Here is a 288,358-nt window from a genome sequence, read left to right as displayed (position 1 = left end):
GTAGGCTACCGTCCATGGGGTCACAAAGAGTCAGACATGACTGAGCAACTTCACTTCGCTTCACTTTGCTGTCTACTCCTGAGTGAGGCTTGGAGACAGATGCAGGTGAGGAGGATAAGTCTCTTGCCTTGAGGGCTAAGCGGGTGACGAGGATGAGCCTTGGAAACTGGCTGTGAAGGACAACACCACTCTCTCCCCCGCACACAGCTCTGCTTGGGAGGAAGTTGAAAGGGGAGAGGGACTAGCTACACAACTCCAGGGGGCGCCCTCCACCTCGGCAAAGCTCAGCTATTTGTCTCGACTCCTGTGGAGAAGGAAATGGCAACCCACTCCAGATTTCTTACCTAGAGAATCCCATGGACTGAGGAGTCTGGTGGGCTACATACAGTCCAAAAGTTGCAAAGAGTCTGACACGACTGAGCGACCACGTATGCTGTGTGAGAGGAACCCCTCTGGGGGAGTTAAACTGAGGAGGTGGGAAACAGGGCTGAGGAGCCAAGGAACGCCTCAAGGAGTTAGGACCGGAAAGAAAGGGGTGGGAGGGGTCTGGGTAGTCCCTGTCTAGGGGCTTCCCTAGGGACACAGGAGAAGCCCCAGCACGTGTCCTACCAAATCCTCATTATGGCACCAAAATGCTCCCCCAGGCATGCTGAGAGCCGGCAGCTTATGTCCTGTCCTGAAGGCCCAGCAGACACCCTGGCGGCCTTCCTGGAGGCTGCGGCAGGTTGCTCCATGGAGGGGGTGCCACATCTCTCAGGCTCTAAGAAGCAGGCTACCCGTGGGATCACTGCTGCTGCTGCTGCTAAGTCGCTTCAGTTGTGTCCAACTGTGTGACCCCATAGACGGCAGCCCACCAGGCTCTGCCGTCCCTGGGATTCTCCAGGCAAGAACACTGGAATGGGTTGCCGTTTCCTCTTCCAATGCATGAAAGTGAAAAGTGAAACTAAAGTTGTTCAATCTTGCCCACAGCTCTCAGGCTCTAAGAAGCAGGCTACCCGTGGGATCACTGCTGCTGCTGCTGCTAAGTCGCTTCAGTCGTGTCCAACTGTGCGACCCCATGGACTGCAGCCTACCAGGCTCCTCCATCCATGGGATTTTCCAGGCAAGAGTACTGGAGTGGGGTGCCATTGCCTTTCTTCATAAACATACCCAGCTCCTTCTCAGGGGCTCCCGAGAACCTCCGGCAGAACTGCCACCCAGGGCTGGCCACGAGGGAAGCCACATCAGAGTCCCCTACATGGTACCTACCTCTCTTCACCCTCGGGGAGGAACTTGAGGCCCAACAAAGGAAGCTGACACAGAAGGCATCCGGGAAGAGAAGCTGGAGAGGCCACTGTGATGCTTGCCTTCTCCTGCTCTGGCTCATTCTTCAGTTTCCTCAATGAGAGCTGTAACCTTTGGATGTTGTTTAGTCACTCAGTTGTGTCCTACTCTTTGAGACCCCATGGACTGTAGCCCACCAGGCTCCTCTGTCAATGGGATTTCCCAGGCAAGAATACTGGAGTGGGTTGCCATTTCCTTCTCCAGGGGATCTTCCTCACCCAGAGATCGAACCCAGGTCTTCTGAGTTGGCAGGAGGATTCTTTGCCACTGAGCCACCTGGGAGCCCCTGCAACCCTTTGTCTGATGGCATTTACTCTCATTGTAATGTCAATACACTGATAGTTGACCTGTGATCAGGATAAGGACAGTTCCATCAGATCCTTTCCTAGGAGCAGATTGGGGTGGGGAAGGAGGGGAGACCCTAAGCCATTCTTGGTGGTGGTGGTGGTGGTGATGGTGATGGAGAGGGGGTTGTGGACCAGCAGGAAGGTGGGCAAGAAGCAGGAAGAAGGCAGAGAGGAGCCCGAAACAAGTCTGCCCACTACACAATATTGCCTCCATCTGGCCTGGCTTGGACAGACTGAATGATTGTGATATTATCCAGAATACTAGGCCGCTGACCAAAGACGTCTCCAGATGCTCAGAAGTTGTACTTCCAAGCATAATTCTTGGCTGTCCCAGAACCACAAGTAATTGATGATGCGCCCTCCCCACCCGCCCCCTTTCCACATCTTATTCTTTCCAGCTCCTGGACAGATACATTTTCTTGTTTGCAGACTCATTCATTCCAGGTTTTGCAGCAATCTCAGACTTGAAAAATGCAAGTGCAGTGTGGTCGCGTTCATCTGTGGTCACCTGGTCCTCATTAAGGCCATTGGAGGCAGCCAGGACCTGGTTTTGTGATTAGTGGTTCTCCTCCATGTAGGCTTGAGAGCTCTCAGTGGGCTCTCGTTGTTTGCATGAAGTCCTCGGAGGACAATGCCAGGCTCAACTCCACGTTTTCCACATGACCGATGGCATTCGAAGCTTTGCAATCCCAATAGGCACATTTCTTGACTGGCTTTGTTTCTCATGGGTTCAGGTGGAATAAAAAGGTTTTCTGCTGCCAAGAATGTCAGTGTGTGGTTGGGAAGTTGGCATTTTTCTCTAGAAGGAAGGGAAGTCAGTTGGTAAGTGACGGATGTCTCATGCCAACAGTGAGAAAGGTTGTTTCAGTATTTCTCAGTTTTAGTGAAACTAGAGTCTGCCATCACGGGTAAGGAGGGGCCAGGAGTCTTCCTGGGGGGCTTGTGAACGTCTCCCGCTAGGAGCAGACTGTTGTTAAGCCCTGCTGTGTACATTCTCCTGAGGCCGCCTGGAGGCTGGGGCTGGGATTGGGGTGGGGTGGGGGGTGCTCTGGGATTCGTCTTTCATTTCTGCAGCTGGGAAGATGGCTCGGCCTCTGCCAAGGCCTTTTGTCCCATTTTTCTCTTGCTTCATTGGGACATTTCCGGAACCAAATATATTCAACTAATCCTCAGCTTCAGGAGGTGATTGAATATCCAAATGCTGGCCCTTCCATTGTCCGATGACTAGGACCAGCTGAAACACTCAATTTTGCAAAACAGTCATGCTCCAGCCATTGGCCCAATTATCTCTTCCAATTACAATGTCTTCCCATCCTCTTCTCATGGAAGTGTTTGAGGCCCCTATGGATTCTGGGAATTCTCAGGCTGAATTCCACCCTTCATGCACCAGAGACACGAGGCAAAGTCGCCTGCTCCATGGGTGTTTGGTTCTACTGTACTTTGACATGGATTCCAAAGTCTGTGTCTTACTGAAGACAGGCTATTGTTGTCTTTATTATTTTGAAATGGACACACTGCTGAGAGCCTGGATCTGAGCCTGAAGATAAATACGGGTACTCAGAGGCCTTGAAATCCATCCTTGCAGCTTGCTAATCCTTGCAGGCCTTTTAGAACAGAGCCAGACTAAACAGAGAGCTGCCACTCCCTCCCCAGGGCCAACACTTTGGGGCTTTTGTCAACTGGGCAGGAGTGCAAATCCTTGAAGATATCCTCCATAGAAAGCCTGTTTCTTTATGTTCTTTGGGTCGGACCTTAGCCAATGTTGGCAACGTGGCCTTGCGTGGCCCTGGGGAACCTCGACATTTCTTCATTTGAGTGTCCGGGGTCTAGACTCCAACTCGACTGCGTGTCTCAGGGAGCAGGAATGAGGTGTTGTCAGCCTCTGAGATTGAAAGGAAGCTTTGGAATTAGGAAGAGTCCAGTTTCTGACAAGACAGTGGAATGGGAGTCAGGGAGGAAGGCTTTGGAGCGACAAGATGGGGAGGGAAGGTGGTGAACAGGCAGGCAGTCCGTGTTGATCATCCTGTGCTAACGGTGCATCTGGTGTCTCTCAGAGTCACTGAGAGCTTGGGGAACTGTATCCTTTCACTCAGCCAGGTGCCTCCCAGACATGCAAGTGCCAGGTACCACCTGCCCCTCAGACATACAAGGGCCAGGTAACCCCCCCAAGATTTTATGCAAGGGCCAGGAAGCCCCCCAAGCATGAAAGTACCAGGTACCCTCCCCCTGACATGCAAGGGCCAGGTACCTCCACCCAGACATGCAACTGCATTAGCTCTACAGCTATATATGATGCTTCACCCAACGTGGCGACCTCCAGCCCCACCTAGAACCACTCACAGGCTGTCCCCTGGCAGAACCTGGCACTGCAGGGTGGTCCACAGTTCCTCCTGTAGGGGTTGTCTCTCCATCTTCCCCACCACTTCTCCTGCGGTGTGTGTATTAGACGCCCAGACCTGTCCGACTGTTTGTGACCCCACGGACTGCAGCCCTCCAGGCTCCTCTGTCTATGGGATTCCCCAGGCAAGGATACTGGAGTGGGTTGCCGTTTCCTCCTCCAGGGAATCTTCTCAACCCAGGGATCGATTCCTGCTGCACTGCAGGCAGATTCTTTACCGTCTGAGCCACGTCAAAGCTTTCTGTATCCCCATCGCTCTCCCCTTATCCAAAAGACACCAGTGAAGAAGGGGAAAAATCCTCCTGTTTGGGAGAGCACCCTCTTTTAGTTCTTTCTTTGGGTCCTAACCTCCAGCAGTCCCTTGCCCCAGCTGGGTGACACTGTTTCAAGACAGCCCACTTTGGGGACCTGATTTCACTGTCTTTGGAAAGCCACCCTGAAAGGAGAGTCCAAGTTCAAATTCAGTTCCTAAGAATAAGGGAATCCACACATCCACTGTGACTGGGATGATAGGGGGGACTTAGGTGGAGGTTGGGGGCAAGGATCAGGGAAGGGAACCAGGTGGGGTGGGGGCGGGGTGGCAAGTCAGCCATCTTGTCTCAGGAGAACCTCAGCTGAGTCACAGAAGTGCCTCTGTGGCTGTCGTGGAAACCTCTGGACTACACAGTAAGCCCCCTACATATGAATGAGTTCCATTCTGAGAGCACATCTGTAAGTCCAATTTGTTTTTAAATCCAACAACGTCGGTCTAGGTACCCAACTAAAATATTTGACTATATAGTGCTGTACTGTAATAGGTTTATAATACTTTTCACACAAATAACACATACAAAGCAAACACAAGAATTCTTTTTTTTACTTAAAAATTTTTTTCTTTTTAATCAGAGGATAATTACAATATTGTGATGGTTTCTGCCATCCATTAAGAAGAATCAGCATTAGGTATACATATGTCTCCTCCCTCTTAAACATCCCTCCCACCTCCCTCCCCATCCTACCCCTCTAGGCTGTCACAGAGCACCGGCTTTGGGTTCCTTGTGAAAGTTGCTCAGTCATGTCTGACTCTTTGTGACCCCGTGGACTGTACAGTCCATGGAATTCTCCAGGCCAGAATACTGGAATGGGTAGCCTTTCCCTTCTCCAGGGGATCTTCCCCACCCAGGGATCGAACCCAGGTCTCCCACATTGCAGGCGGATTCTTTACCAGCTGAGCCACAAGGTTCCCTGTGTCATACAGCAAATTCCCATTGGATATCAGTGGTAAAGAACCCACCTGCTAATGCAGGAGACATAAGAGACGCAGGTTCGATCCCTGGGTTTGGAGGATCCCCTGGAGGAGGGCACGGCTCCCCACTCCAGTATTCCTGCCTGGAGAATCCCATGGACGGAGGAGACTGATAAGCTACAGTCCAAAGGGTCGCAGAGTCGGACTTGACTAAACAGGTTAGCATGCACACATGCACACATACATTCCAAAGGTGGAATTCAGATCCTCTCAGAGGTGAGAGTTATACAGTCCATGAGTTCACAAAGAGTCCGACACCGCAACTGATCAGTGTCCTCCGTCTGAGTGCCTGAGCACACAGCACACACATCTACATGACATATGATAACATACATGTTTCCATGTGACTCTCAAATCATCCCACCTTCTCTCTCCTCCACACTGTGTCCAAAAGTCTGTTCTCTATGTCTGCATCTCCACTGCTGCCTTGAAAGAGAAAGACACATACTGTATATTAACGCATTTATATAGAATCTAGAAAGATGGTAGTAAAGAAAACATGATTAATCTTACAGTACAGTACCTTGAAAAGTACAGTAGTACCATACAACAGCTGGCACACAGGGGCTGGCATGGAGTGAACAGGCAAGAAGAGTTACTGACTAGAGAGAGAGGAGGCGGGAGATGGTAGAGCTGAAGGATCATCACCAATAGGAGATGGAAGGCAAGCTGTAATTTCACTCATGCCTGATGTTGATGGCACAGGTTCGGGTTCCTTGCTCAATTCAATCTATCTATCCTCTTGAGTGGGTTGACTTGCAAGAATAGCACTGAAACACATGCATTCCCACATGTAAAGTAGATAGCCAGTGGGAGTCTGATGTATGATGCAGGGAACCCAAAGCTGGTGCTCTGTGACAACCTGCAGGGATGGGAGGGGGAGGGAGGTGCGAGAAGTGTTCAGGAGGGAGGGGACACAAGTGAAAAAAGAACACAATCCAGTGATGTCTGGGTAGCAGCTCATCATAGATGGCATGGCAGCACTGGATTGCATTTTGAACGGCTGCTGAACCATTCATGAACCATTCTACATTTGGGTCCTGGGTCCCAAAATCTAATGGTGCCCCCTCAAATAAAGAAAGCACCCTTGCCGTCTCCCGTGTCATGAATCTCTTTGGTTATTCAGTTACTTCTTCCTTTCTCTCTCTCCATCCTTTCTCTGAATCTCCAACTCCATCAGGTCTTCATTAGTAAGCAGCTCGTGTTGCATAGCAAGTTCAGTGAAGTTGTCCTCTTGCAGATCTGGCTTGAAATAAAGACTCTGTACTACTATATGCCACGCAGTGCTCTAAAGTACACAAAAGCACAACCACTTGTAGGACACGTGTGCACATGACAACGTATGCCAATAAGTTACGTGATTGGACATATGAACACACATTCACATCTTTGAAATTTCGCAACTTGAAGAGTTTGTATGTAGGGAATTTACTGTAGTGTCAGGTCACCTTTTTTTCACTTTTCACTTTCTTGCATTGGAGAAGGAAATGGCAACCCACTCCAGTGTTCTTGCTTGGAGAATCCCAAGGACAGTGGAGCCTGGTGGGCTGCCGTCTATGGGGTTGCACAGAGTTGGACACGACTAAAGCGATTTAGCAGTTAGCAGTAGGTAGGCAGATGGAAGAAATGTACATGATCTTCTGCAAGAAGATTTTCCCCTGAAAATCAGCAAAGAACAAAGGCCCAGAGACTCAACCCAGTGGAACAAATTCAGCTGTTGCCTGACTTACGATCCTTGAGAACAGGAACCATACCTACTCATTATGTCAGTTCAATGTCAAATACAGTTCCAGGCTCAAAATCAAGGCACAAGGAGTGCCTGCTGAGCTGAAGGAGTCCAGGCTGGTCAGGGCCCAAGTGTAAGAGGAAAGACCAGTGATATTAAGACAGTTGGGAATTGGGTCCAGAACCATGCATGCTGTTAGATGCTGGGCTAAGAGTGTCCATTGACAAATGAGCATCATGAAAGGGCATTAAAACATTTTTCTTTGTCAATTTTAAAATAATGAGTACTCATTTTTATTTGCAAAACAATGCAAAGATATAGAAAGAAAAAGTAGTCTCTCCCTTCATTCCTCTCATCTTCATAAACTAATTTTCTCATCCTTAGAATTCCAAGGTTTCACCAAGTTATGTCTAGGTGTTTGTCTTTTTAAAACAAATGATCCCATCTGGAACTTGGGCTTTTCAATCTACAGGCTTAAATCTTGTGTCACAACATGGAAAATTTCTTCTGTTATTTAACTATTGTTTCTCCTTCATCATCTGTCCTCTCTTCCCACCCCACTTCTGAAACTGGTAATACTGTTTGAAAGTCATCTCTTGTTTGGTCCTCTAAGTCTCTTACTGGTCCCGACTGGTTTCCATCCCTTTGTATTTCCATATCATGAGCTATTTCTTTCCCTTGGTCTTCTAGGCCTATAATTCACAGCTCAGCAGTGATTATCCTATTTTCTGTTTATTTCTGAAGTTTATAAAATAAAGAATAATTTTCTTTTAGTAGTTCCAAGAAGTCCATTTCTCAGACCCTAGTTGTATCCTCTGAGCATCCTCATTGCTTTGTTCAAGCTCTTTCATCAGTCCTCCTCCAACGGGGTTAGTGGCTTGGTCTTTCCAGCCCTCATCACAGAGACCCTTAAATGTTCCTGATTTTGTAGTCCACTGGCAGATGGATCAGGATGAAAGCATTTGCAGTGGCAAAGCCCATAGGCAAGGGAAGGTTCAGCAGTTTCTGCTTGTAGGAGCTAGCCATAAGTCAACTGATCAACCACTTCTCTATTGCTCTGAGCTGATCAACCTCTCTTTGAGCTCCTGGAATCAGGGTCTAGATCTTAAAGAAGATGAAGGGGTGGGAATTTAAGAGCACAGGTGGGAGAATTGGCTCCAAAGAGGAGGAGAATATACCTTCTTCTGACCCACAAGACTGGCAGGAGGGGTTATAAATACAGACACTGCACTTGTCATTTTGTGAGCAGTAAGTTGGGGGAATTCATGGTCCATGGCAGAGATGTGTTTGGGGTAGCCATTTGACTGTTCCTCTGATTCAAAGAGAAATAGCCACGCAGCTATGTTCTTCAACCTCCCAGGGTGTTCATCTCTCACCATCAGCTAAAACAATCAATGGCTTGAACATCCATCTTTGCCTTGTCCAACATGATGTCAGGTGCTGTGAGGAACAAAGTATGATCAGAACGCAGAGTTCGCACTTGGAAATGCTACCCCCGACCCTCAAGGATCGGCTCAGTTGCCATATCCTGAATTCTCCCTCTTCCAAGGGACCAGGATCCTGTCCCTCCACCTGCTCCACGTGCTCCTTCTCTGGGGACCTGGAAGGATGCTGCAGCTGCCCTGGGGGCAGTTCTCTGTACAAACACACTGGTGTGGGGTGGTTTGGTAGGAAGTCACTGAGGCTTTAGCTTTCCTGAGCTGTCTTTGGTTTACCTGTGGTGAGGTGAGATTAAGGAGGAGCCAGGGGTCTGGCTAGAGTAGAACATGGGAAGTCACAGCCAGACCTCAACGGGGAGGCCAAGTCATAGGAAGCAGGTGGCTTTGCATGGAGCCAAGAGTTGAAGAAGGACCACATGGCCTTGGCTTTTGGCCACCATTTCCGGCATGATGAGGTTCAACTTGCAGACAAGGGCCATTGCCCTGGAGCCAAGCAGAAGCAAAAGTCACCACCCTAAAGATGCTGAGATGTCCCCTCTGCCTGGAGGTTACTGAACCATCACCACCCCATACTCTCAGAGGCCATGACTATCTTGGGACCAGAGAAGAGAAATCTGAGAATTTGAGTATGTTTTGTTTTTTTCTAGAAAGACTGAACATAACTGACAGGACTGTTTAAATTTGGGGGTCTAAATTATAGAGCAGAGTGGATTAAAAATTAATCTATTCCCATTAGCCAACAGTAAAGACTGAAAAGGAAGACAAATTACAGACAAAATAAAGGAGCTTGTTTTATTCCCTGCATATTCAAACTGTACAAGGAATTTGAATATGCATAAACACACACACACACACATTTTCATGTCTTTGGATTTTTTTCCTGACACCATTGGTTAGAAAATGACCCAAAATTCATAGGAGAAACCACAAAAAAGACAAACAACCCAATTAAAAAATGAGCAAAGAACTTGAAATGAACAAAGGACTCAAAAAAAAAAAAAAAAAAGAGGTATAAATGACCAAGGAGCACATGAAAAGTTGCTCAATGTCATTAGTCATCAGGGAAATGCAAATCAAAACCACAACGAGATATCACTTCAAACCCACTAGGCTGGCCAAGGCTTTTTTAAAAGGGTGAAATAGAACGTGCTGGTGAGGATGTGGAAAAATGAGAATACTCATACATTGTTGATTGAAATATGAAATGGTGCACTCTGGAAAATAGGTAATTCCCCAATAAGTTAAATATAGAATTACATGCCACCCAATAATTCAACTCCTACATATGTTATGTATATGTATATATATAACCCCCAAATTGAAAACAGGTGTTCAAATGTAAACTTGTTCACAAATGTTCATAGCACAACATCCCAGAAGTCGAAAGAACCCGAATGCCAATCAACAAATGAAGAGAATAACAAAAATAGCGTACCCATACAATGGAGTTGAACACGACGTAGTGGCTGAACAACAACAGCAATACAATAGAACATTGCTGCTGCTGCTGCTAAGTCGCTTCAGTCGTGTCCGACTCTGTGCGACCCCATAGACGGCAGGCCGCCAGGCTCCTCCATCCACAGGATTCTCTAGGCAAGAATACTGGAGTGGGTTGCCATTTCCTTCCCCAACATTATTTAGCCATAAGGAGAATGAAATACCAATATATATTACAGCAGGAAGGAACCTTGGAAACATCATGCTAAGTGTAGAAGCCATACACAAAAGACTGTATACTGTGTGATTTCATGTATTTAAATAACCAGAATAGGCAAATCTATAGACACAGAATGCAGATTGGTGGTTTCTAGAGAGGAGGAATAGAAAGGGACAACTTCATGGGTTCAGGGTTCCCATTTAGGATGATGAAAAATTCTGGGATTACAACATGGTAATGGTCTCACAACACTGTGAAGATACTTAATGCCACTGAATCACACACTTCAAAATATGTTATGGGCTGTTTGTTGTTTCAGTTGCTAAGTCATATCCAACTCTTTTGCGACCCCATGGACTGTAGCCTGCCAGGCTCCTCTGTTCATGGGATTTCCCAGGCAAGAATACTAGGGTGGGTTGCCGTTTCCTTCTCCAGGGGACTGTCCTAACCCAGGGATCGAATCAATGTCTCCTGCATTGGTAGGCAGATGCTTTACACCTAAACCACCAGGGAAGCCCTTATGTTATGTATATTTTACCATAATTTAAAAGAATTCGTAGGATTAAATGGATTAAAGATCTAAACATAAGACCAGAAACTATAAAAATCTTAGAGGAGAACATAGGCAAAACACTCTCTGACATACATCACAGCAGGATCCTCTATGACTCACCTCCCAGAATATTGGAAATAAAAGCAAAAATAAATAAATGGGATCTAATTAAAATTAAAAGCTTCTGTACAACAAAAGAAACTGTAAGCAAGGTGAAAAGACAGCCTTCAGAATGGGAGAAAATAATAGCAAATGAAGCAACTGACCAACAACTAATCTCAAAAATATACAAGCAACTCCTGCAGCTCAATTCCAGAAAAATAAACGACCCAATCAAAAAATGGGCCAAAGAACTAAACAGACATTTCTCCAAAGAAGACACACAGATGGCTAACAAACACATGAAAAGATGCTCAACCTCACTCATTACCAGAGAAATGCAAATCAAAACCACTATGAGGTACCATTTCACGCTAGTCAGAATGGCTGCGACCCAAAAGTCTACAAGCAATAAATGCTGGAGAGGGTGTGGAGAAAAGGGAACCCTCTTACACTGTTGGTGGGAATACAAACTAGTACAGCCACTATGGAGAACAGTGTGGCGATTCCTTAAAAATTGGAAATAGAACTGCCTTATGACCCAGCAATCCCATTGCTGGGCATAAACACCGAGGAAACCAGAATTGAAAGAGACACGTGTACCCCAATGTTCATCGCAGCACTGTTTATAATAGCCAGGACATGGAAGCAACCTAGATGTCCATCAGCAGATGAATGGATAAGAAAGCTGTGGTACATATACACAATGGAGTATTACTCAGCCATTAAAAAGAATACATTTGAATCAGTTCTAATGAGGTGGATGAAACTGGAGCCTATTATACAGAGTGAAGTAAGCCAGAAAGAAAAACACCAATACAGTATACTAATGCATATATATGGAATTTAGAAAGATGGTAACGATAACCCTGTATGCGAGATAGCAAAAAAGACACAGATGTATAGAACAATCTTTTGGACTCTGTGGGAGAGGGCAAGGGTGGGATGATTTGGGAGAATGGCATTAAAACATGTATAATATCATATAAGAAACGAATTGTCAGTCCAGGTTCAATGCAGGATACAGGAAGCTTGGGGCTGGTGCACTGGGATGACCCAGAGGGATGGTATGGGGAGGGAGAAGGGAGGGGGGTTCAGGATGGGGAACACGTGTACACCCGTGGCAGATGCATGTTGATGTATGGCAAAACCAGTACAATCAGAGATCAGATCAGTCGCTCAGTCGTGTCCGACTCTTTGCGACCCCATGAATCGCAGCACGCCAGGCCTCCCTGTCCATCACCAACTCCCGGAGTTCACTCAGACTCACGTCCATCGAGTCAGTGATGCCATCCAGCCATCTCATCCTCTGTCGTCCCCTTCTCCTCCTGCCCCCAATCCCTCCCAGCATCAGAGTCTTTTCCAATGAGTCAACTCTTCGCATAAGGTGGCCAAAGTACTGGAGTTTCAGCTTTAGCATCATTCCTTCCAAAAAAATCCCAGGGCTGATCTCCTTCAGAATGCGCTGGTTGGATCTCCTTGCAGTCCAAGGGACTCTCAAGAGTCCTCTCCAACGCCACAGTTCAAAAGCATCAATTCTTCGACGCTCAGCCTTCTTCACAGTCCAACTCTCACATCCATACATGACCACAGGAAAAACCATAGCCTTGACTAGACGAACCTTTGTTGGCAAAGTAATGTCTCTGCTTTTGAATATGCTATCTAGGTTGGTCATAACTTTCCTTCCAAGGAGTAAGCGTCTTTTCATTTCATGGCTGCAGTCACCATCTGCAGTGATGGTAGTGATTTTGGAGCCCAGAAAAATAAAGTCTGACACTGTTTCCACTGTTTCCCCATCTATTTCCCATGAAGTGGTGGGACCTGATGCCCTGATCTTCGTTTTCTGAATGTTGAGCTTTACGCCAACTTTTTCACTCTCCACTTTCACTTTCATCAAGAGACTTTTTAGTTCCTCTTCACTTTCTGCCATAAGGGTGGTGTCATCTGCATATCTGAGGTTATTGATATTTCTCCCGGCAATCTTGATTCCAGCTTGTGTTTCTTCCAGTCCAGCGTTCCTCATGATGTACTCTGCATATAAGTTAAATAAACAGGGTGACAATATACAGCCTTGACGAACTCCTTTTCCTGTTTGGAACCAGTCTGTTGTTCCATGTCCAGTTCTAACTGTTGCTTCCTGACCTGCATACAAATTTCTCAAAAAAAAAAAAAAAAGATGTTACACATAAGTCATCCAGGACCAGAATATGAAAATGTAAAACTTTCAATAAATGTATCATTATCTTAATCAATAAAATTTAAAAAAATTAAAAATAAATAGGAAAAAAAAAGACTTCGTAAGAGTGATGCTATGGCTGAAATATCTACTCCCTGCTGATAACAGCCTGTATCCATTGGGTGCTTACTGCCTGCTGGGCATTTTACAGAGATTATCTCATTTTGTCCTCAGAGCAATCCTAGGAGGTGGTGTCATTATTCCCATTTTGCAGGTGAGAAAGCAGATTTAGAGAGCTGAAGTAGTCACCCAAGACCCCAAGCAGTTAGCCCTCTCACCATGCAGCGAGATGGGAGAGCAAGGAGCTGCCAGGATCTCCCCCAACCCCTGTCCTTAGAGTAGTAGGTAAGCTTTCAGGACATAGCATCCAACCTGTGAGGGCAGAAGAGGGTCCTCCTCAGACTGGGGCTGAGAAGGGGAAGGCATCATTGCAACTGCAATTGCATCATTGCAATTTGCTCTCTCATGTAGTGAACCCCAGAGAGGGAAAGGGATCTAGGAGGCGCATCCCAAAGGCCACTGGAAGGAAAACCAAGGACCGTCATCCAGGAAGGAATAGCTGGTGTTACCTGGATCCTGAACTAAGGCCCTTCTCCTCTGGGAAGACTGTGGACCTGACCCCAAGGGAAGCCAACTTGTAAAGCATTTCCCAGCCCGGATGGCCAGAGTGACCCCACACCAGTGCTGCATACTAGTTTCTTATGAAAAAATGGGCAAGCGGGGCTGCTGAGAAAGAGTGAGGGAGAAACTCACAGCCAGAATCGCTGGGGGCGGGGCAGCGTGAGAGCCTTGCAGGGTGGTAGCCGCTCTGTCCCTGCTGCAGCAGACTGGACGCAAAATCTGCAGCTGAGGAAGTTTCTGGTGGTTCAGTGGTGGAGAATCCACCTGCCGATGCAAGGGGCGCGGGTTTGAGTCCTGGTCGGGGAAGATTCACGTGCTGCGGGGCAACTAAGTCTGTGGGCCACAGCTACCTGCACCCTACAGCTGGTGCTCCGCAAGAAAGGAGCCGCCACAGTGGGAAGCCTGTGCCCCACAGCTAAAGAGCAACTCCCGACTCGTAGCAGTTAGAGAAAGCCCGCGTGCAGCAAGGAGCACCCTGCACAGGCAAAAATAAATAAGTAATTAAAAACTTAAAAGCTAAATTGAAATAATATTTTTTTATTATACAGAGTGAAGTAAGCCAGAAAGAAAAACACCAATACAGTATACTAACACATATATATGGAATTTAGAAAGATGGTAACAATAACCCTGTATACGAGACAGCAAAAGAGACACTGATGTATAGAACAGTCTTTTGGACTCTGTGGGAGATGGAGAGGGTGGGATGATTTGGGAGAATGACATTGAAACATGTATAATATCATATATGAAACAAGTTGCCAGTCCAGGTTCGATGCACGATACTGGATGCTTGGGGCTGGTGCACTGGGACGACCCAGAGGGATGATATGGGGAGGGAGGAGGGAGGAGGGTTCAAGATGGGGAACGCAGGTATACCAGTGGCAGATTCATGTTGATATATGGCAAAACCAATACAATATTGTAAAGTTAAAATATAAAATTTTAAAAAAGAGAGGAAAAAAATAAACCAAAAAAAAAAAAAAAAAAAGAAATAATATTTTTTTTAATCCCCAGTTGAAGGACAAGCTTCAGGTACAAGCTCAGTGAACAGAAGAGACATGCCCTTGGCATTGGCTGACCCAGCCCTGGGCCACTGTGCCCGGGTCCCTGGTGAAATTCTGCCCTGTGTCATCTTCTCCGAGGAAGATCATCACCAGAGCCCACTCTCTGGAGAGCAGTGATAAGCATTCTCTGTTTGGTCGGTAATTGGCATGAAAGGCCACAGTCCTGAAGTAGGACATCACTGGATTCCTGTCGACGCAGAAACTTTGGTGAGATTGTAACTCTGGCCTCTTCTGAGTTACCAAAATAGAAGTGGCAAATATTTGTCAGCTCTCCTGCCAATTCCTGTTCATTTCTAGTGGCTTCCTGGGGTACAACGTCGAGAACGATCCTGAGCCCATGTCTGAGGCTCAGTGGAAAAGATAACCACTGTTGATTAGCGAGGTCTGCAGTAGATGAATAGCAGAAGCACAGTAGTGGAGGCTGGTTCCTGTCCCATGGGCATTAGACACTGTCAAAGGGTGGCTCAGGGGTCTTCCCTGGTGGTCCAGTGGCTAAGACTCTGAACTCCCAATGCAAGAGGCCTGGGTTCAATTGCTGGTCAGGGAACTAGATCCCACATGCTGCAAACTAAGTTCTCATGCCACAGCTAGGACTTGGTGTAGCCAAATAAATGAATATGTGATAAATGGTGGCTCAGTTGTGGGCTGGGATGACAACCCCTATTATTACAGATATTCTTATAAAGAGCCACCAGGGCATCCACTCCAGTATTCTTGCCTGGGAAATCCCATGGGCTGAGGAGCCTGGTGGGCTATGGTCCATGGGGCCACAAAGAGTTGAACACGACTGAGCACACAGCATACACACACAGGACATTCATGCTGTGGAAAAATCTTTGGAGGTGATGATCTCTCCCTTCCATTTGAGGAAAAAAGCTTCCAGAAAGACGCCTTTCTTCTCCATTATCTGAGCTCCTGAGAAGGGCAGCAGGTCAAGGGCCATTTCCTCCTCTTTCCCCCGAGGAGTGAACTGATGGTTGCCAGCAAGGGCCTCTTTCTCCAAGGCTGTTCTGGAGCTCTTGTTTGCCCAGGGCAGCTGCAGTCACACAGTTTGTTTCTTGTCATGGAAAGCTGAAACTTCTCAGAGCCCAAGCTAAATACTGGCTACGGCAGAACATCCAGTTTTTTTTTTTTTTTTTTTTTCCATGAGCCCCTGCTGAATTGAAACCCAGAAGCCAGTGGCCCACCTGCCAATTATTACAGTTAATTCTGTGCAGGCTTGACTCAGGAACCGAGACAGAGAGTTCTGTTTGCTGCTGGGGGCACACAGGGCGGGCGGGAGGGGCCGTGAATGCCCGTGTGTGTGTGTGCCTGGGCTGGTCCTGGCAGCCATGGCGCCCTCCCCTGCGCCGGGAGTCTGGCATCCAAGTGTGACTTCAGTGGGGCCTCCTTCTCCTTGAGTCGGCCTCTGAGATCAGAGATATTGACGGGCAAGAGCTTCTCTTCCTCCTGCTCCACACCACGGCCACCCGCTTATTCTTCAGAACTCAGTGAAGAACACTTGTGTTTATTATTTTTTTTTCCCCAAAGGAAAAGAGAGAAAGACATTCAGGTTAAAACTCTGGGAGTTTTCTGTTGCCTTTTCTCCTCTGACCCCACTGCCTTGTAAGATCCCATTAACTCGGGGAGAGAACAGTCGCTCTTTGTTCCCCGGAAGCGAAGAGTGAGTTTTGTGGTGGACCACGGGGTGAGTTCCAGTTTGGTCTCGCCTGAAGGTGACCTCAATCCTGGTTGCTCAGGGCTCTCTGTCCTAAGTTTCTTCAGGTCTCCTTCAGTGATTCATGAGTTTATCCATTCATCCGTTCATGTGTTCATTTGCTCCTAGTAAGCCAGACAACTAGGTGGGACATCTGGTTGACCGTGAAGGGGAGGAGGATTTCCTGCCCTCTGGGAGTGAAGTGGGAAAGTAGAGAGTAAGCAAATAATTACAGGAAAAACCAAGGACCGCGTGGCCAGCGCTAGGTAGGGGATGCTCGGGGGAAGACCTAGCTCTGTCCCACAACAGGGGAGTGAGTGCACAGAAGATGCTAGAGCAACCACTCGGGATGTGGTGCAAACCTGTTAGCAGGAGACAATATCTAGAAAGTTCAGTTCATAATCTAGAACGTTCAGAAAGGAAGTGGTCCCTAACTTCCTTGTTATTTTAAGTAGAGAGCTGAAAGGGGAGTTGGATGAAGCAGAGAATGGATCTGGGTAGTGGGACAGCAGGTCTCAGGAAAGGAAATAGTGCACAAAGGCCCCCCAAGATCCACAGATCTTTCCAACCACTGAAGTCTATGGAGACCAGAGCATCGAGGGTGGCAGTTGGGGGAAGTCCTGAATGAGGTGAGCTGCAGCAGGCAGTAGGGCAACCACGCCCGGCCTCATGAGTCTGGAGAACCAGGGCCTCCTTCTTCAGGATGCAGGGAGCCATGGGGTGAGCTGAAGCTCAGTTCATAGCATCACTGTTCCTGCTCCCGTCCTGTGGTCCCTGGATATTTGCGGTTGTGGTTTCATTGCTAAGTCGTGTCCAACTTTTGCGACCCCATGGACTGTAGCCTGCTAGGCTCCTCTGTCCATGGGATTCTTCAGGCAAGAATACTGGATATTGTCTCCCCCTAACTCAGCAAGACAAGCCATTGGCCAAAAGTGACTGCCCATGGTGGACACTGTGCCAGGGCCAAGGCTGGCATAAAGATGACAAGACCCAGGCCTGACTCCAAGGTGCTCACCCATGAGTGGGTGGATGGACCTGGAGGTGGGTGCCCTTGTCACCCCAAGGAGGGAGCCATGACTTGTTCCAGGCAGGGAGGGGTGGGAGGATGTCTGGGGGAGGAAAGGAGACTTGAATGAGTCTCGTGGAGAAAGCCATTCACACATGCAGGCTGGAGATCCAGAAGTAGGATGGCCACGGTGAGTTTGAGACCAGGGGTCGCAAGGTATATTTAACTGGGCTGTCCGGCCCCTTAGCCTAGAGCATTCGAGCCTCCTGACTGACCCAGAAAGTGGGTGGCTGATTGGAACCACATGTTGGCACCAGCCTTCTCCTGTTGATGCAGGAGGGGGGCTTCATGCCAAACACGGTGCTGAGAGAGGAGCGGCTGGTGGAGGGGGGCAGTGCTGGGCTGGTCTCTCTTCTATGAAGAGTGCTCCATCCTCCGCGATGGACGGGAGGCCAAGGATGTCAGCTTATGACTCCTGCCCTGCATTTTAGACGTGACCACCCTGGGAGATTTCTAGACCCGAAAACTCATCTTAAAAAAAAAAAAAAACAAACCCCACACCTGCCCAGGGTCCCAGGGGACACTGTGCCCTGTGCTCCCCTCTGGTCTCAGCTGCAGCAAATGTCTCCAGACCGTGGCCACCTAATCACACGGTATAAGCGTCTATTTTAGTTACATAAACAGAGTTGTCTACATTTGGACTCCGGGGCTGGCTGCAGGAATTTGTAAACAGCGTGGCGTACGCGTCTCACAGAAAGTTGCCAGGACATGCTCCTTTCCCACTGCCTGTTGTCCAGTTTTCCCTTTTATAGAGAGTCTGGCTGGGAAAGGGAGACGGAGCTTATTTGGGAACAGGAGACAATCTCTCAGGCAAATTCCTCTCTCCCGTTTCTGCAACCACTACCTCCTCTTCTGAAATGTTGAGGTCTGGTATGGAATGAAGGCTGCTCCTGAGTTATGAGTCCCTCGTAAATACTAGCTTCTCACAAATATAAATATCAACCTCACGCAAAACAAATTGGGGAGTTGTTATTCTCGGAAGGATAACAAGGGATTATGAAGCTTGAGGCAGGTTCTAAAAGCTGTTGGACAGCACTGTTTCTATCAGGGCCAAGACCCCATGTGACATCACAACGTCCCCTTTGCTACCCCTGCCTAGGAATGTTCTTCAGCTTCAAGCAGGGGCTGAGAAGATTCTAGAATGAAGATAGGCTTGGAGCCACGGAGAAGTGGTAGCCTCAAGGGGGAGAGGGGCGTTCTTCCTTTTCCTTCATTGAACAACCATTTAGGAAGCATCTATTCAGATTAGATGCTGCATTCAGCACTGTGAGCCTTAGAAGACGTCTAACACACACCGTCGGCATCAGACAACATCAGCGAAAGGTGGGAACATGAAGAGTCACGTAGATGGATTTGGACTGGCAAAGGGAGTCGAGTTTTACTTAACACATACGTGTCTGCTGAATGAATAAGTGAATAGATGAGTGAACAACAGGTCTGTGACTGAGAATGAAGCCTGCTACAGTGGCTGGAATTGAATGCTAATCTTAATTTCATTGCAAGTTTACTTTTACTCAGACTTAAAGCTAGAGTCACAAGCTGTCCCTTTCAGCCTGGAACTTAGGGGGCAGGATGGAAAGCAATTCCCAGGCAAACCAGCACAAATTGCTCCCCCTGCTCAAAACTTTGAAGGAAAGAGAAATAGGAAGAAGAAAAGCTCCCATCGATGAAATACCTAAACTGGGGGGAAATGCGAGGAAAAATCAGAGGTCATTGAGACACACAGTATATATACAGCAGCTGTGTCTCTCCTTTCATGTTTAGGAGAACAAAGAAGCAGAAAACAATTCACCCACATAGAAAGACACAGGGAAATTAGTAGGTTATGGGGAAATGGGCACGGACAAGCAAAACAAGAGAGCTTCAGTTCTTAAAATATTCTCAAACAAGCTCCACAGTAAACAAAGCTGCTGCTGCTGCTGCTAAGTCGCTTCAGTCGTGTCCGACCCTGTGTGACCCCATAGACGGCAGCCCACCAGGCTCCCCTGTCCCAGGGATTCTCCAGGCAGGAACACTGGAGTGGGTTGCCATTTCCTTCTCCAATGCATGAAAGTGAAAAGGGAAAGTGAAGTCGCTCAGTCGTGTCCACTTCTTCGCGACCCCATGGACTGCAGCCTAACAGGCTCCCCTGTCCATGGGATTTTCCAGGCAAGAGTACTGGAGTGGGTTGCCATTGCCTTCTCCGAAACAAAGCTACAGGTAGCCTTTTGTTTCATCTCTGCAGAGAAGGGCAGAGAAATCAGGACTTTGAGTCACTGAAAATGTTGTGTATGTCTGGAACAGTTGCCTATGTTTCAGGAGCATTTATACAAGGAAAACCTGAAGCTACAATAAGCAGGAATTTAAAGCAATTAATGTTTAGTGTAAAGGTTCTATTTTCTGCCTAGGCATTTTATTTCTTTAGTTTTTTTCTGTAAAGTGTAACCCTTTTAGAAAGGTGGGTGGGTGTTAATATTTAGTGATTTGATTTTTAAGGAAGCAAAGGTGTCTGCTCGTTTAATAAAAGAGTTTAATGTGTTAGAGATGCTGTCGCTGAGTGGGAAGCAGCAGAATGTCAGAATCAGCGACCATCCAGGGAGACAAGTCCCGCTGGTCCACGGGATGAAAAAGCTCAGCTTTGGCGCCACCTGGTGGCACTCACCTAAATAGGAGGGAGGCATATTGCTCATTTAAGCTCAGAAAGTGACAGAAAAGGTCCCTAAGGTCATCGAAAACATTATTTCATGAGTTTTTGCACCGTGAGCAGTTGTGCAGAAGAATGATATGGACCTGGTTCTTTCATTATAAAACTTGAGTCTGATGGAAAATGATCTCTGAAGCCTTTTTATCTTTTATATTGTTGTTTTTTTTTTTTTTTAAGTTTAAAAAATTGAAGTGCAGTTGATCTACAACATGGTGTTGGTTTCTGGTGTACAACAAGGTGATTCAGTTATACATACATGTGAGTCCTGTTTCATATTCTTTTTCATTATGATTTATCACTGGGCTTCCTAGGTGGCTCAGTGCTAAAGAACCCACCTGCCGATGCAGGAGACACAAGAGATGTGGGTGTGATATCTGGGCTGGGAAGATTCCTGGGGAAGGCAATGGCAACCCACTCCAGTGATCTTGCCTGGAGAACCTCATGGACAGAGGAGCCTGGAGGGCTACAGTCCATGGGGTCACAGTCAGACATGACTGAACACACACACATATGATTCATCACAGGATACTGAATATAGTTCCCTGTGCTCTACAGGAAGACCTCATCCTTCCTTTACGATGCAAGCGACTTGAGCATGTGAATTCAATGCCTTGTGCCTGGGGTTTCTTATCTGTATAGTTGGGGCAACGATGAAACCCATTTCATGGGATTATTGTGAACCTCAAACGAGCTAATATATGTGAAGAATTAAACTTTTGGAGTCCAAGATTATGACTTCCGGTCGTCATCTCTTCCTCATCTGTCAAGTCTCAGATGGGGCTTGCAGGTTGGGCATACAGCAGGTGCTCAATAACTAGGGGCAGCCGAGCTAGTGGCAATGGCTTTGACATTATTGTTGGGCAGGGGTAGGGTGAACCTGGGAAAGCTGGCCGGTGGGCTACAATTTTCGACAGTATTTGAACTTTGGTATTGTTAGTGATTTCTTGAGAGAAAGGGATGCAATGGTCCATTAGATCTGTGCAGGAAACCACAAGAGCAGCCAGAGCCTGGTTTCTTCAATGACAGCTAAGTGCGAGGTTGAACTTCCTGAGCAAGACTTTGCCCCGAGGCTTGAACACCACTCTTAGGTCCTGCCCAAATTTTGACAAATTCACAGAGCCATCAGAGAGGAGACAGCTCTGCCTGAGACTGTCGTTGGGGCAAACAGGGAAGACGGTGGTAAGGGGAGAATTGGAGAAAGTGGAAATGATGGTCGGGACCCTTCTCTGTGTCTTGATTGCTCTCTGTGCTGGACTGGAAGATCTTTAAGACCCCATATGGTCTTAACGTTCTACCCAGGGTTCATTACCATGGATACAAACACAAAGCTGTCCTGGTGAGGATATGGAGAAACTGGAATTTTTCACTCCTTCCTGGCTGGAATGTAAACTGGTATAGCAACTCTGGAAACTAATTTAGCAGTGTCTTAGAAAACTAAATAAGCATCTGCCCCATGACCCAGCTTGAAAAGAAAGCTATGACAAACCCAGACAGTGTTTAAAAAGCAAAGACATCACTTTGCCAACAAAAGTCTGTAGAGTCAAAGCTACGGATTTTCCAGTAGTCAAGTACAGATGTGAGAGTTGGACCATTAAGAAAGCTGAGCGCTGAAGAATTGATGCTTTTGAACTGTGGTGTTGTAGAAGACTCTTGAGAGTCCCTTGGAGAGCAAGGGGATCCAACCAGTCCATCCTAAAGGAGACCAGTCCTGAATATTCATTGGAAGGACTGATGCTGAAGCTGAAACTCCAATACTTTGACCACCTGATGCAAAGAGCTGAGTCATGGAAAAGACTCTGATGCTGGAAAAGCCTCTGATGCTGGGAAAGACTCTGATGCTGGGAAAGACTGAAGTTAAAAGGAGAAGGGGGCAGCAGAGAATGAGATGGTGAGATAGCATCACCAACTCAATGGACATAAATGTGAGCAAACTCTGGGAGATAGTGAAGGACAGGGAAACCTGGCGTGCTGCAGTCCCTGGGGGCCCATGGCTTATGGACTGAACAGCAACAGTATGACCCAGAAATTGAGCTCTTGAACATTAATCTTGGATAAATGAAAACTTAGGTTCGCATCCAAACCTGTACATGAATGTTCATAGTAACTCTGTTTGCCATAGCAGAAAACTGAAAACAATTCAAATGTCCTTCAGCAAGTGAAAGGTGAAACATCGCTAGAATGGAATACTACTCAGAAACACAAAGAAACTAGCTATAGACATACACAGCAACGTGGATGGATCACAGGGACATTATACCAAGTGGGAAAAATCCATTCTCAGAAGGTTGTTTACGTATGATCCTATTTACAAAACATTCTCAAAATGACACGTTTGTAGAGAGTGAAAACAGAAGATAGAGTGTGGGAGAGAGGGGTGCAAGTGTAAAGGGGATTGTAAATGGGGTTTCTTGATCTTTCCAGATGGCGCTAGTAGTAAAGACTCTGCCCACCAATGTGGGAACCACAGGAAACACAGGTTCGATTCCTGGGTCAGAAAGATCCCCTGGAGGTTGAAATGGCAACCCGCTCCAATGTTCTTGCTTGGGAAATCCCATGGACAGAGGAGCTTGGCGGGCTGCAGTCCAAGGGGTCGCAAAGAGTGGACTCGACTGAGCACACAGAGGCTTTCTTAGAGGTGAGATGGGGGTGGGGCAGTTCTGTACCTTGGTGGTGGTAGTTTCATGAATCTACACATTAGAGGAAAATTGCACCAAACTATACACACACATCAATTCAATGGACATGAACCTGGGCGAATTCCAGGAGACGGTGAGGGACAGGGAGGCCTGGCATGCTGCAGTCCATGGGATTGCAAAGAGTCAGACAGGACTTGATAACTGAACAACAGCAACAAGCACACAGAGATGAATGTCGGTAAAAACAGTGAAATCTGAATAAGGCTTGTGGTCTAGTTAACAGCGTTGTATTGGTATAGATTCCCTGGTTTTGATATTTCATCATAGTTTTATAAGATGTCATTTACTGAGGAAAGCTGAGTGAAGGGTACATGGGACTCAACATGTTTGCCACGTCTTCTGACTCTACAGTGATTTCAAAATAAAAATGATAAAAAAGGAAATGTATAGAACAGTTGTATCCATCACTGTCTAATATAAAAATGAATAAATAAATATGCCCAGACCTTGTTCAGGGCTACTGGCTGTGAGATCCAGCAGGAGGGAAGCCCACCACCTAAAGCACAGTGCATCTCTGATGCCCAGCGCTGACCACGGCTGGGCATGTGGCTCTGTGAGCCAGGCACGCCTGACAGTGCTGTGGGGACACAGTGTGGTCGTTTTGAGCACCACAACCTCTGGTTTAGATTTGCTTTCCCTAGCCTGAGCCGAGGAGAACCTATAATAAACACCATGCCTAGTCAGGTCTGAAAGACCATCGGCAAGAAAGAGGTGGTCAGTTATTCTCCAGACAGCAGGAGTCATCCCTCTGGGCCATCTCTCTTCTGGATACCCATAAAGCTGTTCTGTCTCCTTGAGGTTGCTGCTGCTGCTGCTGCTGCTGCTGCTGCTGCTGCGTCGCTTCAGTTGTGTCTGACTCTGTGCGACCCCATAGACGGCAGCCCACCAGGCTTCCCGTCCCTGGGATTCTCCAGGCAAGAACACTGGAGTGGGTTGCCATTTCCTTCTCCAATGCATGAAAGTGAAAAGTGAAAGTGAAGTCGCTCAGTCGTGTCCGACTCTAGCGACCCCATGGACTGCAGCCTACCAGGCCCCTCCGTCCATGGGATTTTCTAGGCAAAAGTACTGGAGTGGGGAGCCATTGAGGTTGCTAATCTGAAGCAAATTCTTTTTCTTTTAATTTAATTGTATTGTTGTAAGAACATTTAACAGGAGATTTGCCCTTTAAAAAAATTTTTTAAGTGTACATTATTGTTGACTCTAGGTGCAATGTCGTACAGCAGATCTCTAGAGCTTGTTCATCTTACTTGACTGAAAGTTTATGCCTAGTGATTAGTAATTTCCCATTTACAATCCCCCCAGCCCCTGCAACCACCATTCCACTTTTTGATTCTATGAATTAGACTATTTCAGGTGTCTCACATAAGTGGAAGCATGCGGTGTTTGTCTTTCTGTGACTGGTGAATTTCCGTCAGCATGATGCCCTCAGGTTCCTTTGTGTTTTGACATATCACAGAATTTCCTTCTTTGTAAAGGCTGTATAGTATTCCATTATAGGTTCTACCACATGGTCTTCATCCATTTATCCACTGAAGGGCATTTAGTTTGTTTCCATGTCCTGGCTCTTGTGAACAGTGCTGAGATGAACATTGGGGGTGCAGATATCTCTTCAAGATCTTGATTTGGACTCGTCTGGATGCATACCCAGGGCTGGGGTCACTAGATCACGTGGTAGTTCTAGATTTAATTTTTTGGGGGCCTCTGTACTGTTGTCTATAGGGACATGGCCATTCTGCATTTCCACCAACAGTGTTCAGGGATTCCAGTCTCTCCACATCCTCTCCAACACTTGTTGTCTTTAAAAAAAATAATAATAATAACATGTGTGAAGTGAAGCAGATTCTTCAAGCTACACACTTTGGAATCTAGGAGAGTCCTAAAGACAGTTTTCTCCCAGACAAGGCAAGGACTTGTTCTAAATGTTCAAGGAGATGGAATCCTTACAAATCACTTCTTAAGAGAGTGGGTACTTGAGTTTGGTGGATGTCCCTCCTTGAGATCCAATCTGAGTGCATCAGAAGGGCAGAAGGGCTGGGTGTCCACAGTGATGGGGCCTAGGTGGGGTTGCTGGGGCATCTGGGGGTCTCTTCCAGCCCCGGACACTCCCCATCCCAAGCTTCTGTCTTTGAATCAGACACAAAAGTTCCAAAGAAAACCCACACAACAATCTGCCTAAATGAAGCGGTCAGGACTAAGGAGAGACGTTGTCAGGGACATATCTGGGAAGCATTTCACCGGATACATTCACGGGAAGCTGGGTGCTAAGTAGAGACCAAAAGGCAGGTCTGATTCCTGGCAAAACTGGAAAGCAAGACAAAGTTTGCTCATGAGAATCTTCTTCTCTGTTCCCCTTTGGGGTTGATTTGCTTTTCCCTACAAGGGTCCAAGGCCTCCCAGTACTTCTAGGGGAGACAAAGCCCCCATGGTTCTCCTTTCTCCACTTTCCATCCAGTTTCAGTCGCCTGCACACCTGTGGCCCACATGTTGAGGATTCTTTTTTCTTTGTTTTGATTCTCCTCCGCTTTGAAAATTGTCTTTGTAAAATAACCCTGGTATCACAGTAAGGCAATCGTTCATTCCAGATTAGCACAGGGGAGGAAATGATACCGAAAGCTCAGTTTCTAGCTACAGGGGTGCTGAATGGAATCTCAGAGACAGAGATTTGGGTGAAGTGGGAAAGGACAGCTTTATTACCTTGCAGGAACTGCAGGAGACCTAGTTTTGATCCCTGGGTCAGGAAGATCCCCTGGAGGAGGAAGTGGCAATGCACTCCAGTATTCTTGCCTGGAGAATTCCCATGGACAGAGGAGCCTGGTGGACTACAGTGCATGGGGTCACGAGTCAGGCACAACTGAGGGGCTTAGCACACCCATGAATCTGGAAAGCACGGAGAGCTTTTGTTCAACCAGACTCAGAATGAGAAATTACAGACAAGATTCCTGTCATGGAACTCAAGTTCTAGTTAGAGACTGGGCATGGGGATCAATAAAACAGGGTCACTTCAGAATTCAGAGATGCCATCATGCAAGGTGGTACAGTCTGTGCACAAATTCCTCTAACACTCTGAGTGAAGGGTGTCCCCTGGTTGTGCACTGACAGTGTATGGAACAGGATGGGGCAGCCCTACACAATTCAGATAATTTAAAATTGTTCTGAGTGACTGATGACTGGGCTGGGCGTCCATGTTACAGACCTGGTGAGCAGGGGAATAAACTTGTCTGAGAATATGTCATTTGAAGTGAGCAAGAAGCAAGCCATACTAAGATCTGCAGGAATATTGTTCCAGGCAGAGGGAACAGCTGATGCAGAGATGTTGTAGCAGGCCAAATGATGGCCCCTCAAAGATGCCCAGCTCCTGATCCTTGGAACCTATGAAAAAGGTAACTTACATGGCAGAAGGGATGTTGCAGCTGTGAGTAAGTGAAAAGCCTTGAGGTGAGATTATTCTGGATTATTTGCACAGGCTAGGTGCAATCACAAAGGTCCTTATAAGAGACAGGCAAGAAGGTCAGGGTGAGTGGTAAGAAATGTGAGGATGAAGCAGAGGTTGGAGTCACATGAAGAAGAGGCCATGAGCCAAGGAATGTAGGCAGTCTCTAGAAGCTGGAAAAGACAAGGAAACAGGTCCAAACCCACAGAATCTCCAGAAGGAATCAGCCCTACTGACACCTTGACTTTAACCCAGTGAGACCCATTTTGGACTTCTGACCTCCAGAACTTAGAGATAATAAATATGTGTTGCTTTAAGCCACTAAGTTTGTGACCGTTTTTTTGCAGCAACAGTGAGAAACTAATACAGACGCTAAGGCGGAAACCAGAGCAGGGAAGCACAATCAGGTTACAAGGGGCAGGTGAGATCAGAGAGGGGACCAGAGGTCCTGCACTGGCTTGCAGGCTGCACTAAGGAGTCTGACTTTTACTTCAAAGGTGATGGGAAACCAGTGGAGAGTTTTACACAGGGCAATAGCATGTTCTGATCTATGTTTCTAAAAGGTCATGCTGGTTGCTCTTAGACCTGGATGAAAGAGGACAAAGAGCAGAAGAAGGCTGAAGGCAGAGAGCAAGCCATGACAAAACCACAAGGCGGGTGGTTCAAAGTAGACTGAGTTGGGATGTGTTTTGAAGTGTCAGATTAAAACATGAAACCACAAAAGCAGTAAGAAATAAAGCTGGATCTATAGCTTTGCCAGACAAAAGGACATGATCAAAAGGTCTGCCTGTGCAGAAATAGGAAGAACAAAGCTTAGGGTAACAATAGAAAAAAAATTACAATAGAAGAGGACAAGTTTCTGAGAACAGGTGTCCAGTTGGTGCCTGAGATGGACTGCAACTCTTCTTTGCAGTTGGCCATCACACCAGTTACAACACAAAAGCCCAGACGCAGTTTCCAATGAAGTGAAGTTGGGTTGCCACAGTTCTGGTGGGGTCAGTGCTCCCCAGAGGTCACACGTACACATCCAAGCTCAAGACTTGGAGAGATTTTTCTTGACAGGAGTGAATCTACAGTATCTGCTGATGGATTGGATATGGGAGGTGAGGAAAAGAAAGGAATCAAAGCTTATTCTTGGGTTTTTTGCTTAAGGAACTGAGAGGATGGTGAGTGTACCTTTACTGTGATGGTGGAGGAGCAGATCTGGTGGAGAAGTAAGCGTTCTGTTTGGACCTTTAAGGCCAGATGTCATCAGACAAGCAGGCAGAAATGTCAAGAAAGCATCTGGACATTTGAGACTGAAGTTCAGAGGAGAAAATTGGGCTGGAGACATAAATTTATAAATATGGATTTTTAAGATATCAACTTAAATGTGGTATAGTTTACATCACATTACACATACCCATTTCAAGTGTACAGTTGTATGACAAATGTGTACACTTGAGTAACCACCACCACAATCAAGATACAGAACAATTCAGTCACCCGCAAAAGTTCTCTCTTCATCTTTGCTTTCATGCCTCTCCTCACTTGGCCCCAGGAAACAACTGATCTGCTTTCTATCACTATGGATTACTTTTGCCCTTTCTGGAATTTCTAGAAATGGACTTACACAGTAAAACTCCTTTTTTGTCTGACATGTTTTGCTCAGATAATGTTTTTGAGATTCATCCATGTGGTTGCATGTATCATTGGTTTGTTCCTTTTTATTTTTGAGCAATATTCTATTGTATAGATAGACCACAATTTGTTTACTTGTTTGTCTGTTGAAGGATATGTGGGTTATTCCCAGTGTTTATATTATGAATGTAATTGCTATAAACATTCATCTGTAAGTCTTTGTGTGGACATACTTTTTCATTTATCTTGGGTAAATGCATAGAAGTGGAAATTGTTGAGGCCTTTTAAAAAAATTAATTGATTTGGCTGTGCCAGTCTTAGTTGTGGCATGTGGGATCGTTTTTAATTGCAGTATATGGCATCTAGTTCCTTGACCAGGGATTGAACCTGGGCCCCTGCACTGTGTGGAATCTTAGCCACTGGACCACCGGGGACGTTCCTACTGGGGCCCTTTAGCTAAGTTATTCAGAAACTACCAAACTGTTTCCAAGTGGTTGTATCATTTTCCATTCCCACCAGCAATGAGGAAAGTTCCAGTCACTCCTCAGCCTCACCAACAATCGGTGTTGTCAGTCTTATTTAAAGCTTAGCCATTCTAGTATATGAGTGGTGGCATCTCACTGTGCTCGTAAGTTCATTTCCAGGCTGACTAATGATGTTGAGCCACTGAAGGGTATAGGAAGAAGTTCAAGGGTAGATAAAAAAAAAAAAAAAGAAAAGAAATAATGATTAACTCCAAGGGGAGGGGGGAAAACTTGTACAGCAAAGATGTAATTACAGCTCACAGTGTGAGTCATCAAGGAACAAGGTTTCTATTACCATAGAAATGCAAACTCTGAGATTGGATTTAACCCTAAATTGTGATGTAACTAACTTCCCAGGTGGTGCTAGTGGTAAAGAACCCACCTGCCAATGCAGGAGATGTAAGACACATGGGTTAGATCCCTAGGTTGGGAAGATTCCCTGGAGGAGGAAATGGCAACCCACTCCAGTATTCTTACCTGGAGAATCCCATGGACAGAGAAGCCTGGTGGGCTACAGTCCATAGGGTCGCAGAGAGTTGGACTCTACTGAAGTGACTTGGCACGCACATGACGTAACTGCATTTGGAGGGTGTGGAGGAAGGCAGGTGTGGAGGTACAGCCACCGGCCGTCACAGGAAGACAACAGAGGCAGGCTGTGCAGGGTATCTCTCCTCACAGGACTGAGGCAGAGACTGACTGATCTGCGATTCTCCAAAGACAATTAGCAACCCTCTACCTTCCCCATCATCTGTCATCAGAGTTATGTTCTTCTTAAGAAGTGGTGGTAGCCTCTGAGTTTGTATCCATAGTGGTGCCTGAAGAACACTGCAGGGATCTTGAAAGGCAGACAATTCTTTTTTAATTTTTTTAAATTTTATCAATATATTTGGGGCTTCCCTGGTGGCTCAGTGGAAAAGAATATGCCTGCCAATGCAGGAGACAAATCAGAGTTTGATCAAATCAGGGTTTGATCCCTGGTCTGAGAAGATACCACGTACCATGGAGCAACAAAGCCCCACATGCCACGAAAAAGAGGGCTTCCCTGGTGGCTCAGTTGGTAAAGAACCTGCCTGCAATGCAAGAGATCCAGGTTCAGTTCCTGGGTTGGAAAGATTCCCCTGGAGGAGGAAATGGCAACCCACTCCAGTATTCTTGCCTGGAAATCCCATGGACAGAGGAGCCTAGAGGGCTACAGTTCATGGGGTTACGAGAGTCAGACACGACTTAGCGACTAAACCACCACCACATGCCCTAGAGCCTGTGTTCCACCACAAGAGAAGCCACCGCAATGAGAAGCCACTGCAACTCTTTTTCCGCAACCGGGAAAAAGCCTGAGCAGCAATAAAGACCCAGCACAGCCAAAAAATGAAATAAAAAAAATAATAAAATTATTAAAAATTTTAGCAATACATTTAATGCAAACTAATACATCTAAAATATTATCATTTTTATAACACATTAATATAAAAATTATTAATAAGATGTCCTGCATTATTTGTCAGAAGTCTTCAAAATCTGGTTTGTATTATACACTTATAGCACATTTCGATTCAGATCAGCCATATTCTGAGTTCAGTAACTGTATGGGACAACTTATATATAAATGCTGAAAAGGAAAACTGAAGCAGCTATTCAGTTCAAGCTAAACAAACAAGCCAACGTACTTTTATTTGCATAAGTTATTTAGATATTTCAGGACAAAATGGTTTTAAGCCTATGCATTTATTCCAGGTATTAAATTTGTTTCATCTCATTGATATTTGGGATAAAAATAAAATCCAATAGACTTGAAAGAAGGGTCAGCGTTAAGTTCTTATAAGTATTTAAGCTAGCATACTGCTATTTTATCGGAGAAGGCAGTGGCACCCCACTCCAGTACTTTTGCCCGGAAAATCCCGTGGACAAAGGAGCCTGGTAGGCTGAAGTCCATGGGGTCGCTAAGAATTGGACACAACTGAGCGACTTCACTTTCATGCATCGGAGAAGGAAATGGCAACCCACTCCGGTGTTCTTGCCTTGAAAATCCCAGGGACAGGGGAGCCTGGTGGGCTGCTGTCTATGGGGTCACACAGAGTCGGACACGACTGAAGCGACTTAGCAGCAGCAGCAGCAGCTCTGCTATTTTATAGGGTTTCTCTGGTGGCTCAGTGGTAAAGAATTCACCTGCAATGCGGGAGACATGACAAGAGCTGTGGGTTCGATCCCTGGGTTTGGAAGATCCTCTGGAGAAGGAAATGGCAACTCATTTCAGTATTCTTGCCTGGGAAATCCTATGGACAGGGGAGCCTGGCAGACTACAGTCCATGGGTCATAAAGAGTCGGATACAACTTAGGAACTAAACACGCACACGCAGTGCTATTTTGCATGTATGAGATTCACTAGATTTGATGTTCAAGTTTTCCAAATATTCCATAACTCTATTGTAACCAACTTATTATCTGAGTTTCTATAGTTGGAAGGCAGACTCAGTTCTAAACAAAGTCTTCTATGCTCTTCTCTTTCAAAGGAATGTTGGGTTTTGTTAGTGCTGGATGTCAGACTGAATTTTAAGTCCAAAAGCGGATTCAGCTCTCTAGATTTTAAAAACATGCCCTGTGTAGGCAGGGGTAAGTAAAGCTGTATGTGAAGATGTGGACTGCAATGTAGTTTTCAAAGAGAATATTTACTTTCATGTCCCTTGCTTTCTGGGCAGGTAGCATTTTATTGTTGGGGACAAGGCAGAGCAAGTCTATCGAGAGCCTTCTGCAGAGGTCAAGAAGGCTGATGTCCATCAAGGGAAACAGGAGACAGCTCTGTCCCCCTTCCACTTTCTTCTCCAGCTTGTAACAGATACTTCAAAGAAAATGAAAGTGTGAGTTGCTCAGTCATGTCTGACTCTTTATGACCCCACGGACTGTAGCCTGCCGGGCTCTTCTGTCCATGGAATTCTCCAGGCAAGAATACTGGAGTGGGTTGTCATTTCCTTCTCCAGGGGATCTTCCCAAGTCAGGGATCGAACCTGGGTCTCCTGCACTGCAGGCAGATTCTTTACCATCTGAGCCACTGGGGAAGTCCCTTACTTACAAAACAGAATCACAGACATAGAGAATGAATTTGTGGTTGCCTGGGGGATGGATGGGAGGAAGGGATAGTTAGGGAGTTTGGGATAAGCATATACACACTGCTATGAGTATATTTAAAATGGATAACCAACAAGGATGTACTGTACAGCACAGGGAAGTCTGCTCATGTTGTGTGGCAGCCTGGAGGGAGGGGAGTCTGGGGGAGAATGGATACATGCGTATGGATGGTGAGTCCCTTTGCTGTCCACCTGAAACGATTGCAACATTGTTAATTGGCTATTCCTCAATTAAAAACAAAAAAAGAGCTACCCTTCTCATAATAAGGCTGGCAAGTTGTGCTTCTCACTGCCACATCTTCTTTTTATTTCTCTGAAAAATAACAGCAAAAGTTAACGTGTGTAAGGCACTTACTGTCTTCTTATGTGCCAGGGCTGTACTAAGTGCTTTATGTTCTTTATCTCGTCTCATTTTTATGACAACCCAATGAGATAGAAACTCCTTTCCATCTTGCAGCTGAAGAATCCACAGATCAGGAACACTATGTAATTTGCTCTCCAGGTTTGTCAGCCTCCAAAGCCAAGCTCTTAGCCTCCAGGATATATCACCTTCCAGTCTTGCTCCAATTACCAAAGTGTAGACTCACTCACTCTTTTGATTCTTCTTAGCTCTGCACCAGGAAAATTCAAGTTATAAGGTTAAACTGATGCTGAAGCTGAAGCTCCAATACTTTGGCCACCTGATGCGAAGAGCCGACTCATTGGAAAAGACCCTGATGCTGGGAAAGATTGAAGGCGGGAGGAGAAGGGGATGACAGAGGTTGAGATGGTTGGATGACATCACTGACTCAATGGACATGAGTTTGAGTAAGCTCTGAGAGTTGGTGATGGACAAGAAGGCCTGGTGTGCTGCAGTCCATGGGGGTCGCAAAGAGTCGAACACTGAACTGAACTAAACTGAGGCTGAACTGAGCCGAACTGAACTGAAAGTTAAACCACCAGGGCTGCCTGAGGAGGGAGATCAGCATCTGTTCCTTGTTTCACCAGCAGGGGGCACAGTCCTCTCAGTGGAATTTCCCAGGGAGACATTTAAATGTCCTGCTTCTGTTTCTATGAAGGCACTCTCAGTCCAATGGGGCCATCAGATCCATCCTTTCCGGTGGAGTTGGCCTTGTCTTGTTCAGAGAAGGCAACTTTAGAGATCTAATGGTGTCATAAGAAGCTGGTGCAGAGTTTTAGAAATCCTTGTATTTCTTCAGCTCAGTTCAGTTCAGTCACTCAGTTGTGTCCGACTCTTTGGACCCCGTGGACTGCAGCACGCCAGGCCTCCCTGTCCATCACCAACTCCCGGAGTTTACCCAAACGCATCTCCATTGTGTCGGTGATGCCATCCAGCCATCTCATCCTCTGTTGTCCCCTTCTCCTCCTGCCCCCAATCCCTCCCAGCATCAGTCTTTTCCAATGAGTCAGCATTTCGCATCAGGTGGCCAAAGTATTGGAGTTTCAGCTTCAGCATCAGTCCTTCCAATGAACACCCAGGACTTATTTCCTTTAGGATGGACTGGTTGGATCTCTTTGCAGTCCAAGGGACTCTCAAGAGTCTTCTCCAACACCACAGTTCAAAAGCATCAATTCTTCTGCACTCAGCTTTTTTTATGGTCCAACTCTCACATCCACACATGACTACGGGAAAAAAAAAAAATAGCCTTCATAGATGGACCTTTGTTGGCAAAGTAATGTCTCTGCTTTTTAAAATGCTGTCTAAGTTAGTCATAACTTTCCTTCCAAGCAGTAAGCATCTTTAATTTCATGGCTGTGAGCACCATCTGCAGTGATTTTGGAGCCCAGAAAAATAAACTCAGCCACTGTTTCTACTATTTCCCCATTTATTTGCCATGAAGTGATGGGACCGGATGGGCCATGATCTTAGTTTTCTGAATGTTGAGCTTTAAGCCAACTTTTTCACTCTCCTCTTCACTTTCATCAAGAGGCTCTTTAGTTCTTCTTCACTTTCTGCCATAAGGGTGGTGTCATATGTGTATCTGAGGTTATTGATATTTCTCCCAGCAATCTTGATTCCAGCTTGTGCTCCCTCCAGCCCAGTGTTTCTCATGAGGTACTATGCATATAAGTTAAATAAATAGGGTGACAGTATACGGCCTTAACGTACTCCTTTTCCTATTTGGAACCAGTCTGTTGTTCCATGTCCAGTTCTAACTTTTGCTTCCTGACCTGTATACAGATTTCTAAAGAGGCAGGTCAGGTGGTCTGATATTCCCATCTCTTTCAGAATTTTCCACAGTTTATTGTGATCCACACAGTCAAAGGCTTTGGTGTAGTCAATAAAGCAGAAATAGATGTTTTTCTGGAACTCTCTTGCTTTTTCCATGTTCCAACAGAAGTTGGCAATTTGATCTCTGGTTCCTCTGACTTTTCTAAAACCAGCTTGAACATCTGGAAGTTCAAGGTTCATGTATTGCTGAAGCCTGGCTTGGAGAATTTTAAGCATTATTTTAATAGCGTGTGAGATGAGTGCAATTGTGCAGTAGTTTGAGCATTCTTTGACATTACCTTTCTTTGGGATTGTAATGAAACTGACCTTTTCCAGTCCTGTGGCCACTGCTGAGTTTTCCAAATTTGCTGACATATTGAGTGCAGCACTTTCACAGCATCATCTTTTAGGATTTGAAATAGCTCGACTGGATTTCCGTCACCTCCACTAGCTTTGGTCGTAGTGATGCTTCCTAAGGCCCACTTGACTTCACATTCCAGGATGTATGGTTCTAGGTGAGTGATCACACCATCGTGATTATCTGGGTCATGAAGATCTTTTTTGTACAGTTCTTCTGTGTATTCTTGCCACCTCTTCTTAATATCTTCTGCTTCTGTTAGGTCCCTACCATTTCTGTCCTTTATCAAGCCCATCTTTGCATGAAATATTCCCTTGGTATCTCTAATTTTCTTGAAGAGATCTCTAGTCTTTCCCATTCTATTGTTTTCCTCTATTTCTTTGCATTGATGGCTGAGGAAGGCTTTCTTATCTCTCCTTGCTATTCTTTGGAACTCTTCATTCAAATGGGTATATCTTTCCTTTTCCCCTTTGCTTTTCGTTTCCCTTCTTTTCACAGCTATTTGTAAGGCCTCCTCGGACAGCCATTTTGCTTTTTTGCATTTCTTTTCCATGGGGATGGTCTTGATTCCTGTCTCCTGTAAAATGTCACTAACCTCTGTCCATAGTTCATCAGGCACTCTGTCTATCAGATCTAGTCCCTTAAATCTACTTCTCACTTCCACTGTATAATCATAAGGGATTTGATTTAGGTCATACCTGAATGGTCTAGTGGTTTTCTCCACTTTCTTCAATTTCAGTCTGAATTTGAATTTCTTCAGATCACATCTAACACATTAGCTGTGGTACTTGGTTGTTGCTGTTGTTCAGTGTCCAACTGTCTGTGACCGCATGGACTGCAGCACGCCAGGTTCTTCTGTCCTCCACCATCTCCTGGAGTTTGCTCAAACTCATGTCCATCGAGTCAGTGATGCCATCCAACCATCTCATCCTCTGTGGTCCCCTTCTCCTCCTGCCTTCTATCTTTCCCAGCATCAGGGTCTTTTCTAATGAGCCGGCTCTTCACATCAAGTGGCCACGGTACTTTGTAGGTCATTTTAAACCCCAGCCCTCTTCCACTTGCCAGCCAGAGTACTGCAATACTTATTGTTCAGAGTACCACGTAATGAGAAAATCCAAGATGAAACAAAGTTAACGTTCCTTTACACTGGAACATTACTGAATAATGACCAGTCCTGTGACTCAAGTGACTTTGGTGGAGTGTAACTTCTGCAGCCACCATTCAACAACCAGACTCAAACCCTGACTCTACTTCTTTAAAAACAAACAGGCAAAAACTTACTTTTAAAATTTACTCATTTGGTTGTGTCGGGCCTCAGCTGTGGGACAAAGAATCTTCCTGCGTCTTGGGAGACATTTTTTTGTGTGCCCCACAGAGTTTCCCAGGTGACTCAGTGCTAAAGAATCTGCCTGCCGATGCAGGAGACTCAGGAGACGTGAGTTTGATTCCTGAGTTGGAAAGATCCCCTGGAGAAGGAAATGGTAACTCAGTCCAGTATTCTTGCCTGGAAAATCCCATGGACAGAGGAGCCTGGTGGGCTACAGTCCTTGGGGTCACCAAAGAGTTGGACACGACTTAGCAACTAAACAACAACAACACAGACTCTAGTCGTGGCTTGAGGGCTTAGTTGCTCTGTGGCACGTGGAATCAGTTTACACCATCGGGAATCGAGCTTGCATCCCCTCCATTACGAGGTGGACTCTTAACCCCTGGACCGCCAGGGCGACTTCCCTGGCCCTACTTCTATTTCCTCCTGACCTGTTGACCTTACTGTGCCTGGATTCCCTAGTTGTCAAGTTCACGGCACTTCTCACACTGGGTTGTGGAAACAATCACATGATACTGATACAATACAAGCATTGGAGAAGAGCTTGGCACGTGGTAAGCACTTGAGTGTGTCAGCTTCTGTGAAGTCCCACTCTGCTCAGTTCCAGTGTCTCCAACTACCATAGAAAGGATCATTTAATAAGAAGAGTTTATTTAATTTTTCTTATTCTTTGCAGACTTGCTTCCATTTCCTCCATATAACACCTTTTGTGACCAGTTTCTGTTTTACCAGACAACAGTGTTGCTATAATTCATTTGGAAATTGTTCCCAGAGAGAGGTGAAATGAAGTGAAGTGAGAGTCGCTCAGTTGGGTCTGACTGTTTGCAACCCTGTGGACTATACAGTCTATGGAATTCTGCAGGCCAGAATACTGGAGTAAGTAGCCCTTCCCTTTTCCAGGGGATCTTCCCAACCCAGGGATCGAACCCAGGTCTCCCCATTGCAGGCAGGTTCTTTACCAGCTGAGCCACCAGGGAAACCCAAAGTATTTAACAAAATTTGGCTTATGAGGAGGTGGTCAGAATAGGTGGTCCTGCCTTGAAATATACTGACCATCTTCTCACTTCAGTTCAGTTCAGTCGCTCAGTTGTGTCCAACTCTTTGCAACCCCATGGACTGCAGCATGCCAGGCCTCCCTGTCCATCACCAACTCTTGGAGCTTGTTCAAACTCATGTCCATTGAGTTGGTGATGCCATCCAGCTATCTCATCCTCTGTCACCCCCTTCTCCTCCCGCCTTCAATCTTTCCCAGCATCAGGGTCTTTTCCAAGGAGTCAGGTCTTCACATTAGGTGGCCAGTGTAGTGGAGTTTTGGCTTCAGCATCAGTCCTTCCGATGAATATTCAGGACTCAACCCACACCAACCACCCATGGCCATATTCACGTCAGCTCTCTGGGACACATTCCCTCCTCATGAGGTCTGCAGGGAAGGGTGCTGTCCACTGAGATTTGCCCCGGGAAGGGAGGCTCCCGGTACCCCGACTGGAGCTGGCATCATGGGGCTGGAGGAGGAGAACTTGTGCCCAAGGCCAGACTCCACCCAGGCACACCCCTTCCAGACACCAAGGTGAATTCCCAACTGCTGGTCGGTATTTGACTTTCCACATAAGATTAGATTAAATATTTGGGTTCATAAACATCTAGGACTGCAGACAGCAGTCAGCGAGGGCTCGGCTGACTACAGGCGAAGCTGCACACAGGCCAGATTTATGCAGCACTCTGGAAGTTCCCCAAGCCAGCAGGAAGGTGCAGCGAAGATTTCCCTACCACTCACACACCACACAGGCAAGTTTCCATCACAAATTCTTTATTGTTTGAGGAATTAAGTAACAAAGCTATTTTTTTTACCAGAAAATGATGAAAGGAATGATTTTCCCAGTACAAGGCCTGGCCTTTCCTTCCTTTCTGCTTTCCTTCCTTACTTTCTTCCTTCCTTCCTTTTCTGCACCCTTTTGCTCTCTCTCTCTCTCTTCTCTCTCTCTTCCTCCCCTTCCTCCTGTATTTTCTTCTTCTCCTTTCCCTCTTTTTCCTCCTTCTTCTTTCTGTAGGGCTTTCTGTACTTGTTTCTTCAGTAGTTGCCTTTGCCCGGGCACTTTGAATGTGTGTTTCTTTATTTTTTTTTAATATTTTATTTAATTAATTGCACCAGGCCCTAGTTGCCATATGTGGGATCTAGTTCCCTGACCAGGAAACGAATGTGGGCCCTCTGCACTGAGAGGGTGAAGTCTTAGCCACTGGACCACCAGGGAAGTCCCTGAATATTTAATTTTCTAAATGGAAGTTTCATGGTAAATGCAGATACTCTTCTTTTTCTATTCCTGTTATAAAAGGGAAAGACTACTGCCTTTAGGTCCGGATGATACTGGTGAGCCACAGTCTTTGTGGGAAAGAGAGTTTTGGGGTTTGAGAATCAAGGGCATGTGGCTTTCCTCATAGTGTCCCTTTGTCCTTGTCATGAATTATGCACATTTATGACAGGGGCTCCCCTGGCAACTCAGACAGTACAGAATCTGCCTGAGTTGTAGGAGACCTGGGTTCAATCCCTGGGTCAGGAAGATCCCCTGGAGAAGGGAATGGCAACCCACTCCAGTATTCTTGCCTGGAAAATCCAATGGACAGAGGAGCCTAGTGGGCTACAGCCTATGGGGTCACAAAGAGTCAGACACGACTGAGCCATTGACACTTTCATTGTGTGACAGTTTAGGGGTTATTATGTGTCCTGAAGATAGGGCTCAACCCACTGATGTGTGTGGAGTCAAGCTTGGATCTTGGTCTCATTTCTTTTTGCCCAGTGAGCTGACTGGTTGCAGGCGATGGACACAGGGAGTTTCTGGACTTCGTGACCTCTTCTAGGACAAAGTAGGGGCTGGGTGCCAGCCTGGGTGAGTTGGGTTTCGAGACTCAGCACTGTGACCTTGGACAGGGGATTCCAAGGGCTTGTCTCGGGCTATAGTTACTCTCTCCCCAAAGCAGCAGACAAGCTCCAAGAATCTCTAGGGACCCATCGTTTTTTTTGACTGAGCAAGAACCATCTATTAAGAATGCCTGAAAATGTAGACCAATTTGTATTAAACTGTATGACCTTGCCAATATCCGACAATTTTTAACCTCTATAAATGGCAACTTCAAATGGTTCAACAGGATGTAAATAATAGTGGCCTCTCCATTCCTTCCTAAGGTGAATGCCTATTATGATATTCAACTTAGAGGAGGAAAAACTGTTTATACTAAATGTGGTCAACGTCTATCAGTTAAATAGTTATTCTGGATATCAGAAATGTTAATCTGTTTGTTTCAGCAGAATGTCCATCAATGAAACAGCTTTCACACACCATGATTTGGTTTTTGCCTGTGGGTATGGGATGAGTTGCCCAGCCATGTCTCATGAAACAGCGTCTAAATAGTGAATCCTCCTTGGCCTTGACTTTTTCAGTCTGGCCAGGGGTCAGCACTGAGGCATTTTATCCCCAGAGGCCCTTTTCAGCTCTGTGCTTAAAAAGCACCTCCTGATCTGCTTATCAATGGCCTCTGTCCGTATAAAAGAGCTGAACAAATAATCAGCAGTATTAGCTCTAAGAGGCCGGTCAGTGCAGCTTTGTCCACACCCAGAAACAAAGCCAACTCCAGGGGAACTCTGAACTCCGAACTCCTTCATCTCAAAGCTACTTTGTAGCAAAGATTCTTGGTTGGGTTTCAGGGGCCCAGGAGTCCCCCAAAAGTGAATGTAGAGCTTTGTGTCTGCATACATATACTTTCCTGGGGAAAAATAGTCATATTTTTCAATTTTGTTTTTCAAGGAATCTGGGGACCCTCCCTACCCCCCCTCCCCTCCCACAAATAATTTAAGAATCACTATTGTAGTTTCATGTTGAAATCTGCAGAACACAGGTGAATGAATGAGTAATAAAAGTCTGCTCCTCACCAACCCCGGGCTTTCCCAGGGGCTCACATGATAAAGAATCTGCCTCCAATGCAGGAGACCTGGATTCAATCCCTGGTTGGGAAGATTCCCTGGAGAAGGGCATAGCAACCCCCTGCAGTATTCTTGTCTGGAGAATTCCACAGGCAGTGGAGCCTGGCGGGCTACAGTCCATGGAGTCACAAAGAGTTGGACATGATTGACTTTCACTTCACCCAACAACCCCTGTGCAGGCCCAGGGATTCAAAGATGCATAAAATGATCCCTGCCCTCCAGCAGCTCCATTCTCTTGTCTTTTGAAACCAAAGGATTTATTCTCTAAACATCAGTTTCCTCATTTGTAAAACAGATTCAATTCAGTTCAGTTGCTTAGCCATGTCTGACACTTTGCAACCCCATGGACTGCAGCATGCCAGGCTTCCCTGTCCATCACCAACTCCCGGAGTTTACCCAAACTCATCTCCATCAAGTCGGTGATGCCATCCAACCATCTCATCCTCTGTTGACCCCTTCTCCTTCTGCCCTCAATCTTTCCCAGCATCAGGGTCTTTTCCAATGAGTCAGCCCTTCGCATCAGGTGGCTAAAGTATTGGAGTTTCAGCTTCAACATCAGTCCTTCCGATGAACACCCAGGACTGATTTCCTTTAGGATGGACTGGTTGGATCTCTTTGCAGTCCAAGGGACTCTCAAGAGTCTTCTCCAACACCACAGTTCAAAAGCATCAGTTCTTCAGCACTCAACTTTCTTTATAGTCCAACTCTTACATCCATACATGACTACTGGAAAAACCATAGCCTTGACTAGATGGACCTTTGTTGGCAAAGTAATTTCTCTGCTTTATAATATGCTGTCTAGGTTGGTTATAACTTTTCTTCTGAGGAACAAGCATCTTTTAATTTCATGGCTGCAGTCACCATCTGCAGTGATTTTGGAGCCCCCAAAAATAAAGTCTGTCACTGTTTCCCCATCTGTTTGCCATGAAGTGATGGGACTGGATGCCATAATCTTAGTTTTCTGAATGTTGAGCTTTAAGCCAACTTTTTCACTCTCTTCTTTCACTTTCATCAAGATGCTCTTTAGTTCTTCTTCACTTTCTGCCATAAGGGTGGTGTCATATGTGTATCTGAGGTTATTGATATTTCTCCCAGAAATCTTGATTCCAGCTGTGCTTCATCCAGTCCAGCATTTCTCATGATGTACTCTGCATATAAGTTAAATAAGCAGGGTGACAATATACAGCCTTGATGTACTCCTTTCCTGATTTGGAACCAGTCTGTTGTTCCATGTCCAGTTCTAACTGTTGCTTCTTGACCTGCATACAGATTTTTCAGGAGGCAGTTCAGGTGGTCTAGTATTCCCACCTCTTGAAGAATTTTCCACAGTTTGTTGTGATCCACACAGTCAAAGGCTTTGGCATAGTCAATAAAGCAGAAGTAGACATTTTTCTGGAACTCTCTTGCTTTTTCTGTGTTCCAACAGATGTTGGCAATTAGATCTCTGGTTCTTCTGCCTTTTCTAAATACAGCTTGAACATCTGGAAGTTTTTGGTTCATGTACTGTGAAAGCCTGGCTTGGAGAATTCTGAGCATTACTTTGCTAGTGTGTGAGATGAGTGCAATTGTGTGGTAGTTTGAGCATTCTTTGTCATTGCCTTTCTTTGGGATTGGAATGAAAACTGACTTTTCCAGTCCTGTGGCCATTGCTGAGTTTTCCAAATTTGCTGACATATTGAGTGCAGCACTTTCACAGCATCATCTTTTAGGATTTGAAATAGCTCAACTGGAATTTCATCACCTCCACTAGCTTTGTTTGTAGTGATGCTTCCTAAGGCCCACTTGATTTCGAATTTCAGGATGTCTGGCTCTAAGTGAGTGATCACACCATCATGATTATCTGGGTCGTGAGGATATTTTTTTTTTTTTTTTTCTAGTTCTGTGTATTCTTGCCACCTCTTCTTAATGTCTTATGCTTCTGTTAGGTCCATACCATTTTTGTCCTTTATTGAGCCCATCTTTGCATGAAATGTTCCCTTGATATCTCTAATTGTCTTGATGAGATCTCTAGTCTCTCCCATTCTATTGTTTTCCTCTGTTTCTTTGCATTGATCACTGAGGAAGGCTTTCTTATCTCTCCTTGCTATTCTTTGGATCTCTGCATTTAAATGGGTATATCTTTCCTTTTCTCCTTTGCCTTTCAATTCTCTTCTTTTTATAGCTATTTGTAAGGCCTCCTCAGACAACCATTTTGCTTTTTTGCATTTCTTTTCTTGGGGATGGTCTTGATCACTGCCTCCTGGAGAAGGAGGTAATTGTCTACATTTAAGAGAGGTTTTGATCATCCTGTGAATAGCACACAATGAACAGGAAATTGAAACTAAGCAAGCAAGCAAACATGACCAGGAGCTTAGGGAAATGCTTGTGTTGGGATGACCACTGACCTAGGTTCCTGAAACTACAAGAGCAAACCACCTTTTCACCATGTGTGAATCTTGGGCTTTCCTGGTGGTCCAGTGGTTAAGAATCCATCTTGCAATGCAAGGGACACCGGTTCAATCCCTGGTCTGGGAAGATCCCACATGCTGTGGAGCAACTAAACCTCAACTTACTGAGCCAGCACTCTAGAGCCCACAAGGTGAAACCACCGAGCCCATATGCTGCAACGATTGAAGCCCATTCACCTCAAGCCCATGCTCTGCAACAAGAGAAGCCACCGCAGTAGAAGCTTGAGCATTGCACCGAAGAGTAGCCCCCACTCACCACAACTAGAGACAGTCTGCATGTAGCCAAAAGACCCACCACAGCCCCAAACTAAATACATCTTAGAAAAATAAAATAAAATAAAATGTGTGAATAAAATGTGTCCCAGCTCCCTCCTGTAGTGGAGCTGTATTTCTTCCTTCCTCTGCAGTGATCCTCCCCTCAAGATTCAAAGTGCCCCATCCTCATTCCCTTGAGGCACCCCATCCTGGATGGCCTTGCTAAACATCAAAGCACGCCTCTCCTGTGACCACTGTGTTCCCTCGGAGCCCTGAAGGAACAGGGGGCTAATGACTGAACTCTTCTTATGAGTCAGGCTCTGGCCTGGAGTGTTCATAGGTGGTGAAGAACTTAGGAGTTGCTTTGATGAAAACATTCACAGAACAGTGTTGGCAGTGAGCGTGACTGACATTACCGTCCCTTCCATGTGACACTGGGACTCTACTGCCTCCGCCTGGAGGAGACAGGAATTACAGGCACAGAGACACAGCCCACAAAGGAGACTCATGGAAGGCGGGTAGGCCAAGGAGCTCAGTGCTTGGAGGAGCTTGTCATGTGACTACCTCTCTGGGGGAACCCCGATCCTACGTGGGCCTCCAAGGTGGGCCTCAGGTGGCCCAGGGCATGCTGGAGCCACTTCACAGAACAGCACTTCAATGAACAGAGACAACTTGAATAGTTCTCATCTCAACAACAACAACAACAACAAAACCACAAAAAACACAACAAAACATGAAGGGGATCCAGTTCTCTGCCCAGAAGAGGTCCCTTCTTCCCCTTCTCAGTTGCCTCCTACTCCACAGTCGCTCAGGGTCTTCTCCCAGACTAAACTTCCCGCATCACCCACCAACCAGCCTTTTTATTTCGTAAACTTAGCTCTTCTGGGATTTTTGTTTGTTTTGCTGGTTTTTTCCCCCCGTTGTCTCTATGTTCCAACCATTTTTCTACTTGACTTAACCAGAGGAAACCGAATTCTCTCTAGCGGGTGTGGCAGGGGGATGTATACACTGGGAAATCAGTTTTCTTTATTGGCTGAAGCTGTGGGAAAGGGCTGGAAGGACCAGAGGGTGAGAACTCTGGTGGGTGAAGCAGTCGGGCTCCATCACATTTGTGAGGTGAGCCCCAGAGAATACGGGAAGGGCTGGTTGTCTGATGATGCATGAGACACATGTGAGTTCCCCCCGATGAGTAGACCTGAACTCTTAAAGGTGGAAGAAGCCAGTGGTGATGATGTCTTGAGTCTGGTTAAAGTCAGTTCAGCTACACTCTTAAACAGTGAACTGCTATTTTAAGGAGGACAAGCATACCTCTGTCACATTGCTTGGAAAATGTGCTTGGCAAGTTGTTGTTCAGTCACTCAGTTGTGTCCAACTCTTTGGGACCCCACAGACTGTGCATGACGAGTACTTCAGGGCAATCTTACATCTTTGTTAAATTTCTTTTTGACCCTCTCTGTTCACACCTGTTACAATGCTTTGCACCTCGCACGCTCCTTTGTTTCCATCTCTCCCACAACACTGAGGTTCCACAGGTAGAATTCTCATATTCGCTGTTGCTGCATTTCCAATGCCGGCACATACCTGGCACATTCATTTACTCATCAAACATCCATTGTGTGCCCAGTGTGTGCCAGACTCTGTGCCAATGTTTGCTAAACGAGGGTAGACAGAGGCGTGGTGACTGATGGGAAACATGAGACCACAAGCCAATAATTACACACATACAAAATGACATATACACATAATTACCACATATTGGAGAGAGTGCTTTGAAGAAAAGTAAAAAGACACTGGGCTTACCTGGTGGCTCAGTGGTAAAGAACTCATCTGCTAATGCAGGAGATGGGGGTTCGATACCTGGGTTGGGAAGATCCCCTGGAGAAGGAAGTGGTAACCCACTCCAGTATTCTTCCCTGGAGAATCCCAAGGACAGAGGAGCCAGGCAGTTTCCATAGAGTCGCAAAAGAGTTGGACATGACTTAGCAACTAAAACAACAACCAAACAACACAAAAAAAGACACTATTGGAGAGAACTGGGAGAGGGGAGAATGGCTGAGAGCAGGACCAGGGATATTTTCTCAGAAGCAGCAGCTAAGCTGGGGCCCAGAGGTCGAGGGGGTAGCAGAGGGAAGACAAGGGGGAAAGTATTCCAGGCTGAGGGAATAGAATGTGCAAATGTCCTGATGCAGAAGAATGTTTACTGACATGGAGGAAGGCAGGCCAGGCCAGTAAGACCAGTTGCCATAAGGGAAGAATAATTGGGGATGTGGTTAGGGGCTGGGCTGGCCTGGCCAGGCCAGGAAGGAGGATTTTACTTTGAGAACAACAGGAAGGTATTGCATGTTTTCAAAACAAGGAAACGATATGCTCCCATTTCCCTCTTAAAAAGAGCACATTGACTGGGCAGAGATAGGCAGATGTGACCCCGGGGAGGCGGTTTTAGGGAGGGTTGTATTGTACTGCACTGTGTCCGCCAGGTGAGAGACGCTGGTGGCCAGGCAGTGGGAACAAGAATGGAGTTGCGAAATATGAGTAATCTCTCACGTTCCTTTGTATCACTTACTGAAAGTGCTTCGTTCAAATACAGAAGGACATACTCATACCTTAGGGATACCTGGAATAAATCACAGCCTACACATAGGAAACGGAGAGCATCACAATGTCTGTCCACGGCCCTTGCAGACTTCTGCCCCATAATTCCCTAAGAACACAGAACATACATCATCATTGCTCCCTTCAGCTGATGTCTGTGGAATATCTATTATGAATAAGGCATTGTGCTAGCTATTGTGAGGTGACCCGTCTATTTAGAAACAAAGTAATGGATGAAAGGTAATCAATGAAAATTTTGAAGGTAAGAAAAATATAAGGAAGAAAAAATCTGAGTATACCAGCCATGTTAATACTTTAAGCTTATTTATTTCCAGGCTTTTTTCATTTTCTTCTACATATATTATTTATTTATATATGCAAATTGGGATCATAATACATATAGTTTTATATGCTCTGTAACTATTATGTGCTTATGTTACTTTTATTATAAAATACTGTGCATGAAAAACTGTTGCATAAAACATGCAAAATTTAAAGAATAATAAAATATGCACTTAATCACCAGCCAGGTAAAGAAGAAATAATATTACTCCCCCCACCTAACCTTGTCTGGCCCTCCCTCCATTCCTTAAGGCAGCCAAATAGAGAAAGAATTCATTTTCTTAAACTTGTTCACCTATTTTATTTAAATTGCAGCAGGACGGAAATATGCCAACTCTATCCAATCTGACACAGACACTGGAATATGTCTTCAAAAAGATTTTTATCACTTACATGGAAAACTGGCGCAGGAACACAACGGTTGAGCAAGAGGCCCTGCAAGCCAAGGTTGATGCTGAGAACTTCTACTATGTCATCTTGTACCTTATGGTGATGATCGGAATGTTCTCTTTCATCATTGTAGCCATCCTGGTGAGCACGGTGAAATCCAAGAGACGAGAGCACTCCAATGACCCATACCACCAGTACATCGTGGAGGACTGGCAAGGGAAGTACAGAAGTCAAATTGTGAACCTAGAAGAACCAAGGGCCACCATCCATGAGAACACAGGTGCAGCAGCGCTCACGATGTCTCCTTAATCAGAGGTGGAGGCATGGAGTCAACATCTGATATGCAAATAGGAAGAGATGCTTGTTCCATGGAGTCAATCCAAGTTGTCATGCTTTGAAGACACTAAGTTCCTCACTCTGTGTTGAGAATTTTCATTGAGATCCCGTAGCTGATCAGCTAAGAGGACATTTCAATCTCATGCTTCACGTTTCCTCTGTGGAGCAATAATTTATGTTGAAGACCTCTTTTCCTTTCTGTGCAATGTCAGTGTCATTTTAATCAATGTCAATAGTGAAAATAAAACCAAATTTGAAGTAATGTGCCTGGGCAGTGGCAGTGGGGATAGAAAGGAGAAATTAACAAATCATTGAATAGTCTCCCTTGTGAAACATTATTCTGTATGTTTGACTGACTCAATTTATAAGTAACCAAGGTGTATTATTCTGAAATGGAGGTTCAAAAATCTATCACTTGCTCACTAGATTGAAGTAGGAGCATTTATTTATTAATTCATGAATATAGAGTCTGAAGTGACAAATGAACAGAACCACAGGTTTCCTTTATGTGTATTGTTTCCTTGGCATTGAGCTTATTTGGAAGTCGGAAGACAGAACCAACATTTCATAAGGGCAGAGTCCACACCAAATAGATAGAATCTTTAGGAACTACCTGGTATAACAGAAACATATTTTTAATTAACATTTTAAATTTTACAGAAGACTAACTTAAAAGTTCTTGTTATTATAGAAAATAATAATAATATGTGAAAATGCTGCCTAATAAACCACTCATTCTTTTCACTCAATTTATTTTCTTGGTTTACAATTACTTATTTGTGTTTCAAGAAATTTATTTTCATGAATGTATGGAAAGTGGCTGAATTGCTGAGGTCTATTGAAGAACTAGATGGTAACTGCTTAATATTTTGACCCTGGGGGTCATGATATTATAGAATGTCAGGGCCAAAGGGCACCTTGAAGATCACAGAATCCTTGTCAGACCATTTCACTTATGGATAGGCAACCCCAGTTCACAGATTAGGTGACTTCATTCCTTAATTCAATCAAGTACCATTTATTATCTGTCTACTTGGGTCAATGGCTTCCCTTGTGGCTCAGCTGGCAAAGAATCTGCCTGCCATGCGGGAGAACTGAGTTCAGTCCCTGGGTTGGGAAGATCCCCTGGAGAAGGGAAAGGCTGCACACTCCAGTATTCTTGCCTGGAGAATTCCATGGGTTGTATAGTACATGGGGTCACAAAGAGTTGGACATGACTGAGTGACTTTCACTTTCACTTTCTGGGTCAATGGCCTAGACCAGGAGTATACAGATGAACGTGATTCTCTGAGCTGGAGGAACTCACTCAGCAGAGAGGGAGGCAGGCACAGAGAAGGAGTCAGAACATCCTGATGATATAAAGTGACAGGGTTATAACGGAGACCAACACAAAGTGGGAGGAGCCAGAACAGAGGGCCTGCCCACCTCGGGTTAAGGTCCAGAGAGCCGCTGAGAGGGGAAAGTCAACAGCAAGACAGATATATGGGGTGTAACCTCATGAAGCTTCATGCCCCCTTGCTTATACTCTGTTCCTTCCCCAGCTCCCCGTCTACTCAGCCGAGACAGGGCGTTGTGAACAAAGCCTCAAGTCTCAGAGCACTGAGACAAAATTGAAAAGAGGAGTCCTTCTTCAGCATCTTATATGGATTACAAGATTTGTCTCTTTAGAGTGAAAGACATTAGGTCTGTTTCCTAATAACAAGCATGTGACTGTGCTAACAGAAGCATTCAATGCACTGTTGAGGAAAGCCACCCATATTCCAAGAGCATATATGGCAAGGGTAGTTTCTCTCCTTAGATGAGAAACCCAGAAATGCTGAACCACACAATTTTTTTTTAATTAATTTATTTATTTTGGTTGCATTCAGTCTTAGTTGTGGCATGCAAGCTTAGTTGCCCTGTGGCATGTGGGATCATAGTTCCCCGAACAGGTATCAAATCAGTGTCCCCTCATTGGAAGGTAGATTCTTTTTCTTTTTTAATTTTATTATGAAAAACTGTGTTAAACATTTACAAAAGAAGAGAGTAGTTTGGAAGGCATATTCTTAACTACTGGACTACCAGGAAGTCTCCAGAACATTTTAATCAACGTGCCCAGAGCAGCAGATGGATAGCATCACTGATTGAATGGACATGAGTTTGCGCAAACTCTAGGAAACAGTGCAGGACAGAGAAGACTGGTGTGCTGCAGTCCATGGCGTCACAGAGAGCTGGACATGACTGAGTGACTGAACAACAACCAGAGCAGCAACTCGGGCAACAAAATCTCGGCTTTGGGTCTGGATCCAGACAGGAATCCAAGGTTTCTACTAACTGGTAGAAACTTCTGGTTTCTACTAAATTTGGTAGAAACCAAATTTATCTCCTTGACCAAACCCTGGTCAGGCTCCTTTGAACCCTCTTCTTGAATTGACCTCAACCTTGGCCTAAAAACCCTGAAGACTCTTGGCACAAAAGATACCATCCACCTCCCCACACTGAGAGACTTGAACAAACACTACCTACATCCCTAAGGAGATCCTGGCATGCTTTAAGGTGCCTGCCTAGGAAAACTTAAGGGGCCAGGAGAACGTACTATTTGTTCAGGCCAAAACCTGGTGGTAGGCAAATCAGCCCCTGAATCCCTGCTACAGCATTTACTTTAGAAACCTTTCAATTATAAATCCTTTTTCTCCTCCTTTGAGGTATAAATCATTTACCACCCAGAACCGCCTTGTCTCTTTGATATGCTAGCATTCAAGGAGGTAACGGCTTTAACTTGCACCACTGCCTCCAGTCATAAAGGCTGAACTTTGTTTCTCCTCCAGGTAAGCATCTATTGACAGACTCAGATGCAGTTGACCCAGTCCCCTTCACTTTTTATAAATTTCCACTGACTCTGCTCAAGTACCTGCTGTCCAACCCCTTCTTATCATTTTTTTTTTTTTTTTAATTTTGGCTGTGCTGGGTCTTTGTTGAGGCACATAGACTCCTCGTACTGCAGCACATGGGCTCAGTTCCCCCAAGGCAGGTGGGATCCTAGTTTCTGGTCCAGGGATCAAATCAGGGAAGTCCCCCTCCTTCTCCTTTTAAAATGCTCAGTTACCTCTGTACAAAGCGAGCTTGGTTCATGCTGGGTTCTCTTCCCTATTGTGATAGTTACTGAATAAAGTCCATCCTTTACACTTCAATGGTGTCAAGCTTTTTTTTATCTTTGACACAGAAAAACAAAGGGGAAAATATCCAGGTTCCCCTAATTAAGTACGTTTTATTATCATCACTTAAAGTATATTGGGGCCAACCCAGATGGTTAGCAGCCAACTTTACTTTGGGGGAATAGGAGAAAAGCCCAATATTTACCAGCATTTCAGGTCTACAGCTGCTGGTACCTGCTCCACTTTGTCACTCCAGCATCAATTCCCACCGAACCCAGCCTTGCCACATTCAACCTGGCAACTAAAAAAACGCCAGTTCCAACAAATTGCTGGTTTTCTTTCCCACCCGTCTGCTTTTAGAGTTCTTTCCAGTTGATCCATATAAACTGAGTCCCACTCACTTTTTGCAGCAGAGCTCAGAAGTCATTTGAAAAGGAACCCATGGCAGTGGCTGCCCTGATAGTCGAGGTTCAGATTACCCAGATTCAGGTCTCAGCTCTGGCACTTGCTGGCTTTAAAACCTTGGACAGTTTAATCAGTTCATGTCTCCGTTTCTTCATCTGTGAAATTGTTATGGTCACATCATGTCTTTTATAGGCTTGTAAGACTTTTATTAGACAATAGGCAAAGTGCTTCGAGCAAAGCTATTTTTGTTACTCTCTCCAGGAAAACTTGGCAGAACTTGTTGACAGAATTAACCCCCTACTCCCCAGTCCCTCAGTTTGTCCTTTCCTCTGCACTCCCAACGGGATTCCACGAGACTGCCTGGGTTCAGATATCAATTTTGCCACTCCAATCCACACGTTTCCTTGAATCAACCGCTTAATCTCCCCCTGCCTCAGTTTCCTCAACCAAAAAAGGGTGAACTTCCCTCTTGTTACCCTGGAATTTTGGGTGTCCACTTTGCACCCTTGCTTGGGAGTGGGCTCAAATTCCACTCGGGTTTACTAAGCGCTTGTTGAATGAAGGAATCTGGGAACCTAGTAACTGTCACCCTACAACCATCCCAAAGGGAAAGGAATGCATTTTTGGCAGAGAAGATAAAGGCTAAATTTGGAAACTTCTGAGGACCTACATCAGACTGGTTCCAACAACAAACTGGTTCCAAATCAGGAAAGTATGTCAAGGCTGTATATTGTCACCCTGCTTATTTAACTTACATGCAGAGTACATCATGAGAAATGCTGGACTGGATGAAGCAAAAGCTGGAATCAAGATTGCCAGGAGAAATATCAATAACCTCAGATATGCAGATGACACCACACTTAAGGCAGAAAGTGAAGAAGAACTAAAGAGCCTTTTATAAAAGTGAAAGAGGAGAGTGAAAAAGTTGGCTTAAAGCTCAACATTCCCTGGTGGCTCAGATAGTAAAGTGTCTGCCTACAGTGAGGGAGACCTGGGTTCAATCCCGGGTTGGAAAGATCTCCTGGAGAAGGAAATGGCAACCCACTCCAGTATTCTTACCTGGAAAATCCCATGGACAGAGGATCCTGGCAGGCTACAGTCCATGGGGTTGCAAAGAGTTAGACACAACTGAGAGACTTCACTTTCACAAAACTAAGATCATGGCATCCAGTCCCATCACTTCATGGCAAATAGATGGGGAAGCAGTGGAAACAGTAACAGACTTTATTGGGGAGGGGGGGGGTGGGGCTCCAAAATCACTGCAGATGGTGACTGCAGCCATGAAATTAAAAGATGTTTGCTCCTTGGAAGAAAAGCTATGACAAACCTAGACAGCATATTTACTTGGCGAACAAAGGTCTAGTCAAGGCTATGGTTTTTCCAGTAGTCATGTATGGATGTGAGAGTTGGACTATAAAGAAAACTGAGCACCAAAGAATTGATGCTTTTGAACTGGTGTTGAAGACATCTTGAACTGGTGTTGAAGACATCTTGAGAATCACTTGGACTGCAAGGAGATCCAACCAGTCCATCCTAGAGGAAATCAGTGCTGAATATTCATTGGAAGGACTGATGCTGAAGCTGAATGAAACTCCCAATACTTTGGCCACCTGATGCAAACAGGACTCACTGGAAAAGACCCTGATGCTGGGCAAGATTGAGGGCAAGAGAAGGGGACGACAGAGGATGAGCTGGTTGGATGGCATCACCGACTCAATGGACATGAGTTTGAGTGTACTCCGGGAGTTGGTGATGGACAGGGAAGCCTGGCATGCTGCAGTCCATGGGGTCACAAAGAGTCGGACACGACTGAGCGACTGAACTGGGAACCCTCTTGCCCTCGGCGGCACACAGCGAGGACCACCCAGGGATGAGAGACAGCTGAGGGGGAGGGGCCCCGCGACGCCCCGCTCTCCCGCCGCCGTCCTCCTCCTCCAGCTGCAGTCAGTGGAGAACAAGAACGTGCCCCGCCTCCCGCCCCCCGGCGTGGACGAAAATGCCTGGCCCACGCCCCGGAAGTTCGCCCCTGGCCCAGCCAAGTCTGTCTGGTGACCCATGTTGCGGCCGCACTAAGGCCGCCCCGGCCCATAGCGCGGTTTCGAGAACCTGGAAACCGTCTCCGCGGCCCGGGCCCACTGCGCCGGAGGAGCCGCCTACCCGCCATAGCGGCGCAGGTGCGCCGGCGCGCGGAGCGGTGCATTTCGGGACGTGTAGTTTCCCCGCGGCATGGTGGGAGTCGTGGTTTGTGTGCGGCCCCGCCTACCCACCATGACGTAGAGTCGCCTACCCACTATGGTGGCTCAGGCTCCCTGCGCAGGCTTATTGCGCCGGTGCGCGGAGCGGTGCATTTCGGGACGTGTAGTTTCCCCGCGGCATTGTGGGAGTGGTGGTTTGCGCGCGGCTCCGGAGCTGGATCCTCCGCGGCCTTGAGCTGTAAGTGGGCGGCGTCGGTGTCCGCGGGATCCGGACACAAAAGCAGCCGGCTGCTCTTTGGGGGACGCCCAGGCGTCGCGTTCGCGCTTTCTCTCTTTGACGCTCTCCAGCGGGACCGCGGGGGTGCCAGCCACCACGGCCCACCCCCGCGGAGCGTCCGGCCTGGCTGGCTTGTCCAGGCACCCCAAAATGCACGGATCCAGTGGCTGGGGGTGGGAGGGGGGCGGCGTGTGGAGGCTGGCACGCAGGCCGAAGAGGGGGACCCAGATGTGGTTCCAAGAGAGAGAGGTTTGGGGGCGAGCGAATGTCCCAGAAGCCCTGTTGTGTAGGTGGGGTAAGCGGCCGTCGCCCTTGGCCTTCATCCTCAGGTCTGAGCGGGGCAGGTTTTGCCCCCAACCCCAGTGTGGAGGCTGGAGAGGACCTTTACCTGGCCCTCCAAGTCACGGAGGGGCAGAGGCCCAGCCCCTTATCCTGGGAACCCCAGCCGACCCCGGTGTGGGGCTCAGAAGTCAGCCCAACTGATAAAACCCGCTTCATCTGGAACTCCCCACCACCCCACCTCCTCCACGCACCCATTGCTACTTCAAATGATGGGGTGAAGGGTTGGGGTGGAAAGAGGCTGGGAATGAGAGCAATTTAGGGAAGTTCAGACTAAGGACACAGCCTAATGAATGGCTGGAGTGAGCTACCAAGAGACGGACCGACCCTTGGGTCTGTTAGGTGGAGCAAGAATAAAATTGTGGACTATACCTTGTTCATATTGCTATAATTAGCCTAATCAAGATAAGCCAGTAGCTTTTCTGTTTTCTTTAGGAGGAAAAATCAGGATATTTTTGCAGGAAAGGAAATAGAGCCATCTCTTTCTAAGTCATTGTTATCTTTGAATTTAAAGCTAAGACTGGATAGTTCCAGAGGAAGTTTAAAACTTCTTGCACTTCGTAGATTTTATGTCTCTCAAAACTGTCCCCATCTGGTTGGCTTTTGTAGTTCTGCCCTCAGACACCAGCTGCCTCCTGGTTCTAAGATTGCATCAGGTGTACATATGGCAGCAGAGCACTAGCCTGCTGATATTTTTAGCTTTCTCAGTTCTCACTTGCTGAAGTCCTGCTGCTGCTGCTGCTGCTGCTGCTAAGTCGCTTCAGTCATGTCCGACCGACTCTGTGTGATCCCACAGACCGCATCACACCAGTCTCCCCTGTCCCTGGTATTCTCCAGGCAAGAACACTGGAGTGGGTTGCCATTTCCTCCTCTAATGCATGAAAGTGAAAAGTGAAAGTGAAGTCGCTCAGTCGTGTCCGACTCTTAGTGACCCCATGGACTGCAGCCCACCAGGCTCCTCCGTCCATGGGATTTTCCAGGCAAGGGTACTGGAGTGGGGTGCCATTGCAACTCAAAAATGGCTGAGTTGCAACCTGTAATTTAGCTAGTGGAGGTGATGGAATTCCAGTTGAGCTATTTCAGATCCTGAAATATGATGCTGTGAAAGCGCTGAACTCAATATGCTAGCAAATTTGAAAAACTCAGCAGTGGCCACAGGACTGTAAAAGGTCAGTTTTCATTCCAATCCCAAAGAAAGGCAATGCCAAAGAATGCTCAAACTACTGCACAATTGCACCCATCTCACACACTACTAAAGTAATGCTCAAAATTCTCCAAGCCAGGCTTCAGCAATATGTGAACCATGAACTTCCAGATGTTCAAGCTGGTTTTAGAAAAGGCAGAGGAACCAGAGATCAAATTGCCAACTTCTGTTGGAACATGGAAAAAGCAAGAGAGTTCCAGAAAAACATCTATTTCTGCTTTATTGACTATGCTAAAGCCTTTGACTGTGTGGATTACAATAAACTGTGGAAACTTCTGAAAGAGATGGGAATACCAGACCACCTGACCTGCCTCTTGAGAAACCTATATGCAGGTCAGGAAGCAACAGTTAGAACTGGGCATGGAACAACAGACTGGTTCCAAATAGGAAAAGGAGTACGTCAAGGCCGTATATTGTCACCCTGCTTATTTAACTTATATGCAGAGTACATCATGGGAAACGCTGGGCTGGAAGAAGCACAAGCTGGAATCAAGATTGCCGGGAAAAATATCAATAACCTCAGATATGCAGATGACACCACCCTTATGGCAGAAAGTGAAGAGGAACTCAAAAGTCTCTTGATGAAAGTGAAAGAGAAGAGTGAAAAAGTTGACTTAAAGTTCAACATTCAGAAAACGAAGATCATGGCATCCGGTCCCATCACTTCATGGGAAATAGATGGGGAAACAGTGGAGACAGTGTCAGACTTTATTTTTTGGGGCTCCAAAATCACTGCAGCCATGAAATTTAAAGACGCTTACTTCTTGGAAGGAAAGTTATGACCAACCTAGATAGCATATTCAAAAACAGAGAGATTACTTTGTCAACAAAGGTCCGTCTAGTCAAGGCTATGGTTTTTCCAGTAGTCATGTATGGATGTGAGAGTTGGACTGTGAAGAAAGCTGAGTGCTGAAGAGTTGATGCTTTTGAACTGTGGTGTTGGAGAAGACTCTTGAGAGTCCCTTGGACTGCAAGGAGATCCAACCAGTCCATTCTGAAGGAGATCAGCCCTGGGATTTCTTTGGCAGGAATGATGCTAAAGCTGAAACTCCAGTACTTTGGACACCTCATGCGAAGAGTTGACATATTGGAAAAGACTCTGATGCTGGGAGGGATTGGGGGCAGGAGGAGAAGGGGACAACAGAGGATGAGATGGCTGGATGGCATCACTGGCTCAGTGGACGTGAGTTTGAGTGAACTCCGGGAGTTGGTGATGGACAGGGAGGCCTGGCATGCTGCAATTCATGGGGTCACAAAGAGTCGGACACGACTGAGCGACTGAACTGAACTGACTGGGGAAGAGTTGTCATTTGGAGGCAGTGGGTGGGAATGAGTTTGATTAATTTGCCCTTTCCCCCGCCCTCAACATACTCCTTCCACTGCTTTGCATATGGACTTTTAAACGTTTTTCTTTCCTGAAGAGATGGAATTTTGTCACTCTAGATATGACGATGAGGCAGCTGCCAGTAATGTTTTTACAGTTAGATGCTCTGTATCAGAGAGAATGTGACTTAGGAATTTCAGAGTTGCAGCGTTGTTCTTTGAATTTTTAAAATGGTAACACTTTGGCTTGGAGAGGCTAATGGATTGCCCCCAGGTCAGATTCCTTGTCATTGGCTCCCGCAAGTATAGAGTACAGATCTCCAGTTCTTCTGGTCATCTGGTGGTGGTTCTTTATCCCATGCCCTGCTGTCTCATTTGCCCTGACCTCCACTTGCTTATGTTCATCAGCTTACCATGTCTGTTACTGGAAAGACATTTATCATAACAATTATGGTTGGTATTTGTTAAGTGCTTTTCATGTGCTGAGCCTGGTGCTTAATGTTTTTATAATCTAGTCTTTGAAGGAGAATTTACAGAGTAGGGAGCTGAGGTTTAGAGAGGCCCAGCGACTCATCCAAGGTCATACTCCTGGTAAACTTAGCGCATGATTCCCAGAGGGCCAGACCTCCAGGCATTCTTTTTACTTCCTCCTATAAGTTTTTTTTGAACCTTTTTGTGGTCCTTGACCTTGGGAATTAATATCTAACCGACTTCACTAAGGGAGTCATTTGGTCTCAGAAAATGTGTGGGAAACAGCCAAACCTGTCTACTTATATATGTAGACAACTCAATAAAAATAGAGGTGAGAAAAATAAAATTGATACAACCTTCAGTTCAGTCACTCAGTCATGTCCGACTCCTTGCAACCCCATGGACTGCAGCACGCCAGGCCTCCCTGTCTATCACCAACTCCCGGAGTTTACTCAAATTCATGTCCATCGAGTCGGTGATGCCATCCAACCATCTCATCCTCAGTCCTCCCCTTCTCCTCCCGCCTTCAATCTTTTCCAGCATAGACATTTTAATTTACAACATGGATCATTCCTGAGATTATCAGAGATTATTCAAAGTGAAAATTCCAGCAACAGGTTGTAACCTCTTGGGAACATATTTTCCCAGGGCAGGTCAAAATCTACTGTTCCTTCTAGACAAATAAGTCTTTGATACACGAAGGTAATGAGCACCTTCAGGCTCCCCTGGTGGCTTAGATGGTAAAGAATCCACCTGCAATGTGGGAGACCTGGGTTTGAACCTTGGGTTAGGAAAATCTCCTGGAGGAGGGCATGACAACCCACTCTACTGTTCTTGCCTGGAGAATCCCATGGACAGAGGAGACTGGTGGGCTACAGTCCATGGGGTCGCAAAGAGTCAGACACGACTGAGCGACTTAGCACATGAGTGCTTTCAATCATGGTCATCTCATTTAAACAGATTTATGGTGTAAATTCCTGTCATGAGCTTATCTGACTTTGAAAAGTCCTGGGGAAAGCTTGGCTATCTTGTGCCAGCTGCTCGCTTGTGTTCAAGATACTATGACCTTGGATATGAAGTTTAGATGCTTTTGTAAGTGAAAGGTTTCAAAAACACATGTCGGAAGTTTATCTCATTTTCCCCATTCTAAAGGCCTGTGAATTTTTCTTAATCCTAGTTGTTAGTCCATGTAAAGAAAGGCGTCCCCATGATTTTTTAGTGCAGAGCTCTCTGCGTTAGGATCAGAGCCTGGGGCCGGACTGGATGAGTTACAATCCCAGTCCTTACTGTGACTGTGGACGTGTCATTGTCACGTGAAGTGGCTCTAGTGTGAAGAACCCGCCTTCCAGTTCAGGAGACCTAAGAGATGCAGCTTCAGTCCCTGGGTCGGGAAGGTCCCCTGGAGGAGGACATGGCGACCCACTCGTGTTCTTGCCTGGAGAATCGCATGGACAGAGGAGTCCGTGGGGCTGCAAAGAGCTGGACAGGACTTTGTGCACATGCGCATGCGCACACACAGATCCTCCAGAGTATAGACGATAAACTACACCTCTTGGGACAGGTGTGAAGACTAGCTGAGTTACTGGCACTCAGTGCACTTTAGCATGGCCGGGTACAGTAAAGTGAAGCTGTGATTCCTAACGCTGAAAGTCTCCGAATTGTAGAAGTAGAGGCCCCCAGAGCCCGTGTAGTTGACATTCCCTGTCTTCATTTACAGATGGGATGGAGGCCCCCAGAGGGGAGTCACTTACCAGAGTGTGTAGGCCCTTCATCCAGAGCTCAGGTCTTCTGACTTGTGGGGTATGTGTCCTGGTCTAAAATAGTGACGTGGGAGGCCTCAGAGCAAATCCTGTGTCCCGGCCGGGTCCCTGCCTTGTCTCTTCCGCTTCACCTTCCCCTCCGTCTCCCTGACATTTTAGAGGGAATTTTAAGATCGGAATGACTTTCTTAATACCATTTCCCCCCATCCTTGAGTCCCTTCCCGCCAGATATTTTTGAAAACCAATATTACCTTGAGGCTTCCCTGGTGTTCCAGCAGTTAAGAATTCATCTTCCAATGCAGGGTTCAGTCCCCGTCAGAGAACTAAGATTGCACGCGCTATGTGGCAGCCAAGCCCACATACCTCTAACTGCTGAGCCTGAGAGCCACAATAAAAGATCCCATATGCCGCATCTAAAACCTGATGCAGCCAAATTTATAAATAAATCAATAAATTAAATGAATACTAAAGCAAAACAGTATTCCTCTAATTAATACTCACAGGACCCGAGACATAAAATGATACCCCCATCCATGGACCAGCTCCTGTTCAGGGCAGGAGGTGGGGAGAGGGTCAGATTAGCGCCTGGGCACCTTTGTCCACAGATGAATGGAGTGGGAGCACGCTTTCCCTTAGGAGCGGGGCCAACACCTCTGCTTGGCTGTGCTCCCTTCCCGGGTCAAGAGCAGCCAAGGAGATCGTTCTGCTCAGCAAGAGCCGAGGCTGTCTCGCTCGTTGGGGTGGCCTAACCCTTCTCTCTGCAGAGCTTGCTGTCTTGGCTCAAGGGCCCTCTCTCCCCATCAGAGAAAAGTCTTCCTAAGGCAGTCTGTCTAGAAAACTCAAATTGACCTGTTTCTTCTCTTCCCCATCAGAACAGTGGGACCTGTCCCAAGCAGGTTCCCGCCCCTCCTTGTCTGCGTGGCCCACACAACCAGGAGTGGAGCCCCAGTTGCTCCAGCATGAACTGGAAGGTAAGAATATCACCAAACATTTATGGCTTGCGGGTTTTCTTTCTCCTAATTGTAAAAGTTCAGAATAGTTCTGTAGAGATAAGTGGACTAAGAAAAAAACAAAAGAAGAAAATGCAGGAATTATATAATACTTTAAGTGAACACATAAATATACATTTTTTTCACCAGACTTTTGGAGGAAGGCCTTTTCTTTGGGAGGACAATGACTTCCCTCAGATGTGCCTCACCTTGCTTGCAAAAACCACCCCTTTGAAGTTTCACCTATAATCTCACATTTTGGTTTCTTCAAAATGGATGAAAAAGATCTTAAGAAGCAATCGACATACAAAATCCTTCCTGATTTTTACACTCTTCTTCCTTAATCTTTCCCATTTGTGTTGCCGACAGCATTTTTTTTTCTAATTCAAATTGAGTCTTTCAAAACAGACACCTTAGTTTTCATGGAAATAGCCTTTCTTTTCTGTGGTCATATTTCATGAGTGCCATGTTTAAATAGATTATCCATTATGACATCAAGTGCTACTTAAATATACTGACTGGCATAAACACAGCTGACCCCTGTAAAACCTTCAATACAGCTGGTGGAAGTAGAAGTTCAAGGGCAACCAAAGAATGTCCTGTGAGCTGCAAGCCTGCAGAAGGCTGTGGGCCACAGTCAGTGGGTCTTATAGGAGCGGGGGGGGCGGGGTGTCACATTATGTCCTTTAAGGAAGTGGTGTGGGGTAGGTGCAGGGTGGCTACTAGGGTAGTCATGAAAATAGATGCTTTGAAAAGGATCAGATCAAGTCAAAATCGTATGTCTTTTCACTGTCCAGAGATGGCTGCTATTAATATTAACAATTTTGGTGCATTTTCTACCCATGTTTTTCATATATATATATGTGTAATGTGTATATCTCCAAACTTAGGATCTCATTATATGTATTTTTTCAGTTATCATAAGCATTTTCTGATTCAGAACAGCCACTGGCTTTCATCACAGGAAATGGAAAGATCTGGAAGTAGGATCAGGGAGTCAGAAGACTACAGTTCAGTTCAGTTGCTCAGTCGTGTCCAACTCTTTGTGACCCCATGAACTGCAGCACGCCAGGCCTCCCTGTCCATCACCAACTCCTGGAGTTACTCAAACTCATGTCCACTGAGTTGGTGATGCCATCCAACCTCTCACCCTCTGTCATCCCCTTCTCCTGCCTTCAATCTTTCCCAGCATCAGGGTCTTTTCCAATGAGTCACTTCTTCACATCAGGTGGCCAAAATATTGGAGCTTCAGCATCAGTCCTTCCAATGAATATTCAGGACTGATTTCCTTTAGGATGGACTGGTTGGATCTGCTTGCAGTCCAAGGGACTCTCAAGAGCCTTCTCCAATACCACAGTTCAAAAGCATCAATTCTTCGGCACTCAGCTTCGGACCCCCTCCTTCCCCAGCCCCGTGGGGCCTGGGGGCCACACAGTGGGGCTCTGGGGACTCTTCTCCAGGAGGAGCCTGGCCAAGGTTCAGGAGGTGGAGTGAAGACTCTCTGAGGGCTTAGAGATGTAGGAACGCGCATGTCGCACGTGTGGGGTGTTCCAGAGCTGCCCATAGAAAGGCCAGGAAGGAAAGACGGGGATTAAAGCATGTGGGGCGATGGGGGCCGGGCTCAGCGTGTGCTGAGACGTAGTGAAGGGTTTGTAGCATGGGCAGAGGCTGAAGCGAGTAGTTGGTGACGGGGCGGCAGCTGGTACCAGAGGCCGCGTCAGCAAGGGCCAGCGTGTGTGCTTGGTGCTCCGAGGCCAGAGCACGTCTCAAAACCACCTCGGCAAGTTAAAATATGAATTGTGGTCCCACCTACTGGAGTTTGAGCGCGTTGGCCTGTGGGTGAACGAGTTCCTGGGTGGCGCTGATGTATTCCGGTGAGCCACTGCACAGAGAAAGCTTTCTTTTTAGTTGTGGAGCGACAGCAACGCACTTGACCGCCCAGGCCAACCCGACTTGTCACAGAAGAAGTCCTTTCCTGTGTCAGGAACACAGTTTTGTATAGAAAACTGTACAAAAACCGCCTGTACCTTCGTGACATTCGGGCAGACACACAGCTCCAGGGCTACCAGGGAGCCCTGCCAGGTAGTGTCTGAAAGGAATGGCCTTCTGCCCAAACTGCAGTGACACCCCCTGCCCCCTGCAGGAGATAAAGGACTGTGGGACGCCCAAGACATCCTGTGCTTCCCTGTCTACCTCCATCAGCCTGTGGCCATGAGCAGCAGTCAGCGACAGCAAGCACCCAGTGCCTTAGTACCTCAGCAACTGGGGGTTTTGAAAATGTCAGTCATTTGCGGGACTTCCCTGGTGGTCCGGTAGTTAAGACTCTGAGCTCCCACCACGGGCAGGAGTTTGATCGCTGGTCAGGGAACTAAGATTCCATATGCTGCAGGGCGTGGCCAAGAATAAATTTTAAAAGGCAGTCATTCTCATTACACGCGTATTGGCGTTTATTTAAAAAACTGATATAGAGCTAGACCACCCAACTGTGTTTTCTTGATTCACTTCCCTGAAGGTTTGGGAGTTAATCTGAGGGTTTTGTTAGAAGGGAGATCAAAAGAAGAGATTTCACACAACTAAAAACTAAGATCATGGCATCTGGTCCCATCACTTTATGGCAAATAGATGGGGAAACAGTGGCTGACTTTATTTTTCTGGGCTCCAAAATCACTGCAGATGGTACTTGCAGCCATGAAATTAAAAGACGCTTACTCCTTGGAAGGAAAGTTATGACCAACCTAGACAGCATATTCAAAAGCAGAGACATTACTTTGTCAACAAAGTTCCGTCTAGTCAAGGCTATGGTTTTTCCAGTGGTCATGTATGGATGTGAGAGTTGGACTATAAAGAAAGCTGAGAGCCAAAGAATTGATGCTTTTGAACTGTAGTGTTGGAGAAGACTCTTGAGAGTCCCTTGGACTGCAAGCAGATCCAACCAGTCCATCCTAAAGGGAGTCAGTCCTGAATATTCATTGGAAGGACGGATGCTGAAGCTGAAACCCCAATACTTTGGCCACCTGATGTGAAGAGTTGACTCATTGGAAAAGACCCTGATGCTGGGAAAGATTGAGGGCAGGGGGAGAAGGGGACAACAGAGGATGAGATGGCTGGATGGCATCACCAATGATGGACAGGAGTTTGGGTGAACTCCGGGAGTTGATGATGGACAGGGAGGCCTGGCGTGCTGCGGTTCATGGGGTCGTAAAGAGTCAGACACGGCTGAGCAACTGAACTGAACTGAACTGAACTGAAAGGTCTAGCACACCTGCCTGAGAGTTGCAGGAACAGTGGCCCTGAAAGTTTCGCTTCAGCCCGTGTAGTGTCCTTGACTCCCACTGCACTGCCCGCTCTCAGTCCCAAACTTCCGCCTCTTGCCACCTCCTCCCCACAGCCTTTAAAAAGAAAGTAAATACCAAAACCACTTCCCTGGGTTTGTTTGTTGACATGCTTCCATTTCAGTGGGTTTCTAGCTTCTGATTTCCATGTACATCCTGTCACTGCTAGAGCTTAGTTTTGGGTGTAGATCTTGGAGAACAGTGGGCTGGGCTTTCCCGGGTGGTGCTAGTGGTCAAGAACCTGCCTGCCTGTGCAGGAGACCCAAGAGATGCAGGTTCGATCCCTGGGTCTGGAAAATTCTCCTGGAGGAGGGCATGGCAGCCCACTCCAGAATTCTTGCCTGGAGAATCCCATGACCAGAGGAGCCTGGCGGGCTACAGTCCATGGGGTCAAAAAGAGTTGGACACGACTGAAGCGACTCAGCACTCAGGCATGAACTGTGGGCTGCAATAGGGGTCTGATTATGACAGGACTCCAGGGGCTCATCCATAGGGATGGAGAGAATTGGGAGGGAGTGACTTGCCAGCGTCAGCGACTTCCCTTTCACTTTTCACTTTTATGCATTGGAGAAGGAAATGGCAACCCACTCCAGTGTTCTTGCCTGGAGAATCCCAGAGATGGCGGAGCCTGGTGGGCTGCCGTCTATGGGGTCGCACAGAGTCGGACATGACTGAAGCGACTCAGCAGCAGCAGCAGCAGCAGGGCTAACTAGGGCTCAGCCAGGGAAAGTCCCAGTGAACGTAAAATGAAGTTTATATCTCCACACTGGTGACTTTTGTCTCCAAGGAGGTAAAAGTTAGCATCTTTTCTTTCTTATCTGGCTTATGAATGTAGAGCCAAGCCTCTCCTCTAAGCTGTGACCCTTCAAGAAAGTAGATGAATTAGATGGTTGGAGGGTTGTTGGGGGAAGTCAGGGAGATTAGCCATAGGTCTGAGGCAAGAAGGGCCTGGACACCAAGTCAGTGTTCTAAACAGCTTGTATTCGTCAGGGTAGAAGGTTTTTGCTTTTGTAACCTTTTTAGTCTTTTATACTTGTTTGCCAAAGTGAGCTTTCTGAAGTGTATCAGTTCAGTTCAGTCGCTCAGTTGTGTCTGACTCTTTGCGACCCCATGAATCGCAGCACGCCAGGCCTCCCTGTCCATCACCAACTCCCGGAGTTCACTCAGACTCAACATCCATCGAGTCAGTGATGCCATCCAGCCAACTCATCCTCTGTTGTCCCCTTCTCCTCCTGCCCCCAATCCCTCCCAGCATCAGAGTCTTTTCCAATGAGTCAACTCTTCGCATGAGGTGGCCAAAGTACTGGAGTTTCAGCGTTAACATTATTCCTTCCAAAGAAATCCCAGGGCTGATCTCCTTCAGAATGGACTGGTTGGATCTCCTTGCAGTCCAAGGGACTCTCGAGAGTTTTCTCCAACACCACAGTTCAAAAGCATCAATTCTTCGGCGCTCAGCTTTCTTCACAGTCCAACTCTCACATCCATACATGACCACTGGAAAAACCATAGCCTTGACTAGATGGACCTTTGTTGGCAAAGTAATGTCTCTGCTTTTGAATATGCTATCTAGGTTGGTCATAACTTTCCTTCCAAGGAGTAAGCGTCCTTTACTTTCATGGCTGCAGTCACCATCTGCAGTGATTTTGGAGCCCAGAAAAATAAAGTCTGACACTGTTTCCACTGTTTCCCCATCTATTTCCCATGAAGTATATAGGTTATGCTTATTCTTTACTGTTTAACCCGATTCTGTGGTTGAAAACTATTATCTAGTTACTCAGAGTGTTCTTGGGACATAATTTGTTGATGTCAGTTAATTCCACTTCATTGAAATCAAAAGTCAGTGGGAAGATGGCTGACGTAGGAGTCAGAGTGTTCGGTTCCAACTCTCGCTCCTCCTGAATTGGCTCTGTGACGTGGGGGGCTCGCCACCGCCCTGAGCTTTACTGTCCTCCTTTGTAGAACAAGGTGTAGACCAAGTCCTTGTTCAGATCCTTTCACAGCCCTCCACATCTGGGAGCAGACTGTTCTCAGCTGAAGTTTTCATTTACCCATTTCAGATCAGCTTTAGTTAAACCATCAGAGGGAGGGACAAATGCAGTCTCCATGGAAGAGTCTCCTTGTCCCAGTGCTGCATATAGTTAAGTGATGCTTGGCATTTCACCTAAGGAGTTCACTGGACTAAATCCTACTTGGTCCTCCGGAATAATGATCTCTCAATGAAGGCATAGCTTTTCACTTTATCTGGGAAGGAATTTTTAATCACACACAAAAAGGTCATACTTATTATTCAGGTTCTACTAATCGTGTTTCCCAGACTAGTATACTGTTTGCCTTGAGATACTTGTGATATATAGAATTTCATAATAAAGCCTGCTCATGCACAAACAGAGTGATTCCAATCCCCTGGTTATCCCCCAGATCTCATCTTAGCCAGTGGGTTAGAACTTCCCTCCAACAAAAGAATTACAGCAACAGTGAATTAAGTAGCTAAGCTTTAACATTTTAAGTTTTACTGTATTTTACTTGTATATTTATTTTACCTTCAAATACCAGTGCTAACGCGTAGCTGGAACCAAGAGCCAATCATGGTATCCCATAAGGGTGGGGATTCAGAAGGAAGATTTGGTCCAGCCTCCCTTTGCAGGTGAACAGGCAGAAGCTGGGGAAAGTCAAGTGACCGATGCGGGCCGCACGTGCTGTGCATGGGTCAGTGAGTGGCCCGAGCGGGGCTGTGCCCAGTCCCCCGGCTCCAGCTGCTCACTGCAGACCATGCCGCTGCCTCAGGCTCAGGGGGTGAGGGGCAAAGTGCATGGTCAGGTTGTGAGAGAGCACAGCCATGGCATCTGTGAAGCCGACAGCCAGGGGGTGGTGAAGGGCACCTGAAACCAGGCTGCCCGAAACCTGGAACCGGGCCCTCATCTCTGCACCCAGGAGCCCCCACCCAGCCTGGTGCCCAGTGCTTAACACGGTGCACAGGAGACGTGTGCCGAGTGAAGGGACGTGAAAGAACATTCCTTATCCATGATCGAACGGCTCCACGAGTTTTCTTTCTTCTTTAAGGTGCTTGAACACTTCCCCCTGCTGCTGTATATCTTGGCGGCGAAAACACTAATCCTCTGCCTGGCGTTTGCCGGAGTCAAAGTCTACCAGAGGAAACGACTGGAAGCAAAGCAGCAAAAGGTGGAAGCTGAGAAGAGGAAGCAGGCGGAGAAGAAGGAGAGCTAAAGGGGAGTGAAAGGTATGGGCTTTGCAGACTGAACTACACGGCAGGTTAGGGCGGGCCTGCCCCTGGATGTGATGAGAACTCTGCCTCCCTCCGGCCTGAGGCTCTGGGACGGCGCAGGGCCCCACCTGCCCCCGGAGGTCGGGCAGCTCTGTGTCAGGTCCAAGTGCAGGTCCTGACCTTTGAGCCCCGTTTGCTCTGGGGCCACAGGGGATGGACAAGTCCTCACCTCTGCTCCAAGCCTGCAATGGTTCTCCTTTCACAGGAGCAGGGGTGTTTGACAGAATTTGGGTCACAGGACTCTTGATACTTTCAGGAAAGTTGTGGACCTTCTCCCTGGAGAAGCTCACATACTAGAAACACCTAAATTGGACCTAACATTGCAGACAGGGATGGGGAGGATGTGGGATCACAGGTCACATAAGACCCCTACCTGTACCTAAGATTAAGAAATCCTGCTGACCTCAAAATGAAGTCTGACTCCTAGATTCGGCATGTAAGTCCTTCTCCACTCGTCCTCACCCAGGTCACGTGTCCCCCGCTGCTGCCTCTCTCCATGCTCCTGCAGACCACCTTGACCACAGTAGACGCTCTTGGCCTTTGCTTGTTAGTCCCCTGGCCCAGAACGCCTTCCTTATGACCACTCCACCAGCACAAAATCTTCCTCATTGCTATAGCCTGGTGCCTGTCTCAGAGCTCATCTGTGTGTGTATGCGCGTGCACACTCAGTCGTGTCCAACTCTTTGTGACCCCCACCAGGCTTCTCTGACTCTGGGATTCTCTAGGCAAGAATTCTGGAGGGGGTTGCTATTTCCTACTCCAGGGGATCTTCCCAACCCAAGGATGAAACCCAGGTCTCCTGCGTTGGCAGGCAGATTCTTTACCACTGAGCCATCTGGGAGCTGCCCCATAGCACAGGGGCTGCCCAGAACGTGTTTGTTTTTAAGGCACCAGGAGGAAGTTATTCAACCCCCAGCTTACAGGCTGGACTAATGACGGTCAGCAGCTTCCTTCATTCTCCTGTGCTCCCCCAGTTTCATCACTTTTCAGGTTGAGGTCTGTGCTTTTCTCTAAAAAATGAGAGGACTCACATATGGTAGCAGGGAATCCTAGATCAGTGGTTTCCAAAGTTGATTAATGATCAGGTTGCCTGGGTTCTTTGTTACAATGCAGATTCCCAGGGTCCAGCCTCAGAGTGACTCCGTTACATCTGTGGCTGGATCTGGGCACCTGTTCTTTCGAAAACCTCTCAGCTGATTCTTCCACTGTCTGCTCAGCAGCTGGGTTTGGTGACCTCCAAAAGCCCTGTTAACCCTGAGATAGGCTTCTGTAGAGATGATTTCCTTTACAGGACTCATAGATTTTTCATTAATAATAATTGCAATATGTCTTGAGTGATCTGTGCTAGCATTTTCCTAAGCATTTCACAGACAGCCATGTTACTGACCACTCCTGGCAGCCCTGTGTGGTCCATTCAGACTGAGAACATGGCCCACCCTGTACACGGTCAAGGACAGACAAGCAGAATTGAACCCAGGTCGGACATCCAACCGCAGGGCCTCACCCCTGGCTGCACTGTGTCCATCCTCAGGATGGAGCCGTGGGAAACACTGGGCTCCTGGTCCTCCCTCTAGGATAGGGGCAGTCCTCTCATCGCCCACTGCTCCCTGGGCCTTGGCGAAGTGTACACGTTACAGGCAAAGGAAGTTACTGTTATTAAACCTTGCCTTCTGGAAAAAAACAACATTTTTATTGACTGAAATTTAGGAGCAGGCACTAGAGGCGGGGGGGGGGGGGTGCTTCCCAGGTGGTGCAAGTGATAAAGAACCCACCTGCCAGCGCAGGAGACAGCAGAGTCATGGGTTCGATCCCTGGGTCAGGAAGATCCCCTGGAGGAGAGCATGGCAACTCACTCCAGTATTCTTGCCTAGAGAATCCCCCTGAACAGAGGAGCCTGGCGGGCTACAGTCCATGGGGTCACAAAGAGCCAGGCACCACTGAAGCAACCTAGCACACACTAGAGCAGGGAAACGGGGAGTACTTGGAAATTAGAAAAGGTGAGGGAAGGCAGTTTCCATTGAAGTGTTGCCTGGACTTCTAATCCAGACAGAGTTATCATTTTGTGCGTTAACTGCAGAGAGGAAGCAGAGATTAGATGTGAGATCACAGATACTTCTTCCCTTCCCCAAATGTCCATGGCAGCCCAATGTGAAGGAGAGATGCCTGGCTTGCCCACCCAGCCCAGAACTGACCAGGGGGCTCCGGTTACCCTCCCAGGTAGGGGGCTTATCAGCGTTTAGCCTGGAGCCTTGTTTTACACCGAAGGGATTTTTAGATGAAAGGAAATTGTGATGCTAAAAATACATGATCGATAGACAAGCCTCCGCGGTTTCTGTTTCAGTTTAAATAGCTGAGCATAAACGTAGATGCTGAGCAAGTAAAACATTCACAGTTATTCTGCCAGACAGTTCATCGTCATCCCTCTGGTCTTCCTTTCTAGATTTTGTGGTGTAACTGTCAGCTCAAGTGGACTCCAGCTGAGAAGAAAGTCTTAATTATTGAACAATATGTCAGAAGACAAACTCGCAGCCTCTAGTCTAACTGAAAATGATGTGAATTTTTATATGCTTCTAGAAGAACCAGTATTTTGTTTGCTAAAATAAAATAACCTTTGTAGAATAAGCCAGAGTACATGTGTGCCTGTCTTCTCCCTCCCCTCGCTCTCCTCTGTGTAGTCAGAGGAGGAGGGAGTTTTGCGTTTCCAGCATTCCCTTGTCGTTGGCGCCAGATCAGAGGTGCCCCTCTGTAGAGGACTGGGCTGTAGATGGTCCCCATCACCCAGCCCTCCATCCTTCTTATCTGCTCCCTGGCACATCCACTCCTTGTCTCCTCTTTAGCTCCTCCTGCAAGCACTGTGGCCCTTTCTCGTGTTTGCATCCTTGGGGTGGAGGGAGGCTGTTCACCCCTCCAGCAGCGTTGGCACCTCTGCTGAGCCTGTGAGGTCCTTGCAGGGAGGAGCTGGGGTGAGACCTGCCTGCAAGGGTGGGTACCAAGTCTAGGTCAGGCTATCGGATCCCTTTGCGAAGAAGAAAGAGGGGCCCACGTGTGCTTTGTCCTTTTCCCACCAGTTTGCTTGTTGGGATTTGCTGGCATGAGATGAAGGACAGGATGCCAAGAAGACTTTCAGATTTGAGATAGCGGGGCCCGTAAGTATTTTTCTCTGCATCTAACAGACTGAGGTCTCTACTAAAAAGTTCCTGTTTTTTCACTTCTCTCAAGATACCGGAGAGGATGGGGAATGAGGACACAGTAACCAAAGCCATAGATATGGTGAAATATTTGGTCTCATTGCTTGCAGCCACATGGGCAATTTGCAATTTGCAATATTAGTAGATCTCCACCCCGACCCCCACGCCACCCTGGCCCAGATTGGTAGAACTTGGATTTTTAAGCATGAGGGATAAAAGGAATTACATTTTTCTTCCCTTTTGCTATGAGTGCTGGATGCTCCTTGTCACAACTTAGAAAACAGAATTTATAGAGAATCAAAGTTTTAAATGGCTTCCCATGTGGCTCAGTGGTAAAGAATCCACCTATCTATGCAGGAGACATGAGTTCAATCCCTGGGTCGGGAGAAGGAAATGGGAACCCACTCCAGTATTCTTGCCATGGACAGCGGAGCCCAGCGGGCAACAGTCCGTGGGGTTGCAAAGAGTCAGACATGACTGAGCAACTGAATACACAACACACACACAGAGTTTTAAATATGGGAGATTTTGACTCTATAAGCTACAAATCCCAAAATAATCAGAGGGGGACTTTCCCCTGACATTTCATGGAGAATCTATGCCTACCTAGTTCAGGTTTATTTTAGGAAAATATCCTTCAGCTATTTTTTTTTTAATTTTTAAACTTTACAATATTGTATTAGTTTTGCCAAATATCGAAATGAATCTAGTTCAGGTTTATTTTAAACACAGGTGATTGCCTAGACTTTGGGGTTTAAATCTCAGTTTTGGAAATTGTGGAACATCTTGCCATCTTCTTGAAAAATTGGGTAGCAGATGACCTGAGCATGGGAATAAACCACTGACCATGCCCATGGGCTTTCTGTAAACTGCTGGGGGTTTAACTCCTTCTTTCTGATACTCTCTTCTGCCACTACAGCTGCTAAGTCACTTCAGTCGTGTCCGACTCTGTGCGACCCCATAGACAGCAGCCCACTAGGAGAAGATAATTAATCACTGTAATGTCGCTGAGTCGTGTCTGACTCTGCAACCCCATGGATTGCAGCCCTCCAAGCCTCCCTGTCCTTCACTATTTCCTGGAGATTGCTCAGATTCATGTCCATTGAGTCGGTGATGCCATCTAACCATCTCATCCTCTATCGTCTCCTCCTCCTGTCCTCAATATTTCACAGCATCAGGGTCTTTTCCAATGAGTTGGCTCTTTGTATCAGGGGGCCAGAGTATTAGAGTTTCAGCTTCAGCGTCAGTCCTTCCAATGAATATTCAGGGTTGATTTCCTTTAGGATTGACTGGTTGATCTCCTTGCAATCCAAGGGACTCTCAAGAGTCTTCTCCAACACCACAGTTCAAAAGCATCAATGCTTCGGCACTCAGCTTTCTTTTTGGTTCAACTCTCACATCCATGTGTGACTACTGGAAAAACCATAGCTTTGACTATAAGGACCTTTGTGGGCAAAGCAATGTCTCTGCTATTTACATGGACAGAAACCATATGCATGTTCAGGCCTCACTAGATGTGTCATGACTGTGCCACTGGTGCTCAGAATGGATGAACGAATAAATATAAATATGACCCTCATGACCCACGTGGAAATGAGTCAGGAACTTGGCTCATCACTGTTAACAGGTTGCTGTCAGGGACTGAACTGTGTCTCCCCCAAATCTCATGCTGAAGCCCTGACTCCCAGCACTTCAGAATGTGACGATATTTGGAGATAGGGTCTTTAAAGAGCTGATTAAGGTAAAATGAGGTTCAAGGGATGGACCCTAATCCCAAAGAACTGGTGACCTTATAAGGAGAGGAGATTAGAACACAGACAGGTGGAAAGTCCAAATAAGAACACAACAAGAGGGTGACCATGTGCAAGCCAAGTAGAAAGGTCTCAGGTGAAACCAGACCTGTGATACCTTGATCTTGAACTTCCAGCCTTCAGAACTGCAAAAAAATTAATTTCAGCTATTTTGTTATGCAACCTTAGCAAACTAACACAACTGTGAGTCTCTCTCCAGACCTACTGCAGATGTGATGTACCATCATGGATAGCCAGCAGTTCCCATTCCCATATCATAGAAGCCAGACAGGAATTGTTCTCAGTGTGTTCCATGATGCTTTAAAATCCAAAGTGTATCCATGGGACCAGCTCAGCTGTAAGAAAGCCCTTTATGAGGTCATCATCCTACTCTGGCCAGAGGGAGGCAGGCAAGTTTTGAAAAACTCTTGAAGACCTCCCATGCCTCACTTTGCAAAACCTCTTTTGAGAAACATCATTACCAGAAATCTATTCAATAGCATCAAGAAGAAGCAATGTCTCCAGTATTTGCAAACACTGAGAACATTGCAATACGATGGGTTTACAACAGTATATTTTGGGGAAACTGATATCCCTGAGAGTCTTGTAACTGGGCAAGATTTTAGTGATGGTTATTACATGCCGACTCCAACCTGGTGTGTTGTGCATGCTGGTGGTAGTCAAGGATGGGTGCCGTGGAAATATCGAATGTTCCTAAGGGATGAGTTATGCATCAAACAGGAAGACAACCTCTTCTTCGAGTTCTGTGATGTGGTGAAGAAGGCCTATGGCAAGTGCGCCATTGTGGTCAAAGAGAGAAGGCGGCAGGACGAGACGAGGCCGAAGGAGGGCAAAGAGACTGAGGCCCAGGCCCATGTCCCCTCGGTGGTTAACTTAACAAGCGTCACATGTTGTCCTGAGGTAGCCAAGTCCTATGGCCATAAACTGCTCACTCTGCCTTCTCCTTACAATTACCTGAACCCTTTAGACTCAGCCTGGTCTTCTCTGAAATGGTTCATCATCAATAATAGGAAGGAGTTTTGTCTGCAGTCTGTGGATGGTGTCTATTCTTACCAGTATATACTCTTCAGTGATTTAATCAGCAAAGGAATTGAAAGGATAAACCTCAGTAAGTGGAGGACAATAACTACCAAAGTACGAAGATGGGAAAATTACTATCTTGGTAAACTTTCTTAAGGGTGGTGATCCCTCCAACCAGTGGTAGGACGGTGCTGTGGGCATGATCTTTACTGATTCTGTTGGTCTTGATTCTGGACCACTGTGGCCAAAGACACTCTAAGAATGACCTCACAGGGATCCTGTGAGAACTGAGGTTCCTAAGGGCTTTGGTAAAGTGCTGATGGGTTGCTGAGGGGTTTCATTAAATCTTGTTGGTAAATTAGTAATCTTGACTCTCATTCTCGTCAAGGCCACTTTGAGGGCTATTATGTCCGTGGGAGGATTCAGGTTAACCCAGTCCAAAGGAGCCTGGTGGTGAGTTGAGGTGAACAGAGCTAAAGGTTGTATGGTCAAAATTTAGGTCTGGGAGAAAAAGAGAACCAAGTGTGTGGTCACAAAAAGTTGAAATTAACTAGCGTGCCTACCGGTTTCAGTCCACCAGAGTAATCCATGGGGAGGCAGTTTGCCATTGACAGTTGTGGTCTAAGTGGTGGCTGAACTGGCTTTTTCCTCCCATTGCTTGAAAGCAAGGAGGCAGAGGGGTGAGCAAGAGACACCCAAGGAAATTAAATCCCATGCAGATCCCCCAAGGCAACTTGGTGGTCCCCATGAGGAACCTGGGAAGCTATGACAGTAGTTGGTTCAAGTAGGACTTAGTGGGCAACTGGGTGACATAAACAAGAGTGTCTACAGCACCTACTTATCCAATTCATCTCCTATTCCAACTGCAAGAGTCCAAACAGTTCAGTTCAGTTCAGTCACCCAGTCATGTCCAACTCTTTGCCACCCCATGGACTTCATGAATTTACTCAAACTCATGTCCATTGAGTTGGTGATCATCTCATCCTCTGTCATCCCCTTCTCCTCCTGCCTTCAATCTTTCCCAGCATCAGGGTGTTTTCCAATGAATCAGTTCTTTGCATCAGGTGGCCAAAGGATTGGAATTTCAGCTTCAGATCAGTCCTTCCAATGAATATTCAGCACTGATTTCCTCTAGGATGGACTGGTTGGATCTCCTTGCATTCCAAGGGTCTCTCAAGAGTCTTCTCCAACACCACAGTTCAAAAGCATCAATTCTTTGGCACTCAGCTTTCTTTATAGTCCAACTCTCACATCTGTACATGACTACTAGAAAAACCATAGCCTTGACTAGACAGACCTTTGTTGGCAAAGTAATGTCTCTGCTTTTTAATATGCTGTCTAAGTTGGTCATAACTTTCCTTCCAAGGAGTAAGCGTCTTTTAATTTCATGGCTGCACTCACCATCTGCAGAATCCCAACAGGAGGTCATTAGAGCATCATGCATTTGCATCTTCGGACCCTGGTTGCTGAGCCACCTGTGGTTGATACAACAGCATCCTATTCAAGTTTGGAGCTGCTGTTGATGGTAGTTGTAAGGATTAGTAGTGGCATTTTTCACTTTTATAGAAAAACACCTGCCTCCTATTAAACATATCAAAAAACTCACTCTTGTTTATGTATGTTCAAGCATTAATTTTACAATTGAAGTGATTATGCTAGGGTATGTTGAAAACAACATCTGAAAATTGCTACCCAACTCCCAACAGACTTGCCTATACGTCAGATGGTGAGACTAGGTTTCTGCTAGCCAATATAAAAGTGAAAAATGCCACCACTAATCCTTACAACTACCATCAACAGCAGCTCCAAATCTGAATATTTGCTTGTTGCCCTGCCCTACTCACTTCCTAAAAGTCTTTGGATTATGCAGAAACATTCTGTCAGAAAAGAGATGTTCAGTGATTTTCAGCAACTAAGTGGTGGACTCCCACAGCATTTTGTTTTCATGCATTTTATCTGGGATGAATTTCACCCAGCACTGCCAGTCACTTGGAACCAGGCAGTCTCAGCTGCACCCCCAACTTTACAGCCTACTGTGCTGTATGAGTTTCTTGTGACAGCTGTAACAAATGACTACACACTTGTTAGATTAAACAAACAAAAACTTATTCTCTCCCCGTTCTGGAGGCCTGACGTCTGAAATCAGTTCCACTGAGTCAACATCGAGTTGTCAGCAAGGCCACCATCCCTCCATGGGTTCTAGGAGAGAATACATTTCTTGCCTCTTTCAGCTGCTGATGGCTGCCAGCATTCCTTGACTTGTGGCCACATCACTCCAAACTCAGCTTCAGTGGTCACATGACTTTCTTCTCTTCTGTGTCAAATCTTCCTTTGTTTCCCTTTTTTTTTTTTTTTTTCCTTGAGGACAAGTAATAGGACTCAGACCTGCTTGGTGACTTCAGTGTCAGGGGCCTGAGTGTGGGGATGTTGAATGCCCCCACCTCACATTTCTCTCACCCTGTCCAGAGTTCTGTATTGACAAGCAATAAGAGCTACACAAACTTATCTCATTTCATCCTCACAACAGCTGGCGATGTAGGAATTGCCACTGTCTCCCTTTCTCAGAAGGGTAAACTGAAGCACAGAAATATACATAACTCGCTCCAATGTGGAGGAGCTGAGTTTCAAATCCAGAGTTCCTAGTTAAGAGTCATTATTCACACAGAGCATTCATTCATTCTCATAACAGTCCCTCTATTTTACAGATGGGGAAACTGAGACCTTAAGCAGACACTTGGATCAGTCAGATTCTAAAGCCTACGTGTCCAGCTGCATGCTTGGCTTGGTTAATGAAGCCCACCTTTTCTTTCTCACCGCACAATTCACAAGGCGTAAGGCTCTCTGACATCAGACAGGCATCAACCAACAAAAGAACTGCCTCCAACTGGACACCCAGTAAAATGTATTTCAGCACACAATCGAGCCAGAGGAGATGCCTTTTCAAGACACATGATTTTGCAGTGAGAAAAAAAAACAGAAAAAAGGAGGTTTTAGGTTATCAAATGAACAAGATAGACCAACGGGAGTTATTTTTCTTTGAAAGCCAAAATGATCAAATAAAGTGAGATTAGGATTGTATTCCTTCGAGGATTTGTTCAATCATTAGGAAAACAAGAAGGGGAAAGAGAACATTGGTGTAACTGGAGATCAAAGGGCCACTGTCAATGCGCTGTTGGGGTATGTAACATCAGACTCGTCATTAAGAAATGCTGCTTTATGCCCAGCGTGGGAACTCCCAGCAGAAGAGAATGGGAAACACACTGGGCTTCAGGAATCAGATGGACCTCAGTAGAAGCTCAAGTTTCCAGCTTGTTAACTAGGAGACTTTGGACAAGTTACTTTACTTCCCTGAGGCTCAGTTAACTCATTTGTAAACTAGAGTTATGGGCTTTAAATGCTTAGCACAAGCCATGCCACAACCTCAAGAATTCCCGTTATTACAGTACAGGCTGGGGTTCCAGAAACACATCCACAGTTAGCCCTACTGTCACTGACCTCATTTCCTTTCCACTCTTTTAGGAAAACTCTCACTGCTTTTTATCATTTGGTTGTAATAAGGGTAGACACAGCCATCTTAAGATACTTTAATCAAAGGAAATGATGTTCACTGGCATTTCTTTTCAGACCATCTGTGAAAGGTTAGGGAAATAAGGATAATAAAGTTTCTCCTGGTGGGGTGGACCAGAAGGGATGGTGAGGATAGCCTGGAGTCTTTTGGGGGGGGCAGCGCTTGTATGAAGTAAACAGTGGGTGTCAAGACACAGCAGCCCTGGGCGCATGGACACGTCCCCTGGAGGGGACTCTGTGATGTTGGTGGCACTGATTCCTTCCGAGAGCTTGGCTGATGGACCCTCTTGTCCTGTTTGGTCCTCACCAGCACTAACAACCATGTGGCCACTCCCTTTCCACAGGCCAGAGTGTTTCCCCCCACACGGCCCCAACTCTAGGAGGTGGGATGTTGGAAAATGGCTCTGCCCTGGGATGAGCCCAGAAGTAAATAGGAACACGGAGCCAGATGCCTCCTGGCTCTGGCTTTGACCACTCAAGGAAGGTCCAGGCTCAGCTGGGTTGATGGAGCCCACACCTGGCCAATCAACGGACCAAGCTGCACCCCCACCCCAGGCAGTACAAACTCCTTCCATCTGTGACTGTTTTACAGAACATTTTTACATACTTGACCTCATTCAGTTTAGACAACCACCCTGTATATAGGCAGGACAGTGATCTTGAAGCTTATTTTACAAATGAAGACGAGGCCAGGTGGTAACTGACTCACCTAGGGGCATGCACACACCCCTGTAGGGACAGGAGGGTCAAAGCTAGAATCCACGTCTTCCTGTTAGGAAGTCCTCACATCCCTCTCTAGCTGGCTGTATGGGTCAGCCAGGATCAGGCCAGGCTACGAGTAGTGGAGCCCTAACCACAGAGGTTTAAACAAAGTAGGAGATAACCCCCTAACCCCGCAACCAACACAAGAAGTCCTAAGGTGCTAAGGTGGCAGTTCACGGTTAATAGGATGGATCCATCGTCATAAAGAGCTCAGCGTCCTATCTTTTTCTTCCACTGTCCTAGACTTGGTTTCGTCCTTGAACTCCTAGTCCAAAATGGCTGCTGACCAAGTCATTGCATTAGCATTTCCAGAAGAAGAGAAGGAGAAAAAGTGGAAAGAAGGACCTATCCTTTTTCTTTTAAGGGACTTTCCAGGAAGTCTCACCAACCAGACTTAGGCTCAAGGGAAGCTGGGAAAGGTAGTCTTTACTTTGGGTGGTGAGGCGGCTAGCTGAGCATCCCTGCTTTCCTTCCTTTGGATGTGACCAGTCGTCCACTCAGCAAAAATGAGAGCAACTTCTATGTGCCTCCAGTCTGTGCCCTGGATAAGGGTCCAAAGAGAGCAAGCTCGGGTCCTGGGGGCAGTCAGGCTGGTGGTGAGGAGCACCTCTTGGTCAGTGAGACACTGGAGGTGAGGGAAGTGAGGCGTCAGAGTCCAGGGCTGGTGTGGGCAGAGTGGCAGGAAGAAATGAAGCTGGAGCCGAGCGCAGAGGAAGAGGTGTGGCTTATCACGGAGAGAGGGAAGGGACTGCCTGCCCAGGCAGAAAGTCAAGTGTGCCCAGGCTACCAGCTTCCTTAGTCGTGGGTTCTGTGAGCATGAAGCTGTGTGTGTGTGTGTGTGTGTGTGTGTGTGTGTGTAAGGGGGCATATTTAGAGTGGGGAGCAGTGTGAATGGAATGAATTAAGAATGCAAGTGTGGAAAGGACAGGGTGGAAACAGGAAACAACGCGTTGCATGAGAAGAAGTCTGGGCTCTTCTAGAAGGAAAGGAAGACACCGCAGGGTACGGAGCAGGGCGGTGGGCTATGGTTTCCAGGTTATGGTGGGGAAGCATAACTTTGCCCAGTGAGGAGTCCAGCTCCTGGTTAAACACCCTTGTGTGGTTTTCCAGGCCCAACGGCGGCAGTTACAGAGGCGTCACCCGGCAGGGCTCATGGGGACAAAGGCTGCCGTCCCCCAGCAGACTTGGAGACCAGCCGCACCCTGCAGTCTCTGCAGGGAGCTGTAGTCGAGGACTCAGCGTCCCCCTGGCCTGCAGGGAGAGGGGACTGCAGACCTCAGGCCCCCAGCCTCTGCCCACTGGGGCCATGGGCACCCCTCCTATGCTTGGAGCCGAAGATGTTGCCTCAAGCAAAGTGGAAACTGAGGCCGCCAGCACAGCTCCCCTGGGCACCCCCTTGGCCCACATTTAGCAAGGCCTTTAGTGCCCAGGCACCTGGATGCCACCCACCCCCACCCAGCCAGCTTCCCTCCCCCACCATTCCTTTTGCGTCTCCCTCACCCTGTGACCCAATGCAAGCTTACTCCTTCTGGAAAATCCTTTCCCTGCCCCCTGCCTTCCCCGCCGGCTCCCATTGGCTCTGTCCCCTCCTGTGAGGTGTGCAGCAGGCAGCAAAGCTGGGAGAACTTCTTTACAATTTTCAAATAACCAGCTTGCTGTGTTTTCAGGTGAAGTCCCTCCAAACTTAATTCAGTGGGGCTAATTGCGAATTTGGAAAAAAAAAAAGAAGTACAGTACAAAAAAAAATCAATATATTAGTGTTCAACACATCTAGAAAGGATTGGGCCAAGAAAAGTGAAAAGTGAAAGAGAAAGTCACTCAGTCGTGTCTGACTCTTTGGGATTCTCCAGGCCAGAATACTGGAGTGGGGTAGCCTTTCCTTTCTCCAGGGGATCTTCCCAGCCCAGGGATCGAACCCAGGTCTCCTGCACTGCAAGCAGATTCTTAACCAACTGAGCTAGCAGGGCCAAGGAAAATATTGGGCCAATATTTGAAAACTAACTAGTTATTTGTAACTAACATGGCTCAGTGGATAGAGGAGCCTGGCTAACTACAATCCATGGAGTCACTAAAGAGTTGGACACGACTTAGCCACTGAACAACAATGAACCTATTGCTCAGGCATAATTGGTTTCCTGACTTTGCAGACCACACACACACACACCTTCACACACACACACACCCCTTCACATACACACACACACACACCTTCACACACACACACACACACACACACACTGCCCTTCACACACACACACACACACACACACACACACACACACACACACTTGAAATAAGAATGCAAATAGCACTGTTTCTTTTTTTTTTTTAATTGTTCATTTTATTTTTGTCTGTGTCAGGATCTTGTCTTCTGCCCTGGGCTTAGTTGTCCCACAACATGTGGGATCTAGGCTCCCTGCTTGGAGATGGGACCCACGTCCCCTGCCTTGAAAGGTGGGTTCTTAACTGATGGACTACCAGAGAAGTTCCCCAAATGGGCAATTTCTGTTTCCTCACGCCCTCCCCACTCTTCACAGCCTGGCCTCTGTTCTCAGCGTGTCCTCTTGAAGACCTGATGACCCACGATTTCAAAGACCAAGAACTGCCTGCCCGGTCCTTGCTCGGGGGTGATAAGTGCAGCCCCAGAGCTGATCTAGAGGACCGTATCCTCTCTGCCTTTTACAGAGAGGTCAGCCTTTCTGTGCTTTTGCTTCCTTATTTGTGAGATGGGAAGATGACAACTGTTGGGGGTCATCGATGTCAAGCGGGTGTTCGAGTGAAGGGCTGAATGAGGATTCGCGGCTCCCTTCTGTCACTCACTCCTCATTCTACCTCTCCAGATGCTCTTTCCCAGCCTGGCTTCTGCTTCACCTCCCACTCCCCATATTTAAAGCCCCAAAGGAAGTTCAAGGACCATCTCCTTGGAATCCCCTGAGGGGGTGTTCAAATTTGTACACGGATTACCAGTCTCCCCCACAAGGGTTCTGACACGTTGGATATGGAGCCCAACCCAGGAACCTGCATTTTAAACAGCCTCTTGTGTGTGAGAACCCAGCCTCAATCCTCTTTTCCCTGCAGATGCTCCATCACCCCTGACTTCCCTCCGGGGTGGAGGAGACCTGCAGGATCTCAGCACATCCTGGGCCCCAGCAGGTGGTTGGGAAGATGTCCTCAGGCAGGTGCGCTTCCCTGAGATGAGAATTTCAGAGATAGACTGGCGAGAGGTGACCTTTTAATAAGCACCCCAGACTTTTTGTTTGAAATATTTAGCTGCCGAAATACATTATGGATGTCTCTGCCTCGTTAAGCAAACTTTCACCTTTTCTTAACCACTAGATTCATCCCGAGCAGGTTAACAATAAGTGGTGTTCACGATGTGGGCTCGGTGATTGTACAGACGAGGTCTCAAGCCTGGTCTGCTGCTCACAGACTGTCTCTCTTGCTCTAAGGTATGTCTGCTGCTAACAGCCTTTCTTCATTTCTTAGGTCTAGTACAACCTAAGCTTGAAACCCAACCCCCCCTTCCAAATGTGTTAGGAGCTCGTCTAATAAGATTACATAGGATCCTACACTCTCCTGTATGTGGAGGACACAGATTTCAGTTGATGCTCTTTGAAACACCTTCCAGCTGCCCAGGGATGGTGTTCTTCTTACAGATTCATTCTCCATTATGGTCCAGAGAAGGGCTGGATAAATGCAATCAGATGGGATCCTGAGTGTGGGCTTCACCAGTCACTCCATCCACTGACATCTCTGTGCATTCATGTCTAACCAATTATTTAAAGTCAAACTAAAAATCTACTGACTTCATGTATACAGATTGGAATAGTATCAGTAACTCCAACAAGTGATTAATTGTACAAACTACCATACAATTGCACTCATTTCGCATGCTTATAAGGTTATGCTCAAAATCCTTCAAGCTGGACTTCAGCAGTACGTGAACTGAAAGCTTCCAGATGAACATGTTGGCAGAGGAACCAAAGATCAAATTGCCAACATTTGTTGGATCATAGAGAAAGCGAGGGAATTTCAGAAAAACATCTACTTCTGCTTCATTGACTACACTAAAGCCTTTGACTGTGTGGATCACAACAAACTGGAAAATTCTTCAAGAGATGGGAATACCAGACCACCTTACCTGTCTCCTGAGAAACCTGTATGTGGGTCAATAAGCAACAGTTAGAACCTTGCATGGAACAACTGACTGGTTCAAAATTGGGAAAGGAGTACAAAAAGGCTGTATATTGTCATCCAGCTTATTTAATTTCTATGCAGAGTACATCATGCAAAATGCTGGGCTGGATGAACCACAAGCTGGAATCAAGATTGCCGGGAGAAATATGAACCACCGCAGATATGCAGATGATACTACTCTAATGGCAGAAAGTGAAGAGGAACTAAAGAGCTTCTTGATAAGGGTGAAAGAGGAGAGTGAAAAGGCTGGCTTATAACTCAACATTCAAAAAATGAAGGTCATGGCATCTGATCCCATCATTTCATGGCAAATAGGGAAAAAAATGGAAGCAGTGACAGATTTTATTTTCTTCGGCTCCAAAATCACTATGGACAGTGACTGCAGCCATGAAATTAAAAGACACTTGCTCCTTGGAAGGAAAGCTATGACAAACCTAGACAGCATATTCAAAAGCAAAGACATCACTTTGCTGACAAAGGTCTGTATAATAGTCAAATCTATGGTTTTTCCAGTAGTCATATATGGGTATGAAAGTTGGATTGTGAAGAAGGCTGAGCACTGAAGAATTTGTGCTTTTGAATTGTGGCATTGGAGAAGACTCTTTAAAGTCCTTGGACTGCAAGGAGATCAAATCAGTCAATCCTAAAGGAAATCAGTCCTGAATATTCATTGGAAGAACCCTGGAGAAGAACTGACTCATTGGAAAAGACCCTGATGGTGGGAAAGATTGAAGGTGGGAGGAGAAGGGGACGACAGAGGATGAGATGGTTGGATGGCATCACTGATTCAATGGACATGAGTTTGAGCAAGCTCTGGGAGCTGGTGATGGACAGGGAGGCCTGGCGTGCTGCAGTCCATGGGGTCGCAAAGAGTCGGACATGACTGAATGACTGAACTGAACTGAACATATGGACTTTGTGCCCACTGCCTGCCCACTTTAACAATCAAGAGTGTTTTTTCCAGGTGGCATAATGAGGGTATGGTGAATAGCAAAAGAAAGTCAGCCTGTGTGCCTGTCTTTCACTGGGGCGGCAGTTCTTGAGCTAATTCAATACCCTGCCTGCAAAGACTTAAATTTTGTACACTCGAGGCAAAATGACAGTTCACTTCAAACTCCAGCAGCCTCTTGCTTTTCCTTTGTATTTTCTTATCTCCTTAGAGCTAAAGATGTTTCATAAATGTGCATAATGGATTCTGTCAAATGAAGATATGGACAAAATGATTTAGCAGGTCCTTTACTTGACGGTTGAATGGATGGGGATTTTCTTCCCAAGAAGGTTTTCTTGGGACTCAAGTTTAGGCAACACCAGACAATAGGATTGAATCCTGTGCTCTCCAAGCACCTTTCTCAGAGGATAGAATCAGCAGATTTGGGTTGACAATTGTGGCCATTTTCTCTTAGAATTTTAGTAACAGGAACCATTTTCAGATCAAAATTGATATGGTTGCTTAACATGGAGAAGAGAAGTCTGTTTGCTTGGGTGAAGCGGTCATGGTAATCCTAGAGCCTCCCCTCTGTTCAACCACCCCTTTCTCCCCTCTACCCAACAGGGCCCTGTGGCCTGGAGTGATGTGAAAACATTGTTTAATACAATGAAGTCAATTCTAAGACAATAATTATTTTCTTCTCTCTCATCCAATCTTCAGTTATGTATGGATATGAGAAACATGCTCAGAAATATAGAAGAGACTGTATAATGTGACCTTTGTGTAAATACATGTGTGTAAATGATAAATGATATGCATATTTGCTTGCATATTCAAATATAAACAACAGAAGAATAAACCTAACACTAAATAAAAATGCTTACCTATAGGGGAAGGGACATAACAGGAGGGAGGAAAAAAGTAAGAAGTCTTTTCTGAATGTACCTTGTTTTATAGCTTTGACTAGAAAATGTAAACATTTTACATTAAAAAAAAAAACAACTAAAACACAGTGATCTCTACAATATGCTAGAAAAATGAAGCTAATGAACCTAATTGCTTATCATGTCAGTAAACGAAAGAAACAAATCCAGTAGCAAAGTATACTCCTACCCTCCAGATTACAGTCTATTTATAGTATTTCCTGGGCTTCCCCGGTGGCTCAGCTGGTAAAGAATCTGCTTGCAATGCGGGAGACCTGGGTTCGATCCCTGGGTTGGGAAGATCCCCCAGAGAAGGGAACGGCTACCCACTCCAGTGTTCTGGCCTGCAGAATCCCATGGACTGTACAGTCCATGGGGTCGCAAAGAGTCAGACTTGCCTGAGTGGCTTTCACATTGTATTTCCTACTGGAAGAATCAGGGACCCTTTGATTCTAGGTCTGGGGAAGGAAATGTACAAGATGAGCTTGGGACATCTTGTTCAGCCTGACAACAAGGAAGCCAACAAAGACCACCAGGATCCACCCTCACTGGCCCAGGGAGGGGTCAAGCCTGCATCCAGGCAGGACCAAGAAGTAGCCTGCCAGGCAGCAATGTGGGGCTTCAGTTCAGTTCAGTTCAGTCGCTCAGTCGTGTCTGACTCTTTGCGACCCCTTGTTTTATAGCTTTGACTAGAAAATGTAAACATTTTACATTAAAAAAAAAAACAACTAAAACACAGTGATCTCTACAATATGCTAGAAAACAATATGCTAAAAACACTGCAGCACGCCAGGCCTCCCTGTCTATCACCAGCTCCTGGAGTTTACTCAAACTCATGTCCATTGAGTCAGTGATGCCATCCAACCATCTCATCCCCTGTCGTCCCCTTCTCCTCCCGCCGTCAATAATTCCCAGCATCAAGGTCTTTTCAAGTGAGTCAGTTCTTTACATCAGGTGGCCAAAGTATTGGAGTTTCAGGTTCAGCATCAGTCCTTCGGATGAATATTCAGGGCTGATTTCCTTTAGGATGGACTGGTTGGATCTCCTTGCAGTCCAAGCTTGGACTGAAGCAAAGTATTGCATCATGGATGGCTAGAGAAACTCATAGAACTCTTCCCTTCGTTCCTTCTCCTGATGGGAGCCTTGTGGATATCCTCTTCTTTACTTCAAGTTCCACTGGGGGATACTAAGGGCTTGGGAGAAAGAACAAGGCTTTGCTAGAGTTAGTGACCCTTTGAAGATTTTTGCAGGGTGGCAGAAGGACCACCAGGGGGCAGTATGTGTATGTCTCCATGATGACTTACTAGGGCACACCCTGTCAATATCTCCCAGAACTGGAGATAGAACCTTGGTTTCTCAGGAGCCTCACAGTCCTACCCAATCTCAGCCTGCTCCCTGGGCCTTAAGAGTTACCACTATGTGCTTTTCTAGAAAATACTTCTGTACTTTTATTTTTGGCTGTCACATTTAACTCACTGAAATGAATTTTGTATAATTGGGAGATCAAGCTTGTCAGTTTAAAGATTGATAGTAGCAGATATCTGAATTCAGTTTGTAAGTATTAGTGTGGTTAAGACCTGGCACAAATCGTGCTTGTCATCAACAAAAGGAGGAAACTTTGGTAACTGGTTTTACCAACCACAACACCCCGCCTCCAGAAAGATCCCCTAAACTAAAACAGTCACCATATATCTATATATGTATATATATATAAATAGATGTGTGCTTATGTGCGCTATCTTGAGTCTTATTCCACAAAGTTGGTTGTGCAGGAAACATTAGGCTTACTGCTTTAAATCAATCACACTGGACTCCGGCATTGTTTGGGGCTCCTTACCCCACCTCCAAGGCCAGAGTGTTGGTGAGACGCTGAGGCCACCACTCTCCTATGCTAACTGTGCAGAACTATGGGTGTGCCCACATCTGACCCTGTGGCCCCAGCTCCTGGGCACTGGAGTCCTGCTGGGAGTCCTGCTGGGGCTAGCAACCTCAAGGCCAGGATCTGGCCCACAGAGGTGTGTGCCCCAAGGCCACTGGCCCAGGAGGCCCCAGCCACCTTGAGGGGTCCAAGAGTGAATTGGCCGAGGACCCTCTGTTCCCCCAACGAAAGAAGGTCTTTCTGGGCCCGGGCATGGGAACACCTCTGCCCGCATGCTCTCCTCTAGTCGGCCCTGTCCTCTGCCTCCCTCTGCAGGAAAGTAGCTCAGCCTGGGCTTCACAGGAACAGGGCCTGCCCTCAGGTTTATGGCCTGGCATCTTTATTCTCCTCCAGGGCAATGAGTCCAGCACCCCCTACAAATGGCAGGAAGGAAGCGCTGTTAGGAAGAAACCTAATTTCACTGCCCAGCAGATGATCCACCACTCTGTGTGTGTGTGTGTGTGTGTGTGTGTGCGCGTGCATGCACACACATGAACGTGTCTCACTTTTCACCCTCCTCCAGCCTGCTGTTGGGGGTTACCCCCAACCCACTGTTGAGGTGTTACCCCCAGTGAGACACATCTCTCATATGAGGTCACGAAACCCCTGGTCTTTTGGCCACTGGGGATGATGGTAATGTTTCTGAACACTCAGCACTGGGAATTGTTATTCAGTTGCTAAGTCATGTTTGACCCTTTGTGACCCTGTGGACTGCAGCACGCCAGGCTTCCCTGTCCATCACCATCTCCCAGAGTTTACTCAAACTCATGTCCATTGAGTTGGTGATGCTATCCAACCATCTCATCCTCTGTCGTCCCTCCTCCTGCCTTTAATCTTTTCATGCCCTCTGACCATTTTACCATGGACCAGCTGTATGGGCTTAAGATTAATGATCAGTTCAGTTCAGTTCAGTTGCTCGGTCATGTCCGACTCTTTGCGACCCCACGGACTGCAGCATGCCAGCCTTCCCTGTCCATCACAAACTCCCAGAGGGCACTTGCCCTCCCCCTTGCGGTTGGGAGGACCAAGAGCTTCTTTAGCTTGTGAGTGGTGGGCTCATGTGATGTGTGTCTCTCCTGGGCTGGAGCATTTAGTCATCAAGAGAGACAGTGATTGCTTCAGAAACCCACGTCTCAGAGCGAGGCCAGCAGGATGCAGAGCAGAGCCCCAGCCAGCCCACTGTGTGCACAGGACCTGAGAGAGAAATGATCCTAGCCTGAAGCAGTAGTCTTCCCATTCCTCACCTTGGATGAAAATTAAGGCATGTTTTGGACAAATAATTTGGGAAAACATTGCATGAACTTAGCTTTGAGTCTCTTGCCTGCTGTTTGACAAGATACAAGGTTTCTTACCCGTTTTGCGCCTCAGCTCCCTAATAGCACCCACCTCATGATGTTTGTGAAAGGACCACCTGGGCTAGTGTGCATCAAAGTGCCCAGTGTTTGGTAGTGATCATTACATGTTTGTTTTCTTCTCTTCCTCTGGCACCTTTAAAGGACACGTGGTCGCCGCCCACTTCCCATCTTTCCAAACCCCCTCTACTGAGTGCCCTGAGTTCAGTTGAAGTGTTCACCTGTCTCCCATGAAGTGCAGGCTCTTTCCGAAGAGGCTGTGTCAACTCCCGCTCCAGACAGAAGCCAGTCAGCACACCACATGCCTCCAGCCACCGTATGGTTCAGGGAGTGCTTGTGATGTTAGTGGTGGGGGTGGTGGTGGTGGTTTAGTCGCTAAGTCATGTCCAACTCTTGCGACCCCATGGACTGTAGCCCGCCAGGCTCCTCTATCCGTGGGATTCTCCAGGCAAGAATACTGGAGTGGGTTGCCATTTTATTCTCCAGGTGTGATGTTAGTAACCCCCAGTAAATCTCAGGGTTCTTGCTAGGGCTTCTGGGCCCTCAGGACCCAAGAGAGTCCTACACTTACTTCCCTGCATCTCTCTTTCCCCAGGAGGAGATCTGTTCTCTGTCCTTTGCGCAAAGATCCTCACCAACACTTGCTCAGACACATCCAACCCAGCAGGGGACACAGCCTGGGATCTAGCTGGGACCCGCCCACCCCCCCCCCCCCCCACACACACACACTTACTTGTTTTCTGCTAATTAAAATTTCTAATACAACTCGTGCTAAGTGGGTTTACACAGCAGGGGGTGTGTGATAAAGGACCCTGCCTGGCCTAGAGGGGCTCTCCTCTGCACTTCCTGCTAATGAAGACACGCATGCATGAAAGTGCTTGCCTGGGCTCTGGGTTAGCTGAGTGCAGAAGGCACAAGGCAGTCAGGGTTTCAAACAACCCAGGAGGAACACGACTCGGGGGCAGATAGCTCAGCATCTCCCTGGCAAATAATAATTACAATACTCTCTGAAGAACTTCAGGATTTGTGCACACATGAGAGCGGAAAATCCATGTCATGGAAATGATGTGGCTTAATTTGACATTTGCGACTTTTATTGGAGGCTCATCAACATCAGCCTGCTGGTTGGTTTCATTTCATTAAATTTGCCAGTGTGTCGAATTATACTGCTAATGCTGATGGTGAATGACATAAATTCCCTTTTCTGCTCTGACCTGAGGTTCATTTAGCCGCTTTTCAGTTCTGTTGCAGCACATTGTCCCAAATCACTGACACTTTCTACATGCTTCTCTTACAAAGAGTGCATAGCCTGTGTCTTTCTTCCTATGAAGACACAATCCCATGGTAGCGGGTCCCACCCTCATGACCTCGTCTAAACCTTGTGTGTGTTCGTGCTCAGTCGAGTCCAAATCTTTGCTATCTCAAGGACTGTAGCCTTCCAGGATCCTTTGTCCTTGGGATTATCCAGGCAAGAACATTAGACTGGGTTGCCACTTCCTTGCTCAGGGGATCTTCCCAACTCAGGGATTGAACCAGTATCTCCTGCATTGACAGGTGGGTCCTTCACCACTGTGTCAGCTGGGAAGGCTTATCACCCCAAAGCCCTACATCCAAAAGCCCTTATCCCCAGAGCCCTGCATTCTAATATCATCACATTGGGCATTAGGACTTCAACACAGGAATTTGGTGGGAGGTGGCACAAATTTTCAGTCCATGCACAGTACCAATGACCCACTTCCCTACCAGCCATCCACTAGCCTCTGCTGGCCTCTGTCCTAGACAGCTGTTTTCTGTAGTCTTCCCGTCATGGGTGCAGTGCACACCCGACTGTGTGCGAACCTGCCTGTGAGTGGGCTCCCTACACTCTGATTCTCCATACCCACCCATCCTTCAGCCTTGACTCTCCCGGGCCAGAGAAACTGTTAACTGCTACTTAGAGACTGTGGACCAGTCAACCCTGTGAGCCTGTCCACCGCCCAGTGGCTGCAGCTACATCTGCTATAACAAGATCTGCACCCCAGCCTTGGGGAAGTGACCCCCCCCCTTCCAAGTTGGCTCTTCCCTGGGCACTCTCCCTCACCTCTAAGGTATACTTTAGTATTCTCTCTGCATTTTTATAGTTTCTTCCTTATCATCATTTAATCATTCTTTATAGAAACTGCCTCTGATCAAATGACTGTGTGGTTTATCTCCAGCTTCATTTGTGGGTGTTAACATAGAGGCGGTATAGGACCCGGGATGCAGAGGATGGATAACAAGGCAAATGAAATAATACACGTAGAACACGAATGCCTGGTATACACCAGGTCCTTTCATTTTAGCTGCTATTTTTAAATAAGTATTGCTATTTTTTTTTTTTTTTTTAGCAGATCAGTATGATACTGGGTAAAGGGAAAAGGCTTTCTGAAGGAGAGGATGTCTGAGCTGGTTTGAAGAGTTTGGACGTATGAGTTTGGAGTATGGGTGGAAAGGGCGCCATCAGGGCCAAGACCAGGAGGATAACCCACCTCCCATTTTTGTTCTAAGGACTAAAATGAGATTGGAAAGATAAGTGTACTTTGTCAACATAGAAATTATAAACAATAATAACCCAACTCCTTTTGCTTATTGAAAGCAGGCCTTAAACAACAACCAGCCTCCTTGTAGAAATTCCAGGCTCATTATATTTTGAGGACTGGACATTTCCACCAGAAGAAAGTACCTAGAAAAAATTGTACCTACTGTCCCAAAGGGAATAGCACTCATTGTAAATAACTAAGCTGACACACTCATGTATGAATCATTCACTCATTCAGCAAATATTTCTTGTGTGTTCTGGAAGGAGTGGGTGATGTCAAAATTCATAAGATGTTGTCCTTGTTCTTAAAGTCATGTTTTCATGGGCCACTAAGGGACACAGACTGGGGACCGATATTTGCAGTCTTACACGATTCGTGTTCTAAAAATGGACTGAGTTTTCGGGTCCCCCCTGAAGACACTCACTCCACCCTCTTGCTTCCCTGCACCCACTCTACAGGGATTTGGTTAAATTTGACACCAGCTTCCCCATGACTTTTGTTTCTTCTTTTTTTTTTATTAAAAAAAAAACTTATTATTTTTAATTGGAGGATAATTGCTTTATGATGTTATGTTGATTTCTGCTGTATAAGAATGTGAATCAGCTATATATACATGCACATATCCTCTCCCTCATAAGCCTCCCTCCCGCATCGCCTATTCCACCCCTCTACTTCATCACAGAGCACCGAGCTGGGCTCCGTGTGCTATAGAGCTGCTTCAGGCTGACGATCTACTTCGCGCATGGTAGCATATATACAATATACGGCAATGCTACTCTCTCAATTTGTGCCACCCTCCCCTTACCCCTGTGTGTCCACAAGTCCATTTGCTACTTCTTGATGTTTCAGCTAAAGCTAAACTGGAATTAAAGTGCTTCTGTCCCCAGCATCCATGTCCGCCTGCTGCCTCAACTTTGCTTGCCCCAGACTCAACCCATCACCAAGTCCCTTCACGGTCTCCCGGACCACTCACTTCAAGCATTCGTCTCAGGAGTTTCCTATCATTGTAGATCAGGACTGGTGGGCATGATGGTGGGCCAGTCGCTGGAGACATTTTCTCAGCTGTCCTGCCATCCAGCGAGATCCCTAAATCTCTCCGCCGTCTTTTCCTCCTCCCATCTCTCTTGAGAAGCAAATTCCACTCCTTGTCTCCTGTAGAATAGTCCCACCCATACTCGGGAGGCTCTGAGGCCTCACTTCCTGTACCAAATACTCGGTAAACAAACGCAGTTCCCTCCTTGGAGAAATTCTGTTGCGTAAACTTTTCTCTTTGACCCATCCAAGTGTTTACCAAGTGCTATGGAAGCCCTGGAGGAGCAAACAAATCTGCCTTTGGGGTCAAGAAAGTTTCAGAGGGTGATACTTGAGCAATGGCTCTGTTTGTTGGCATTTTCTTCATAGACATAGTGCCCCTGCAGGTCCTGTGAGTGAGCACGTGACCCAACCTCAGCCAATCAGAGCTCTGCACTCCCTGGGTCCTCCTTGGTCTAAGGGGCAGACACCTGGTATACCTGACCCCATGCAATGCTCTCCTCTAACATTTGAAACATGAGCAGAGGCACAAAGAGACGGCATGGGAGCTCGCCATCTTCTGGGAGGGCCTTGGAGAGAAGGCCCTTCAGCTGGGGCCACTCAGTGAGGACCTTGGGTGGACTGACCTCTCTTCTTCCCTAGGCCTGGGAAAGCTGCTGCCCTCGATTCTGTGAGCTCGCTCAGCTGCCTTCTCACAGATCCGCCACCCCCACCCCCCCACCACCTTTTTTTTTTTCATGAGTGAGCTAAAATTGGTTTCAATTTCGCCAGGAGAAGATCTCTAACTTTAATTGAAGGGCGAGTTGACATTTCTGCTCTGATTGAGGTCTAGACAATCAGAATCATTTCTGAGAATCAGAGCCACCTGCCATTATATGAAGAGTCAGGTAACTATTAACAAACGTTTCCCCTCTACATTATTTTTTTTTAATACTTGTCTTGTGATAATTATGTCACACCAGGTAAGTCATAATGCAGCAGAGCTTATTAGACTTTTATTTAGAATAGATGTGTTCTGGACTTCCCTGGTGGTCCAGTGGTTAAGATTCTGCACTTCCAATGCAGGGGGCAGAGGTTCAACCCCTGATTGGGGAACTAGATCCCACATCCCACAAGACACAGTGGGGGGAAAAAATGAATCAATGTGTTCCAATCAACCAGGGAAGCTCTGGTAACCTCGATTTTTGATTTGGTACAAATCAGGGCTTCCCTGGCTCAGACTATAAAGAATCTGTGTGCAATGCTGGAGGCCCGGGTTCAGTCTCTGGGTTGGGAAGATCCCCTGGAGAAGGGCATGGCTACTCATCCCAGTATTCTTGGCTGGAGAATTCCATGGACAGAGGAGCCTAGAGGGCTACAGTCCATGGGGTCACAAAGAGTCAGACAGGAGTCTTTCACTTCACTAGGACCATAAGCCACAAATCCAAGAGGAAGCCATTCCTGGAGACAGTGAACCGGATTCACTCTACATCAGTTTTAAATAATTTCCATTTCAGAGGAAGACATTCATCTGACCTGATTTGCTGATCTTGGGGGAAATTTACCATAGCACAATGAAAGCAAAAGTGTCTAGAATATTGGGACTCAGTTTGCTGTTCTTTCATCTCCACCAGGGTTGATGAAACATGCATATCTCTTCCCCACTCGCTGACTTGAACACAGGCTATGGTGCGGGTCCCTTCCCTACTGGTTCAACTACATAGGCTTTGCACAGAAAGTGATTAATTGCTATAAGCCTGAACAGTTTAGATTTAAGGGACTGGGCACAAAATATCCTTAATACCTGAGGTTCTTTCCCACCAGACTAGCTTAAAATGGAGCATACACAATTCCCATCCAAGAACACGTCTCCCTGGCAAACACTCAGACCAGCTCCCCAGAGAGTGATGAAGTTGGATCAGGCAGGAGTTAAGTGGCCAGGGAAGATGTGCTTGGATCCCATGTACCTGTGTCTGGGTGTCAACGGGAAGACAGTGGTTTTGGTTCTTAGGAAATACCCTTAGAGCCAGTCCTGACCTCACGTCTAACATGACAGGCCCTCTTAGGAGCTTCCATGACAAGAGTCAGGGATGGGGATTAAATGGAATGAAATCTCACTGAATGCCCTTTGAGAGGTCAAATTATAAGAACTTGCAAGTAACTAGTGAGCTGACATAAGCATAGTGTGTTTTCCCCGTAAACACAAAATCATATAAATATAAAAAATCTTGGTGAAAGACGTGATCCCACTTTACCACATCACATTGCTTTTATCTAATTCCACTCCAAGGTCCACTTCCCTCAGGAGATGATTTCCCCAGTGGTATCATTAAGGATATTTTTGGTTGAGGGGGACAGGAAGCTTATCTCTAAAGGACTTAATAAAGGAAATTTATTGGCTCATTAACTAAAACAGTCCAGGGGGAAATGAAGCCTTTGGGCACAGTCTGATTAGAAGTCTAGCCTCTGTAATTTCCTCATGTCTCCACTTTATGTTGGCTTTTGCCCTCACATTGGCTTTGCCCATGGTGACAGAATGGCTCCAGCAATTTCAAACTCAGCTCTGGATTTAACACCATCCAGCACAAGAGAGGGCTTCTGTATTCCATAATTCCCCATGGAAGTCCTTCCCATCATTCTAATGGGGTGGGCTTATGGGTCATGGGTCCAGCTTGGTCCACATTCGTGAGGCTGGAGACAAGATGCACTAATGGGATCAGGTCGTGAGCTGGGAGTAGTTTCATCTTTCTTAGATCCATCAGATCAGATCAGTCGCTCAGTCGTGTCTGACTCTTTGTGACCCCATGAATTGCAGCATGCCAGGCCTCCCTGTCCATCACCAACTCCCGGAGTTCACTCAGACTCACGTCCATTGAGTTAGTGATGCGATCCAGCCATCTCATCCACTGTCGTCCCCTTCTCCTCCTGCCCCCAATCCCTCCCAGCATCAGAGTCTTTTCCAATGAGTCAACTCTTCGCATGAGGTGGCCAAAGTACTGGAGTTTCAGCTTTAGCATCATTCCTTCAAAGAAATCCCAGGGCTGATCTCCTTCAGAATGGACTGGTTGGATCTCCTTGCAGTCCAAGGGACTCTCAAGAGTCTTCTCCAACACCACAGTTCAAAAGCATCAATTCTTCGGCCCTCAGCCTTCTTCACAGTCCAACTCTCACATCCATACATGACCACAGGAAAAACCATAGCCTTGACTAGACGAACCTTTGTTGGCAAGGTAATGTCTCTGCTTTTGAATATGCTATCTAGGTTGGTCATAACTTTCCTTCCAAGGAGTAAGCGTCTTTTAATTTCATGGCTTCAGTCACCATCTGTAGTGATTTTGGAGCCCAGAAAAATAGTCTGACACTGTTTCCACTGTTTCCCTATCTATTTCCCATGAAGTGGTGGGACCGGATGCCATGATCTTCGTTTTCTGAATGTTGAGCTTTAAGCCAACTTTTTCACTCTCCACTTTCATTTTCATCAAGAGGCTTCTGAGTTTCTCTTCACTTTCTGCCATAAGGGTGGTGTCATCTGCATATCTGAGGTTATTGATATTTAGATTAGATTAGAGCCATATGCATTCCCAAATGCAAATTAAGGAGATGTTGGATTGAGGAAGAGGAAGATCCATTAGAAGGAAGCAACCAACAAGACAGAGTATGTATTTTATCTTCAAATTCACTTCAGTTCTGACCTTGTGCTCCCATTTTAGTGCATTCTGCATTCCTATTCGAGCTTCCCGGGTAGCTCAGTGGTAAAGAATCTACCTGTGATGTAGAAGACACAGGAGATGCCATGGATCTGACCCCTGGGTTGGGAAGATCCCCTGGAGGAGGACAGGGCAACCCACTCCAGTATTCTTGATTTGGAGAATCCCATGGACAGAGGAGCCTGGCAGGCTACAGTCCATGGGGCCACACAGAGTCAGACATGATGGAAACGACTGTACACACACACATTCCTATTCACTGTGGATTACATTTTTGTCTGTCTTTGTGTCTACTGTTTTATCCTGCCCCGTAAGAGTCTCAAACGTGGGTGATGCCCAGCCCTAACTATATAAACAAACCAACAAACACTTTTGCTGGAGAGCCTGTAAGATGATCATGTGGAAAATATGAAAAAAAGAAAAATAGTTGGAAGTCTATCTCATCCTTTAAAAAAAAAAAAGCATGGCATTTAATTTAACCTTTATGAAATCATGCAGTTGATTATAGACCACTGCGCATAGACAGGGGAAAATTTTTTTATTTGTTGTTCAGGGGACCCCTCCAAAAGCCCAGCCAGATAAACTTCACAGAGGTTGGTACAAAACATACTTTTTCTCTCTGCCTACTGAAAGCCACTTGTAGAAATTCAGCTAATCACAATCTCTCTAAATGAATCAGTCATGTAGGCAAGATCTTATTTCTTTTTGAAGCAGAGACAAGAATATAAGTTACAGATGTTTGTGAAACATTTGAATGAATTATATGATATCTACAGTAATGAAAACTAAAAGTGACTATTTTGTCTATGTGTACAACTTGAATCTCATGGACTTGATTTAGAGCACACATCATCAACTTTGATGCAGATGGGTTCTCCTTTAGAATCAAGTAATGCAGCCATTACTTACAGCTATTACCAGTAGGCTAGTCATTTCCTGGACCACAGTAGCATCACCACTACCACCACCACCATCAACAACAGCACCAACCCCTACCAACAACACCATCAACAACCACCACCACCACCACCATCATCAACATCAACCACCAAGACCACCATCAACACTATCAACCACCACCAACACCATCAACACCAACTACCAACACCAGCACCATCAACAACCCCCACGACCACCATCATCAACATAAACAACCAAGACCACCGTCAACACTGACCATCAACCACCACCGATGCCATCAATAACAACACCAGTCACCACCACCATCACCATCATCAACTCAACTGTCAACCCCCAAGACCACCATCAACCCTGACCATCAACCACCACCAACCCCACAATCATTAACACCGCCAATACTACCATCACCATAATTTAACATCAGCCACCATCATCACCACCACCACAATGAGGTTTATATTTGCATATTTATTTTACTTTTCAAAATACGTTCATATACGTGATTTCATGAGCTCTCATCTGCTTTGCAAGGTTGGCAGAAAACTGGCATCGTTATCCTCATTATCTGTAAGGAAACTAAGGTTGGGAGAGGTGAGTGGTGTGTGCAAGAACATCAAAGTGGTCAAGAGTCTAACTCAGAGTAGGGTCTGATTCTTCTGACTCCAAAACTAATACATTTTTTAAAAATGGATCCTGCACTCTCAATGAAAATGAAGAACTTCTGAAAATTAGGATGTTGATATTGACTGTTTTGGTTCGATATTTTAGACAGAGTTTTAGAATGAATGGCCCTTTGAGACCATATATCCCAACCCTCACATGTTCCACGTGAGCCACCAGCCAGTCAGGCTCATATGACCCTCTAGAAGTTGAATTTCATCCAAGGCATTTGACTCCAAATTCAGCCTTCTTTGTATGACAAGAGGCTACCTTCACACATGCCCCAGGAGCCTACCAGATTCCTTTGAGAACAGTGGATGTCCCATGTCCTTGTCTGGAGCATAAAGTTTTCCAGTGAAGGGTGAGTAGGGCTGAAAGCTGCTACTCCTGCTCATCTCAGAGCATCAGGAAGCCTGAGAAGGAAACAGGATGCTGGCTTTTGGGCCCACCCCCATGCACCTGCGGCCCCGCTCAAGGGCTCGACTCACCTCCCAAGGTTCCAGGTAAGCCCAAAGCTGCTCCCTCAAGCAAGAAGTTTGAACCTCAGCTGTAGAGGCCTCCTTGCCTCGACTTTCAAGGGATCTCTTGGATTTCAGCGTGGGGGCTGCTGTTCCCACCCTTTGTCTCTGGGCTGGCCTGGTTGGGCCGCAGGACAGCTCTGTGGCTAATGGTCAGTGAAGAGCATCTGGCTGCCTTGCTCTGGAGCCCTTTCTTTTCAAGTTCAAATGTCAGATTGGAGTAATAAATGTCTTCCAAGGACTTTTCATTCTTTCTGAGGATGTTGCTGGCCAATCGGAAGAGGAAAATCAGCCCATAGATGCCAAAGATGGTGAGGATATACCAAGCGGCTCTGGTCCCATCTGAAAGCTTCAGGGCCCTGGTGGAATTGCTGCTGTTTCTTCCCTCCATGTGGTCCCCCAGCAGGTGCCCCAGGATGCGGCTGGCTTGGGTCTGGTTGGCCCAATGCCCTGAGAAACAGAGATGTTTGTGTGAGACCCACATTCTGGGCTGAAGGCTGCCTGGCCAAGCCAGTGGCAGTGTGTTCGTGTCAGTGGGGAAATGGGACTGCTGAAAGAGGCTTTTTCTGCTCAATAGGTAGAAGCCTCACAACACACATGTCAATATATTTTAAATTTTTTTTTAATTGGAGCATCATTGCTTTACAACACTGTGTTCATTTCTGCTGTACAATGAAGCGAATCAGCTGTATGCATACCTACATCCCCTTCCTCTTGAACCTGCCTCCCACCCCTGCCATCCATGTCTCTAGGTCATCACAGAGACTGAGCTGAGCTCCCTGTGCTATACAGCGTCTTCTCACTCAGTTCAGTTCAGTTGCTCAGTCGTGTCTGACTCTGCGACGCCACGGACCGCAGCACTATTTTACTGTATTCACTATTTTACACATAGTAGTGTGTATGTACGGAGAAGAAAATGGCACCCCACTCCAGTACGTGTATGTATGGAGAAGGCAGTGGCACCCCACTCCAGTACTCTTGCCTGGAAAATTCCAGGGATGGAGGAGCCTGGTGGGCTGTAGTCCATGGGGTTGCTACGAGTCGGGCACAACTGAGCGACTTCACTTTCACTTTTCACTTTCATGCATTGGAGAAGAAAATGGCAATCCACTCCAGTGTTCTTGCCTGGAGAATCCCAGGGACGGAGGAGCCTGGTGGGCTTCTGTCTATGGGGTTGCACAGAGTCGGACACGACTGAAGTGACTTAGCAGCAGCAGCAGCAGCAGTGTGTATGTATGTCAATCCGAATCTCCCAGTTCTCCCCACCCTCTCCTTTGCCCACTGTGTCTGCATGTCTGTTCTCTGTGTCTGCATCTCTATTCCTGCCCTGCAAATAGGCTGATCTGTATCATTGTTTAGAGTTCAGAACATCAAGTTCTTGAAGAGGAGACACAACATCGTAACGATATCCATTTTCCCTAAGATAATCTATACAAATTAACATAATTGCAATAAAAACATCAATAGGATTTCTTTGTGAAATAAACAAGCTATGCATACTGAAAAAGCAACTGTCAAGACTAATTAGGAGACCTCTGAAAGGAAGAGTTGAAATGAGTGGAAATTAGTCTAGCAAGAAATCTAAAACTAGCTAGCCAGAAAAATAAGTTTACTGTTTTTTTGAACGAACGAGTGCTTTATTTGCCCACAGTCCAGCTGGGGCTTACTGGGCTTTGCAAAGGGCATGAGGGGCTCTTCCAAACCAGGTGCAACTTTTCCTTGAAAAGTCTTCCCTGTAAAACTACAATAACTCAAACAGTGCGACAAGATACATAGACTGGCAGACCAAACAGAGTAAAACATCAGTAGAGTAGGAATCGGAATTTGGTAGATAAAGGGGCATTTGTGATCAGGAGAGAAAAGATGGAGTTTTCAAATAAATAGCATTAAAACAAGATAATAATGAATCTACATCTCTCACCTCATCTCTCTCACCCAAAACAGTCCAGATAAATGAAAGATTTTAATATTTAAAAAATTTAATATTAAAAATAGTTTAAAAGTTTTAATAATAAAAACAATTTTAATACTAGAAAATAACATGGTAGATTTTTCCCCCTTATCATCTCTTGAGGGCTTCCTATGTAGCTCAGTTGGTAAAGCATATGCCCAGAGCGTGGGAGACCTGGGTTCAATTCCTAGTTAGGGAAGTCCCCCTGGAGAAGGAGATGGCAGCCCACTCCAGTACTCTTGCGTGGAGAATCCCATGGACAGAGGAGCCTGTTCACATGACAGCTCATGGGGTCGCAAGAGTCGGACACGACTGAGCACTAAGCTTATCATCTCAGAGTGGGACATCCCTTTCTAAGCATAACACAAAAATTCAGAGGTGGAAAAAAAGGAGAAAGAAAATGTTAACTCCAATTACACAAAAAAATTTAAATGATGGCATACAAAAGACAAATGACAAACTAGAAAAAATAGATACTTACGCCAGTGAACTTCTTCATAAGCTTCAGTTCTATAAGAAAAAGTACAAAACCTCAGTACAAAACTATGCAAAGGATATGGACAATTAGTTCAGGAAAAGAAATGGACCTTGAACATAAGAAAAGCTTCTCAGTAACACTCATAATAGGAGAAATGCAAATTAAAACTACAGCAAGGTAATATTTTGTTATTTATCAGGTTTGCAAATTCATGATGTCTCAGAAGACAGTCTAGATATGTCCATGGGGCTGTCAGGCTTTTGCTTAATGACTGGCGAGAGTGTAAATTTACACAACCAATATGGAGGGCACATTGACAAGATCTGTTGACATTAGTCGGAGAAGGCGATGGCACCCCACTCCAGCACTCTTGCCTGGAACATCCCATAGATGGAGGACCCTGGTGGGCTGCAGTCCATGGGGTCGCTAAGAGTCGGACACGACTGAGCGACTTCACTTTCATTTTTCACTTTTATGCACTGGGGAAGGAAATGGCAACCCACTCCAGTGTTCTTGCCTGGAGAATCCCAGGGATGGGGGAGCCTGGTGGGCTGCCGTCTATGGGGTCGCAGAGTCGGACACGACTGAAGCAACTTAGCATTGACATTAGTAACACGTTTACCTTTGACCCGGTGATTCTACCTGTAGAAATTTATCCTAAAAATATGCCAGAACAAGTCCAAAACGATGTATATTTACGATTAGTCCTTGTAGCACTCTTGTGATGACTAACGTTTAAGAACAGCCTGAATAGAGTCAACTTGGAGATGGTTTAATCCATTTTGGAAATTCCATGCAGTGGGATACAATGCAGCCAAAAAAAAAAGTAACAAAGAGCTTTCTTGTGCTAAATCATAACAAATGAAAAAAAATCCTATATATAAAGTGGGCTGTGCTATTTGCTTGAAACTTGAGCATATTTAAAATACCACTGGGAGAATACAGAAGGAATTGGTGTCTAGGGTTGCCCATGGGGAGGAGAACTGGGGGGAAGGAGGTGTACATTTCACCAAAGCCCTTTCGTACATTTTGTACCATGGGTATTTATTTTCAAAAAGAAATTAATTAAAAAATGGAAGCGTGCAAGTGGGCACTTTTCTGGTCTCCTTGGTGAAGTGCCCCTGGGTGAGGACACTGTGTGCCCTTCTAAGGCCAGAAGATTAAGATCTTAATTGCTGTTTACCTCAAAACTGTTTTCTCTACTAGGAGAGCTGGTGAAAATGCAATGATAAAGTCAGAGAAGTAGTACCTAATCCTGTGAGACATTTTCCAGCTGAGCTTTATAGGTTCACATTCTCATTTCTTGCTCTATGTGCATATAGATGTGTCCAGACATGTCATAGGATAAATCCCATCATCTGCTGAGGACCCCAAAGGCGCTGCATTAAGTGTTTTCTATTTCATATCTGCTTGTTAATTCATTTTGCTAATGCAAAGCTCAGGGAGACCAGTATTTTTTTTTTTATTATAATTAACTGTTGAATGAATGAATGATCTTATTACTTTGAGATTAGGGAGAACATTTAAAAATAACTGTGCAAACCACATGTGACAAAGTCCCAATTAACAAATTTCATTATATAAAATTGGTCACTCATAAGAAACAGTACAGTGATCAGGAATTTTCCTACTGCTGTTGATAACATGGTTTGAGAACTTATATAAGGAAGAGAAAAATGTTCCCATAATTATTAAAAACAAATCAACTCAACAAGAACATCATAAACTTTAATTAGAGTAAGAGAACTTGCTTAAACTTGGAATACATGGATAAACTCATAGACCTTTCTGTGAATTGTTGCAGAATGACGTGCTATGTTCAAATATATATAAAACAAAGCCAAGAACAACAGAGCATAAAATTATTTGAAAACCAGTCCATTTGTCACATGAAAGATTTTCACTATATTAATTAAGGCAGTACATTGTTCTTTACCTTTTAAAAAAATAGGGAAGAATAAATTAGATGGTATCTTCTATATCCTATAGAAGAGACCAAGCTTTTCATCAATAATGTGAAACATGTAAGAAATCCTAGAACTGCTCATCCTTGTGTTGGAGCAGAATACTCACATTCCATGAGGTGGTGTTTTTCTTGACCCTTAGGGAGGCAAGTTTAAACATCTGCCATGGAAAGAGGGCAACTTCTTTTTGCAAATGATCACAGTCTTTCTGAAGTCAACACTGAGGTTTCAAGAGCAGAGAGTAACTTGATATCCGAAGACTCTTAGGGCAGCATCTAATAGAAGTTTAGCAGAGAGAAACTGGACTCATTTTGTCTCATTCGATGAATCAGAGAATCAAAAGTTGATCTGTCTTCTACCGGCACAGAATAAAAAGCACCTCCTGCTGTTGGCCTGTTGAGAAGATCTGTTTAGACACACGCTAGTACCAAGGACACGGCGGCTCCTGCAGGTCCCATCTGGGGCTGCGGGGGCAGGAAGCTCTCCGAGGCTGGCTTAGAGCCTGGATGGTTCCTGAAATTCCCTGTTCTGCACCTGTAGCCAGTATGCTCATGGCCAGGTGTGGCGGAGACCCACTGTCAAGGGCCAGAGGAAGTCACCAGCTTCCTCTTGGACTGTCCTGGATGCAGAAACCCAGACAGGAATGAGTCTGTGCAGGAGGACACAGCTGAGAGCCGGGGTTCCCTCAGGATCAGTGGGTGATGGACTCATGAGCCAGGCCATGAGGAATGGGGCTGCTCTTTCCCACACCCCTGAGTCATGGACCACTTTGAAATTAAAGTTAACTGGAAAAGAGGAGAAGTGTCTAGGAGAAATAGGAACACCAGGAGGAAAGGTTAAAAGACTTGGGCAGGTTCTCTGATGCTGCCACTGTTCCTGAATCCTCACTAACGTGGCCCTGACCTGCCTAATTCATGAGGCTCGCTGGCTTTAAAGATGTAATTTTATCATATTTTCATCAATAGGGGACTAGATAAGTCAGTTTAGAAATAAGCCATGAAATGAAGTCGCTCAGTCGTGTCCGACTCTTTGCGACCCTGCGGACTGTAGCCCACCAGGCTCCTCCGTCCACGGGTCCTCCAGGCAAGAATGCTGGAGTGGGTTGCCATTTCCTTCCCCAGAAATAAGCCATAGAACCCAGCAATTCCACTTCTAGGTGTATATTCAGGATAAACATAAATGTACATCCAGACAAAAAAAAAACTTGCATATGGATGCACAAAGCAACATGACTCAAAATAGCTAAAAAGTGGAAACTGTCCAAATGTCCAACTGGTGAACAGAAAAATAAAATGTGATCTATCTGTGCCATGAAATATTATTTGGCAATAAAAAGGAACGAAGTACTGACACATGCTGCAACAGCAACGAACCGTGAAAGCACCATGCCAAATGAAGGAAAACAGCTACAAAGGACGGGTCACACAACTCTGTGCATCTGAAATGTCAAGAACAGGCAAATCTACAAAGGAAGAAAGTAGATTAGTGGTTGCCTTGGGTTGATGTAGGGGACTGCTGCTGCTGCTGCTAAGTCGCTTCAGTCGTGTCCGACTCTGTGAGACCCCATAGACAGCAGCCCACCAGGCTCCCCCGTCCCTGGGATTCTCCAGGCAAGAACAATGGAGTGGGTTGCCATTTCCTTCTCCAATGCATGAAAGTGAAAAGTGAAAGGGAAGTCGCTCAGTCGTGTCCGACTCTTTGCGACCCCATGGACTGCAGCCCACCAGGCTCTGCCGTCCATGGGATTTTCCAGGCAAGAGTACTGGAGTGGGGTGCCATCGCCTTCTCCGATGTAGGGGACTGGGGCATGATAATTAAGGGATAGCTTATTTGGGGGTGATAAAAGTGTTTTATAGTTGATTGTGGTGATATTTGTGAAAATATGTAAACATACTAAAATCCACTGAACCCTGGACTTTAAGTGAGTGAATTTTGTGGGATATGAATTGCATTTTAATACTATAATATAGGTAAACAATGGAATACTATGCATCTGTGAAACAGAATGAGGAAGCTATTTGTGTTGTTGTTGTTGAGTCACTAAGTCATATCTGACTCTTTGAGATGCCCACGGACTGTAGCCCGCCAGGCTCCTCTGTCCAAGGGATTCTCCAGGCAAGAATACTGGAGTGGGTTGCCATTTCCTCCTCCAGGGGATCTTCCTGGCCCAGGAATCAAACCTGCATCTCCTGCATCTCCTGCATTTGCAGGCAGATTTTTTTTTTTTTTTTTAAACCACTGAGTCCCTGGGAAGCTGAAGCACTCCAAGATGCTTTGCTGAATGAGAACAGCCAAGAAGGGAGTATGTTACCACCTATGTAACAAAGTAGGAGGAAAAATCATGCAGTTTTTTTGTTGTTGTTCATATGGGCATTGAAGAGCCCCTTTAAGGATGCCTGAGAAAGTAAGAGCAGGAGGAAATTGCGGAGCTGAGAACTGGCTAGAGGGAGGGCAGGTTGGGAAGAAGAATTCTTACTATATATTCCTTATGAATATAAAGAAGTTCAGGGGGCACAAGTGGTAAAGAATCCTGCCAATGAAGGAGACTCGGGTTTGATCCCTGGGCCAGGAAGAGCCCCTGGCAACCTACTTCAGTGTTTCTTGCCTGGAGAATTCCATGAACAAAGGAGCCTGGCAGGCTGCAGTCCATGGGGTCACAAAGAGTTGGACACAACTGAATGACTAAGCACACACACGCACTTTCCAACTGTGTTAAACACACCCATTCATGTAAATCTGAGGCTTCCCTCATAGCTCAGTTGGTAAGAGAATCCACCTGCAATGAGGGAGACTCCAGTTCAATTCCTGGGCCAGGAAGATCCGCTGGAGAACGGATGGGCTACCCAGTCCAGTATTCTTGGGCTTCCCTGGTGGCTCAGCTGGTAAAGAATCCACCTGCGATGCGGGAGACCCTGGGTTCGATCCCTGGGTTGGGAAGATCGCCTGGAGAAGGGAACGGCTACCCACTCCAGTCATTCTGGCCTGGAGAATCCCATGGACTAAACAGTCCATGGGGTCACAAAGAGTCGGACACGACTGAGCGACTTTCATTTCAGTTCATGTAAATCTTGGTCAAAGTTCTGCTCTTGCTGTCCTGGCTGTGGGATGCCTGGACCCTGGCACCTCCAACTTTGCCCCAGAGTTCGGGGTTTTTAACACCGACCATGAGAGGTGAGAAGGGGCTGGAGATCCTTCATGATCAAGGGCTAATGGCAGTGACGAGGGATGTAAGTCAGTGCTCTGGTCCCCGATGCACCCTTGTGTAACCCTGGGCAAGTCCCCACCCACCCTGTAGATTACTCACCTGCAAGGTGCAGAATCAGCAGGATCAATAACCTCTGATCCCAGGGAGACAGCGAGGAAGCCCAGGGCATAGGGAAGAGCTACTCCTCCTGGAGGTGTCTGAACAGGAAGGCTGCCAGCACCGGCTGCCCCAGGACAGGGAGGACACATCCAGGCCCCTGGAGCCCAAGAGGTGGAGGCTTGGGAGCGTGCATCAGCTGGGAAGTCAGAAGTTTTGGCAGGATGTTGGCATGGGATGTGGGAAGAAATGAACTCCGGAAAAATAGGGGAGGTGCAAGGAAAGGGGGGGCTTTGGTCTCATCCATGCCATCAAGGGGCACTTACATTAGGAAACAGCTCTGTGCCAGGCAACTCATTGGAAAAGACCCTGATGCTAGGAAAGATTGAAGGCAAGAGGAGAAGGGGACAGCAGAGGATGAGATGGTTGGATGGCATCAACAACTCGACGGACATGAGTTTGAACAAACTCTGGGAGATAGTGAAGGACAGGGAGGCCTGGCGTGCTGCGGTCCATGGGGTTGCAAAGAACTGGACAGGATTGAGCAACTGAACAACATGCACTTTCCTCCTGAGTCCCCCTCTTAGAACCCATGAGAGGCAGGAGTACCATCCTCATTTAAAGGGGCTCAGAGAAGAGACCTGCCTGATGTTACACAGCTCCTGAGTGCCAGAGGTGGGTAGTCTGGCACCAAAGGAATCTCCTTCCACACCCTGAATCCCACCTTCAAGCTGGACCCAGAGTCCCAAGAATTCTCCTGATTGCTTGCCGTATAGGTTGAATTGTAGATGGTCCCTGCTGAGATATAACCATGACCTTGAAGCCCTCCCATGGTTAGCTGAAATTAAACTATGATGTTAAAAGTCAAGGTAATGTATATCCTTCAGTAAAGGTGACTAGAAGGGGCAGAAAGGGAGCTCTAAAGTGCTGGCCATGTCCTGGTTTCAGGGGTTTATTCGATTTGGGACACTTCCTAGAACTGAGTTCACTTTTCAGTATGTATGTTATATTGTTGTTGTTCAGTCACTCAGTCGTGTCCACCTCTTTGCAACCCCATGGACTGCAGCACGCCAGGCTTCCCTGTCCGTCATCATCTCCCGGAGTTTGCTCAAATTCATGTCCATGTTTGTTATACTTCATTGCAAACCTCACCTTGCTGTTTAACATGGAAAGCCTTTATAGGCGATGGGAAAATAAAGTTGAAAGTTTCGAAGGTTTACCTAGAAAAATGCAAATGCTGTTTTTTAAAAAGGGTTCTATATTCCATTATGGCTATGGGCACATGATACCATCTAAGGAAAAAGTGCCCTGTGCCTGGGGGCAGGGGGTGGTCAAGATCACGGTCACAGGGTCTGGGCAGTGTTTTTCATTCCCAAATGCTTACATAACAGCAAAACATACCCCAACGTGGGCCAAGAATTTCCTTCCCTCTTGGGTCTGTCTCCTCCGGCCTTCTGGTTCAGTCTAGCTGAATACTGACCTCAAGGCAATCAAGTGAAACCACTCACCCAGTAAATGTTTATCTGAGCTACAGATCTGGGGAGAAGGACCCCGGTACCCTCTAGCTCTTTTGACATTAGAATCTGAACCCTCTCAGTGGGCCATGACTTTTTATTTTTGTCCCTCACAGAACCCGTCAGATCAGAGGATGGCTAAATTGGGAGCCAAGGTGGCGGTGACATGTATTTGACTCTCCAAAATAAAAAGAAAACAAACCAATGCTTTTGCATTTCAGGAGACCAGAAGGAGAATTTAAAAGTGTCATTAAATAAACACCCATATCCACACTTGACCTTCTTTCTGAGCAGTATTTTCTGAGGGTGTAAAGAAGAGCCCACCAACCAGTTCTGACATCCAGCACCACCAGAGAACATTAAAACTGATGCCTGAGTTCAATGGCCAAGAACACAGATTCCAGACGTGTCTGCCTTTTCAGGGGGTACAGCCTCCCAGAGAATTTTAAAAAGATGTTTTGCGTGTTTCTAAAAAATCTTGAATGTATAGGTCACTCCTGCATTTCCTTTCACCTTCACTGGTGTCTTCTAGCATGGAGGTCACTGCTGTGTCCAGGGAGATGCAGAGACGAGCTCAAAGCCTTCGGAATTGGAGGACCCAGGTTCTAGCTGGGGCTTTGTCACTTACTAACTGAGGGACTCCGGGCAAGTTACTTCATTGCCCTGAACCTCGGTTGTAAACAAAGGATGATAAATTGTGATGCCATGAGGGACTCCAAGGGGCAAATACAGTCCCATCTCATCTTCTCCCAGTTAATTCCTTCAGTCCTCAGCTGCTTGGTTCACAGCAACTCCCATATTTCTTTCCCGCTTAAGACCTCCCAGGTTGACCAGGAGTCCCAGGAACTTTGTCCAGAGTAGGGAGAGGGCAGCCTGACTTCCTCCACCAAGCCCAGAGGACCCGGAAACAACCTCTGCTGCTGTTGCCTCCAGCTGCCACATGGCGCCACTGTTGAACACAGTCCTGGCATAGTTATAGAAGACCATGAGCAAATCTTCAAAGACAAAAAAAAAATGAACCCAAGGGATTTCCTGGTGCTCCAATGGCTAAGACCTTGGGCTCAGAATGCAAGGGGGCCTGGGTTTGATCCCTGGTCAGGGAAACTGTGATAGAATCTACATGCCCCAACTAAGAGTTCACATGTACTAAGTCACTTCAGTCGTGTCCGACTCTTTATGACCCCAGGAGCCCACCAGGCTCCTCTGTCCATGGGATTCTCCAGGCAAGAATACTGGAGTGGGTTTCCATTTTCTTCTCCAGGGAAGAGTTCACATGCTGCAGCAAAAAAATGATCTGTCATGCTCCAAATCCCACACTGGAAAACTGACACTTAAGACTGCTCTCCTCTGTTCCCACTCTTGTTCCTTAGCTTCAGGCCTGCTGAGGTCAGACGCCACCGTCACAAGCCGAGAAGAGAAGCGGAAGAGCAGTGATGGGGGGAAGAAGGCCGCCCCACTTTCCCACCGCAGTTCTCCTGTCCCTGCAGCCTGAGCTGGAGCCGGGGGAGCCCCAACCTGAGAGCGAGCTCAGAATTTTGATTATGACATGAGACTGCACATCGTAATTACTGAATCAAGACTGTTTCCCCAACCTGAATACAGGGCGGGGAAATCAAGCCCCACCCTGCATTAGAGCTCACAGAGAAGAATTAAAGAAGAAAATAGGACAAATTTTTAAAAAAATGAAAAAACGACCCAGAGGGATGGTATGGGGAGGGAGGAGGGAGGAGGGTTCAGGATGGGGAACACATGTATACCTATGGCGGATTCATTTTGATATTTGGCAAAACTAATACAATTATGTAAAGTTTAAAAATAAAATAAAAAAAAAGAAAAAACATTAACAACAAAAAAGCATGATCTAAAACCAGATAATAAACCAAGACTAAATATACTTGTCCTATCTATATATTGCACATAGAAAAAAAAGAATCAACACAAACAATAGCCAGTTATATTCCTATTCAGAGATACAAAAGGGCTTTGTTTTTATTTTTTATTTTTGGCAAACAATTGGCACTTGCTACATGCTAGGCATGTTCGCAGCCAGCTTCCAGTTATTAACTAATCTAAATCACTTAATTATATCAAAAGACAAAGAATGGGCATAGACACACAAAGAAAATGCAAATGTAAAGGCAGAAATATCCCTGTTCATATCATTTGTATTGAATGCAATGCACAGAATTGTATAAATTTACCAATAAGTGTTGGTGAGGATGTGGAGAAAAGGAAACCGTTGTGAACTGTTGATGGGAATTAATTTGGTGCAGCCGCTGTGGAAAACAGTATGGAGGTTCCTCAAAAAATTACCATACAATCCAGCAATTCCACTGGATTTGGCCACAGGATACTTGGCCACCTGATGCGAAGAGCTGACTCCTTGGAAAAGACCCTGATGCTGGGAAAGACTGAAGGCAGGAGGAGAAGGGGACGACAGAGGATGAGATGGCTGGATGGCATCACCGACTCAATGGACATGAATTTGAGTAAGCTCCGGGAGTTGGTGATGGACAGGGAGGCCTGGCGTGCTGCAGTCCATGGGGTCTCTAAGAGTTGGACACGACTGAGTGACTGAACTGAACAATCCAGCAATTCCACTGGAGATTTATCCAAAGAAAATGAAAACACTAATTTGAAAGATATATGCACTTCTGTGTTCACTGTAGCACTGTTTACAACTGCCAAGATATGGAGGCAACCTAAGTGCACACTAACTGATGAGTGGATAAAGAAGATGTGATCACATACACACACAGAGGAGTATATTTGTGCCATAAAAGGGATGAAATCGTTCTATTTTTGTGACAAAATAGACAGACTTGGAGGGTATTATTCTAAGTAAAAGAAGTCAGAGAAAGAAAAAACTGTATGATTTGATTAGATGCAGAATCTAGGAAACAAAACAAATGAACAAACATAATAAAACAGAACCAGAGTCATAGATACAGAGGACAGACAAGTGTTTTCCAGAGGGGAGGGGGATACGGAGATGAGGGAATTGTGGACAGAAGATTACGAGGTACAAACTTCCAATTACAAAATAAGCAAGTCATGGGTATGAAAACCACAGTGTGGGGAATAGAGTCAATAATACATAGCAGCTTTGTATGGTGATAGATTGCAGCTAAACTTATCATGGTGATCATTTTGAAATATAGAGAAATTAAATCACTATTTTCTGGATCAGGAACTAAACTAGTCACAGGCCAATTATGCTTCAAGAACAAATTCAGAAAAAGAGATCAGATTTGTGATTACCAGAGGTGGGGGGGGAGAAGGCAAAATGGATGAAGACAGTCAAAAGGTACAAAATTACAGTTCTAAGGTAAGTAAGTACTATGAATGCAATGTACAATGTGATAAATACAATAAACACCGATACTTTAATATGTTGTATATGAAAGTTTAGAGTAAATCCTAAGAGTTTTCATCACAAGGAAAAATTTTTTTCTTTTATTTTGAATTTATATAACATGATGGATGTTCCCTAAACTTACTGTGGTAATCATGTCATGATGTGAGTGAAATTTGCTCATTCGTGTCCAACTCTTTGCAACCCCATGGACTATGCAGTCCATGGAATTCTCCAGGCAGAATACTGGAGTGGGTAGCCTTTCCCTTCTCCAGGGGATCTTCCCAACCCAGGGATCAAACCCAGGTCTCCTGCATTGTAGGTGGATTCTTTACCAGCTGAGCCGCAAGGGAAGCCCAAGAATACTGGAGTGGGTAGCCTATCCCTTCTCCAGGGGATTTTCCCAACACAGGAATTGAACCAGGGTCTCCTGCATTGCAGGCGGATTCTTTACCAACTGAGCTATCAGGGAAGCCCATGATGATTTTATGATGTCAGTCTAATTATTACACTGTACACCTGAAACTTACATAATACGTCAATTATACCTGAATAAAACTGAAAGGAGAAAAAGAGAAAAAGACATCAGTTCAGTCACTCAGTCATGTCCAAGTCTTTGTGACTCTGTGGGCTGCAGGATGCCAGGCCTCCCTGTCCATCACAAACTCCAGGAGCTTGCTCAAATGCATGTCCATTGAGTCAGTGATGCCATCCAAACATCTCAACCTCTGTTGTCCCCTCCTCCTGCCTTCAGTCTTTCCTAGCAGTAGGGTCTTTTCCAATGAGTCAGTTCTTCACATCAGATGGCCAAAGTATTGTAGCATCAGCTTCAGCATCATTCCTTCCAATGAATATTCAGGACTGATTTCCTTTAGGATGGACTAGTTGTATCTCCTTGCAGACCAAGGGACTCTCAAGAATCTTCTCCACCACCACAGTTCAAAAGCATCAATTCTTCAGTGCTCAGCTTTCTTTATGGTCCAATTCTTACATCTATTCATGACTACTGGAAAAAACATAGCTTTGACTATAGAGACCTTTGTCAGTAAAGTAATCTCTGCTTTTTTTTTTTTTTAGATTTTGACATTTTAACTTCTTTTGAATACAAGTCACTTTTTGCAAGCTAGAAGGCAGATCAAGCTAAGGCAGTCCAGTCCTCCAGAGATCCAGGTCAATTCTTAAAATCTTCAGCAGAATTACATCATAAAACAAGGTGCTAAAATAGGGTTATAAACTCTAAATAATAACCATTCATCTACATTTTTTCCTTCAGATCAGATCAGTCGCTCAGTCATGTCCGACTCGTCGCAACCCCATGAATTGCAGCACGCCAGGCCTTCCTGTCCATCACCAACTCCCGGAGTTCACTCAGACTCAAGTCCATCGAGTCAGTGATGCCATCCAGCCATCTCATCCTCTGGCGTCCCCTTCTTCTCTTGCCCCCAGTCTCTCCCAGCATCAGAGTCTTTTCCAATGAGTCAACTCCTCGCATGAGGTGGCCAAAGTACTGGAGTTTCAGCTTTAGCATCATTCCTTCCAAAGAAATCCCAGGGCTGATCTCCTTCAGAATGGACTGGTTGGATCAGTCCAAGGGACTCTCAAGAGTCTTCTCCAACACCACAGTTCAAAAGCATCAATTCTTCGGCACTCAGCCTTCTTCACAGTCCAACTCTCACATCCATACATGACCACAGGAAAAACCTAGCCTTGACTAGACGAAACTTTGTTGGCAAAGTAATGTCTCTGCTTATTTTTTCCTTAGGAAACAGCTAAAAGTCTAGTCCGTAAAGGTATGATATATAGAACTTCTTGATCTACACAGGACAAAATGATCCAAATTATATGCTGGCCAACCTATCAGTGAGCCACATCAGAGCTGGCCAAGGATTGGTGAACAGAGAAAAGTGTTTACATTTTGAAAATTTGCTCTGAGGTTTAAAAAATTCCTGGTTGTTGTTATAAGAAAGCAAGTAGGAAATATTATAGATGCACCACACTATATTTGATTGTGCCAAGGTCTTCCACTAGAACACAAAGTTAGAATATGGAGATAAGACACTTAGATATTTTCAAAATAAATTACTTAGTAATAAGAAATCTGGCATATTCATATGGAAAAACTTGTCAGGAGATTTTTCCAGGGCCAAGAAATTAAAAATAGAGAATGCCCTAATGACAGTTACTTGTGAGCTTAGTTAACATCTTTTAGGATGAACCCATAAAATCTGGCCACTGTTTCATTAAACATCTGCAAACTGGAGAACTCTTTAGCCCTTAGTCATAGTTTCTGCTCAATGTCTTAAAGCTGGGCTCAGTTCCATCTGTGACTCTTTTCTTCAGGCCTGGGGTGAATGCTAGTCATCAAAGTCTGGAACATCATTGTAGGAGTATCCCCAGTAGCAGGGGTAAAATCCTGGCAGGAACACCAGGATGCCAATGATCAGGACAGGAAAGGCCCGGTCTGCTCCCTCTTTGCCGATACACCCTGCCAGCAGGAGGGAGCCTATAATAATGAGAAAGGCACCAATGAAAAACAGCACTGTTGTAAGCGCAATGGCCTTATATGGGATCTTTGGCGGGCTTTTCTTAAACTGAAGGTCAATGTAGCCATCATCTGTACAAGAGAGTCTTGAGTATTTCACTTTGCTACTGGGAATTCCAGTAGCCAGGTTGGTGTGAGACGGCATCATAACACACTGACTCAGCTGGAGAATCCCCATGGACAGAGGAGCCTGGCAGGCTACAGTCCGTAGGGCTGCAAAGAGTGCAACACGACTGAAGTTACGGAGCGTGAATACACTGCTTCACCCCAAGCACTGAAAGGAGCAATTTCACTTTCCAGGTTACTTCTTCACCAGAGTCCGGGTGAAGCAGGCTGCTTGCCGACAGCTCGCTCATGGTTTTTTAATATGCTGTTGAGGTTGGTCATAGCTTTTCTTCCAAGGAGCAAGTGTCTTTTGATTTCATGGCTGCAGTCACCATCGGCAGTGATTTTGGAGCCCAAAAGATAACGTCCGTCACTGTTTCCATTGTTTCCCCATCTATTTGCCGTGAAGTGATGGGACCAGACGCCATGGTCTTTGTTTTTTGAATGTTGAGTTTTAAGCCAGCTTTCTCACTCTCATCTTTCATTTTCATCAAGAGGCTCTTTAGTTCCTCTTCGCTTTCTGCCATAAGGGTGGTGTCATCTGCATATCTGGGGTTATTGATATTTCTCCTGACAATTTTGATTCCAGCTTGTGCTTCATCCAGCTTGGCATTTCAAATGATGTACTCTGCATATATAGTCTGCCTGCAATGCGGGAGACCTGGGTTCAATCCCTGGGTCTGGAAGATCCCTTGGAGAAGGGAATGGCAACCCACTCCAATATTCTTGCCTGGAGAATCCCATGGACAGAAGAGCACTGTGGGCTACAGTCTATGGCCCACAAACAGTTGTGGACAAACAGTCGGACACGACTGAGATACTAACACACACACACTCTGCATGTAAGTTAAATAAGCAAGGTGACAATATACAGCCTTGATGTACTCCTTTCCAATCACCCATTATCACCACTGTCATTTAATATTATGCTGGAAGAATTATTCAATTCAATTAGATAAGAGGTACTAAAAGTGGAAAAGACAAAAAATTATCATTGATTGTATGATTGGAAAAATAAAAAGAATCAATTGCAAAGCTGTTAGAAACAGGAGGATAATTCAATAAGTTGAGTGGGCATGAGATAAATTCTAAAATAGTCAATATCTGAGAGTTTATGTTAACAGCAGTAACTTTGTAAATATAACAGAAGAAAAGATTCTACTTACAATTGGAATCAAACAAGATAAAACACCCATGAATAGAATGAATGTGGAAGATTCATACGGACAAAATCTTTGAAAAGAAAGACAAAAAGGAAGATTTGACTAAATGCAAATACTGCTTATCCTTAGAAAGACTGACGTGCAAAGATGACAATTCTTTTCTAATTCGTCTGTTGTTTTTGTTGTTCAGTCACTAAGTGGTGTCTGACTCTTGGCGACTCCATGAACTGCAGCATGTCAGACTTCCCTGTCCTTCACTACCTCCTGGAGTTTGCTCAAACTCATGTCCATCGAGTCGGTGATGCCAGTCAACCATCTCATCCTCTGTCATCCCCTTCTCTTCATGCCTTCAATCTTTCCCAGCATCAGGGTCTTTTCTAATGAGTCGACTCTTCTGTAGATTTAGTATAATCCCAGCAAAATATCAATGGACATTTCTGGGTTTTTGTTGTTCTTGTTTTGTTTTCCAGAACTAAACTGAATGCCAAGTTTTCAGAGCCCTACTTCCTTTGTTAATGATCTTTTTCTTCTCTTTTCTTTTCCAATGATATATTTCATGTTTTCAGGCCCATCATTTTTTTTCAGCGTCAATGAATGGAATTTCAGCTTTTTGGCCTGAAAAAAATCACAGCAAAATCTCAGCAAAATCTAAAGGAGCAAACGGTCCTTCATCCCCTGCAGCTGGAGAGAACAGCAGAGAGCATCCTTCATCCTCAACACACATCCTTGCAGGGATCATTGCAACAAAGGAACAGACGAATCACCTGTATTCCCAAAGCTGCCTCTGTGCCCTGAGAAAAGTAAACTCGATTTCCCAAAGGCTATAATTCAAGCTGGTCACTTTACTTAACTTATGTCGACACTGGCAAAGATAAAAATGGATAACTGTTTCCTCAAAAGCGTCACTATAAGCATTGTTATCTTTCTTTGTTTGGATTTCCTCTTCTTCCACCTGAAGCATAAGATAAACAAATCCACTAAATTTCTTATGTAAACAAAGACTTTGAGAGGCTTGCTACATTCACATTCACGCAGATAAGTTAAGGCTAAATTTTATACAGAAAATTGAGCATGCTAGCATAGCCAAGAATTTTCTAGTGGAAAAAAAGTAATGAAACATCCCTGCAATATGTTAAAGCATATTGTGGGCTTGCAAGCTAAGTCCCTTCAGTCGTGTCCAACTCTTTGTGACGCCATGGACTATAGCCCGCCAGGCTCCTCCGTCCATGGGATTCTCCAGGCAAGAACACTGGAGTGGGTTGCCAGGCCCTTCTCCAGGGAATCTTCCTGACCCAGGGATCAAACCCACACGTCATATGTCTCCTGCATTGCAGGCGTGTTCTTTACCACATCTGCTACCTGGGAAAACAAAACAAATTGTAAAACCACAGAAATTAAAAGTGCTTGATTCTAAGAGGAATAGAAGAAATTCCAGAAACAGACTCAAAAACTTTCAGGAAAAGAGTATAAAATAGAGAGGAAGTTTCAGACCAGTGGAGAAGAGATCAGTTATCTCATAAATGCTTGGGATAACTGGGTAAACATCTGGGAAAGAGTAAAATTGGATCTCTACTTTAGTATATCAAAATAAATTCCAGATGGAGTTAAATTATGATTTTTAAAAATAAAGCTATAAAAGAGCTGGAACAAACATGGGAGATTTATTTTTGTAATCCCAGATTGTGACAATCTTTCCAAACATGACACAAAAGTCAAAATTCACAAAAGAAAAGACCGATAAATCCAACTACATAAGAACTGAAAATTTCTTTGTGGCTAAAAAAAAAATACTATCAACCAAGTCAAGACAAAAAAGTAAATGATAAACTTGGGGGAAGCATTAGCAACATACAAGGTAATATATCAAGCTTCTTAACATTTAAAAGGTTTCTAACATTAAAAACAGAGGTCAACAGTTCAACAGAAAGATGGTCAAAGGACACAGACAGCTATTCACAGAAAAAGAAATACAAAAAAAAAAAAAAAAGATTTAAAAATATACAAAGAAAAACAAATGCAAATGACTTAGTAGAAAAAATATACTCGTTCTTACTTATAATAATATCGATGCAAATTCAAATTATAAAGTGATCTCATTTACCTCTAGTAGAAGAGGAAAGGGCTTCCCAGGGGTTGCTGGTGGTAAAGAACCTGGCTGCCAATGCCAGGAGATGTAAGAGATGCAGGTTCAACCTCTGGATCAGGAAGATCCCTTGGAGGAGGGCATGGTAACCCACTCCAGTATTCTTGCCTTGAGAATCCCATGGACAAGGGAGCCTGGCAGCTCATAGTGTTGCAAAGAGTTGGACATAACTGAAGCAACTTAGCACACAGGAGAGTAAAAACCACTTGTAAAGTGGGTCTATCCACAGTGTGTTCACTACAGTATACAAAACCGTCTGAATGGTGTCTGACTCCCAGTGACAGATCATAGAAGTCAGTTATTATTACTATCATTATTGAGGATAAAGGGTGCTATTCACATTTTATGACATAAATTTTATAAAATATAAATACAAAATTTTATAAACTTCTGACCACTCAGTTATCTTCCAGAAAGTTCGGGGGACTTAGGTGTGATTTGAGAGTATTTCTAGGACATATGTGCAGGTCTGGTCATTGCAAGCAAGAGACTGGGACCCATCTAAATGTCCATCAAGAGAGGAGGGGTAAAAATGGTATGGGCTGCGTTGTCGTACAGCAAAAACCAATGCAATACTGTAAAGCAATTTCCCCCCAATTAAAAATAAACTTAAAAAAAAGATGGTATGGAAATCCACACAATGGGGGATCCTAGTCAAGGAATGAGGCAGATGTTTGTATATGAAACATCTTGATATGTAGGAAGAAAATAAGCAAGAGGCTGATTGGCATGCTGTTCACCATTTGTATATAAAAGCTGGATATTCTTGTATATGCAAAGAATATTTCTGAAAAGACCTAAGAATCCTGGTATTGTCCTCTAGGCAGTTTCTTTTTAAAATACTTTTTTTTTTTTTCACTATGTTTCTATTACCGATTAAAAAGGCAAATCCATTTTTTAAGAGTGGAGAATTTTCAGTGAACATATTAACTCGTTACAGGGAAGCAGCCATTTCTGTGCTAAAGATGTTTGAAATACTAGCCTTCAAACATTTTAAAATCGAATGCCCTAGACGTCCATCTATGCCCTTGATTTCCATCTTCTTGTAGAAACATCCCACTGTGTAAGAGAAACAGCCTGCCTCACGGGAGGGAGACTCAGAAGAGGGATGAAAAGTCAGGTTGCCCTGACTTTATTGCAAAGGCCCTTTGAAATGCAGTAATTCATTCTCCCTCTGACTCGGCACCGTCAGTAACTGCTGATTCAGTAGTTCAGTGTCAGCTCTCCTGACCTGACCACCGCCAGCTCTCTCCAAGGGCACTCCAGGAGGCCCCTGAGGACTCTGGACTCAGGGGTTCTTGCGGGCCAGGGCTCCAGGGTACCCATGGATGCTCTGCCACCTTGTGCTGAGAGGCTGCTATAGCAACCAGACCATCCCCGCAAAGTGAAAGTGAAGTCACTCAGTCATGTCCGACTCTTTGTGACCCCGTGGATTGTAACCCACCAGGCCCCTCCATCCACAGGATTCTCCAGGCAAGAATACTGGAGTGGGTTACCATTTCCTTCTCCAGGGGATCTTCTCAACCCAGGGATTGAACCTAGGTCTCCTGCATTGCTGGCAGACGCTTTAACCTCTGAGCCACCAGGGAAGCCCACCGTCCAAAAAGGATTCTCTGGGTGGCAGGCCCGAGGGTTTTCAACAGAGGCCACTGATGAGACAGCCCTGCTCACTGTGGGGCCTGCTCCATGCTTTCTAGAACAATGGTTAGATATGTGAATTTTACACATGACGTGTACAAAAGCACTCAAAAAAATTGTGAAGTGCATAATTCAACAGTCACTGTGTGTGTGTCCTTAGCTGCTCCTTGAATTCACACATCCCTAACAGGGAGGGGGTCAGTCCTGCCAGCTCTGAAGGGGTTGTTTAACAGCTGAAACTTTGGAGTTTTCTTTTCTTTTTTTTTTTCCTTTTGTCCACAAATATCAGAAGGGCCACCATTTACTTTAGTAAAGCAGGCAAGAAGTTTCACCTAGTATATATCCAGCATGGAGCCTCTGACATCCAAGGAATAGTCCCCATGTGGAGAAGGCAATGGCACCGCACTCCAGTACTCTTGCCTGGAAAATCCCATGGATGGAGGAGCCTGCTAGGCTGCAGTCCATGGGGTCGCGAAGAGTCAGACACAACTGAGCGACTTCACTTCCACTTTTCACTTTCATGCATTGGAGAAGGAAATGGCAACCCACTCCAGTGTTCTTGCCTGGAGAATCCTGGAGACGGGGGAGCCTGGTGGGCTGCCGTCTGTGGGGTCACACAGAGTTGGACGTGATTGAAGCCACTTAGCAGCAGCAGCAGCAGCAGTCCCCATGGGTCAGTTTACATTTTAGCACCAAATAATCAATCTTCCCTCCAATTCCCTGTGTCAGGCAGCCTGTGTGAGGATTGACAGGGCAATCGCCTTCCAAGAAGAGACAGGGTACTCTTTCTGGTTGCTGGCTGCTGCGTGCTGTTAATACCTCCTTGTTTTCTCAGTCTCTTTTCCCATTTTCACCTTTTTCAGTTCTTCCACACCTGCTTAACCACTTCTTCCCATTAATTTCTCTGCCAAAACAAACAGTAGGGTTTCTCTTTTCCTGATTGGACCCTGACTGATCAGACACAAATAAGTGATAAGGCCCATGGTGGAGGAAGGAAAATATGCAGTGATAACATCACTGGACAAAAATCACACCTGGGTTTATAGTAGCACCTTTCAGCTGGTGAAAACAGGTGATACTGACACATGCTGAGAGTTTTTTATGTCCTAGGGCTGCCGTCTATGGGGTCGCACAGAGTCGGACACAACTGAAGCGACTTAGCTGCAGCAGCAGCAGCAGGCACTGTCTACACCCATGGCCTCGAATCACTGTGAAAGTGCAAAGTGAAAGTGTTAGTCGCTCAGTCGTGTCTGACTGTTTTCGACCCCACGGACTGTAGCTCACCAGGCTCTTCTGTCCATGGGATTCTCCAGGCAAGAATGGGTAGCCATTCCCTTCTCCAGGGGATCTACCCGACCTAGGGGTCAAACCTGAATCTCCTGCATTGCAGGCAGATTCTTTACCATCTGAGCCACCAGGGAAGCCCAGAATCACTACAGTGGATTGAGTAAAATGCATGTCTACCCAGAATCTCAAAATATGCCCTTATTTTGCAATCGGGTCATTACAGGTGTAATTAAGGTAAGGAACTAAATGAGATCATCTTGGAAGAAGGTGGTGTCCTTATAGGAAGAGGGGTGGGTACACACAGAGCAGAAGGCCAAGTGAGAGAGAGACAGAGGCTGGAGTGGTGTGACCACAAGCCAAGGACGCACCAGAACTGCAGGAGGCAGGAACGGTCCTCCCCAAGAGCCTCAGAGGGAGCAGGGCCCTGCCAACACCAGATTTTGGATTCTGGACTCTAGAACCATGAGGGGATACATTTATGTTGTTTCAAGATGCAATTCTGTGGCCATTGTTCACGGCAGCCACAGGAAGTTACATGATGGTTCCCTGAATTCTCCCAGAAAAGCTATCTTTAAAAAGCAGTGAGGGGGACTCCCCTGGCTGTCCAGTGGCTAAGACTCTGTGCTTCTACTGCAGGGGCTGTGGGTTCAGTCCCTGGTCAGGGGACTAAGGTCCTGCATGCTTTGCAGTGCAGACAAAAACATAAAAAATTAATTAATTTGCAAACAACTGTCTAATTGGAAAAGGCCCTGATGTGGGGAAAGATTGAGGGCAGGAGGAGAAGGGGACGACAGAGGATGAGAAGGTTGGATGGCATCATTGACACAAGTTTGACCGTTTGGACATGAGTTTGAGTGAACTCCGGGAGCTAGTGAAGGACAGGGAAGCCTGGCATGCTGCCGTCCATGGGGTCGCAAAGAGTTGGACACGACGGAGTGACTGAACAACAACAAAGTTTTAAAAATCAGTCAGGAGACCTGGGTTCCTTCCTATGGATCTCCTGGCTTGTCCCCAAAGAAGCCACATTCTCCATTCTTCATGCTTCCTTAAGGTCTTTCATCGCCAGGTTACCCCAGAGCTCTTCTCATCCTGGGGGAAGCCCCCTGCCCCGCCCCGGGGTGAGCCCAGCCCCCAGACCCGGCCTCCTCGCACTCCCTCTCAGTTTGTACTCTGAGAGGAGCTGCTTCTGGGGACTGTCGGGAGTGAGAGGATAATGCCCAGTGAGGGTAGCGGGGTGGGCGAGCAGTGCGGGGTCCTAGACAAGCAGCCACTTTCCCCGTCCCCCTCCCCCACCGTGAGAGTGTCTGAACCAGTCACCTGGGTGACTGGCACCCACATTTGCTCTGCATCTTTATCGAAGACCAGCGGCCACAGGCCTGGACCATTAAAAGGCCTTAGGTCTGGATGAGAGGTGGTTCCAAAGGGCTGGAAAAGACGTGATGTGATTGTGGGAGAGGAGGAGTGGGTGAAGTTCTAGCACCAAGGAAGGGAGAAGTGGGTCTTAGCGGCTTCTCAGGATTCTGGGTCCCCAGGCCCCTGCTCGGAAAGCCCTTCCAGAGGCTGGCTTCTGTCTCTCTCCCTCTTGTTTCATAATAATGACCACGGTGGGCCCGTCCCGCTGGACTTGACAAATGAGTGGACATCTAGCTTCCTGCAGATGTCTAAAAGCCCACCTGGAGGACCTCAGCGGGCCCCAAGCTGGCCCCCAACCTGGCTCCCGGCGCTCAGGGATCCCGGTGCGTTGAGAAATTCTCAAGGCGTCCACCAGGGGGCAGCCACACCCAGAGCGCCCTCCTCCACGGCCCGCAGACAAAACCCAGCATTTCTGGAAATAACTGGGATACCTGTGGCCTTACGTAGACACAACCAAGGAAACAGAGGGCCCAGTGACTCTAACTCCCTGACTCCTTTTGGTATTTGCATTTAGATTTGTATATCCAAGGAATCAGTTAAAGAATTTACCAGTTTACCCATTATTAATCCATCCTTCACTTTCGGTACGTTTCTTCTCTTCTCAAATCCTCATAGCCTTTGGTTACCTCCCTTAATCTGACTTAGTATTTACGTCTCATTTTTTTTTTTTTTTTTTCCAGCATTTGTGCGCCCAGAGCGAACCCATCTACTGATGTGGATTTAAGACCTGGCGTCCCCCGGGAGAGAGTCACAGCCATTAACCTGTTCTCCACACAGCCTTGCCTGGAGATTCAAAGACTGTGGAATCCATAACAATTTTCTCTGCCTGTCAGCTTCTAATTCTTGTGATGGCTGCTATTGAATTACTATAGTATCCTCAGGGGAGGCTGAAGTTCAAAGCCAGTGCAAAGATAATATTTCTAGTCATATTATCAGAATTTGCAATTGCCTTCTTTGGGGCTCAGTCTGCTTTTTTTTTTTTTTTTTTTTTTAATGTCCCAACCCACATGCTGGACTATATTCTGTCTTGTCTAAGCAGACCTTTAGGTATACTGTACAGATGGTATTGGGGTTATTTTTGAGAGTAAATTGTCTCATATTACCAAATGATATCTCATAAAGAAATGATAGAGTAGAGTTAGTGTATATAAAAGAATAAAGTCAGAGGCCCCTTGTTCCTTCCCCACCTCACAGGCTCCTAGGAGCCCTTGACTGGTCAGCGAGGGCAGAAGTTAAGAAAGCACACACCTCCTGCTGGCCTTGGTGTGTCCTTGAACCTCGCTGAGGCTCGGTTTCCCCAGCATGGAAGTGAGAACTGTGGTCCAGTTAAGCCCCAGGGAGCTTGTTCTCCGAAGCCGACTGTCCAGTGAACCACACGTCATACCTAATGTGGGGCCATTTGCCCAGCCAGACCGGGTGCCCCCTGCAGAGGTGAGATGCCCTGCCATTCTTTGAATTGGTTAGTGCAGCCCAGCTCACGGTCAGTCCTCAGTCCTGTAGGAGGCTCACAAGCCTGAATTGTCTGCTCATAGAGTGGGTCCACTTCTTCAGGGCGAATTCCACAATTGGTTCCCAGTCTACAGAGCAAAGCTGGAGATCATGCCCTCTTCTATACAGAAGAGTGGAGAAGGAAATGGCCACCCACTCCAGTATGCTTTCCTGGAGAATCCCACGGACAGAGGAACCTGGCAGGTTACAGTCCATGGGGTCACAAGAGTCGGACATGACTTAGTGACTAAACCACCACCATATACCAAAGAGAGTGAGGGTCCTGGCATCCGAATGGGAGGTGTCAGTGAAGACAGCTCGATGCAGTGTCCCTCATTATGGGGACCGGGCTCTGAGGGTCCATGGCCAGGACCACGCCTCGTCAGCTGCCGCCAGTGATCCTGCCTGCCTCTGCCACCCAGGCGGGCAGCCCTGCAGAGGCAGGATAGTCTCCTTGACTCAGCTTTCTATCAAGTGTGCTGTGGGGCTGGCCTGGGGCTATTCTTGCTCCTCAAAGCAGAGGTTGTACGTCAGCGGGTCTTTGAGCAGAATCAGTTCAAGGGCACATTTTGTTTGGCCTACACATTTTTTTTAAAAAATTGAATTAGTTGCCAACTTTTAAAAATCAGGAGATTTCAAATAGTATCCAGATTTCCAACTTCTCTTAAAAACCAGCTAGTCCACCAAGACTCTGCCCAAAACTCATACACAAAGCTATAATTCAAAAAGACCCATTCACCCCTGTGTTCATAACAGCTCTATTCACAAGAGCCAAGACATGGAAACAAGCTAAATGTCTACCAACAAATGAACAGATAAAGATTTGGTACATATATACAATGGAACACTACTCAATCACTAAAAAGAAATTAAGCGGCATTCTTTCATTCCATGTAGCAACATGGAGGTACCCAAAGATTATCATACTAAATGAAGTCAGGAAGAGAAAGACAAATACTCTGTGATATCACTTATTATATGAAATCTAAAAATGAAACTAATGAAGTTTTTTACAAAACAGAAGCAGACTCACAGATGTAGACATCAGACTTGTGGTTTTCAAGGGGCAAGGAGGGTGGGAGAGGGATGGACTGGGAGTTTGGGGTTAGCAGAGGCAAACTCTTATATATAGAATGGATAAGCAACAAGGCCCTACTATAGATGCAGGGAGCTATATTCAACATCCTGGGATAAACCATAATGGAAAACAACATGTGAACGAATGTCTGTGCTGTGCTGTGTTTAGTCGCTCAGTCGTGTCCAATTCTTTGCAACCACATGGACTACAGCCCACCAGGCTTCCCTGTCCATGGTATTCTCCAGGCCAGAAACTGGAGTGGGTTGCCATGCCCTTCTCCAGGGGATCTTCCCAACCCAGGGATTGAACCCAGGTCTCTTGCATTGCAGGCGGATTCTTTACCAGCTGAGCTACCAGGGAAGTCCAAAAGAATGTCTATATGTATGTATGTATGTATGTATATATATATATATATATATATATATATATATATATATATAAACACTGAATCACTTTGCTGTACAACAAAATTAACACAACATTATAAATCAACTACAATAAGAAAAGAAAGAGAGAGAGACTCTGCCTGAATTTCTGGCTGGCTGAGAATACCTGGGACCCAGTGACAGCCTCAACCCTCCCTTCAAAGGAGTCTTCCACCTGGGACTTTACTCCTTTGCTTTCTCGCTGTAGGATCAGGGGTGTCGATGGGAATTTATCCATAGGCAATCACACTTCCTTATTCCAGAGCCCCTGAGCTGCCTGGGCAGAGACCCCCAAGAACCCACATTGACTTTTTAAAAAGTATCAGAATGCTATTAACAGAACACACACCACAGATCATGCTAAAAGACTCTAATTTTTTTAAAAGATGTTGTTATCACAAAACACCTGTTGTCCTATCCAATGGACACATCAACTATTGCATATGAAACACTGAGATTCTGGTTTTAAAGAGCTCAGAACAGTGCCTGGCTCATAGTTAGCACTCCATGCGTGTTAAAGCAAAATTTTAAATTTGGTAACAAGCATTTGAACACGGTGTGGCTTATAAGAGGTTTGATGGACATGGGGAAGTGAGTGAAACGCCTGGTCCTTCAAGGACGGGGAGGACTATAGCTCATGGGGTAGGAATCCTGCCTTAAATGGGGCAGGAATCTCAGTTGGGGAACGTGAACCGGTGATAAACAACTATTCTGTGTGCCTGGAATCCCCGAGTCTGCCTGCCGCTGAGGGTCACATTGTGGACCACGTGCGCTCTGGGTCCCTCTCCAAACCTGCACACTCAGCCTGCTTTCCTGCACTAGGGGTCATCTGTGTCTGTCACAGCAGGGCGGTCACATGGGGCTGGAGATACCAGCCATCACAGGTGGGCTTCCAGCAGCCCAAGAACCCCAAGATGGTGGGTAAAAATGTGTCTGTGTGCAACTTGGCGGGGGGGTGGGGACGGGGGTGATCATGGTTTTCATTAGATTTTCAAAGTACTCTGATGCAAATAACCACTCCTCTTGGAGACTAGTAACCTTGCCAGGCTTCCGCCTCAGAGATGCTCCGTCAGGAACCCCACCTTCAAGCTCACGAAGAAATCACTGTCTATTACATGAAGCAAGGACTGGGTACCAATGGTCTATCTGAGGATGACCTGCAATCCTTGGGTATTGCTTCGAATTTATACTATGTGCATTTATTTATTTTTATTATAACATAAATATTTATATTATTTTTATTATTTTATATGCAGGTTTCTAACAAGTATGTTTTCTGTAAGGATTCCATCCTCTTTATGCCCAGGCAGGCAAGTATTCAGGACGGGGCAGGTGACCCAGGACCTCTGGGGAAGAAGGCTGAGACCAAGGGTGTATGTCCTGTGAATTTCTCAGCTAGGCTCATGAGTATCTTTCTGCTGCCATGAGCAAGTCCCTGGAACCATCTGCCCCTACCCCTGAATTCCTTCCCTATCCTCCAGTTGGGAGGGAAGTGTCCAAGGGAATCTCTGTCTTGTGAAGAGCCAAGAGGAACACGCTATCCCGAGCTGGGGTGGCTGCTGGAACAAACTAACCCCACCTAAGGGGCTTCAATCAGTACAAAACCCTTGTTTTTGCAGTTCTGGAAGCCTGAAGTGTGAAAGCACAGTGTCTAGGGGCCACGTTTACCCTAAAAGCTGTCTGGGAGAGTCCTTCCTTGCCTCTCCCAGGTTCTGGGCATGACCCTCAGTCCTTGGCTGGCCTTGGTGTGCTGCTGCATCACCCAGTCTCTGCTTGAATTTCCCTCTTCTTATAAGGACATCGAAAACTTCCCTGGTGGCTCAGAGGGGAAAGCATCTGCCTACGATGCAGGAGACCCAGGTTCAATCTCTGGGTTGGGAAGATCTCCTGGAGAAGGAAATGGCAACCCACTCCAGTTCTCTTGCCTGGAAAATCCCATGGACGGAGGAGCCTGGTAGGCTACAGTCCATGGCGTTGCAAAGAGTCAGACATGACTGAGTGACTTCATTTCATTTCACTTTATAAGGCATCAGCCATATTGGATTAGGGTCCACCTGGTGGCTCTGCAGTAAAGAATCCGCCTCCCAATGCAGAGAGAAGGGTGCAATCCCTGGGTTGAGGAAGATTCTATAGAGAAAATGGGAACCCACTCGAGTATTCTTGCCTGGAAAAGCTCATGGACAGAGGAGCCTGGAAGGCTATAGTCTGTGGGGGTTGCAAAGCCATACACGACTTAGTGATGAAACAACAATGACCGTACCTTCCTTGATCACATCTGCAAAGGCCTTATTTCTAGGTACAGTCTCATTCACAGGTGCAGGGGTTATGACTTGAAGGTGTCTTTGGAGGGGGGAGGGGGACACAATTCAACTGTGGTGGGCACATCATCTCAAAAGGCCCTGCCACCCCAGTCCCCTGGGTTGCCCCCTGCCCACACCCACACCTTCCCCCGGGTCTTTTTTTTTTTTTTTTTCATTTCTTTATTTGGCTTCTCTGGGTCTTAGCTGTGGCATGTGGGATCTAGTTGCCTGACCAGGGAGTGAACTCCAGCCCCCTACCTTGGGAATGCAGAGTCTTAGCCACTGGATGACCAGGGAAGTCCCTCCCAGGGATCTTGAGGTCGTGGGTGCCACCATCCCTCCTACCATGATACCTGAGAACCTTCCCCCTTGGTACACATTCTGAAGTGGGATTATTTTTTTTTCCTGCATCTCAATCCTGCAGCACTGAGATTGAGTTACGTGAGTAGGAAATGTGTGTGTGTGTGTGTCCTTATGTATCTGTGTGTGTTTCTGTGTGCATGTGTGTGCCTGTGGGTGTGAGCCTGTGTCTGTGTGTTTTGGAAGGGGGTTGTGTGTGTGTAGGATGGTCATAAGGGAGGAGTGGGAAGCAGGAAAGCATAGAGAGGATGGAGCCTCTGTAGTGAGGGTACAAGTAAAAAGGGAAAAGGATGTCCTGTAACAAGGGGGAAAGCATGCTTGTGACAAATATGGAAGTGTTATGCCTTTGGTCTCAGTTCCATAAGAAAGGTGTGTTCATCAGGATGTTGATTCTGTTACTTGTGTGTGCATGCTAAGTTGCTTCAGTCATATCCCACTCTTTGCCATGGACTGTAGCCCACCAGGTTGCTCTGTCCATGGAATTTTCCAGGTAAGAATACTGTAGTGGATTTCCATGCCCTTCTCCAGGGGATCTTCCCAACCCAGGGACTAAACCTGCATCTCCTGAGGCTCCTGCACTGCAGGCAGATTCTTTACCACTGAACCACTAGGGAAGCTCATTCTGTTACTTTAACAGAAACCAAAATGACAGTGGCTAAGGAAGATCAGAGTTGGTTTCCCATTCTTGTGAAGTTTGAGCTGGTGATTGACCAGACCCTGGCCCATGCCATTGCCCAGGGACCCAGATTCCTGTTGCTCTGCCATCTGTGAAAACACAGTCCTTTTCCAGACTCAAAGCTGGCTCACCACCTCATCCATGTCCCAGCCAGTGGTAAAGGAGAAAGGGGGCTGGGGGACATATCCTTTCCTTTTCAAGGCTCACCGGGAAACTGCACTCATCACTCCCCCTTCTGCTGGCCAGAATTTCATACACATGACCTTGCTAGCTGCAAGGGAGTCAGGGAAATATGGCTTTTATTCTCAGAGGCCATGATTGCAGGGATTTTGCTGCAATTAACAAGGCAGTCATGGATACTGGGGAATGACTGACAATCTATTATAGAAGGAATGTGATTTTAGAAATATAGTGACATTAAATCACCCTTTCACCCCTTATGATAGACAAAAACCCCAATTATACTCATACAATAAAGAAAAAAGGAACATGTGATTAGAAAAATCAGCTCATCAGGGAGGCTCTGTCCAGTTTTGACTGGTCCTGGGGTCAGGACGACCGCTTCATCTCGGGAAGGTATGCACTGGGTCGCTCCACAGCCAGCTGGTTCTCAATGACGTAACATGCCCTGCAGCTCTCCAGAATCCGGGCCTGAAAGTACGCCTTGTCCTGCTCCTGCCAAGTGTCGGACTCAATGTACACGTTGTATGGGTCATGGGAGTGCTCCAGTTTCTTGGAGCGGATGTAACTCAGCATGATGCCCAGGGTGAAGAAGCCGAAAAAGCCGAGGACCATGAGGATGTAGAGGGCTGCCAGCTTGCCGTCCTCATGGCCTGGGAACCTGCGGGCCAGCCCAGTCGTGTTGCTGCCCTGTTGAACCGTCCCCTGCCATAACTTGGTCAGCACAGGTGTCACGGCTGTGGCGTTAGACAGGATCATCCTGAGAGTCAGGTTTCACTCCGGGAGGGTGAACTTCCCAGGAAAACTGTCTTAAAGAAAAGTGCAACCTGAAATCACAAAATATGGACTGGCCCCAAACCCACCCCCCCAGCCACCACCACCACACACACACACCACACAGATTTTTTAAAAATCCCAGTGACGGCGTACCCTAACCACACTCATCTGTTATGGGATGTGCCACCTGGGATCTGCACAGTGCCCTCTCTTGATGGGTCAAATGATTAATTGATTCACGTTTATTTCTATTCACCATTTCCAGCCCCTGTCACTGCAGGTGATCAGCAGGAAGAGCTCCTTGAATGCACATATTTTGTGATAGGTGTATCTTTTAGTTTATGTGCTATGGACCAAACTGTGTCCCCCTCAATTTATATGTTCAAGCTGCAACCCCTAATGTGGCTGGAGGTAGGGTCTTTAGGAGCTAATTAAGGTTGTGCATGTATGCTCAGTCGCTCAGTTGTGTCTGACTCTTTGCAACCCCATGGACTACAGCTGGCCAGGCACCTCTGTCCATGAAATTTTCCAAGCAAGAATACTGGAGCGGGTTGCCATTTCCCACTCCAGGGGATTGTCCCAACCCAGGGGTCAAACTTGCGTCTCCTGGGTTTCTTGCATTGGCAGGTGGAATCTTTACCACTGAAGCACCTAGGTATGGTCCTGAAGGTAAGGCCCTAATCTGACAAGGCAGTGGCCTTGTAAAGAAGAGAAAGAGAGACCCTTGGCCTGGGTTCCTGTCTGGCACTGTGACTTTCCCAAACTTCCCAGGTGATCCTACTTGGTAGCCGTGATTGAGAACCCTAACCCTTAGGAAACTGACCAATCAGTGTATTGTGCTCCCTGAATACCTGGAAGAACTTTCTAAGAAGAGAAATAGAAATTTCATAGCATAATTTTCTAATCTTGTTTGCTTTTCAGATTTTCTTTTTCAGTCTTGTGCATCCATCATACAACCTGAACAGGAGTTTTGGAGAAAAATTCCTAAGTCATCACCGTGACCTCAGCTGCCCCCATCTGAACTCACGCTGGCATCTCTGCTGAGCCTGTCAGAACTTGGTGGCAAACCAGAAAAGCCAAGTGAATTAACTGCCTTTCAAATAACAATGCTGTTATTTTTAACGAAAAGTCTCTTCTGACTTTACACTTATTGTATCACTTTTGCTAAATGCATTCTGTGCCCCCAAGGCTTGCCTGCTGAGTCTCATGGTGTGTTTGCATAATGAGTCACACGATGAGCTTGGCAACATCCTCTAATAATCAGCACGGTACAAATGACACGGAACCTAATCTGCACGACAGCTGGGGGCTGTGGCCCATTCCCTAAGTTCACATCCATTATAATGCCAAAGCACTGCCTGGTGGCCACAGTTAAGACTGCTGGACTCCAGTGGATTTGGAGACCAGCTGATTCAACGACCTTAACTTTATAGAAAACTGGGCTGGATAGAGGTGAGCTGACTTGCTTGAAGTCATGTCTCCTATTAAAAATGCACCCATAAACTTTAATCTTTTAGCCATGGACTCACATTTTATTAGCACAGAAAAGGAGTTCTCCGGATCTTGCAGAGAGACGGTGGATCTGTATTTAGGCTCAAAGAAACTGAGAAGCCAGCCACTTGTATCAGATAAAACTGGGTCTACCCAAGTGGGGACTGGCTTCTGATCTAAATAGGCAACAGATGAACCCTCTCCTGGACCAGGGAGAACCACAGGTTTTTGTATCTCGCTCAGGGAATATGGGGCTGGAGGAGGCAGAAGCAGCAGGAAGCAGGAAGCAGGAAGCAGGAACCAACTCCAAACACAACCAGCTTGATGCTCAGCTTGTGCTGAACATTTTCAAACTGGCCTTATTGGGCCCAGAAAGAGGGGAGGGTTGGTTCCAGAAGTTTCTGCTTCTGCTTGGGTTTGAGACCTTTCATAGGGTCTCACTGCCCCTAATCAAGGTTTGTTGTTCAGTTGCTAAGTCATGTCTAACTCTTTGAGACCCCATGGACTACAGCATGTCAGCCTTCCCTGCCCATCACCATCTCCTGAAGTTTGCCCAAAGTCATGTCCATCGTGTCGATGATGCCATCCAACATCCGATCCTGTCACCCCCTTCTCCTCCTGCCTTCAATCTTTCCCAGCATCAGGGTCTTTTCCAATGAGTCAGCTCTTCTCATTAGGTGGCCAAAGTATTGGAGCTTCAGTTTCAGCATCAGTCCTTCCAATGAATATTTAGGGTTGATTTCCTTTAGGATGGACTGGCTGGATCTCCTTGCTGTCCAGTTAAGGTTAGTGCAATTTTTTTTTCAAAGCTTAGTCCCAGGGCTTCTGGTCCACTGACTCACTCAGGATTCATGACTGTGGGCTGCTGGGATGAGCTGAACAGTTGCAAATGGAGACCAAGCAGGCCTCCGGCACTGCCCCCCTGTAGCAGGGGGAAGCGGGGGCAGCAAGTGATGTCACTGTATTCCCAGCACAGGCCTCACCTTCTGCATTTTTCCCTGGAGTTCCGGCTCTGTCACATATCAGCACTGATAACAGGCTTTTAGAGCAGTTTTCCCAGCACTGCACCTCTCACCCTTTCCTACGCGTTTACTGAAAGGGCTTTTGTGGCTGACTCCAAGCTCTCTGCTGAAAGGGCCAGATTCTGGGGTGGAGTCCAGGAAGGAGGAAGGTCAGGGATACAAATTCCAGCCCTGGCTCAGTTCTAGTGAAACCAGGAGGCTCCCGGGGACCATAGCGGTGGGATGGGGGTGACATTCCCGTCACGCTTGACAGCATTCCCTAAGCCTTTCCTAGAAAGAGCAACCAGTTTTGAAATCAATATTATTTGCTTCAGGAAGCAGAACTAGGGACAAACAATTATGGATAAGCTTCATTTGGGTGAACAGGATCTTACTGAGTCAAGAATTCGGTGAGAAATTTCCAATTTTCCTTGGAAGTAACTGTCAACTGTTTTCATCTTTATCACAACACTATGTTCAAGGAGATCAAACCAGTCCATCCTAAAGGAAATCAACCCTGCATATTCATTGGAAGGACTGATGCTGAAACTGAGGCTCCAATACTCTCGCCACTTGATGCGAAGAGCTGACTCATTGGAAAAGACCCTGATGCTGGGAAAGATTGAGGCCAGGAGGAGAAGAGGGTGGCAAAGGATGAGATGGTTAGATGGCATCACCAACTCAATGAACATGAATTTGAGCAAATTCCAGGAGATAGTGAAGGACAGAGAAGCCTGGCATTCTGGAGTCTATAGGGGTCACAAAGAGTCAGACATGACTGGGTGGCTGAACACGGAATGTCCAAATTGCCTCTCGGCAGCAAAGAAGCCAACAGGGGCTCAGACCCTTCCAGGCAGTCAGCTGGCTTTGTTTTGGGCTTTTTACCTCCTTCCCTCGCATAGTCTCAAAAAATCAGGATGAAACCTGTACAGAGGCATGACATCCGACTGCCCTCAAAGATCGGAAAAGGACTCCCTGCTGGCTCTTGAGTCTGGTCGTAGGACCAAGAGCTTCTCAGACCTCTCTGTGGGTTACAGAGAGGAACTCTGAGGTGTGAAGGGTGGAGATGGGAACCAGGGAGCTGATGAGAGGGACTGGGTCAAACTGTGTGTGTGAAAAAGACGAGCCTTTTGGCATGGAGAATGGAAGGGCATTCTCTGGGAGGACACATGAAGTCACAGAGAAGGAAGAATCTCACCTGCAGCAAATTAAATGAACTCGGGGAGCCCCGGTTTCCTCATCTGAAAACTGAGGTTAATGGGATTCTCCCTGACTGTACTACAGGGTTTAAAGGAGGCATGGAATGAGCCCACAGCTTTCCTGTCTTTTACTTTCGCTGGTTTCTCTGCAAAAAAGGTGAGACCCCCGTGTTTGATTGTCAAAATTCCATGAGTCCACCATAAGCGCATGTCTGAGCCAACTGGTGAAGCCCCTTTAAGAAGTCCCCTCCTCTACTCTGGGCCCTTACAGTGCTCTGTCTCTACTGCCCGGATTCTAAGTTGTGTTGCAATCCTTTGTAGACATTTCTGTGCATTTCCAGGGGGCTCAGTAAGGTCAGAGACTGTCTTGTTCACCTTGACCTCACTCACATCTCCAGAATGACTCAGTAAGGGTTTGCTGAATTAAATAGGAAAGTGCAATCAACTACGACATGAATGTGAAGAGCAAATAATCAATAAAGTAGAATTCACACTGGAAAGAGCTTAGTGGGTAACCCAAGGAAAACCTCTTTCAATGTAGTCTGTTTTTATGTAATAAAATTTAAATTATTTTTATGTATAGTTAGTTAGCATTATTTATTTTATATATTAAACTTGATGTTAATATAGTTGTATCTTATATTATATATAGCATGCATTATATATAATATTAATATAGCTTTATATATATATATATATATGCAACTCTTCTTTTCCTAAAAAGGTTTAAGACCATCAGTAATTGTCAATACAGCAAAATTTTTACTCCTCCCTTCCATTTCCCGTAACTTACTCTGCCTTTTTCCATAGCACTTATCAACTGCACTCAGTATAGTTTTCTGGTTTCTTGTGTTCATTGTTTATCATTTGTCTTCCCTATCTTTGGAGGGCTTTGGAGGGCCAGGATCTTTGCCTGTCTTGTTCCCATGTACCCCAAAGACTAGAACGATGTCTGGCATACGGCAGGAACAGAGTAAATATTCACAGATGCAGGCATGCATGTGTGAATACCTGTGTAAGTAAATGTCACATTCAACTCCCAGAAAGCCCCAAACACACAGAAACTGTCTCACCAGCTCTGCCTTCAGAGACTTGAGATGACAAAAGCGAGTCCCTTAGAGGTCTTCACGGTGTACTTTATTTTCAAAACAATCCACTTCCTAAGAACCTATCAAAAGCCAGAGATAACCTGAATATTCTGGAAACCAAGGTTGACTTCCTCAGACCCAACCTCAGCTCATCTCTGATGGGCAGCATGAAACAGACCAGAGCAAGCCGAAGGGTTTTGCACCCCGGTTAGAAGCCCATAGATCAGAGTCCACTGCACCTGCTGGCAATTTATTGATCACATGATTTAAAGCAGTGGCCGACCACAGCAAAGTTCCCCATCATCCTGACCATAAGTAACAGCTGTGGTTATTGACAAGCCCTTCCTTTATGGAGCTGGAAGCTCTTTATTAACCTGAAAGGGGACTCAAACGGTCAGTTCAGGTACAGCAGTCTAAAAAAATCGAGGGTGGAGCTTGGGAGTGATGGGGATTGGGTGGGTGGGTTAGCACCTGATAGCCTGGGCACATAACAGGTGATTGGTACCAGGTCAACTTTCTTCTAAAAGTTCCAGGCTTCCCCCACTTAAAATCAAGATCAGATATCAGTAATGTTCTCCGTGTCCCATGCCTTTTCCCTGGGGACATGCCAAGGCCCAAGAACTTTTCTGGTCCCCCAAAAGGAAAAAGTCCCCTTTGAGGCCGGTGTGTATGCGTCTTGCCTGATCTGGAGGTCTCTGAACCCAAGCGGGGGCTAAGATCGTGGGCAGTTTTAGTTTTCTTTGGATGTCTTTAAGTATTTCCCCAACTTTCTACAGGAACGACTGTCATTTAATAACAACGGGGGAAAGTTGTTATTTGGCCCTGAGATGATTTTTCTCTGCATGCGTTCTAGAAGTGAAGAGGACAGAGGGGAAGAAGGCATGAGCCAGGGTCATCTACTCTGCCTTCCAAGGGGGTCGCTGTGCCCCCTGCCTGGGGCACCCGCAGCAGCCCAGAGGGGCTGAGACCTGTGCCTGGACTCTCCCCTCAGGGTCGCCCGATTTAGGGCATCGCGCGCCGCCAGGCGAGAAACCGGGAGGCACGAGCCCTTGACTTACCGGGTCTGGGGCGCGGAGAGAGCCGGGTGCGCAGCGGGGTCCGCGCAGGACGAGCGCAGGGCACAGAAAACCGCGCGGCAGGCAGCGCGCTCGGCCAGGGAGCGCGTGGCGGGGCGGGCGGGGCCTTCGGAGTCACAGGGCGCCCCGCCCCATCCCCCGAGCGTCCCGGCCAAGCCCGCGGCCCCCAGGACACCTCGGTCCAGCCCCGGGGTCACCCCGATTCTCCTCACCCTGCGTTTAGCCCCAGCAAATGCTCTGGCACTCGGAGTAGGCGCAGAGTCCGCCGAGAGTTTGTATTAGAACTGCCAGCCAGCAGGACAGCCAGACGGCTAGACCTTCCTGGGGGTGGGAGGTTGGGGGTGGAGTTGGCAAACAAGAAACCGCAGTGGCCAAGAGAAGTCAGTCCCAGAGACCCCCCCCTACTCTCGGCCAGGCACTCACTAAACTCCTTTGCAAACAGCTCCAAACAATCACTTCAAGGACGCTTTTCAAAACTCCAGCTGACCCTTGTTAACTGTACCCAGTCAGTTCACTCAGTCGTGTCTGACTCTTTGCGACCCCATGGACTACAGCACGCTAAGCCTCCCTGTCCATCACAAACTCCCCAGAGCCTACTCAAACTCATGTCCATCGAGTCGGTGATGCCATCCAACCATCTCATCCACTGTCATCCCCTTCTCCTCCTGCCTTCAATCTTTCCCAGCATCAGGGTCTTCTCCAAGGAGTCAGCTCTTCACATGAGGTGGCCAAAGTACTGGAGTTTCAGCTTTAGCATCATTCCTTCCAAAGAAATCCCAGGGCTGATCTCCTTCAGAATGGACTGGTTGGATCTCCTTGCAGTCCAAGGGACTCTCAAGAGTCTTCTCCAACACCACAGTTCAAAAGCATCAGTTGAAACCCACTAGTGGCCATGCACCTATTCAGCAAGCTTTTATTGAGCACCCACTGACCAGGTGTCCTGTCCTGAGTTCGGGGTGCAGCTGTGGATCAGACAGATGGGAGGAGGGCAGTGTAGGAGGGTGCACAGGTGTGACTGGAGCCATCCATGCCTTGGCAGCCCAGACCCAAAGTTCCTGAGGTGGTGGGCAACAGACTTTAGGGCCATCAGGGGCAAAAACTAAGCCACGGCCCCAGTAACCTCCAGGCAAATCTTCCAGCAGCTGCCCACTAGCCTGGAGGTGGTGGGGGAGACCAGCTTGAGAGGGGCAGTTCCTAAATAACAGTCCCTTGAAAGTGCTAGGGAACAAGGTCCAGGCTTGCAGTCCGCAGGCAGGAAGCAGAGAAATTTGATTCTTGACCTAGAGATACAAGACATTTTCTCCTGCGCCTAAAGCCTTCAGGGATGCCAGTCACTTCTTGTGCCTCCACCTGGGAATTCTCTTGGGGAGGACCCCATTGAAGGCTCTGGTAAGCGGTCCAATGGGTGTGGCACCTTAGGATGCAGCCCAGTGGGTACAAGTGAAGCTGGCACTACCCTGCACCATGGTTGCTAGTCTAAACCCATACAGCCACTCTGGAAAGCCCTCAAGGGTCCATGGCCTTGATGTGCACTTATATTGTGTGAAATCTATTCTATGGTGGGAATCTGAATTGTAGAATAGCTTTATGCTTAGAAAAGTTCTTTGCAGTTTTACTTTAAATAACTAGAATCTAAGTGTCTCAAAATAGAAAAGTGGTTGCATTATGGTAGGTATTTTAGAATGTTATCCTACACACTGGAATATTGTATGTGGTCATTAGCATAATACTTACAAATAGCTGGTAACAACGTGGGGGACAATGTTTACAAATAGTTTGTACTGTTAAGTGAAAAATGCAAACCCTAAATGGTACATTGAGCCCATCTTTGCATGAAATGTTCCTTTGGTATCTCCAGTTTTCTTAAAGAAATCTCTAGTCTTTCCCATTCTATTGTTTTCCTTTGTTTCTTTGCATTGTTCATTCAAGAAGGTTTTCTTATTTCTCCTTGATATTTCAGCTGGCCATATCTCTCTATTTTTTCTTTGCCTTTCACTTGTCTTCGTAGCTGTTTGTGAGGTCTCATCACAAATCCATTTTGCCTTCTTGAATTTCTTTTTCTATGAATGCTTTGGTCACCACCTCCTGTACAGTGTTACAAACCTCTGTCCATAGTCCTTCAGGCGCTCAGTCTACCAGATATAGTCCCTTGAATCTATTCATCACCTCCATGGTATAACCATAAAGGATTTGATTTAGGTCATACCTGAATGGTCTAGTGGTTTTCCCTACTTTCTTTGCATTATTTCAAAAGACTGTAAGATAGCATACCACAATCTTATTATCTGCTACTGATGGCTTCCATTGGATTCATTTTCATATTTATACCATTCTGTATTTTCCTTTCCTTTTTTTTTTGTAGCAACTATATTCTTTAATATTTAGGAAAAAACATAAACTATATCTGAAAATTCCCTAGATTCTACTCCCTCAAGGTCATGCTGTATGTACGTAGTATTTTTTTTTTTTTTTTTTTTTTGCTTACCTTTTCACAAAGAACTCCATACCAAGAAGGAAAAAAATGGATCATGGAAGCAAAACTCTTTGTCCTCTTGAACTTACATGCTCCCCTTTTCAGTAATAACCTGTGGACCAGGTAAGCATGCATGGATGGAGCACCCCAGAACATCTACAGAGACCCCTCCTTGTCAGGGATTGGGGTGATGTCTCAACCTTTGACAGTATTATCAGCAATAAAGTAATTCCTCACACGTGGGATGGAATCAGAGAGAGAAATAAGAACATCCCCACTCATTAGGACCCTGTGCTTGCTTCCACTGCAGGGAGCCCAAGTTCAATTCCTGGTGGAGGATCTAAGATCCTGCATGCTGAGAGTCGTGGGAAAAAAAATATTGCCATTCACAGAATACCTTTTTGAAGACATTTCCAAACATACAAATATAGAGTCTGCACAGTAGCTGGGTGATGGGTGAGTTCTCTCTGCTGCACAGTAGGCTCCGCTGTGTGTGGAGGCAAGCGCAGAGTTCTAATGAATGCTGACGTCCTTATTTCTCACTCCGATTCTCTCCATCCCACCTGTGATGAGTCATTTTATTGCTGGTGATGCTGTTGCTGTCATTTCCTGCTTGTAATGATAAAACATGATTATGGATGAGAAAGAGTGTCTTTTGTCGCCTTTGGCGAACTTGAAGTGGCTTCTTTTCTTTCCTTCTTCTTTTACGCTCTCATTTTTGCCTCTTCCCATTTAACAGGTGTGACTGGCCTTAAACAATCTTAACAACAGAGCTGCAGAGTCCTTGAGTCATTTCGTTATTTTTTTTCCTCTGGCTCTTCACCTCCTCCCTTCTTCTTGGTCTCAGGAAGAAGGTCTACAGACTTGAGCCTTCTCCTTTCAGTGGGTTTATTCCTCTTCTTCCTGCATTCCACCTCAATGCAGAGGACATCCGAGGCCAGAGCTCCGGCCACTTCTCATTCTTTCTGAGCAAGATCACAGCTTGGAGAGCCTGGTCACATTCCCAACACTTTCCACACACTGCCACCCTCACCAGAGAGGACCGTCTTCGTTGGAACTCACCCTGGATACACATATGGAGCCTGGCATCATGCAGACAGCTCTGTTCCCCCTGGCTGCAGTCCCATGGGCATCCAGATGCCCCGGCATTAACCTGGGGACATTCCCTCCCCTGAGGCCCCCTTCCTTCTTGCTTTTTGACCCTTCCCCCAGGGCTGCTACTATCCCCAGGTGCAGCTCTCACCTCTCAATAAGAACGCCTGGAAAGCCAGCAACTTTTCTTGAGCAGCTGCAGGGCATAACCTGGGTGCTGCATTGTGCTGAAATTGTAATACTTCCTCCCCCCAAGAAGGACAAGGAGGAGGAGGAGGACATTGAAGTCCCTCTCCTGCCTCTGGTGACAGGTGGGGAGATGCAGAATGGTGGAAGAGAGCCTGGTGATGCCATCTGGGACCTGACACCACTCCCCCCCACCCACCCAGAGCTGCTCCAGCCATGTCAGCATCCCTCACAGATGAGTGAACCTGTTTGTGTCTCCTCTGCGGGCCACTAGACGCTCACATCTTATCTGTCCCTCTTCCTGTAGCCGACATCTCCCATCTGATTCATCTGGTCACAGGAGGCCAGCTTCAGTTTTCCCCTGGGGTTCCTCTTTGGGAGTCCTGCGCATAAGATGCATCTTTCCCAATGGCAGCATTTTCCTAACACCCTCTCAAGGGATGCTCCTGGTCCAAAAAGAAACCATCCCCAGCCTGCTTGGGGCCTACAGGCCATTGCAGCTCCCTAACCTCATTTCCCACATCTCTGCTCCTCTGAGCTCCTGGAGCAGCAGACGTGGCCCCTCTGTGCATGGCCCATCTTTTCCCCTGCCTCACACCCTTCCTCGGGTTCAGCCCTCTGCTTCCAGCTTCCCAAACCACAGGTCGATGATCATCCTCCAACTGGGGTTCAGGACTTGGTCAAATCCCAGATCTTCTGCAAAGGCCTTAGAGGAGGGAATGCGGGCCAGTTCAAGCCTCCAGGCAGAGGGTCTGTTTGTTTGCTTTAATTTTGAATTGGTTTTTCAAATTAAAAAAATGGAGAGCTCTTATACTAAAGATCTAGACATTTGGCTTCTCTCATCAAACCCAATGGATCTAGAAACTTCATGCCCGTATTTATCAGAACCGCAAGTGACAGGAGTTAATGGCACAGCCCCTTTCCAGAAAAATGCAAACTCTGTGTTCTCCCTGAGGCTTCCTTGGTGGCTCAGACAGTAAAGAATCTGCCTGTAATGCAGGAGACCCGGGTTCGATCCCTGAGTCAGGAAGATCCACTGGAGAAGAGAATGGCTACCCACTCCAGTATTCTTGCCTGGAGAATTCCATGGACAGAGGTGCCTGGAGGGCTACAGTCCATGGGGTCTCAAGGAGTCAGACATGAACTGACTAACACTTTTACTAACAAGGACACTTAGCCGGCCTGCCTGCTTCCAGGACATTATGGAATGTCCTGCCTAGTTCTGTGGGTATTCAGTTTGTCTCTTCTGTTCTAGGTCCTTCCAGAACAAAGTTTCTGCAAAAGCCTTTTCTCTGGCTGTTCCTTGGAAAAGACCCTGATACTGGGAAAGACTGAAGGCCGGAGGAGAAGGGGACGACAGAGGATGAGCTGGTTGGATGGCCTCATCGATGTGATGAACATGAGTTTGAGTAAACTCCAGGAGTTGGTGATGGACATGAGGCCTGGTGTGCTGCAGTCCATGGGGTTGCAGAGTTGGACACAACTGAGTGACTGAACTGAACTGAACTGATGTGTATGTTCTGTTTATCCTTTCAGAGCAATGGTTCTTGAATTTTCATGATTCTTTTGGGAATCTGAGAAAAGCTATGACTCTCCCCAACCCTCACCCCAAAGGCACACATGGGCAATATTTTCCCTATACCTCTGCAGACCTATGGACCCCTGATATGCTGGGTGATTCGTGGCTGTTACATTAGGATTTAGAGCAGGGACTGCCTCTTCCATAAAACAAATTCAATTCTATAGCATTAATTCTGTGGGGTGGTACTGTGACTGGTTCCACTGAATGTTGCCTGATGGGTGGATGGCAAGATCGTCCACTAAAACACTCACTAAGCTGCAGCTGTCCAGGTCTTGGGGCACCTGCACTAATTTTTGTCACCCTTGAGTCATCCAAACAGGACGACACGTCTGGCTACAGACCCACGAATCCAGGCAGCACAGCTGCCCTTGCATTTGACAAATAATGACCTTCACCTCATTATGACAAGAACACAAGTCCAATTAAGAAAGCTTTTCCAAAAGAAATAACAGTATTGGTTTACCCCCCACCCCCACCCCGCCTTTCTCCACCCCTTTATGCCCTGGAATAATGCTGGGCCGATAGGAACATGGATAAATTAATTACAGCCTGGAATGTTATTTATGGCTAAGAAAGAGCACTAAATCGACACATAAAGTGTTTGACATTTGAATACAAACATTTCCCTCGTGTTTATTTTTTTTTAAGACTCCGTCCATCCAGTTTACACTGACATATGTCTAATCCTTTTAAATGTTGTGGATTTAAGATCACAAAGGTAGAAATGTGCTGGCTGCTTTACTCAGCCAAAGAACAAGGAGATGCAGGAGAGAGATTAGCATCTCTTCAGTTCTTTGCCTGTCAGAGATTATTTTGGTGTACCTCCAATTCCTGATAACACAGAAGCACTCTTGTGGCCAAAGTGCCTGAAATGGAAGGGCATTGGCAAGCCTGAATTTAAAATCAGCATAGGCAGCCTTTCTGGGGATGTGTGTGAAGGTCACTGTTTTAGAAGTGATCTGTCCTTTCTAACACAGCCATTGTCATGGTTTCTGTGTTATTTCAACCGGGACCTCAGCCTGGAAGTCTAGATTCATGTGGGTTTCTGTGGGTCCTCCATGGGAATTGAAGGAATAAGTGAAGAAGTCAAGAGTGGTATCTGGCATGACTCAAAGGGGAATGAGAGGGAAAATATTCAAAGGAAATCTTTAGAAAGGCAAATTCCAAAATACCTTTAAGTGCAAGCTTTGTAAACAGTGAAAAGATTTGGATAGCAATCTTTCATTTATTAACTTTTAAACTTTTTGTTCATTTTATTTAAAATATTTTTTATTGAAGTAAAGTCAATTTATATTATGCTAGTTTCAAGTATACAGCACAGTGATTCAGTTGTATTTATATATTATTTTTCAGATTCTTTTCTCTTTATAGGTTATTACAAAATATTGAGTATGGCTCCCTGTGGTGTATAGTAGGTCCTTGTTGGTTGATAACAATCTTGATCTTGAAACTGAATCATTATTCTAAGTTATGTCCTAGTCTGAACTCAGACTCCTTTCCTTACAATTTTTATCAATAACCAAATCTTCTCCTTGGATGACTAGTCAGTTCAATTCAGTATTTACTGAGTTCCTCTATGGGTAGGTTGAAGGGCATTCAGTCAACGGTATGTTCAGATCCACTCACCTTGCAGATTAGAGTGAAAATATCCTTTCTCTTGCTAACCTTCCCCACATCCCCCCCAAACACACAGAAAGACTTCCCAGCAGAAACAGTCTTCTCTCCTTGCTGAGGATGGCTTTGAAGGTTCCAGCAGCAACAGAGCATCACCTCTGACCATGGTCCTCCACCCTCTTAATGATCTCGGGACTGTTTTTTTCTCCTTTCATTTCTGAAGCCTCTACCAAAGGCCAGCCTGTATCAACTTTTACCGGGAATCTCGCAAGAGTTTCTGGGCTGATCTCCTGGTCGAATCTGACCCCTCTTCCTTTGTCCTTGCAAGGTCCACTTTGCCACTTGTCATTTTCTGCCTCCCTCATCAGTAATCAATGACCTTACCAGTTCTCTTCCAGCAACAAGCTCCAGAAGGATGGGCTCTCCCGATGGACTTGCCTTTCTGTTCTCTACTGCAACCAGCAAGGAGCTTGGCATGTGGAAGAGGGATGCCTAGATAATTCTTGAATGGATAACTGGTTGCTCATCTATTTGTGGACTCGATATTCATCTATTCACGGGCTCAGTGGACATGAATTTGAGCAAATTCTGGGAGATGGTGAAGGACAGGGAAGCCCGGCGTGCTGCAGTCCATGGGGCCACAAAGAGTCGGACACCACTTAGTGACTGAACATCAACATCTATCCATGATTTGGGGGATGTCTCTTTCTGGGCCAGTCACAGACCAGACCATATCACCTGGTAGTATTTGAGCATGACAGAGCTTCAGTGAACATTTGCTGAATTGAATGGAATAGAAGAGAATTTTGGAGCGTGGAAATTCAGACAAGACAGATAAATGGGTGGAGTAAGTGGAAATGACAGTATCTAAATTAAAATCCAGTGCTGTGACAGCAGCTGGGATGTTTTCCCCTCTGATACTACTCTTGAAATCACAAAATGCTCAAGGTATCAAAGCTTTGAGAAATCAGTCAGGGGAGTTGTCTTTAATGAATGCCGTGATTGTTCAGTGTTCTCCTTCTCTTGATAGCAAGAGTGATAGAAAGTATTGATAAAATGTGATGCACAGGCTCACAGGTAACCATCCGTTCACTCAACCTGAAGTGAAGCACTTGAACTCTGTTTCTTGCTTTGCTCATTTGTCATTCAAGGTGATAAGAATACCTGACTCATTGTATTGGTGTCATGAAATCAAATAGCTTCTTTAAATTCCTAGGCCACAAGACAGTAAATTGAAAATAAGAAAGATAGGGAAGAGTGTTTTGAACAGGACAGCTCAATGAGCTCTTGCTTTGATCCATCCTTTTGCTCTGAACACAGAGCCATGACAGATAAGGTGTAAAAATAGAAAGCTAAAAAGAGATGTCTGGCTCAACAGAGGCAGAAGAAAACTGCCAGAAGCCTCTGACTCACTGGGCTCTTTGTCTAAAATCAACGAGACAAACTCATGGGGCAAACCCTGGGGGACAAACACAAGACAAACACACCCAAGAGGGCAGACAGGAACCAGGCACATGGCTTAAGTCAGGAACTCCGGGGAGCCCTGAAAAAAGAAATCATGGATTACACTCTCTGGAGCCCAAGATTTTAGAAGAATGAGGGTCTGGGGCAATGAGGCTGAAGACTCGAACCCTAGCTAAAAACTAAGCATAGTCATATACTGGTCTCACGATGGTGCAAATGTCTACAATCTCTTGGGTCAGAAACCCCAAACTACCTTGATAAAATCCAGGATGAAGTCCCAGAGTCCAGGGAAAAGCTATCACAGAATGATCATCAGGGAGAGCCTCATTGGATGGGGTGGAGGCAGGTGGGCAGAAAAATGAAAAGAATAAAAACAAACCTAAAAATCAAAACTCTGAAACATGTAAAGAAATCTCAAATGAAGAACAGTCAAAAATCCTCAACTCAACTCATTTTATGAACCTCGAATATTCTAATGCCAAACCACATGGAAAAAGGGAGTAAAGGAAAAAAGAAAATCACAACCAATATTACTTCTGAAAATAGATGTAGAAATGCTAGGTGAAATATTAGCAAATGGAATCCAGCAATTCTAAAATAAGCACTGTATCATAGTAGAGGTAGGTTTATTCCAGGAATGCCAGGTTGGTTTAACACAGTATAATATGAGAAAATCAGTGGGGATAATTAACATATTAGTATATATTAACATTATGATGTGGTGGTTAATTTTTTGCCTCTTAAATGCATATTGCTAAGTAAAGGAAGTCTGTATAAAAAGAGTGCACAGAGTATGCTTCCAGTTATATGGCATTCTGGAAAATGTAAAACTGTAGACACAGTAAGTGATCAGTGGGTACCAGGGTTCAGGAGGAAGAGGGTAAGGGTGAATACCATGGGGGGCGGTTTAGGGCAATAAAATTGTTGTAATGTAAGCTTTTAGGGCAATGGCACCCCACTCCAGTACTCTTGCCTGGAAAATTCCATGGACGGAGGAGCCTGGTGGCTGCAGTCCATGGGGTCGCTAAGAGTTGGACACGACTGTGCGCCTTCACTTTCACTTTTCACTTTCTTGCATTGGAGGAGGAAATGGCAACCCACTCCAGTGTTCTTGCCTGGAGAATCCCAGGGACGGCGGGGCCTGGTGGGCTGCCGTCTCTGGGGTCGCACAGAGTCGGACACGACTGAAGTGACTTAGCAGCAGCAGCAGCAAGCTTTTAGGGCAATAAAATGACTGTAATGGTGGATACAAGATAGTATGCATTTGTCAAAAGCTATGGAACAAAGAGAGAAATTTAATGACTGCAAGTTTTTAAAAAATCATTTTAGAAGTTGGGGGAAATCTAAAAGGAATGCAGACTGTGACAAGAGAAATTAACTGTATTCAAAACATATAAAACAACCTCACTGAAAGGGTTGGATGGATAGGGGAGGCAGGAGGAGGTGTAACCCTAAGTGTCTGTGGAAATGGGTGAGATCTCTAAGACGACAGGTGAAAGGAACTCTGTACCCTAGTTGATAAAGTTGTTTCCTTTGGGGTATTGGTTAACAATTCTGATACTGTTACATATATACCCTGGATTGGAACATTCACGCTAATGGATGGCCGGTATCTCACTATTGGAGTGGGAGTTTATAACAAGGGTAGGATCTATGTAGTAATGGATTTGAGATATTCATATGAACTCATGTTTGGCTTAAAATAGATACAGATGGTTTACATATACACATGTTTATAGCTAAGTATATGTACACTGCTTAGTACAAACACATATATTTTTTGCTCTGTCATCTGAGAAGTCTTATAAAAAATGACACCCCAGTATCAACAAGCTTAGTCTAGTAGCCAGGTTTTTGTTTGTAACACCATTTTCTATTAAGACGAATGAATCAAGGCTCCTTGGAAAAATGGATGATTCTAAGACTGGGGCAGGAAATATACAAGATGAGCCTGGATAACCTCGTAGTCCCTGAAAGTAAGGAAGAGCTCAGAACAAAGCATTGATGGGTATGTCAAAGGCCAAAGGACCACCAGAGACGATCGAAAGAGTTCCCAGGGGTCAAAGCTGGAACTTCTGGGCAACAAAATAAAATAGTATTGGATTGTAACCCAGAATATATAAAGTAAATGTCTACCAGTCCATATTGATGTGGATAAGTGATTGAATAAATTAATTAATGAGGAAGGAGACAGCTCTTCCATACAGAAGAATTCCAAGGAATTTATGTAGATATTCTGTTTCCAAGGAGAGGGAATGAACTCCTCACTCTGTAGGTGAGGGCTGTGCAGAATGACCTTCTTCCAAACCGTACAACACACAGGGAGAGAAAAGGAGTCACTTTACAAGCGAGAAACCTGACAAACGCTACTTCAGGCAGGAGACTAAAGCCACCATCCGCAGTCATCAGTCGTATTGGCAGTACGTGTGCTGGGTATGGTGTCATGAGAAGAGCACTTCACCTCCTAGTCTGCCTCCCAGCAACCTAGACCCCAGTCTTATCAGGAGAAAAACACAAGACAAATCCCAATAGTGAGGCACTCCACAAAATACCTGAGCAGTTCTCACAGAAACGCTCAAGAGCATCAAAAAAGGAAATGTCTGAGAAACTGCCACGCCAACCAGGAGCCTAAAGAGACCTGACAACTGAACGTCACGCAGGACCCTGGAACAGGGAAAAAAAGGACATTAGGCAGAGACTAACAATATCTAAATAAATCACAAACTTTTAAAATAAGGTATCGATATGGGTTCGTTTAATGTACATACTAATCTCAGAGGTTAGTAACAAGGGAAACTGAACCAGGTATATAGGGACTCTCTATACTATCTCTCCAATTTTTCTGACAGTCTAACATGGTTCTAAAAACAAACTCTACTAAAGGGAAAATTTTAAATGGACAAACTACTGCTATGCAAAAACATAGATGAATTTTTTAAATACAAAGTTGAGCCAAAGAAGTCACACACAAGGCTATATAGACTCTGATTCCTTCCATATAAAGTTCTTTTCAAAAAATATTTTATTTGGTTGCACTGGGTCTTAGTTGCATCACTTGGGATCTTTTAGTTGCAGCAATGCAGGATCTTGTTCCATAACCAGGGATCGGACCTAGGTCCTCTATACTGGGAGCAAGGAGTCATAGCCACTGGACCACCAGGGAAGTCCCCAGATAGAGTTTTTGAAGAGTTGACTCATTGGAAAAGACTCTGATGCTGGGAGGGACTGGGGGCAGGAGGAGAAGGGGACGACAGAGGATGAGATGGCTGGATGGCATCACTGACTCGATGGACGTGAGTCTGGGCAAACTCCGGGAGTTGGTGATGGACAGGGAGGCCTGGCGTGTTGTGATTCATGGGGTCGCAAAGAGTCGGACACGACTGAGCGACTGATCTGATCTGATGGCATGAGAACTTAAAAATATGTTTCCGTTGGGGAAGTTCAGCAGATGATGGCTACATGAGATCATGTGTGGGCTTCTGGGGTGCAATTAACATTTTATTTCTTCATCCAGTTTGTGGTTACATGGATATGTTCCCTTTACGTAAATTGATTGAGCTGGTGTTCATTATTTATCTACTTTTCTGTACAAGTCAATAAACCTCAATGATGGAAAGAAAACAGGGATGCATAAAGAATGACTCGGAATATATTTCCACATGGGTAAACATAAGAAACAATTTGAATTTGAAAAGTAATCTGCCAAATAATACCTAAAATATACCAATTTTAGAAATATACCAACAGTAAAACAAATTATATCTTACAGACATAAAATGTAATCTGAGTATACAAACACACATGAAATTATAAGTAGCAAACTCACGATAGCAGTTGCCTCTACAGAGAGAGGCAAGGAAATAGAATCAAGTTGGGGGTGCAGAGGGTTTTTATAATATTTTATAAATACGAAACGTCAGGAATACATGTTGCAAGATGTAAAGTTGTCATATAGTTGGGTTCAGTTATGTGGTTAATCATAACTTTATTCTTTTTCCTAGTAACACACACATATATGTACATATGTATACAGAGAGAAAGTTCTATAAGAACAAGCAACCCATACCATATAGAACAATAATAACCTAGGAGAATTAATAAGTGTTTTATGATCAGTCCTTGGCCTTGGTGTTTCTAAGGAGGAATGGATGCATAGAACCTTTGCAATATGGAAATTTTTGGCTTCTTTTTTATCGAGAGTTCCAACTCAAAGATTAGTTACCTTGACATTTCACCAACCCCTTGTTAATATCACATCTTTCATGAAATGTAATCACAAATTTTCCTGGAAGATAAATTACATCTGCTGACAAGGCTCTTTAGAACCCCTGGGGACAGTCAGATACTGGAGGTCAGTGAGAGACCAACCCGGTTACTTGTTCCTTCACTCAACACCATGGGCCATGTGAGATACGGTGAGGTCTGAACTGGGCTTGTAGCAGAGGAGACAGAGAAGGGTGGGGACACTAAATAAATAGAAACATTCCGAGGCTGACCTGCCAGAAGTCACTGAATGGTTCTAAATAAAGTGGCGGAGCCCAAGAGTCCAAGAAGTGAGAAAAGGAGCTTAAGATAGTCGGGGTAGCAGCAAAGGCTGAGTGGCTGTGTCTCATTAACTGAGATGAGGAAGATGGGAAAGAATTTGTCTTTTGAACATGAGAGTTAGGGATGCCTTTCCAAGTCCAAGTCTAGAAGCGGGCACTTGTGTATTGAGTGTGGAGCTCAGAGATATACACTCTGGGATGTCATTAGTATTCCAACAATGCTTCATGTCAGGGGACCTGCTGAGACCGTCCCCGCCCCCCCCGCCCCCCCCGCCCCCGCCGCCCCGGAGGAAGGGTAGCTAGAGAAGAGAGGTCTGCTGTTCAAGTCTGGAGACACTCCAGGGATTCGAGTTTCACAGTGTGTTAGTCAGTCATATCTGACTCGTTGGGACCCCCATGGACTATAGCCCTCCGGGTTCCTCTGTCCATGGAATTCTTCAGACAAGAATATTGGAATGGGTTGTCATTTCCTGCTCCAGGGGCTCTTCCCAACCCAGGGGTTGAACCTGGGTATCCTGCATTGTAGGCAGATTCTTAACCATCTGAGCTACTCAGAGGAGTGTGGAAATGAATGAGGACCAACCAGATGAGAAAAGCAAAGGTTATTTACTCAGAGCTTTCTGCAGCAAGAGAGTTGGCCACCATCACTTGCACTTTGGCAGAGATTCAAAGGCAGGCCAAAGACTGCAAAAACCTCAGAGTGGTAAAAATGAAGGCTTCAGTGTGCCCTAATTTGAGGCTATGGGCTTAGGAGAGCTATGGGGTCACGTGTGTGGGGGGGTAATTATTATTTTTAAAATAGTTTATTCATTTATTTGACTGTGCTGGGTCTTAGTTGGGGTACGTGTGATCTTTTAGTTACAGCATGTGAGATCTAATTCCCTGACCAGGGATTGAACCTGGGACCCCTGCATTGGGAGCACGGAGTCTTAGCCACTGGGCCACCAAGGAAGTACCTGGTTATCATTGCTCTTTAGTCACTAAGTTGTGTCTGACTCCTTTGCGGCCCCACGGACTGTAGCCTCCCAGGCTCTGTCCATGGGATTCTTCAGGCAAGAATACTGGAGCAGATTGCCATTTCCTTCTCCTGGGGATCTTCCCAGCCCAGGGATCTATCAAACCCAAGTCTCGTACATTGGCAAGTGGATTGTTTACCTCTGAGCCACTAAGGACTTGATGGACAGGAGTTTGAGCAGACTCCAGGAGTTGGTGATGGACAGGGAGGCCTGATGTGCTGCAGTCCATGGGGTCGCAAAGAGTCAGACACAACTGAGCGACTGAACTAAACTGAGCCACTAAGGAAGCCAGAAGTACCTGGGTGGGGAATGGTGGTAATTACAGCAGGGCCTCCTATGTGAATGCTTAGGGTGTATACTTGGCTTTCTCTGGTTGACCTTAAGTTGGAAGTGGGGACAAAAATTGGAAAGCTGTCAGTTATTAAGTCCCAGCTATTTGGGGCCCATTGTTGCGGAAGTTATCAATGAGCTTACTGTATTGTTAGTGGAGATGGTGGTCTGACTGCCTACATGTCTGACCGACAGTGGGCTGGCTTCCTGGGCTGGTTACTGTAGACAAGGGGTTGGCTTTCTGGACAGGTTGCTCAGGCTGTGAATCAGGGTTCTCTTTTTATACGTGATCTGACTATTGTTCGTTGTATATTCAGTCTCTCTGGAGGAGAGAGAGGAAAGCAAGAGAGGAGATTGAGAGGGAACCGCAAGAGGTAGGAGGAAGAGCGAGAAAGAGTACCATCCTCAGAGTCATGAAAATAAAACATCTCAAGATGGAGCAGGTGGTTAACTGGCAAGTGTTGCTAAAATGTCCGATAAGACAAAGATGCAAGAGTAAATCAAGGTTTTCCAGGTTAAAAAGAAATGCAACCATCATTCTTGCTGAATTCTCACACATGAGAAACATTTTTTATGGCAGTGGTTGGAAACAGAAAGTAGGAGGATGAATTAGAAAGAGAAGATACTGTCCATCCCTGCAGGGGGGCATCTCACATCCTAGTGGATGTAAGGATGCAAGGAGGACTGAGCAGCAAACACTTCCCCCTACTGGCCAGAAAAAAACTGGTATTGGAGAAGACTTGAGAGTCCCTTGGACTGCAAGGAGATCCGACCAGTACATCCTAAAGGAAATCAGTCCTGAGTGTTCATTGGAAGGACTGATGCTGAAGCTGAAACTTCAATCCTTTGGCCACCTGATGCGGAGAACTGACTCCTTGGAAAAGACCTCAATGCTGGGAAAGACTGAAGGCAGGAGGAGAAGGTGACGACAGAGGAGGAGATGGTTGGATGGCATCACCGATTCAATGGATATGAGTTTGAGTAAGCTCCGGGAATTGGTGATGGACAGGGAGGCCTGGTGTGCTGCCGTCCATGGGGTCACAAAGAGTTGGACATGACTGAGTGACTGGACTGAACTGAATTAGCCAGAAATAGTGATTGATTAGATTATACTTGCGATTTCCATGAACCTCAACAGGCACCCAAGACTTAAACACCACACTAAATGACAACTTACTCCAGGATTCTTGCCTGGAGAATTCCACGGACAGAAGAGCCTGGCGAACTACAGTCTCAGGGGTTACAAAGAGTCGGCCACGACTGAGGGACTGAGCACAAAGCCTCTATTATTCCATTTTAGAAAATTTCTCTGACAAGTAGGTTGGGAAACTGGTCCTTTTCCTTCACAGACTGTTGGAAACAAGGTGAAGAAAACTGAAGACAGCAATCCTGGATTTGATTCCAAGCATCCCATCCCAGGAACTTCAAATCTGCCACAATAATGTTAACCACAAACAGAAATAGTTTAATGATGCTCTTTACTGTCATAAATCTGGTTTTCCTTTAGCCACGTGATGTAACCATGTTACAAAAATGGGTACAGATAAAATTATCCAGAATCTCTCACTCCTACTGTTGTGCTGTTAGAATCACCTTGTACTTGAATTTGATGGATGACCAAAGCAGATATGTCTGCCCTTTCTTGAGGGGACATTTGCCTCACCTCTTGATGTGCACGCTAACTCCTATTCTGGAAACTGACTTAGAGGCTGCAGAAATCTAAGAGTAGAAAGACAGGGAAAGGATGAGCTTGAGCAAGCTCAAAGCCCTCTTCAATCCTTCTCTGACTCTTCCTCCTGGTCCTGCTGCTTCAACCCAAGCTCAGGCTCAGACAACTCTCACCAGGATCATCCACCAGTCTCCTACCTGGTCCCTGACCTGTTCTTCTCCTGGGTACCCTCCCCAGGATGCCCAGAGAGACAGATACTGCCGAGCGTCTTTTCAAGTCTCCAATCTACTATCCTTCTCCCTTCTCAAAGGGTGCAGTCCACACTCCCTACTAATACACAAACATCCTTCCACGTTGTTTCTCCGTCAGTGGTTTTCAACTGACACTTTGGCTACACTTTAGAATCCTGGAGAGCTTTAAAAACCACCCAGTGATTGGTTTAATCAGCCTGGGCAGGGTCCCAGGTATCTGGATTTTAGTTCATTTCCCCAGGACCTGGTGACACTTTCTGGAATTTGCAGATGCCGGTGGCTCAAAAATAAGAAAGACTTTTGTGTTTCCAAGGTCACTCCATGTGGTCTATGGTATGTTTCAGATGAAGAGAAGAGAGTGGAGATGAGGAAAGAAAATGTGGGAACGTGGATCGGTGAGGCAGCTTGTGAGACAAGAGGTCCCAGGACTGGCCAGTGGCCTGAGAATGAAGGCAGCCAGCCAACAGGAAAAGGAGGGCCAGCCCACTGGAGCCCCCATGTCTAAGGGGCACTTCCAGCTGGGGAACCATCCTCCCAGGCAGCTGTGCCCCCTCAGTGGATCCTCTCTGCTCCTGACATCCCTGGGCAGCATAATCGTGACTACAAATGAAAGGAAAAGATTTTCCCTGATGCCAGAAGAGAAAGAGAACTCTCTCCCTCCCTCCCTTTCTTAGGGTATTTCCTTTAGAATCCTTTCTCTGGGGACTTCCCAAGTGGTCCAGTGGCTAAGACTCTGGGCTCCCAGTGCAGGAGGCCCAGGTTTGATCCCTGGTCAGGGAACAAGATTGTGCTATGCCACAGCTAAGACCCAGTGCAGACAAATAAAATACATAGATATAAAATAAAATAAAAAACTACAATACAATACAAATTTTATTTTATAAAATAAAATTTAAAAATAAAATAAAATACATAGATTTAAAAAAATAATAATCTTTTATCTGTCTCTTTGAGATGTATGTAATCTTTTTAAAAAAACTAAACAAGCTCTTTACCAATTTGGCATCCTGCAAGCATCTTTCTTGGGGACTTGGAAATGTGAACAGTGAAGTAATGGTACCCAGAGTCTGGGTCTCTTTTGGAAGTGAGCCTGGGTGCCTGACTCCCAAGTTGTAACTTCTTGCTTTCACTAAGATATGAGAATTATAAGTTTCCTTAAAATGAGGTGTCACCTGCCAAATTGCCCTTTGGAGCAGATGAGGAAGGTGAGATGCTATGGGACATGGCTCCAGGGTCAGCTGACCACGGCCTAAAGCTACAGGACTCGCCTTGGTTGACTGCTGAGTTTTGGAGACACGGACTGTAGACAAGGAGGAATACGCATATGTGAATGCCAGGTAAGGAGCTGCACCACCATGGAAAGTGGATGGCCCAGGAAGCACACAGGAGCTGACCGATGGAGCCCACCCCAAATACAGAAGGGGGATTGGGAACTCATGTACATATCACAGTGGAGAGTGGCACTAGGCACATCAAAGTTATCTGATACAGTAAGTTGCTGCCCAAAGAAAAAGTGATCAAAAAACGGTCCCCATATACTGAAACACAGAAGTTGCCTGCTCCAAACAGAAGATATGAGCGACTACCATCAAGGTAGACCTTGATGACTGCTGCTCATGGCTCTTCTGGGAATGGAGACAGGGTTCCTAGGATGGAAGTGGGGACAAGCATTTGTTGGTCTGGAAGGACGTGCCCAGGACTCCACTCTTGTTATTGTCCTGGAGGTAGATACTCAACCGTTTGACAGAGATGAGGTCATGAGACCTTGCAGGTTTCAGGCCCTACAAAATAGGTTTCAGGACCCAGAGGGCTGGGTGGAGGTGAATGAGAAGGGTTAGACAGTCTTTTGGTCCAAGAGGTGTGGTCGGTGAGAACATGGGAGTATTAAAGAGTCATTAGAGCCTGAAGTGTAAAGGTAGGTACACAGAAGAAAGCTATGGGTTCATAGGCCCCATGCCAGTGCCCCAGGAACAAGCCCAGATAGGAGGACCCACCCCTGAATGATGAGCTCATTCCCAGCACTTGGAGTGTCCGTGATTTGTACAAGCTAATGACGGCCAGCACCCGTTACTCTCCGGTCAAGGTACATTTCAGCTGCACTCTGAACTCCAGAGACAGTGAGCTCAACAGTAACCCAGAACCTCTGTAAGCCTTGGGGTGCACTGGATCCCAAGGTGGGCTTTGACTTGGGGTTATCACCAATTACGGGTGTAGACCTCGAAGTCGCATACCTCAGTAAGGGTGTGAATGTTGATGTCCTGGGAACTGGGAACAGACAGGATTAAACACTCCACCGCTATGAGTTCGCTGTTGTGCCAACCATCTAAAATACCTTTCCTTTTTTTGATCCATATGGCAGTCCTTCCTATGTGCCAAGTGTCACCATTAGCATCAAGCTGCTGCAGGAATCTTTCCTGGGTCCTCTCAGGTCAAATGGACCAACCCTTCCTCTTGCATTCAGTCCTTGCTGATGAACCCAGGTTTGTGTGTCTGATGGACAGGGGGGCCAAACAAACCAAAACGTAGGAGTTTGAGGCAGAGAAAGGCTTATTGCTAGGTCGAGCAAGAATAGACAGATCATGCTTGAAAAGCCCAAAGTCCCCAACAATTTTGGAGGAAAAGACTTTTTTTTTTTCCTTTTTCTTGGCCATGCCATGCAGCATGTGGATCCTTGTCCTCTGATCAGGAATGGAAACCATGCCCCCTACACTGGAAGCATGGAGTCTTGACCACTGGACTGCTGGGGAAGTCCTGGGGGAAGAGTTTTAATAGGCAAAATTTGGGTGGGGGTGGTGAGCTGCAGGGTATGTGACCTTCCTCTGATTGGTGGGTGGTGAAGTAATAGGGTGATGTTCAGCGTTCTGATCCCAACCCGTTTGGAGTCCTCTTCCTATGTGGGGGCCTTGGTTCCTGTAGAACAACTCAGAGATATATCATTAAGTATATCTTTCAGGAGGAACTAGGGCTGATACTGAAAACTCAGCTTCTCTGTACACCGCTGCCAAAGTGAATCTCAAAGACAGATTTTGGGTGAAGTGGAAAAGGACAACCTTGTTACTTTGCTAGGCAAAGGGGGTCACAGTGAGCTATTGACCTTAAAACCATGTGTCTCAACTTGGGGAAGAGAGTGAGAAGTTTTATAGTAATTGTTAAAAGAGGGTGTGATCAGCTCGTGGACATTCTTCTGGGAGTTGGCAGTGAGGTAAGTAGGCAACCTTCAGGTCCAACTGGTCTACGGTCTACATCCTCATGGGCAGCATACCACAAAACAGCTCAAAGACATTGTTGTGTGTATCCACTGATGGAAACAGAACCTTGCCCCAAGGCTGCTCTTAGCTGTTTCTTCCTGGTCTCTCATCCCCTCCCTTCCCTAATTAACAACTGCTTGAGTCTGCCCACTGGAACTCAGGGCAGGTCACAGAGGCTCAGTGAAGGCTGTTTCCTATGATCAAAGAAATGGGGGGCATGGAAAGGTTTGTGGAGCCCTGCTGAGCATCAGGACCCTGCCCTGTTGTTTCTTGATTGCCTTTCTTTTGTTTCTGCCTTACCTCATTCCTCTAACCAGTAACCGTTTCAGTCTGGCCTTTGGGACTCAGGGGAGGTCTAGGAGGCTGAAACCATTTTCCTACAGAGAAGAAATGGGGGACACAGAAAAGCTTTTGCACTCAGAAGAGCCCCACAGTGTCCTGGTTGGTTTCCTCCTGGCTAGATAGTAAGGATTTAGATTCATCGCTCTAGCTCCATCATTTTGCCCCGTATCAGGCACCAAGCAGGTGTCAATAGCTTCAGAGATGAATGACTGAATGAATTCAACAGGTGAAGAAACTGGCCTAAGGGTGGTTTGCCCATTTGAGCAAGTCACCCAGCTTGTTAGTTTCTCATCTCTTTGTACCAACCAGGAATAAACACCAAAACTCATATTGACTTTTTCATTTCAGGGTGAAATATCATTTCATTTCATTATTCCATTTCATTTCATGCCCTATCCTTCACACTGGTATAAACATACCATGGAGTTTTTGTTGGTGGTTACTCCTATTGTTAAATAGGAGTTTATTATTGAATAAACCCTAGTGCTTCCTGGATGGAGCTCATATTATTCGAAGAGAAGGAAAGCCCATGCCCCACCCCATCCCACCCCCTGCACTCAAGTCACCTGACCCCACCCAACAACTCTGTCTTTCCTTCAGTCAACAAGAGTGCATTGAGGACATGCTGTCAACTTTTTGCTACCAAGACAGGTGAAATGCTGAGTCGTTCAGGGCACAGATCCAAGGCTGGGACGGAGCCAAAGCTTGTCAGATGAGCACGTGATCAGAGGCCACAATACTCCTTATTAAGCCACGGCTGTTTCTCTTAAGAGGCGCGGCTCTAGAATTTCTGAGCTTTCCACACAAATCTCACCATGGCCACCATCAGGCAGGGGTGAGTTCTTGTCTTCCAAAATCTCCTTCTTTAGAAAAACCACCTGCTTTACTCTAAGGGAAGTACATACTTAGGAAAAGCAAGTTCTTTGAGGGTCTAACATTTCAACATATGCCACCAAACTCTTTTCTTCCTTCTGACATTTTGGAATAGCTCCTCTCCTTGTGAACTAGTCACATTCCAACTTTATACATGCACACATTTGAGCCCATGTCAATACTAAGAGTTATCTCCTAGTGATCTCCCTCCCATAGTCTAGTTACACAGATACAAGAAAATGGAGGGATGTTCATCTAAGCCACGGATGTTAGGAGTCCTCCCTTTGTCAGGAGAGCCCACTGTGGCAGGCTCTGAGTCTTGGCCCTTGTGTTGACTGGAAAGGGGCTTTCAGAGGAAGAGGATGTCACTCCGTGTAGTCTGGACCTAGGTGAGCATTTAGGGTGAGTGGGATTCAGGAGGATACAGGGTGAGGAAGGGGGCAGGGAGAGTGAGGTGGAAGATGAGGCCCTCCCACCTCCTCTGGAGTCAAAATGTATGGCCAATTAAGTACAGGAGAAGATGCTCAGCACCACTGGCCATCAGGGACAGGCAAACATGCCACGATGAGATGCCACTTCGTACCTGCCAGGATGACCAGAAGAAAAGAGTTAGGTAACAATAAACAATGCGTTTTGGCAAGGACTTGCAGACTCTGGAACGTTCACATGCTCCTGGTGGGTGTGTAGAATGGTTCAGCTGCTCTGGAACACAGAAAGGCAGCTCTTCAATGATTAAACATGGAGTGACCATATGACCTGGCCATTCTACGCTTGGTATCTTTCCAAGAAAAATAAAAACTTTGTCCACGTAAAACTGAACGTTTTACTGCACGTTTTCACTTTGTCTGTGTAAAACTGCTACCATGTTCACAGCAATGAAACAGAGCAGGACCATATGGTCCTTGCCCCTCTCCCCCAACCACATCCTTTGCCTGCCTTTTGCCTGTGGAAAACCTTAGTCAAGAGCAAGTTTAATCAGAGAAGTGAGAAACATGGAAACAACGGAAGCAGTCAAAGGAAACTAAATGATAACAATGTAGTCATTAAGCGCAGTCAAGGACCTTTAGTTCCCTCTCAAGGGCTGTAGATAATATTCTGTGCCACATCCTGGGAGCTGTCTTATAGACACCAAAACACCGGGTGGGGAAGCTAACTACATGACCAGATGGTACCCAGGAGACGAGCTGCCGCGATTCCGAGAACTGATCGCATCGTAAAGAAATGGGGACAAGTGCACCCTGGAACTGAAGATTAACTGCACCTGAAACGAGCTGATGCTGGTGAGACCACTGGTGACCGATTTAAAAATGACTGCTAGAGACGACTGTGTGATTCTGCACGTAGCCCCCTGCCCCCTCTGTCTATAAGAGCTCTCGCTTCCTGCTTCTCAGGATGGGGGAGTGGGCCTTTGAACAGATGTCCGCCACTGTCTCCTGACCCCAGTTGCTAGCACTGGAAATAAAGCAAACTTTTCCTTTCACCAACCTGGCCTGTTTATGGGCTTTTGAGTAGCGAGCAGCAGGACCCCCACACACAGACTCTTTCAGTAGCAGCAACACTATTCATAAGAGCAGGAAAATAGCCCAAATGTCCATTAGCCAATGAACGGATGCACAGAATGCTATATATGCACACAATGAAATAGTCGTTGGCCATAAAAAGGAACAGAGTGCTGATACGTATTACAACGTGGGAGACTCATAAATATTACACTGTGTGAAAGAAGCTGGTCAGAAAGGACCACATATATGATTCTGTCCCTGTGAAGCTCCTGCATAGGGAAATCTGTACAAACAGAAAGTAGATCCACGCTTGCTTGGGCTGGGCAGGGGGCAGGGCAGGGGAAGGATGAGATAAGGGAGGTGATACTAAAGGGTTTGGGATTTCTTTTTGAAGTGATGAAAATGCTCTAAAATTGACTGTGGTGATATGCCAAGAGCCACCGAACTGTACCCATTAAATGGGTGAATTGTACATCTGTATATCTCATAAAAGGGCTTCCCTGTGTCTCAGGTGGTAGAAAAATGTCTCAGGTGGTAAAGAATCCGCCTGCCAATGCAGGAGATGTGGGTTCGATTCCTGAGCCACGAAGATCTGGAGGAGGAAATGTCAACCCACTCCAGGATTCTTGCCTGGGAAATCCCATGGACAGAGGAGCTTGGTGGGCGACCGTCCATGACGTCACAAAAGTCAGACGCGACTGAGTGACTGATAGCAAACACATTTAAAACAAACAAGCAAAACAAAATCAAAGACCTTCTTTCCGCCCTTTTGGTTTCTTTGGGCAGCTGATGACTGAGGCACACTTTGTGACCTAGGAGGTGTGGATCCAAAGAGAGGCAGAGGTGGATGTGGAGAGAGTAAGACTGGAAGCCGCAGGCATCATGTAAGGCTCAGGGTTTCCTAAGTTATGGAGCTGGGGGTTGACCTCTCCGGGGTCTTAGAGATTCAAGCAGGACCAGTTGACATGTGAGGATGCAAACCTGTCCTCTAATCTACACCGCAACTCCTAGGAGCTGGGAGTGGACTGGTTTCCTTGTACTCATTTTGCTGATGTGTCCTGAGTACTACTCAGCATCACCATACAGATTCTTCATCTCCCCTCTGTTCTGATAAAAAGTCCAGTGCATGCAAACACTCGCACTGGTCACTCCAGCTTAAAAGAGGCCAGACTACACCCCTGCAAAGGCCCCGGCTTGGGGTGTCTCCTAGTCATTTCCACACCCAGTTTCCACCTCCAAGTTGGTAGAAATTCCCGTTTCTTGAGCTTCATGAGACAAGACAGAAGTTTCTAGGGGAAAGAAAAAAAGTTTTTAATGGGAGTAATTTTTTAATGGAACATTGTTTAGAAGTCATTTCAACATATACTCTTTGTCAGTTGAATTGTAGAATGATTGTATGTAAGATGCCTTATGCTTGGAGATTATTTTGTTTTCAGGTGCTACAGAGAATTCCTCAGGAATGAATCACTATTTTAGGTTCAGAATTATATGGTTGCAATGGTTCACCAACTCAATGGACATGAATTTGGGCAAACTCTGGGAGACGGTGAAGGACAGGGGAGCCTGGCATGCTGCAGTCCATAGGGTCACAGAATTGGATGTGACCAATCAACTGAACAGTGGTTCCATATTGCAGGTCAGGATCAAAGATGCAGGGACATCCCTTCCGTCCCAACTCTTCATGGTTGGCTCTATAGATCCCAAGGGGAAAACCTTTCAGAAAACTGCTGAGCGTCTAGACTAATCATGTTTTCTCATCACTCAGTGATTTCTTGCTTTAGCTTAACTCTGCTGGTTGGATCGATCGGGCAGATGATAATATGAACACAGCCACGGGGTGAGGAGATGGGAACTGGCCTCTCTTGGATACAGCTGGGGAAAGCCAGGCCTGTGTTTCCATGTTGGCACACAGGCTGCATTGAGAAAACACCTGTGTGAAATGTTCATATTCATTAGGTTCTACCCCCCAACATGGCTTTCTCAATTGTGTTTGCGGGACCTGCCTCCATTTAGAGTCCAAGAAAAAGGAATGCAGGACCACAAAGCCTTTGATCTGCTGCACTTAATTCTTTTCCTTTCCCTGTTAACAGCTGAGATGCTGTGGCCGTGCAGAACTACACCAACCGAAGCTCCAGCCTCCACTTCCTGGACCATGGCATCGCCTTGAGTTGCTGCATGAACAAGTAAAAAGTAACTGTTAGTTGCTCAGTCGTGTCTGACTCTTTGTGAACCCAAGGACTGTGGCCTGCCAGGCTTCTCTATCCATGAGATTCTCCAGGTAAGAACACTGGAGTGGGTTTCCGTTTCCTTCTCCAGGGGATCTTCCTGACCCAGAGCTCGAACCCGGTTCTTCTACACTGCAGGCAGATTCTTTACTGTCTGAGCCACCAGGGGAGCCCTATGAACTGCTGTATGAACAAAATTGATTATAATCCCCAGCATCTACACAACCTCACCATGGCTGCCACTAACGTGAACCAGACGGTTGTTATGATTGGGTGACCAGTTTCCTGTAGACCAAGATGGGAATCATCGCTGAAGTGACTTTTGGAATCACATTCCTTCAGCGGATTGGCATGCTGCTGGCCTGCTGTCTGTTCCAGTTCATCACAGCCAACCCTTATGAAACGGTGTAAAGGGTCTTTCAAGACTGATGGAATAAGGGACTTCCCTGGTGGTCCAGTGGCTAAGACTCTGCACTCCCAGTGCAGGGGGCCCAGGTTCAATCCCTTATCAGGAAACTAGATCCCACATGCCTCAATGAAGACTGGAGATCTCGCATGCTGCAACTAAGACCCAGCGTGGCCAAATAAATAAATAATTGTTTAAAATGGGTAAAAATTAAAAAGAAAAAAAAAAGAATGATGGAATAAGAAACTTGTTTTCATAAGGACCTGCAGTGATCTTTCAAAGACTTCCAAAGAATCTTAGAGCACAGTACATAACACGCCCATCCTCACCTCCCTCCCTGCCCACAGCTGGCACTCCTGCCTCTGCACCACCTTCAGCCTGCATTGCATGTAGCGTTCCACTGTGTGGAGCCCCGTTGTGCCAGAGTGTAGCCAGGTGGCTCGCATTTGTCCTAGGGGTCTCCCCTGCCCCGAGGCTCTGTGCCTGCCAGCTCCTCTCTTGGTACTTGCTGTCTCTTACCCAACAGCTGGCTGCCAAGAGGGCAGAAACAGAGGCTGCCAGGCCTTCTGAGGGTCAGAATGGGCAGAGGGTCACTCCCCCCATGTTCTGTTGGTTAAACCAAGTCTTGGGGGCCAGTGCAGACTCAGTGTGGGAGAGGACATCGCCAGGACACGGATGCTGGCAGCTGTGGCTCCTTGGGGGCCGGCTTTGCACACCGGCTGCCGTGGCTCACTGTGGAGGAGGGAAGTGCAGTGAGATGGTTAGAACTGCAGCTCTGGAGGCAGGTTAATATGGGTTGAAATCTTGACTTGACCACTTCTTGCTGAGAGTACCAGATGTGACCATGTGGTGTAAGACATAAAATGAGACTCGCGATTATGTGATCTTGCCATCTGATGAAACTAGAAGCCCTCTTATGACCCAAATGCAAATTCCCCTCCCCACTCTGCTCCTGTGGCTAAAGTCCCCCAACTAAACACCAGTCCCTCATCAAACAGACAGGGCTCAGTTTCTGCTTACCCCCTGAGCAGTGGGCTTCATTGCCCTCCTGGCTGGTAGAAGTACCAAACAAGGCCATTACATCTTCCCATGGGAACCAGGGGCCACTGCACTCTCGTGTCACTACAGAGCCTGCATCCCACAGCCCAGCTTTTTCACCCTGTTCTGTGTGATCCCCATGTGCTCTTGCCTAGTAAGCAGTGATCCCCTCTCCTGGGCCGTGAGTGTAGTGTGTGTCAGTCACTTAGTCATGTCCAACTCTTTTCGACCCTATGGACTATAGCCTCCCGGCTCTTCTGTCCTAGGGATTCTCCAGGCAAGAATACTGGAGTGGGTTGCCATGCCCTCTGCCCGGAGATCTTCCCAACCCAGGGATTGATCCTGGGTCTCCTGCATTGCAGGCAGATTCTTGACCATCTGAGCCACCAGGGAAGCCTGGGCTGTGAATTTTTGTGATTGATAAACCTCTTTTCATCTCATCTGTCCTATGTTGGGTGTGGTGTGTTTATCCATCGCCATAACCCTGGGGCAGGAATCTCTCGTTCGTGAATGGTGTGACGGGGAGGTGGTTAAAACAGATGATAAAAGCAAAGGGCTAGAGTAACACATATTATTGTCACTATATATTGTCACACTGCTTATTTAACTTATATGCAGAGTACATCATGGGAAATGAAGCACTGAATGAGCACAAGCTGGAATCAAGATTTCTGGGAGAAATGTCGATAACCTCAGATACGTAGATGACACCAACCTTATGGCAGAAAGCAAAGAACTAAAGAGCCTCTTGATGAAAGTGAAAGAGGAGAGTGAAAAAGTTGGCTTAAAACTCAACATTCAGAAAACGAAGATCATGGCATCTGGTCCCATCACTTCATGGCAAATAGAAAAAGAAACAATGGAAACAGTGACAGATTTATTTTCTTGGGCTCCAAAATCACTACAGATAGTGACTATAGCCATGAAATTAAAAGATGCTTGCTCCTTGGAAGAAAAGTTATGACCAACCTAGATAGCATGTTAAAAAGCAGAGACATTACTTTGCTGACAAAGGTCTGTCTAGTTAAAGCTATGGTTTTTCCAGGAGTCATGTATGGATGTGAGAGTTGGACAATAAAGAAAGCTGAGTGCTAAAGAATTGATGCTTTTGAACTGTGGTGTTGGTGAAGACTCTTGAGAGTCCCTTGGACTTCAAGGAGATCCAACCAGTCTATCCTAAAGGAAATCAGTCCTTTATATTCTTTGGAAGGGCTGATGCTAAAGCTGATGCTAAAGCCTTTGGCCAATCCTTTGGCCACCTGATGCGAAGAACTGACTCATTTGAAAAGACCCTGATGCTGGAAAAGATTGAAGGCGGGAGGAGAAGGGGATGACAGAGGGTGACATGGTTGGATGGCACCACCAACTCTATGGACATGAGTTTGAGTAAGCTCCAGGAGTTGGTGATGGACAGGAAAGCCTGGCGTGCTGCAGTCCTTGGGGTTGCAAGGAGTCGGACACGACTGAGTGCCTGAACTGAACTGAGAGTGACACAAAGAAGGGGTCATGAGCCAATGAATGCTGTTGGCCTCTGGAAGCTGAAGAAGGCGAGGATTCTCCTCTTGAACTTCCAGAAACAATGTAGACCTGGGACACCTTGATTTTAGAAATCTGATCTCTAGAGCTGTAAGATAATAAGTTGGTGTGGTGTCAAGGGACTACATGCTCAGTTACTCAGTCATGTCCTACTCTTTGCAATCCTTTGGACTGAACACCTCCAAGCTCCTCTATCCATGGGATTTTTCAGGCAAGAATACTGGAGTGGGTTGTCATTTCCTTCTCCAGGAGATATTCCCAAACCAGGGATCAAGCCTGCCATCTCCTGCATTGCAGGTGGATTCTTTACCAATGAGCCACCAGACTGCATTCGTGGTAATTTGTTACCAGCTGCCATAGAGAACAAAAATATCATGTTTATCTTCCAGGCATCTCTCCTATCTGAAGTTATTTAATTAATTTATTTATACATTTATTGTCTAGTTCCTCTTACCAAGTTCTGTGAGAGTGGGCTCTGTGTTTGGTCTCTATCACCTCATCTCCAGCGCCTGGAATATCTGGGTGCTGGATAAATCCCTGCTGAATGAGCCTTGAGTGAAACATGATAATAGTGCAACGGCCTGTGTGTGGCCTTCTCTGGGCTTTTACCCTTCCACTGGTTCTGATAATCATGGGAAGCTTGATTCTTAAGATCATAGTAGCATTATTTGGCACAGTTTATAACAATGCTTTGTACTGAGAATATTGTATTCTTGGGGAAAACATTTTTTTTGCAAAATTGCTTAGAAAAGTGCTTAATGTAACTACTACAATATATTTACAAATGCATCATTATAAAGGAGACAAGACGTCAGTGTTGAAGTCAACATGGGCTGCTGCATTCAGTGAGGGGATGGTCTGGGGAGAGTTCAGGTCCATAGAGGCTGCCAGCTCACAGGTCTCCCCCAGAGATGCCGGCCTTGAACATGCCGTGTGGCGCTGTGCATCTAGCCAAATGGAGACATCACACCTCATCTCTGAGGTTACATCCTACACCTCTGTATTAGCCTTCTATCACTGCACAATGCATTGCTACCAGCATGGACATTTTAGACAACACATTCATCACCTTATGGTTTCAGTGGATCAGGATCCAGGCCTGTGACAGCTGGGACCTCTGCTCAGGGCCTCTCCCCAGGTGAGACCCCCTTGGCGTGAAGGTGTTAGCCACGGCTGCCGTCTCACCTGAGGCTCAAGAGTCCTCCTCCAAACTCATGCAGTTGTTGGCAGAAGTCATCTCCTCGCAGCTGTAGAACTGACATCCCCTTTCCAGCTGGCTGTTGTTGGTCAGGGACTGCTCTCAGCTTCTAGAAGCTGTCCCCAGGTGCCTGGCACATGGCCCTCCTCTCACACCTTGCATCTTCCTGGCCAGTAGAAGAGCCCAGCTGAGGCTCTCGATGCCTTTCAGGACTCGCCCGATTAGGCCAGACCCACCTGGGAGGAGAATCTTCCTTTGGATTAACTCAAAGTCAACTGAGTTGGGTACTGAGTTCTAGCTGCGAAATCCCTTTTGCCATAACAAGTGATTATCATCATGGGGGTGATGGCCATCATAGTAAATATTTTGGGCCCTGTAAATGCACAGGCAAAAATAAGAACATTGTGGAGGCAGTAATATAACAAAAGGAAAAAACAAATTTACACACTTTTTACAAAATTCAGAAACTACTGAGTATATTTTTTGTAATAGAGGTCTGCCAATGGAATTCTCTCCTTTTGAAAGAGGGATAACATTTCACTTAAGTGGAATTCAAAGTTAGTATACCCTACAATAAAAATCAGTTGCAAATGTTCATCTGTTAATGCTGATTTGTACTGAGATTTTACCAATTTCATCTTTAAAAATGCCCTTTCACATAGATAGATATTGTCAAGTACTGATACTAATTCATGGGCACATAATTTTAATTGTGGATATTCACCAATTGGAGGACATTTATAATGTCACAGGTCTTGCCCAGACTCATGGGGAGGGGGTTGTTCCCCTGGGGTGGGGGTGGGGGATGGGCTTGGACTCCTGCGGGCCGGTTTGGCCAGTCTGCCAACCACAACCCCTCCACCCAGATTCATAGCTGCATTCTCACCGATTCCATTCTTTCTAAACCCAGGAGGCACAGTCTCTGCCGGACTTCTGCTAAGCTCCAGGAACTCTCTTCATGACTGGGACAATGCAATGTCTCATCAGAGCAGGGGTGGCCTCTCTGATGAGGCCACCTGCCTGCCCGGGTTCCTTCTCTCCTCCCCTCCTCTCCTCCTTGTCAGTTCAGTTCAGTCGCTTAGTTGTGTCTGACTCTTTGCGACTCCATGGACTGCAGCACGCCAGGCCTCCCTGTCCATCACCAACCCCCAGAGTTCACCCAAACCCATGTCCATTGAGTCGGTGATGCCATCCAACCATCTCATCTTCTGTCGTTCCCTTCTCCTCCCGCCTTCAGTCTTTCCCAGCATCAGGGTCTTTCCATATGAGTAGGTTCTTTGCATCATGTGGCCAAAGTATTGGAGTTTCAGCTTGAGCATCAGTCCTTCCAATGAATATTCAGGACTTATTTCCTTTAGGACGGGCTGGTTGGATCTCCTTGCAGTCCAAGGGACTCTCAAGAGTCTTCACCAACACCACAGTTGAAAAGCATCAATTCTTCGGCGCTCAGCTTTCCTTATAGTCCAACTCTCATATCCATACATGACCACTGGAAAAGCCACAGCCTTGAAGGTCCTAGACGGACCTTTGTTGGCAAAGTAATGTCTCTGCTTTTTAATATGCTGTCTAGGTTGGTCATAACTTTTCTTCCAAGGAGCAAGTGTCTTTTAATTTCATGGCTGCAGTCACTATCTGCAGTGATTTTGGAGCCCCTCAGAATAAAGTCTCTCGCTGTTTCCACTGTTTCCCCATCTATTTGCCATGAAGTGATGGGACCGGATGCCATGATCTTAGTTTTCTGAATGCTGCGTTTTAAGCCAACTTCTGCTAAGCTCTGAGAACTCTCTTCACGACTGGGGACAATGCAGATGTCTCATCAGAGCAGGGGTGGCCTCTCGCTGGGCACCCTGCCTGCCTGGGTTCCTTCTCTGCCTCCGCTCCTCTCGTCGTCAGACCTCATCATTTCCTGTCCGCACTGGTTGTGGTCTCTCTGCTCCCTACTCCCGGAGTGTGTACAGCTCAACACGGGCAGCAGGGGGCGCTGCTGGCCTTGGCTGGAGGGCAGCTCCAGAAGTCGGGGGTGTCAGCCACCCAAGCCCACCGCATCTCGCTGAGTGCCACCTCCCGGCTCTCTGCGCAGAGAGGCGGGTTGTGCTCTGGGCCCGGGAGATAAGGAACACGGGAGGAGGGACAGGTCTAAGGGTTCTGTGTGGAAATTAAGAGAAAAAAAATAAAGTGAAACTCTGGATTGGGGCACATTTTTGGATGGCATCACCAACTCAATGGACATGAGTTTGAGTAAACTACGGGAGTTGGTGATGGACAGGGAAACCTGGCATGCTGCAGTCCATGGGGTTGCAAAGAGTCGGACACAACTGAATGACTGAAAATAATGGAAAAAACCCCAGACACCCCAAGAACAGGGTAAAAGGAAACTCACTCAGGACGTTGCCTTCAGAGGTTGGCTGGCACATCAGTGGAGGTCAGTGCTGGGGGCTCTTTGGGTGAACACAGGAAACCTGAGGCTCTGCCTACACCTACCCCATCCCTACCCCTGCCCGCTGTGCCATGGGAGAGTCTAGTCCTTTCTCTGCAGGGGCGACCCCTGCCCTTGCTCCTGGGCGTGCACAGCCCAGGTAAAGAAGAGGCTCCTAAAGTGGGAGCCGTCACTGACTCCCAGTCTTGCCAAGTTTAGCTTCACACTTGGAGCTAAAACCCTCACCAGGATGAGCAAGCTCTTCCAGTGTCAGCTCTCTCCTTTTGTAGCCCCTTCTGTTTCTCCCACCCCAACTCCAACCAGTTGTGCCCCCTCCCAGCTCTGAGCACAGACTCTTCACTCTGGCTCTTTTCTCAGGCACTGGAAGCTTGACCACCAGGAAGCCCTTGATCTTTCAGAGACGGGATCTCCAGACCCCAGGACCCCAGGAGATCCTGTTGACATCATCTAGGGGCTCATGGAGCCCAGGGTTAGGAGCACATTATCCTGGTTCAACACTTTGGAAGGGGAAATTCTTCCCATAGTTTTCCTAATAAGCCTACAGGGGTTTAAAAAAACAAGGAAAAAACATCCATGCAAAGGATAACTTCTCAATAAGTTATGACACTAGACTCAGTGAAGTTATATTGCATAACTTCGGGGAACATGTGACATCCGCTTTGGTGAGGCCACAAACAGTATGAGGGTTAAATCCATCAAGAATCTGGAATCAGGTCTCAACAAAACTGAAAGGCAAATCATTTATGAAATTCAGCAGAGAGAACTTGAAGTAACTGACTGGAAGCTGAAGCCACTTAGGGTCTAGATGCTGCCCAGTTAGAGTTAGGGAGACAGTAGATGGGCAGTCAGATCCAAATGAAAATACACCACATCTTGGGGTGGCTTTTAAGACCCCTTTCCTGTCTGTCCCTGGTGGCTCAGCTGGCAAGGAATCCGCCTGCAATGCAGGAGACCCCGGTTTGATTCCTGGGTCGGAAAGATCCTCTGGAGAAGGGATGGGCTACCCACTCCAGTAGTCTTTGGTTTCCCTGGTGGCTCAGATGGTAAAGAATCTGCCTGAAATGCTGGATATCTGGGTTTGATTCCTGGGTTGGGAAGATCCCCTGGAGAAGGGAATGGCTACCCACTCCAGTATTTTGGCCTGGAGAATTCCATGGACTGTATAGTCCGTGGGGTCGCAAAGAGTTGGAGACGACTGAGCGACTTTTGCTTCCTCTCTATCTATCTCCTGGATTTGGCAGGACTGTATGTATTCTGCTGGGTTTCCCAAATGGCCCCAGTGCTGAAGAACCTGCCTGCCAATGCAGGAGACATAAGAGACACTGGTTAGATTCCTGGGTTGGGAAGATCCCCTGGAGGAGGGCATGGCAACCCACTCCAGTATTCTTGCCTGGAGAATCCCCATGGACAAAGGAGCCTGGTGGGCTACAGTCCATGGGGTAACAAAGAGTTGAACACGACTGAAGCAAGTTAGCTGCACGTAGGCGTGTGGGCTTTCTGCTACAGACAGCACGTATGCACCTACTTGTTAGTACCTCTGCCACCAAAGAGCTGCTAGAAGGACAAAAAACTGAAGCTGGGACTAATTTTGCCTCATTAGTTGAAGCACACTTTCAAGTTAACACAGTTAAGAGAAGTGTTTTGGCATTTGGACTAATTTGCCTCATTAGTTGAAGCACACCTTCAAGTTAACACAGTTAAGAGGAGTTGTTTGGCAACTTATCCTATAATAAAACTGCATAATATGACAAAAGCCACTACTTGTAATGGTTGTTGAGGATCTTCTATAGCTTTTTAAAGTTATTTCTCTAATACTCACAGTGCTTAAAATTTTGTTAATGACAAATGGGCTTCTCAAGTTCACCAAGTATTTTTTTCTTTGTTTTGTAGTATTTATTTTTGTGCATTTGACTGCATGCAAACTCTTAGTTGCAGCTTGTGGGGTCTAATACCCTGATCAGGGATCGAACCCAGGCATAGGAAGTGCAGAGTCTTAGCCACTGGACCACCAAGGAAGTCTCGTGGTGCTTAACTGTTTTTATAAGAAGAAGAATGACGCATATTTTGTATAATTTGCAGGAAAAATGTTTTAGAAGCTTCAGAAAGAAAGTTGACCTTGCAGAAACATACTGGGTTTCGTTTTTGTTGTTGCTACTTTGCTTCTTTTTCTAATAGCTCATTATTTTCAGATGCATCATTGTGGAAGTATTTTCCTGGTCCAGTATGTCACTCCTACCTGAGGCCTGATGAGACTGTACACTGACATTCATTTCAGTTCAGTTCAGTCGCTCAGTCGTGTCCAACTCTTTGCGACCCCATGAATGCAGGACGCCAGGCCTCCCTGTCCATCACCAACTCCAGAGTTCATTCAAACTCATGTCCATCGAGTCAATGATGCCATCCAGCCATCTCATCCTCTGTCGTCCCCTTCTCCTCCTGCCCCCAATCCCTCCCAGCATCAGGGTCTTTTCCAGTGAGTCAACTCTTCTCATGAAGTGGCCAAAGTATTGGAGTTTCAGCTTTAGCATCAGTCCTTCCAATGAACACCCAGGACTGATCTCCTTTAGAATGGACTGGTTGGATCTCCTTGCAGTCTAAGGGACTCTCAAGAGTTTTCTCCAACACCACAGTTCAAAAGCATCAATTCTTCGGCACTCAGCTTTCTTCACAGTCCAACTCTCACATCCATACATGAATTAGAGACCTGCTAAAATGAATTTCGTATACCACTGGTTACTTGTGGATGCTTATATTCTTGAAGAAGCAATTGGTTGGTTCTGAACAGGTGAAAAATTAGTCATTTATTAAACTTTAAGAAATATGACCCAAGTTGATTTTTAAAGTTAACAGATTGTCGTGGACATATCAAGTTCTTCTAGGAAAGCTTAATCAGAATGCACATACTCTAATTTGGGAAGCTGCTTTGCCTTGTTCTGTGTTTAAGAATGTTGCTGTTGTTGTTTAGTTGCTAAGTTGTGTCCAACTTTGTGACCTCATGGAGTGTAATCCTCCAGTATCCTCTCTCCTTGGGATTTCCTAGGCAAGAATACTGGAGAGGGTTGCCATTTCCTTCTCCAGGGGATCCTCCTGACCCAGGGATCAAACCCATGTCTCTTGCATTGGCAGGCGGATTCTTTACCACTGAGCCACCAGGGAAGCCCTGAGTATGTTACCAAAGCATTACACACGTGAAAAATGACAAAGATATGGTGAACATTAAGGCCTTCCCCTAACTTTTGTCCTTTGTCTTAAGATTTAAAAATTTTTTCCTTAAGATTTTGTCTTAAGATTTAAAAATTTTAAAAAGTAAATTAACTTTGAGACATGCTTTACATAAAACGAAACACACCCATTTTAAGTCTGCAGTTCTTGATGAGTTTTGGACAAATGCATGTACTTGCTTTACAACTACTGGGCTGTTGTTACTGCTTCTGTTGCTGCACTGCTCCATCCAGATAGAGATCCTTTTCATTGTCCTGAAAAGTTCTTTCATGATTCAGTCACTCACCCTATTTTGAAAAGAAATTTTAAAAACAAGTTTTTTTCTTTTCTCATCTATGGATCTACCCCAACACACTTGTGTCTCCTTTTCTTTCCTTTTGATTATTGCTGCTCTAGCAGTCTGCCAGTTTGTTGGATTCAAACAGGGATCTGCTTATTGGCTCTACTGACTAGGCAGAGGGGAATATGCCTTATTATTTTTCTATTTTGTTCTCAGTGACCTCTCACACATCCTCTGAAATCTCCATCCATCCATCCATCCCACCCCCCACCAGCCACCTATCCATTGATCCCTCCCCTACACACCCAGCTATCCATCCATCCAACTTTTTGTTGAATGTCTACCATGAGCCATGGGTCACCAGGAATCCCACCTCCACTTAATTTCTGTTCTAACAGGGAAGCCAGACAATTTAACAACTATGCTGAGAAGGCCATACATTGGAAGTATGGGGCACAATGGGTGACATAGCAGGAGTGGCTGGGAATGATTCTCGGAGAGAGGGAGACATTAATAATGGAGAGGAGGGCAAGGACGGTTGAGTTGGTTAATTATTTCAGGCCTATTTATTGAGCCCTGCAGGCTGGGCCTGGTGGTAGCTGCGAGAGACTCAGACACAGGTGAGTGGGGAAGACATGGGACCAGTCTCATGGGATTCACATCACTGTGGGGTTAGCCCAGGTGGGGCTGGGCCGTGGAGTGATGTTTTAGGAGACACACTCAGTGGAGCACAGGGAAGAGAGGAAGGACAGAGCAAGTTAGAAACACTGCAAATTCCACATGACCAGAGCATGAAAGTCAATCAGGAAGTACAACTTTGAGCAGGGGGTATAGCAATCACTGGGCTCTCAGTTGCTGTGTAGAACGGTATCTAATCTCTAATCAGAATCTTTAAACAGAGACGAGGACTGTAGGCGCCTCATCTCAATCACTTGCAAATAATCTTCTCTGTCTTTCACAAGCATAGTCATGATTAAAATGACCTTTCACGAACAGTGGGGAGGGAGTGCTGAAGAAAATGAGGTATGTGAGAATAAAATCCATCTACCTGATTGCCATGTAACGTTTGGTGAGTCACAAAAGTGAGAATTTCAGATGTGAATTAAGATTGCCAAAGCACTGGCATATTTGAAATTCCCTGTGTCCTACTTTAGAATCAGAAGACAGGAGAACTGGGAAAGAAAAAAAAAATGTATTTCTTATTTGTATTCTAACTGCTCAAATCATTTTAATGTAAATTATTTATGTAGTTTCCATCTGAATTATTGACCTTTAGATGAACTTTATTTGATAGGCACTTGGAGCAAATATTCCACAGGATTCTTTAAATGCTATAAAATAGGACATACCCCAGCTGCTGATTCAATTTTGGTCATAACATGGCCATAGAGTGTATTTGATCCTTTGCAACATTTGAGAAGATGTATTTAGTTAGTGATGAGGTCTGTACAATTTCACGTAAAATTAAAGCTCTGCAAAAAAGCAAACCTCCTCTGGGCACTAAATCTCACAATATTCTGGAAATGACAAATCCTAAAATGCTCGCTGACTGCAAATCAATGTTTTTAGCCTGAGTATTAATAGCTGCATGAAATGTTATACTTCTCTCATCATTTACCACCCTTTGTTTGGATTTAGCACACATTTTGAGTATGCTGATTTTCTTTTCTGGGATGGATGGCTCTAAGCTACTTGCCATCAGATGAGAAATATATTCTATCAAAATCTATTTAAGGAACACATCCAATCAATGGCAAAGGATGCGCTCTGCACGACTCTGCCTGTTTGGTGTCTGTCCTTTTGCCTTTTACTGAGCCCACTCACTAGGAGGGCTACAGAGATGCTTGAGTCCTGGGCACGTTCATGATTTAGGGGCCTTTGCTGAAGAACTGATGCTTTTGAACTGTGGTGCTGGAGAAGACTCTTGAGAGTCCCTTGGACTGCATGGAGATCAAACCCATCCATCCTAAAGGAAATCAGTCCTGAATATTCCTTGGAAGGACTGATGCTGAAGCTGAAGCTCCAATACTTTGGCTACCTGATGCAAAGAGTCCATTCATTGGAAAAGATCGTGATGCTGGGAAAGATTGAGGGCAGGAGGAGAACGGGGTGGCACAGGATGAGACGGTTGGATGGCATCACCAACTCAATGGACATGAGTGTGAACAAACTCCGGGAGACAGTGGAGGACAGAGGAGCCTGGCGTGCTGCAGTTCATGGGGTCGCAAAGAGTTGGACACAACTTAGCGACTGGACAATAACAACATAGCCATCTGCCTGGAGACTAGACTGTGAGCACTCTTAGCTTTGGGATTTGAGCTGAGGCCACCACAGTTACCTGAACTCAGAACCATTCATCAGACATCGTCCATCAGAAGTGAGGCTCTTTGTTGATGTGTGGATTTCTACTCTAGGATCTGAAGGCTTCCCGGGCAATGGGACCAGCCACCCATATTTCTCCAGTTATATGTAAGGGGACCCACTGGAAATCTGAGTTAACTGACAACACAATTCAACTTTATTCCAGGGTTATTTATGAAACAGGACTCTGGACCAGCACACTTCCCAATCCAGTTCTGCTCTGCAGTGGCTCCTAGTTATTCAACAAGATGACAATAAACAGCCTCACCCTCCTTCCCTGGTGGTTAATTAGTGAATCTTCTCAACAGTCAGATTCAACCAACTTGATGCAAATGAGGATTTTCCTACACGCTTAGACCTCTAACATACATAAATTTAAAATATGCACGTGCTCTTGAGGAATGACAGAATGAGGCTGCTCTTCAATGGAAAACAGAGGAGCACGTGAATTTCTATGGAAAAATGCCTGATGTTCATCTTGAAAAAGAAGCAGATATCATTCGCAAATAAGAGTGTGAAAGTGGAATTCACTCTGTCGTGTCCGACTCTTTGCGACCCCATGGACTGTAGCCTGCCAGGCTCCTCTGTCCATGGAATTCTCCAGGGCAGAAAACTGGAGTGGGTAGCCACTTCCTTCTCCAGGGGATCTTCCCAACCCAGGGATCAAACCCAGGTCTCTCGCATTGTTGATGGATTCTTTTACCGTCTGAGCCCAAAAGATATATATATGTATGTGTACACACATATATATATCATTTGCAAATAAACACGACATTATTTAGACCTTTGAGGGCTGGCCAGGAGCACACCACCATTTTTGATCAGACTTCCAGATGAAATTCAAATAGGAGGCTTACAGATAGACTTTCTGAACATAACTGGCCTTTGCAACTTAGTATGTTCCACAGGCATATTTTCTACAGGAAGGAAAATTCCTCAAATTAACAATCAGAAACATTGTTTAGAGGGGTGTGTGTATGTGTGTGTGGGCATGTACTCAGTCATGTCCGACTCTTTGCCACCATGACTCCTCTGGTCGTGGAATCTTCCAGGCAAGAATACTGGAATGAGTTGCTATTTCCTACTCCAGGGGAATCTTCCCGACCCAGGGATGGAACCCGCCTGTGTCTCCTGTGCCTCCTGCATTGGCAGGTGGGTTCTTTACCACTCCCCCACCCGGGAAGCCATTGTTTAGCCGAGCTGATAGCAAAAGGGATGTTCATCTCAGCATCCTCTCCCTGGACAAAGGAAACACTCCAGACTTCTGATTTCAGTTTTATCCATTTTCCTCTCTGCTACGTGATGCCCCATTAGTGTGGCCGGCAGCCAGTGAACCGTGGCAAGGAACTGGGAGTTTTCAAACCCAGACTGATAAAGGACTGCATCCTTCTGAGACTGCAGAAGTCAAAGGGCTCACAGGCTGACCCTTAGAAATAAAACAACGGAAAGCTTTTCCATAAAGAGCATATTGTGTCGATTTATTAGAGAATGCAGTTAAAAAAAATATCTTGAGGTTAGCCTCTCCAGTTTAAAAGCACTGAACTAGGAACACTTGAACGGCTATGCAAGCGTCTCTTGCTCATTTGTCCCCCACGCCTCACCAGATCCTGTAAACAGGGTTTGGAGACCGTTCAGTCAGTTTCTTGACAGAAACAGCCAAATGCCTTTGCTTCTTAAAGAAAGCCCTCTTCCCCTTTTCCAAAGCATGCACTGTCACTTGGCATTAGGTATTTCAAAAGGACAAACACTGTTACAGTATCGTAAGGCCAAAAGGGAGTACCCATCGACCAGACATACACAGGACACTAGAAAAAAATTACAAACGTTAACCTAGTGTGACGACTCCACCAGGAATTAATGGGAAAGGCACTGCACCCTTCTTATACCCACTATCCACTTCACGTGCTTTGAAGTCAAGTCCCATCAAACATCTGAAAGGCGTTTTCTACAACATACAATTCACGGGGAGGTTAACACATCTGACACTAGTCTTCCATGGCCATATATGTCTCACCCAAGTGCACAACAGGTGTGAATATATACTATCGGCTTTATTTACAAGTTTATCTTGATTTTTTAGTGGGGGTAAAAAAATTAATGATCTCAACTGACTATTCCCCCCGAAAAGGGTTTTGGCTATGATTCATGTTATATAAACTACCACGTCAAAGAAAGAAATGAAACCCACGTATTGTCTGATCTAAAACATCTAAACTAAAATTTCTCACCCACTATAAGTTGGCAGTGAAAGTGCTATTTTCTGAATTTTATAAGCGAAATGCTACACAGGAATTTCAGATCGACTTCTTTTGCAAAAGCACAAGTTGTTGGTTGCATCGGACAGGATGTGGAATGGTGTGTGTATTCCGTGTAGAATCCCCTCCACCCTGTCGTGGGTGCCCTTCCAAAGACAGTCATGAATCTGGAAAGGTGACAGACTTCGCAGATGCCTTCTTATCTCCCCGAAAGATGTAAAACAGCAATGGCGCAACTCTACATAGGAACGAAGGTTAGTTCTGAGAAATCAGTAATATACATGCACAAACATCAGAACATGAAGGGGGAAAATGAAACGCTACAGTTTCCACGTTGCAGTGTTGCTCTCACAACCTTTCTGCACCAGATGCCTTGTGGCTTCGCATGGTGCCTTTTCCCACCAGGAGAGAGAGTGAGTCTACCTTGTAGACTGATCAGACACAAAGACTCTCCCCGGGGCCCACGGATCAATCTGCCCCTGGCCAAGACAGAACCTACCAGAAGAGAACAAGTACAAAATACTATCGTTATTGGTTTTCTCTCGATGCTCCCAGATGTCCTTGTGCGATCACCCCAGACTCAGTGATTGGCTCGGGGCATGGCCAGGAGCCACGAACACTGACTGAGGCGCAGCGTTAGAACCAGGGGACGAAGCCTCGATTCTCTTCTGAGCAACGTGAACTGGAATTTCCGCCACAGCGGTCACGGCTGCCGCCTCCAAAGCTGTGACCGGCTGCTTCCACAGTAAAAGATGCCTTCTTGCGAGCATGGTTTGGAGCACGTCTTTGTCCGGGCGCCGGTTCAGCTTAAGTGGATGGGTGTGTACTCTGGCCTCCTGGTCTGGATAATTTTGGGCTTCGGTCTCTTCATTCTTTCCATCTCGTCTTCTTCCTCGTTCTCCTGATCGCTCTCACAGACATGGACCACCACACTGGGGGTGGTGTCGGTGGCTGCGTGCAGTTCATACTTTTCCCCTGGAGAAAGAGAATAATTGCAGGGTAACTCAGGCAAGGAGGTAAGGGCCAAAAAAAAGCAAGAGCAAAGGGATGTGCAGGCAGGAGTCAGCTCGACCAAGCTTCTGTGTGCATCCACTGGGGACCAAAGGACACAGCTAGACACACTCTGGATTGGTATTTCTTTGGTGGCTCCTTGGCTCAGGGGTAAAGCATCTGCCTGCAGTGCAGGAGACCGGGGTTCAGTCCCTGAGTCAGGAAGATCCGCTGGAGAAGGAAATGGCAAACCACTCCAGTACTCTTGTCTGGAAAATTCCACGGACTGAGGAGCCTGGTAGGCTACAGTCCATGGGGTCTCAAAGAGTCGGACACGCCTGAGCGACTTCAATTTCACTTTCTTTACACATCTCAACACTGCAAATGACTCTGTTTTCAAACACTCTGAGTCCAGGCATATGAAAGGCATGGAAGGAATGTGTATTTAATTACTCTTTGCATGTATGGGCTTCCCAGGTGGCTCAGAGGGTAGAGAATCTCCCTGCAGTGCTGGAAACCCAGGTTCGATCCCTGAGTTGGGAAAATCCTCTAGAGAAGGAATGGTAACCCACTCCAGTATTCTTGCCTGGAGAATTCTATGGATAGAGGAGCCTGGCAGGCCACAGTCCACGGGGTCACAAAGAGTCGGACACAACCCAGCAACTAACACTTTCACTTTTTTTAGCGTGTACACTAGACTGTCTCTAAACTACCCAGGGGACTTCCCTGGTACGGTGAAAGTGGCACCTGTTCAGGAAAAGATGTTGTATGAATAAAGGCATCAGGTAAGGCCCTCTTGGGCATCTCTCCCCACTGAAGGCTTTCACTGAAGTTCACAGCCCAGGCTAGAGACGGGAAGCATGGGGAAGCCTCTTTGCCCAAAAGAAACAGATGTGAGTTCTGAGCCAGGTGCTCCAAAAGCATTTTTGATCACAGCATCCTTTTTCACACAATTATCAACCCCCTCAAACCAGGAGTGTCCTGCTGTTGTACGGCAGCCTGAAATTTATCAGGCTCAGTCAAGGGGCTTTTACTCATAAACAAAGTGTTGCCTCTTCTCAAGCCCACACGGGAGACTGGAATGTTATTGTAACTGCCCCTGAAAGGGCTTTCCTTGTGGCTCAGCTGGTAAAGAATTCTCCTGCAAGGCAGGAGACCTGGGTTCAATCCCTGGGTCAGGAAGATCCCCTGGAGAAGGGCATGGCTACCCACTCCAGTATTCTGGCCTGGAGAATTCCACGGACTGTATTAGTCCATGGGGTCACAAAGAGTCAGACACGACTGAGCAACTTTCATTTCACTGAATGGGTGAAGGCTTCCCAGATGGCCCAGTGGTAAGGAATCTGCCTGCCAATGCAGAAGACATAAGAGAGGGCTTCGATCCCTGGGTCAGGAAGACCCCTAAGAGAGGGCTTCGATCCCTGGGTCAGGAAGACACCCTGGAGGAGGAAATGGCAACCCACTCTAGTATTGTTGCCTGGAGAATCCCATGGACAGAGGAGCCTGGTGGGCTACATACAGTCCATGGGGTTGCAAAGAGTTGAACGTGACTGAATGACTGAGTACTGAAAGGGTGAACGAGCTTCAATATTCTCAGGGGGCAGAAAGTTAAAGCAGAGGGTCAGATATATCACTCAAAATCTTGGTCATGATCCTCTTTACAAATCTTTATCTCCTGCCAAGGAGGCATAATCCAGAAAGCAAGGGGACGGGATCACATTTGCAAAATCTTTGCAGTCTTGTTGGCTGAAAAGCACAGCTGAAATATGAATTACTATTCAAGCTCATTGTTGGGTAAACTGAAAGCAAATTGATGTCTATTCTCTAAAAGGGCTTCTCAAACAAGACGTCTGTAAAAAAAAGTGGTAGGTTCTAGAGTGTAAAGAATGTTCATTAACAGCACTTCCTGCCCCTGGGACAGTGTGAGTCCTTTCTCTAGGAGGACGTCTCCCTTTTCCCCTCTCTAACATTCCAGAAGTTTCCAACCCTGGGCTCTGCTAATGCACCTTAGCCTGGAGCTGCTCTGAGGAACGCTGGCACTTCCAACTTGAACTTAATGCCACGGTGAGCAGTGGGTAATGTGATCTTTGCTTCTACCATAGCGGGAGTTTTCTGTCTGAGAGGTGTTAACAGCAGTGTCACCTTTTTCATATGAAACTGCTGATGGTCCAGGAAAACAAAACTCTCCACTCAGAGGAACATCAGTCAGATTATTGGTCAAGGAGAAAGCTGATGGCCTCAGTGTTTATTGCATTTGCCCCATGGATAGGGCAGAAGTGGGGCTCAAACCTGGTCACCCCAAGACCCCTGCCTGCACCTTCCAGCTCACCCAAACCCTATCGACAGGACGGGAACCACCAACATTTTACTGTTTCCAGAAAACAGGTATTGAGCTCTGCCGATGAGCCAGGCATTGTATGAAGTGCTTTTTACATGATGATCTTGTATATTGCTCACAACTCTACCAGGGAATACCCATTTTCTGGATGAGAAGCCTGAGGCCAGAGTACCTTTCTTCCCAAATGCTCACACCTTTGTCCCTTCAGAGGCACAGAATCTCTTCTCCACCCCGCCCCCCCCCCCCCCCCCGCCCCGCGACCCCCTCCCTCCCTGGCAAGCTCAGCGGGTGAGCACCTGCCTATGGGCCTGTGTGTCTGGGGCTCCTTCTCCTCTTGTGACCTCTGGGTCTCTGACTGCTCACACCTTCAAATGGGCAGGTGAGGACCAGGTTGGTGAACAAAATTCCCTTGACTAAAAAAAACTTAACGGAAGTGGGGAAAGGCCCATTTTCCCCTTTCCAAAGTCCAACAGCTCATCCCCGCTTGGAGCGACAGGACCTCTGAGGGGGGGTCATGGGCTGTGCTCGGTGGGTGAGGGGACGGAGTCACGTGATGAGATGCAGAGAGATTACGGTGATGGGTCCCCAGGGCCAGCTTGCCCCTCTTCCTAAGGGAAGAGGCCAGAGATGGGCGGGTGTGCACGCTCCCCGGCAATGGGTGACCCTGATGCAGAGGCAGAAAGCCAAACAGAGACAATTCACAGCACGCGCTGGCATCCATCTGGTGACGGGGTGAGAGGGGTGCTCTGATGGACGCCCTGGGCAAACCTCTGCATGTGTCCTCACCTCCCCCCACCCCCAGTCCTTACCCGAGGGCACGGCTTACCTGGCCCTAGCTTGGAGATAGCGTATAAAAGGTCATAGTTTATGACGGGAGTAGCGTCTTCCACTTGTTTCCAGCCGACCGGCGGCGAGGCGGGAGGAGAGATGAGGAACTGTTTGTCTGGATTCGGAGGGGCCAGGTGCGAGCTGCCTATGTGTAAAGTCTGGAAGAGAGAGGGAGGAGATGTTTCTCGAAGGGGGAAGGACTGAGGCAGCGTGAGGGCACCTCACGACCGCCTGCGGAAGACAGCGCTCAGGGACGCAACCGCGTCCACAGGCTCAGTCCGGGGTGAACCACCAAACGGCTCACAAGCGGCGGAGAGAGGGAACTTAGATCACCGTGCAAACGTGAGTAGAGCGCCCTCCTGGCATGAGGAAGGATGCTTGACCTGGACTTACGGGAAAAGACCCTGATGCTGGGAAAGACTGAAGGCGGGAGAAGAGAACGACAGATGAGATGGTTGGATGGCATCACCGACTCAATGGACATGAGTTTGAGTAAACTCTGGGAGTGGGTGATGGACAGGGAGGCCGGGCGTGCTTCAGTCCATGGGGTTGCAAAGAGCTGGACACACAACTGAGTGACTGAACTGAACTGAGACTGATAGAAAATATATACAGGTAATTTTAGTACAGATGGAAAAAAATAAAGTGCTGTGGCCGAGGTCAGAAGGGATCTCAGAACCAATTGCCTGCAGCTCCTCGTGTTACGGAGGCATTACATCATATCACAGACGCTCCAAAGGCTAAGCAACACCTCCAGGACCAACATCAGTTTTCAGGAGGACAAAGCAGGGATGGGGTCTTGCCATGCTCTCAGGCTTCCCTCCCCCTTTGGGGCTCTGAATCAGATGCCAAAAGGGAGGAAGGAAAAAATAAATGCACCTTCTAGGATGTGTGCATGCCTGCTAAGGTGCATCAGTCGTGTATGACTCTTTGCCACCCCATGGACTATAGCCAGCCTGACTCCTGGGTCCATGGGGATTCTCCAGGCAAGAATACTGGAGTGGGTTGCCATGTCCACCTCCCGGGGAATCTTCCCAACCCAGGGATCAAATCATATCTCTTCTGTCTCCTGCATTGGTAGGCAGTTTCTTTACCACTAGCACCACCTGGGAAGCCCAGCTTCCAGGATACATATTTTAAGAAAAAAAATAATGATAAGGGACAATAACCAAGATCCTGGTTCTGGGGGCTTAAAAGTTATGCCAGTGAATGGAGGGCTGTTCGAGTCATCTTACATTCAAATCTGGCCACTTTGTATTTTCTTTGTTCTTTAGTATCCCGCCCCTCCTCCACCCCCCGCCTAAAAATTTCACAATGAACATATCTTTAATAAACCAGAAAAGGTCGTGGGAGGGTCTAAGCAATCACTTATATGGAATGGTACCAAATGCAGAAGGGCATTTGTTCCCAAGGATCCGAGGTCTAAGGCTTGGATCCACCAGGGGGCAGGGCATCCGGCTCCAATTTACCCAGGCAGGGCTGGCAAGTTCGCCTTCCCCGCAGGGTCCGGAAGCCCCTCTACACGGTCTGCCCCGAGAACTCAGGGCCCCCAAGGGGGTCTCTTTCACCAGGGAGCAGGAGCTGAAGGGCTTTTGCCCTCTTGCCAAGCTGTTAAGACGTCTATAACATCGTCAAGTGGAAATTTATGAGCTGCCTGGAAGATGGGTGGTCTACCATCAAGGAGGGGAGGGGGCAGGAAGGAGGTGATGGGCAGGAGGAAAAGCAAACCTGCCCTGGAGCCCCCCACCCCACCTGGGACTGCCCTGGCACGCAGACCCCCGCTTACCAGAAGGATTTCTTCCTAAAAGGATTTCTTACCATTTTGCTACCTGCCTAATGAACCCATTTCTTTCCCCTGTTTCAGACTGGACCTGGCAGCCCCCATGTTGATGTGCAGGGCGGGTTTGCAGATACAGGCTCTCCAGAAGTAAGTGGGCTACTGAGTCCTGCTCAGAACCTGCATAAAGCCAGAACCTCTCTAGTCTGGGGTTCTAGCAAAGTCACGTCTACCACCCTGTGGTCCTCTACCTTCCAGAGTCAGGAAAAGACTCTTTTTCCCATCATCACTCAACTCAAGAAGGTCATCTATGAGGTCAGGGATCAACTATACCCCGCTATCTCAAAATTGGGGATGTGATACATTTATAGTATGAATTTTGCCCCTCTGAAGACGATTTCTTGGCATTCTCAATCAACATATAGGTAATGGGTGTCTAGGAACCTCCCTGGTGGCTCAGTGGTAAAGAATCCACCCACGATGCAGCACACCCAAGTTCGATCCCTGGGCCGGGAAGATTCTCTGGACAAAGAAATGGCAACCCACTCCAGGATTCTTGCCTGGGAAATCCCATGGACAGAGGAGCCTGGTGGGCTACAGTCCATGGGGTCACAAAAGAGTCGGACACAACTTAGTGACGGTAACAACAACAATGGATATATACTCTGTTTTATGGGAAAGCTGGTGGCTCAGATGGTAAAGCGTCTGCCTGCAATGCGGGAGACTTGGGTTTGATCCCTGGGTCAGGAAGATCTTCTGGAGAAGGAAATGGCAACCAACTCCAGTATTCTTCCCTGGAAAATCCCATGGATGGAGGAACCTGGTAGGCTAAAGTCCACGGGGTTGCAAAGAGTCAGACACAACTGAGCGACTTCACTTTCTTTCACTTTAAGGGTGAGAGGGAGAAGGGGGAAGTGTGGGTATCAGTGAAATCCACTCACCTGAGCAAAATATAATTTCATTTCCTTTCCAAGAAATTCAGTCTTATGTAGCTGGAGTCTGGCATCTGCTGCAGATAAGGGGTTGCTGAAGTTTATTCTGACCCGTTTGAAGCTTTTAAAATACTGAAAGGTGATATCTTTGTCATAAGTCCTAAAGAGGGATTCAAATTTGGCCTGAAAAATAAAAAATGAAAGGAATTGGAATCTACCTGCACATGACCTTTGACTGGATGGCTTCATTACTATTCTTATGGAGAAACTGAATCATTCATTGTTTCAAGAACTTCCAACTTCAGATCTTATTGTTCCATGATCCTCCCCAATCCAGCGAACTTCAGTCCCACCACTCCACTTAGGACAATGCCCTGTCCATCAAATATTACTTAGGGCTTTCAAACACTGGAGCTAGTTTGAAAAAAAAAATTTTTTTAATTGAATTGGGAAACAATAAAGTTAATTTTAAAAGGCTTGCATTTCTTATTTTTTTTTCTGCCCTATGGGTGGTAAAGGTACATTTTACCTATGGTTGTTTGCCTTTTTTTATGTTTTTTTTTTTTTTTTTAAATTAGAGGATAATTACTTAACAATATGCGATGTTTTTTGCCATACATCAATATGAATTGGCCGTAAATATGTTCCTTCCTTCTTGAAGCTCCTCCCACCTTCCTCCCCATCCCACCCCTCTAGGTTGTCACAGAGCACTGACTGTGGGCTCCCTGTGCCTTACATCAACCTCCCACTGGCTATCTAGTTTACATATGGTAATGTATAGGTTTCAATGCTGTTCCCTCAAATCATCACATCCTCTTCTTCCCCCACTATGTCCACAAGTCTGTTCTTTATGTCTGTGTCTCCTTTACTGCCCTGCAAATCGGATCGTCAGTACTATTTTTCTAGATTTTATACATATGCGTTAATATATGATATTTGTCTTTCTCTTTCTGACTTACTTCACTCTGTATAAAAAGGCCTTGCATTTCTTACCATAAAGGAAGCAGTTAAAAAAAAAAATTCCCAGTGGTATTTTCTCAGTCTGTCATTTTTTAACTCTCTAAAATAATACTGGTTTTTAAAAATGAATGTACTGTCAAAGAACCTGTTTCTATACACTGGCTTTAATACACGTATGCATTTAGCTCGAGTGTTTAAGAACTAGTGAACATTGTGAAGCAGCATGAGATCTTAGAACTGAAATGCCTGAGTTCAATGATTAAAAGCCTAGATTCAGGACAATGTTTCATCAGATCCTGGGAAAAGTTCTGCAGAAGCAACCCCCACCACCACCACCACAGGGTTGGGTCCTGAATGGGGTGTGGTTTTGGGGAACTGGGAGACCACTGCCATCTTTTCCAACCAGAGGGGAAGGTGTTGATGGACAGTCTTGAAATTTGTAGGAAGATTGTGCAGGAGCTGTCAGTTACCAGATTTCTGAATCTTTTTTGCAGACTAAACTCTGGGGATGGTGAGAGGCCGATGGGGTTGGCTGAGAGCGGGGCTGGGGCAGACAGCGTGTCCTCTACCCAGGTGACTGGTGAGATGAGGAGGCCTGGAAGGACCCTGGAAATCTATAGAGAGCATGCTGTTTCTGCAAAGTGGAGAGAGGATTCCAGCAGAAGAGGAGAACGTCCCTGAGACTTTTTGGTGCTAGGGAGTGGAGGAGGGGATGGTCCTCCGGATGGATGCATGGTTGGTCAGGGCCTGCCTTCCCTCCTGGCTGGCATCTCTACCAGGTGAGTGGGAAGAGCTCACAGAGTTTCTCTCTTCCAGTTCCTTGGCTTTTCTTTAGTTGATGTAAAAGCCTGTGACTTTCCCACGAGAGGTGTCGCAGAGAAACAGAAGGACAGCGAATGCGCAGCAGATGGTCCAGCTTCGAGTTTATCTGGCCGCGCAGTGACTTGGTTGGTCTCTGCCCCTCTGCGGAGCACGGGTAAGTCCGGGGCGTGAGGGTGTCTGCGCGGATTTGGAATTTCACACGACCTCATCCGTAGGCATTGTGACCAACTGTTTCGAGTTATGATTCATAACTTAAGAGATATGACTTTGATGGATATTTTTAGACGGCAAGTCAGGGCTGAGGACCAGAGTGCAAGAGAACCCACACTACCTTGTTAATTTCGTATTGCTCTCCTACCGTTCTTTTATAAAATAATCTTATTTGTTATTCCAGTTGTTGGATGGCATCTCTACTGAAATGAGTAAAAAGTGATTTTACTCACATAAGGCTAATATTAAATACATAGATTTTGTAGAACGTTTACACATAGATTGGGCTTCCCAGGTGTGCTAGTGATAAAGAACCCATCTGCCAATGCAGGAGACTTAAGAGACGTTGGTTTGATCCCTGGGTCGGGAAGTTCCCCTGGAGGAGGGCATGGCAACCCACTCCAGTATTGTTGCCTGGAGAATCCCATGGACAGAGGAGCCTGGCAGGCTACATACAGTCCATAGGGTTGCAAAGAGTTGGACAAGACTGAAGCAACTTAACAAGCACCCACGTACACATAGACTATTCTCTAATATCTAGTTAAAAAACTACGATTCTGGCTTGTAAGCAGACTACATGATTAGGGAGTTAAATTTGATTTAAAAAAAAGAAAGAAAGAAAACTTCCCAAGACTCAGTATAGCTTTAGGCATAAGAATATAACATGATCACTGCCCCCTAAAGAGAACACACAGAATTCATTCATATACAGTCTTGTTTTAGAGATCAGTTAGATAGCTTCATAGCTACTGATGGAAATCTTGGCATTTTAATCAAATGAAGAAGTAAAGCATGGTAGTTAAAATCACTAGTTATATTAATAACCATTGATGACAGCTGCTTTCCAGGAGGTAGGATATTTAACTTATCTATCTATTTATTATTTGCTATGGGTGCATTTTCTCCACCTGGAAAAACCTACAAAGTTGAAGATAGGCCCTTATAATTACTTCAAACATTCAAATATCTCTACAATAGTGATTTCCTAAGATACAATCAAAGTATCCTGAACTCGAGATGTCAAAGTGAAACATTCTGTGCACTGTAAGAAAAGTCCTCCCTCCAAAAGTTTACTTACAATCTACACAGAATGAAACAAACAAACAAACACCATGCTGAACCCTGCCTTACTAATTGGCCAAGAGACAGAGACATTTTTAAATACTGAGCTTTAAAAAATTCTTTCAGAGGTAATTCCTCAGGCAATACCTTTTGATTCTGAAGGCTCAAAGCATTCTGGATGCATTTCAAAAACCCCCCAAACCCGCAGAGAACCACACATCCCCACCAACTATCTCAGCTAATAGTACCAAATAACATCATGCTTTGAAAACTCTCTCTAAAAAAAAAAAATTACATTATATCAGAAGCCTTACCCTGGTTTCACTTTCGCTGAAGATCTCACTGTTTGCCACACAGGCAATCAGGGAGCTAAAACTGTAGTTAAAATTTCTAAAGTGCATCTTGCTTTCTTACAGTGAGAGCTACAGCGACTCCCGCAGTCGAGCCCCAAGTGGATGGAGTTCCTTTACCAGAAGCTGTCAGGTTCTTTCTCGAGCTGGCGCTTATAAAGCAATGAGGTCTGGCTCCCCCCGCCCCTGCCCCAACCCCGGGGTAAAAAAAAGCACTGCTTCCAGGGCATCCTGTTTGGACACCAAATTCCTGAGTCAAGCCCTGCTTGACTTGCAGGCGGACAGGGACAGAGTGTAAGTTTCTACTGGAAAGAGGTGACGTCAACACCTTAGTCATTTTCCCTATGCTAATTAACTTCGCTTGGGGAGGATGGAAAAAACGGCCGAGGTTTGCTTTGCAGCTGTTTTATCTCTCCCTCTTGCAGCATAGTTTCCACTGGTAGTAATTCCATTCAGCCACTCAGTCACCAGGCTCCGCCGCTGAATGGGACGACCCTTCTTAGGATGGAAAATGTTACAGACAGAAGCAGGAAGGGGTACAGCAGTAAATAGTAATTAGCCTGCAGGGAACTTTCAAGGCTTGGAGAAACCTGGAAACCGAAGTCTTGGGGAATGGTTTGATCCCTGTAATTTCCTGAACACTTAAATCAAAGTTTCATATACTGGGATATTAGAGAAAACATTTGGAAATCTGTCTTGGTCAATGACCTCTGTTTTTTTAAGAAAAAAAGTAGAATTCGTTACGAAATGTGCCCCGTCCCCACCCCCCCTTTTTTTTTCTGATGAAACTTTATTGGATCAATGTCCTAATTCTCACTAGTATTTCATAGTGAGAATGTGGGAAGCGGTCCTAGGATTTTCGTTGGAAAACTTTGTAATTGGACAACTAGGAATAGGTAGCTCTTTGATCATTTCCTAACGCCTACTGAATTCGGAAAAAAGATACGAAAACATTTTAGAGTAATCTGAACCTCTGAAGCTGAGAAAGAAAACATTAAGAGGCTGTCTGCTTGGAGACTCAGAGGCTGTTTTTGGTTTTGTTTTAAATAGGAAAGGATGAAGAAATAGAAAGAATGGATAGCACAATTGAAAAGCTAGTTCAGTTGGCCTTTTTGCAGGTAAGAGGTCTGGTCTAGAAGCACACTGGAATAGCAGGGTACCAGTTTTTTGAAAAGGCTGCAACTTCCCCCAAGTTTTCATTTTACTATTATTTTTTTAATTGAAGTACAGTTGGTTTACACTGTTGTGTAAGTTTCGGGTGTATAGCAAAGTGACTCAGTTATACGTGTATGTGTATCTATTCCTCTTCAGGTTCTTTTCTCATATCAGTTATTACAGGATATTGACTATAGTTCGCTGTGCTATACAACAGGTCCTTGTTGCTTGTCTCTCTTAAATGTTATTGTTGTTTACTCACTAAGTTGTGTCCAACTCTTTGCAACCTCATGAACTGTAGCCCACCAGGCTCTTCTGTCCATGGGATTTCCCAGGGAAGAATACTGGAGTGGGGTGCCAGTTGTTTCTCCAGGGGAATCTTCCTGACCCAGGGACCAAACCCGAGTCTCCTACATTGACAGGCCAATTCTTTACCGCTGAGCCACCAGGGAAGCCCTTACTCCCATTAAAATGCTGCAACTCTTTGAACTCCAAGTACTTTGTCAGTTTAGGTCCCTATGGCGGTCTGAGTGCTAGGTTCTTCCCACTCTCTCCAATTTCATTATCACCTAAACGCAGTCACGTTATTTATGAAAAACATTCTCTAGTCTAGAGGCACACGTGGACACCTCTTAAGCTTCCAAAAGTTAAGTGGAATCCTGTTGTTCACATGTAAAAATTAACTTCAAAGATTCATTAAAGTCAGCCAATAATGAAAAGAATATATGCAACAGGAAAGAGCAAGCTGAGTATTTATTCCTCCATAAAAGGAAACGCAAAGTCTTCCTGGATGAGTGAGGGTTGCTTAATCTCCATGCGTGGTTCCCTGCTGCCAGTTGTAGGGTTATGTAAGAGACCAGTTATGGTGTTTGCTTTGCCAAATTACCTGTAACTCCCAACCCAGGAGATTTAAATGCAAAAGATCTAGAAATGTTTTGAATGCTGTAAAATTGTGTGTGTGTGTGTGTGTGTGTGTGTGTGTCTGCTCAGTTGTGTCCAACTCTTTGCCACCCCATGGACTATAGCCCACCAGGCTTCTCTGTCCATGGGATTTTCCAGGCAAGAATACTGGAGTGGGTTGCCATCTCTTCCTCCAGGGGATCTTCCTAACCCAGGGATCAAATCTGTGTCTCCTGTGTCTCCTGCATTAGCAGGCAGGTTCTTTATGGGATGCATCAAACACCAAGAGGACAGGGCCACGTTGGGTGGCGCTTGGTTCCAGGGGCCGTGCACTTGGACTGGCTGCATTTTCAGCGCAGAGGCCGCAGGGGGGCCTGGGGGCACATGAAGGCTTTGGTGGCAGCGTGGGTATGGGAGGCGTTGGTGGAGGGAGGCAACGGGGAAAAGGGACAAGGAGGTAGAAGACACAGGTGCACTCTACTCTCCCAGTGCGCCTGTCCTTCCTCTCCTCTCTCTCCTGGAGTCTGCCTCGGTGAACAAGAGCTACAGGGGGATCAGAGGAGAAAGAAGAGGTTCATTTCTCCATCTCCTTCTCACTCGCCTCCCCGTCCTATTAAAAGTCATGACATGAAGCTCCAGCTCAATTGTGTGGGCAAACCTGGAACGTTTCTGTTCATCTGAGACAACAGCACTGAACTCACTCAAATTTATAACTGTGGTTTCACGGCATGCGTGCTCAGGGGTGTCTGACCCTTTGCAGCCTTTTGAATTGTAGCCCCGCCAGGCTCCTTTGTCAATGGGATTTTTCAGGCAAGAATACTGGAGTGGGTGGCCATGCCCTCCTCCAAGGGATCTTCCCCACCCTGGGATTGAACCCACATCTCCAGTGTCTCCTGCATTGCAGGGAAAAATTCCTTACCCTCTGAGCTATGGGGGTGGGGAGTGGGGGAAGTCCATGGTTTCATTATATGGATGGAAAAAAAAAGTTCTCGTGAGGTATTTGAAGATGGTAACTGTCTTTGCTCAAAGAAATCAGTGCTAAGTGATAGATTTATCATTAGGCCGTCCCTAAAGCCTCTTAACACATGCCATTCTGTACCTGCCTTTGAATTGATAGTGAGCTCCATCTGAATTTCAGACAGTAAAGAAAGAATCTGCCTGCAATGCAGGAGACCCAGGTTTGATCCCTGGGTGGGGAAGATCCCCTGGAGAAAGGAATGACGACCCACTCCAGGATTCTTGCCTGGAGAATTCCATGGACAGAGGAGCCTGGCAGGCTGCATATAGTCCATGAGGTCGCAAAGAGTTGGACATGCATGACTGAACGACCAACACTTTCACTTCCATCTGAATCATATTTAGGGAACTTGAGTGCTTCCATTCCTAGATCAGGGAAAGGGGCTCAAAGTGGCACTGACTGTAGGAAGGCTAGACTGGATGCTGGCAAAAATCACGGGGTCACAAAGTGTCCCTGAGCCCTGACCCAGGAGAGAAGCCACCTAGAGTCCAGTAGCAGAAGTGCCCCATGGTATGAGAGGTACAGAGCATGTACCCTCGTGCTGTTCTGAAGCCCCAGCTGGCACTTCATTTGCTCACCTGAAAGTTCTTGTTAGGAATGCCCATCTTGGACTGTATGTCTGTTACACACAAACTTGCATTTCTAAATGTCCTATGATATTTGTATGAGCTCCCTGTTGGTTCAGATAATAAAGAATCTGCCAGCAACACAGGAGACCTGGGTTTGATCCTTGGGTTGGGAAGATCCCCTGGAGAAGGGAATGGCAACCGACTCCAGTATTCTTGCCTGGACAATTCCATGGACAGAGGCTACAGTCCATGGGGTTGCAAAGCATTGGACATGAATGACTAATACACATGGTATTTGTATATTTCTTGTGGTTGGAAACTCAACTACCTTCTTAATTCTTGTTTTCAAGTTGGATGTAAGTGATTTGAAGTAAACAGTGCCCACTGAAATGTCTCATTAAAACTCTCGAAAAGCATGCTAAAAATTGCACTTAAAATAGTAAAACTGCAACCAGAAGTTAGAGAAGCACAATGAAATGCTTTTGTCTACTGAACGCTTTAGATGGTTTGCATTTCTTCCATTCATACCGTTCAAAATTTGAAATGAAGCTCTTCAACCTGCATTTCTGGCTCCAAGCAGTCAGAACATATTTTCATTAAGAAGTTTCTATTTTCAGCGAGGAAAAAAATGAGGTTTATGTTGAAATTCATCATTCCCATTACAGCACGCCTAAAGCCGAGTGAAAATGACCTCATCACACCTGTTACACACCCCAAGGGGTTCACAACCACGCCAAGAATGTACCACCTGTGAAGCCTTCCACGGGATGACCAGAGAGAGAAACTGAGTCCTGACTGTGTTTCACAAAGCAGAGCAGAGCAGAGGATGAAGACATTTGCCAAAGATCTCCTGGGAGGGAAAATGACACACCCAACTGAGATCAAAGATATCAGAGTGTATATCTTGAATGGCAAGGAAACTCACATTTTAGTGGCGCCTTCAGCTTCTGAGATAATGGACTAGTTCACTGTTGTTTAATATTCACAGTCCTTCTGACTATGATGTGAAGCATGGTTCCCCCAACTTAAGTTATTGGGCAAAAGACAAGCACAGCGGCCGCTGACTCATCTTAATCACTCCCCAGTCTAAGAGGTGTTATTCACCGAAGGGACGTTCTTGTGCTCACCTTGTCAACCAGGTTCATGTCAAACTCCAAGTGGCTGTGAAGACTGAACCGTGTGACATAGGCAGAGAGCCCAGGACAGTGCCCAAAACACTATCAGTGGTTGATGTGTTGAGCTTCTAGCTCCTGTCTCATCCATAATGATCCTGAGGTTCAGAGGGGCTCACCGTGCTGGGGAGAGTCAGGACTCGCCCTGATCCTGTGACAGCGGAGTCCCTGCTTGTTCCATGGAACCACTCCTGCACTGCAGCCTTGCCCCTTGGTATTTCCCCATCTACGTTCTCTAAGTCTCTGGCATCTTGCATGGCTTCCTCTCCTAGGTGCCCTGCTGGCCAGGGGAGATTTCTCTAGGTTTTCTGGACCACCCCCTGCCCCAATTTGGCCCTCCTGCACCCCGCTTCAGGCAGCCCTCCTCAACCTCGGTAGCTTTCTAACTGGCCTCGCTGTGGCCAATTTCTTACTACTCCCAGATAGTGTGTAATTCCCACAACAAAAAACTTCCCGAAGCTGAGCTTGTTCACATTCCTCTCCTACTAAGACTATAGAGATTTCAGTGACTTCCTGTTGTTCTGTAGGTTAAAGGTAAGATTTTCGCTTGGTATTCATCTGTTCCATCTACCAATATTTTATCCAAGCACAGTTCCAGGTACTGGGGGTTCAAAGGTGAAGACAGACAAAACTCTCTCCCCTCATGAAGCTTATATTCTAGATGAAAAAAAAGAGAAAGAAATGAGATAAAGGGGTAAAATACATAGTGTGTTTTGATAGTGGTAAGAGGAATAATTAAAGTTGAGAAAGGGAGAAAGAAAGTGAGGAGTGTGAAAGAAGTGGGGAGGATGGAAGGAAGGAAGGAAGGAAGGAAGAAAGAGAAAACAGACAGACTCCCCAGGAAAGGCATTCCTGAGAAGATGGCAGGTGGGTACACCAAGACTTAAAGGAAGTAGTGGAGTGAAGTGGTGGAATGCTTGGAGCAGTATTCCAGGCTGAGGGAACAGAAGGCACAAAGTCCCCTGACACATTCCAGACCCAGCAGGAGCCTCAGGGTGGGCCACAGAGGAGGAATGTGGACAAAGTGGTTGGGAGTGAGGCCACGTGAGAATTTAGCCACTGGAAGGTCTCTGGCTTGCATGGTGATATCAGAAGGATTTGAGCAGAGGAGAGGCATGAAGGGACTTCCATGCCACAAAACCACTCCAGTGTCTGGGTTCAGAAAATGTAGGCTGGGGGGCAAAGTTGCCCCTAAGGCATGAGGCCTTCTCTGATTGCGGAGCTCATGACTCCTCTAGGCAGCCCTCAGCTTTGCCTGCTTTCCTCGGGTCCCTCAGTGAGCTCCCCCCTCGTCTCTTCTCTGCCTACCAATTCCTATTTATCCTTCAAAGCCCATCATTGAACACCCCTTCTCTAGGAGGTGCCCCTCCAGGGCTCATGTTCTCTCCCACCTTTAATCCTGGTGATGCCCCTGCCCCACAACAGGCACCCCATGCAGTCAGCCTGATACCCTAGTTATATTCTTACCTGGCAGCCCTACAAGACTTCACCAGGGATGGTCCATCTGACACAAGCATCCACCAGCCATCAAAAAGCCACAGCCATCTGTGTTCCTAACTGGAGGGTGTCCCGTGTCTTTGGTTTAAACAAAGACCATGCCATTCCTTTTCACTGCAGGAGGTGGTAAAGGCACACATTTGCTCAGTGGGTGTCGCTCACATTCTGGGGTGCTCTTCCTCCCTCCTTGCAGCTTAGTGGCTCCTGGGTGTCTGGGCTAGGGGCTGCACCACCAGCTCACCACCAGCTCTAGACTGAGGCCCCTGCATAGACACTCCCAGAGGCATGTGACTCTCCTTAGGGGTCTACAGACAGGGTCTCACCAACCTTTGGCATTTGGGTGGAAAGTGAACAATTTAATAGATGTTCACTTGTCTTTTTTAAAATGTCAGTTTTTAGGGTGTGTTTTGTTAAGGTATACAGTGTAGAGTAGAATTTGTCTAGAATTTACAAATTAAATGCTTTTACTGGCAGTTGCACTCAAAAATTTTTATCAAAAAAAAAATCTTTTATCTACAAGGTTCATGATCAAAAATGTTTGGAGACCTATTGTCTCCACGTAGTGTGGTTAAAGTCCCAACCTGCTTTTTTTGTGATGATCACATGTGAAAAAGAGAACAAAAACTTCTCTTCTTTCCATTTTTGTTATCTCTGAGGGGTAATGGGGGGGATGGGTAGGGGAGGGGGGAGGAGCCAGATGCGGCTCAGAAATTTATTGCTCATGGAATTGCTTTGTGACTGGTAAGATCTGCTTGGCCACAGCGAGGGGCCTTTGCGAGAAAGGAAATGTAAGACAGAGCTGATACTGATAGCCGTTTTTGTGATGGACTTGGAAGGCTCTAACCAGAACCCCTTAGGCAAGAGAACTTACTCTATGGCTCACTGGGTAAAGAATCAGCCTGCAATGCGGGAGACATGGGAACATGGGTTTGATCCTTGAGTCAGGAAGATCCCCTGGAGAAGGAAATGGCACCCCGCTCCAGTGGTCTTGCTGGGGAAATCCCATGGACAGAGGAGCCCTGAGGGCTACAGTCCATGGGGTCACACAGAGTCGGACATGACTGAGTAACCGAGGACACACACACACACAGACAGAAACCCTTAGACCAGAGGGTGTGCTCGCCTCCCTCTGCAGAGGATGACACCTATGAATTCTAAATCTGGGCCAAGAAAACCCTCTTTAATGAAAATCATCTTCATGTTTCATAACCATTAATCTTCTGAATCTGTACGACAACACGAAGAAACAATAACACATTATTGACTGGAGATGCGTTCACACCACAGGTGTTAGTTTCTGCCAAAATCCCCCAGTCAGTAATGTGTTAAAACTAAATTTCAGCTTTGGTCATTTTTGATACTTTGGGAAAAAACTCGAAAAGCCTGAAATATCATTTGATGCTCTTCATAGATTAGTATAAGATAGTGTACAAATAAATTGTATTTCTGGGATGTCATAGAACTTCTTATTCTTTTTAGCCAAAAGTGATGGCTGCAGTGGTGAAAATGCTAGAGGTGTGTTTTAGCCAAACAGCAATCATGCTCTGTTAAAGTTTATGTGGAAATAAAGAAAAGCATGCAGTCACCCCTTCCCCAAAAAAAGAAAGAAAGGAAAGACATAAAGTAAAATAAAATAACCGATGGGGAAAAGTAGAGAGAAGCATGTTCAAACCTATACCTTAAAAGACAGGTCACAGTTCATCCCAGATTTCATTTTGCTTGTTAAATTCCATGTGCACTTGAAATCCCATTAACTTTTTCCCTTATGACCTCAATCTTTCCTTAGCATTAAGACGTGAAGATTAACCACCCCTCTGTTATTTCTTGGAAACTTACTGTTTGCAATTCTTGAGATGGAGAAATAGCCATAGGCAAATCTAAACTACACTTGATGACTTGGATTAAGGGAGGTAGCGTTTATTTGGAGATGACTGGGGCCCAAGCCACACTAACTAATCATTCCTTATTTGCTCTCTTTAGTCTGTTCCTTTCCAGACACACCTTGCTTTAATGATTGATTTTCACTTTTGCTTTGAGGCTGTTCTCAAGCCAGGGCACAACCCCGTGGTGACAGAAACCTGGACAGAACAGTTGTGCAGGGGTGGGCTGGCGACAGGCTGCTCTTGTGTCCATCAGTCACCATGCGTGTGTGCTCAGTCGCTGAGTTGTGTCCGACTCTTTTGTGACCCCTTGGAATGCAGACTGCCAGGCTCCTCTGTCCAGGGGTTTTCCCAGCAAGAATACTGGAGTGGGTTGCTATTTCCTCCTCCAGGGGATGGATCTCCCTGACCCAGGGATCAAACTTGCATCTCCTGCATTTGCTGGTGGATTCTTTACCACTGAGCCACCCGGGAAGCCTTCTTCAGTCCCCAGGACCTGGTTTTTTTTTTTTTTTCCATTCCAGCTCCAAATGGCTTTTACAACCTTAGACTACTTCATTCCCACCCAGTAAATCCCTTTACATTCAAATGATGAGTTTGACGCTGTCGTGTGAATGCTGGTGGAAAAGCCTTGTTTGTCTCATTCTATGTTCCACACTCATCTTGGAAGAACTGACACAGCTCAAACTCTGGCTGGTAAGTACGCTGCCTCAAGGCCGGCCCGGATCCTGTTCTGGTTCTGGTAAGTTCTCCCAGGGTACCTGGCACAGGTCTGCGGGCCCACAGACACCCCATCAGTACTGGGTGATTGACTGGCTGAATCAAAGGTCAAGAGAGACTAAGGGGGAAGGAATGAGGTCAGACCGAAATCTGTCAATCTTTAACAACAGAGACAAAACTCAGTTTTCAATAACTTGGCTTCGCAGAACTTGTATCCGCACCTGGTTTTAAATCTCAGGATCTCAGCTCAGAAATCATGTTTTGCCAAGTGAGGGAGAAGAGAAAAGCATTATGTGTTCTTATCTACTCTTTCCATTACCACCCACAGGCCCCATTTCCACGACTTTGTTGGGAAGTTACCCAGGAGACCACAGAGCATGCTGTCTTTTCACACTTCGAATTTTCATCATCGAGGATTATTTTAAAATCTGACGATAAGTCGCCTGTGGAAGTCTATCCTGTCACCTCCGTGTGGGTATCACAATGATTCGAAACAGACTTCACAACAATAAACACAGGACAAACAAGACATCGCATCTTGGTTATTGCCAGTCACCATGAAAAAACAAGGACAGTCATGCCAACCTTGTTCATTAGGAAGGCTGGGGTGTTTATGTCAAGTGACTTGAAATGTGCACACCCCTTACACCAGAGCATCTGAAAAGAGCTGCTTTTTCTCCTTCAGGTTAGTTTGCTGGTTGTGAACTGGCAGTGCCCTTCCCCAAAATAAAACTATTAGTTGCCAATATTAAAAAATTGGGAGTTTTCACAGAGATATATAATTTCTTTTTTGGGGGGGGATTAAAAAAAAAGAAAGATGGATACATGTATATGTATGTCTGATTCCCTTCACTGTTCACCTGAAACGATTACAACATTGTCAATTGGCTATACTCAACACAAAATGTTTTTGGTATTAAAAAAATAAAAAACAACATTTTTGTTTTTAAAAAAAGGAAGATGTGGCAATTCAGAGCCCAGACACTCATGCAGCAATGGCCGAACCCGTGGCAAAGCCCCTGCTCTTCAAATACCAACGGCTCCATGCTCCAGACCCCAGAGGCATGAGTTTTTGGCTTCTGGCTTAATTTAGTAAGTCATCAAAATAGATTAGTCACCTGCTTTGAGCCAGACACTGAGAGGTAGGGACACACAAAGCAGCTTACCCGTCCACATCCCCAGGCTCAAAATGTTCTATGTCAAATAATTACTCCAAATAATACACAGTGAGAACACGTCCCTTCCTCCTTATACAGCAATTCTTTATTTTTTACTGACACATATCGCATTTCTAGGCGTGACTCCCTGGGCATTTGCAGTATGTTCTCTTCACTCCTGAAATTATACTCTTATGCAAGTGAATGGTGGGGATGCTAGTATGGAGATGACCTAGATTCCGCGCAAACGTTTACAAACCACAGTTGGTTTCTTTAGCAATTGTTAGGGAAGACAGGATTGGGACATACCAGGGAGGTGCATGGCACAGCTGAGAATCAGCACTGATGGATTTCTGCAGAACTGGTTTATAGATGAATGGAGACGGAAGGTTTTGGTTACCACCGATATTCGGCAACACGAGTTAGAAAGATGATCTAGAGGTAGCTTGAGATCCGGGTATTCTCAGGGTGAGGCTTTTAAAGATACGTTTCAAAAGATCCTTTTGAGAAGACAGTGTTTTAAAGTGGTCTTGTAAGATTCTCCGATACAGTTTGATCCATCTTCTTATGTGAAAAGGACTCTTAGTAAGAGGGAGCCTGACTTCATCCTTGAGTGTGAGCTGCCCCAGAGGCTGTGGTGTTGCTAGCGCTCCCCTTGTGGGGGTGAAATTCCATGAAACATTCAGCGATCTGTGGCCAGGGTTGGCTGAGCCCCTACTTCTGCTCCTGTAACCAACCCCCCCGACAACCAACCAAAACCCCAACAGTCACTGGCTGCTCCTGGACTCTGAGACACAGGTTGTCGTGCAGGAGGTTTGTTAGGGAGTATGATAGCTCAGCTGGTAAAGAATCCGGAGACCCTGGTTTGATTCCTGGGTTGGGAAGATCCGCTGGAGAAGGGATAGGCTACCCACTCCAGTATTCTTGGGCTTCCCTGGTGGCTCAGTTGGTAAAGAATCCGCCTGCAATGTGGGAGACCTGGGTTTGATCCCTGGGTCGGGAAGATCCCCTGGAGAAGGGAGAGGCAACCCACTCCAGTATTCTGGCCTGGAGAATTCCATGGACTGTATGTATAGTCCATGGGGTCACAAAGAGTAAGATAGTACAGAGCGGCTTTCGCTTTCACTTTCTTTGGTGATCAACACCCAGGGAGAGGAAGGAGATGGGAGGGGTGGGAGGGGAGGGGAAAGGCAGGGGAGAAAGAGAGACTGGGCAGAGGGAGGGTGGAGCTACCAGGTGGTCCCAGTGGAAGCCTTGCAGACCCTGTGGGGAGTTCTGAAGATGGGACGACCCTCACTGGAGCAGAAGGGCTGGGCCATGATACCCTCTGCATTGGTCAGCTCTGGGATGGGAGGTACCTTGAGAAGGAGGGGACTTAGGGAGGTGGCTCTCAGCTGAACTCAGCCCCAAAAGGGGGCAACTGACAAGGGCAGCTCGGGGACAAATCCATCACTCCTGAAGGGATCTGGGTGTGTAACTGTGTCCCTCAACCCACCAACAAACCAGGCTTCCCTGGTGGCTCAGTTGGTAAAGAATCTGCCTGCAATGCAGGAGACTCTGGTTCAATCCCTGGGTTGGGAAGGTCCCCCGGAGAAAGGAAAAGCTAGCAACTCCAGTGTACTGGCCTGGAGAATTCCATGGACTGTATAGTCCACAGGGTCACAAAGAGTCGGACATGACTGAGCAACTTTCACACTTCACATAAGTTAATCACCAGAAATTTCTCATAAATATGACTGACTTAAACTGGACACCATGAAAATACTACTGAGTCCACTCCAAATAATTAGCTCATCTCCCCAGGTAAAGAACTTCTGAAGGAATATGGTAGTGAACTGTATGAACTAAGTCCCTTCAGTCATGTCCAGTGCTTTGCAACTCTACAGACTGTAGCCTGTCAGGCTCCCCTGTCTATGGGATTTTTCAGGCAAGAATATTGGAGTGGGCTGCCCTGCTCTCCTCTAGGGCATCTTCTGGACCTGGGGATTGAACCCTCATCTCGTATGCATCTCTGCTGCATTAGCAGGCAGGTTCTTTACCCCTAGCGCCACTTGGGAAGCCACAAGTAAACCCAACAGTTTAAACTTTGAGTATAAACCAGGTCAACCAAAACCCTGAATCCCTCCCAGGAGTTTGTCCTAATGAAATCCTCAGGGCTGTGGGAAAAAATTTCGATGAAAATACATTCTCTGCACTGCTCTTTATGCAAATAACACACTAGAGCAAACTAATCATTTGATCAGAAACCAGCTAATAAATATGCTGTATCAGTACACTACCGGAGAAGGCAATGGCACCCCACTCCAGTACTCCTGCCTGGAGAATCCCATGGATGGAGGAGCCCGGTAGGCTACAGTCCACGGGGTGGCAAAGAGTTGGACATGACTGAGCGACTTCACTTTCACTTTTCACTTTCATGCATTGGAGAAGGAAATGGCAGCCCACTCCAGCACTCTTGCCTGGAGAATCCCAGGGACGGGGGAGCCTGGTGGGCTGCAGTCCATGGGGTCGCTAAGGGTTGGACACGACTGAGCAACTTCACTTTCACTTTCATGCATTGGAGAAGGAAATGGCAGCCCACTCCAGTGTTCTTGCCTGGAGAATCCCAGGGACGGGGGAGCCTGGTGGGCTGCAGTCTATGGGGTCACACAGAGTCGGACACGACTGAAGTGTCTTAGCAGCAGCCACAGCAGTACACTACAGAGCCACTCATACCTCACAGGAAGGAAGTGAAAACTATTTAACGACATAAAAAAGATGTTCACAACTTGCTATTTAGAGGAGGGAAAAAACCCAGTTTTCAAAGCAGTGTTTACTGTTTTGACTTCATCTTGATGAAAAGAAAGACTGCAGTGCTTTCTTTTATTCCTTCTTCGGACTTATTAGAATTTCTACAATGCACATTTATTATTTTTGTAACAAAAAAAGGCTTTTCTCTTCCCCCACTCCCCACTATCTGTTCTATATCAATATTGGATCAAGGACCATGGTTAACAGATACACTAAGTAAGGCAGAAGGTTAGAGAGGAAATCTACTTTTATTTTTTTTAACATAGCAGTCTGGTGTCCTGGGACTTCCTAGGTGGCTCGGTGGTAAAGAACCTACCTGCCAATGCCGAAGATGCAGGAGATGCGGGTTCAATCCCTGGGTTGGAAAGATCCCCTGGAGGAGGATATGGCAACCCATTTTCTGGAAAATCCCATGGACAGAAGATCCTGGAGGGCTACAGTCCACAGCGTCACAAAAAGTTGGACACGACTGAGTGACTGAGCATGCATGCATGCACTGGTGTCATGACCTTTACTTCATTATTCCCAAGCCTTGTGTTTTTACCTCATTAATATTTGGAAGTTTCAACTGTGGGAAGAATCCCATTTCTAATCTAAATATCTTTAACAAACAGATTTCACCAGAAAATGTTCATTTTGTTTACCTTTGGTAAGGTCTCCAGCCAGCCCTCTTTAGCTGGTGAAATGTCCAAAGTGTGTGGACTGAGCCTGTCTCCCCGGAATCAAGGCCATGCACTGGCCAGAACAGGGTCCTGTGATTCTATTTGGCTCCACAGTGTGAGTCGCTGGGCTGAGCAGACCTCACACGTTCTGTAGGCTCCACAGTATGGTCAGCACAGAATATCTGATTGTGGGGCAAAGATCTCCCATCCAGGTCATTCAAATGTCCCCCAGGGCAATGTCTTCTCAGAGCAAAACTACAGAGCTCTTTCCTGTCCCTGCCAAGTCTCCACACCTATTGCTTCCTCAGCTGCGTTTTTGTTTTTTTTTCCCTCTGTCCTTTTGTCCAGAATCACATCCAATCTTTTCCTTTCTTCTTGAGACAATCCTGCCTTCTGCATCTCCCTTCTAACAAGACTCAGTTCAGTTCAGTTGCTCAGTCATGTCCGACTGTTTGTGACCCCATGGACTACAGCACACCAGGTCTCCCTGTCCATCACCAACTCCTGGAGCTTACTCAGACTCATGTCCATTGAGTCGGTGATGCCATCCAACCATCTCATGCTCTGTCATCCCCTTTTCCTCCCACCTTCAATCTCTCCCAGCATCAGGGTATTTTCCAGTGAGTCAGTTCTTCATATCAGGTGGCCAAAGTACTGGAGTTTCAGCTTCAACATCAGTCCTTCCAATGAATATTCAGGACTGATTTCCTTTATGAATGACTGGTTGGATCTCCTTGCAGTCTAAGGGACCCTCAAGAGTCTTCTCCAACACCACAGTTCAAAAGCATCAATTCTTCAGTGCTCAGCTTTCTTTATAGTCCAACTCTCACATCCATACATGATTACTGGAAAAACCATAGCTTTGACTGGAATTACGTAATAAACCTTTCCCCGTGACTGTGTTCACAGTGACAACTGTTTAATGTATAAGACCTGCCCGAGAATTTGGATTTAATCATCAACTTCTGAAGATCAAAGTCTCAGTCAGAAGTGAATGCATTACTAACAGGGAAATTCCAGGCAACAAGTCAGTTACAGCGTAAAATTCCTTGGACAGGTGGGTTCTCCCAGAGCTAGGTGTTTCCCTGGAGAAGGCAATGGCAACCCACTCCAGTACTCTTGCCTGGAAAATCCCATGGATGGAGGAGCCTGGTAGGCTGCAATCCATGGGGTCGCTAAGAGTTGGGCACGACTGAGCGACTTCACTTTCACTTTTCACTTTCACGCTTTGGAGAAGGAAATGGCAACCCACTCCAGTGTTCTTGTCTGGAGAATCCCAGGGACGGGGGAGCCTGGTGGGCTGCCATCTATGGGGTCGCACAGAGTGGGACACGACTGAAGTGACTTAGCAGCAGCAGGTGTTTCCCTACCTGCAGATAAGACATTATTTTTCAAGCATCTTCGCTGAGCAGCATCTTGTGTGGGCTGTTTGGAGTTAAGAACAGATTTCCTTGTTTGAAGAAAACTCCTCATTTGTTGATCGTTCAACCACCATTTATTAAGGATCTGCCCTGAGCCTTCTCAGATTCCATGGCTGGGTTAAATTACACCTACCACATAGTCTCATAACACCGAGAACCTCCAGTGTTTAGTATTTATCACATATCCTTGACCGCACCTCACAGCTTCTGGTAGTTTATTTCCCTCACCAGGGATCAAACCCCAGGCCCTCGGCAGTGAGAGCTTGGAGTCCTAACCGCTGGATTGCCAGGGAATTCACTTAATCACATTTTAGTTGGTTTCCTCCACTAAACTATGGAGAAAGCAATGGCACCCCACTCCAGTACTCTTACCTGGGAAATCCCATGGACAGAGGAGCCTGGTAGGCTGCAGTCCATGGAGTCGCTAAGAGTCGGACACGACTGAGCGACTTCACTTTCCCTTTTCACTTTCACGCATTGGAGAAGGAAATGGCAACCCACTCCAGTGTTCTTGCCTGGAGAATCCCAGGGACGGGGGAGCCTAGTGGGCTACAGTCCATGGGGTCTCAAAGAGTCGGACACGACTAAGCGACCAACACACAGGCACACACACAGACACAGTACTCTGTGAGGGGTTCAGAAGCCTAAGACACAGTTCCTGCCATCACAGGGGCTTAATATTATAGCCTGTGAGATGAGACTGCAACTCTAGTGATGAGATAATATACATGAGCCATCTGTGTTGCGGGCAGTGAAAGCTCAGGATATTGGAGGTGGAGGTAGGGATCAGTGATGATCCTGTCTCAATACCCAATTAGCCCAGCTATGGAAAGTCCTGTGGGTTAAGGCCTTAAAAATAGGGTTAGATTTTTAAATGAGAAGGAAAAGGATATAGCCCTGTATTTTCTCATTACTACCTGAATATAAGGTACTGTTGTTGTTCAGTGGCTCAGTTGCGTCCAAATCTCTGCGACCCCATGGACTACAGAACGTCAGGCTTCCCTGTCCTTCCCTGTCTCCCGGAGTTTGCTCAAACTCATGTCCGTTGAGTCGGTGATGCCATCCAACCATCTCATCCTCTGTCGTCCCCTTCTCCTCCAGCCCTCAATCTTTCCCAGCATCAGGGTCTTTTCCAGTGAGTCAGCTCTTTGCATCAGGTGGCCAAAGTATTGGAGCTTCACCTTCAGCATCAGTCCCTCCTGTGAAGATTCAGGGCTGATTTCCTTTAGGATGGACTGGTTTGTTCTCCTTGCTGTCCAAGGGACTCTCAAATCTTCTCCAGCACCACAGTTTGAAAGCATCAAAGGTATTAGGAAAGTTAACATTTTCTTCATCCACAATCATGCCAACTCAAAAAAGGAGTTGCTTTTTATTAAAGACATAAACAGTGTGATTTTGAAGAAACTTGAATGCCTGTATTTTGGCATGGCATTGGTTAAGTGTTGGTATTTATTAGTCTGATGTCCTGGATTTCTCGGGAAATCCTACTTTTGTTAGTTTGATTTATTTCTAAAATACAAAACAACCATGCAGTACATGTGGCTACATTTTTAATATTTTGGTAAAAATATCAAAATAAATGAACTTATTAGACAAGATCTTCTGTTAGTTCACAGACCCAATCTGGGGTTTTTGAATACAGTATCCATCAATGTGGGGAGGATGCAGAGAGCTACTATAAAGACATTTTTGGCAGATGGAATTTTCTGAAGAGAGCTGTCACAAATCTTCCTTCCCACATGCTCTTGTAGAACCTTGTCATTCCCCCACCAAGAGGACAGTTACGTCTCTTCTGGCCTTGAACATGGGTGAGCCTTTGTGAGAGTCTCAACAGACACTAGGGGCTTCCCTAGTGGCTCAGATGGTAAAGAATCTGCCTGCAAAGAAGGAGATCTGGGTTTGATCCCTGGGTCAAGAAGATCCCCTGGAGAAGGGAATGGAAATCTGCTCCAGTATTCCTGCCTTGGAGAATCCCATGGACAGAGGAGCCTGGCAGGCTGCAGTCCGCTAAGAGATGGACACGACGTAGTGAATGAACACCAACCACAGACGCGATAGGGTGGAAATGGCATCACATAACTTCTGAGGCTAGAGCATAAAAGGCCATGCACTCATGCCTTGTTCTCTTGGAAACCAGTCACCATGCTGTCGGGAAGCCCAGGCAGCCCGTGGAGAGGAACTGAGGCCCCTGGCCCAAAGCCCTGGCTGAGCTACCAAACAAGAGCTGGCACAACTTGCCAACCGTGTGAGTGTGGCATCTGGAGTGGCTTCCCCGGCATCCAGCCAGGCAAACCCAGCAGACGCCATGTGGAGGCGAGAAGAGTCACCTCGGCGGAACTGCAGAATCCTGAGCAAAATAAATGACTGCCGCTGTTTTCAGCCGCTGACTGTGGGGTGGTTTGTTTCCCAGAAATAGGAACTGGAAGAATGTTTCAGAGATGTGTGGAAATGGCCAGGTCTCTGTAATTGATTAGACTTGGATGGCAGGGAAGGAAAGACTGAACCGATGGACTGCTTTCCCACTGAGAGTAGGATCCTTCACAGGCAGAGGGAGAGGCAGAGGATGGATGGTTAGGTTAGAGGTTGAGGTTGGGAAGGTGACTCTGGTTTTTCGTCATTTATATAAAGTGGCCGCTTTTTACCTGGCCATGGACAGGAAGGATGTAACAGAGTGGGAAAGAGCATGGACTCTGGAGCCAGGCTGTCTGGGTTGGAGCCCTGGCATTGACATTTCTCAGCTGTGTGACCTTGGACAAGGTTCTTCACTCCCATGTGCTTCAGTTTCTTTGTCTGTAAAAGAAGGATCATAACAACAGAACCATCCTCATAAGTTGTGACGGTCATAACCTAACGTCTAAAAAGGGCTTGGCGCAGAGGAAGTTCTAGGAAAGTGTCTGCTGTTGTGATCCACGTAACTCTGGGCCTTGCATAGTGAGGCAGGCTGAAGACTGGCCTCTCAAAGACATCCACATCCTAATCCCTGGGACTCTGAACACAGGACCTTACAGATAATAGAAGACCTTGCAGGTGTGACTAAACTGAGGACATGGGAGATGACCTTGAGATTGTCCGGGGACAGTAAGAAGGAGGCAGGAAGGTTGGAGTTGGACCCTGATATGATGATGGAAGAAGGTCGAAGTGATGTGAGCCTGTGAACCAATGCTTTCGACTCTAGAACTTGAAAAAAGGCAGGGAAACCAACTCCTAATTTTAGCCCACTGAGTGATTTTGGCGTTTTGACCTCCAGCACTGTAAGATAATAAACCTGTGTGGTTGCAGGCACTAAAACTGTAGTAGTTTGTTACAGCAGAAATAGGAAACAAATCCAGATTTTAACCTTGAGGGAGATTATAGAACATGGAGTACATAGAATGAAAAGAAGATGAATCAACTGAAGATGAATCAATTTTGGAATCAGTAAGACATCTCTTGATTCCTCTTTTCCTGTCTTAGCATTGTTGGGACATTTCCTCTTTAATCTTAGCTTGTGGAGTAGCCAAAGTCCCAGCTCTGATATAAGCACAGACTCCAGCCCTCGTTTGCTGGGATTCTTCCATCAGTGGGTGCCACCCAGGAAGACCACAGTGGTTATACACTGACAGCATCTGCCCTGACTAGTGGATATCTTTTCTGACTGGTCAGTGCCCACAAGGTCCTAGTTGCTATAAATTTTGAACATTACCTCTAGATGTAAAACTGAATTTTCTCTTCTGTAACTTAGGCACAATCTAAGTCAAAGGTGACTGCTTCCATAAAATTAAAAAACACTTGCTCTTTGGAAGGAAAACTATGACAAACCTAGATAGCATATTTAAAAGCAGAGACATTACTTTGCCAACAAAGGTCCATCTAGTCAAAGCAATGGTTTCTCCATTGGTCATGTATGGATGTGAGAGTTGGAGTATAAAGAAAGCTGAGCGCTGAAGAATTGATGCTTTTGAATTGTGGTGCTGGAGAAGACTCTTGAGAGTCCTTTGGACTGCAAGGAGATCCAACCAGTCCATCCTAAAGGAGATCGGTCCTGAATATTCACTGGAAGGACTGATGCTGAAGCTGAAGCTCCACTACTTTGGCCACCTGATGCAAAGAACCCACACATTGGGAAAGACCCTGATGCTGGGAAAGGTTGAAGGCCAAAGGAGAAGGGAGGTGGCAGAGGATAAGACGGTTGGATGGCATCACCGACTCAATGGACATGAGTCTGAGCAAACTCTGGGAGACAGTGAAGAAGAGGGGAGCCTGGTGTGCTACAGCCCATGGGGTCACAGAGTCAGACATGACTTAGTGACTGAACAACAACTACAAAAGTCAAAGGTGGTACAATTAGCCTAAGTAAGTAGCTCTCACAATGTACTTTCAAAGGAGCAGCGTCTCTTTGCCTGGGAATGTGTTAGAAGTGCACAGTTTTGCCCCACCTACTGTACCAGATAGAATTCTAAAATGGCCCACTGTCCCCCTTCCCCGGTGGACATGCCAGGCATAACATTGTCTCCAGGACCATGGCCACGATGGGTTTTACCCATGACTGGCTTATGACTCTTTGCAACCCCATGGACTGTATCCTGTTGGGCTCCTCTGTCCATGGGATTCTCCAGGCAAGAATACCAGAGTGGGTTGCCATTTCCCTCTCCAGTGTCACACCACACAGTTTGTGAAAAGGCGATTAGCCAGGCTGAGCCCTTAGAAGAGACCAGGCTCTTTCTGAAGTCAGAGATTTGACATGTGAGAGAGATCCCTTGTCACTGGCTTGACAGAGGAAGGGGTCAGGATGTAAGTTGCCTCAAGAGGAGAGGGTGGCCTTGGAAGGAAATGGGGATCTGAGCATCTGCAGAAGCAGATTCTTCCCCAGACCTCCAAAGAGGAAGGCAGCCCCACCCGTGACTTGATGCTAGTCTTGCATGACCTGGAGCAGAGAAACTGGCCACACCACACCCCGACTCTTGACTACACACCCTGACTTCTGACTCCAGACCTCCCAGCTAATAAGTGGGTGTTGAGTTGAGCCATTCCACTTGTGGTATTTCATTACACAGCGGAGAATATATTTACTGAATCAGAAGCTCTGGGTTTTAACAAGCCCTCCAGGTGACTGGAATGCACACGCAAGTTTGAGCACCTCTGGTGTCCACAAGGGGCCCACCCAGCAGAGATTGGGCAACTTCAGATGTGGTAAGCATCAGCTGCAGCTGTCCTAGCATATATTCCAAGAGTCTTTCTGCTCCTCTGCTGCATTTGAAAAAGTTTTAAAAAGCACACACACACAAACACACACAATGTTCCAGACTTGCCCTTTTCAGGTGGAACATCAGACAGATCATTAGACATTCTGCAAATACCAGACAAGGGGGGCCATGCAATCTTCCCTTTCCTCCTTCAACCTAACAGTTCAGGGCAGTTGGAACTATTATCCATAAAACAGCCACAGAAGGCAAGTCCTAAGGGAAGTGGGGCCAGGGAAGGCAGGACCACACATCATCTTCCGAGGGGCTGCAAGCAGGGCCAGGTTGACCTGAGTTTCCAAAACTATAAAAGCAGGGCCTACCTCCTAGGGTGGCTGTGAGGCTGTTAAAGCCACACCCCAGGGCTCAGGAAAGGGCCTGGCACAGGGACACAGAGGTGGGGGCACCTGTCCTGCCTCTGTCCCTGGTTCCATCTTCCCCCAGTTCATCCTTCTGCACCCTTCTCACTTCTCCCAGCTTTTCTGATTTGTCTTTTTTTGATTAGTGTTCACATGGTTTATCTTTCTCTAACCTATTTATTTCATTTTGGCCATGTTGTAGATCAAACCAGTCCATCCTAAAGGAAACTGACTGAATATTCACTGGAAGGACTGATGCTGAAGCTGAAGCTCCAATACTTTGGCCACCTGATGCAAAGAGCCGACTCATTGGAAAAGATCCTGATGCTGGGAAGGATGGAAGGCAGAAGGAAGAGGAGAAGGAGGAGGTGGCAGAGGATGAGATGGTTAGATAGCATCACTATTCAATGGAAGTGAATTTAAGAAATTCCAGGAGATAGCAAAGGGCAGTGGAGCCAGGCATGCTGCAGTCCATGGGGGTTGCAAAGAGTCAGATGCAACCGAGTGACTGAACAATAAAAAGGGCAGCCTGCTTATCTGAAGGGACGGCTGGAAGCTCCGCCCAGTTCGCTGCAGGATGCTTTGCATATGGGACCTGGAGCACAGGGAGGAGGAAGCATGGGGGAAGGATGCTGGAAGGTGAGCCTCAGAGAACGCACCACGGCTCACTCTTCTTTGAGATGTTCCCAAGCCAGGTGTTAAGAACCCACCTGTCCTCTCCTTGTGAGCCCTCCTATGGCCTCCATTCACCCTCAGGAGAAAAACCCAGCCTCGTGACAAGTGGTTCCTGCCATCTCTTGGGGCAAGTCCCACCCGCGACGCAGGCCAGTTCCGGCCACTGCCCTGGTTCATGGTTGCTGCCCCGGTCAGGTCTTCACGTCTCAGGACCTTTATCCAGGCAGCTCTCTGCTGGGCCGCCTCCCATGTCTGCTCCAAGTCTGAGTCCCACGTGAAAAACAACAGAAACCCGACTCCTCAGAGCTGCTGCCCCTTGGACATGGCTGAGTCCTCTGTTAAGCACTCCTTTTCATTCCTAGCACACGTTGACAGCGGTAACTGGTCTGGAGTTTAGGACTGGAAAGTGATCTTCCTGCTGCCTGCCACATCCAGCCCAGGTCCCGGATCCTGGGAGACTGCTCAGATTCTCTGTGGACTGAGTGACTGAATGAATTCATGATCGTGTTCTCTGTAAACTCCAAAATATTGAACTGAAAAGAGGAATTTAGGGGAAAAAAAGGAAAGAAAAAGATACCTGGCACTTTTAAAACTTGTAAATTAGTGGAGGAAAATCTGATTTGGGGTTCCTTTCCTCGGTCATTCATCAAGCTTTTTCGCTGAGCATCTTCTGAGGAGGAGACATGCTAGTCCCTGAGAGAGAGCAAGTGAAGGAGACACTGCCCTGCTCTCTGGAAACATCCACTTTCCATAAGAGCTTCTCTGGTGGCGCAGATAGTAAAGAGTCTGCCTGCAGTGGTGGGAGACCTGAGTTCAACCCCTGGGTTGGGAAGATCCCCTGGAGAAGGGAAGGGCAATCCACTCCAGTATTCTTCCTTGGAGAATCTCATGGACAGAGGAGTCTGGTGGGTTATAGGTCATGGGGTCACAGAGAGTTGGACATGACTGAGCGACTAACACTTTGACTTTCACTTAGAACTGGGGGGCTTCCCAGGTGACTCTAGTGGTACAGAACCTGCCTGCCAGTGCAGGAGACGTAAGGGACGCCAATTAGATCCCTGGGTCAGGAAGACCCACTGGAGGAGGGCACAGCAACCCACTCCAGTATTCTTGCCTGGAGAATCACATGGACAGAGGAGCCAGGAGGGCTAGAGTCCATGGGGTCACAAAGGGTCAGACATGACTGAGGCGACTTAGCACTCACTCCCTGGAACTATCCTTTACGTCTTAGCCAACAGCAGCACCAGTGACATGCGCAGAAGGCGAGCCCAGGGTACCACTGGGTGGGAGTGGGGAAGCCTCATAAGGCTGGGCCATGTGAACACCATGGCGCATCCCTGAAGGCCAGGGGGCAGTGAGATAAGATGGAGGCACTTGATATGTGGACGAAGCTTCTCCTCCGGCCCCCCGTCAATGGTGTGAGAGCTGCTGGGACCACCTTTCCCCTGCCCTGCACCTGCAACCGGGGTGCCTGCAATCTGGTTCAGCAGCACCCCCTGACTTCTCAGTGGAGCACAAACTAAACCAGGAGGCAAGAGCTAAGCAAAGTCACAAGACCAGCACCCCTCCCCTACACCCTGGCTTTGTTTCACTGTCTCCTCAAGTTTGCTTCCTGCTCTGGGGTGGGGAGACCACAGCACTGCACAGTGGGCAGCAGGCCTGGTCAGCACATGTCACCCACCCTTCCGAAGCCCAGCCGGAAGACTATCTGAACTGCAACTTCATATTTTCCAACAAAAGGCTGGGCTGGTGACATATGTGAGTGTGGGTCCCACTGAGAACCGATCTGAGTCCTGACTAAGAAGGTCATTTTGCAAATGAGGAAGTATATCTTGGGCTCCTTGTGGTTTCTGATGAAAGCTGCTGCAATGTGGGACATGGGTGAAAGAACACTGAGAAAAGAGATGAGGTCACTCAGTCTGCCCCCCTGTGAAGGACTTGGGGGCGGCGGGTGTTGAGTGGGAAGATCCTTTATGTCCTAAGAGTCAAGGGAGCCTATGGCTTGTCTCAGCATTTCTCAGGACTTTTACACTCATTTTTTTTTTTAGTACAAAGCTATGGTTTTTCCAGTAGTCATGTATAGATGTGACAGTTGGTCCATGAAGAAGGCTGAGGGCTGAAGAACGGATGCCAAAGAATTGTATTGTGCTGGAGAAGACTCTTGAGAATCCCTTGGACAGCAAGATCAAACCAGTCCATCCTAAAGGAAATCAACCCTGAATTTTCACTGGAAGGACTGATGCTGAAGCTGAAGCTCCAACACTTCAGCCACCTGATGCAAAGAGCCACCTCTTGGAAAAGACTGATGCTGGGAAAGACTGAGGGCAGGAGGAGAAGAGGGTAACAGAGGATGAGAGGGTTGGATGGCATCGCTCGCTCAATGGACAGGAATTTGAGCAACCTCGGGAGATAGTGAAGGACAGGGAAGCTTGGCATGCTGCAGTCTGTGGGGCAGCAGAGTCAGACCCAACTGACCAACAACAATAAACAACTTTATTGACATATAATAAACTTCCCATCTTTGAAATGTACAATTTGACAAGTTTGACTAATGTATATGCCCATGAAACAGGGTGTTTTGGATGAAATGAATTTTCCCATGTGGTCCTGCTCTTTACATTCTAGACTGTTTCAGGGACTCCTCCTTGAAGGCCAGCAGCTCTCCCCGCCCCCGCCCCACTCCCTGACACCTCTGCAAGCCCGATGTCGCCCACGATTTACAAACGTTCCTGGAAGGATAATAACTCTGGGATCTAAACTCAAGCAGATTTGTTCTAATGTTCTAAGAACAGCCCCAGCAGGCCAAACACATTCATTTAATGTCTTGTCCAACAGGAAACAATGACCTCTTTTAACAGAGAGTTCCTTTGGAACATGTCATTTCAAATGGGTCCAAAGGAGATATTGTCCAAGTCTCAACTGCTTGGTTGAACACACGGAAAACTTGGGAGATTTCAGTGTGTCTTGAATAAGATGACATCCCTCAGAGATACAACATGCTCTTGGATCATCGGAAGAGTGGTAAAAGAAAGTGACTTATAGAAATAAAACGGATAACAACAAACATTTCTGTGACTCAGAAAATGCCTAGAAATCACATCAGGCAAAAGTTTACTTTTTTCCATTCAAAAATCCCCCAAAACTCTGCCTAATAACAACCTCCAGCTCCAAACATTTGCTAGCAGGCGGAGAACTTACTAAATTTTGGCTCTAACAGGACATGACATAAAAATCCTGATTCAGTAACTTGTTCACTGTTTCTTCCTTTCCATTAGGTTTGGTTTTGCTTTAAACATAAAAACCATTTTATTTGCTTCAAACTAAGTACGCTTTCACTTACAAAGCACTTACTGCAATAATTGAGCATTAAAAGATTTGAAAAGAATCCCAATAATGCCAATATATCGTCTACAGTTCAGTTCAGTTCAGTCGCCCAGTCATGTCTGACTCTTTGTGACCCCATGGACTGCAGCACACCAGGCTTCCCTGTCCATCACTAACTCCCGAGGCTTGCTCAAACTCATGTCCATTGAGTCTGTGATGCCATCCAACCATCTCATCCTCTGTTGTCCTTTCTCCTCCTGCCTTCAATCTTTCCCAGCATTAGGGTCTTTTCCAATGAGTCAGTTCTTCACAAATTGTCTGCAGGTGGCCCACACATGAACATGAAATAAAAACCACCTGTAGCTTAAAACTGTCTTTAAAGTTTGAAGATAAACACAGGGTCCTCAAACACTAATAAGCAACTAAGTTATTGTAACCCACCACTTCAGTAAGTAGAAGTCAGGGGACATAAGCAACATCCACTGTTTCAGGAACTGAAGAATAGGAGGAAGCAGGTTCAAAATAGCAATGGGTTTTCCCTTGAGATGTACATGTTACAATAAGTGTTCGATTCCATTTTAGATATGGAAAGAGAGTGTCTTTTTTCCCACTGAGAGGGGAAACAGGAAGGGCATAAATCGTTTGCCCCATTACAATGTCCTATCTGGAAAATTGAAAAGGTGGAGAAATGATGAGTCACAAGTGCGTGACTTAGTGAAAATGGCCTTCTGGATTACAGGGACATGTCTGCATGAATGAACGCCTCCCACAGCCTTCTCTGTTGGGATCCTTGCTTCAAAACATCCACACAGTGAGCAGCACAGTGGGTTTGGGTGGTGTGTTTTGTTTGGAACCAAAAGGGTCACAGAAAGGCTGCCACCAGGCTGCAGGCAGGCCACTCCCAGAACCAAGGGGCCATGGTGTCAGGGAAGGACTAGGGTCCCTAGCAGCTGGCATCTCAGGACCTGAGCCAGGCACGAGGGACCCTGAGAGATCTGGACGTTTCCAGGGGAGCCAAAAGAAAAGCTTTCCTGGATGATCTATCATCTCCACACTTAGACCCTTACCTGCCATGTAGGCAAACACCCCCAGCAGATACAGAAAATCTGGGAAAAGTCCCAGCAGAAAAAGTAAAAATTTGTCATGAAAGGGCCAGGAGAATGAGATAAAACTAAGTATCTCTCCCTCTGCTATGGACTGAATTGTATCTCCCCCGCCCCCCACCCCCATTTCATATATTGAAGACTTCAGCCTTCTTTTTGGTCCAACCCTCACATCCATACATGACAATTGGAAAAACCATGGCTTTGATTAGATATACGAAATAGAGGAAAACAACAGAATGGGAAAGACTAGGGATCTCTTCAAGAAAATCAGAGATACCAAAGGAACATTTCATGCAAAGATGAGCTCGATAAAGGACAGAAATGGTATGGACCTAACAGAAGCAGAAGATATTAAGAAAAGATGGCAAGAATACACAGAAGAACTGTACTAAAAAGATCTTCACGACCCAGATAATCACGATGGTGTGATCACTGACCTAGAGCCAGACATCCTGGAATGTGAAGTCAAGTGGGCCTTAGAAAGCATCACTACGAACAAAGCTAGTGGAGGTGATGGAATTCCAGTTGAGCTATTCCAAATCCTGAAAGATGATGCTGTGAAAGTGCTGCACTCAATATGCCAGCAAATTTGGAAAACTCAGCAGTGGCCACAGGACTGTAAAAGGTCAGTTTTCATTCCAATCCCAAAGAAAGGCAATGCCAAAGAGTGCTCAAACTACCGCACAATTGCACTCATCTCACACGCTAGTAAAGTAATGCTCAAAATTCTCCAAGCCAGGCTTCAGCAATATGTGAACCATGAACTTCCTGATGTTCAAGCTGGTTTTAGAAAAGGCAGAGGAACCAGAGATCAAATTGCCAACATCCGCTGGATCATGGAAAAAGCAAGAGAGTTCCAGAAAAACATCTATTTCTGCTTTATTGACTATGCCAAAGCCTTTGACTGTGTGGATCACAATAAACTGTGAAAACTTCTGAAAGAGATGGGAATACCAGAACACCTGATCTGCCTCTTGAGAAATTTGTATGCAGGTCAGGAAGCAACAGTTAGAACTGGACATGGAACAACAGACCGGTTCCAAATAGGAAAAGGAGTACGTCAAGGCTGTATATTGTCACCCTGCTTATTTAACTTCTATGCAGAGTACATCATGAGAAACGCTGGACTGGAAGAAGCGCAAGCTGGAATCAAGATTGCCGGGAGAAATATCAATAACCTCAGATATGCAGATGACACCACCCTTATGGCAGAAAGTGAAGAGGAACTCAAAAGCCTCTTGATGAAAGTGAAAGTAGAGAGTGAAAAAGTTGGCTTAAAGCTCAACATTCAGAAACGAAGATCATGGCATCTGGTCCCACCACTTCATGGGAAATAGATGGGGAAACCATGGAAATAGTGTCAGAATTTATTTTTCTGGGCTCCAAAATTACTACAGATGGTGACTGCAGCCATGAAATTAAAAGACGCTTACTCCTTGGAAGGAAAGTTATGACCAACCTAGATAGCATATTCAAAAGCAGAGACATTACTTTGCCAACAAAGGTTCGTCTATAGTCAAGGCTATGGTTTTTCCTGTGGTCATGTATGGATGTGAGAGTTGGATTGTGAAGAAGGCTGAGTGCCGAAGAATTGATGCTTTTGAACTGTGGTGTTGGAGAAGACTCTTGAGAGTCCCTTGGACTGCAAGGAGATCCAACCAGTCCATTCCGAAGGACATCAGCCCTGGGATTTCTTTGGAAGGAATGATGCTAAAGCTGAAACTCCAGTACTTTGGCCACCTCATGCGAAGAGTTGACTCATTGGAAAAGACTCTGATGCTGGGAGGGATTGGGGGCAGGAGGAGAAGGGGACGACAGAGGATGAGATGGCTGGATGGCATCACTGACTTGATGGACGTGAGTCTGAGTGAACTCTGGGAGTTGGTGATGGACAGGGAGGCCTGGCATGCTGCAATTCATGGGGTTGCAAAGAGTCGGACACGACTGAGTGACTGATCTGATCTGACCTCTGTTGGTAAAGTGATGTCTCTGCTCTTTAATACTCTGTCTAGGTTGGTCATAACTTTTCTTCCAAGGGGCAAGCATATTTTAATTTTGTGGCTGCAGTCACCATCCACAGTGATTGTGGAGCCCAGGAAAATAAAATCTGCCACTGTTTCCAATTTTCCCCCATCTATTTGCCATGAAGTGATGGGACTGGAAGTCATGATCTTAGTTTTTTGAATGTTGAGCTTTAAGCCAGTTTTGTCACTCTCCTCTTCCACCTTCATCAAGAGGCCCTTTAGTTCCTCTTTGCTTTCTGCCATAAGGGTGGTGTCATCTGCATATCTGAGGTTATTGATATTTCTCCTGGCAATCTTGATTCCAGCTTGGGATTCATCAGCCTTGTATTTTGCATGATGTACTCTGCATGTAAGTTAAATAAGCACAGTGACAATATATGTGGTGCAGCCAAAAAAGAAAAAAAAAAAAAAAAGCTATCAAGAGGAACAAAGACCAGAGTTTGCTGTCTCTTTGCCACGTGAGGACATGGCAAGAAGATAATCACCTTCAAGCCTCGCCAGCGGGCTTTCGGGAGTTCTCACCAGAACCTGCACCATGTGTGCACCTGACCCCAGACTCCCCAGAATTCAGAACTGTGAGAAATACATGTCTGTTATTTAAGGCATCCAGACTGTGGAATTTCATTTCAGCAGTATGATCTGCCAGTGCTGGAGACATGAAAGACACAGGTTCAATCCCTGCGTCAGGATGATCCCCTGGAGGAGGGCATGGCAACCTACTCCAGTATTCTTGCCTGGAGAATCCCATGGACAGAGGAGCCTGGAGGGCCACAGTCCATAGGGTTGTAAAGACTTGAACATGACTGAAGCAAATTAGTACGTACAGTTCACTACCATATTCCTGTAGAAGTTCTTTACTTGGGGAGATGAGCTAATTATTTGGAGTGGACTCGGTAGCATTTTCATGGTGTCTAGTTTAAGTCAGTCATATTTGTGAGAAACTTCAGGTGATTAATTTATGTGAAGTGTGAAAGTCGCTCAGTCATGTCTGACTCTTTGCAATCTCATGGACCATACAGTCCATGGAATTCTCGAGGCGAGAATACTGGAGTGGGTAGCCTTTTCCTTCTCCAGGGGATCTTCCCAACCCAGGGATCAAACCTGGGTCTCCTGTATTGCAGGCAGATTCTTTATCAACTGAGCTAAGAAGACTCCCTATCTGTCAGCTTTGGAACCAGGACTGTGAACCGAAGTCTATGAGTTCTAAGCTCACGTTCCTAAGAACTACACTTTACCACTTTGTGAGAAACACTGGATTAAGACATTCAATGTGTTTTAATTACAGGGTACTGTTTGCTTTCAAAACTACATAGGAAACTTGTTTTGCAAGGTTAGATGTGAGCTGGATGATTCAGATTTCTGAGAAAACATACAATAGTCAAGTCAGTTCTCTTAATAAAATGACATCTGATTCCTGCAAAAGCTCTGAAGTGACCTCTTAAGACTGGGAAAGCTGAGATTTCAAATGTAAACTTTGGAAAGTGCAGACTTCAAAAGGATAAAAGTGGTCAAACAGGTTAAGTCAGTACGCGCTCAGGATTTACATTTTATGCACTATTGAAACGTTTGAAAGAGGAGCATAGTATTTTTTTTTTAAACTGAAGTATAGTTGCTGTACAATATTATATGTTACAGGTGTATAAGATAGTGATTCACAATTCTAAAGCTTATATCCCATTTATAGTTGTTATAAGATATTGGCTGTTTCCTGTGTTATACAATATATCCTTGTAGCTTACTTTATACCTAATAGTTTGTACCTCTTACTCCCCTACCTTTATATTCTGCTTCCCCTTCCCTCTCCCCCCGGTTACCACTAGCTCACGCTCTACATCAGCGAGTCAAGCACAGTACATTTGAACACAACACTTATGTATTTATAATTTAATTACTATTACGGCATCAGAATCTTTGTCTTTAACTATAGTGTGATACAATTGATATTTTGCTAAACATGATGAGAAATAAAAGTTTTCACTGAAAAATATTACTCATAATAATTTAAAAAGCTGTTATGAATGTCTGTATCTTTTAGTAAATCTACTAATGCTGTGGGCTGGCAGAAGAAAGTTAAATTCTGTCTTGTGTATGTGTTAAGTCGCCTCAGTCCTATTCGACTCTTTGCAGCCCTATAGACTGTGGCCAGACAGGCTCCTCTGTCCATGGGATTTCCAGACAAGAATACTGGAGTGGGTTGCCATGCCCTCTTCCAGGGGATCTTCCTGACCCAGGGATCGAACCCACATCTCTTAGGTCTCCTGCATTAGCGGGAGGGTTCTTTACTAGCGCCACCTGGGAAGCCCCAAATTCTGTCTAGGTGTCATCTAAAGAAAACTTTCTTCCAAGTTTTATATTGTAAATTCAAGCAAAGGATAAATTCAATCACAGGATAAAGCGATTGCAAAGAAATGCATGTTTTTTCCTCCCTGTGCTTATTCTGTGAGCTTGTTTCTTATTTCGTCTAGGTTCGGTGATTTTGCTGACAGGCACTGCCAAATGAACTGCCCTGTTGTCAACAGCCGGGAGGGGGACTGTGAGATTTCGTTTGCCGGATGCGGTGATATGACCCACTAGGTGTGTCTGACGCATCTCTTCTGTTACGCATGCGCGTTACGGTATCCATCCTATGTAATGAAAGGAAGCCGTGTTGGCCAGTGACTAATGCGCCGTGTTCATGCCTGCCCTGTTTGGGTCCTGGCGTTTTCTGACTCAGGCTGTCAGTGGCTGTTGAAGGTTCTGGGCAAAAGGCTAGAGTCAGGTGCCCAGCAGTCATGGTTTTGGTAGCCTATGTTCAAAACGGCGAAATCTGCCCCTAGGGCACTTTCTCAGACAGCCTATAACTCAGTGTAATTATTATCTTCATTTCTTCAAAACAGTGTTCATTTTGGCACCTGGTGGTTTAGGTGGTTTAAAGATGTAACTGTTATAGGACGGGCTGTGGTTGCTCAAAATCAGTGTTAGTGGTGGGCAGCTAAACCCCCAGAGGACCCATTGTGGAGGTAGATTTGGAAAATGAATACTCTCTCCTCTAGCCCAGGTTGAAACAGGACTGCTCCATACCGCCTTGCTCCCAACTTACCCAAAGCAAAGGGTGATGGTTAACTCCACGAGTGGGATCCTCTGCCGCTAAACAGACTGGGCGGCGTGGAGGGCGTGACGGAGGACAAGGAGGTCAGTAGCCCCCATGGCTGACATGTTTCTCAAATTCACCCATTTGGGGAATATCTGCCACAGGCCAGGCACTGCCGGGGGCCCAGATATGACTCTACTGTGGTTCTTGGAGGAGCTGGCAGGGCCCCCAGGGTAGACTTGACCCCCCGCACTGACCCCAAGAGCTCCTGGACACAGAAGCCAGGGGTTCGTCTGAGGGCTGACCCCCAGAAGTCCTGCAGCCTCTATGGCGAGGTGGGCCAGGGAGCAGGGAGGAAGCACAGCTGGGACTCCGAAACGGCAGAGGCCCATGCTGTTACACATGGGGCATTCAGGATGTCTATCCTAATCCATTTCTCCAGAGTAAAGCCCTCCTCAGGGACCAGAAGTACCACTTGGAGAACGAGGTTGCTGTTGCAATTCTTACTTCCATGGTAAAATCCCAGATCTGCTGTCCCCCTGCTGAGATGCTGATAGGACCATTCTTGAAAAGGAATGGACAGAATACAAAAGAATCCAAGTTTAAGAAATAATTTTGCAGTTTCAAAGACCTTAGTTACGGGCTGAGTTGGATTCCCTCCCAAATCCCTGTGTTGATGTCCTAACCCCCCAGAACCTACAGAATGTGTCTGTATTTGGAGATGGGGCCTTCAGGGAGCTAGGGATATGGTGTGTGTGTGTGTGTGTGTGTGTGTGTGTGTGTTTGTATGTATGCTCAGTCATGTCTGACTCTGCGACCCCATGGACTGTAGGACCTCCATATTCCTCTCTCCATGAGATTTCCTAGGCAAGAATACTGGAGTGGGTAGCCATTCCCTTCTCCGGGGGATCTTCCTGACCCAGGGATTGATCCCTGGTCTCCCACATTGCAGGCAGATTCTTTACTGTCTGAGTCACCCAGGCCAGTGGTAAAGAATCCGCCCAGGAGACTCAGGAAATGTGGTTCGATCCCTGGGACAGGACGATCCCCTGGAGGAGGAAATGGCAACCCACTTCAGTATTCTTGCCTGGGAAGTTCCAAGGGCAGAGGAGCCGGGTGGTCTCCAGTTCCAGGGGGTTGCAAAGAGTCAGACATGACTGAGCGTGCACACACAACCATATAACCACTCTTACCAAAAATCCTCATATAAAGTCTCTTTAGAAGCACAAATTCCTATCTACAGTTTGCCTGAATGTTTTCAAGGAAAAGGCACTGGAAGAAAACCATTTGGACAGGAATGTCACCACTGGAATGTACAGCCAGCTCTCTTCTGACACACTCAGTGGTGTGTGCAAAGCTCTGCTGTGTATCTGATGGAACTCACATCGTGCCATCATCCAGGACCAAGCCCTAAGTCAAGACATTCATACACGCAAAACCATAGAACTCTGTGATGTTGATAAAGTAAGACAGGCAACTTGATGACAGTGATTACACTTGCCTTTTCAAATGCCACATTTTTGGCAATCATTTGGAATGGGGCTTTTTTTTTTTTTCCCTAAACAAAGATCCAAGGAAAACAGAGGCATGGCTTTCAAAGGCACCCACAACACCAAGGGAAGCCATCCATGAGGGTGCGAGCAAGCCAAGAGTAACTATTTTTACTCCTACATTCTGAACACTGTTTCTTTTCAAACGGGCTGTGTGAAAGGTTGCTGGCCGGCTTCTAACTGGAAAAGTCACAGAAATTTACCCTTGCAGAAAATATCTATAACAGTTTCTTCCTTGGAAAAAAATGACAAACCCTGAATCATATTTCCTAGGATCTTAAAATAATGATGTCGATTTGCTGGTTTATTTGAAAATTCCATGGTCATAAAATAACCAATGAAAGATTCAATCTATTTCCATCGGAGCAATCAAGGGAGAAAGAGGCAGCTGAAAGCAGCTCTGATACTTTGATTTAACGATTCCTCAGCAAGTCCAAAACACAAAACCCACCTTCTGACAATGGGTGGCTCTGAAATACAGCAAGCGCTTCAGGGCCTAGGGTGGGGGCCTCCCTGGAGACCATTCTTTCTTCTTTCTTTCTTAAATCAGCCTTAAGGAATTCTTACACCTCTCAAATCGTCACTGGTAGAATGTCCAGCGTTTCTCCCTTGGCCACTAAAGTTGAAATGCTTTCTCGTCCTTCTGAACTTTCTGAGCCCTGCACATTGGTGGATGAAGACAAGGCGGGTGTAATAAAAAAAAAAAAAAAATCTTAGAATGAAGATTAAGAGTAGAGCTTGTGTTATACAGAGAGAAGTCAGAAAAATACTGTATATTAACGCATATATATGGAATCTAGAAAAATGGTACTGAGGAACCTATTTTGCAGGGCAGCAAAGGAGACACCGACACAGGGAACAGACTCGTGGGCACAGTGGGGGCAGGAGAGGGTGAGACGAATCGAAAGAGGAGCACTGAAACATATATATTACCATGTGTAAAACAGCCAGTGGGAATTTGCTATATGATGCAAGGAGTTCCACCTGGTGCTCTGTGACAACCTAGAGGTGTGGGACAGGGTGGGTGGGAGGCAGGTTCAAGAGGGAGGGGACATAGGTATACCATATGTATACCATATACATATATACATGGCTCATTCATGCTTTTCACTTTCATGCATTGGAGAAGGAAAGGGCAACCCACTTCAATGTTCTTGCCTGGAGAATCCCAGGGACGGGGGAGCCTGGTGGGCTGCCGTCTATGGGGTTGCACAGAGTCGGACACGACTGAAGTGACTTAGCAGCAGCAGCATTCATGCTGATGTGCGCCAGAAACCAACACAACACTGTAAAGCATCCTCCAATTAAAAATAGATTAAAAAAAAAAAAAGAGTAGGGCTCATGGGTCCCATGAGAAGACTTAGACAACCAATTGTTCTAGAAATCTTCTTCATACTAAGAAAGAGTATGGTCACTGGAGAAAGGGAAGGAATTATCAGGCCTTTACAGGCAGAGTCTGGGGCAGACAACCATGCGTGTGGCTCAGAGGATGGCTCGCAGTACGTGATGCTGGCTGAAGGGCCAGCAGGAAACGCCCGCCACGTGCCTGTGAAGTTCCTCCATCCTGGGGTGTTTCCCAGTCCTGCAGGGGGAGGTATGAATGTCATGTCAAGAGACTTGAGGTCGTGGACACACAGGGCTCTGTAGGTATTAGCATCAGGGTATGACACCCTTCGGGGCTGGGCTTCTTGCTAACTCTGCAGACAGAGTTCATTTATGCAATGCTGCCCTGGATGGCCTGGATACTCACGGGGTGGCCCCGAGTGGGCAGCACTGGCCTCAGCTGTGACCCATGAGACATGCAGAACACCAGGCCCCACCTGAGACCCAGCAAAGCAGAGTCTGCCTGTTCACAAGGTCCCCGGGTGACACCCACACCTGCTGACTTAGTCTGTTCCGTTGCTAAAACAGAATACCATAGACTAGATGGCTTGGAAACTGCAGAAATTTATTTTCTGACAGTTCTGGAGACTGGGAAGTCCAAGATCGAGGTGCTGGCAGGTTTGGTGTCTGGTGGCAGCCCAATTCTTGGTTCATAGAGGGCTATCTTGTCAGTGTGTCCTCGTGGTAGACGGGGCAGGGAGCTCTTCTGGGGTCTCTCTTATAAGGGCACTAATCCCATTTGTGCTGCCCTGGTGGCTCAGGGTGGTAAAGAATCTGCTTGCCCATGCCTGCCAATGGAGGGAGATGTGAGCTTGATCCTTGGGGTCCGGAAGATCCCCTGGAGAAGGAAATGGCAAACCACTCCAGCATTCTTGCCTGGAGAACCCCATGGACAGAGGAGCCTGAGGGGTGAGAGTCCATGGGGTCCCAAAGAGTCAGACATGACTGAGCAGCAACAATACTTAATCCCATTCATGGGGGCTCTGCCTTCTGACCTGACCACCTCGTCAAGGGCCCCCCTTCCTAATCCTGTCACATGGGGGTGGGGTCTAGGATTTTCAAGTGTGAATTTCAGGGGAGATTGTTCAGTATCCATCTGTGGCACACAGCAAGGTCCAGGCTGGAAGGGGAGGGAGAGGATTTGATTGTTACCAGCGATACCACATGACAGGGACATGGAGCCGTCCTGGAGTTAACGTGGGTCAGGTGATTCTCCACAGGAATCTTGCCAGGTGGCCACGCATGGCAAACAAGGCAAACCTGGTTAACAGGGTTTGTCCAGAGGAATGTTTATCATTCAGGTTGCCAAGGGCGACAGAGTCAACTGGACTCTCACTGATGTTCAATGGGAGCTGAGCAGTCAGGCGTAGGCTCTATTCTTAGTGAATTGTTCCACTAGATCAGCTGATTAAAATATATGTACATATATCTGGAGAAGGAAATGGCAGCTCACTGCAGTATTCTTGCCTGGAGAACCCATGGACAGAGGAGCCTGGCGGGCTACAGTCCATGGGTTCGCAAGAGTCGAATATGAATGAGCAACTAATGGAGGATACAGATATCTCTATTTCTCTCTGAATCTCTATCTCTCCATATATCTATCTCCCAAGCTGTAATTACTGAATGTTATTTGTACCTACCAAGCCTAACAGAGAGGACAGAGGTGACTTGATTACTCTCGACTGTCTTTAACTGACTTCTAGTCGGACACGACTGAGCGACTGATCTGATCTGATTGCCAATAAAACCACAAACTGACTTCTCTCTGTGTTTAGTTTTATTGGTTGACTCCGTTTTCAACAGTTTCCTCTAGCGAGGTAGTTTTACGAAACTTACAAGATCCAAACTTTTAATCCACTCCATTTCCTCAAGGTTCCCTTTGCCCTTAAATAGGATGACCGAAGGCCAGATCACACCACCTGGTTCTGAACCTCAGAGCACCCTTCCAAAACACAGAACAGCACCGGGAGAGCAACTCTCCTGCTGACCATGAATGACGTTGCTTAATAACCAGCTACACTAAGTATGAAAAAAAGTATCAGAGACAAAAGGACAGAGGTCACCCCTCAGTAGCAGTGACTCTGTCAAGACTGACTGCTTTTCTGACTTGACCCAAAAGGGCTTCACCCAAAGGGCTTCCAGGTGGATGTCTATATCCCCCACGGAGTGGGACTGGGGTGGAAACCCATTCGAGCTGTCAGTAGGGAGGCCCAATTACTGAAGGGCTGTGCTTTCACTCCAGGGTATTTTTCAATTTTATCTCAAAACTTATGGCTTAAAAAAAAAAAAAAAAGATTCCAGGTGTCTGGAGCATTATGCCACGTGATTTGCAGAACATAAAATCATGGAAAGTCACGCCACTTCCTGATAGCACACAGCTCATGTTGGCCACTGAAACCCTTCTTCTGACTAATTCATTCCATGCTGTAGTTTTCCAAGGTTGACTCATAACCATATCCTACTTTTCTCATTTCCTGAAATGATTCTGATGAAGGTTATTCCACATAAAAAGTGGAATAATATATAAAATCCAGAGACCTAGGTACAACTTAATAATCTTAAGTCTAAGACCCAGATGAACTTCTGGTCATAAATTCATCAGATGGACCCATGTTTCTGGGCTTCACAAGGACACCACACACTCCAGGAGATGAGGCTGTAACACAGTCCTGGGCTCGTGATCAAAAGTTCCTGAATTCAATTTAGAATCGGATCTACTTTCTATGAAACAAGTAAGCTATAAAGCAGAAATATTTTCACACCAAAAAGAGGTCTGAAATCAAGATGAAGATGTAAAAGAATGAGAAGGAGTATAGTGTTAGTTGCTCAGTTGTGTCCGACTCTGCAACCTTATGGACTGCAGCCCACCAGGCCCCTCTGTCCATGGAATTCTCCAGGCAAGAATACTGGAGTGGGTAGCCATTCCCTCCTCCAGGGCATTGTCCTGACCCAAGGATTGAAGCCGGGTCTCCTGCACTGCAAGTAGATCCTTTACCATCTGACCCACCTGGGAAGCCCATGTTTTTCAGTCACTAAGTTGTGTCTGACTCTTTGTGACACCATGGACTGCAGCATGCCAGGCTTCCCTGTCCTTCAGTATCTCCCAGAGTTTGCTCAAACTCATGTCCATTGAGTCAGTGATGCCATCCAACCATCTCATCCTCTGTCGCCTCTTCTTCTGCCTTCAATCCTTCCCAGTAACAGGGTCTTTTCCAATGAGTCAGCTCTTAGAAGGAGTATAGACCCTTATGTTTTGTAAAATGGGATCACCATTATGCTTTGTTTAAAGAAAACTTCACTATTTAATCATTAATTTTTTTTTTTACATTATTAACAGAAGGAACATGGGGTACTTTATTTTTTATTCCTTTAGTGTGGAGAACTTTATTTTTTATTTTATTTTTTTTGGCACTTAGAACTTTTTTAAGGATAATTACAATATTGTGTTGGTGTTTGCCATACATCAACATGAATGTGGAGTACTTTAAATTGATTTCCTTGTGTTTTAAGGAAGATAAATGCTTTAAAATCACTTGTGTTCTCTAAAAAAAAAAAAAAAAACCCTCAGAAACAATGGACATTTCAACTCTTTAATTGGAGTTTATGGCTTGTACTACATAAGCCAACTCTTTACTAATTATTTCTCAGGCCCCGTGCTGTGCTCAGTTGCTTCAGTCACATTTGACTCTTTGCGATCCCTGTAGCCCACCAGGCTCCTCTGTCCATGGGATTTTCCCAGCAAGAATACACGAGTGAGTTACCATTTCCTTCTCCAGGGGATCTTCCCGACCCAGGGATTGAACCCAAGTCTCTTGCGTTTCCTGCATATGCAGGTGGGAATCTTTACCACTGAGCCACTGGGGAAGCCCATACTCATCTCCTATCTTTGAGACTTAGAATTATTTTTATTTTTCTAGCTAACAACCCGAAAAATATGTATATTTCTATATAAAGATGTGAAAACATTTTCAATCAGGCAATCACTTTTTCTTTAAAAAAATCATGTTGACAATCATTCAATGTGTCTAATACCCACTGAAGGACACATTTGGAAAAATCTTTCAAAGTTATGTACTGGGTGCTGAAGCGCTAATGAAACGATGACTCAGGAGGCCAGGGTCAAGAATGGCAGCTAAAACCAGGAGGTGAAAAGCTGACGGGGAATTTTAGAAGCTGGATCAGACTGACCACACAGCGATTCAGGGATGGACTGATCTGACACACAAAAGGGGAGACAGCAAGACAGTGCGCGCCTCTTGACGGGCAGCAGTAACAGGACAGCTCACGTAAATGAAAGCGGAACTAACAAAACACTCTAACTTGACCACTTTTCAGATCTATGAGTTCACGATAAATAGGTGTATAAAGGGATGTGCTGACAGTGTGCTATTGCCAAGAAGTGTCTAAAAAGGGACTTTCTACCAAACAACCCAGATATTAACAGATGTTACGAAGTATCAACCAAGTGAATGGGTCTGTCTTATCTGAATTGTGATCCAAACACGATAAGTACAAAAACAGATTCTTGAGGCAGTTTGGGAAATTCGAATACAGAATCGATATTTGATATTAAGAAAGAACTTTTATGACTCCTTATGTCTTAGAGATGCATATCCTTGAAATGATAGACACTAGGGGGTGTGTTTAAAACTACCCCGAGGTGTAAGGATGGGAAGGGGGGATTCCATGTGTTGATCACTGCTGAAACTGGGTGATGAGTTGACTCCTTGGGGTTCATTAGACTATTTACTCTGTTTCTGCACGTGTTTGAAAATCTTCATAAATACAAAGTTATTTTTAGAAAGTAGCAAAGAATTGATAAGAGATTTAAGATAAGGACACATTACCTGGGGCTTCCCTGGTGGCTCAGATGGTAAAGAACCTGCCAGTCAATGCAGATTCGATCCCTGGGTCAGGAAGATCCCCTGGAGGAGGGCATGACAACCCATTTCAGTACTCTTGTCTGGAGAATCCCAAGGACAGAGGAGCCTGGTGGGCTACAGTCCAGGGTGTTGCAAAGAGTCGGGCAGGACTGAGCGATTAAGCACACATGCACTTATTGTAAACTGACATGGTATAAGATGGCTTTCATAATAAAATGTATAATTCATACAAATTGAAAATACATAATTTTACATTTTTAGCAATTTTTCAAGATAGTGAGGTCTCCAGTGAAAATTTTCAGACTCTGACACAAAGTATACAACAGAACTTTCTTGGACACAACTTGACCTAGCAGCCCCAAACAGACAATAGGGTAAAGATTTAGAGCAATTTTCAAAATGCTGGAAAATAGGCACCTGGGAATATCTCAGCTCATTTTTTGAAGTAGGACATAACAGAACCAAAGTTTTTGTTTCTTACTGTGTAGGAACTGGGTTCAATCAGAACTGGGTCAGGTCAGCCATGTGACCCAAAAGGTCTCAGGTCAATGCTGAGAAGGATGCTATTACTGCACAGTTGGTCAAACACTGGATGCTTTATGGTACTTCAAAGCTGTGAGGACCAAACCAGAGCCACGGGTAAGGGCGACATCCCTTTGACCATCAAGCCACGTGGACACCTCATACCTGCATGGCTCATTCCAGCCACCCACTTCAAAGACATTAACTCATAACCTCCACAACAATCCACTGAGGTAAGCAGGGGCAACCTGCTTTTATATCACCTATGGAAAGACTGATGCAGATCATGTGATTGCCCAAGTCAGAGAGAGACTCACGAAGAGACCTGGAAACAAAACCCAACCCAGGGACTTCCCTGGTGGCCCACTGGCTAGGATTCTGAACCCCAAATGCAGGGGCCCTGGGTTCGATCCCCGGGACGGATCAGGGAACAAGACCGCACTCACCACATGCTACAAAAAAGACTGAAGATCCCGAGTGCCACAACTAAGACTGGCACAGCCAAAGAGATAAACAAATAACTATTAAAAAAAAAAACAAACCCAACCCAACACTCGGAAAGCCCGGCACACAGCTTTAAAAATCACAATAAATTTTGTTCCAAGCTTGGAGAAGATACTGAACTGAGCGACATATTAAGATGCATATTAGAATGGATCAAGTGGTGAGTTTTTTAATTTCCGGAATAATTTTTTAAAAGAAAAAACACTAAAACAACTTTCACGTTGGATGTATTTTCACACTGGATTCCCTGGGGGCTCAGACAGTAAAGAATCTACCTGTAATGCAGGAGACCTGGGTTCAATCCCTGGGTTGGGACGATCCCCTGGAGAAGGGAACTGGGTACTTCTTGTCAACACGGCAAACCATGTTGACAAAGAATACTGGGTACTAAAGTATTCTTGCTTGGAGAATCCCAGGGACAGAGGAGCCTGTTGGGCTACAGTCCATGGGGTCGAAGAGAGTGGGACATGACTGAGCGACTGACACTTGGATGTACTTAAAAGGTGAGAAAGGCGGTGTCTGGTTTTCACAGGAGAAGATGATGCTGATCACCTTGGCACCCATCAGCGACCGTGGTGATGATGAAGAGGCGGGAAAACAGCAGCTCCTATAAGTTGCAGCTTCCTACCGACCAGATTTAGTGGGCAGGTACTTGGCCCCTGCTCTCCTCAGGCTTCTCCAGGACAGAAAGCGAGATTGCTTTCTCACAGATGAGGAACCGAGGCTACAACATCAGGCGTAATTCTCTTGGGTATTTGACTTGGAATCAGGATCCGAAGCAAAGTGACAATGAAATCTTACCCGGCCTGACACGAATTCTTAAAATAGTGGAGACTGATCCATTATACCCGGCGGCAGACCATGTTGACAAGATCAAGCCATCAAGGAGATGCCTGTGGCCCCACTAACTACTGACAGAAAAAGCCTAATTCTCTTAATGCCACTGACAGTTCACCAAGACACCTGGCCACTCCAGGGCAGATGTTATCCCATGCTGGCTCCCTGCCCTGACAGAATAACAAAGGAACATGCTCAAAAAAAAAAAAAAATCATCAAAAAGTTTGCAAGGCCAGTGACCTTCTATAAGAAAGCAGGCCTCGGGCTTGCTATTTTTTATCTTATAAAAGATAAAATTTATATATCTTATATAAAATTTTATATCTTATCACCTCCACCTACGGCAACACACAGTAAATAAATCTCAGACTGATTGATGAGCTGGAGTCAGCTAGGAAAGGCATTATCAAGAATTGTTGAGAAAAGGGGCTTCCCTGGTGGCTCAGTGGCAAATAATTCACCTACAAATACAGGAGACATGAGTTCCATCCCTGGTCTGGGAAGATCCCACATGCCGCGGAGCAATTAAGCCCACGTGCCACAGACTAAGCCTGCACTGTAGAGCCTAGGAACCGAAGCTGCTATAGCCTGCACACCCTAGAGCCAAGCTCCATAGCAAGAGAAGCCACGATGAAAGCCTGCATGCTGCAACCAGGGAGCAGCCTCCACTCTGCGCAACTCAAGAAAGCCTGCACGGTAGCAACAAAGACCAGCTCAGCCAAAAAACAAATATATTTTTTTTTAAAAAGAAGAATTACCAAGAAAGGAAATTCTCAAAAACAAACAAACAAAAAAGATCCTTTCATCTCTATTTAAGATTAAGGCAGGACGGACTGTGAAACATTAGACACTAATCTTCAAATGGCTGTCGCTTAGTCACTCAGTCGTACCCAACTCTTTGCAACACCATAGACTGCGCCGAGCCAGGCTTCCTATCCTTCACCATGAATAGGTGAACTTGAAGCAAACATTGAAGCAAACTTCACCTGGAGTTTGCTCAAACTCATAGCCACTGATGCCATCAATCCTTCAGTGTTGCTTTCCTTTAGGATCTCCAAATAGTTAAACATCAAACTTCTAACAATCAGAATGTTATATCCTTTTCCTACAGAAAACCTGGCTGTTGTAAGGATTTTGAAGAGCCGAGGTCTTATTCTGGTTTTCCAGGGAGCTGTGAAGACTCTTGAGAGTCCCTTGGACAACAAGGAGATCAAACCAGTCCATCCTAAAGGAAAACGGCCCTGAATATTCATTGGAAGGACTGATGTTGAAGCTGAAACTCCAATACTTTGGCCACCTAATGCAAAGAACTGACTCATTTGAAAAGACCCTGATGCTGGGAAAGACTGAGGGCAGGAGGAGAAGGGGATGACAGAGGATGAGATGGTTGTATGGCATCACTGACTGTACGGACATGAGTTTGAGTAAGCTCCAGGAGTTGGTGATGGACAGGGAGGCCTGGTGTGCTGCAGTCCATGGGGTTGCAAAGAGTTGGACACTGAACTGAACTGATGGCATCTTAGGACACTGGTCCAGGAGTCACTTTCAGTCTCTGGCCCCAGCTTTGGCAAAAACAAGCTATGCCACGCTGGGGAGCACATTTCACCTCCTTGGATCTGGCCCACCTGTTGCAAAATCAATGGTAAAGGAGCTCCAGGGGGATGATAGCAGGGACAGGAAAGATCATCCATCACCTGGAACATAATTCAGCTTATAGAACAGGACAAACTGTGGGGAAGTGAAGCAGAGACATTAACACTCAAGTGTATTAATAGCTATGCTAATGGAGCACTGTAAAACCATTTCACCTGAATACTAAAAATAGGCTTCCGAGTACTCATCATTGGTTTTTTAAAAAAAGAACATAAGTTACTGTCAGCCTAGCTGCATGAAATTTCTATTGAGAGTCACTGGAAATTGTGAGGATGCAAAGATGGATGAATGTAGCCTTCTTATTCCAGGAACCATTGGAAAATTCATCCAAGGTCAGGATAAGGGGGTGGGGGAAGAAGAAAGAAAACTTGCCTGAAAAATTAAGTAGTGTCAGGAAGTTTAACGTGATCTGTGTTTGATTCACAGCACAGGATTCTTTCGTAAGAACTCTTTATCTGACCCTGTTTGATCTAGATAGGGGTGGGTAGGCTTGTGAACATAAGTTCAGACAAGTTCAAGCTAATAAGCTCCACACTGAATCCTATTATGTACGCGGTTCTATAACTTCTGTAGGCAGGGAGAAGATAAAGAACTTGTTTGTAAGGTGCACAAAGGTCCTGCTGGTAATGGTCTAGTTAGCTTAATGCTTCAGATGCCACTCTGTCAAATATTCCCTTGTTCCACAGATTAAGCCAGTTGAAACATCCAGAACCGGGTCCCATAGAAGGGCCTGACCACCTTCTGAGAACACAGTTCCCCACTTCCGGTTTATTATGCCGGCTCTGAATAATAACAATTTTAAGTTACATTCAACCCACGCTTGGTGTTTCACAAGCCTCGCCACAGGTACCAACTCATCTGAGTTGCCTGAAATCCTCCAGTGATACAGAGGAGGATTTTATTATTCTAGCTTTTGCAGAAACGAGGCTCAGTGAGCTCAGATCGGTTGCCTAAGGTCATGAAGCTCCTACTGGCAACATGTAACATGCACGTTCATGCCCTCTGACTGTTATTACCCAGGATGGCTGTAACCAAAGACACGTTCTTGTAAATCCTTAAGACAGTACCAAAAAAGGCCTAGTTGAGGTATATACACATGTCCTCAGATTTCTGTGGTGAGTCAGTAAACATGTCTTAAAGGTGACGTTGGTTGGTGAGCTCATTCATGTCAGGTTCTGAACTGAGGTAAGAGTTAAGACCATTAAAACATTTTCCTTAAATTTATTTTAGAATCCAAGATGTCAGGTTCTAGGCATTCTGAGCACTCTAGCACAAACCCCAAATCAGCCTAAACTGTTAACAGAGGTGCGTGATTTGTGATCCTGACAAGCATGCTTTAGTCTGAAGGTGCTGGCTCATCAAAGGCACATGTCAGCACAGATGCAAGCTGCCCATGAAGGGGCTAGTGAGGAAGCACCCACACTGGAAGGAGCTGGAAGTTTCTGTGATGAAGGCTGGTTTTAAAACTCCTCTGTGGACATGTGTGTCTCTGATTCATGTCAATGTATGGCAAAAACCACCACAATATTGTAAAGTAATTAGCCTCCAATTAAAATAAATAAATTAATTAAAAACAAAACAACTCCTCTATGGAGAAATGCAAATCAAAACTACAACATGGTATCACCTCACACCAGACAGTGAGATCTCACAGCATCATCAGAAAGGCTACAAACAATACATGCTGGAGAGGGTGTGCAGAAAAGGGAACCCTCCCTACACTGTTGGTGGGAATGTAATTTGGTGCAGCCACTGTGAAGAACAGTGGAGGTTCCTTCAAAACTGAAAATAGAGATACCACGTGATCCAGTGATCCCACTTCTGGGCATAAAGCCCGAGAAAACTCTAATTCGAAAAGATACACGTGACCCCAACGTTCGTAGCAGCACTAATTACAATAGCCAAGACACATGAGCAACCTAAGCGTCCACTGGTAGATGTATGGATAAGGATGTGGTGTACATGCACAAAGGAATGTTCTTTGGCCACAAAAAAGAATGAAATAATGCCATTTGTCGCACATGGATGGACCTAGAGATGACCATACTAAGTGAATTAAGTCAGAGAGAAAGACAAATACATGGTATCACTTATATATGGAATCTAAAAAAAATTATATAAATGAACTTATTTACAAAACAGAAGTAGACTCAGAGACATAGAAAACAAATTTACAATTACGAAAGAGGATAAATTAGGAGTTTGTGATTAAAATACACATACTACTACACAGAAAATAGATAACCAACTACTGTAGAGTATAGGAAATGATACTCAACATCTTGTAATAACCTACAATGGAAAAGAATCTAAAAAGGAATATATATATATTCCTTTATAAAAATAAAAATTTAAATAAAAATTTAAAAAACCTCTGTGAACTACTTGATATAAGGATTACAACCTAGAATTATGTAGGAATTCAAAAAGTCCTTACCATTTCTCCATCTTTCGTACTTAGAAGAGACACGTAATAGTGAATAAGAATAAAAACTGATGAGCAAGAACAGCTGCAGGCAGACAAGGTCCATATTGATATTCATCTCAAGGCTGTTGATTTTCACAGCACATACACTTACTAAAAACCATCTTTCCATAAGGAAGGTTGTCGAATAGTTTTAAATAATGAAAACAAGGTTTTATAATGGAAACTATTTTGCAATTCCTTAATAATTTTAATACTTAATGTAATAATTTGAAATGTACCAGAAGAAAATCTGGTTGAAGTGACAACAAAAACAAGATGTCCGAAAAATCAGAAAAACTGACATCATTTCCCAAAGACATCAGAAGGATACATCTGTTTAGGGAGCACAGGGAGAGCCTGGGTGAAGTTACATGGAGAATAAGAATGGTGAAATGATGAAACAAAAAAGAGTAATATCCAGCAAAGCCTCTCTGAGGATACTTCTAAATGAATGCTGTGCTGAAATCATGATCGGTGTAAATATGGGATAAAACGTATGCCATTTTCTCCAGCACCAAGAAACTCTTCTTGGTTACTTTAAAACTTTTAATTTTAGTACCAAAAAAAAAAAAAAAAAAATCCCTAAAGTGTATTTGTAAGTCATGGCTGGACTATTTTTGATGTCAACAATAATGATCTAGGGACTACCCTGGCACTCCGGTTAAGGCTTTATATTTCCAATGCACGGGGCATGGATTTGACCCCTCATCAGGGAACTAAGATCCCACATGCCACTCAGTAAGAAAAAAAAAAAAAAAAACTAAAAAAGTTACAAAAAGAAGAAAGAAAGAAAACAGTGATCTGCCTGTGTATCCTATTTGAGTACCCTTCTGATGCTCTGTATGTAAACAAAATGCATTGGACTAGTTTTCCTGTCCTCTAGGAGTATAATAAAATACTGTTGCTAGTGCTTCGTGGCTAGTTTGAATATTTGACAGCAGAACTTCAAGAATGAGCTCTCTCTGGAAAATGTTTACCTCTTCCTGGATTAGGTTACATAAAAGTTAGTTACTTGAGTCATCTATTTATGAAAAGAAGCTAAACAGGAATTCATACAGTGTCGACACCAATAAAAGCTGAATTTTAACTCGGAACTATTCTGTCAACATTGGCCCCACGTTGGTGGTGGGTGGGGAGGGGTACAATGGTCTTACTGTTCAAACTAGCTGGGGCACACCGGACTGGCTCCTGGCCCACTGAATTTTCCACAGGCTCAGGGTTTGGTTCCTTCACAGGCTCAAGATCCTATCTTCTTCAATTCAAGGATCTACCCAGAAAATTCCACACCGTGTGTCATTCCAGTACACTAGTGTTACACTCCATTACATCCTCTTAAATGTGACTGCATTAACCAAAGCAGGCCACTCCCAGATCGGCCTCATATTTTCTGTGATGTCAGGCAGAACCAGCGCTTCAGGAAAATCTTGAGCGCTCTGTGAATTCCATTATGAAGTCACATAAAACAACCGTCTTGCTCTGTTTCCCACTGGGGTAACCTCTGAAGGTCACATGTTAGTTGTAAATCAATAAAGACTTCCTGGAGCCCTGATCACGTCCGCAGCGACAGCAGTCTGGGAACACGCTCGTGCTTCTGAACAATCCAATGGCTCTATACGCCATAATTACCCCCGAGCATTCTGAATATTTGGCCATCACTGAACGAATGCTTACTATGGGCCAGGCATTCCTAGGAAAGCATACTTTCTAGGGGAGGCTAGACAACCGGGTGGCACAGGAAGAAAGGTCCAGGGTAGGCCCTTGGGAGGCCCACGGAGCTTAGAGGGAGCGCATCTTTGGGAGAGCAGGCCGGGGGGACGGCGGTGCCAGCACAGCCCGCACCCTCCTGCAGGGTTCTTACACCCGAAATGTCTAGGACAGCAGTGTCTCTGCACAGCGACGTCAGTATATTGAACACTGCTGAGCTGTACTTAAAAGAAAACCCAAAACAGAGATATGAGACCTGAAATCTAATCATGAGGAAACATTACACTGATGGCAATTCAATGAAATGACAAATCAAAAGTGTCCAGGTCCTGAGAGTCCAGGAAAGATGGGAGAGCCGTTCTAAACCGAAAGTGGACTCAAGACTTCAGACAACCAACTGGGCACATGTGAGCTCCACCAGGATCCAAAGGCTGCCACGGAGGACCAGTGCAGAACTCTGAACAGAGTCTCAGGATTACACGGCAGCAATATATCAGTGTTTATGTCCTGATCCCTACAGTTTCATTGTGATAATTCGGCAGCATGTCCTTGTTTTAGGGGATATTCTACTGTAGGCAGGGATGGTGGACGTGGTTGGCAACTATTTTAAAATGGCTCAGAAAAAAAAGCTGCCTGTACTGAATTTGTGACTTTCCTATAAGAATAACAGCAACAACAATAATAAACACAAAAAAGAATTACAAGGCAGACATATGGAGAAGTTCAACACAGCGTTGTCTCAGGGTAGTGTTGGGGCCACCCAGGACTGAACCCCAGCTTCACTCTCGGGACTGTGCACCTGCCACCTCAGGCAAGCGGGTTCACCTCTATGGGCTTGAGTTTCTCATTGATAAAAAGGTATGCTAGTTCACACAGTTGTTGTGGGGATTCAATAGGAGATGTGTAAAGTGCTCACAGTGCTGGAACTATTATCATGAGCACACACATTAATCTGATATTCTTAACCCAAACAATCAAAGATGCTGTTGATGGCGCATCCTTGTCAACCTTCTGGCACCAGCATGCCCGGCTACCTTTGTTACTTTCCAGCTTCACCTCTGCTGGACACATAGGGAAGGGCATTTTTCTTCAACAAACCCTTGATCTTAACTTCTACTCACTTCAGCCTCAGACTCGGTCATCACCACTGCCATCATGTATTGACTGGGTGTCCACTGTTTTCAGGGGAAAAGAAAGCTGGAGAACAGGCTCCTGCCTTTTCAGAACTAACAGCCAAAGCAGAAAGGCACTTCATTTGACATGAGCTACTAGAAACCTAAGACTTCTCTGTGGCTCAAATGGTAAAGAATCTGCCTGCAACGCAGGAGACCCAGGCTAATCCCTGGAGAAGGGAGTGACAACCCACTCCAGTGTTCTTGCCTGGAGAATTCCATGGACAGAGAAGCCTGGCAGACTGTAGTCCATGGGGTCACAGAGAGTCAGACACGACTGAGTGACAAACACACACACCAACAGTCGGACACAACTGAGCAACTAACACTTCACACTTCACTAGAAACCTAAGAACACACTATACGCTCTGGTGTGAAACTTAATTTGGTGCCAATATTGGCCCCACCTTTTTGAGTTGAAATTCAGGATGCATGGTATTTTCGCTGAAAAGGGGCTCAGCCTTTCTGGAAAACAAGTTGGCAATATGAAACCAACTGTGTTTATAAGGTCCATGATCTTGGACTCTATGGTTTCATTTGGGAGAAATAATTAGTATATTGGGCTTCCCTGGTGGCTCAGATGGTTAAGAATTCGCCTTTAATGAGGGAGACCCAGGTTCAGTCCCTGGGTTGGGAAGATCCCCTGGAGAAGAGAATGGCAACCCACTCCGGTATTCTTGCCTAGAGAATCCCATGGACAGAGGAGCCTGGTGGGCTACAGCCCATGGGCTCTCAAAGCATCAGACACAACTACGCACAATTAGTGTATTTAAAAAAAAAAGACAAATGGTATGAAGATGTTTAGGTCAGAGCTGTTCATGATAGAGAAATGTCTAAGGAAATGAAGCTGGAGAGGCAAGAGGGGGCCAGATCAGGCCTTGGAGGGATGTAGACACCATCCTAAAAGAACTGGGAGGCCACTAGAAGGAACAAGATGAGGCCTGAGACTTGGGAAGACCACTCCAGGCACCTCGCAGAGCTTGACCTGAACGGGGAACAGGGGTCAGAGGGGAGAGCCGCGTGGAGGTTAGGACAGCCACCAGGTGGGAGGCGAGGAGGGCCAGGACCCAAGCAGCAGTGCCGGGCACACACACATGAGAAAATGGCCAGTGAATAAAAGCAGAACAAAAACCCAGTTAAGGATCACAACTATGTAAAACGCTGCCTTTTTTCATCGGAAAAGATTTTCAATGAAATTTACAGAGTAATGCAAATTGAATATGATACTCATTGATTTTCTTTTTTCTGAGAAGCTTATGAAAACCTCGTAATGATAAATACACGTTTACAATTTTGAGTCCAAGCTTTGACCCCTGCTTGCCATTTAGGATAGTGCAACCCAAGTGTGGTCAGCACCCATCTGCCATGAGGTCAGAATAGAAACTGAGAGTGTTGAGAAACTTTTAAAGCAACTTAGCAGAAAAACTGCCCATCTGTTGCATCTACCAATAAAACATTACGGTTTGTGTTTTGTCTATCTTCCCATGCATAATTCTAGTAATTCATTTTTATTATATTCTATTTATTAGTTGGCAAAAGGTTGAAACAAAGCAGGTCATCCTCAGAGACAGTTTGAGAAACGCTGATTGAAAAACACTGCACAGCTGGGGTCTCCCAGAGGCGGCTAGCAGTGCCTCTCGGCCTAGCCCCCACCCCAAATCTGTACGGATGTGCCATTTACATGGTGACTGGGATGCTGGGGCTTAGCAGCTGAGAAACAGCCATATTATCCAGTTAGACAGTCATAGTTGGGGAAAGACACTCTGATAGTGATCACTTACATGAGTGTGTGTGTGTGTCACATATTACAACAGATCAGAAAACACTGCCTAAGACTTCCCTAGTCCTTAAGATTCCACATGTCTCAGGGCAACAAAGCCTACCAACTGCGACTAGGACCTGATGCAGCCAAATAAATTAATTTTAAAAAAAGAAAACACTGCCTGCACTAGAAAGGACCCCATCACATAGCACTAGGACTTCTTCCTGGCTGACACCTTAACTTTTGCCATTTGAAGAAAGGGCACCGCTAGATGAATCCGATGGTCTTTCCTCTACGTGCTCTCTGAAAGTTTTGCCACTTATGTTTAATAAATCTTAGCCGCAGAGAGATGACAGGACTTTTTACTCCAAGGGCTTCACTGTGTCTCCCTCCACAATGCCTGTGTACTCGCATGCGACTGATGCTCCGTAAGGGCGGGCTCGTGTCTAGATTTTTGCTCACTGTTGTACATGCATGCATGGCACTGATCAGGACCACAGAGTGAGTGACATGACCTCATGTTGACTGGCATGTGTGGTCTGTGGACAGCGCACGTCTGAGGTCACAACAGAAACTGAGAACGTTCACAAACTTTTAAAGCAATTTATCAGAAAAATTGCATGCTGCATCTAACAACAAAACGTTAAAGCTTATGTTTTGTATGTCTTCCTGTTCCACTTCATTCTCCTAGCAATTTATTTTTAAGGCTTTCCAAGCTTATTGTCTCAGGGGAGCTGCAACCTGTCTCCTGGGCAGCGAAGGCTGATTACTGCATTCATTGGGGAGCTTTCCGTTTCTTGCCTAACCTTCCACCTTTCTGGAATGTTCTAGATAATTCCACAGTGTAAATGGGGAGAGCTGGCTTCAAAGATGGGGAAACTTTCAGAGCTGTGTAAAGATGAAACGAGAAGCCTGGGGACAGAGGAAGCTGCCCTTTCCCAGGTGCAGAGGCCGGGCAGCCATGTGGCATAGACATGGGTGGGCCTGGGCACAGCAAGGTGGCACGCACAGATGGCTCCTGGACACGGAAAGTCCTTCCCAGACCCTAGCCTCCAAATCCTGTGTGAATTCCAGAGCAGCCCAAGATTAACAGTGCAGGGGTTTGAAGCAGGCTGCCTCCATGAATAAATGCTGGCCCACATACCATGTATCTACACGGCCAGAAATTATACATCAATAATAAATTTTAAATACTTTCCATCTTCTCACTGAGAGAGTTAATTCTTAGGTAGGTTGATGAGAAATCCAGTGCCCCTGAGGAGGAGGAGAAAGGGGTCTGGGGCTCTCAAAGAGGAGACAGGGACAAACTTTTTTTTTCTACATTCCCACATCTCAGTCATATGCAACATCATTTTCTTTAAGCAGAGCTAATGATTACACAACAAAACAACTCATCTTACTCCAGGATATGATTTTCCTTAAACTCTGAACCAATGATTATGTAACAACACTGTATCTGCTCCAGGACATGAACCTTAAGAATCTTCAGACTAATCCTGCCATCTTAAAGTGTATTTTGTGGGAGTGGGTCCGGTAAGATCTTGCTATTGCTAGTTCTAATCCTATGATCTTAAAATGTATGTTGTGGGAGTGGGTCTGGTAGTTCAGTTCAGTTCAGTCGCTCAGACATGTCAGACTCTTTGCAAACCTATGAATTGCAGCACATCAAGCCTCCCTGTCCATCACCAACTCGTGGAGTTCACTCAAACTCATGTCCATCGAGTTGATGATGCCATCCAGCCATCTCATCCTCTGTTGTCCCCTTCTCCTCCTGTCCCTAATCCCTCCCAGCATCAGGGTCTTTTCAGATGAGTCAACACTTCGTATGAGGTGGCCAAAATACTGGAGTTTCAGCCTCAGCATCAGTCCTTCCAATGAGCACCCAGCACTGGTCTCCTTTAGAATGGACTGGTTGGATCTCCTTGCAGTCCAAGGGACTCTCAAGAGTCTTCTCCAACACCACAGTTCAAAAGCATCAATTCTTCTGCATTCAGCTTTCTTCACAGTCTACATCTCACATCCATACATGACCAGTGGAAAAACCATAGCCTTGGCTAGACAGACCTTTGTTGGCAAAGTAATATCTCTGCTTTTTAATATGCTATCTAGGTTGGTCATAGCTTTCCTTCCAAGGAGTAAGCGCCTTTTAATTTCATGGCTGCAATCACCATCTGCAGTGATTTTGGAGCCCCCCAAAATAAAGTCTCTCACTGTTTAGACTGTTTCCCCATCTATTTGCCATGAAGTGATGGGAACAGATGCCATGATCTTAGTTTTCCGAATGTTGAGCTTTAAGCCAACTTTTTCACTCTCCTCTTTCACTTTCATCAAGAGGCTTTTGAGTTCCTCTTCACTTTCTGCCATAAGGGTGGTGTCATCTGCATATCTGAGGTTACTGATATTTCTCCTGGCAATCTTGATTCCAGCTTGTGCTTCTTCCAGCCCAGCGTTTCTCATGATGTACTCTGTATATAAGTTAAATAAGCAGGGTGACAATATACAGCCTTGACGTACTCCTTTTCCTATTTGGAACCAGTCTGTTGTTCCATGTCCAGTTCTAACTGTTGCTTCCTAACCTCTATATAGGTTTCTCAAGAGGCAGGTCAGGTGGTCTGATATTCCTATCTCTTTCAGAATTTTCCACAGTTTATTGTGATCCACACAGTCAAAGGCTTTGACATAGTCAATAAAACAGAAATAGATGTTTTTCTGGAACTCTCTTGCTTTTTCCATGATCCAGCGGATGTTGGCAATTTGATCTCTGGTTGCTCTGCCTTTTCTAAAACCAGCTTGAACGTCTGGAAGTTCACAGTTCACGTATTGCTGAAGCCTGGCTTGGAGAATTTTGAGCATTACTTTACTAGTGTGTGAGATAAGTGCAATTGTGTGGTAGTTTGAGCATTCTTTGGCATTGTTTTTCTTTGGGATTGGAATGAAAACTGTCCTTTTCCAGTCCTGTGGACACTGCTGAGTTTTCCAAATTTGCTGGCATATTGAGTGCAGCACTTTCACAGCATCACCTTTCAGGATTTGGAATAGCTCAACTGGAATTCCATCACCTCCACTAGCTTTGTTCGTAGTGATGCTTTCTAAGGCCCACTTGACTTCACACTCCAGGATGTCTGGCTCTAGGTGAGTGATCACACCATCGTGATTATCTGGGTCGTGAAGATCTTTTTAGTACAGTTCTTCTGTGTATTCTTGCCACCTCTTCTTAATATCTTCTGCTTCTGTTAGGTCCATACCATTTCTGTCCTTTATCGAGCCCATCTTTGCATGAAATATTCCCTTGGTATCTCTAATTTTCTTGAAGAGATCTCTAGTCTTTCCCATTCTATTGTTTTCCTCTATTTCTTTGCACTGATCACTGAGGAAGGCTTTCTTATCTCTTCTTGCTATTCTTTGGAACTCTGCATTCAGAGGCTTATATCTTTCCTTTTCTCCTTTGCTTTTCACTTCTCTTTTCTCAGCTATCTATAAGGCTTCCCCAGACCACCATTTTGCTTTTTTGCATTTCTTTTCCATGGGGATGGTCTTGATCCCTGTCTCCTGTACACTGTCACGAACCCCTGTCTATAGTTCATCAGGCACTCAATCAGATCTAGTCCCTTAAATCTATTCCTCACTTCCACTGTATAATCATAAGGGATTTGATTTAGGTCATACCTGAATGGTCTAGTGGTTTTCCCTACTTTCTTCAATTTAAGTCTGAATTTGGCAATAAGGAGTTCATGATCTGAGCCACAGTCAGCTCCTGGTCTTGTTTTTGCTGACTGTATACAGCTTCTCCATCTTTGGCTGCAAAGAATATAATCAATCTGATTTCTGTGTTGACCATCTGGTGATGTCCATATGTAGAGTCTTCTCTTGTGTTGTTGGAAGAGGGTGTTTGCTATGACCAGTGCATTCTCTTGGCAAAACTCTATTAGCCTTTGCCCTGCTTCATTCCGTACTCCAAGACCAAATTTGCCTGTTACTCCAGGTGTTTCTTGACTTCCTACTTTTGCATTCCAGTCCCCTATAGTGAAAAAGACATCTTTTGGGGGTGTTAGTTCTAAAAGGTCTTGTAGGTCTTCATAGAACTGTTCAACTTCAGCTTATTCAATGTTACTGATTGGGGCATAGGCTTGGATTACCATGACATTGAATGGTTTGCCTTGGAAATGAACAGAGATCATTCTGTTGTTTTTGAGATTGCATCCAAGTACTGCATTTCAGACTCTTTTGTTGACCATGATGGCTACTCCATTTCTTCTAAGGGATTCCTGCCCACAGCAGTAGATATAATGGTCATCTGAGTTAAATTCACCCATTCCAGTCCATTTTAGTTCGCTGATTCCTAGAATGTCAACGTTCACTCTTGCCATCTCCTGTTTGACCACTTCCAATTTGCCTTGATTCATGGACCTAACATTCCAGGTTCCTATGCAATATTGCTCTTTACAGCATCGGACCTTGCTTCTATCACCAGTCACATCCACAACTGGATATTGTTTTTGCTTTGGCTCCCTCCCTTCATTCTTTCTGGAGTTATTTCTCCACTGATCTCCAGTAGCATATTGGGCACTTACCAACCTGGGGAGCTCCTCTTTCAGTATCCTATCATTTTGCCTTTTCATACTGTTCATGGGGTTCTCAAGGCAAGCATACTGAAGTGGTTTGCCATTCCCTTCTCCAGTGGACCACATTCTGTCAGACCTCTCCACCATGACCCATCTGTCTTGGGTGGCCCTACATGGCATGGCTTAGTTTCAATGAGCTAAGGTTTCATTTACAACCTTGAGACATTCTTCTGATTTACTGTAATAACCAACTGAGAAGGACCCAACCCTGGAGAAGGAAACAACAGCACACTCCAGTACTGTTGTCTGGAAAATCCCATGGACAGAGGAGCCTGATGGGCTACAGTCCATGGGGTCACAAAGAGTCAGACATGACTCAGCAACTTCACTTTCACTTAATAACCAACTGCATATAGCTCCCTTGCTAAGACTAGTGAGGGGGCAGTCTCCATCCCCCTTCTGATGTCTGTGTCAGAAGCTTGCTCTGTCCCTTTTTATACTTTAATAAAACTCTGCTACACAAACACTCTTGAGGGATCAAACCTGGTCCCTGGTCCTGAAGCTAAATCTTCTTTGGAGATCAGGAATCCGACATCATTCACAATAAGCTATCACTGCCTTGAAAAAAAAAATTGCAATGCACAGAATGTTCTTCCTGAAATTCAGATGTGGAAGCCCTAATCCCAGTGTGATGGTATTTGGAGATGGGGCCTTAAGGAAGTGATTAGGTCAAGAGGGTGGAACCCTCATCATAGGGTTAGTGCACTCATGAGAAGAGGTAAGAGGTCACTCAGTCTTTCTACCACGTAAGGATAACAGCCAGCAACCCACAAGAGGGCCCTCACCAGAACCTAACCTTTCTGGCACTCTGATCTCATACTTCTATCCTCTGGGGCTGTGAGAAATACCTCTCTGATGTTTATAAGATACCCAGCCTATGGGGTTGTGTTATTGCAACTTGAGTCGACAGAGAGAGTCACAGAGTTCAGGAGTACTTGGCTCAAATTTAAGATCTCAGACTCCTTGGTGTCCCTCACTGGAGTCTGACAGAATATTGACCTCTCCTACCATTGCCTGCTCCCCACACCCTGGGGTGACACCTCAAGGGGACTTCCCCATGCCAGTTGGGAATTGAAGATGACGTGGTGAAGCTCTGTCCACAGCCCTGGAGACTGGGTCTCCCAGCCACCCTCCGGCCCAGCAGGGCATCACCTGTGGCTCAGTCCACGGTTTGGGGAAAGAGGCTCACACAGAGCTTGGAAGTGGATTTGGGTCACTTGGGGAGGGAACTGCAGGGTCCTGAGTTCCCTTTTGAACTGTGGTGTTGGAGAAGACTCTTGAGAGTCCCTTGGACTGCAAGGAGATCCAACCAGTCCATCCTAAAGGAGATCAGTCCTGAATATTCACTGGAAGGACTGATGCTGAAGCTGAAACTCCAATACTTTGGCCACCTGATGCAAACAGCTGACTCATTGGAAAAGACCTTGATGCTGGGAAAGATTGAAGGTGGGAGGAGGAGGGAACGAGAGAGGATGAGATGGTTAGATGGCATCACTGACTCAGTGGACATTAGTTTGAGTAAACTCTGGGAGCTGGTGATGGACAGGGAAGCCTGGCATGCTGCAGTCCATGGGGTTTCAAAGAGTTGGACACGACTGAGCGACTGAACTGAACTGAGTACCCAGAATGTGGCATTAATGGAGGGGTGGAGGGTCTGGGTGACATGTCCCCTTGCGGGGCGTGTGGATGTGGATGAAGGAGAGCTACTGTGGGAAAGCCCTGGGCCCAGGGCCAGTGCCCACTGCCGGGGTCTGCGGAGGTCCTGATTACGAGACAAGCAGTGCCAGGTTGCCTCCACACCCCACTCCCAAACCAACACGGTTCCTTTGTCCTCTAGCTTCTCAGTTACAAGGAACCAAACCCTCCCTGCCTCTGCTTCCCTGTTCCTTTTCCTTTTTCCCTTCCCAGTGTGTGCACACATGTGTACAAGGCACACACAGACACCTTGCACATGTGCACATGCCAGGCACTCATGTGCATGAGGGCACGCACACAGATCTGGGCCAAGAGGTAAGAGTGCATCAGGCCCCGAGGAGATATCCAGGACCATTCAGCCTCGTCCTCACCTGGAAGGGGAGCTGAGGAGAGGTCAGAGTCACACCAGGCACCCTCACGTCAGTGTTCTTTGACTTGAAGGCTTTAAACTAAAAATCTGATAAACGGTATAGCTTTGCCATCTTCCCACTCCTGTGCAACCCCCAAGCCCCGTTATGGTTCTGCCTGTTTCTGCAATTTGAGGCTGTGTGGGCACAAACCAAGGGCTTTAAAGCAAAAGGAAACCCTGAATACTTGAAAGATGGAGAACACAAGCTCTAGGAGGTATCCCTCTCTTCGATAAAGGTAACCAGCCATTCGGACTAATTTTAAATCAACTTTGAAATGGAAAACTTCAGCCCAGTTACTGACAGAGAATATGCTTAGGGAAATCATTGCAGGATATAAACTTAACAACCAGAGACATGTCTAGCAAGTATGGGCTCCACTGGAATTTCCTACTTCTTGCTGCTCTTGCTGGTGTAATGGAATAGTAACGTAACAGGAAAAGGGGGAGGGGAGGGAAAGCAGCTCTCTCTTTTGTCTATATTCCAGACTTCCGTCTGCTACTGGGCAGAAGATAATCAGAGTGAACTAGGTACTGGCCTGTCTCGCGTGCATTCGGTTGGTCTCACGGTCAGGACCAAATTTCTCATGATGGATAAAAGGGGCTTGGCTCTGAAAACAGGAGAGGGGTTGCCGATTTGTGTGGCCGTGCTCTTATGCAGCGTCCACGCGGACGTGAGCCTTCCACTCAGGACCAGAGCCCCAGCTTTGCAAGCACACCGAGGTCCTATTGTTGGAAGTCTGAGATGCACACTGAAAGCTGACTCCTGCTTCAGCACATCCGCTGGCTGCTGACGCCTTATCTAATGCCTCATCGTCCCCCTACCCCCACCCCCAAAGTCCGAATTCTGTCCTGAAACCTAGACACTTTTCTGTGCTTCTGTTAGGCAGGAGAAAGGCACTCTAGACTGGATGCACTTCCTCCCCGACACCAAATCCATGGAGAGACCTTGCCAACATAATCTGATTGGCTGTTAAAAGGTTGACCTTGAGTAGAGTGTGTTTTAGCCTTAAGGTTAATTTTGAGAATTCTGTTTTCCATCTTTACAATGATGTGAAGTTGCAATTGAGTCTAAAATGTGCATCTGATGGTGGAAAATGGCAGGAATGCCAGGGAGCAAAGGTGTGTTGGTGCCATCTTAGTTCCTTGATGTTTGTGGTACACGGAGCTCCTTAGATGGATCTCCTTACCTTAATGGGGTGGGGGGTGGGAGGTGGGCTTCCCTGATCGCTCAGTTGGTAAAGAATACGCCTGCAATGCAGGAGACCCTGATTCGATTCGTGGGTTGGGAAGATCCTTTGGAGAAGGGATAAGCTACCCACTCCAGTATTCTTAGGCTTCCCTGGTGGCTCAGCTGGTAAAGAATCCGCCTGCAATGTGGGAGATCTGGGTTCGCTCTGTGGATTGGGAAGATCCCCTGGAGAAGGGAACGGCTGGCTACCCACTCCAGTATTCTGGCCTGGAGAATTCCATGGACTGCATAGTCCATGGAGTCATTAAGAGTCGGACACAACTGAGCGACTTTCACTTTTCACCTTAATGGGAGGAATCCCATACTGATGGCCTGTTAAGGATGAGGGGGTCTAGGCAGAAGGGAGCTTTGCTTCTCTGTTACTATGCTCATGGACAGCTGGGATGGAACCCACAGAATAGAACATGTTTGCACCTGCCTTTTCAGGGGCACATGGGAAAATACCTTCCAAATCCCAAATGGGACTTATAATCTTCTGGAATAAAACTGATTTTTGAAGCTGGGAGAATTGCTGTGTAAGAATTTCCCTTAATCCTGAAAGACTGAGAGCCCAGTCAAAAAAGAGAGCCCATTTCCCTGAAGTCATTGTTTTAAATGTTGTAGTTGTTCAGTCACTAAGTCATGTCTGTTTGTGACCCCATGGACAGCAGTACACCAGACTTCCCTGTCCTTCACCATCTCCCAGAGTTTACTCAAACTCACATCCATTGAGTCGGTAAAAAAAATGACTGCTGCCTTTATTTTGTGGTGACTCTGTGCATGCTAATATATCTTGGATTAGAAACCCAATCTGACCATGATCTGGGGGGAAAGAACTTCCGGAGCTGCAGACAGAAGGCAGGGACCCCCCCTTGCTCCCCACCCCAGAGCGCCTCCTGCTGTGTGCCCTCTGGGCACTGCTTGGAGCAGGGGTGTCTCAAGGCTGAGCCTCCGGGATGAAACACGAAGGCACGGGAGTGGAGGGGTTAGCTGGAGGGAAAAGGAAAGAAAAGGAAGGGAAAGCAACCAACAATGTAAGCACATCCTATGTGCTGGCAACGGTGTGTCAGTGCTCGTACATATTATCTTTTAAAACTTCTTATCTGGGTACATGTTAATTCCATTTACATGGGAAGAAACAATCTCAGAGAGGTGACAGCCTTGTCTGGGTTCATCAGTTAGTTCCTTTCTGGAGCCAAAGGTCACTGGGCTCAGGGCACGTTCTCTAAGGGAGTTTGACGGCGTGGAGGAGATGGGAGGCAGGTCCCCACTGCTTCTCCGGGAGCGCACGGCACGGTCCAACCACAGACCGAGCCTGGGGGAGAGGACACAGGGCAGGGAGGGCCTGTGTCCTCCAGGCCCCACCAGGAGAACCACGTGCCCCCATCTGAGTGGAATTTCAGGAAGTGTGCTGCCTGTTGTTGCTGTTCCGTCGCTGAGTCGTGTCTGACTCTTTGCGACCCCATGGACCGCAGCAGGCCAGGCTCCCCTGTCCTCCACTGTCTCCTGGAGTTTTCTCAAACTCAGGTCCATGGAGTCGGTGATACCATCCAACCATCTCATCCTCTGTCGTCCCCTTCTCCTTTTGCCCTCCATCTTTCCCAGGGTCTTCTCCAAGGAGTCAGCTCTTCATCTCAGGTGACTGAGGAGATTTTAAAGAAAACCCATCAAGCTAGAGGATCCCAGACCATGAAAAAGACCTCTTCCTTTCTAAACATGAAGAGTTAAAAAAAAAAAAGAAAAAGGTGGTATAGGTAAATTATGCTCTGGAGAAGATAAATGACAATAAATCAAGTAAAGAAATAATAATTTAAAGAAGGAAAAAGAAGGAATAAACAAAGAACAAAGAAAGGAAGAAGGAAAGAAAGTAAGAGGTTCGGGAGAGAGGAAGTTGGGGGAGGGAGGGAGGGAAATCCAGCCAGCTCTTCTTGGGCTCAAGAATTCTCCAAAAGACTAGGTGATTTGCTTCTTCCATTAACTACATTCCATTCCACACATAATTTCCATTAATTTAAGTACCAGTGGTGTAAGAGCCCTTGTGAAAATAGACAAAAATATTCTAAGAACAGGATGCAAATGACAACTTCTCAAACAATAAGTTTAGACTGCAGAGCAGCCTGGCTGGCTTGGATCTTGAATCAACACTCTGCTACTGAAATATGTAAAGCACATTTTCCACGTACTTCGTGCTTTATGGCTCAAAACTCTTTTGGAAATCACTTTCCATATTGCTTGTATCATCCATAACACATTTTCTGCATCATCTGTAACACATCTTTCTGATGACGCATCTCTACCCTTTAAGGGTAGTGGATTTGGTTTCTTTTCTTTCTGTTTTTGAACACTTGAAACCGAAATTGGGTATGGTGAAGTACATGATCAACCTAATAACACTATTATAACCCCAAAATAGAATGTGATTGCGGGTGTGTATGTTACTCGCTCAGTCCTGTCCAACCCTTTGCAACCCCATGGACTGTAGCCCTCCAGGCTTCTAGGCCCATGGGATTCTCCAGGCAAGAATATAGGAGTGGGTGGCCATTTCCTTCTCCAGGGGATCTTTCCTACCCAGAGATCGAACCCAGATCTCCTGCATTGCAGGCAGATTCTTTACTGTCTGAGCAACCAGGGACACCCTTAGAATGTGATCACAATCCTCTCTAATTTTCTCATGTACTCAGTGAACTTGCTCCAAACACAATTTGAAAAGAAGACCTACAAATTACTTTTAGCAAAGCACTAGAAAATGCCTGTTTATAGAGATTTACATGGGTTTATATAAAACTATGTATATTTTCAAAAATCCTTTTCCCCATCACAGACTCAAGCAAGTTGCAAACTTTGACAGAGACCCACAAAAATTAACCATGATTTTGAAGTGTTCTCAGAGGGAAGTTGCTTTATAAATGACTGAAATGTGTTTAAACATTTCATTAAAACTATGCTAAAACATAGTTTGATTTTCTGACAAAATTCTCATCAAAAAATGAAAATAAATCACCACTTAAAAAGTGATTAATGTATTCTATAAAAATTAAGCATACATCTACTTAACAATAAGTATTATGTCAAACTCAAATGCACTTTTAATTTATGAAATCAAATGTTGCCACCCAATTCATTTTAAGTTAAAACTACACAGAGCATCACCAACTCAATGGACATGAGTTTGAGCAGACTCTGGGAGATAGTGAAGGACAGGGAAGGCTGGTGTGCTACAGTCCATGGGGTTGCAAAGAGTCGGACATGACTGAGTGACTGGACAATGAAAGCAACAGAGAATACAGATAAAATTTTTAACATTTATTATTTTAATTTATTTATTTGACTGCACCAGGTCTTAGCTGTGGCACACAGGATCTTTAGTTGAGGGATGTGGGGTCTAGTTCCCTGACCACAGATGGAAACTGGGTCCTCCACGTTGGGGGTGTGGAGTCTGAGCCGGAGTCTGACCCACCGGACCACCAGGGAAGTCCCGGCTGATACAATTTTTAAATGACTTTATGGTTAATCATTAAGACACTTTATTTAATTTGGTAAATTACAACAAACTGCTTTTACTGGCAGGCCTATCAAAGACCTAATTTAATGATCATTAACACAATTGGTAACCAAGGAAAGGCAGAGAACCATCACCCTATTGCAAGAAGAGCTCTCGTTATCATAAGGGGAATATGGCACCCCATGTTGCTGTGGATGAGAGGCTGGAAAATCTTCAGGGTGAGCTTGCCCTTTATCTGAAGGGCATATAGGCATCTGTGGGGCCAGAACACGAGCAGTTAACACCCCTCTAACCAAGGGATTTCATAAGAGGCTGCAGTAAAAGAACCTCGGATTAAAAGTCTCCTGAGATATCTATCTCCTTTCATCCCTGTGAGGCTAGAATGTCAAAGATCTGGATCTGTCCACGGCCCTTTCAGGTCCAGAACCTGCTGCTTCTCGGTGGCAGGAAGACAGCCCAGAGAAGAGAACACAGGGGGCCCGCGGGCAAGCTCTGACCTTGCCTGCCCTTTCATCAATTATAATATAAGGGGAAATCCAGCGGGTCTGTGGCCACAGTGCCCCACGAGGGGGGCAGCTGCACTTCGCTCTGTGTTCAGTGGAAGAGTCCATCTTAAGAAAACATTTCATTAAAAACAACACCACCCCCGCAAAAATGAGACAAGTATAAAACCACTGAGCTTGATCTCTTGAATCTGCCTGCAAGGCAGGAGACCCTGGTTTGATTCCTGGGTGGGGAAGATCCCCTGGAGAAGGGATAGACTACCCACACCAGTATTCTTGGGCTTCCCTGATAGCTCAGTTGGTAAAGAATCCGCCTGCAATGAGGGTGATCCCAGTTCAATTCCTAGGTTGGGAAGATCTGCTGGAGAAGGGACAAAGCTACCCACTCCAGTATTCTGGCCCGGAGAACTCCCTGGACTGTATAGTCCATGGAGTTGCAAAGAGTCGTTTTTCTTCTTGAAGGATTTCTTGGAGGAGGAAATGGCAACCCAATACAGTATTCTTGCCTGGAAAATTCCACGGACAGAGGAGTCTGGTGGGCTACAGTCCCCAGGGTCCCAAGGGGTCAGACACGACAGAGTGACTAACACACTTGATCTCTAAGGTTTTTCCCTGCTTCAACATTCTAAAGGCCATGAAAGGGCTTTCTTGGTGGCTCAGTGGTAAAGAATCTGCCTGCCAATGCAGGACAAAGGTGTTTTCACTCTCTGATCTGGGAGGATCCCACATGCTGGGAGCAACTAAGTCTGTGCACCACAATACTGAGCCTGTGCTCTAGAACCCAGGGGCCGCAACTGCTGACGCCCCAACACCCAGAGCCTGTGCTCCCTAACAAGAGAAGCCACTGCAATGAGAAGCTTGTGCACGGCAACTGGAGAGTAGCTCCCACTTGCTGCAACAGAGAAAAGTCCACGCATCAAACGAAGACCCAGCACGGCCAAAAACATAATTAAAAAAAAAAAGTTTTTTTAAAATAAATAAAGTCCATGAAAGTGGGTGCATTTGGCTTATCTGGACTCCACCCCTATATCCAAGCTGAAAATTCTGTGGGCAAACAGAAATGGCTGGTCTTATGATGGGGATCCAAGGATAATGTTTGAACTTGATATAAATGGAAAGATAGTAGCAGAGACCCTCAGATTTGGGGACTGAAAGTTCCCAGCTTCCTCTGGGTCTCTGTTCTTCCTGGGACGAACTCTGGCATGGTGATGGGGATGGGGATTGGGGGAGGGACACAGAGAACACTGGGACTCAGATAAAGTCAGGATTACTGAGCTCATCTCTTGATTAACAGCACTGATGAAAATATTTTGCCTCGATCAAGTTCTCTCATCAAAGTCCTGTTACCATGCTTGCCACCAAACATCAGTCTCCCTCCTGCTCAGAGCCCTGGATGTTACAAAACCTGGCCAACCGGTCCCACCACAAATACATCCTGTGTACCTCAGCTGGATCTTCAAGGCCTCTAGGTCAAACTTCACTGGATGTTGCCTCCGCTGGTGTCTCATCCCTTTTTGTACTCTTGAGTGTTCCGTCTAAGTAGATACCCTCCACTTCCACTTTATATGCTTATCAAGCCCAAGACACTTGGATCAACTTCTCCCCTCTGTACGGTAACATTTTTCTGTGTCTTGACTTGGCTCCTTTGCTATCATGTCAATAAGAAGCATCCTTCCTTCTTCCCAAACAGAAAGCCTTCATTCATTCCCTCAATTTTGTCCCCTCCTGTCTCCTCTGAGGCCCGAGTACATCTTATAACTGCTGCTGCTTGTAATTTTCTTTGTTCCTGTTATGACAGACATTGTATATTATAATTCTCCAATTAATAGAAAATTGCCAAAATTACCTATGTCATAAAAACATATAAAGATATCATCCATAAACAGAATGAAAATTTGCCATCTGCAACAACATGGATGGACTTGGTGTGTGCTAAGACAAACACACACACACACACACACAGATAAACATATGAGCTATGGTCTTTCCAGTAGTCATGTATGGATATGAGAGTTGGACCATAAAGAAGGCTAAACACAAAAGAATTGATGCTTTCAGAATGTGGTGCTGGAGAAGACTCTTGAGAGTCCCTTGGACTGCAAGGAGATCAAACCAGTCAATCCTAAAGGAAATCAGTCCTGAATATTCATTGGAAGGACTGACGCTGAAGCTGAAGCTCCAATACTTTGGCCATCTGATGCAAAGAGTCAACTCATTGGAAAAGACCCTGATGATGGGAAAGACTGAGGGCAGGAGAAGGGGGAAACAGAGGATGAGATGGTTGGGTGCATCACCGACTTGATGGACAGGAGTTTGAGCAATCTCCAGGAGATAATGAAGGACAGGGAAGCCTGGCGTGCTGCAGTCCATGGGGTTGCAAACAGTCAGACACAGCTGAGTGACTGAAAAACAACAAAGCATAACTCCATGAACCCAGGACATGCCCCCCAAAATCACCAACTGAGACCCAGAAGGGTAGATGAGACAGCAGCCACTATGTGACCCTCAAATGAGCCAGCTCACTCATCCTTGGGACAGTTCTCTGAGGTCTGCTTTACTGGTGAAGAAACAAGCTCAGAGGACTTGAATTGGCCCTACAAGGCTTGTATAGCACCTGAGCTGGGGTTTTCTCCACGGCGCTCTTGGCGATGGTTAAGTCTTGGTTATTTTGGGTGAGTGAGTGAGCCAAGGCCCTCCAGACATTTCCACAATCCTCCATCCCAGATGGGATGACTAGAGGAGAAAAAACAGAATGTGTAGGAGAGCTTGAGGAAGACTTTGATTCATGTCCATGAACTCAGCAGCGTAGACATCCACAGGGAAAGTGAAAGTCGCTCAGTCATGTCCAGCTCTTTGCGACTCCATGGACTATACAGTACATGGAATTCTCCAGGCCAGAATACTGGAGTGGGTAGCCTTTCCCTTCTCCAGGGGATCTTCCCAGCCCAGGGATCGAACCCAGGTGTCCTGCGTTGAAGGAGGATTCTTTACCAGCTGAGCCACAAGGGAAGCCCAGACATCCCTAGGAATCACCCAAAGATAAAAAACATGATTTCGAGTACATGGCCCCAGGTTCTTCCTTCTGTTGCTCAGTGTTCCTCCTTCTGCACCACTTTTGTCCGAGAAGGATGATGCCCAAGACCGCAAGCTCCGCAGGCTCACATGTGCACCCCTAGCCTCAACCGTGCCCTCTCCCTGACCCGTTCTTTCCAGCAACAGGGCCTCTCCAAGGGCAGGGGCCTGGCCACCTTCCAGACGAGCCCGTGACAAGGAGAAAAAGAGCCCCTGGGCCACCATCCAGTTCCAAATCAGAGAGTGGCGGTGGGTGGGCGGCTGTTAGGGGTTCAGTCTTCTTACTTTAACTCTGTCTCTGACTGCCTTTTGTGCTCTTAAACTGAGCCTTCCTTTTAAAGGAAGAATAATACATTTTATTACAAACAAAACCCAAACCAGCCAGCAAGTATCATCTTTAGAAGAAAGACATTAGGGCAGCTTGAGAATAATGCAGAAACACTAAAGAAATCTGCACGTTTTGGTAAATGCACATGAATGTTTTAAAATTTAAACTGGGCAGATTTCCATGAAGTCTAATTGCTGCTAGGCAGGAAATCTACTGCAGTTGGATGATTTTTGATCATACTCAAGAGCATCGTGGGAGAAGACAATGCAGAGATACTTAATGAACCATGCTTTCCCTTTTGGGTCACTTCTATGACTCAGTTTTTAAGTGACTTGTTAACACTCATTCATTTGTCAAATACTTGTTAATAATACACAACATGGCAGGAAACTGTGCTAGGCACTGGCAATGCTAGGCAGTTTCTTTGTTAAGAAGATCAGAGGTTACTTGGGAGGAGAAAGCCTATTTGGGAGGAATAAGCAGAGCACAGAGGATTTTTAGGGAGTGAGACTACTCTATATGATACCATCATGGTGGATACACATCATTATCCATTTGTCCAAATTCATAGAATGACTGCAGCCATGAAACTAAAAGACGTTTGCTCTTTGGAAGGAAAGCTATGGCAAACCTAGACAGCATATTAAAAAGCACAGACATCACTTTGCCGACAAAAGTCCACATAGTAAAGCTATGGTTTTTCCAGTAGTTTCGTACGGATCTGAGAGTTGGACTGTAAAGAACACCAAATGCTGAAGAAGTGATGCTTTCGAATTGTGGTGCTGGAGAAGACTCTTGAGAGTCCCTTGGACTGCAAGGAGATCAAACCAGGCAATCATAAAGGAAATCAACACTGAATATTCACTGGAAGGACTGATGCTGAAGCTGAATCTGCAATACTTTGGCCACCTGATGCCAAGAGTCAGCTCATTGGAAAAGATCCTGATGATGGGAAAGATTGAGGGCAGGAGGAGAAGGGGGCTATAGAGAATGAGATGGTTAGACAGCATCACTGACCCAACGGACATGAATCTGAGCAAACTCCAGGAGATGGTGAAGGACAGAGGATCCTGGAGTGCTGCAGTCCCATGGGGTTGCAAACAGCTGGACATGTCTTAGCAACCGAACAGTAGAGTGTACAACACCAAGAGTGAAACCTTCAGTCAGACAGACAAAGACAAATATCACATGATATCACTTTTATGTGTAATCTTAAAAAATGATACAAATTATCTTATTTACAAAAGAGAAACAACTCAGATTTAGAAAACAAACCTATGGTTACCAAACGGGAAAGGCGGCGGAAGGTGGGGGGAGGAGGGATAAATTAGGAGGTTGAGATTAACATTAACTACTATATAGAAATTAGATAATCAACAAGAATCTACTGTATAGCACAGGAAATGCTACTCAATGATCTGTAATATCATATATGGGAAAAGAATCTGAAAAACAATATATATATATACACAACATATATATCCATGGGGTCCCAAAGAGTCGGACATGACTGAGCAACTGACCGACAACAAAATGTGCTGTGCTGTGCTTAGTTGCTCAGTCGTGTCTGACTCTTTGCTATCTCCATGGACTGTAGCCACCAGGCTCCTCTGTCCATGGGGATTCTCCAGGCAAGAATACTGGAGTGGGCTGCCATTTTCCTTCTCCAGGGGATCCTTCCGACCCCAGGGATCGAACCCAGGTCTCCTGCATTGCAAGCAGATTCTTTACCGTTTGAGCTACCAGGGAAGCCCAATAAGTGTAGAAGAGTTGGTAAAAGCAGATGAAAAAAAAAAAAAAGAGATGATGGAATGGGTCTTAGAATAAGCCCTTGGGAAACAGACCAGAGGTAGACTGGAGGTTGCTGGAGCAGGACAGGAAGGCTAGATAGGAGGTTGTGTGTGCATGCTAAGTCACTCTGTCATACCCAACTCTGTGTGAGCCCATGGACTGTTGTCTGCCAAGCTCCTCTGTCCATGGGATTCTCCAGGCAAGAATGCTGGAGTGGGTAGCCATTCCCTTCTCCAGGAAATCTTCCTGACCCAGGGATCAAACCCACATATCTTATGTCTCCTGCATTGGCAGGTGGGTTCTTTACCACTAGTGCCACCTGGTAGCGCCAACCCAGGTAGGAGGCTGATGCAGTAACTAAGGCAAGAGGTGTTCTGAGAACCAAGACAGTTTGCAGGTAGAATGGGAAAGTGGAAACAGATGGAAAGCATGTTGAGATGTGAAATCTACAAACCTTTTGGCTGAATAAACGACGATGAAAGAAAAGGCAGAAGCATTTTTCCTGTTGCTGGCTCAAACAACTGAGTGGTTGGGAGGGAACCAAGGAGAGGTGGTAAGTTCAGGAGTAAAGACCGTGAACAAGGTTCGGACCCATAGAGCTTGAAATGTCTGTGAGTGTTGGAGTGGAAGGTCCCCTAGGAAGGTGGCAAGCCTGGTCTGCAGCTCTCCAGACAGGTCCAGACATACCAATGAGCAGACCACCAGGAGTGGCAAGTAGGGTAAGGAAGCTGAGCCAGCTAAGGTCAGAGTGCTGAGGACAACCAACATGGAGCTGAGGATTCAAAGAGGCAGAAGAGTAAGATGTATGCTGTGGAGATTTAAATATCAGGAAACTGAACAGAAAAGTCTGGATTTCTGACTTCTCTTGGATGACAAGGCGACTTGCACTTCGACGGGGCGACTTGCATTCCTGCAGGAGACCAGAGCTAAGTTGCCTTCTTTAGACAGGGCATGTGCTCCTTGGTCCCTAAAAATGCTTGTTCATGGTTGGCTTCACCTATTTATATGCAAGCTTGCCACCTGTAGACATTTGAGTTGGCAATTTCCAACAGACAATTGTAAACATATCTCTGGATTTGATTTCATTGTCTTATTACTGGAATGGGCAATTTTCTTTTTACAATTGAATGGGAATTGAAAGTGTGTGTGGTTTTCTTTTTGCAGTGTTGTCTGCATCATTAGAGAGATGCAACTATCAAATGCTAGAGTAGGAGGAAATCTTAGCAGTTGCTTAATTAGCCATTCATGCCACATATGGAGAATTTAAAATCCAGAGAAGGGCAGGGGCAAAGGCTAACTGAGAGTTGGCACTAAGCTCACACAATGGTAAGGATAGAGTTCAGGTCACATGGTTCCTACACCTTGGACTCTTCTGTTATGAACATATACTGACATGTTTCCTCTTAATTAAACAGAAAAAATGCATTTATATCTGGATGGGAATAAAGAGACACCAAAAATAAAAAAAAGATGTGTGCGGTGGAAACAGACAATTTTACATTGCCCTTGACCCTGTATCTCTCTGTCTACTTACCTCATGATCCTCCCTCCTCAATATATATATAATTTAGGTAAGCTCAATACGGACATCATACTGGAATCCATGTTAAATGAGTACCATCTGGAAAATAAATTTCCCCCTAATAGGGAAAGGAGTACGTCAAGGCTGTATATTGTCACCCTGCTTATTTAACTTATATCATGAGAAACACTGGGTTGGATGAAGCACAAGCTGGAATCAAGTTTGCCGGGAGAAATATCAATAACCTCAGATACGCAGATGACACCACCCTTATGGCAGAAAGTGAACAAGAACTAAAGAGCCTCTTGATGAAAGTGAAAGAGGAGAGTGAAAAAGTTGGCTTAACACTCAACATTCAGAAAACTAAGATCACGGCATGCGGTCCCATCACTTCATGGCAAATAGATGGGGAAGCAATGGAAACAGTGACGGACTTTATATTTTTGGCTCCAAAATCACTGCAGATGGTAACTGCAGCCATGAAATTAAGACACTTGCTCCTTGGAAGAAAAGTTATGACCAACCTAGACAGCATATTCAAAAGCAGAGACATTACTTTACCAACAAAGGTCCATCTAGTCAGAGCTATGGTTTTTCCAGTAGTCATATATGAACGTGAGAGTTGGACTACAAAGAAAGCTGAGCACCAAAGAATTGATGCTTTTGAACTGTGGTGTTGGAGAAGACTCTTGAGAGTCCCTTGGACTATAAGGAGATCCAACCAGTCCATCCTAAAGGAAATCAGTCCTGAATACTCATTGGAAGGACTGATGCTGAAGCTGAAACTCCAATACTTTGGCCACCTGATGCGAAGAACTGACTCATCTGAAAAGACCCTGATGCTGGGAAAGATTGAAGGAGGGAGAAGGGGATGACAGAGGATGAGATGGTTGGATGGCATCACCGACTCAATGGACATGAGTTCGAGTCAACCTCAGGAGTTGGTGATGGACAGGGAAGCCTGGTGTGCTGCAGTCCATGGGGTCTCAAAGAGTCGGACACAACTGAGCAACTGAACTGAACTGCACTGATTTGATCTGGAAATAAGTTAGAATATTAGATTGAGAAACTCCAGGAAGGAAGAGGGATGGGAGAAAGACATCAGAATTCTCTTGCAGGAGGAAATTAAGAAATGTATTACATCATAGGTTAGGAGGTCTCCCGCTGTGAGTAACAATTAGCCAGACCCCCTAGAAATCTGAGACAGACCACACTATGTATTCTTATCACCTCTCCACTGAGCCAAAAAAGCAATTAGATAGCCAGCGCCCTATCTGAAGTCTCCTGGACAATCATTTACACGTGGGCCATTTCAAGTACAATGCAATGCACAACATGATTAATATAATCCATACTGTCTCGTGTTATATATGAAGAGTAAATCCTAAGAGTTCTCATCACAAGGGGGAAAAAAATATTTTTTTTTCTTTTCTTTTGTATCTGTATGAGATGATGGATGGTCACTAAACATTCTGGTGATCATGTCATGATGTATTAAGTCAAATCATGATGCTGTACAGGTGAAACTTAAGACAGTGCTGTGTGCCAATTACATCTCAACAAAATAGAGAGGGAACTCAAACCAGGGCTCTGGAACAACCTAGAGGGGTGGGATGGTGAGGGAGGTGGGTGGGAGGGGACATAGGTATATACCTGTGGCTGATTGATGTTGATGTTTGGCAGACACCAACACAATATTGTAAAGCAATTATCCTTCAGTTTAAAATAAATGCATTTAATTATTTTTAAAAAGTGTGGGAAAGACAACCAAATAATGTATATTGATGATTTTTAATAATCTCACCATCATAGACAGCTAGGTCTTAATTATTTATGGGAATGGGCTTTGGTAGAATTAAATACCATGAGAAAATAAAAATGTAGATCTATCTATTCTAAAAAAATTGGAAGAAAAAAAGTTTTTAATAAAATAAAATGGGCCATATAATGGAAGCCACCAACAAGTGATACTCATGGTCTATGACAGGTGAATGGACTGTGTAACAGGAGGGTTCCCAGGCAGGCTGCTATCACAGGGCAGCAGGTGAACTGGGCAGACCAGCTCTGTTTCCAGGCGAAGCCCCGGCACCTGCTCTGGTCTTGGTGGGTCCCGTCTGAGCCGTAGGGAGGTGGGCTTGCCAGGAGACAGAGAAGGCTTTCTGGACAGCCCCACAAGCAACGCTCCTAGAGGGATGGGGAGGAATCTCCTGAACCCACTGAGTCCTCTGAGAGGCCTGTCCTGGCCAGAGTGACTCTGCAGGAGCCTGGGCACATGTCACCAGAAGAGGTCCGGGTGGCTCTGCAGACAGTGCCCTGGCCACCTGCCCTGGGCAAGCCATGCTGTCGGGCCACGTTTATGCTCATGCCCTGGGGATGACACAACAGGGTTTCCAGTCCCAACTCTGACAGTTGCCTAGTCGTGTGACCCCAAGCAAGGTTGCTTAGCTTTTGGGCCCTGGATTCCTTACCTGAAGGACAGCAAAAACAGATGAGCAGAAAAATAAACAGGCAAATGCGAAAAAGAAAGATTTGTACTCAGTGATTCTCAAAGGTGGGTTCTTTAGTGACTTTCAGGCTGGCTGTTTAGGAAGCACTTGGGGAGTTTGTTAGAAACGCAGTGCTGGGACTTCGCTGGGGGTCCAGGAGGGCTCAGGGTGGATCCCTGGTTGAGGAATTAAGATCCTGTATGCCTCAAGGTGCAGCAAAAAAGTAAAAAAAAAAAAGAAAAGAAAAAAATAGACAAGCAAAAGAAATTCAGTGCTAAAGACAGAGGGCAAGTTACTGACCCAGGCCCTGAGTAGTTCTGGGGCATCTCTATGTTTGATAAGCCCTCTAGATGATTCTAGCAAGCAGCCTGATTTGGAAGCCAGTGGATTAGATGATTACCAAGTCCCTCCCAGCTCTTAAAACATATGACTCAATGCATACATTTAACAAATGCTCATGACCAATTCAACAACCGTGACCCCAGGCCTAACAGTGGTCTTGCATTACTCAGATGTCGCTTAATGCTTGCCGATGAATAACTCTTTGCTTTTCAGAAAATGGAATGAAATGAAATTTAATCAGGGGTCCTAAAATAGACCCATCTCTCATTTCCCTTGAAGAAATTTTCTAAAACTGAAATAGAATGTCCGCAATGAATGTCCCTGGGCTCGGAGCAGGAAGGTGAGGGTTTGGCAAGTCCAGGGCTGTAAACTCTAATTCCACTCGGGCCTACTGGTTTGCAGTCATGACCCCGAGCAAGCAGGAGAATGTTTTTTCCCTTTTTTTTTTCCTTTTAAACTGCCTTTCTACTCTGTAAGATAGAAATAACAGTCATCCATCTATCTCCCAGGGCTCTTGGGAAGAATCCATATGGAATTTGCTATCAAGCTCATTCTTTACAACTAACACCACAGGACACGGGGTGAAATGTCACATTGCATTATTGTCAGACCCAAAGTGTCGATGGCTCAAAATGAAAGCTCCTGACTGAGAATTCCCAAGGAGCAAGGAGAAGGCCTTGATCATTTCCCAGGTAAGGCAGAGTCCAGCTTTAGAACAACCAGAGATAGCTTATCTCTCTTTAAGTGTGCTGGACACGGTGGGGGCCGGTCAGCCCGACCCAGGTCAGCAGATGCAACTTCCTCTGGCCGAACGTGCTGGCATTCGCCCCGACAGCAGGCCGGGTCAGCGGGGATGGAAAGAATGACAGCGTGTCCTTCCGTCTTCTTGAGGCTCCAGCTGATATGGAAACCGGCTGGCGCAGGCGGCAGTGGAAAGTATGAATCCATTCTTGCCTGGGGTTGAATGACTGAGGAATAATCAGATCGGGGCTCATGTTCAAATATCACTGCAGCTCACTTGACGGGCTCCCATCCAGACACGTCCTCCTGGGCTGCAGGAATTATGGGCTGCGGCTCGAGGCAGCTGGAGGGACAGCGCTTGCAAAGGCAGGCAGCGGGGGGAGGGGGCGAGCTCCCAACAACTGAGGTCGGGGAGGTGAGGGGTGCAGGGTGGGGATGAGGGTGACCGCCTGTGCTCCTCATGGTCCCAAGCACCCAGCTAGGCTCTGGAGTCTTCTCTAAGGCCGCTCACCATTGTGAGAGCCTCACTGTGATCCTAAGAGATGTAATGTATTTGCCCCACTCCCTGAATATTTACTGGAGAAGGGAAAGGCGACCCACTCCAGTATTGTGGCCTGGAGAATTCCATAGACTATATAGTCCATGGGGTCGCAAAGAGTCGGACACCACTGAATGACTTTCACTTTCACTGAATATTCATTGGAAGAACTGGTGCTGAAACTGAAGCTCCAACACTCTGGCCACCTGATGGGAAGAGCCGACTCATTGGAAAAGACCCTGATGCTGGGAAAGATTGAAGGTGGGAGGAGAAGCAGATGACAGGATGAGATGGTTGGATGGCATCACCGATTCGATGGATATGAGTTTGAGCAAACTGTGGGAGATGGTGAAGGACAGGGAAACCTGGCATGCTGCAAGTCCATGGAGCTGCAAAGAGTCGGACATGACTGAGCAACTGAACAACAGATGAGAGAATCCAACGGCACAGAGACTAAATGTCTTGACTGAGGTTGTACAGAGCAGAGACCCCCAAGCCTTGGCCTTTTGGGTCTGAAGCCTGAGACCTGGGAGCTTCCCACCACCCTGCTAGCATCACCTTTACACGGGTCTAAAACATCACTGTGAGCCATGGAAGAGCAGAGAAAGGCCAGCGACACAGGGGACATTTGTGAACAGGACAGGGAAGGAGGACGGAGGGGAGTGTTAGGCTAGAACTTCAAATACAGCTTTTAAGCCAGTACTAGAAGGACAGAGGAAAAAAAAAAAAAAAACGCTGAGCAGTGAGTCTGGAGTTCTCGACCCTTCTAGAGACGTCTTGTCCTAGAGCTCTCCCAGAGTTGTCTCGGTCTCTGTGGGAAACAGCAACTAGACATGCACCCGGGCTGGAGAGTCTAAGGAACCAGTGTGTTTGTGCCTCCCATGTCATTTTGTCAGGCTGCCCTGGTGGCTCAGACGGTAAAGAATCTGCCTGCAGTGCAGGAGGACCCAAGTTCGATCCCTGGGCCTGGAAGGTCCCCTGGAGGAGGAAATGGCAATCCACTCCAGTATTCTTGCCTGGAGAATTCCATGGACAGAGAAGCCTGGTGGGCTACAGTCCACGGGGTCGCAAAGAGTCAGACACGACTGAGCGACTAACACTTTCACCATTTCGTCAGAGCATCTTAGAACTGAAAGGTGCCGGTGGTTTTAACGTCCCACTCAAATCAGGGTGCTGTTTCTAGGATCCCGACTGCCTCTGCTCGGAGAGCTCGGGACTGGGGTGGAGCAAGGGAGGCAGGGAATAAAGACTTCTTAAAAACAGAACGAAATAAAAATGAATATCTCAGAAAGTCAAAAGATGCATTGGTATCACCACTTAAAAGATCTTGTCAATCTGAGAAAGGATACCCCCTTCTTCTCTCTTACTTGAAAAGTTTCCTCAAAAGGAAAAAGAAAAATAAGAGGAACAAGCAGGAAGAGGAGGAAGAGGAAATTCCCTCCCCTGCCAGTCCCTGCTTCTCCCCCAATTCTCGCCAGTTGCTAAATTCTGAACCTAGAAGCCAAGAGCCCCAAAGAAAATGAGCAGTCGTTCCCAGATGGCAATCCTGTTACACGTGACAAAGATCACTGAAAATGAAGTCTGTTAACACATCCATCACGTCACAGAGTTACCCTCTCCCCTTTCATGTGTTTGATGAGAACACTTAAGGTCTACTTTCTTAGCACATTTCAAAAAATACAGGAGTATCAACCACAGTCACCATCCTGTGCGTTAGGTCCCCAGAACTCACTCATCTCATAACTGAAAGTGTGTACATTTGACCAACATCTCCCCATTTCTTCCACAGCCTCCAACCACCATCCTACTCTCTGTTTCAGCTGGAGACTGAAGATTACAATAACAGTGTGTGTGGGTGCTTAGTTGCTCAGTCGTGTCCAAGTCTTTGCGACCCCATGGACAGTAGCCCACCAAGCTCCTCTGCCCATGGAATTTTCCAGGCAAGAATACTGGAGCAGGTTGCCATTTCCTTCTCCAGAGGATCTTCCTGACCCAGGGAGCGAACCCTCATCTCTTGTGTCTCCTGCGTTGCCGGCTGATTCTTTACCACTTAGTCATCGGGGAAATATACACACACACACACACACACACACTAATAGCGTTATTGGCTCAACTGTGACTTACCTCCCAGATTCATATGTTGAAATCTTAACTCCCAGTACCTCTGAATGTAACTATCTTTGGAGATAGGGCCTTTAAAGAGGTAATTATGGTAAAATGAGACCTTTGGGGTGGGCCCTAACCCAATCTGACTGGTGTCCTTATCAGAAGAGGAAATTAGGACATAGACCATGCACAAGGCCAAGCCATGTGAAGGTACAGCCATCTACAAGCCACGGAGAGCGTCCTCGGGAGAAACCAAAGCTGCTGGTACCTTGAGCTTGGACTTCCGGCCTCCAGAGCTGTGAGACAGTAAGCGCCTATTGTTTAAGCTGCCTAGTCTGTGGCACTTGGATACAGCAGCCCTGGCAAATACCCAGAGCCTCTGTGTTGTTTGAATCTCTGTAGGTTGATAAACTTAACCACACTTTATAGACAGTGACCGGGTGAGCCACTGTGGAGACCTGAAGGCTGACTATTAAAAAACCAAACTACAGGGACTTCCCAGGGACTTAACTAGGAGTTAAGACTCTGAACTTCTACTGCGGGGGTCACAGGTTCGATCCCTGGTCGGGGAACTAAGATCTTGCATGGGGCTTGGTGCAAACAAACAAACAAAACAAGTACACATACACACACAAAGCTAAATAGATTAAGAAGTCTAACCAAGAGCTACCTGTTTATTCCCAATTACCTCAGGACAACTTTTCTTTGAACTTCCTGCTGAGGGGGGCAGTGGCCCCAGCTCCTGTATGGATTCCCAAGGACAGGGCTGCTCTGAGACAGCTTGCAAGAATCCTCTGGAATGCCCAGCCTGCTGCCCACCCCCAGGCAACAGTTTATTGAGTTTCACCTTTGCCAAGTGAAAAAGCTGGCTTAAAACTCAACATTCAAAAAACGAAGATCATGGTATCCAGTCCCATGACTTCATGGCAAATAGATGGGGAAAACATGGAAACAGTTACAGACTATATTTGGGCTCCAAAATCACTGCAGATGGTGACTGCAGCCATGAAAAAAGACACATGCTCCTTCGAAGAAAAGCTATGACAAACCTAGACAGTATATTAGAAAGCAGGCACATCACTTTGCCGACAAAGGTCCGTCTAGTCAAAGCTATGGTTTTTCCAGTAGTCACTTATGGATGTGAGAGTTGGACTGTAAAGAAGGCTGAGCACCGAAGAATTGATGTTATTCAATTGTGGTGTTGGAGAAGACCCTTGAGAGTCCCTTGGACTGCAAGGAGATCAAACCAGTGAATCCTAAAGGAAATCAGTCCTGAATATTCATTGGAAGGACTGATGCTGAAGCTGAAGCTCCAACACTTGGGCCACCTGATGTGAAGAGCCGACTCATTGGAAAAGACCCTAATGCTGGGAAAGATTGAGAGCAGGAGGAGAAGGGGATGACAGGATGAGATGGTTGGATGGTGTCACCGACTGAATGGACATGAGTTTGAGTAAACTCTGGGAGTGGGTGAAGGACAGGGAAGGCTGGCATGCTACAGTCCATGGGGTTGAAAAGAGTCAGACATGACTTAGCAACTGAGCAACATCACCTTTGCACAAATTCTAGACGTAGAAAAGTCATACCTTATTTCAAGAAATCTCAATTTATATCCCTGCTGGGCTCTCAGAGGACATTAAGAACCTAAAGAGAAATCAGAAACTCAGTTAGCCTGAAATATCCCAAATGTCTCTCTTGTTCAGGATGAATGCACCAAAAAAACCTCACAGCAAAATAATGATGAAAAACAAGCCTTTCAATACCAAAAGTATTTCTCTTTCCTGATGCTTCTACCAAATCTAAGAAAACAGACATTGTTTTTTTTTAAAAAATTATACTCAGTAAAAATAAAACTTCATAATTATAGTGTGTTCTTCTGAAAAACTCCTCAAATACATCCTTCTTGTAAAAGGTTTTCTTTTACTGACCTCCTCTTCTTTCATCGCTGACTGCAGTGGAAAATTACATTCCCCTACGAAATATAATCCCGTTGATATGAACACCCGTTAAGATGTTCATCAAATTGCTAGGTGAGCTGGCGTAATTAGGGACAGGCAGGGGGAAAATTACAAAGGATGCAGAGGACATCAGCCCAGAGGAGGTAAATACTGAAAAGATCATAAGTTGTTTTTAGCTTTGGATCATGTGCTTAGAAATTTTTAAAAATGCTCACAGGCCAAGCTTCCTCAAACCACTGCAGAAGCAAGTACCTGCCTGCCTGGGGATACAGTCTGCTTTGAAAAGAAACCTCTATGATTTCTAAGCCCAACTTTCACCAGAGACTTCATAAGAGCATCCGGAATGCCAATGACAAAAATCAAACACACACCAAGCATGAGTCCCCAGAGCCTCGTGTAGATATGTGACATTAGGTCTTATCTGAGGGTCATGCTTTGATATGCCTTTAGTGAATACCAGTGGTGTGAGCTGAAAGGGCAATGGTTTAGACTCTTATACAGTTGTTTGAAGACAACTGTGAGGACAGATGGGAAGGGGCAGGGGGACTGTGTGCTGCTTTACCTAGAGATTCAAGGAAGCTCTCTGTGGAGTTGACATCTGGGCATGGCTAGCTATAACTATGGAGAAGGCAATGGCAACGCACTACAGTACTCTTGCCTTGAAAATCCCATGGACAGAGGAGCCTGGTAGGCTGCAGTCCATGGGGTTGCTAAGAGTTGGACATGACTGAGTGGCTTCACTTTCACTTTTCAGTTTCATGCATTGGAGAAGGAAATGGCAACCTACTCCAGTGTTCTTGCCTGGAGAATCCCAGGGATGGGGGAGCCTGGTGGGCTGCAGTCTATGGGGTCACACAGAGTTGGACACGACTGAAGCGACTTTGCAGCAGCAGTAGCTATAACTATGAATATGCAAATTAGTTTGCTTCTATTCACATACAGACATAAGCTACATACAGGAGCAGGGAGACCTCATTTTACTTCACGTTGAAGCGACTGCACTTTTTTTTTGTGGGGGGGGAGGGCTTCTCTGGTGGCTAAGATGGTAAAGAATCCACCTGCAATGCAGGAGACCTGGGTTTGATCCCTGGGTCACGAAGGTCCCCTGGAGGAGGGCATGGCAATTCACTCCAGTATGCTTGCCTGGAGAATCCCGTGGACAGAGGAGCCTGGCGGGCTACAGTCCACAGGGTCACAAAGAACGGGACAAGACTAAGCTCCTCAGCACAGCACAGCACTTTTTCAGAAATGGCAGGTTTGTGGCAGCCCTGCCTTCAGCAAGCTACTGGTGCCATTTTTCCAACAGCGTTTGCCCACTTTGTGTCTCTGTGTCACATTTTGGGAATTCTTGAAATATTGCCAACTTTTCATTATTATTATGTTTGTTATAGTATCTGTGATGGGTGACCTGCATTGTTACAACTATGATTCACCAAAGGCTCAGATGATGGTTAGCATTTTTTAGCAAAAAAGTATTTTTTCATTAGGGTATGATTTTTTTTTAGATATAATGGTATTGCACAGTTATTACCATTATTACCACTACAAAGAAATGTGAACATTACTTTTACATGCTCCAGGAAACCAAAACATTCATGTGACTTGCTTTACTGCAATAATTCACTTTACATCTAAGGGTCTGGAATGGGACCCACACTGTCTGAGGTCTTCCTATAGATACTGATCTCTCCTCTGAGTTCTGCTTCTCTGCAGAGCCCTAAATAATACAGAAGTCCAGCAAACACTTTTCAGTACTCTGTTGTTCCGACTCAGTTGTGGCTCAGTTGTGTCCGACTATTTGCGACCCCATGGATTGCAGCAAGCCAGGCTTCCCTGTCCATCACCAACTCCCAGAGCTTGCTTAAACTCATGTATATTGAGTCGGTGATCCACCCAACCATCTCATCCTCTGTCATCCCTTTCTCCTCCCACCTTCAATCCTCCAGCATCAGGGCCTTTTTTAATGAGTCGGCTCTTTTCATCAAGTGGCCAAAGTATTGGAGATTCAGCTTCAGCATCAGTCCTTCCAATGAGTATTCAGGATTTCAATACTTAACCATTTCCCTTTGCTTACCACTTTCTGTTCACACCCGCTTCCTGTGTGAAGGTCCCCCGTTCTTTCTGCTGAGGCCTCCACACCAGCCACCCCCCTGCCTGGAACTATTTGCACCCTCAGACCTCAGTTTAGACGTCATCTCCTCAGAGAACTTTCTGGGCCCCCATTAAATCCTTCCTGTCCCTGCTCCTCACAGCTCCCCATTTGCTTTACTTTTAACAGAAATCATAATCTATAACTAAGACATTTTAAAATGATCTGACGACTTCCCCTGGTAGTCCAATGGTTAAGAATCCGCCTTGAGATGCAGAGGACGCAGGTTCGACCCCTGGTCAGGGAACTAAGATCCTACATGCAGTGGAGCAACTAAGCCCATGCGCCACAACTACTGTGCCTGCGTGCTCTGAAGCCTCCAGCCACAGCGAGAGAACCCGTGCGCTACAATGAACGATCCTGCATGATGCAACTGAGAACTGATACAGCCAAATAAATGACTTTTAGAATACTTAATAAATAAAAAAGATGAGCTGTCTCTGCCATGCAAAGGTCCATCCCCTGATGGCCAAAGCATGGCTCAGTTTTCCCTTGGGTCTGAGGACATGGCCAGAAGAGTTGAGAAAATATTGGCTGGGCAAATGAATAAATGAATGTCTGATGAGCATGCCACACAGGAGAGCAACCTGAGGACTCTGATCTAAAAGAGGCTGAGAACTCAAACCCAGGAAAAATGTTCTCAATTCCCTTTCTAAACTGTACCCTTCAACGGAGTCTTTTCTCCACATTTTCCTGACACATGCTTTATCAGGTTAACAAACCTCCCCCTACCCAGCATCTGACCAGTACCTAGTACCCAAAAGCATTCTGGTATGCCAGGACCACAGGATTTTAGCCAACGCTTCCTCCAATGGCAGAGCCAGGGCCTAAGGCTGGTCTGTCCCTGTGGGCAAGTCCTCGAGGAGGGTTACAAAAGGACCAGAGGCCTCATCTCCTACACTTGAGAAGCTAGGAACCTCAAGGATAAGAAAAACTGAGTCCTCATGAGGACATAAAGCCTATCTAGCCAATTACAGCTGTGTAATACAGTGATCAGGACCATTGGATTTGGATGGTCTAGAAATTTCTGGGCACAATAATATTCTCTGTTATGATCTGGGTGGGAGGTGATGATAAAGATTTGCTTATTTAGTAAAAAACTCATCAAGCTACACGCTTACAATGTGTGTCCAGGTGACACCTGTGCAGGCTCAGAAGAAGAAACCAGGACACACAGAAGCTATCTCCTTATGAACAAGTGAAAGTGAAGTTGCTCAGTCGTGTCCAACTCTTTGCGACCCCATGGACTGTAGCCCACCAGGCTCCTCTGTCCATGGGATTTTCCAGGCAAGAATACTGGAGTGGGCTGCCATTCCCTCCTCCAGGGGATCTTACCAACCAAGGGATTGAACCCAGGTCTCCTGCACTTCAGGAAGACCTTTCACCATCTGAGCCACCAGGGAAGCTCCTTACGATGCGCAGGGTATCAATAGTGAGTCGAGCCCAGGGCTTACCTCCTGGACGCTGCCCAGCTGACACCAGGCAGAGGAAATCTGTCTGGAGGATTCCTTTCCTCATTTGATATGTACTGATGTAGGCACCTACAGTGTACCTTGCACAGCTCTCTAGGAGCAAGGGACACAGACATAGTGGTGAACCACCTGCAACAAACCTCCATCCACGCGCAGTTCACAGGCAGGTAGGAAGAAGTAGATGATAATAATAAGTAAGACACATGGCGAGTGAGAAGCAGGACAAAAGACAACCAAGTGAGGGGAACAGAAGATGTGCAGGGCCGGGGGTTGTGCAGTTGAAATAGGATGGACAGGGACCTGCTCTCTGAGATGATGACAGGTAAGCCAAGACCCAGAGGACGTGAGAAGCCAGCTGTGCTTTCTGGAAGAAAACTCCTCCAAGAGGAGGGAAGAGCGAGAGCAAAGACCTGGTGACCCATGGAGCAGCAGAGATGGACCGGTCAACGCAGGGACGCCCCTGGATGCGGGGGACAAGAGGAACCCTGGAGGGTGTGAAGAAAGGGATGGAAATCAAAGTTGAGCTTCAAACACAAACTACTTTGAGACCAAACAGAGTTTTAAGTCATTTAAATGCTGCTGAATTCCAATTCAGTTAATTAATCTACTTAAAGGGTTCAATCCCACAACTTGGATCTTAACGATGGTCAGGTCAGGTCAGTTCAGTTCACTCGCTCAGTCGTGTCCGACTCTTCACAACCCCATGGAGCACAGCATGCCAGGCCTCCCTGTCCATCACAAACTCCCAGTTACTCAAACTCATGTCCGTTGACTCGGTGATGCCGTCCAACCATCTTATCCTCTGTTGTCCCCTTCTCCTCCTGCCCTCAATCTTTCCCAGCATCAAGGTCTTTAATGAAAACCCAAATGGCCCTCAGTGGACACAAGTTGGTAGAAAAAGCCACCATCTCATCTAACCCACCTGCTCCCCTTCACCCCCACTACAACACAGGTGGTTTACACAGCAAGCTGCAGCAGACCAGGAATCTAGATGTAAAAATACCATCAAGAGTGGGGAACACTCTCTCTGACCCCCTTGCTCCCTCTGCCAGGCTTTCAGAGCTCATCATCTTGACCTAATCTTCCTGTGTCAACAGATGAAAGAAAAATGATGGGGAGTCGGGAAACCCGAGAAAAACAACCCAGTTCACCCAAATGTCTCAACTTTCATCCAGAAGAGAAGTGCTGCTTATGGGGGCCAGGGAGCGGGGTGGGCACGGAGGGAGGTGGGACAAAATGCCAGGCTGGCATGGCACCTGGGTGTCAGGAGGAGCCAGGACCCCACCCCTGCCAGCCCCACCTGCAGGTAGCTCTCTCCCACTCAGCCACTCAGCACGGGCTTCCCTCCCCAAGAAGCCCCACCTTCATTAGTGCAGGGTGATGGCTTAAAGCTCAACATTCAGAAAACTAAGATCATGGCATCCGGTCCCATCACTTCATGGCAAATAGATGGGGAAACAGTGGCTGACTTTATTTTTTTGGGCTCCCAAATCACTGCAGATGCTGATTGCAGCCATGAAATTAAAAGACACTTACTCCTTGGCAGGAAATTTATGACCAGCCTAGACAGCATATTAAAAAGCAGAGACATTGCTTTGCCAACAAAGGTCCATCTAGTCAGGCTATGATTTTTCCAGTAGTCATGTATGGATATGAGAGTTGGACTATAGAGAAAGCTGAGTGCTGAAGAATTGATGCTTTTGAACTGTGGTGTTGGAAAAGACTCTTGAGAGTCCCTTGGACAGCAAGGAGATCCAACCAGTCCATCCTAAAGGAGATCAGTTCTAAATAGTCACTGGAAGGACTGATGCTGAAGCTGAAATTCCAGTACTTTGGCCACCTGATGGGAACAGCTGACTCATTTGAAAAGACCCTGATGCAGGGAAAGATTAAAGGTGGGAGGAGAAGGGGATGACAGAGGATGAGATGGTTAGATGACATCACTGACTCAATGGACATGAGTTTAAGTAAGCTCCAGGAGTTGGTGATGGACAGGGAGGCCTGGTGTGCTGCAGTCCATGGGGTTGCAACTGAGTGACTGAACTGAACTGATAATACCCAAGCACATGGCCACACCCAGCTGGCACTGTCCCCCGATTGAGGGGCTAAAAAAAGATTTGATAAAACCCAAGGATCAGTCTTTAGGCTGCTGTTCTTCTGCATGCAACACCGCATTAGAAGGTGATGAACATTTGGGGTGGGGGGGAGGGGAGGGGTAAGTCCCATTTTCCCAGCTCCAGGATTAGTTGGCAGGTCAACACAATGCTGGGGGGGTGCGGGTGGCACAGATGGTAAAGAATCTGCCTGCAGTGCAGGAGACCCGGGTCAGGAAGATCCCCTGGAGAAGGAAATTGCAACCTACTCCAGTACTCGTCTGGAGAATCCCATGGGATGCAGTCTGTGGGGTCGCAAAGAGTCAGACACGACTGAGCGACTTCACTTTCAACACAGTGGGACAGTTTGTTCCCACACCCATCCACCAGATCCCCAACCAGCTTTTTCTATCTGAGCTGTCTTTCTGGGGCCATCCAGAGCCTTAAAAAGTGAACAGAACCCAACCCAATCGTCTTGTCCTTGTGTTTCCTGATCCCAAGTAGGAACGTTCTCTGGGCTGAGGCTGTCTTGTCCCTGACCAATTTTTCCTATGTGACTTCTATGCACTTAGCGATCACTAGGCAACGTCAGTCTTCAATCGCAGGAAAACCTCACCGGCCTGACTTGACTGGGAGCCAGGAAGACCTGGGAAGGGGCCGTGGTGCTGCTCCTTTTAAGGGCATCTGGGAGCATGAAGAGCAGCTTCCCTGGTGGCCCTAGTGGTTAAAGAACCCGCCTGCCAACACAGGAGATGCAGGTTCGATCCCTGGGCCAGTAAGATCCCCTGGAGGAGGAAATGACAACCCACTCCAGTATTCTTGCCTGGAGAATCCCGTGGACAGAGGAGCCTGGTGGGCTACCGTCCATGGGGCTGGAAAGAGTCAGACAGACTGAGGGACTGAGCACACACTTTACAGGAGCATGAAGACAGGATCGAGCCCTGGGTTCTAAGCAGAGGGGCCTTCGGCACACAGGGGGCCCACAAGCACAGTCACGTGACAGGGCTGGATGCGCTGGCCTTCTCTCCAAAATGAGCTAAATTTTCCCTCACCTAGATTTCAATAAAACGTAACTCGAGTTTATATGGAGCGGGTCTTCATATGAGGACCTCGATCCTGCTCCAGTTTCAGAGAAGGTCACTGAGACGGTTTCATACGAGAAACCTGATCCTAGAGGGAGGTGTGACATCAACAATTTTAGATTAAAAAAAAATGCTCAGATACTGGCGATTTCGTGTGTTTCGACACAAAGCGAATGAACCCTCCACCCGTCAACTGTGTGCTTGCAGAGTGCCTATGGCTATTGGACAAGGCACAACCTGTGTTTACCACATGCAAAGCTCACCCTCGCTGGACAGATCCCTGGATGCATCATCACAGATTATAAAACACTTATTACGAATAATATTCAGCTGGTGACATGGGCTGAGGAGCGACCTCAAATCACGAGCTTCCTTTCAGGGAAGTTCTGAAGGGATGCTAAGCAAGCTGGTGTTACTGCTCTCTTGTATAGATGGGAAGGTCCTTGTGCGTGAACCCACTTGGCTTTTCTCTTAGACAAGGGATGCGGGGAGAGGCGGCCTGAACTGGAATAACTGTGTGGGTTTTGTAGGCATGGACACAGAGCCTCCCAGAGACTGGAGGAACTGGGCCTCAGTGAGATGTACCCAGAGAATAGGTGTGCATGGTTTTCAGAACAGGAGATAGGGTTCAGTGAATACAGAAATGGGGAAATGTCTGGGAAACCGTGAAGAAAACTGCTGTGGGTGTTCTCTCTTGTGGAAGTTCTGGGAAGTTTCTGTTTTCCTGGGTCTTCCCATCTAATACATGGGAGCTGCCCAGTTGTCCCCTTGATGGATGCCTGTGGAAGGTTCCTGCACGCCAGGCCCCAGACAGGAGGAACCAGGTGCAGCCTCGCCCTCCATGCAAGGAAAACACTGCCACTCTACACTTGTTTTTTTGTTTGTTGTTGCCTTTTTTTTGGCTGCACCACGTGGAATACAGAATCTTAGCTCCCCAACCAGCGATTGAACCTGCACTCCCTGCAGTAGAAGCATGGAGTCTTAACCACTGCACCACCAGGGAAGTTCCTACCCTTGGTTTTTGATTGAGGCTGGATGGCTGGGGGATGGACATGGTCTACCTTCTCATCCCCTTACTCAGCGCCAAGGACACGTGATTGTTTTCAGAGTCACTGCAGGCCAGAAGAGGGGCAGAGATGTTATGTATCAACTGATGGACTCAGGTGAATTTCGGTCGGAATTCCCTTGAGTCGGACAGTGGGCCTGCCTAAAACAAACAGTCCAGCAGCTGAACAGGCAAACGATAAGAGCTGTCCAGAGGCAATAAGCTAGAGGAAACATGACCAGCCAACACACGTGTGGGAGACAGAACAATTTTGTAGTCAGAGATGCGGCTAAAGAAAAAAAGAAAGAATATGAGAATGTTCTGTGGGATAGAGGAGCGGAGAGGCACTCCCTTTAGGAGAGCCTGGAGCCCCTTGAAGTCACTCGGCTTGATGGGTGATGTGAAGGGGCAGGAGGGCAGGGCCCAGGGGCTGGGACTGGCAAAGCCTCTAGGCGCCAGGGAAGAGTGGGCTTTGCAGTCAGGGCGTTGGGTGTGGTGTCCGAACCCCAGGCAGGCTACTGGCCTGTACACTGACTCTCCAGGCCTCAGCATCTTCACACAAAAAAAGTACTCACAGCAAGTGACTACTACCCAGGGATGCTGGCTTTAGCCAAAGTGAGGAACCAGAGCGGACAGGCAGTCAGGGTAAGGGGGGAGTGGTTAAGAACCCAGACTCTGGGTTCAAGTCCTGCCCCCACCCCAACTTAGCTGTGCAGTGATGAGCAGGCTCCTTGGCCTCAGCAACTGCATCCATCAAATGGGAACAAGAACAGCATCTCCCGCCTGGGTCTGTGTGAGGATGAAATCCATCCATGTTGCTAAGCATGTACGACAGCGCCTGGCATGGAATACACACCACACAAGCATTTGCTTCAGCGCCCCCAGGTGTGCCCCTTGCCCTGGGCATTGGCATAGAGTAGGTGCTGCATAGACAGTGGAGCTCAAGTCACTGGAGCTCCATTTCCCTTCTCTGGATGGTGCTGAGAGGCAGGGGAAAAGATCATCCCAGAGGGAGGAAAAGTTACCCAGACTTTAAGAGAGTTCTCCAAGATTTTTCCCTGATCATGGGGGAAAAAAAATGTATCAACATCCACAGAAGGACTAGAATCCTAGATATGCTGTGTTCTGATCAAGCTGAGTTTGACCTTTTAGCAAATTACTGACTCTGCGATCAGTGTACACAAGCCATGTATTCATCACAAATTCCAGCATGTGGGGGCCAGGCTCTGCGGGTGGGTGCCGTCATCGGAGCCACCATGGAAGCCTGGGCCAAGAAAGAGAAACATGGTGGGGGGGTGTGATCAGGCTTCCGGGAGGCAGGCCCTCCTCCCGCCTGAGGAGCTGACACCCCAACAACTCCAACGGGGGTCATGGGGGCAGGACAAACCACCCCAAGGGGCCTGGGACCCACGGTCAAATACACCAGCCAACCCCTCTGCCAAGCCGGGTTGTATGTGTGATGCAACCAGGAAAGGAGCCACGGGGTTCAGCCATCCATGTACATCCAGGCAGCACTCCCCAAATCTGTCGGCATCTAGAGCTTCCCTGAGGGGCAGAGGAGGACCGGGCCTGGGGGGGTGTCACCTGCCCTCAGGATGGGGACAGCTGTCATGTCTTTCTGTGGAGGGTGTCCTGGCAAGGCAGGCCCTCTGAGTTTGCTCCATCTAGGGACTCACACGCTCCTCACTGGGATCCCTGGGAGGGGCCCTGAGGGTGACCACCCCCATTCTCCAGGCAGGCAAGTCGAGGCACAGACCGGGTGGAGCGTGGCCCGGCCTCGTGGAAGGAGGGGCGGAGCTGGGCTGGACCCCAGGTAGTCCTGCACTCTTAACGGCTAAGCTACCATGACCAGAGAAAGGGGAGAATTCCTTCCAGTGACCCCAAGACTATACAGTCCATGGAACTCTCCAGGCCAGAATATTGGAGTGGGTGGCCTTTCCCTTCTCCAGGGGATCTTCCCAACCCAGGGATCGAACCCAGGTCTCCCACATTTGCAGGAGGATTTTTTACCAGCTGAGCCACCAGGGAAGCCTTTCTAAGATGATAATATATATACATGTGAAGGGAAAGTCGCTCAGTTGTGTCTGACTCTTTGCGACCCCATGGACTATACACAGTTCATGAAATTCTCCAGGTCAGAATACTGGAGTGGGTAGCCTTTCCCTTCTCCAGGGGATCTTCCCAACCCAGAGATCGAACCCAGGTCTCCCACATTGCAGGCGACTCTTTACTGTCTGAGCCACCAGGGGGAAGCCCAGTAAAGGGGCAGGGAGAAATAAATTGGAACATTTGGGATCAACACGTACACACTACTACAAATAAAGGAGGTACCTAATAAGGACCTGCTGTAGAGCACAGGGAACGCTACTCAATACTCTGTAATGGCCTATATGAGAAAAGAATCTAAGAAAAAAAAAAAAAAGAGTGGATATATGTGTATGTATGGGCTTCCCCGGGGGCTCAGCGGTAAAGAATCCACCTGTAGCCCCTCGGGTGTGATTGGAGCTTGAGGCTCGCAGGGCCGGAGACACCGCAGACCCGGGACCTGGAGCAGCTCAGAGGCAGTGAATAATAGCTCTTCAAGTCTGCAATTTAAAAAATGGCCTCCAACAAAACTACATTGCAAAAAATGGGAAAGAAGCAAAATGGAAAGAGTAAAATAGTTGAAGAGGCAGAACCAGAAGAATTTGTAGTAGAAAAAGCACTGGACCACCGTGTAGTGAACGGGAAGGAGGAGTATTTCCTTAAGTGGAAGGGGTTTACAGATGCAGACAGTATTCGGGAACCTGAAGAAAATTTAGATTGTCCAGAGTTAACTGAAGCATTTAATCCTCAAAAAGCTGGTAAAGAAAAAGATGGAACAAAAAGAAAATCTTTGTCTGACAGTGAATCTCATGATAGCAAATCAAAGAAAAGAGATGCTGCTGATAAACCGAGAGGTTTTGTCAGAGGTCTTGATCCAGAACGAATAATTGGTGCCACAGACGGCAGTGGAGAATTAATGTTCCTCATGAAATGGAAAGATTCTGATGAGGCAGACTTGGTACTGGCAAAAGAGGCAAATATGAAGTGTCCTCAAATTGTAATTGCTTTTTATGAAGAGAGACTAACTTGGCATTGTTGTCCAGAAGATGAGGCTCAATAATTGTCTGCATTGCCTTTTATATATATATATGTATATATATATATATATATATATATAAAATGTGGGTCTTGGTTTTTTTATTTATTAGTGTGAAGAAATAACTACATTCTAATGCGATTCATGGGGTCGCAAAGAGTCGGACACTGCTGAGCGACTGAACTGAACTGAACTGAACTGAATGAAAATCAGGTTTGATATGTTTGCTTTGAAGTAATATTGGGGAAGTTACATTGGTTTTTTTGTTTTGTTTTTTTTTTCCATCTGTAGCACTGGTTACTTTGAACAAATAAAAGCTTTCTGTAGTTGCCTCCTTCAGTAGGAAAGAATTTGATACCATGGTATATTATTTCCTCAGCATTACAGAACAGTTTTTCTAAATGTTGGAGGAAATCTCCATAGTCATTACTCAATCAGAATTTAGAATTTGCATTTAACTCACATATGCCTGAGGACCATTCTAAGTTTTTTATATGTGTATACATAAAAGACATATGTAAATGGTTTAGGAGTTAATTTTTTGTTGTGGTTTTTGTTTTGGTAAATATATTTAAACAACAGCCTTTCATAACCATGGATAAGCCCATGTTCTGGAATTACATCATTTTGAGCAATATAAGAAATAACTTCAACTTAGATTGAAAATTTAAGTCTTAACCTTTCAAGTTAAATAATTTTGTAATTAATTAGACAAATTAAGGAGTTTAAATTCGGTAATTTTTTAAAGCATCCCTATCAGAATCTGCATCCATATCTGCATATAAATGCAGTTTTATATGCAGAAACCCTGGAAGGGAAATTTTTATCACTATCAACAACCTTCCCAACCAAATGAAAAAAGTAGAAAAATTCTGGTATGTTTTAATATAGCAAAGCAAAATTTAGTTAAATGGACACTTGATGGCTCCTTTTGGTGAACCATTGTTTTACAAGAAATTGAAGTCTCTGTGCAATATTTAGGAAAGGTTGTGATACATGGGATGTCTCAGATTTGTTCTTGGAAACCTAATCAGATAGTTTTAAAATATTGGCAGTTTACGATCTACAGGAATAAATGAGTGAACCAACTTTTCTAAAAAAAATAAAAGAATCTGCCTGTAATATAGGACACATGGGGTTTGATCTCTGGGTCGGGAAGATCCCCTGGAGGAGGAAATGGCAACCCACTCCAAGATTCTTGCCTGGGAAATTCCATGGACAGAGGAGTGTGGTGGGCTACAGTCGAAGGGGTTGCAAGAGTCAGACATGACTTAGTGACTAAACTGCCACTTCCATGTATGTATATAATATATATAGCTTTGTATATAATATAATATGATTCGCTTTGCTATATACCTGAAACTAACACATCACTGTAAATCAACTATGTCAACAATTTTTTTTTTTTTTTAAAGAGTTCCTTCCTGGGTGGGTCCCTCCTGCCTCTGTTGAAGAGTGGCTAGAGGGGCCATCTAAGGAGGACCCCAGCAGTGAGCCTGAGTGACTGACCAGGAACCCCCAGGGAAAAGAAAAGGCTGGCAGAGGCGGGAAGAATTCCAAGGGCCTCAAGAGCAAGGCCGTGGGGTCCTTCAAGACTCAGGGTCCTCCCTCTACCCTGGTGTCCCCAGTTGAGGGCCTTCTCTAAGGCTCTGCTTTCTTTATCCCCCTCCCTGACTTGCAGGACCTGAGTTCTCTTAAGGTTTAGATTAGCCAAGGGGCAAGAAGCAATGCCCTGCTGTCATGCTGGAAGCACCGATGTTTACAGTCGTTTAAGGATGGGACCAGAAGACAACGTGAACTGAAAGGGCACAGAACGAGTGTTCCTGAGGATGCTGGCATCTTAGACATCCTCAGGTGTTTAAGGATATTCTGATCCCACTGGCAGAGAGGCCAGACACAACGCCTGGACCCACTGCACCTGCCCTTCTCACAAGAGAGCCTTGGCCCTGCAGGGCAAGACCACACAGCTGAAAATTCTACATCTGCACCAGCCCCAAAGCCAGACTTCTCCAGACTTAGTGGAGAAGTCAGTGGGTTAAGACGTGTTTATCAAAGGTGCGTAAGTTGGTACACACCTGGACTTCGGCTGTCATTTGAAGAAGGGACGTGGGAAGTGAGGAGTTAAGAGGAGGGTCAAGCACAGTGAGAAAAGCCAGAGACAAGAAGAGGGAGCCTGGCTTCTTCTGTTTAATCATGAACTTGCCGTGCGAGGATGTGAGGCCAGCCTCCACCTCTCTGGGCACAGCGGAAGCCGCCAGGTCCTTTCTGTGTTCACGTCCTAGGCTTTCATGTTATTTAGGGCTGAAGAGCCAGTGCTGCCCAGTGCTGGAGCTAATAGCTACATGTGGCTATTTCAACTAAACTAAGGGACTTCCCTGGTGGTCCCGTCATTAAGACCCTGTGCTTCCACTGCAAGGAGCACAGGTTCAATCTCCGGTCGAGGAACTAGGAACCCATGTGCCATGCAGCATAGTCTTAACATAAAAAAAATAAAAAAATAAACTTATGCAAAATTAAGAACTCAGTTCCTTAGCAGCACTAGCTGCATTTTAAGTGCTCAATAGTTGATCATGATTTAAATTAATTTTAATTAAATTAATTAATTTAAATGAAATAAAATTTAGCTTCACAGGCACACCCACGTCTCAAATGCTCAGCGGCTATCACGCGGGACAGAGCAGACACGGAAGATTTCCATCAACACAGGGCGCTCCATCAGCAGCATCCAGACTGTGCAGACAGAGACACAGGGTTCAGAGAGTGTTCTTGAAAGATGTGGTGCGTGTGTATACAACAGAATACTACTCAGCCATAAAAAGGAAGGAAATTTTTGCCATCTGCAACAACACAGATGAACTCGCAGGGTAAGTCACTTAGCACTAAGTGAATTAAGTCAGACAGAAATACTTGTGTATCACTTACATGTGGAATCTGAAAGTTAAACTAGTGAATATAACAGAACGGAAACCGATCCCAGATAGAGAACAAACTAGTGGTTACAGCGGGGAGAGGGACAGAGGCAGAAGCAATAAAGGAATAGGGGATTAAGAGGTACAAACTATTGTGTGTAAAAGTAACAAGCTATGAGGATATACTGGACAACATGAGGAATATAGAAATATAGGAATACAACATGAAAAATTACAATATTTTATAGTAAGTACAACTGGAGTATAATCATCAAAAATTGTGAATCACTACATTGTACACTTACATAATATTGTACATCAACAATACTACAATAAAAATGCTTTTAATGTTCTTGAAGTCACTTCTTTTTCTTTGTTTTTTATAGTCCAGAGACCTTTATTTTTTTACACCTATTAAGCCATGAATTCATAGCAAATAGGTTCCTGCAGCTCAAGCTCCTTTTTTGCAGGTTTCTACAAAGTGTGTTTCTCCAGGTGGAACCAGCTGGAGCTTCAGTTGAACCCAAGTACCTTCCCCTTTGGCTTTCTTCTTTTTCCAGTCATTTCCCTTCCCATGTTTCAGGAAGCTATCTAGACTCTTAGGAAGCCTAATATGCTCAGTGTGGGCATAAATTGTCCTGGTAGGAACCATACCCATAGCTTGCTTGTTTGCCACGATCCCAACAGTGCGCCAGGTCACACTGTGGGCTCTTCCAGTCTTGCCGTGGGAACAGTTGGGGGCACTCCATTGTCAACAGTGCCCACAAGTATCAAGTTCCCTGATGTCTACAATATTACCTTTTTTGTAAACTGGCACATGTGTGGCCAAAGGAACGGATCCATGTTTTCTAAGAGACCTAGAGAACACAAAGCTGGTGCCTTTCCTCTTCTCCTTTGCATTGTTGGTCAGTCTGGTGAACTACTGGAAGATGTTGACTTTGGCCAAAAGGCTGAAGTCACTTCTTTAGAAGGAGAACTGAGTGCTAGGTAAGAGAAAAGCAATGAGACAGCTGGGTGTGTCTGTTGCATGTAACCAGGTCTAGGACAGGCAAGTATTTGTCAGAGATACCAGAGGTGAGTTAAAATACCACACTGCCTGGCCAAGGTTAAGGTCAATGGTGGAACACCAGCACATTTCCCACAAGGGCTGGCCACAAGACAAAGATGACACCTGCTGCTCCTGTAATCTAGTGTCTAAGTGCCGTGTGGATAAGAGAATAAAACACAAGTATTATGAAGAGGATGGCAAGACTGTCACTATTTGCAGATGATGTGATTTAACACCTGCAAAATGCAGAAGAAACCATAAGAGGCTTTAGTATGGCAGATGGTTACAAAATCAATATGCAGGAAACAACAATCCCTTTACATGAAAGGAAAAGGAAGTATAATGGAAAAGGAGATCTCATATTTTAATATATTTCTTAAGCTTACATGAAAATATTTACACTGAAAAACCTAAAACATAAAAACAAACTAAAGAAATACATAGGCGCTTTATGTGAAGAACATATACATGCATATGGAAAATGCCAAACCTGCACGTATGGCATAAAAGACGGCTTCGGGAAGTAGAACAACACTGTGTGTCAGTCACTCTGTCAACCCCATGGACTGTAGCCTGCCAGGCTTCCTGTCCATGGAATTCTTAGGCAAGAATAGTGGAGTGGGGTGCCATTTCGTCCTCCAGGGGATCTTCCCAACCCAGGGATCGAACCTGGGTCTCCCGCATTGCAGACAGATTCTTTACCATCTGAGCCATCCGTGAAGCCCAGTACAACATTATAACAACATAATATATAAAGATGTCAATTATCCCAAAGTAACTATCAACCCAAAGGAATCACTCAAAATACCAACAAGGTTTGGTCGTTGCGTTTTGGTTTCATTCTTTATAGGGGCTTTCCTGGTGGCTCAGAGGGTAAAGAATCCTCCTGCCAGTGCAGGAGACCCAGGTTCGACCCCTGGGTTGGAAGATCCCCTGAAGAAGAAAAGAGCAACCCACCCCAGTACTCTCCTTATTCTCATCAGAATCTCATGGAATGAGGAGCCTGGCGAGCTACAGTCCAAAGGGTTGCAAAGAGTTGGACACGACTGAGCGACTAAGTATGCACGCATGCACAGAGCATGTAAACTGCGAAGGTTACGTGCAAATATGATGTCATTTACCATAAGAGACTCGAGCTTCTGTAGATTTTGGTAACCGTATGTCCTGGAATGGGTCCCCCTTGGACACTCAGGGAGGTCTGTGTAAGGATGCTCCTCATAATAAGAAAAAACAAAAACAAAACATCCAACCTAGAAACAAACTAAATGTCTATCAGTAGGAACTGCTGGGACTTCCTGAGGGCTCTAGCGGCTAAGACTCCGAACTCTCACTGCAGGGGGCATGGGTTTGATCCTTGGTCAGGCCACATGGCATGGCCAAAAGTCTAACAAAAAAAGAAAAAAGAATTGCTGGTTAAATTACATTGCATTCTTACTAAGAAATGGCAGTTATCAAAAGAAATGCATTGAGTCTATTGAAAGATGTCCAATATTTTAAGAAAGCAAGTAGCAAAAGAGTGTATATAATATGATATTTATAAATACATGCACATGGTGTATATAGACTATATACGAAAGAGTACAATAAAACCTAGAGGTTATTTCTAAGAAACAGAATGAGAGAAAAGGATGAGATATTTTCAATTAATGCTTTTAATGACCAAATGTAAATTTTATAAAGAATTAATCTGGCACCCCACTCCAGTACTATTGCCTGGAAAATCCCATGGAAGGAGGAGCCTGGAAGGCTGCAGTCCATGGGGTCGCTGAGGGTCAGACATGACTGAGCGACTTCACTTTCACTTTTCACTTTCATGCATTGGAGAAGGAAATGGCAACCCAGTCCAGTGTTCTTGCCTTGAGAATCCTAGGGACGGGGGAGCCTGGTGGGCTGCCGTCTATGGGGTCACACAGAGTTGGACACGACTGAAGTGACTTAGCAGCAGCAGTCTTCAAAGCACAAAGAAGAACTGATGCAAAGAACTGACTCATTGGAAAAGACCCTGATGCTGGGAAAGATTGAAGGTGGGAAGAGAAGGGGATGACAGAGGATGAGATGGTTGGATGGCATCACTGACTCGATGGACATGAGTCTAAGCAAACTCCAGGAGATGGTAAAGGACAGGGAAGCCTGACATTCTGCAGTCCACGGGGGCAGGGGGCAGGGGCAAAGAGTGAGACACGCCTTAGCAACTGAACAACAACACCCGGGCACAGGTGTAGACATAAATACAATGGTGAGTAACTTCTTGCTAAAGTCTGACTGGAAGGCTGGATGAAGGCTGAGTTATCCTGGACTGAAAGCACAAAGAAAGCGCTCCAAGAACTATGAGCCCAGATCACACCATGCTACAGCCCTTCGATCCAATCTTCAGTCCCCACGGGTGCCACTCTATGACGTAACCATCTGGAACGGCTGACCTGGGGACAGACTGTGGGTGCCATGCTGCTCCGGGGATAAGACTCAAGTTTTTAAAGACTGGTTCATTTAATTAAAAGCACAGCAGGCTTCTGAGTACTAAGCAAACAGCATGCATTTCATTAAGGAAGGTCATCTTTCCTGGCACAATCTGATGGAAACCAGGGCAGCAGCGTTCAGAGATAAGAAGCTCACAAGTTGACTTTGCCCCCTTCGGACGAGATTTGGCAAAGAATGACCTGCTCCCTTCTATCAAGGAGGCCAGAGGCTGGCTAGCACATGGGATTCAGCAGATGACAATGAATTTCTGAAAAGATCTATGTGTCCTCAAAAAGGCATTCTATGAACAAGGAGAGAGAAGGGAGGGGAGGGAAGCAGAGAGAAAGAGAGAAAGAAGAAGGGAGGGATGGTGGGAGGGGGGAAAACCTCACCAGCAAAGATGACAATATATTTTTCAATTACAGGATTGTATGTGTGTGTGTGGAGAAGCCTAGGATTTCTTTTCATCATCAATGATTTTGTTTCAGATAAAATTGATGGTTTTTATGTCCAGTATCTTACTGACTTATTTTTTTTAAGTGTTTATAGTTTTCTTTGTTTTCAACATTGTGGTGACACTCATTCACGTTAAAACATAGTTTCCTAAGCATTACAAGTGATAACAAGCCAGGGTAGTCTTCTGGTGTAATACATTTCAGAACAGTAGCCTAAATGTTGAGGAAAACCTAAGCTTGTCAATTTCATACAGGCGTGGGTGTGTATGCACACGTACAAGCACATGCACACGTGCGCGTGCAACAATTTTAAAGCTGCAGAGCCTCTGTGCTCAGTCTGCTCAGTCATGTCTGACTCTCTGAGACCCCGTGGACTGTAGCCTGCCAGGCTCCTCGATCCATGGAATTTTCCGGGCAAGAATACTGGAGTGGGTTGCTATTTCCTACTCCAGGGGATCTTCCTGACCCAGGGATCGAACTTGAGTCTCCTGCATGGAAGGCAGATTCTTTACCACTGAGCTACCTGGGAAGCCCAGCAGAGTCTACTGGGCTAAGATAATGTAGGCAGCATCTGGAGGTGCCTAAAATTACTCCTGGGAAAATAAGGCTTAACATTTAATGAACTTAAAAGAGCAATACTTTCCTTATAATGTTAATGTCTTATTTTCACTGCTGCACAAATATTTATTGGGGCTTCCCTGGTGGCTCAGAGGGTAAAGCGTCTGCCTGCAATGCAGGAGACCTGGTGGCAGACACTGTCCTGGGCACAGGGTTACAGCAGTGAGCAATCCCAGATACAATAGTCTTTGCATTTTAGTAATCATTGAAATAAAACTGCTAACAGTTAGAAGGTATTATTCTTAGCCCTTTATTTATATGCTCTTTTCATCTTATATTTTTATTACCCCATTTCACAAAGGGACTGAAGCATGGGGAAGATAACTTCCTTGACCAAGTTCTCACAATTCAGACCTACTTACTCTGGAGTCCACCCTTGTAACTACTGAATCTTACTGCTTCTGTAACATGTCTGTGCTGTGCTCAGTTGCTCAATTGTGTCTGACTCTTCGTGGTTTTTTTTAACACACACAACACCAAAGTAAAGTAGGTTGTTGTCATGCCCGACTCTTTTGCGACCCCGTAGACTGCAGCCCAGCAGGCTCTTCTGTCCATGGGATTTCCCGGGCAAGAATATTGGAGTGGGGTGCCATTTCTTTCTCCAGGGGATCTTCCCGACCCAGGGATTGAACCTGTGTCTCCTGCATTGGCAGGAGGATTCTTTACCACTGAGCTACCAGAGAAGCCCTAAAGGAACATAGGCATTTGTCCATAAAGAAGGTGGGCATTCTCGGGGTAATGCGTGCATTCTCTTTTACACACTTTCACTCTGGGCTAAGCCATTAAAATAAAGTGAACAACAGGCAAGAAGAAAGCCTGCAAGTAGGTGATCCTGCCAGTGTGGTCCCTGTGCTGTCTAGGAGAGAAAACAGAGGAGGAAAAGAAAGGAAAATGAAATAAAAATGAAATGGCTATTCAATACATTGGCATCACCGACTCAATGGACATGAGTTTGAGTAAGCTCCGGGAATTGGTGATAGACAGGGAGGCCTGGCGTGCTGCAGTCCATGGGGTCGCAAAGAGTTGCACACGACTGACCAACTGAACTGAACTGAACTGATTCAATACAAAACCTCTATCATAAAGTAAGTAATAAAGTCCTTGATAAAGACTAAATAGATCATTTCAGGGTATGTTCTGCCTTCAAGTATTATCACAAACATGGCCTTGCTGTATTTCATTCTCACCGTATCCTAGTAGGGTAAAGGATCACCCAGCCCTTGTTTTACGATATAAGATAAAGAATGTGCTCACAATCTCAGCCACAGGCTGGCTGTTACTGCTTCATTCCAAGCCACGGATATACGCACATTGGACTCTGTTTGGTCCTCTGCATAGCTAGCTACCCTCCAATAAATGTAGGAAGTCACCCCCCAAACATATAACCTCTCTACGCCCAGCCAACTCATCTATGCCACTGTCTCAGGCATGTTCACAGTAGTGAGAACTAGGTCATTATCTTAAATGTGTTCCAAATAATGGGACTACTCTGAACGTGGAGGTTACAGACTTCCTGACCATTCAATGATGGTATTTCCCAAGTTATATCAAGGAAATTACAAGTAACAGAACACACTGGGGTCCAAGCGTGCCCTGAAAACCTATAAATCACTGGGAAGAAATACACAAATTCAGAGTTGATGTGAAACATGAGAACAGCTCTGGAAATGCTGTGTCAGGGTCAAACAGGTGGTTAAGTTTGAAGGATACATCTACACTGGGGCTGTTCCAGAGAGGGAGAGATGTTGCCAGACGTCTGCAAGGGTTTCCTGGCCAGTTCATGAACTGTAACCCAGTGAGTTTTGCTGGTGAGTGGTCTGTTTTTAGGAGTTTACAGTCAGTTGGACCATAAAGAAGGCTGAGTGCTGAAGAATTGATGCTTTCGAACTGTGATGCTGGAGACGATTCTTGAGAGTCCCTTGAACAGCAAGGAGATCAAACCAGTCAACCCAAAGGGAAATCAACCCTGAATACTCACTGGAAGGATTGATGCTGAAACTGAACTCCAATACTCTGGCCACCTGATGGGAAGAGCCGACGCACTGGAAAAGACCCTGATGCTGGGAAAGATTGAGGGCAGGAGAACCGGGTGATAGAGGATGAGATGGTTGGATGGCATCACAGACTCAATGGACGTGAGTCTGAGCAAACTCTTGGAGACAGTGAAAGACAGGGAAACATGGCATGCTGCAGTCCATGGGGTCACAAAGAGTTGGACACGACTTAGCGACTGAACAACAACAGCTGACTCCGACCTGAGGGTTCTCCATCACCATCTGAGATCTGCACCTTAGGATGGAAAGGTGGTTGAGTGAGCAGAGCTGAGATCTACCCAAACTGTCCCAAATCCTGACTTCAGCCCAGAACAATACTGTCACCCTGTCGCCTGGGCAGCAGATAATTCCTCGGAGGACAGGGGTCACCACAGGGGTCTGGCAACCTATGCAGCAGCTCGAGCTTTGCTTTGAAAATGAATCTCTGTAGCAACCTAATGGCAGAAGCCAGCTCAGAAAATTGCCCTTATCTTTGCAGTGAAGTGCCTGCTTCATCTGAGTGAGCTCTCTTTGTATTTCTTTACGCTGATAGTTTGAGTCACCGTCTGAACAAGTAACCACAGATCAGAGGAGGGGGCGGAGGACGTCACAGCGTGTACTCGGGGCAGCTGGAAGAGGAGGGTCACTCCTTGAGGCACAGCATCCTTGTTCCCTGTTGGAACCAAAGGGGGTCCCATTGCCCAGCAGCAGGGAGGGTCTCCTCCCCTGGCCAGCTTTCAATTACACACTGATGATTACGATAGCTTCTTCTGCAGCACAAGGAGGGAGTTCCCCCTCTGAAAATGCACTTTCAATCTTTGATGCCAGAAACAAAGTCTAAGGCAACCACCAGTCTCTATGGCAGAACTTATGTGAGGTGACCTCCCCCTGGTGGTGGGCGCTGGTGTTCGAACAGCCCAGGGACTAGTTCTCAGGACACCATCTCCTCTGTCCCTCCACCAGGACCGGCCACAGATACCTTGCTCTTTGGGGGCCCCTAACGGTGGCGCGGTGACAGTTCTTCTTGTTCCTGCTGATGAGACTCTGGATGTCCACCTCATTATCCACATACCCTGGGTGCCCCCTGAAGCAGGAGGTGGCAACCCACTCCCATATTTGTGCCTGGAAAATCCCATGGAACAGAGGAGCCTGGCGGACTACAGTCCAGGGGGTCACAAAAGATTCTGACATGACTCAGCCGACTAAACAACAGCTCTGCGTGCTCAGTGAGAGCTGGGGGATGGAGCAGGGGAGGACATCACTGCACAGGAAATCAGACAAGCGTTGTAACTGGCAGGCTGGGAGAAAATTCTAGTTCTGCCAGTATGTAGTGAGTTCCCCCTTAGGAAACCTCAGCACCTCTCTGAGCCTTGATTCCTCCCTGCAGAAATGAAGAAAGCTTGAGCCCAAGGTTCTTTCTGCCATGGTTCTGTAGCTGTGCCCAGAATCTGATGCCCAGTTGCCACAGGATTCTATGTGCTGATTAAGCTTCACAAAGGCAGCAGAAAGATGTTGTCATCTATAAAATGGGCAAATACAGTATCGATCACAGAAGGTTGTAAGAAGGATGAGTAGGCTTCCCTGGTGGCTCAGACAGTAAAGAATCCGCCTGCAATGTTGGGTTGGGAAGATTCCCCTGGAGAAAGGGATGGCTATCCACTCCAGTATTCTTGCCTGGAGAATCCCACAAACAGAGAAGCCTGGAAGGCTACAGGACATAGGGCTGCAAAGAGTCAGACACAACTGAGTAACTAGGCTCAAGAAGGATGAAATTTAATGATGTACATAAAATATTTGGCCAACAGTAAGCACTAACAGGGTGTTTATCACAAACTGTATAATTACTAAGTACGTATATAATAGATCACTCAAACTTCAGATGAAAGAAGGGACTACTAGTAACCTTCCTGGGACGAGATGGGCAAACTGGAGCATACGGTCACCCTGTCAATAATAAATGACTATCAGGGGATCTGGAAAAGCCCCTAGTAATGGACAAACTTTTAAAAAAAGAAAAGTTCCACTCAAGTGTTCTGGCTTTGTAAGGATAAACCTTTGGCAAACTCTCAAATGGCAACTGGACAGAATTGGCTGTGGGGTCAAGTAGAGTGTCTCTGACACAGGTTCCTCTTGGAGCAATGAAATTTCCAAGACCAATTACAGACACAAGCCTTAAGTGACTGAAATTGACCTTCTCTCTTCCACAAACCGGCAGACAGGCTTCCCAGGGACCACTGCAGGGTAAGGCAGGAGTGTGGGGATGGGGAAGCCAGAATGTCACCCCCTAAGTATGCCTCTTCAACATAAAAGTTATTTGGAGCTGAAGGCAGTTACGAAACACATATGCCGGAAACCTCCATCTTCCCTCTCTTTCCTGCCTGAAGGTAGGACATAAATGACCCTCTTAATGGAGATGTTCCAGACTCTCATGGAGGAGTGTGCCAACGTGCCCATCAGCTTCCTCCCATGAACTGACTTCCCTGCAGTGAGCTGGAAGCCTGAAACGGCTTCCCTCCCTCCTACCGTTTCTCTTATCAATTTATTCTTTGTTGAAGAGGCTGTACAAGCCGAGTTCTAAGTCTCTACGTTGTCGTGCTGAGGGTTCTCCCCCCTGATGCATGCTGCACTCATTAATAACTGTTTTTCTCTTGAAATCCATCTTTTTCTTAAAGAGTCACAGCTGAAAACCTAGGACAGGCAGAGGCAGAGTTCTGTCTCCCCTACAGGCGCGAGGCTGGAAAGCCAGATGGAAGAGAAGTAGAGTCACGGTCACACTAGGGAACATTCTGTTGCTGAGCCAGTTCCTGCTGCGGAAATCCTATGGGGCAGCAAGGGGCAAAGGGGCCGCACTCCACCAACGGAAGAGCTGGAAGCAACCTCACTGAGCTGATCCAGCTCAACCTGCTCACTTCATAGATGAAGCGGCGGAGGTCTGGGTGGACATCTTGCCCAAGGGCAGGTGGTTTGTTATGGATCTGTTAAGCCCTTGCACGTGTGTGTGTGTACGTGTGCTCAGTTGTGCCCAGCTCTTTGCGAGCACATGGGCTGTAGCCCGCCACGCTCGTCTCTCCATGGGATTCTCCAGGCAAGGATAATGGAGTGGGTTGCCATTTCCTTCTCCAGGGGATCTTCCTGACCCAGGGATCGAACCAACATCTCCTGCACTGGAAGGCAGATTCTTTACTACTGAGTCATCTGGGAAGCCCATGAAGCCCTTAGGCTGTATTTACATAGCATGCTGCTGCTGCTAAGTCACTTCAGTCATGTCCGACTCTGGGTGACCCCATAGACGTCAGCCCACAAGGCTCTCCTACCCCTGGGATTCTCCAGGCAAGAACACTGGAGTGGGTTGCCATTTCCTTCTCCGATGCATGAAAGTGAAAAAATGAAAGTGAAGTCGCTCAGTCGTGTCTGACTCTTAGCGACCCCATGGACTGCAGCCTACCAGGCCCCTCCGTCCATGGGGTTTTCCAGGCAAGAGCACTGGAGTGGGGTGCCATCACCTTCTCCGACTTACATAGCATATACAATTAAAAAAAACAATCACGTGTCCTCCCTTGCTGGCCTGTGAGCACCAGGAGGAAGGCTGCTGTCTGTCATTCACCGAGGGCTGTGACCTCTCACACTGACCTCACCGAGACTATGGGGGGGGGGTTACTGTCCTCCTTCTGCAACTGGGCAGACTGGGGGCCTGGGGAGGTTGACTGACTCATCTAGGGTCCTATAGAGGGCCCTGCCACCAGCACAGTGCTCAGAACACAGCAGGCCCTGAGAAACACGTGTTAAAATGAATATGCCCTTTGACTAGACGAATTCTCTGCCACCCATCTGAAGTGACTCATGGAAAAGTCATGTGTAACAGGAAAAATAAGGAAACAAACCAAATATCTACCAATAGGGGCTGGTCAAACAAAGTATAGTATGTGTGCAATGGAATACTATGCAGCAGGAAAAAATGAGACCTTTCTGTGTACCATTATAGAAACATCTCTGAGCTATACCGTTATGTGGGGAAAACATAAAGATACAGAACAGTAAGCAAATATGCAACTTTAGTGTGTCAAGGGGAAAGAGATGAAAGTCTAGTGAAATACCTATGTTATATTCAAATATGCATATAGAAACTCTGGAAGCAGAAAATTTACCAAAAATCATAGTTAATTTTTAGAGGACTGGCTATCAAGATTGGAGAAAGACTTTTCACTATATACCTTTTAATACTTTCTGGGTTTTGAACAATGTGAATGTATTACTACATTCAAAAAAATTTTTTAAATGTATTAAAATGTATAAACTCAATGACAATAATAAAAATAAAATTCAAACAATATATTACCTAAAAAAATACTTGTTGAACGAGTGAATGAATGAATGACTGAAGGAAGGAGTGAATGAGTTGAATGAATGAATAAATGAGTGAAGTGATGGAGCCAGGATTTAAATCCAGGTCTGTCTGGCTCCAGCACCCAGGTACTGCCTTCTGCTTGAACCCATGAATGTCATCAGGGCTGCAACTGATGTACCAAAAGCACTCAAATATATCTGTTAAACATAAATGGCTGAGAGAATAATAGAGTTGTAATTCATCGGAACCTCAGTTTCCTGTGGATAAAAGAACTTTACTCATAGAGCTATCCTAGGGATGAAATAAGATGTGAAAGATATGAAAAATTCACGTGCATTACTGCATACTGTAAGATGATTCCAGAACAGGCTTTGGAGTTGGCTAAAACCAGTTTTGTGCAATGTAGGAGACTGGGATTTGATCCCTGGGCCAGGAAGATCCCCTGAAAAAGGGGATCTATTCCAGTATTCTTGCCTGGAGGATTCCATGGACAGGAGTTTGGTGAGCTACAGTCCATGGGGTCGCAAAGAGTCTGAAATGATTGAGCAATTAACACGAAAGCAGGTTTGCATCACAGGGCCAGCACTTACTATGTGACCTGGGACAGGTTACTTGGCCTCTCCTGGCCTCAGTTTTCACATCTGTAGAATGGGAATAATAGTACCAATTTCACAGAGTTCTTGTAAAATGATGAAATGGTATATATTACACAGAAAGCAATTCACGTAAATGAACAGAAACTATTTTATTATCAGTAAGGTAAAGCAGAAAATTTAACAAAAATGATAAAGGTGACAAAGTAAAACAAGCTATTGTTGAATTAAAAAAAAAAAAAAAAAACTCCAATATTAGCTTTCTGAATCCAATAACATTTTTGTCTTTTAATTCTGAATTCAGGCCAACCTCAAACACCTTGTTCTCTGGTGTTAATTATGATTACACATGGGAACTACATATTGCACCTGGTGAAATCAGTAATGAAAGGAAAAGTACTGAGCCTTCCCAATGTTTAAAAAAAAAAAGCTTTAGTTTCCTGAACATTCAGTTCAGAAGTATATGGACTGACAGCTGTTGCTGTAAACATATCAATCAGGTATTTTACTTACATTAAGTAGTGGAGTCTAAAATCGCATTCTTTTATAGTATTATAGGTTCGATCCCTGGATCAGGAAGATTCCCCTGAAGAAGGGAATGGCAACCCACTCCGGTATGGCCATGGTAGAGCCCATCACTGCTCAGAGCGACTTCCCTTTCACTTTTCACTTTCATGCACTGGAGAAGGAAATGGCAACCCACTCCAGTGTTCTTGCCTGGAGAATCCCAGGGACAGGGGAGCCTGGTGGGCTACTGTCTATGGGGTCACACAGAGTTGGACACGACTGAAGTAACTTAGCAGCAGCAGCAGCAGCTCAGAGGACAGAGCAGAGTCACTTACAGTTTCATTAAGTGCCAGCGTCTCCATGTGCTGATTAGTATTTACAAAGGACAAAATTCTCTGTCGCAACTGAATTGTATTTTGAATGACTAGCACTCCTCAGCCCTTGAAACGGGTCCTAACAATTGTGTGCAGAAAACATACACCGAGGAGGCGACTCCCCAGCCCACCCCCAACACACACTGACGTGCACAAGCACCATCACCATGACAGGAGAGGGGCCGGCACAGAACAGGGGGTGGCCTGTAGGCAAAAAGAATGGACCGTGTCATCTGCTGGCCTTTTTAAAAGGAGTAGAGCCTGAAATATAAACACTGGAATCAAACAGCCTCTGCTTTAGCTGTTCTATCACAAAGCCTTTTTTTTTTCCGGTTCTCTTACGTAATTGTCTTGGGGCTTGAAATGTCTGTAGTTGCTGACAAGAGTCCTGAAAACGACTGCACTGAAGAAGACGTGCTTTGAGCACTGAATGAAGGGTGCTGACGGGTTGAGCTGAAAAGGGGATCGAATGCTTGCGAGGGAGGGGAACAGGGAGGAGAGATCAAAAGAACCTTGTGGATGTTAATATACTCTCTGTTTGTTTATACATGAGCCAGAAATTCTGAAATTAGGGAAACGGTGAATAACTGTAAACTTTGCACGTATGTAATAGGCGGGCTTTTCTTAAACTTAGAACATTCTGAACTTTCCCAAATAAACTAAAGCATACCATATTGGCTTAAGATCTCTCCACACTTGAGGAGGTTTACGGGGAAAGGTGAGGTCGGTTCAAGTCTGAGAAAGCCGATGACACTAGGCTGAGAAGTGCCAATGGTCTGTGCAGGTGGGGGTGCCACACTGCAACGGAGCCCAACTGTCAACTCTGCTTCCGGAGTGTCACATTTGACAGCACGCTGCCACAAACTGACTCGGGACAGGCACAGACAGCTACATGGCCAAGCACATAACAGCCGCACAAGTGGAAACCACGCACTTCAGCTGTGCCACTTGGGATCTCCCCAACGTTTCAATCATCAGATCACTGCTGAGTGATAACTTGTTTACTACCAAACTACAGGCTTTGGGAGGACAAGTCTGGGATCTGATGTCTGGTGGAGAGAATCCTGTGGACAGAGGAGCCTGGTGGGCTGCCCTCTATGGGGTCGCACGGAGTCGGACACGACTGAAGCGACTTAGCAGCAGCAGGAGAGCGAGGAGCAGCACAAGTGGATGAGGATGGCGGCCAGGCAAGGCAAGCCCATGTTCAAGGAGGTGTTCTTGTTCTTGTCCCAAAGGCTGGGCTCTCGGGCTGATGACCAGTCACCCTGCTTTACAGCCACGAGGTCAAATGGCGCTTAGGAGAAGGGAGGCCCCAGAGCATGGCCCTGACTCTCATTTTGGACTGGAGGAGACCAAGCACAGATCTGGCTGAGAGTGGAACCAGTGATCAATGACTCAAGGATATGTTCATGATATGACAACGATTCTGGTCAGGCTAGACCCCTTTTGGCTAGACAATGATCCTCAATCTTGTCTCCCAGTTAGAACCACCTTGGGGAGTCTCCCAGGCCAAGACTCCCAGGATGAGACTGGAGTTGGTCTGGAGGGGCTTGGGCACAGGCGTTTCCCGAGCTGCTCAGGGGCTTTCACTAATAAAAAGAATTTAAGGACACCACTCCAACTCCTTTCATGACCATCAGGATATTTCATGTTTTTAAAGGAAAGTTATGGCAGTATCCGGAGAAGGCAATGGCAACCCAGTCCAGTACTCCTTCCTGGAAGATCCCATGGACAGAGGAGCCTGGTGGGCTACAGTCCATGGGGTCGCTCAGAGTCGGACACGACTGAGCGACTTCACTTTGACTTTTCACTTTCATGCATTGGAGAAGGAAATGGCAACCCACTCCAGTGTTCTTGCCTTGAGAATCCCAGGGACAGAGCAGCCTGGTGGGCTTCCATCTATGGGGTCGCACAGAGTCAGACATGACTGAGGTGACTTAGCAGCAGCAGCAGCAGCATGGCAGTATCACAAATCTTACATGGGCATTTGTTTTAAGAAAGGTGAGTTTATTCACTAGGAGAGTGAATTTTTCTATGATTAGCATTATCCAAATTAGCCTTTCGATCAAATATACATTCATGGCTCAGACAACATGGTGTTCGTTTCCATTACTCTATGGAACCATCTCTACTGCCTGGAAACTAACAATATTATGTGAGAACTCTAAACCTCTGGTTAGCTTGGTGACAACTAACTGAACTCTTATTCCAGGGAACCAGCCAACCGCTGCCAACAATCCAAAGCACAGGTAATTACTGGTGCAAAGCACAGCTCTGCTTTCTCAGTAAAAAGCAAAAAGGTTCACAAAAAGAATATGGCAGTGGAATATGCTAAGCAAACATTTGTACAACAGAAAAATAATCTTATTTTAATAAAAGTTTTCATTTATTTGTAATGGTGTGAATCTCTCTAATATATTACTTGAAGTGACTAATATTATTTGAAATTAATGATGATATGGCTTCATTTTTTAGATAAACAATTAATGAACATGTTGATTATAAATAATTTACAATACTGGATGATGATCCAGCTAACAAAAATACATTTTACACATCAGATCCAACTGTGATAGCTAGAAAATGGGCTTCCAATATTAACTCGCTAATGAAATGATGTTAGTTGCTCAGTCCTGTCTGACAATTTGCAACCCCATGGACTGTCGCCTGCCAGTCTCCTCAGTCCAGGGAATTCTCCAGGCAAGAATACTGGAGTGGGTTGCCATTCCCTTCTTCAGGGGACCTTCCCAACCCAGGGACTAAACCCTGGATCTCCTGCATCGCAGGTGGCTTCTTTACTGTCTGTGCCACCAGGAAATGAACTGATAGTTCAGGTCAATTTCTTTCTTTCCTTTAAGATGAAGGTCAGAGAATGACATGAACACATGGGAAAAACACTGACACAGCCTTTTTCCTTCACATCACCTGCCACCCTCTGGATGCCTGTTTCCCCCAATCAATTCATAGATTGATGTCCTCCTCCTCGAAGATGATGGTATCAGCTATTGCGAGGTCATTAAGGATCATGAGGGTGGGGCCCTCATAATGGGATTAGTGCCCTTGTAAGAGACCCCACAGAGCTCTCTCCTCCCTTCCACCGCATGAAGGCACCGAGGCGCCTACAACCCACAAGAGGGCCCTCAGCCAGCCATGCTGGCCTCCACAACTGTGTGAAATAAGTTCCTGTTGTTTAGAAGCCACCAGTCTGTGGTATTTTGTTACAGTAGCTTTAACGGGTTAAGACACTGTCACTCACCCAGGTGACCCTCCAACAGACTAGGTAAAGATACCCATGTGGCCAGACTACCAGCACAAAGGGGACCTCTGTGGGCAACACAGTTAACAGTCTGCCTACTCAAGGGTCAGACACCGCCGACCTCAAGTAGAATCACATTTTCACTACAGCATCCCAAGGTGACATTCCAAAATGATAAAGTTGTCCAACTGAAATCTCAGAAGCCGCATCTTCCCACCTGGAGGGGTGGTGTTGGCTAAATGAGAGACTAGCTTTCTACTGGAAGGCTCTCCAGTGGTCTGAAGGACCCTGTAGATGGGCAACCAAGGCACAGAGCTCCCCCAGCACACATTCGGAGGCTCCTGAGCCCCGAATGGAGAAGAGAGCAAGGTTTCCAACCCCACCAACCTAGTGCAAACACCTGGCCAGCTCCCCTGACAACCCAAGCTAAGATCCTCACAAGGGGCCTCCTTGCTGCCTCTCCTGCCCACCCAACCTTCCTCCCCAAAGCCATTCTCCAGCTAGCTTTTAATTAGAACAGGACCCGAAACCCTCCCAGGGCTTCCCAGGCTCCCAAAGAACCGTTCCCTGGCTGCATCCAACCTCGGCCACCACCACCACCCTCACTGGGCCCTGGAAAGGCCTTCGTCCATCCCTGCACTGGAACTTTCACATCTGCTATGCCCGCTGCCTGGATGCCCACCACACAACATCTACATGAGGAGCTTCTTCCTGCCAGCCACATCCAAGCAGTGCAGAGTGGCCTTCTGGGGCCACTCGGTGTAAAATGGGCTGCAGGCTGACTCTCTCTGCAGGTCCTCTTTACTGGCACTGATCCCAGAGCTGTGTTCTGCCCCCTCTACCTTCTCTGAGCCTGACCCCACCTACCAGCTGCATTGCTTGGAGTCCCCAGCCTCCTGGCTGCCAGCTTGGTTCTGCCAATGATGAGATCAGAAAGCTGGGGCAAGCTGAGGTACTTCTTAACCTGCAGCTCGCTGCTTCACCACCTCAGTTCCATCCCTCTATGTCTGTAGCTCCTGCCAGAAGGTTCCTCCCCTAAGGTCCCAGCAACAGGACTTCCCTCCATCCAACACTCTCTGCTGATTGCCTCAGTCCTGCCCCCACCAACCGGTTCTTCATTACACCTCCGGAACCACCGCAGTGTCCCTGCTAGGCTCTGGTTGGCACGGCCTCCCTGTCCTCTCCTCGGCCACTCCCTATCACATCAGCCTGATTCCCACCTGTGCACCCCCTTTTTAAAACTGTCTCCCCCTTCCTCAGCCTCTGCTAGAACATAAGCAGAAAGCTCATCGTGTTCGCCACTCTGTACACTAGGCCTAAAACAGCACCTGAAGCACAGGAAGCATTCGCTAAACAGTAAAAGAATAAATGAATGGTGTCTCTGCTCAAAACAGTACCTTGTGAGTGAGCCTTTCTCCAATCGTTTTCTGGTAAACGATCTCCCCTCCCCATCTCCTAAGGCCAATTTTTTTCCTATAGTACCATCACCTCCTGACCTATTTCATATATATTTGTTTATTGTCTTGTTTTCCCAACAAAAATGCCAGTCCTGAAGGCAGGAAGGCTCTTTTCTTCACTGCTGTGCCCTCAGAGCCTAGAACAGTGAGTGCCTGGCTCAAAGCAGAATCTCTACCCATTTGTTAAAGTGAAGAGCTTGCAAGGTGGGCAACATTTCAGATGCAGCAATTTGAGGATGGTCTCTGACACAGGGAAGACTGCAAAACTATGAGACTGCTAGGCACACAAGCGGCATCTTGTATGATCTAATCTTGCTCCTTTGGCATGACAGCCTAGAACCGGTAAGAAAGAGACTCCATATGCTGACAGACCTCAGCCTCAAGAGAAAAGGTTTTAGAGTAAAAGGAGTTAGACCCTGTATTTGTGCCAACTGTAGCTTTAGAAACCATGCATGGACCCTTATCTAAGCACATAACACTGGACATCCTTTCTGAGAGTAGATGGGCCTGTACCTGATAAACACATGGGTCTTAAGGGCACCATTCTCTGTTCCAATGGTGTCCCTCTTGGCAGCCGCCTTCAACTCCAGCTCACTGACAGTTAACTGCGGACTCAGAGCCAAGCATCCGAAAGCAGCACTTTCTTTGATAGCTGCTCCCCTAATGGGGCATCTCTCTCAAAGGCAGACTTTATCCTGCAACGCTGGCCGAGGTACACATTTTATTCTGCACATTGATTGCAGATCAGAAATAAATCCCTCCTCCCTACCACCATCTGTTACTCATACCTGCCCCCTCACTCTCCAACGTGTCTAAAATGTGGGGATCTGGAGGGGAAAATAAAAACAGAGAACAAAATCCAATTCCCCCTTTACTGACTGTCCCCTGCCCGCCCCCCACCCCCCTTCAGGGAGCGGGATTCCAGACTAACTATCCTCAAGGCCTAGCAAATGGCCCCTTCCCCCCAGCACCATTCGACCAAAACTGGCCAAGCGCTGGATAAAGAGCCACCGCGGCTCCTCACCCAAACATTGGCTTTCCTTCCTAGGCGTACAGATTGAGAATGCGGAGACACCTTCCTATTTATGTATAGTGAGTCAACGACGCGCGGATAAATGTCTCTGTTTCCTCCTCCCTATGAATGAAGCGACCCCTCCTCAAAGGAGTTAAGTAAAGTGCCCGGAACGACCCCAGCCTCAGGGTGAGGGTACGCGCATCCCCGGCCATCTGGGCAGCTAATTCATGCTCCGATCGTCTCCTGCTATGTCGCCCCTCTAACTCACCCCAGTTCACACCCGGGGGCGAAGGGCAGGGGCGTCGCTGGGAGGTGGTTACCAGCCAGCCTAGGTGAAAGGCAAACCCCTATGAAGATCCCCACCTTGGGCGGGCAGCGCGCGGCCCGGCAGGTGCTAGGGGACCCGGGATCTCGGGGAGGGCGCTCCCACCCCAGCCGGGACAGAGAGGGACCGAGGCAGGGTGGCCGGGGACATCGCTGCGTTCTTCCGCCGGCGACCCGGCTTGGAAGAGGCTGCCCCGGGCCGGCCCCGGACCTCGGCGCCGCCTCGTCCCGGCAACAAGTGTCCGCCCTCCGCCCGACGGGCCGCCGCGCCCGGCCCTCACCCGGCACAGGCCGTCCACGAACACGCGCGGGTCCAGGTGGCAGGCGATGGTGGCGCTGGGCAGGTCTTGCAGGTCCACCTCCTCCATCATCTCGCAGTCAATGAAGCTCCAGTCGCTGCCGCCCTCGTCGGGCCCGGCCGCCCCCGAGAACGCCGCGAAGGGCCGCAGCGTGTACCCTGGTTGCGCTCGCGCCTCGGCCGCCTCGGCCGCCGCCCCGAGCCGGGGCCCGGTGGAGCTGTCCTCCATGACCCCGCGCCCGCGCGGCCCCACGCGGGATCCTCGCGCGCCTCTCTGGTCCGCCGCCTCGGGGCTCGCGTCGCAGCCGGCGGCGCTCACCGCGGCTCCGGGAGCGCGCCCGGCCCCGCCCGCCGCCTTTCCTTTCGGGGGCCCCGGCCACCGAGGGCAGAGCTACGGCGGAGACAGCCGCGGGCCCTTTAAGGCCGGCCCACGTGGGTTATTGTCCCGGTGGCCGTCCAGCAGAGGAAGCCAATAGAAGAGCGCGATTTCCCTCACGTGATCCGCAGGCTGCCGCCCTCAGTCTGAAGCCTCAGAGAGGCCATGTTGGTTAGGGGCCAAGAGCTCCTTCCCCAGTTCCGCTTTTCTGACAGCGGACGCCAGCCCAAGGCGCCGGGCAGTGTTTTGCGCACAGGGATGACAGCTAGAGCGGCAGCGCTTCTGTGGGTCCCATCTGGTGACGTTTTTGAGGCTCAGAGGCCAACTTTGGGGGATTTAAGCGAGATATAGCCCTGG

General features: G+C 46.2%; 6 protein-coding genes and 2 pseudogenes across 10 annotated transcripts; 4 read left to right on the top strand and 4 right to left on the bottom strand.

Moving 5' to 3' along the window:
• The first annotated feature begins 38,051 nt into the window (after nucleotides 1-38,051).
• KCNE2 (potassium voltage-gated channel subfamily E regulatory subunit 2) lies at nucleotides 38,052-46,125 on the top strand. Its single transcript, XM_019967002.2, has 2 exons — nucleotides 38,052-38,364; nucleotides 45,407-46,125. Exon 2 carries the CDS (start codon nucleotides 45,419-45,421, stop codon nucleotides 45,788-45,790), a length of 372 nt encoding a protein of 123 aa, XP_019822561.1. The 5' UTR covers nucleotides 38,052-38,364; nucleotides 45,407-45,418; the 3' UTR covers nucleotides 45,791-46,125.
• A 5,515-nt stretch (nucleotides 46,126-51,640) lies between these two features.
• On the top strand, nucleotides 51,641-73,626 carry SMIM11 (small integral membrane protein 11). Of its 3 annotated transcripts, XR_011565036.1 has the most exons (5): nucleotides 56,947-56,965; nucleotides 57,798-57,896; nucleotides 64,307-64,484; nucleotides 67,598-67,675; nucleotides 73,254-73,626. XR_011565036.1 is itself a non-coding variant. In XM_019957404.2 (4 exons), exons 2-3 carry the CDS (start codon nucleotides 57,885-57,887, stop codon nucleotides 64,469-64,471), a joined length of 177 nt encoding a protein of 58 aa, XP_019812963.1. In that variant the 5' UTR covers nucleotides 51,641-51,789; nucleotides 57,798-57,884; the 3' UTR covers nucleotides 64,472-64,484; nucleotides 66,970-67,151. The 3 variants fall into 3 exon arrangements, 2 of the variants coding, with proteins under 2 accessions (XP_019812963.1, XP_070639426.1); XM_019957404.2 differs by lacking the exons at nucleotides 56,947-56,965; nucleotides 67,598-67,675; nucleotides 73,254-73,626 and adding exons at nucleotides 51,641-51,789; nucleotides 66,970-67,151; XM_070783325.1 differs by lacking the exons at nucleotides 67,598-67,675; nucleotides 73,254-73,626 and adding an exon at nucleotides 66,970-67,151.
• Nucleotides 67,715-73,245, top strand: C1H21orf140 (chromosome 1 C21orf140 homolog). The gene has a single exon (XM_070783225.1). It carries the CDS (start codon nucleotides 69,949-69,951, stop codon nucleotides 70,702-70,704), a length of 756 nt encoding a protein of 251 aa, XP_070639326.1. The 5' UTR covers nucleotides 67,715-69,948; the 3' UTR covers nucleotides 70,705-73,245.
• Nucleotides 73,627-92,536: 18,910 nt separating the features above from the next.
• On the bottom strand, nucleotides 92,537-94,487 carry SMIM34 (small integral membrane protein 34). Its single transcript, XM_070783160.1, has one exon. The coding sequence runs from the start codon at nucleotides 94,052-94,054 to the stop codon at nucleotides 93,626-93,628; it is 429 nt and encodes a 142-aa protein (XP_070639261.1). The 5' UTR covers nucleotides 94,055-94,487; the 3' UTR covers nucleotides 92,537-93,625.
• Nucleotides 94,488-108,487: 14,000 nt separating this feature from the next.
• Nucleotides 108,488-108,820, bottom strand: LOC109561983 (transmembrane protein 230 pseudogene; annotated as a pseudogene).
• Nucleotides 108,821-122,969: 14,149 nt separating this feature from the next.
• Nucleotides 122,970-129,783, bottom strand: KCNE1 (potassium voltage-gated channel subfamily E regulatory subunit 1). Of its 2 annotated transcripts, none has more exons than XM_070772878.1 (3): nucleotides 129,546-129,783; nucleotides 128,473-128,567; nucleotides 122,970-123,740 (listed from the first exon to the last, which is right to left on the bottom strand). In XM_070772878.1, the coding sequence occupies exon 3, from the start codon at nucleotides 123,688-123,690 to the stop codon at nucleotides 123,301-123,303; it is 390 nt and encodes a 129-aa protein (XP_070628979.1). In that variant the 5' UTR covers nucleotides 123,691-123,740; nucleotides 128,473-128,567; nucleotides 129,546-129,783; the 3' UTR covers nucleotides 122,970-123,300. The 2 variants fall into 2 exon arrangements, with proteins under 2 accessions (XP_070628979.1, XP_019822543.2); XM_019966984.2 differs by having other exon boundaries at nucleotides 122,970-123,736; nucleotides 129,546-129,782.
• Nucleotides 129,784-167,902: 38,119 nt separating this feature from the next.
• RCAN1 (regulator of calcineurin 1) lies at nucleotides 167,903-287,958 on the bottom strand. Of its 2 annotated transcripts, none has more exons than XM_019970338.2 (4): nucleotides 287,609-287,958; nucleotides 175,582-175,755; nucleotides 172,862-173,021; nucleotides 167,903-169,682 (listed from the first exon to the last, which is right to left on the bottom strand). In XM_019970338.2, the coding sequence occupies exons 1-4, from the start codon at nucleotides 287,852-287,854 to the stop codon at nucleotides 169,510-169,512; spliced, it is 753 nt and encodes a 250-aa protein (XP_019825897.1). In that variant the 5' UTR covers nucleotides 287,855-287,958; the 3' UTR covers nucleotides 167,903-169,509. The 2 variants fall into 2 exon arrangements, with proteins under 2 accessions (XP_019825897.1, XP_019833230.1); XM_019977671.2 differs by lacking the exon at nucleotides 287,609-287,958 and adding an exon at nucleotides 178,941-179,132.
• LOC109576485 (chromobox protein homolog 3 pseudogene) lies at nucleotides 265,415-265,970 on the top strand (annotated as a pseudogene).
• Nucleotides 287,959-288,358: the final 400 nt, after the last annotated feature.

Source organism: Bos indicus, chromosome 1 (assembly GCF_029378745.1).
Source record: "Bos indicus isolate NIAB-ARS_2022 breed Sahiwal x Tharparkar chromosome 1, NIAB-ARS_B.indTharparkar_mat_pri_1.0, whole genome shotgun sequence".
Taxonomy (NCBI): Eukaryota; Metazoa; Chordata; class Mammalia; order Artiodactyla; family Bovidae; genus Bos; species Bos indicus.
The sequence above is the reverse complement of the archived record's forward strand: the minus strand, read 5'-3'. Positions and strand labels throughout refer to the sequence as shown.

Excerpts from the sequence above, each read along its gene's own strand:
- SMIM34 (XM_070783160.1), bottom strand. The coding sequence starts at position 94,054 with ATGTGGGTCTCACACAAACATCTCTGTTTCTCAGGGCATTGGGCCAAC.
- KCNE1 (XM_070772878.1), bottom strand. The coding sequence starts at position 123,690 with ATGATCCTGTCTAACGCCACAGCCGTGACACCTGTGCTGACCAAGTTA.
- KCNE2 (XM_019967002.2), top strand. The coding sequence starts at position 45,419 with ATGCCAACTCTATCCAATCTGACACAGACACTGGAATATGTCTTCAAA.
- RCAN1 (XM_019970338.2), bottom strand. The coding sequence starts at position 287,854 with ATGGAGGACAGCTCCACCGGGCCCCGGCTCGGGGCGGCGGCCGAGGCG. Across the intron at positions 173,022-175,581 it reads TGAAATTATATTTTGCTCAG|ACTTTACACATAGGCAGCTC; the intron begins GTGAGTGGATTT and ends TCTCTCTTCCAG. Across the intron at positions 169,683-172,861 it reads TATCTCCAAGCTAGGGCCAG|GGGAAAAGTATGAACTGCAC; the intron begins GTAAGCCGTGCC and ends CTCTTTCTCCAG.
- C1H21orf140 (XM_070783225.1), top strand. The coding sequence starts at position 69,949 with ATGCCTCACTTTGCAAAACCTCTTTTGAGAAACATCATTACCAGAAAT.